Source organism: Anopheles gambiae, chromosome 2, assembly GCF_943734735.2.
Source record: "Anopheles gambiae chromosome 2, idAnoGambNW_F1_1, whole genome shotgun sequence".
NCBI classification, from domain to species: Eukaryota; Metazoa; Arthropoda; class Insecta; order Diptera; family Culicidae; genus Anopheles; species Anopheles gambiae.
Window position 1 is genome coordinate 37,260,452 of NC_064601.1, and position 277,985 is coordinate 37,538,436.

The window sequence follows — 277,985 nt, forward strand, 5'->3', positions numbered from 1 at the left end:
GGCTTAGGTTTGCCCTTTATTCGATGACCGTTTTGTGTATAACTGACTCATTATCCGTTGCCTCATAAGTTCCTTGAGGGTGCCACGCTTACGACGGGTCTGAATTTGTTCGTGGTTGTGCTCCGAATGCACCAGCTCCAGTAAGCCCGTTGCACGATTTTGTCTATGTCGCGCCGGGCAGCTGTACATAAAAAAGCAACACAATATTTGTAAATCTTGTTTAAAAATAACGGTGTGTACAAGAAATTTGGCGACTTACCGAAAAGCGCGAAACTGGATGCACCGCCAGTAGATGGTATCTTTTTTCATCATGTGACGCGTGAACGGAAATCCATCGATGCAAAGCTGGTTCGTTATCCTGCTTTTGCTGATTAGCCTCGTATCCGGGTGCGGTACGTCTTTGACGTATGGAAGAAAGTGGTAATGGAAAACAACTTCGTTGATTATCTGTGCATTCAGCAAACCTGTCGATTCAGAGTGTACCGTCTAGCACAACAAAATATATGAAACTTATGAAAAAGCTCCCAGAAAGTACACTGACAAAAGTGTAACTATATTTATTGAAACCGTATTGTTAAAAATCGTTGCACAAACATATATTGCTATATTGCCACCCCGCACATTGATCCTATCCTATATCTCTATCCTATTGCGTGTCCCAAACCGTAATGCACACTAATAAACAATGAAAGGCCACAGTGTTGTTGTTTATCAATTATTAGTTTTGAGGGTAGTTTTGCCCAATATGTCCGGATGTAGCTTGGAAGACTCGCTGTGCGTATGTTTGTCGTGGATGATGTAGAACAGCTTATTGTGTAGAAGCACCTGGGCCTGGCAGCTATGCGTGCTGTGCCAAGCGCACCGGTACACCTTATGGTGTTGTCGCGTGTAGCGAAACTCGAAATGATGCCCCTGGCAAAGGACCCCGGCTGCCCCTTTCCGTGTCGGTAGGATCGACATTTCTACCGGTTTGGTCTTTGTAATTTCGGCAAAGTTCACTACAGGTTTGGAGGATTGTTTGGGGCTGATGGTCCTGCAATTTGTGCTTATTGGCGTAGAGTGTTTTTTCACGCCCGAAGGGGCGTTGGCTATCGCTGGCATTGTGCTAGAACGCGGACTATCCTGCGATTGTTTCGATGGTGATTCCTTCGGCGGTGAGAATGTGTTTGCCAACATCCGATTTATTGCTGTTGAGAAAGCAAATCGAAAGAACGAATAGGACATAAGTGTAAGAAGCATAACATAATTTTCTATGGTGGTAAAGGTTTACCCTGAAAACAAACAAAACAAAAACGAATCAAGCAAATATGGTCTTTAAACAAAGCTTTGGGACGATGTAGTTAAGAGAACATTTTGATTCATTCGCCTTTGAACCTTTACACCAACCTACTATCGGAGTAAACCTTTACCTTTTAAAATAAGCATAATTATGTGTGACACAACACACAGTGGGAAGTGTTCTATCTATTTGCCTTAAGGCTCGCATCTCTATGGTGCGGTGTATCGGGAGCATACTGGCTCTTGCAATTGTCTGTCGACGGGATGCGTATGCTCAACGTTCACCGCATGCGTCATGCCACTGACCACCAACACTTGGGCAGGACATTGATTGCGCTTGAACTGATCGCATCGATAGTAGCTGACACCTTTCGCCGCAAAGTGATACACATACTGGTGCTCGTCCAGCACTACCTTAGCCGAGCCGAATCGATTGGTTAGATACACTACCGGTGTTCCCGGTGTGGCCAGAATCTCGTTTATCGAAAGTTTGCGCAACCGCCCGGGCGGCGATCCGCCGGTTTTGGCGGTGGAGGCTCTTGCAACTACGCCCATTGCTGTGGCGGTGCGCTTGGTCCTTTGCTTACCGTCCGTGTTGTTGAGCTTTTGCACGGGCCGATAGGATCGGATGGCTGACACGCCCGGTTTCACAGGTGCCGGTAGCTCGAACGCGTCCGGATGGTTGCGATAGTCGTCCTTGCGTTTCTGGTCGCTTGATTGTTTCGTTTCTATAAGGGATAAGACGCGTAAAGAGTGTATTAGCGAAGGTTTATCTTTATCCTTTCGATCGACACATCCAACGATATTTCGACATTCTATTGATCTAACGCGCTACGCACTCACTACCACTTTTTTTTTATTTGAGCGAAAAGTATAAACATTTGTTTATTTATTCAAAAACTCATAAACTAAAGCATGCAATTGTGAAAAAAAAAAAACACACACACACACACGGGAAAATAATACATCAAGCGAACATTTTACACTCTACTCTAATAAAACGTACGATCAACGATCGATCATGCATCTTCATCATGTGGATGGTTGTGCATAGGGACAAATTCGTACACGCGTGATGCTTTAACGATGATCCGTGCTTTGCAGTCATGCTGGGCGTGATGCACACAGCGATAGTGCTTGATGCCGCTCTTGGACGTATGATACTCGAAGTAGTAGCCTTGATAGAACACTTTCATACCGCCCAGGCGACACGGTACCAGTACGACGGGCTCGGACGGTTTTTGCAGTATTGGAGACAGATCAATCTTTAGCCATTTTGTCTGATCGTGCTTTTTGTTGCCTCGCTGCCGGCGAGCTGAAAAGAGGGTTTAGAGGGGAAAGAGTATTAGTAAATATGAAATAATGCTTATTCAAGTGATAGGCTAATAAAATAAATACAACAACACAAACATATTAATTTTATTTATATCAATACCAATTGATAGTCTTTAGCTTGACTTGTTCGTTTGGATGTGATCGTTGTAGTTTCTTTCGAAAATAATATGAAATTAAAATATTTTCCATTGGACCAATTTTAAGAGAAAAAAAGGTATATGATGCTATTCACACACAGTTCTTTTCATTCTTCATTATTCGTTGCTTGTCCGTTATGATTATTATTCTTTTCGTTATGATTTTTTTATAAATGTGCTTTAGCCTGAAACCTCATTCATTTGCCAGCACACGTTATCATGCAGTACTAATCGATACTTTTCGTCAATGTTTTGTTCACTACGCTCGCGACAAAGGCAATGCTTTAAATCCAATAATTGAAAGAAAAAAAAAACATGATAAGATATGTTACTTGCTTTTAAAAATTGTCTGTCCAAAATAAGATAGCTGACAAGAATTAATTGGCCATTTTCGAATTTGAGGCACCATCGTCGATGATAAATGTTGGTCTGGGTTCTTGATAAGAATGGCGCGTTTTGTTGATATTTATCAGATACTCCTTGGACAAATTGACACGTCGCGGATGGTTGTGTTTCGGATTGGTGATCGTTATGCGGTACATTCCGTCGTCCAGTAGAGTAGTAACGACGCGTGAAGAGCACCGCACTTGTTTGTATGACGTTCGGCAAGCCCAGTAGATGGTGTCGTCTCCGGCAAAATTGTTCCGCGCATACGTGTATCCACCAATTACTAGCAGTTTGTGTTCACGTTGACCCTGTATAAAAGTCAACCTGGGACGGTACAGCGTAATTGGGTCGGGTGGCTGAATTTTGCGGTCTACAAGAAATGAAAAATAAAACACAAAAGGATGGTTAGTGAATGAGAGCAGAAAAATAATTGAACAGAATAAAAGCTGCTCAAGACGGATACGATCGATCGATCTATCAACGAAACACAACTAGCGAGTAATAGAGCTATAATTTTATTTATTTTCTCATACATCTGACACTTAGTAAAGGCAATAGAGGCGTAGTATCCATCGAAGGAGAAAAATACTATCTCTGACCGGTGCCGTCTTAATGATTCTGCACTGGCTGTATTGCGTGCCACAATATTTGAGCCTGAAAATGGAATAAATTATAAAGAAATAACTTAGCGAGCGATACACGCTACAAACAATATTTGTAATTCGCTAATTTCTGGCTGTACTCACCTGAAACATCTTAATTAAATCTCTGGATATAACGAGGAAAAATTAATTAGTTTAAATGTAAAGTGTGCTTATTCAAGTTCAAACAATCAAATCTCCTCTCGTTGGGATTAAGGATTTTTCCCTTTGTTAATAATGATAACTATATTAAAAAACGTTCCCTGATTTACGATAACTGGCTAAAGAGAAAGTCCCGTTGACGAATACAATGAAAACATAACGAATACAAGTCAAGAATACAATGACAATAAATAGCTATTTCACTTAAACGGTGAAGGTGTTTGCCGACTCCTATTCACGAGTGGTACACATCCTTCACAAAGGTGGCCGGATGATTGTGTATGGTATTACGTGCGCATATCTTTTGAACATCCAGATCCGTAATGAGACGGGCCAAACATTTTTTGCTCCGTTGCTTCGAGCAAGTCCAATATTTGCTTCCCTTTTGCTGCTTCACGCAGATGTACGTGTGATCTTGGTATATTAGTTTCAATGCTCCTCGTTGCCCTTTTATGAAACTTATCGTAGCATCGGTTCCTGAAAGAATAATGAGGGGGGAAATGAAGAAATGTTATTTTCACTTGTATCTGAGATGTTAACAATTTAAGGGTAACATTGTTATTGGTCACAAAAAAGGTCACTATTGGACTATAAAGATACATTAACGCTAAACTTTCATCAATGCTATTGTTCATTTCACACTGTTGTGACTGGGGGCAAGCAAACCGTTACATTTATTGATTTTCCGTTGCGCTTCTCTGACAGGCCAAGCCAAGTATACCTCCTTTCAATGCTAATTCCATTGGGCGACACCGTAATATTAATCGTTTCTATACATGATTTAGATGATCCATCTGTTTAATTATTCGCTTCATATATTGATACGCGCATGATACATTTCGCAATTGTTTAGCTAATCTCAGTGGAGCCTATGCTGAGTTGAAAAATTTTTAGGACTGTATTTTATGCAAAATCACTAATTAGTAGGGTAGTTACCAAACTTATAGAATGCAACTTCAGTATTTAAATCAACAAAATAATCCAGAAGCTTACGAAATGTCACTGTAAATAGATAAATTCCTAACCATATCTTCCTGTGCAATGGGTTTTTTTTTTTTTAACTTTAGGCCTACCGAGAAGCTAGTTCATTATAGGCGAGATAAATCTGGTTCTGACAGTGATAAAAATCTATTTCTAAATATATGATTATCAAAGGGTCATCTTCTTCCACCATCACTTCTCCCGACGCACCCGTCATCCTTACTGCTCGGTAGGGGGATGGTTGTGAACCTGGTTTTTCAGTATCATCCCAGAGCACCCATCCAAGGTGATGATGCGTGCCCGACATTTCATCATACGGTTTTTCGAGCAAAGCCAGTAAGTCTTGTTATTGCTGCTGTTGTTCCGGAAAAACGCATATCCGCCCATTATCAGCTTTGGGCGACCTTTGCTGCCCGTCTCCAGGCGCAGATCGAGCGCAAACTTGTGCTCTATGCCTATCTTTTCATCCTCTTCGTCGTCGTCTGTAGGAGTATTTTTATTCTTTCTGTTCGAAGCGGAGCTCAGTTCCGGTTTCATGCTGTGCATTTCTGGCTTATGTGTGCTACTGCTATACTGCTTTTTACGATTATGGGCATCTAAAATAAAACCAATAACAAAATCAATTAGTATGTGGAAAAAGGGTTACATTGTAGTAGCGCGAACATGGGAGCATAATAATTAACATAGCACCGTATTGTGTGTTTGAGCTTCACTTTTTATTAGTTTTTAAATATTTTCGGATCATTAAGCCATCATTGTGATACAGTCGGTTTGTGTAGAGGCTTCCCGGCCCCAGAGAGAAAGAGAGTTCTGCATTCATTTTGCTTACTTTTATGAATAACATTCCGGCAGTATAATATCTCATCTGATACGACTTAGGCCCACAGCTCAAGCCACCTGAAAGTAAAACTGCTTATTAGTTGTATTAAAATGTTTTACGATCGTACAATCTAATTACTAGTCACACATTAGAACAGCAACAGTCCTAGAAATAAAGAAAATAAAACCCATTCATTTTCTAGAGTCCGCTACTACTAGGGCAGGTCAATTTTATTTGGGAAAACTTCTTCTTGTCCACACACAGACGCACACTAATTGATACCATACAAAATAGAAAAGAAAAAAGGAAATCATAGACATTCAAATAACGCTCCGAAATGGAAACAACGATCGTCAGCCTGCTTCAGGCAAGACATTCCTTTCCATCCCGTATGTAAAACTCATCAATATCCGCGTCGAGCGGTGTCACGCTGGACGTGTCCGAATACTCGTCCGGATGGGTGTGCGGTCTGTGCGTGTACTTCACCGTATGGCTACCGCGGTGGGTTACCAGCTTGCTGCGGCACTTCTTCGATTTGTAGAACGAGCACGACCAGTACGCCCGTAGGCTATCACCCTTCGTCCGGAAGTAGGAGTTGTTTTCAATCACCAGCTTGGGTTTGCCGCGTTGTCCCGCCGTGAACAGCCATGCCTGTACGTACAGCAGTGTCATCGGCCGCCCTCCTTTCCCTGTGGATTGAAGTTGGTTTTCGTTGTTTTTTTTTTTTCGAGATTATACAAGAAAACAAAAACATATTAATGGTGTGCGTAACAATTTAGCATATTCAAGCAAGCATTACTTCTTACATACACATGAAAGGTTGGGTGAAGATGATGGTACGAGGATGGGAACAAATTAATTTTGTAACACACGAGGATTTTCAAATTGTTTCTTTATTATGTACATGTACTGCAAGCACTGCCAGCAGCTAGCACGCTCTTTGCATCGTTTGTCTGCACTGCCGTATTGTTGCTCAGGATCGGCACTGCTCACAACGATCGTTTCAGTACGGTGTAACTGCTTTCTTTTCCGTGCCGTTTATCGATCATCCTAAAAGCAAAGCATAATGAAATTGCAATGTTAATACACGATCCCTTTCATGATTGGTTTTAACCTTTTCTACACATACGTGTGATACAGAGAAGCTGTTTTGCAGGCAATGGTTGTGATTGTGCACGGGATTGGTAACCTTATAGGTACGCTTATCATCGAACGTCGTGATACGGCTCCGGCAATTGTCCTGCTTCGCCCGATCGCACACCCAGTAGGTCGTACCGTAGATGCACTTGCTGCGACAGTAGTAGAACCCGTTGTGGTATATTTTCCGTACGATCTTGTTTTTCAAGGGCAAGCTTACGAAAATCATCGAATCGATCGAACCACTTCCAAGATTATCTGCAACGAGCGGCATAAACGAGTGAGATAGTTAGTATAAATATATATTTTAGGTATATTATTTTGTTGGTGATCCCTTCCCGATCCCTAGGGAAGACAAAGGAGATAAAAAGAGACAGAGTGTGTTTAATGTGACCAACACTGGACAAAAATGAGTTCAGTACTTTCATTTACTTCACTTCAGCTGTGCTTTTGCGAAACATAAATAATTCATTAACATCTCCTTATACCACTAATGCATCAATGAAATGTACAGAAATGATACATAATTAAGCATCTGTTTCAAAGCATCTCAATGAAATTCGATCGTTCCCTCCCCGGAGATATCCTCTATCGTGGAGAAAAAGTCCAGCATCGGGACGTCTTCGGACAGGCTGATCATATCGTCGATCGGATCGTTCAAACCGATCGGTGCTTCGAATGGTGCCTGCTCAATGACGTATGGCAGGGGACGAGCGTGCCGTTGTTTCGCCTTGGGTGGATGATTGTGCGTAGGATGCGAAAGCTTCATATACTCCCGGCCACCCTGCTTCATGGTAATTGCCTTCGCCCTGCACTTGGATTTCCGGTGCATCGAGCAGCGCCAGTTAACTGTGTCCGCAAACGCTCCATTACCTATGTAGCTATAGCCTTCGTGCACCAGCAGCGGACGGCCACGCTGCGTTATGCTAAAGTTAGCCAATGTTGCACTGCTCATAAATTGTTCTGAAAGGAGAGGGAGCAACAAAAAAAAAAAAGACGGGCTAATTAATATGTGTCGTGTATATGTGTGTGTTTGCATACAATTGCTAGGAGCAACACTGGCGTTGCGATTTCATGTTTGCATAATGCTGCCAAATGTATTTTAAAACAATTCACACCCGTGTACAATTATACTGACTTTTTATTGTTATCTGGAAATAACCGAAAGAGAGAAAAATCACGGCACACACACACACACAGATACTATATAACACTCGTACCTCCTCTTCCATTGCCAACAAACCTGTGTTATGCATTGCAATTCCCATACACGCTCTACGCGCCTAAGGTAGCTGCAGCCCGGCAAGATGGGCCGCCGTTTGGTCTTGATCCATCATGGGTTCAAGCTTAATTTTTCGCTTCCGCCGGCGCACCGACTTGGCCTCCTGCGGATGAGTATGCTCGTTCTTGAACACCTTCACGTACTCGACGCCATCGATGAGCCGCGTTTGGGCCCGAGCCTTGCAGTGCAGCCGATGATAGAACCGACACTTCCAGTTGACACGCGTCCCATTTTCGAACGTCTTGTTCTTGCTGTACAGATATCCGTCGTACACCAGGCACTGTGTCCCACGGGTCGTAAACTCGAAGCAGGCCCGCTGAATGTTACCATCGTCCCGGGTCTTCGGAGCACCTGCAACGTGACAAAGGGAAAGCAAACGTATACACATACAGTAGAGGTTGGTATTATAGGACTGCGGTGGCAGTTATCTGTCTGCGCTCTCTGCTCTGTTAGCAGACGCAAACTGATACACCGATCTAAATCGGTCTGTTGTCATCGAAGGGAGATGGTCTCCCGTGTGCGCATGTGAGAATGTCACATTTAGCCAAGGAAATGAAACACAACCACACACACAAGCTTTTGAGTGTTCCAGTGATGGAAAGGGAGTGTCGAACTGTGCTTTATACATCACTAATACACATCAATTGGTTCCCTTTTTGTAAACTTGCACTAGTTGTAATTGTAAAGCAAACATACATCGAATCTACATTCAGCAGGTAAGGAAGTGTATCGATGCAGCTCTATTCATTGCGATCTAGTCCCTATTGCTCCACCTCCTCCTCATCCTTCGTCACTCTACGGATCCTACAGCGGTTCCTTCTTGAGCTTCATCTTGTACTCCTCTTTGGGATGGTAGTGCGACGTGTTCGTCACTTTCATGTGCACGAAGCCACCGATATCCTTCGTAACGGCGCGCGCCCGACAGCGGTACCGGGTGAAGAGCGAACATTTCCAGTTGCACGTTTTGGCCGACTGCCGATCCCGTGTGTACGCGTGTCCATCGTACAGCAGCTTGAGCTGTCCGCGGCGCGTTTTCCCGAAGGTGGCCGGTATGAACGTACCTACAAGCAAACGCAAAAAAACAAGAATTGCAAATTAGTGAAAGAATCGGGAGGGTTTCACTGGACATATTTTACATGTGGTGCGTGTGCAGGATGAATTCTTAACACGGTCCCTAGAGTGATGAGATGGTAAAGTTAATTTAAATTAAAAAGCTGTTTAAAAAACACGAAAGCACTAACAATTATTACACACCCCAACGAATTACGCCGAACCTGTTTTATTACACCCGCATCTTTTATTACACACGAACGCTTGGTGTTGATTTATTATTTCAATATTTCATTTTTCCCACATTCTCCGGGAAAACCTCGTGCGTGTGCTCCTCGTGCGTAAGGCGCATCATTTCCCGTCCATTGCGCTTGCGCGAGACGGCACGCGCCTTGCAGTGATACTTGGAATGCATCGAGCACTTCCAGTTCGAAATGTCGCCCTTCTGTTTCTCGCGCACGTAACGATGCCCACGGTACAGCAGCATCTGGTGCCCTCGTCTCGTAATACCGAAAATGGCCGCATGGTAGCCACCTGGAAAAGAGATTGAAAAGGGTGAGAGAGTGAGTGTTAAAATAAATGGTATGCAAACGCAACAAACGCTCCCGTTGGTAAACATAAATACCGTGTATGATCGCCAGTTGATGATCATACTACCATTTAGTATTGAGGTTTGTAAACAAAACACATACGATGTTCTACACACACAAACAAAAAAAGCTACAAAAACTAGTGCCTATGATGACACACTTGCAGAAGAAAACACATTTCCAGTGTGCACGCGGTGCGGCAACTTTATTCGTAAACCGATTTCTGTGTCTTGCGATACGCCTTGTCCGAGTGATTATGGCCATGGTTTGTTAGCCGGACGAACGTTTTACCATTTTTCACCTTGGTTATGGCCCGGGCACGGCAATTGAAACGCTTAAACAGGGCACACCGCCAATTGGTGGAGAGCGGAAATTCGCGATCCTTTATGTACTCGTACCGATCGTAGATGAGCTTCTTGGCGCCACGTTGCGAAACGCCAAACGAAAACATGCTGCCTGCGTGAAACTGGCCACCTATCATCTCCAGCTCTTGCCCCTGTTCTTCCCCCTCGCCACCGGCTCCGGCGCTGCTTTCCGGATAAAGCGAATAGGATTCGCCCATTGCTACAATGAAAGAGAAAAGGGAAAACTTGTTAGAACAAATGTCACAACTACACTAAAAAATGATTTGTAAGCGACACACTGTCAATGAATATAAGAGGTTGTAAAGTATACGTACACCACATGCTGTCATGCTTTTTTTTATTTATTTCCAAAAGATCGTGTGTGTTTTGGTTAGGCAACAACACAAGTCGCACCATTGTACTTGTTCTTTCTCTCTGTTATTTTAAAAATCAACCCAATAACGGTTGCAGTTGGTTTGCTCATTGATTTCGGTTTAAATTTTGAATGTGTGTGTGTGTGTGTGTGTGTGTGTGTGTGTGTGTGTGTGTGTGTGTGTGTGTGTGTGTGTGTGAATGCGTGTGTGAGTGTGATCATGAGTGACACCAATTATCAGTCGCATAAAGGCCCGTCGTAGTATGCTGACACTCTGCTGTCCCCTCATCCTCTGGATGAAGTAACCCCTACTCTTTTACATAGCATTCGTCGGTGCAACGACTGGAGGATAATGAGTGGTTAACCTTGCCGTTGCTGTATCTTCCGGTGGATGGCTATGGGTCATACCGGTCAGCCGGATCGACTGATCGTTGCCGGCACAGTTTTTCGACGTTACACAAGCCGCCCGACACCCGTGCTTCACGTAACGGGCGCAGCGCCAGAATATGTTCCTTTTGCTCTGCCGATTTTCCACAAACTTGTAGCCACTGAAGATGAGCATCGTCCGACCGCGTTGCGTTGTCGTGTACTGGAGTACCGATTTTTCCACCACGAGCCAGGTGTTGAACTCCATCGGGATAGGCATCACTTTAACTGTGCAGAAATAAAATCCCCATCGAATAGAAGATGGCGATACAAAAAAAAAACATTAGTAAAATCATGTCTCTTTGTTTGCATCGATCATGAGGAACAGAAAAAAAACTACTATGCCCACTTATATTTATGTAAAACTCGTGCAAATCACAGCAAAGCTGTTTCACATTAGGCAATGCACAGATCGTTTATTGCTATTTTTATTTAAATTTATCTGCGAGCTATTGTTGGTGTTAGCCCGTTAAAGGGGTTCGCTTTTGGTCGCATGATCCGGAAGGATCTTGTCCGACATGATGATCTCCGACAGCCGTTTGTAATCGGCACGCTTAAACAGCTGGGGCGCATGGTTGTGCGCGCCCATATGATGCACCTTGTTGTCGAACCGGTGTAACCGGCCGTGGCATTTGATCTTGGTCGTGTAATAAATACAGCGCCAGTACTCCTTGTGGTGTATCTTTTTCTCCATGCAGTAGTAAAATCCACCGTACGATAATTGCAGCTTGCCCTTTTGACTGGTCCGGAAGCGCAGTGCCATATCGTGTGTGCCGTCGCCTTTGGACAATACGGAACAAAACATGTGGAAGGAAAGGTAAAAGAAAAACATTGATTATTTGAATGAAGTTTTTGTTTTAAATACTTTGCAGACGTCTTGTTTTTAACTGCTAGCTACTACTGCTTTGAGAAATACAAGAAGAAGAATAAATACATAATCCAACGTTGTCAATGTTTCTTTTTTTATTAAGAGCTTTCCTTTTCATTTCAAAATAAATCATTTATTGGTTTATTCCTCCAGTTCTGTAAACCATCTTTTTGTTGATCATTATTTACAATCTTTTGGCTCGATTGTATAACATTACTCGGGTGGATATGTGATGGCGTGTTGCAACATATACCCGCAACACATCAATAAAAAGGTACCATCATCGGGGGTACCCAGAAACACCACTAACACGGTACACGAAATATTAAATTATTTACATACACGGCTCAACCGATTTAAATGATGGTGTCACCCTTCCTAAATGACCTTTTCTTTGCGGTACAGCAAGGAGCTTGGCCATATTCGAGCTGCTATATAGTACACCATTCCAACTATTATCGATCATCATCATCGGCTGCTTAGCAAAACTAACAAATACAGGTGGGGCGTTTTTGTTTAGTAATTAATGCGAAACTATACTTCTGGACGGGAGCCGATGGTAAACGAGATTTGATTCCCGGCTGCGTCCGTCCCGATTGAATTGTCAGTTTCGTGGTAATTGAAATTATTCTAACAAGCCCGTGTGTATACGAAATGAAAACGGTTAGTTAGCGCTAATCTTTGTGTTAATTGATCGTTTTCTCTAAATGGCTTGAAGTGTCGTCAGGAATTTAAAATCTAGCATCTGTACGATCGGTGCATTGAAACCTTCCCTACTTAAAGGAATGGCAATGCACCTGGCACAACGTTCATTATAGCGCACGTGTTCATTGTTTTCCTCGATTGGTTCGATTGAAGGTGTGAAAATGGTGGTTGGTCACGTCCTGGCATCGATATTCGTTTTCTTTACTAAGAACGTAGATTCTTCGTGAGCTTCGCGTGTGTGAGTACAGATGCTGAAATACGAAAAAGAATCAAATAATTATCATGCCTAAAAACATGAGCAAACATACAAAACAAACTAAAAGAACATTCAAATGAAAGTGATCGTTCTTTTCTTTAGCGTAAGAGTAATACCACTTACGGTGTTGTGTGTGTTTGTTTGTCTGCGCTTTGTATTATGTTAATGGTGGTGCATCATTATATCGATCGACGATTGACAGTTAATGTTCTTGTAGCGCTTTAGCGGCGCATGCTGGTGGACACTTTTGTCCGGGAACGTATACTGATCCGTGTCTTTGTACTGCATAATACGCGCCGGACACTTGAGCTTCTCGGTTGCCATAGAGGAGCAGCGCCATACGATCCGCTTGCTGTTTTCCGACATCAGCAGGTACTTTTGCTTGTCGACGATGATGGCTGGCCGTCCTCGGAACGATTTGGTCGTGTAGATCTCAATGTGTGGGTTCACTGTTGTGGATGGAAAAGAGGCCAGAAAGAGTAACAAAAAAAAATTAATAAAAGATATAGAAAGTGACCGAAGCGGTGGTGCGATCATCGTTAATAACCATGTACACACACACTATAAGTACATACATATGTGACAGAGAAACATCTTCGACAATAGCGTCTGCGTTGGTAATTTATTTGAGAATTGTAATTGTCCACCATGATACGAAGCGCTAGCGAAAGTCGTCATCATTTTTGTTTTGTTTAGCAATGCCCATCGGCAGCGTTTCCCTCGTGCGACGACGAAGAAGCGCTTCCTAGGGCTTCAACTGACAAAGACTCGTACCGATCGACTCGTCGTCCATCGCTCGGTATCGTCGTCGCTCGTCGATTCGTCGTTTTGTTTCCACCGCCTCCATTGAGCAACCGGCCAGGGAATGACCTTACACTGGAAGACCCAGTTTGGTGGCCGGTTCGACTCCGGCCCTGCATTACAGATTCTTCCTCCGCAGTACCGGTGGTGGTTTCGTGATTGTGGATGTGCTTTATGCTTAGTTGAGATGTAGCTGTATTGATCAGGACGATACACGGGCACTTGCATTTGTAGTACTGATTGCATTTCCAGTACTGTTTACCGTTCCGCTCACGGTTGCGGAAGAAGTGGATCCCATTGACGACTAGCAGTTGGCGACCGCTGCGTTGCGACTGCTTGTACGTGAACTTCGGTGCCCGGAATGATCCATGAGTGGAGTCGCCGCCCATTCGCAAGGGATACCAGTTCGCGTCTACAACGGACATTACACAACCTGCAAGTAAAAGCGCATGTGTTTGGTTAATAGAGAGAAATAGAATTCAAGAAAATCTAAAGCTAATAGATACTCTCTCCTCCCTCCTGCTCTCTATTTCTCTCCTCTCTTTCTTACACGAATGCATATAGGGAATGGGAAATTGTGGTTGCACGGTTCGTTGCAGTCACGCACAGTAAGTTAATGCAATTCACCATTGCTCGTTTATTATACAAAGAACATGGTTGGTTAACTTTCTTGAATGATTACAAGTAAATTTCTTAAAAGAGCTAACGTGTTCGAGTAACAGTAGTTCGAAATACACACACACACACACGCACACATCTACTCCCAGTCTTTGCGTATATTGCTCGCCATATCTTCCCTCGGTACGTCGTGGTTGTGCGCATTTTTCAACACACACTGTTCAGGATTTGAAACCGAGGTGATGGCACGAGCTTTGCAGTTGGTGTGCCACTTGCTACATTTCCAGTACATTTTACCGCCATAGCAGTTGTTCTTGATGTAGCGATGTCCATCGTACATCAGCACATTGTTCCCACGGCCATTGGTGTACTGTATCTTGTTCGCATCCACCGCAACGGGTTTGTTAAACTTGCGAACCGTAAGTGTCGGTGAACGGTGAGCGTTATCCGTCTTTGCTGAACTCTTATTGAGTTTCAGCTTGGGTTGTTTTGGTTGTCCGTGTAGCTGTAACTTGAAGTACGGATTGCGCTCGTTATCCATCTTCAACTGAAAGTGAGTCACGTTTGGCGACTGTTTCCCTTCACGCGCCTTTCTGATATCTGTAGCAAGTGAGAAAAAAAAATTAAAAATAATTAGTATGCTGTTCCAATGGTACGGAGCTAAAGCACTACTATTAAAACCATTTAAATTATGAGTCTAGTAACTTTAATACAACATAGATTCACTCTGTCTCTCTTCCTGTCTCAATATGGACCGTATGGTACGTTTTTATTTGATTTCATTGATCCGAAGTGATTCGGGATTGATGGAAAAAGTAAAGCGATTCTTTAGAGGTTTAGCAGCAAAGAAGTAGGAGAAGTGTGCATCGTTCAGCAGCTACTATTGTTCGATTCCGACTTTGGAACGACGAAAACCTTTTCCAACGTATTTTGGACCACTTTTGAAGGTGTTTTTTTCTTTCCAGCATGTTGTAGGGTAGGGCTTGTGATGATGGCATCGCGCTTAGGCGTCTCTGCTGTCTGGCGTGACGTATACACCGGTCTCGACGATGCTGCTCCACCGACGGATGAGTTTGGTTTCGATTTTCCGATCGAAAGTGCTAGCTCGATGTACGGAAGCTTCTTATTTAACAACGTCATCTTTGGCGATGTACTGCCACTGGTGACACTTCTTCGTGGAGTGTGTAATTTATCCGCACCCGAAAGCACTCGGTACTTGTGCGAGATTGTGTTTTTAACATCCTGGCCCTGTTTCGCTACCAGTCCGTGGTTGTGCGTGCCAGTGTTCAGTATTACTTTCGGAGTACTGTCGTTGCTTGACGATAATGCGGTAGTAATGCGTGCCCGGCATCCTAAGCTTCCCTACAAAAGACGATACAGCATGAGCATGAGAAGGAAGGTATATTGAAATGGATCGCTTCTGTTCTTATTTATTGAAAGATAGCATACCTTTTTCGCACAAATCCAGTACGTTTTCGATTGGGACTTGCGATTCTTTACGTAGCGATAACCGTTGACCGAGAGCAGTATGCTGCCCCGTTGTCCGACGATGTAAACTACTTTGTTATCTGGCGGAGTAATGGCATGCAAAGAAAAGAGAAAACAGTTAATAATGTAAGCAAACAATCATGTTAAAGGTACTACACAGAGAGAGTTCACTCTCAAACAGGATCAACAACATTCCACACAGCAGGGGCTAAAGGGTGTGGTAAAATTAGTTTTATTATTTTACAAAATCAGTTTTCCTTCGCAATTTCCTTCATAAACTGTTATTACAATGAAACGTATTTTTCACTTCGTTTGTATCTCAGCATTTACATGACCTTGGTTGTGGATAGTCCATTTTTAGTAGTTGTTACGCTAAGCGCACCCGCCCCCATTAAGTAATGCGCATCCACCAAAGCGCGCTACTCCACGATAGTGCAACAGTAGCGGTACACACTTGACTACACTTCCTCTTCTAAAATGGATCATGATTGTGTGTTGCGTTGCGCAGTATGTACGTTAGCTCGCCGCTCTTGTGCATGAAGGTAACGACGCGCGCCTTGCACCGATGCATTCCTGCTCGCGCACAGGACCAGTACGTTTTGTCGGTGCACTCCTTGTTCTTGGTGAAGGAATAGTCGCCCACCTTTAGCTTGCGACTGCCACGAACTCCCACGATGAAGCGTGCCGCATCTATAAACAGCAAAAGTGGTGAGAGAGAAAAAAGAAAGATTAATAAAAATATGAAAAGCGCATTAGGCAGCAGCCGTTGCATGCGACACTACCAGCACTCTGTTCTCAAAGATCTTCTACTTCTACGCTTCAGCATTGTTTGTTTGAACGCATTAAAAACACCGACAGCAAGTAAGGTTTATTCGTACAAATGTTTGCATTTTGTTTGTTTGTTCGGCCTTCCTCAAGTTCAGTAATCTTCATTAATGTCCACAATCGTATGAGCCGCCACAGTACTGCCGTCGAACATTTCCCCGTTCGCTAGGCTTAGCTCTAAACGCGTCACTTCACTTTCGTTCAGATACATCTGATTGGCAGGACGGTTTTTAAAGTAGTCCGACGTGCAGTCGTCGTTGTGTGCGCTGGTAATTCGTATCTCCCCACCCTTCAGCTCCTTCAGTAGGATCTCGCCCGGGCAACCGTACTCGATGCACGTCCACACGCTCCGATACGCACGACCGATCGTTTTCTGGTACAGTTTTCCTCTCAGCCGAATCAGTTGCTTTTCCGGACCGATCGCTATGAAGATGGCTGGAAAAGAAGTGAGGATCGTATAGAGACAAATCAATATCAATCATGATTTATTCACTACACAAAACACATTAGAGCGAGCATGCTATTATGGTAGAAGAAACAATTTACAGCGATCAATGAACGTCAAAGGCAGGGGTGATCTTCACGCGATCTTCTCGCATGTAACACACCAGACATGCGTTTGTTGTAAGTTTATTTTCTGAATTGGCACAACATTTCGCTTTTCTTCAAATTGCGCTTCACATTCACACCCAACCCGTAAGTGAGCCGTTCCATTGGGATGTGATTGTGAGCCTGACCGTTGAAGCGCATCATGTTTCCCTTCGTGACGATCGTTGCCTTGCACTTTAACCGCATCGCTTTGGAGCAGCGCCAGTACTCGGTATCGCCCGACTTGATGTTGCGATGGAACACATGGTTTTGGTACAGCAACTGTCTGGTACCGCTGGAGCTTTCGGAAAACATCGCCTCGGAGTGGTCAATCGGGATGAAGATCCGGGAACTTTTTTGACGCACTGCATAATTGTTGTCTGAAAGTAAAGAAAAATAACATAACAGGTGGTAAGCATATAAGATTCGTTTTAAGCATTAGCAATCAATGCAAAAGAAATATGTACATCGCAATATTTGAACACTGTACTATCCACTGATGTTAGGAACTATGTTAGGGTGATAATTAGAATCAATTTTTATTGCTCATTACTGGCGCGAAATTGTTGTGGAAGTGTTTAAAGCGTTAAGAGAGCAAGTAGAACGTAGCTTACAGCATTATTCTCTACTGTCGGATGTTTCTCTTCTTCTTCGACTCCTTTCTGGCAGACGACTGAGTGCTACTGTCGATGTCAAGATTAGTTCGCAACAGGTCTAACCGATTGCGTATGAAATTGCGCACCATGCCTGGCGTTATATGTTGCTTTTGCTGCTGGAACACGTCAACAATATGGGCTGAAGAAGGTAAAGGAAGAAAGAGAGGCATCATTAAAATGAATGCTAAAATTTCACTGCACAACAACTTACTTATCACAGCTTCCAGTGTTGTCGGATCCAGCGGGACCAAGTCAGTGTTCACCCTCTCTTTGCTATCGAGGCAACTGATCTTTAGCGTGTCCAATCCGAACATCAGCTGAATGAGCCGACCAGTGTAGACGGCCGGTTTGGAGGTGTAGATCGACAGCAGATCCTTGGTTGCGATGTACACGGAGCTTCCCGCGTGCAGTGGGACCTTCTTTTCCATCATTTTCTGTTTGCTGTCGATCTCACCTTTCTTTGCATCATTTTGCATCGATACGGTCGCCGGTTGGTTGAGGCTTGATTCGTGCGATGGCGGATGTGGAGGTGGTGGTGGTGGTGGTGTAGGAGGTGGTGGTAGTTGTGGAGTTGGTTGAGCTGTTCGTGATTGCCGCCGCAGCTGTCGTGCATCTGAAATGGTGGCCGCTTTTTTGGGAATGCTGTCCGTTGTTTTGGCACCTGTGGTAAAGAAAGATGGAACAAATCAGGTGTACTATTAGTAACGTGTTATCCACTGGTTACTTAATGGAGTAGCTCTACAGTTTAAAATTGTAACAAATTATCTTCCAAAAGCATCAATCTACATGGGCGGTTATGACTAAGTATTTTAGCAGATTCTCACTGTTGAGTTTATTAAAATAAAACTAATATCCTTAAAATTTAGTCACAAGTATCCTCGTTTCCATTCCACGGTCTCTTATCACAACATGCACACATAGGAAACTACAAAATACAAATGAGAGATGCTGCCTAAAGCCACGCGTTAAAGGTTGAAGGAAGGAACCCAACAAGGCTGCAGGGCTCTATGCGCTTAAACACAGCATGCGCTCTGTCTATCTCTCCCTTTCTTTAGCATCATTTGTCGACTGGACCACCGGTATCGCACGTTTTGTCCCGTTTGACTACGCGCTGTTTCCGTTTCACAATGTCGCTGTGTGTGTGGTACCGGTTTAGGGGTGTGATGTGATCGTCGATGGTGTACACCCGCGCCCGACACTTCTGGTTCCACCATTGATTGCAGCGCCATATCTTCTTCGACTGACCGCCCGTCGTGAGGACGAGCTTTTCGAACACGAACGGTTGGCCCTTGTAGACTAGCTGCTCTTTACCGCGCATCGTCCTGGAAAACACGGCCACATTGTCCTCCGATTCGTCATCATCGCTACCGCCACCGTCGCTGTTCGTTGCAATGATCGTCCACTTTCCTAGTCCCACTGTAAAGGTAGAAACAAAGCAAAGAAGAAACATAAGTTAGGCAAGCAGTGCTGCATGAGTCTGATAGATTTTTTTAAAAGTAGATATTAAAAACAGAGCACTCATGTGTTACATTGATTTTAAACCTACATCGAGCATAACAGCGGGGACACAACAACATGACGTACGTGGTTCCCCATCGCTAAACCTTCTCTCTCTCTCTCTTCTCATTTATTGCGATCAATCAACAGAATCAGTTCGTTTGTGTATATTGTTTTCGGACCTCCTATGCGTTCACTTTCTTCTCCTCTGGTGCATGGTTGTGCAGGTGTCGGTTCAGTTTCAAAGCACCGTCTTCCATGCGCTGTACCAGCCGTGCCAAACAGCGTCCGTTGGTGGCGTGCTGTAGCTCATTGCAGACACACACCCAATCGGTTGTGGTCCGAAAGCTGGCCGCTTTCCGGTAGGTGTAGCCAAGCAGATACATCCGATTACCACACGCGTCTGCAACCACACTGTATGGTAGCTTCTTCAACCAAACACCTGGCCGCTGCAACAACGCTTGATCGTCCTGTGTTGGAGGTGATGGTGGTGGTGGTGTTTCTGCTGCTGCTAGGTAAAGAAGACAGAAAGCGTTAATATATAGTTTAGATCTTTAAGAGGCTGAAAAGGAAATTTTAAGTATCTAAAGGAAATTTTATTTAGTATCACAGAAAGAAACGACAACATAAAGGTTAAAGCTGGAAGGTATTTTATTCCACGCCTATTGATAGGCGAAAGTCAACACCAAACTTATCATTAGTCTTCTTCAACCTCTGTAATAACCGCGATCGGGCCATGGTTGTGCCATTTTTTACTGAACCGTATGCCACCGGCACCGTCCGTGATGCATCGAGCGGCGCAAGCGCCCGGGTAACCGATCGCATTGCCATTCAGGCTCGTTAGCGGGTTCGCACAGACCCAGTTCGTCGTCTGGGAGAAGTTGGTTTTCCGCCGATACACGTATCCCCGGAAGTGAAGGTTCAAACCGCCCTTGCGATTGTTGATCATTTCGTAGGGCAGATCGTACATGAACGAGTTACGCCGCGCGCCCTTTTTCCGTGGAGCAGCAGCTACGGAAAAACAAACAAACCAAAAGAAGAGTTACTAAATTAACGTAAAACTAGCTCTAGAACTAGAACTCAAACTATTGCATTATAATGAAGGTTGTATCTATAACACTCCCCCACCAGCTGGCTGGACCAATTACAGTGGTAGAGTTTTTGTTTTGAAGATATTTGACAATCACTACACAGCAGCGCGCTTTTTTATTATTGCTAACAACTAACATATTTTATTATCAATCAATTTCGCTCCTTAATTCAGTATTCAGTATGGATTAATTCATTATTCAGTAGCAAACCCCCAAAGCGTGTGTCCTTACTTAAGTGGTTTGTGATTGTGCCGTTGAGCACCGAAACGTATCTTTGAATCTCCTTCTGTAGAGACACGTGCCTTGCAATTGCCAAGCTTGGTGGCGCCTTTGCAGCACACCCAGTTCATCGTTCGGTGGTGGGTTGTCTTTCGCACGTAAACGTAGCCCCGGAAGTGCAGATTCTGCGTGCCACGTCGATTCACGACGAAGGTCAATGGTGCGGTGTACCAAACCTTGGGCATCGGTTTCATTTCGTCCAGCAGGGAGTAAACTGGCCGAATCCGGCTTTTGGAAGTTGGGCAAATTGCGTCTGGAATAAATGATGGGATGTGAAATAGAAATTAAATTAAAAGAAAACTTAATTGGAAATTATACTAAACAACTACACACACGCGCGCGCATACAAACATACACACCTACAAAAAGAGAATGTAATTCCGGTTACGGAAGAGGATCACGATTGGCTTGTGGCATCGCACCAGTAGGCTTTTTGCGACCTTTATTGAATCTTGGCTGAAACTTTGCAGTGGGATTGTCGCGGCAAGAAGGGTTTATGTTTAGCAGCTTTCAGTTTCCCGAAGCAGTCGTCAGACGCCAATGGATCATCCTCGGCACTGTCGCGGATGTTGCGTCCCATTTGAATTTTGGCCGTTTCCGGACCGTGCGTATGCTTGCCGATGTTTACCACTACACCCTTGTCCTTAATTATACAACGACTCCGGCACTTGTGCTTTGTACAGCTGTAATTTAATGAAACATAAATTGGTATAAGCGTTAGTCACCTCGTACGGGGGGTATTTATGTTTTTAGGAGGTAATAAGGGGTACAAACAACACCACCACACAGCATCAAAGACTCACCGTATGCATCGCCAGTATTTGTCACGATTTTTGCGGAACAGGAAATTGCCCACCACGAGGAGAGGATAACCACGCTGGCTGAGAATAAACTCTAAGTAGAAAGTTAAAAATGCGTCAGTGTGAGAAGTTGATAAAATTTTGAATTTTAAGATTATAAAACCATTAGCAGATAAAAAAAGATACTCAAAAGATAATTGCTTTGGATTAAAAACGTTTTTTTATGTTTTATTCAACACTTTCTCGATGCAGCAAAATGCTTCTGTGCGCCGCCAAAAACCTCTTCCGTTGCGCTTAAAACTTGCCCGTTAGCAAACAACCCAACTCCTGATCGGGCTTCTCCGCTTTGATCCGGGACGATGAGATCGAGGAAGTCGATTTGCGAGCGCTAGAGGAAAACCGTGGCGGGACGGATTTTACCCAGCATTCGATGTCTATCTGGGACATATCGACCAGCTTCAGCTCGGAATGGTGCAACCGTCGGCTGTCGTCCATGTGGCAGTGTTCGGTTTCCTTCAGCACCGTATTGTTCTGGCAAATGATGCGTCCCGTACACTTGTGCGTCTTGTACCGGGTGCACAACCAATAGGAACGATGGTTGCGCGTCCGTTCGCACCGGTAGATGAACTTGTTCTTCACCAGCAAGGGTAGGCCGCGCTGGCTGCGTATGAAGAGGTGTGCTTTCGGGCTGGTATGTGTGGCTTCTAGCGCGAAGTGTCGTGAAGAACGCATCATTTTGGCGTAGTTGTAGTCGTAGTTGTGCGTATAGATCGGGAAAGAAAAAATGGGAAGATAAAATTGCTCATTAACACAAACTTATCCTACGGCTTGGAGATGCTTGGCAATAACACTATAACAAAACTGCTAAAGAAAAATATGTTATTTTCTGGGATGTGTGCTTGAATCGAATAATATGAAGTACACATAGCATTTTTCCTTGGATGAGGCACACCACCTTGCGCGAATAAATAGAGATGGAGCGGTTATGCTTTTATTCTATATAAGAAAACTTGGCTCAGAGGTAAAAATACTGTTTCGTTTTGGCCCGTTTAGGGATGCACATTTACGTTTGTTTCAAATGCTGGGTATAAATACTAATATTGCACACGTTGACGGTGACATGACTTAAGTTTTCTCAGTGAACAGTGTATTTGTAAGTCACACCGTATAAAGATTGCTTGTTGCACAAATTCCAATCATTATTGCTCCTACACTTGTTGCTGCTTTCTTTTGTTAGTAGCTATTGCTCTACGGCATTGACGACGCCCTTTCGTCGCCCCAACCCGACGATACCAGAAACTACAACTCCACCGTCGGCAGATCATAATCTTCCATCTTTATGAGATCGGTGATCGCCGGCGAAAGTACGGCAGTTGTAACGGATGGTATCATCGGTGCACTCGCTACCTCGAGCGTGGCCGAGTGCGTTTGTTGTCTAATGGTGCGCATAATGGGTTGCATCTGCACCTGCTGCTGTCCACCGGCAGAGGTAGCACCATTATTATCATTTTGAGGATTGGTTGCCATCAGGAGCAAAATATCATCACTACTAGTTTGAATGGGATGTTGTTGTTCCTGTTGCTGTTGCTGCTGTATGCGCATCATTTCCAGCTCTTGCTGCTCGTCGGCATAGTTGCGGCGCGCTATTCGTTCGATTTTCTCCGTGTGCGGTGGATGGTTGTGCTGCGCGCCGGTAAGGGCACTAAGCCGTCCGCCCTTGACTACGCAGCGTGCGCGGCACCGTTCCTCTTTCACCTTGCGCGAATAGTTATGACACCGCCAGTAGCCGATATCGCCACGTGTGCTGTGACAGTTGTAAAGAAAGTTGTTCAGCACCAGACACGGTGTGGACCAGGGGCTTTTGATGAACTTTAGCTCAACCGTTGAGTCCACCATCGAGCTGGGTGCCATCGGGCAATTCGACGATGGTGGACAGTTGGTGGTGATGTTTGTGGTGGTGGTGATGGTGTTGATGCCATCCAACACAGGTGATGTAGCTTTTTTCCACAATTATTGGAAGAAAATAAAAATACATATTCTTGGTTAGTAGGGGTATCGCCTACCAGGGAGGAGGTTTGAATGTGCTGGGTGGTGATGGTAAGGCATTGTAACTTATGATCCACTCACAAGTAAAGGGGTGAGGTTAGTTATGCATGTGTGTTGCGATTTGTCGGATGTAGTGGCATTTTTATTAGCAGTCTTTAAAAGCAGTCATTACTCTGACACCAAGCTGCTGCCATTTATTGGTTTATTCTAGGTTGGTGCTCATAATTCTTTTTTTTCACTCAACATCCATCGTATAAACAATAACTAGATCCAACAATGCATGGCTGCCACTTGCTGAGCACATACAACTATACATGTAGAGGACATTGGAAGTGTAAAAACACAGTATTGAGTATTGAGTATTGAAACCCCGCTTTTCCTACAGCTTATCTCTTTTACATTTATTTTGTAAATCGAATTGAACTCCATCGTTCTGCTTAATAAAATTAAATACATCTCGAAATACTTCTTTTACAACATCCACTAGAGAGCAAACTTTACAGCACACTTTTGCAAGAGACAACTTTACAAAGTGCAGATATCTTTCACAATTACGCTTCCGCAAAGCGTCGCATTGACAATGCGCTTATGGTCATTGGGGTGGTTGTGCTCCACTGAAAGAGAAAAGAATGAAATGGTAAGGTAAAGAAGAGGGGTGGTTAGGCTTTGAAAAATTAAGGGAAATTGGCGCAGATACCATGTTTCGAAATACATACAGGATACACACACAAAAACAAACCTACCTCGTCCATTCGTGATCATAATTTGGTTTCCAATTGTTTTCAGCCGACCGCGGCACTTCTGACCCCGGTTGTAGATACATTCCCAGTACAGGACATCTCCGTTGCGACCCTGGCGCCGCAGGTTCGACCGATACAGATAATTGTCGTGCACGAGCTGCAGGCCGCCTTTCCGGCTGCCGAGGAACAAATGTTTGCCGCCATTCACCACTACTGGCCGCTTTATGTCAAGCCCGAACAGATAGTTGTCGTCTTCTTCCGGAAGTGTGTATGGGGGGTGTTGGGTGGAGGCAATGACGAGCAACCATTACGGAGGAGTGTAGAGAGAAATTGCAACACACAGATGTATCTAATTAATGATTTACGATATTCACAAGTTTCTTGTCTTTGGTATGAAGTATTTTATGTATTATTGAGTTAGTACTACGCAACGATCCACGTTATATAGATTTACTTTATTCTAACGAATACGAATTCACACTTTTCTCCTCTTTCATTTCGATAGGTATTATCCAGCAAAGTAGTAATGCAAATGTATCTTTATCTCACCCAGATTCAGTTTTCCAGATGTCCTAAACATTTCGTTTTCTTTAACGTTTCTACAGGGATACTAATGTTACTAAGACTATAATGTTGTATTATCTAGTACTGACTTTTTGTCCTACATAAACTAGCAATTAAATACAGGTGAACATTATTTCATTTACATTTTTCGTCTGTTCGTTTCATAAAATACGTTCCTCGTCCACGAGTTTAACTTACTCTCTCCCCCTTCCGCTTTTTGCATATAACGTTATGAGAAGGATGTACATCAAAAAACCTAAATTATATAAATAGCCCAATTTGTTAACGAAGTGATAGTTTTGCTTTCCAACCCTCGTGCTGAGCAAAAAAGTTAACTGGAATAGTTTAAGCTTGAAGTGACCACGCCGATTTGTGGCCCAACTGCCCTATCAAATGAACGCGTTCATTACTAACCGATTTTACTTTTTTCGCTATCAATTTGCTCTCTCGTCAACCCGTGCTCGAGCAGATCTAATCTTTGGCAGTTTGGTGCATTGCACTACTACGATCACGAACCACTATCTTAAACTCTGCACCCGTATCGATCACGTCCACCTTGTGATTTTTTACGTCGATCTGATCTCGTGTACGGATGTTCACGTACTCTTCCAGATCTTCTGGGAAGTCGTACAGTGCTTTGTCCTCTATTTTGCTCGAGTGATCATTGTGATTGTGTTCGCTTCTTATGCCAATCAGCTTGTTCTGTTTCGTCACGCACGTTGCCTTGCAGTGGTATTTCAGCAAATCACAACACCGCCACGTGGTACGACCGTTCTGTTGAATCATTTTTCGATTGTAGATATATCCGTCGTACACCAGCTGGGCGCACTTTTTCTGCGATCGTATGAACTTTACAGTGTCTGATACAGGCGTGTAGATTGGTCGGGTGGGTGGTGTGGTGTGCTGTTGTTGTTTGGCGTCATGAGTGTTGAGAACTCTTGATACTGATATTGTTGAGGGCAGCACCAATTTCTGAGCTGGTTTGAATTTGACGACCGGCGAAGGCAACGGGTGCCGCCTCTGCACCAGATTTAATTTAGCATGAACAAGACGACCTTGGTGTTGATGTTGCACAGTAGAGGAGGACGAATGCCCTAAAAAGAAGCGTGTCCACACCCAAGCAGAAGAGAAAAAATCGGACTGGAGTACAACTTTTTTAAACAACAACACTCGTCTAAGTGTATGCATTCAGAATAGTAAATAAAGAGAGACGATTGAAAGAAAACCAATATTCCAAAATTGAAAACGAATACACAGAACAATAATTATAAACGTTCGAGTCGAATGATGCACCTGGCGGAGATTAAGTTAACAGTAATTTCGGATCATTTATCCTACCAACAACGAAAAAGTAGACCGTGCACATATATATTAAGACGGAAAATGCATGAGCTTTATTCAATAATTTTCATTTCACAAATTCGTATATAGTGGTGTATATTCACTCAAATACCCTCTATAAGGCACTTGCCACGAGAAGCAGCATTTACGAGGACCATATACAAACGTCGCCTCACAGCAACCCAATCCCTCAGTACCCATCGTTTTAGATTTTGATTAGTTTAATTGGAATTCTTCCCACAAACGATAATTCCACAACGAAATGTTTCATTGTTATTTTGTGAATGCTAGGATCATTTTAGAGTGTCAATCCGTTTCAAGAATGCGTTAACACTAATGTAGGAATCAATTCGATCGTTATCTGAGCATTAATTGCTATATTAAAAAAAAAAACAGTATCTTTAGTTCAATTATCACGCGATAAAAAAATATTTGGTGCTGTATACATTACAACAAAAAACCAATTAAATTGGAAACTGTGTTACACGTTTCAAACTAAACCACGAACAAACGTGTCAACTTAATCAAGCAAAATTTTGAACTTCAATCCGTTAAGAGAGAATCTCAACGTATTATAATACAGCTTAAATATCGATTTGTGTTCAAATAGAATAGTATTATGTATATCTCAAAACATAGCTTCAGTTGCTTGGCATTTTTGGCTAGGCCAATAACGCTTATTAGTGCATAGAAAATAATACGTAACAAAAATTGTGAGTGGAAACGGAATGCATTCATAGCGAATGAAATACGCTCAAATGGAAACAAACGGAAGTGTGATTCTTCCTTCAAAAACAAAACAAAATGTGCGAGCATCAGCATCAGCAAGTACTATAACAACTCTCTGATTCCTATTCGACTGTTGCAATGTATTCTACTGAAGCAGAGAATACACAAAAACGGCTTTCCTGGACAATCTCCACAAAACGTGGTAACCCATTTGGTTTTCGGTTTTGGCAGCCTCTCCGATTCCAGAATGTTTCTATTGTAACACGACACGCATCTGCTACGTTGTGCCGGAGATCCGTTGCTCTTCTTCAGCTCATGAAACTTGCTCACAGTTACGCCGCCGCCGCCTTCGTCCAGTTTCGGTTTTTCTCGTAAAACAACCGATGATGCTTCCTCCATTCCCATCATCCTCATGCTTTTTCTACGTGTACAAGTGATAATGGCCGAATTGCCACTACTATTACTACTTTTGGCCGCATTTAGCTGATCCCACGCCGTTCCGGAAGAACTGGCCTCGTTGGCATTAAAATTTCGTAAAGGTAACTGAGAGACGTGAGCGGCGCAGGGCTGTTCGTCTTTGACTATCACATCATCGTCTTCCTTCTTGATACTTTCTAATAATTCCATGAGAGGAGCAGAACTGTGCGCATCTACATCGGCGAGCCGGATGGATCTTTGATCTGTAAATGTATAATTTACAGGAAAAGAGGCAATTTAAGCACTGATTTCACTCATTGTCGAAGTATGATCAGAAAAAGAGTGGTATCAATCAAAAGAAAACATTTACTGCATAAAATGTATTTATACAGTATGGTAAGCGTCACACTTTCGTGTAAGATCAATTTTATTTTCCAGGGAAGAAAAAAAACTTTCCATCAATTTTATATGCTGCATTACTGCAACTGAACAGTATATTTCGCCTACAAAACTAATCACGAACAGTTTTATGGGCTAACGCACTAAAAATACATCATGAACGTCATCCATCAAGGGAAAGGAATCATGTATTCGACACGCGGACAGTGTTAGTGTTGAGTAGTAGCTCTCTTCACCTTCAAGGCATGTCCGTTTATATCTGATTTGATTCCTAAAATGAAGAAATATTTGTAGCCAATCACAAATATTTTCTGGAGTTTTAAAATTATCGCAGACCTGCTGCGAACGTGCCAATGTGCCTTTTCACATGATACTTAATTCGCATCTTTTATCACATCGAGAAATAAATTTTTAAAATGATGCGAACTGTTCTGCTCTCTATAAACCCGACCAAACTGTTTTCCTATGCACATGTTTTCACATTCTACATAAAAACAGAGAATGATTATACTTACGTGATGACCTCATTCTTACCGGTGCATACCGAATATGAGATGTATGATCCCAATTGCGACTGTCCAAAGATAAATGTTTGCTTCTCCTAATTTACTTTACAGACTGATAAACATATAAACATTGAAGCATACTTAAAAAGTTGATGATTTGCAGCATAGTCATGTTTATAAGCAATGATTTAGCACAGATGTGATGCATACATGCGTAAAGCAATATTCATATCAGGCATCATATACTTGAATTCAAAACAGTTTATTCATTTTGCAAATTATGAGAAACAAACATTTTTCTTACTTAACAGGGGCAATCTGTGTCTGGACAAACGATGAAAACTAGGTGAAACTTTCACCTTCTGGCAAGGAATGTACGAGCGAATTTCTCATGTGTCTTCTTACCTATGCTTATTTCTAAGTAAATAAAATAAAATGTATACCCACCTGTTACCTTTTTACCAGTTGGAAGATCCTGGACCAGATCCTCTATTTTCCATCATCATCAGTATGCATCATGCACAGTAGTATTTCTCTCTTCCGTTGATGTTCCGCTGATGTTACGACGCGCGTAGATGCGTGTTTCATTGTTTTCACATTAACTTACCGATATGCAAGAGATATCAATTAAGACATCCCATTAACTATCACTTATACAGATATACACTATTGACAGAGAGATAGAGCGACAAATTTGCGTACGATCGGTGGCAAGTTCCACGACGAAAATTATTCTACGACACGAGAAAAATATCCTAGCCGGAAATTTAATATTGCTATTTGCGTTTGTTCAACGACGAATCAATAAGAAGGACACTTTAATTAATTTAATGCTGATGTTAAGAACAAATATGTGTTCGCGGTTTGAATACACACAACAAAATGCCTTAATAATCGTTAAGCGCGAGACCATACTTTACTACCATTAAAACGAAATAGAAAAATACGACGCGACGCGACCCGGTTGCAGTAAAGTGACCACAAATATTGAAAGGGAAATTGACAGATGAAATGAAAATTATATAATAAATCTTAACATTTAGTGTTGTTTATATGAAATAAATACATGGTTTATGAACCATAACAACCTATCGTAAGGACTGCAGTCTGGAGTGGTACCGCGAATTTATCATAGCAAATGGTTACCAACCCTCCGAGACTACTTTCCTGATAAGCTGTTGCAGAAAAAAGTATTGCTCACAAAATGCTTCCCATGGCTATTGCGTTTCAAAACGATGACAAAAAATGTGCTCTCTATTAGAATGATTTTTGGGCAATCTATATTGGGGTCAGAGTGATCATGATCTTTGCTAAGTTATATATATCCCTGTACTTACATACTGTTGGCGCAGCTGTTCCAAGCACATCTCGGTGCTAAATACGATGAACTCAAAATCACTTTTTATAATAATTCGCAACTGTAACGTAACACTCACGTATGTATAACAAACTAGTATTGACATTAAACGTAATCTATATCATTGTAATTTTGCGCATCGTTATACTGTAACAGCGCATAATTAACACGTAGAACCAGGGTTGTACCCATCAATTCTTGTCACTAACGTTTGTCATCTTCTTTCTTCCATCTTCATTGCCGAGTGGCCCAAAACATTGTAATATTTGGCCGCCACGTTAAGAACACTTCGTAGATGATTGCAGAACACACATACACACTTCAAATTCGGTTGTATCGTTTTCAACCCCATCCGCACACATCCCACCCCCAACCAAAGAAGCAAAGATCATATTCATCTAAAAACCCTCGGGGCCAATATGAGAAACATTTGCAAACGCCACTGATTTCATGCTCGTCGATTGAGAAACGTGGTTAGTACACCTACCTTGTGTCGAAATTTCCGTCGCATTTCCGCCGTCCGATGTGTACGAGTCCACGAATCCAGATACGCCAGGTTTCGCTCCTTCCTCGCCCTCCGTCAAGTAGGATTCTTCGTACTTGCCCATGGCCATGTCACCGTATGTGTCGTCTTCCACGTAGTTTCCATCATCGTCGGCATCACCTTGGTCGTGTTCCGAGAGCTTCTGTTCCTGTTCCGTTTCAGCGTCCACCGTTTCGATCTCGGCCGTCTCATCAGTGTAGTCCGGTTCAGCCTTGGGATTTATCGATTCGATCGGGAGCTCAATGTATTCCGGTTCGATCACTTGCGCGGGAATTTGCTTCACTATTTGCACCGTCTGCACAGTTTGCACCTGTGCCGGCGTCGAGTCCGATGTATCCAATCCGTCGCTGCTGGCACTGATGGACATTTTCGTTCGCTTGCTAGCGTGGCTTTGGAGACCGCGCTGTGGCATGGTACGTTTCTGCGAGCTGAGATTTGACTGTGCCGATACATGGTGAGAGGTGGTGGCTTGGATGTGTACTACTTTGTCGTCTCCACTCTCTTCCGATTCTAATTTGTACGATTGAATGCGGTTACGCTGAACCTTTGCTCGCTGTGACGCAGGGGACGCAGGGATGGTGGCGGTGGAAATTGTTGCCGTAGTCACAGGGACTGCTGCTGCTGCTGCTGGTTCTTCTTTGGCAGGCGATTGATGTGTCGGTGCACTGTCGCCCTGTGAATTTACGAAACAATTCAACAGAAAACATCATTAGCTTTGTCCAATACACGTCGCTCCCTCACATCCGATGCCATGCATTGATCAGTAACTTACCGTTTCTGTTAGCCCTTTAATTTGCAATGCTTCGGCAGTACTGATAAAGGCGGGTAGGGCATCTTGCTTCACGTTCACCTCGCCACAGTACATGAACTGTATGAGATCTTGAAGCGCCGAATGGCTTACGTCTTTCAGGAAAACTGCAATCATATCACATACAATATAGGGTTGATTAGTAAATTGACAAAAAAAGATGTTCTACATGTATGACGATTCTGCGCAATAGCAACACTTTAACCGATCAATATTGAAAAATGGACAAATTTACAAATGCCTTTGTTGATAAAAACTGATTCATCGAGACAGTAACTATGTTACTTGGCATCTTCCTTTTTCAGAAAGCAAACAAAAAATGCGGATCATTTTCCAGAACGTTCCCAATACTTACTGAACGCATGTTGGTTCACGGGGACCTGCGTGAACATTTTCCGGAAATACGGGGAACATACTGATAGAATAAGACGATGCGCCTTAACTAGATGACCTTCTGCGGCCAACGTCACGTCGACCAAGTCACCACGCTGAAGGGATTCGTGAAATCCCGCAGAAAGGTTGGAATTGAAATTGTTCCAACATAGAGAGAACTGCTCATCGTCCGCCATCTTGGACGACGCTACCGCTTCCCGCTTCAATCAATGACGCTGTGGAATGGAAAAAGAAGAAACCAAATTAATAGAAAATCATCGTTTAACGTTTAACGCAATTTAAAGATACCACCACCCAAATGCTTTAGTACAAATTTTCTTAATTTCATTTTTTTTTTCCTTTAACATTACTGCCATACCCCTACTGTTAACTCTATATCATGGCGCTAATGCTTCTAGCTAGGTTGGCAAGATACGGCGTCATTACAATTTCATACAACGGTCAAAAACTTTTCCTCACGAAAATCCAAAATCAGAAAATTTTCTGATTTATTCCGTTCCACTCCATCATCAAAATCAAAACAATCGACCAAACTCGCCAACAAACCACTCGAATTCACCGAAAGCCCTCGAAAAAATATCCCACGCGTCGCTTTCGAACATCCACGAATCGAGCACACACTCCACACACCTAATAATGCGCCGCCATTTTCCCGACATCGATTTTTCGACCAAGTGGTGAAAAAGAAACATGGCGGCTAGTTTGGTATGCGGTAGCGCTAGCGCTCCATCGTGGGGAGTAACACAAATCGATCTCGTTTCACGACAATTACTGGCTCTCTTCACGAAATTCAGCACCCATTTCACTGCACGACCTTCAACTTACCTTAACTTTACGTTTTACACTGATTTTAGTGTAATTTAACACCAAGTCTGAAGATTAAAATCACTTTCACATACACGGGCCGCGGAGCGACAGCGTCCGTTCACGGGCACGGTCTCTTCACAAATGGCGCTGATGGCGTCGGCTTGCTACACCGTCATCCGCACACCACGGCAAAAGGCGGGCAGCTGCAGCACATTTGACAGCTGTCCGTTCATGCTATAAAATTTGCAAGACGTCACACAAAATTCAAATCGAATAATTATGGCATGTACATGCAGCGTTGTTATTTTCAATTGTATTCGATTTAATTACTTTCATTTCATCCCATTTACGACTTTGTTTACTTTATTTTAATGCTTATCCATGCAACTCAACGTATTATCTGGTACGAAAGTGTTTTTTAACGACGAACGTTTTGTATGTTGGAACGGTCAACGGTCAAATGTTTAGTTCTATCGTGTGTCAAGCAGATCCTTGTAGGGGAATGCGCATCTGTGCCTGGGAGGTGTAGGAAGAAAAGAGATGAAAGCATATAGCTGCGCTGCGCTCATTTTTAACGGCCAAAACGGGGCTTGGCTTGGGTTGCATTTCGTAGAGCGTCGCTTGGAAATATGTTGTTTGTTCTAGAAAAGAAAATAAAGCGAAAATGTCCTCTTTCTGTATGCAATATTGGATTATTTTAAATGCAATGTTGGATTCTTGTATGCAGATTTTGCAACTGTATTATGCTTGAAGCGTATTTTTATTGTAATAATTCGATAATATTTGCCTTTCATGCCAAACATCTTTGCTAAGCCGCTTTCGTGCCACTTTCGTCAAATCGTAACGATAAATACGAAAAACAGCTTCCATTGAAGGCGCCTGTCATGTTCATTGCATAAAAGAAAAAAAAACAACAAACAATCCGCTTATCAATTGCATCTGCTAATTCTTTTATTCCAATCCTTGTGCTCGTTTGTCCGCGTGTTTTTCGTTTGCTTGTGCCAGCATTATTTTTCCAACATCGACTTCGGTAAGGTATCTCTCCACCTCGCCACAACCCAATGCTACAGTAACCAAAACATTGCACAACGCTTAACAACAGGTTGCCGTCAAAATGATGCGCTTGCTAGCCTCCACGGTCGCTGCGCAGTGCGGTTTGGCTATTCGCATCACCAAAACAACGTCCGCGCTATCGTTCTGTGTTCAATCGCCCGTGGCAGCTGCCGTCCGTTCACGCTCCATGTGTAGTTCCGCTCCGGGAGCAAAAGAACGCCGGCTACAGGTCGGTGCCAGCACCGTGCACTTTGTCGAGGCAGGCGATGGCAACCGCGGCGTCATACTGTTGCCCGGTGCGCTCGGTACGGCCTGGACGGATTTCAAACCACAAATCGTGGGCTTGCCGGCGCTGCTTCCGCACCATCGTGTAATTGCCTGGGACCCACCCGGGTACGGCAAGTCCCGACCGCCCGACAAGCAGTTTACGGTGGATTTTTACGAGCGGGATGCTGCCGCGGCCTGTGAGCTAATGCAGAAGCTTGGCTTCCAGCGGTACAGTGTCGTTGGCTGGAGTGACGGTGGCATTACCGGTCTAGTGTTAGCCGCCAAGCAACCGGAAAGGGTGGAAAAGCTGGTCGTGTGGGGCTCGAACTCATACATATCGGACACGGAGGCTAACATTTACGAAGGTGCGTAACAAAACAACGGTGTTACGCCGGAAGACGGAATTTCATGGGTTACTTTTGCTTTGCTTTCTCGTAGGTATTCGGGATGTTAGCAAATGGTCGGCAAGAATGCGGGAACCAATGGAGCAGGTGTATGGTGTAGAACACTTCCCCAAGCTATGGTCGGCCTGGGTGGATGGATTGTTGCGCATTCATCACGAGCGCAAAGGGGATATCTGTTCTGGGTCACTAAAGCACATCAAAGCCCCGACGCTGGTCGTGCACGGAGCAAAGGATCCGATGATCATACCCGACCACGTACCTTATCTGCTGAACAACATCAAAAACACGGAGTAAGACGTTTGTTTGCAGGCTCGCTAAAAGCAGCATTTTAATGTCCTTATTTTCTTCCTTCTTATTCTTTATACAGTCTGCATGTGTTCCCCGATGGCAAGCACAATATTCACCTGCGCTATGCAAACGAGTTCAACGCGATAGTGGCCAAATTTCTGCTGGCTTAGGGCCTTCGTTATAGTACCCGAACTTGATTGTTTTTCTGTTATTCTGTTACATAATTTTACGGTCTCGAACGCAGCTTTATTTATTGATTGGTTATCTCGTTATATTGTAAACGCCAAGCGTGTAACTGTCGAAGGAACACATTTCGCCATAGGAAGTACAAACACAACTGTGGGTATAAATAACAATTTGGGTGCACTTCTACATAAAGATTAGATTGATAGCCGTTAGCAAAACATTGCCCAAGCTTAATGAATGCTAATGGAAGGTAAAACATATCACAAATCAAAGGTGTGGTTATGTTTCTCGTAACACTGAGTCGATTTGTCAACGAAGTTGTCTTCCTTTGATGTACAAACAACACTAATATTTTATCAAAAAACTCTCAAAAATATGAAGACATAAAACAAACAAAAACACCGGTCTTTACTTGGATTTCAACAAATAAAATATATAACACAACGCTGAATGTAACCTCAGTTAATGTAACGTAACCCTAGTGTTACACATTCAGCAGTTGGTTTGTGTCATGGGTTCTGTTACATTTGCGTTACAGCTGTGAACCGTTACATAAGTTACTTGAAGGACTTTTGATATATTTGCTAAAAAAGGTTTCACATTTTTTTGTGATTTCTTACAAAAAATACTTACCTTAAATTTAAATTTGTTGTTGTTTTTTTTTCGGATACTTCATACACAAAGTTTGTACACTTTACCCCAAGTAAATCGGAGTGATCACATCCTGCTAACGGGGCGCAATCACATACGTGTAATTATTTCAACCAGACATCTCTTAGAATACAAAACGTAGCTTAAAAATCTAACGATGGCAGCTCAATTGTTCTATGGTATTGAAGATGGCGTGGATGGAGGCAAACGTGGAATACAAAGGACAACCGATGGGGTGATAGAGCATCTATTGCAATCATCAAGTTTAGTAAAGGATAACACACACACCAGTACACACTCACACATACACACATACACATGCACACAAAAACACACCTGCGTTAACCATCCGCGTACAACTCCTTGCTCACCCACCCACCCTATTGAACGTTACACTCCGATGGTAGCAGCTCTTGATCACGAAACTTGTCACATTTGGGCGTTACGAACGTACGGACAATGTCGTACCCGGGGCTGGCGCGTCGATGTCCGCCTATCCGTACGCCCACCGTATAACGGGTATTAAAATCTAGCTTGCCGAACTCGTACGTATTGCGCCGCAGTACGGCATCCTGCCAATGGTTGCCGTTGCCAGTCGCACTGTTCCGTGGCAGCGTGAGACATTCTCGATTCCCACGACACATGTGCACCTTGTAACGGCCATAGCCCCGCTCGGACCAGCCAAGCCGAACGGCTAGGCCCGACTTGCGCAGCGCAAAGTGGTACCGTATCGTGCCCATCGTCGGAACTCCGTGACCGATTGCTCTACCGGTGGTTCCTGCTGCGCCGGACAGGCCGGATCCTGCATGTAGTAGGCCATCCTTGAGGCTGGGCTGGCTTTTTGTCGATCGTCGATAGCCGGCATCACCCATGAGCAGGTTGTCCAGGTTGAGCGGTGTACTACCACCGTCCTGTACGGGTGAGGCGGAGGAAGTGTTCACTAGCAGATGGATGGCGTTGGACTTGAGCCGTTTCTTGCCGTAAACACTGATTGCATGAAGCTGTAGATAGTAGTACCGGTTCGGCAGCAACCCCTGGATGTCATAGAACCGGGTAGGCTGTAACGTACCGTAACGTTAATGTAATAAGGCTTCAAATGGCGCAACTTAAGGGTGAACGCAAACCGCTTACCGCTGCGATGGTGGCCATCTCCTTGAACAGGGATGATTTGTCCGTTTTCGAACGATTGGTGGTATGGTTTAGGTAGAGGCTCCAGCCGAGCTTGTACTTTTCCACCGGCAGGTCCGACCGGGGCAAGGACCAATTCACCCGACAGCTGTACGTACGGTCTTCTCTCAGTATCAGCGGGCCAACAGTGAGGCTGCTCGGTGGTTGCGGTCGATTTGGCTCTGAAATAAGATAACGGCGGGATGTAATGGTCAAGCAGTCAGCTCCAACCTGCAAGTGTGTGAGTGTGTGTGGATACCTACTTGCACTTAGCTTAAACGGTCGTGACGGTGTCGAATAGCCACGGGTACCCATTCGGTTTACAGCGGCCATCCGCACCTGATACCAGCGGCCCGGTTTTAGCTTAATCTCCCCCTCGTAACGCTTCACCGTGCCCATGTTGTACTGGGTGAACGTTTCCAGCACATGTGGCTGCCAGTCGTTTTCCATCCTGTGCTCGGTGTAAGCATAACCGATGTGAAACCGCGACTCGGTAATGTAGTACGTCGGGCTTTGCTCACTCTCCAGCTTCACGTCCCACTGGATCTGGGCGGTGCGGGATCCGCCCATCTCTACCAGCTGTATCTGGCCGGGTACGGGCGGTAAACCGGCAACCTTATCCAACCCGTACGGGCTTTGGCAGCTGTGGCCGCACGAATGCTCGCAGCACTTCTCCACACCCGGACACTTGTAGTCCAGCCCGTCGCACGTGTTGAGGCACAGGCTGTCCAGCTTGGACGGTGGTTTCGGTGGACAGTCTCCGTACTTTTTGTAGGCCGAGTTTTCCAGATAGTTGCGTATGCACATGCTGTAGCACTGTGAAATGGAGATGTGCACGAAGAACGGATTAGTTGCGGTCAGTCGAGCTGAGCACACCTTTCTCCAGCTCGAGAGAACATGCACCACTAACGGAAAGGAGTATCGTACTTTCTTTTTATCCGTACTAACCTGTTGGTTGTACGTACAGTTTGAGCGACATCTTGCTGTGAGTAGATTGTGGGGTTCGTTCATACTGACTACGCTAGAAGCGAGAACGGCTAACGGTATGTAGAGGAAAATGTGTTGAACTATCACTAGCTTCAGGAGGTTCCGTTTGTCTTGGAGCATCTGAAAATAAGGAATAGAAGGAGAGAAATAGAGAGACACATACAAAAGGTGCAGGATACATGAATGTATATTGTGTGGAAAGTTAAACATTCGCCTTTTTATTAAGATGTAAAGATGGGTAACACAGAATCAGAATCATGAATCTGCGTGAATCTTCATAGTGGGCCACACTGGCAGCGAATCCATACGTCCATAGACCTCACCTACATATGCATATATCAAGAGATTAAAGAATCCTTGACTATTCATTGTTCTTCAGAGGTTCATTAATCTTCAAATAATTAAAACCTCTAACGATTGAAGAATCTTTAAAGATTTCAAGATCTATAAATGTATGGAAAATTGATTTGATTGATTCTAATCACTCATCACAGCAACGATTCATATGAATTTTAAGGAAAGATACATGAAGCGCGGCACTACTTAGAAGGTTGTTTGATTCCGTTGTAAGCACTAATCACAATGAACTTGCTGGTGAATTTGACATAAAATTATAGTTCCATATTTATATATGCAAGTTCAATGCAATGTGATCTACGGGAACCAATATATTTTCTATTCGCTAACGTTTAAAAATGTGGGATAAAGCAGGAAGAAAAAATAGAGATTATATCCATATCTATGACAAGACAAATTTTCTCTAGCGTTTTGGCGTCAGCTCGAACAGTAGTCAGGCCTGAGTAGCAGAAAAAAAACGTTGAATAAAAAAACCCTACCAAATAGGAACAAAACATTGCCCGCAAAATGTGGTTTCTTCTATGGACAAATGAGGCCAATAGGCCTTAAAATCTTTATAGAAGTAATAATCCTTTCATCTATTGTTTTCCAGATGACTAAAAATAACAGTATTCCGCATTCATATGCAAATGATCTATATGCAAATTGCATTGCCTGAGCAATCTTTTTTTTTTAATTAATGGATCGTCATAATCTAAACCGTTAACATTTAGTTACGTCTATACAGAATTGGAACCACTGATCGGTTCTTCACCATGCGGTACCATCTCTTCATTGACTTCAAAGCCACATATGATGGCATGATAGCCAGGGTAAAACTGTACGATGTTATGGGCTTTTTTGGAAATCCGGCCAAACTGGTAAGGCTAGTTAAGAATGACTATGACCAACGTCACTTGCTAGGTGAAGGTGGATTGAAAACTCTCAGGGCTTTTGCTACCACCACAGTTCTAGATGGCGCTAGAGAGGGCCATCCGTGACTCGAGGGTGGAGACTACGGGAACCATATTCTATCAGTCAACCCAGATCCTGGCATACGCTGATGATATAGACATCATTGGTCTGTGGCTCTCCTATGTAGCAGAAGCCTTCCAAGGGATCGAGCAGGTGGCAGAGAACTTGGGATTGTAGATAAAAGAGGAAAGGATCAATCTGATGGTGGCAACATCAGATAGATGAACGGACCTTTTAAGCCGTCCCAGAATTCACATATCAGCAACGGCAATAGCCAGGTATCTGAGTTGCGCGCAAGGATGCTGGCTGCTAACCAGTCTTTCTACTGCCTAAGAAATCAGTTCACCTCAAAGACCCTGTCGCGACGGACGAAGCTGGGACTATATAGTACCTATACGGTATCGGTACCCGTATTTGTGGAAGGACAATGGAGGAGCCGTTATAACGACGAGCTATACGAGATGTACGACCACTTCACTGTCGTGCAGCGTATCAAGCTCGCCAGGTTCCGGTGGGCTGGCCATGTTCTACGCATGGAAACGGACGACCCAGCCCGTAAAGTCTTTTTAGGCCGTCCACAAGGACAGAGGAGGCGTGGTAGGCCCAAATTGAGGTGGCAAGATGGCGTGGAGGCGTCCGCCATTAAGGCCGGGATAACGGACTGGCAGACGAAGGCGCGAGATCGTGAGCGGTTTCGGACACTCCTGAGGCAGGCCAAGACCGCAAAGCCGTTGTAGCGCCGGATAAGTAAAATAAGTATAAGTAAGTATACAAAATTAGGTTAGTTTAAGATAAACTCAATGAAATGAAGCAAAAAAAAAACAAACTTGACATCACAAAGAAATATATAGAAATATAATATGTTTGCATTCAACTACAACATTCATTGTAGTTATTATATTCGTGTAAAAGCTAACGATACTTTTTTAACTTTCTTATCCTTATCCTTATCTTCTTATCTTTATTATTTTAACCACCCAACCGGAATGTAGGATCCTTGCTGCAGATCAGTCATGTCAAACTCATCTTAAATTGCGCATTTCGGTTTGCATGTAGAACTTATTGTACGGGCCGCAGGCTTTCGTCGCAATTATAATTATCACATCTGGCATGCCGTAGTAATTTGTTTCTGACACAAAAAAAAACAACTAATAACTGCCAAAGCTTTCCCCGGGCCAGATTGAAAGGCTTTGCGGAGGGCCGTACGTTTAATATATCTGCTATAGTTGATCAATCATAAATGACATACGGCAACATCTTCAGCAATCTAATCCTACACTAAACATCATCATAATAACACCGGTGGAGGTATTTGATCCCTGCATTGAGTTGTAGCTTAGTTATATAAACTGTATGCGATGTACGTTTCTGCGCCAGCATGAAAATGTCATTGGCATCCTTCCACGTCGCTCCTATTCATAGCAAAGTGCTCCATTAAAGTGTTTTTTTTTGTACAAACTTCTGCGAAGAAAATTGAGAGAAAAGAGAAAATTGCAGCTATACAAAAGATGCCCGTACCGAAGAATAAGGATGAAGTTCGATCATTTATTGGCTTAATCAATTACTACGGTCGATTCTTTCAAAACCTGAGTACAGTTTTGTATCCTTTAAACAATTTACTAAAAACCGACGTACCGTTTAAGTGGACAAAACAATGCGGAAATTCTTTCAATCAGGTGAAAGAACAGATGCAGTCCGACAATTGTTTGGTACATTATTCGCCTGAATTACCACTACTTCTTGCTAAAGATGCTTCACCCTACGGGGTAGGGGCTGTACTTAGCCACGTGTATCCAGATGGTTCAGAAAGGCCAATACAATTTGCATCGCAAACGTTAACACGTGTGCAACAAAAGTACATGCAGGTGGACAAAGAGGCTTACGCCATTGTATTTGGAGTTCGTAAATTCTTCCAATATATATACGGTCGAAGATTTACTTTGCTAACCGATAACCAGGCGATCACAAAAATCTTCGGGGAACATAAAGGTTTACCTGTTATGTCTGCGCTTCGCATGCAACACTATGCTACCTACCTGCAAAGCTTCGACTATGCAATAAAGTTCCGGAAATCCTCTGATCATGCTAACGCCGATGCGTTGTCGAGAATTCCTTTGGCCGTTACTGATCCGGATAACATGATCGAGGAGGCGGATTCAATAGAACTAAACCAGATAGAGACCCTACCCTTGACCGCTGCTGAGCTTGGACAAGCTACTGCTGGAGATAAATCCGTTCAGATACTAATGCAAGGTATTATACATGGCCAACAGGTAGAAGGAAAAGATCGTTTCGGAATAGAACAAAATGAATTTTCCTTGCAGAAAGGATGTCTCCTTCGAGGAATCCGAGTTTACGTGCCTGCTACTCTTCGGGAACGTGTCCTACAAGAATTACATACTGCTCATTTCGGAGTAACTCGTACTAAATCCTTAGCAAGAGGATTCTGCTGGTGGCCGGGCATCGACAAGGAGCTAGAGGCTATGATAGCCAATTGTGCAGACTGTCAGTCTGTACGCGCCGAACCACCAAAAATGAACCTACACTGCTGGGAAACACCCAGTGCACCATTCCAGAGGGTTCATGTAGACTATGCGGGTCCGTTCATAGATTCATATTTCTTTATTTACGTAGACGCATACAGCAAGTGGCCTGAAGTGCAAGTCTGCAAGAATACGACTGCAGAGAACACAGTGAACATGTGTCGCGAAATATTTAGCAGATTTGGTATACCATCAGTCCTTGTAAGCGATCATGGAGTCCAGTTCACATCGACTGTATTTGAGCAGTTTCTGAGAATGAATGGCGTTGTACACAAAATGGGAGCACCATATCACCCCGCCACCAACGGTCAAGCGGAACGTTACGTACAAACCATAAAGCAGAAACTGAAGGCGTTAAAGTGCTATAAATCCCAGCTGAATCAAGAACTGTGCAATATCCTACTTACATACAGGAAAATGATTCACCCATCTACTGGTAAATCGCCGTCAATGCTGGTGTTTGGACGTCAAATTCGCTCGAGACTGGATCTTTTACTACCCAAAAACAATATACCAAACAAACCTGAGATTGCAGTGCGTCAGTTTCGGGATGGTGATAGAGTGCGTGTGAGAGATTTTTTGTCACAGACTAAATGGAAGTTTGGAATCATTTCAGAAAAGGTCGGTAAACTTCGATATACTATACGATTGGACGATGGACGGATCTGGGAACGTCATATCGATCATATAGCTGGGGTCGGCAGTAACCTACGAGGAAGACAATTGGAAACTTCAAATGAGGAGGAACTTGCGGAAAGCAACGAGCAACCACACTCCCACACCACAACGGTTACCCCAGCTACGACCAGAATTTCATCTGAAGATACGGACGGTACTACGACTACAACTATAATGGTACCAGTAGCTGATCCCTTGTACACTCCGAGTACAGTGCCCAGCAAATCAGCCAATACCAATATAGTACCCAATGTTCGGCGCTCAACTCGTGTTAGTAGACCTCCCAACAGGTTAACGTTTTAGATTGCAACTCTCAAAACTTAGCATGAGGAGAATTTTTTTTACGAAGGGGAGAAGTGTTATATACACCTCCGATATTAAATACACACACATCAAATGTACAGCAACCGTGCTACACACACGACAAGAGTTTAATACACCTCAGATGTTTAGATGCACACACATCAGATATACAGCAACCGGGCTTTACACACCCAAGAGGTACAGCAACCTTGAGTGAAAGATCTAGAGCGGTTGGGGTCTTGCTATGTGAGAGGAGGAAGAAAAAGGAAAAGGGGAGAAGAAAGGCAACGACGAGAAAAGACACACGTGTAAAAACCGAGGAGAAATATATATTAATTAAAAGCTAACTAACAAAGTCACAACAAATCTATTTCAAATACTAAACTGCATTGCTGCAAAGATTAGCAATCGCGACCGAGTATGCCGTACCGGTGGCCGGTGCGTACTCGCCAGGAAACAAACGTTGCATCACGAACCAGTAGTTGCAACGGCACGCTTCTGCAATAATGCACCAGCAAGAATGGCAACATCATCGACATACGACACACGGGGCCAAAAGTCAAAACAAAAAGCAAAAAAAAACATGAAAAAAGGAATTCGAAATATATAAATAATCTGTAGGTTTGAAAAAAAGGCTGCAGCACTACACAACCTGTGCCCAGATTCACGTCCACGTCCATAAACATCACTGCGATACCTGATGTGATGTGAGAGGGCGAGACAGAGAAAGAGAAGGAAAGAGCGAGAGACCGTCTTGAAAACGAAACGGTAAATAAAGGTTAAATTTAATAGCCTCATTTACAGCGTTTTGTTATGAACATCCGTGGTATTCGCGCAGGATTCGAAGAGCGGCACGATACGGGAAACTCGCGCGACCAACACGCAGGGCTCTCGACCTCGGTCCAGCCATGGCTAAGTGTGCGCGCGTGTGTGTGTGTGTGCTACTGCTCCTTCGGTAGGTGCATACTACCTCCTTGAAGCTTGGCCGCCCTTGAGCGTAGTCAACGCGATCATTTTACGCGCGGACTATGCAGACTTTGACAAGCAAAAAGTGTAAGACAAATAAGTGGTCAGATTCCGGCGTCCTCGCAGCACCTCGCGAACAGTTTCGTGCGTTGTTGTGGTGGAATGCCTTACAAACTTATGCTCCCTGCTGCACGTGTATGTGGCTTGCACAATTTAGTGCAAGCGATGCTAAATGTTGACCTGCCCACAAGGCACAAACACACTCACACACACACACAAACACACATTCGGGGACGGGCACAGGTGATGGAAAGAGGATTTTATGTTTAAATTAATTTGAAAGTTGATCGATCCGAGCCGCAATGCAATATGAGTGTGCTCCGTTTTTGCAGTTTTTTGTTGCCCCGGCTACCGTTACATTATCATTTGTACGCGTGGCCATCCATACTGTGTTGGCCATGCCATGCCGACGCTTGTTGCAGGCGTGAGAGATGCGTGTTCTTCGTGTTAGATAATGGGGAAGGGGAGGGTTTATTGCCGGTGGTTTGAGGAATTACGTTTTGAAAGGAATGTTAATATGTTTCAATTACGGAGAGAAAAGCTGTGTCAACATAAAATCGACGCTGCGCTGCCCAACGGTAGCATGGGAAAGGGACGCCACGCCAGTGGAATGGCAATGTCTCTCTCTCTCTCTCTAAATACATACAATATTCATCAACGGATAGAGCTATTAACTATGAAAGGGGTATGGGAACGTGGATAGAAAAGAGTGTACGACGCCAACAAAAAAGAACAGTGCACAAGTAACGTGTACTATCGCAATTGATATTTTATTCATTTTGATACTTTTTGCCACCATTTTTTTCCAATTGTCAACACATTGCTTGTTGTGTGTACGCGTGTCCTGCGTTTTCTAACGAGCAGCAAAAAGATATGTACGGAAATTCCTGTTTCCCTTTACCGATTGATGCAGCGACAACTTTACAAAACAAAATTGTTTTTTTAAATGTAACTGGGAGTGTAGAAATAGTAGAAATAGAAAATGAGTGTTTATCACAGTGCTTAAAGAATAGCTGGAAAAATTAGCGTATTTTGTATAAAAAGCTAAATATAATGTAACCATCACGTACTATAATCGAATAATGCTATGCTAAAATCTCTATTGCAATGAAGAGACAAACCTATAATTAACATTAGGTAGGTGCAAATTTAGGGGCCGATCTGGTAGTACAGTCATCAACTTGTACGACCTAACAACATGCCCGAAATGGGTTCAAGCCTGGAATGGACCATGCCCCCATAGGTAATCCGTAAGTCACTCAAAGCTAAGCCCCCACTAGTGGTAGGCGCAGGCATTGACCGACAACGTTTGTTGTGTTGTGCCAAAGAAATAGAAGAAGGTGCAAATTTGGAACAAAAGCAATAATTACAGCTTGTTTTTGTTTCTATTAATAATCCTTTATTGACTAATAAAGTGTAGCAAACACACGATTTTGGACTGACATAGCGTGGCCATAGTTAAGATCATCTTTTACTAAAACTTAATGAAAAAATAAAAATCAAGATTAATTTTTATAGCCAATCAATGATAAGAGAGACCTTTTTGATTCGTGACGGACTAGCAACAGTGGTAACTTTGAGCTTTTTTGAGCTTTTTTTTCTTTGGAAAAACCAAGGTAGAAAATACTGAAACCCTTTGTACTGCATATACTTACTGCAATACTGCAATATAAATACTGCAATGTACTTGCATTATACCAGCATTAACGAATACATTTATTGTTTTATTTTTCACTTTTTTGTTAAAGCCGAGAATTAATAGAATTGTAATCAATGGCTATCCATGTTCCATAGTGTAGTTCTTATGTAGTTCCATAAGCAATGTGTTTAATCCTTACCAAAACATTAAAAATCCTGTAAGTGCATTATTTGCTTTTTTTCTTATATGCCTTATTTCAATCAACTCCATAAAGCCTCGGCTAGTTATGTCGTGAAAATATCCGTAAACCTCTGTCCATAAACTCATCAAAGTGCGGCAATATTGAATCTTTTCGTAAAGAAACGCTTAACTTCCTCATTTGGCACTTGTCTTAGTCTTCAGCATATACACCGCGTAGCGATCACGTTTACGATCGGGTATAATTTTCATTTTTGCCTGAAGCTGCAATTACCACTCATCGCACTGGTCTCCCCCGCTCCAGCGCGGACCACACAGAGATCACGAAATCAGCAATCAAGCAACAGAAAGCGCCAAAGGATGCCAGCACACACAACAAAAAAAACCCCACCCAAGTACACAGCAATGAAGCAGCAGACAGAGTACCAACAACCATCACCATTACCTTCTCAAGAAAGCAACCGAAGAACACAACGAACAGTGGGAGCAAAACACGCATCCGTCGTTGTGCTCGTGGGAGGCCAAAAGTGAAAAGAAAGTCATCCCTTACCTTGACCTACTGCGGGTGGGGTGGCGTTTCGTTCGGTCCTTTGGCACACTGCACTCGGAATTGTGCGGAGAGGGTGAGCTGCTGCTGCTGGTGGTGTGTTTCCTATTGCATCGGCCCAACCGTCGTCGTGAGCCTGTGTGGTCTTGACGTTTCAGTCTGATGCGTTTTCAGTGCGCTTTTAGGGACACTTTCACGTTCACCAAGCACGCTGTTTACGGAGCACACCGTAGCACGGGTTTGTTGTTTGTTCTTCTTTTGAATATATTTGTTCGGCACAATACATCGCCAACATTCGTCTGCATCACATTGCTACACTTTTGATTTTAATGGAATTGAAACACTTTTATACACAATTTCCTTTCCTTCGCTTGCCTCACCAAGCATTCACATCACGCAAAACTGCACACGCATCATCGGGACGGCCACCCTCGTTGGTCGCCGGGGGGTACGAGGCAGGTTTGCACCTTTGCACCGACTGCATCCACCACTGTCGACCACTTTCACACGGCAGTGCAACCGTTGATGGGTTGCATAAACGCGCGGCAGAAACGGCTCGTGTGAAAGTGTAACCCGTCGGCCGGTTGGAGCAACGGCCATCCCCCGGGGGCGCTGTGCGGTGGTGGTAGGACGTCCGGTTCGAAGCTTCACGCGGCAACGAACGCACTTAAACTAAGTACACACTTGCAATTAACCTCCCGGGTTTTTTTTTCTGGCACCGCATCCGCGGTGGAGGACACTTTGACACGGTTTTTGACACAAGGACTGTCGTAGGTTCGGTGCGTTTTCTTCTGCTATTTGCTGCACCCGTGCCTTGCTCAGCAGGCTATGATTTTTGCACACTCAACGGTGTGAAGTCGAACGCCGGGACGCTCATCTCCACGGCAGCAGCACAACAACACTTCCACACCGCACACGCCCGGCGTTCGATCCTTATCGGCAATCTTCTGCAACCGACACCTAATTATCCATCCCTCCTCCTTGCCCTGTGCTTTTGCACGTTTATGCAGCACCGGGTGTGCTGTTTGCACTCAGTATAATTTCTGCTGCAGCTCTGTGGTTGTCGCTTCTTGTCCCCTCGTTCCCGATTTCCAACGCGAATTACAACACGGCCGGAAAGGCTTTCGGCGATACCGCACACAACCAACCCAAAATCACAATCCCCCCCTCTTTTGGGCACTGTGGTGTTGGGGAGATTCCTAACGACCGCAGTAAGAAGGGTGGCTTAGCTCCACAAAACACACGCACAGACAGACTCACACACGCACAAACGAACAGCAAGAAAAAAGAAAACTGCACACTCAAACTGCACCGGCGATGTCTGCAACTTGTGCGGGCAAACGGCTGTGCAGACGACAAACACACAACCGCGAGGTCGCGCTGTCGATGGCAGAATGAAGCCTTTTTCTGCGCACAGCCCCAATGTTGCCGAATGCGGCAACAGCCCCAGCGTGTTGTGGCCCAGCGCCGGGTGCATTTGCGAGCGCACCACACACACACACACACACGCGCGCTGAGAGAAGTGGTGTGCTCGTGTAAATATGAAACCGGTATAACATCTATTTACATTTACATTTGCCGTGTTATCTAGTTTAGTTTTCTTGTTTTGTCTAACATTTTTTGTGATCTCTATATTGAATTATGACATAAAAAATAGTTTTTAGTACCTGGGATTTTTTAAACTCTTCAAGCTAGTTATTTAAAATATGTTTAACAAACTGTCTCATGCTATCACACATCTTTTAAATCAATATCAAGCTTCTATAATTTGTGCAGAGCAATTCGCAAACACTGCCGCTACCGGTTTCATATTTACACACCACACACAGGATGGGCGAGATGCAACTCTCTCAACTCTCAGCTGCATCGGGTTACTCTCTCATTTTGTTGGCGCGGCTCGCGAATTCTCCATTCTATGCTCTCCTTATTTTTTTTTGCGCTGATCATCATCACCATCATACTCGCCAGCATCATCATCATCATCATCATCAACAACAACACATGATCGCTTTCGTGTTCGTCTTCTGTTCCTTGAGTAGTGAAGAGAAACTGTCTAACAGGTTTGATAACATTTTATTGCTTTATTGGGGTGTGAATTTTCTTAAATATAGCTACACAGTACCAAAACATATTCATTAACTAAAACTCAAACAATTCGCCAATGGGCTGCCTCTACCATGGGCTGAAAATGTGATATGTATGTTTTTCCAGTTTTGTTTGGTCTACGGTTTTAGCTCTCAAGCTGAAATTGTATCACATGGCGCGTCGTCACCTTCCGGAAGTGTCCAAGTGGTGCTAAGTCGGTGCTTAGTATTGGATGAAACCTTACAGACGAACAAGAGACAAAGTTTGAAGTATCTCTTTCTTGGTTTGCTCGACTAAGCTTGACTAGACAATTTGCTACAAGCACCGAGCCCACTTTGCTGCGTACCGCAAAACTAAGGCCCAAATTGTCCTGGGATATCGTTGACTACCGCATCTGCTAGTTGGTGGTAGCTCTAACCCCCTGTAGTTTGAGATTTAGTTACAAGGTTTTTGTGCGACAAATTCTGTAATAACAGGAACCTCCTACCAGTTATTACAAATATGTCACCCTTTTTGAAAGCCCGTCGGCTCATTAATTGCTGGATGCATTGCTGATTGACAAATAATTCTGACAACCGCTGATGATCATCCGAGTACGCAAAACTGAACCCCACGCCACGATTGATTGATGAGGAATCGATTGCCCTCCTCTCAGCTCTCCCTTGCATGGACTCAGCTCTCCTGCGACCTGCTTGGGCTGCACGAGTGCAGGTGTAGCATAAAAGTGCAACGGCAACCAGTGCACTGGCAGCATTGAGCTCGATTGCGTTGCAAGATCTTGGGTGCTGACGGGTACACAATTTTCCGATCCGGTTGTTGATGTTTGACAAATGACACCCATAACATGCTCGCGTACTCATGTACATTTACCTTCACCAGCAACCGGCCGCAGCATTTCGTTGATTTGGTTTGGTGAGCAGGAGTTCTGCGGGGTGTATTTCCGCTGCATGTTTTAAATCGCGTGTGTATCATTTTTAGAGTCCAATTTTTTTTTTAATTTTGTTTAAAGCAGATTCGTCGAGTGGACGGTTTTACACGCTGCTTTATGATTTGCTTCGCTTGAAGACACTAGTCTATGTGTGGGGTTTAGCATTTATGAAACATATTCCAGGCTTGCCAGTCTAATTTGTCTTGCTGAGGTATGGACAGTGCGGTATGGATCGGATCGAATTTGGCTGCATTGGAAAGAACATAAGGAACATGGGTGAGGCACTACTCAATCTATGCACTGTCCCGTTGATTGACGGTTTGCGGTTAGCGGTTTATGAACTCACCTTTGAACCAGATATCATTGCGGGTGTGTATTGTGTGGGGTGATAGTGGACGACATATTTTACATTCGCTGAATGTCGTTGAACGTTTAAATGTTGGATTTAAAGTCGTGGAAAGAGGAAGCATGAAAATGGAAAAGAAAAATTAAACGAAATAAAAACTCTCTCAGTATGTATTATCATAGTTCCTTAAATTTGTTTATAGATCGTCTGTGTGGAATTGTAGAGGAACGATGATTAAGGTTGTATTAATAGAGTTTTTTTTATAAGAAATAATATTAAGATACTTAACATTTTTGAGCACACCCGATGACAAAAGATGATGGAGATATATAGATTATTAATTCCATTATTTTCCTGAGTTTTCGCTACGCATGTCATAAGCATCTGATGATAAAAAAAAACTCAGCTCTAAACACCAAGATTTAATGATCCCTTTCATGCTACCTTTATTTACACTTTAATTCAGTCATACAAATTGAGTGTACTTACTTGCTTATCCTTATTAATTGAGTTTATTGTTCTATTTGGCGTAACGTCCTACGCGGACATGCCGGCCTATACAGGCTTTCGAGACTTAATTCATTACCACGTGGCTGGATAGTCAATCCTTGCTACGGGGGGACGGTTCATTCTGGGCTTCAACCCATGACGGGCATGTTATTGAGTCGTTCGAGTTGTACCACGGGACCGCCCTGCGGTCGTCAATTGAGTTTATTGTTCTTAAATAGGGATTGTACAAAATAAAAAGACCATTCTTTTGCACAAGTTTAACACAAAGATTCGTTTTATTCTTGTTAAGGGTCAATGATGTGAGTCAAACGGTCAAAGTGTCAAACAAAGCCACTCTACACTAACGGAAACAAAATCGGTATTATACAAACTTGTTAATGATTTCTCAAAATAGAAAATAAGTCTTTTTGACACTTTTTTTAGCACTCGAGTCGCATAATTGGCCCTAAAATTTGGGATTGTTTGGAATGGGTTTGTTTGACACTTTTCCGTTTGACTCACATAATCTGCTCTTTAGTGTTGCGAATATTGCTTAAACAAAAAATGCTGCAAGCAAGGACATTATTTTTACACCAACACTTTCTGCTAAAAGTTCTTCATTCCCTAGGTGACGCATTGATCCGTTGGATTGTACCGATCGTCGTCGCTCTACATCAACAGGGCACACTGCTCCATCACACATTCCGCAAGGGAAAGAGAGGGGGAGAGAGGGAGAGAGTAAACAGAAACACAAAAATCAATGCAACGAAAGTTACCCTCTGCACGATCCCACTCCCTAGCAGGATGCCGGAAAAGCAAAATGCAAACAGTACGCTTGTACCCACCGTTACACCCGTCGTGGTCAAACGTTACGCCAAGAGGAATAAATCAACCCACCGGTCGCTGTGGCTACCGATGCGAACCTTCAGCCAACTGTCCCAACAAATGGCCCAGGGTGACAGGGAGCGGGGACAGTGACTTCATCCTCACACGCGCTAGAAAATGTGGATCCTGGCGTTGACGGCGTTGCACCAGGGCCAGCCACTATTTAACCTTTGCTTTTGTCTTTGCCTACATAATTACCGCCAGCGGACAAAGGAGCTGGAAGCGTTTAGGAGGTTGCATACGCAACGACACAAAAATGTCGTTCTGCGCAACCAAATGTAGCTCACCCAGGGGGGACGGTTGCGGTTCAGCTGCTTGCATTGGCGTTATAGAACAGCTTCACCAGTACAGCAAAATGTAGCATGTTCACAAAGTGATCGATTTAGTGTTTTGTGTTAGGAAGTGTTTGTTAACTTTGGGAAAAAACCAAATTTGCAAAAGAAAGCGACAAACAATCCTCACAAGCCAATCCACTTGCACGGTACAAAGTGGCTTTAAAAAACTAAGGAAAATATCTTATGACTCATGGAACAAAAACAACAACATTGCCACCAATATGGTACGGTAATGGTGGCGCAGGGTTATTAAAACTAAGCGACCATAAACATGTACAAACCGGCAACTTCCTGAACAGTAAATCCCAAACCCTTCTGACCACGAGGCGCGAGGCCTTACCTTATTTGATGGTAATGAACTTGAGCCAAAGATGCAAATGCAGTTTGTTTGCTTAGGCACGTTGAATCACTGGACAGAAATGGAATGGTTCTTGGGTGTCGCCCTGGGGATTGGCGGGGGCACTCTGACATTGGTGAAAGATTATATTTATTGCATTTTAGTTGGTCATTAGAACGGATGATCGATAGACGTTTGTTAGCAGTTATTACTAACTTGCACAGTGTACTAAAATGCAAGCAAAAGCGGTATCAGTCGGAAATATGCGAATATTTTACACAAAAATCGTGCTAAAACATCAAACAAGCGCGTCGATGATGAGCAATATTATGAGATGTTTCTTTACATAGTGTGGTCTTGTTACCTGGAATCCTCCAATTCGTAACTCTATCTACTCGTGCCGTGTATGTGGTACATCGAAAGTCCTCCCGAACCCGTGCGACATATCCGTGTTGTCGTTTGATGTCGAAAATGGCCACCGGCAAAACCAATCGCTCGTCCAATCCAGTTCAATCATAATCGCGAAAAAAAAAGCAGCAGCAACAGCAAACAATCCTCCACCCTCACCGGGAGCCTTGCCGAATGCAGTGCGCAATGCGACTCAATATTATTGTGTGCATAAGGAAATTAAACGATTCCTACGCTACGAATGAATGTGCATAAATTGCACTGCATCGGGTGGATCCAGCTGGAGCGCCGGGAGAGCGAAAGAAAGTGATGTAGCACAGAAGGGGTCTGTGGGGTATTTGGAACAGTTTGGCCTGCGTTGCATATAGTGTCTCCTGCTGCTGCTGATGCTGATGATGATGATGATGCTGCAATTTGTGCAATATAAAATCGGATCCGATTTACGATTCGAGCGAAACGATTCCAATGATAAATGAATTCTGCCCGTGGTCGTGTCGGTTTTCAAGGGCTTACCAAACCTTCCCCAATATTGCCGTATGTTGATCTTGCCCACGTGTGTTGACACAGTGCAGCAATTGCACTGCTGCTGCTGCTGCTGCTGCTGGGTTTGTTTTGATTGCTGCAACGACCGCATCTGCAGCGCTTGGGCCCCGTGCAGTGTGCGCTGCAAAAACATGGAATCAGTTTTGCTGTTTCAAGATTGATGCCGGTGCCCTTTCAAGGCCCAAATAGAAGCGGCAGCTTCTTCCGTCTGCACATTATAGAGATGCGTGCCAGCAAACAAATGGGCAGAGATTTGCGGGCAAAGGAGCAGCTCGACTGGAAGCATTTGCACGATGGGAGGGCAAAGCAAAAGACAAACGAACCGCAATTGCTGCGGCATTGTTTTTTTGTTTTGTTCCTCCAAAGTGTGTCCAAGAGGGCGAACAGTGGTACGCTCCCTCATGTGACCCACATTTAAATTGTGCGGGCGGTCCGCCTCCCCCCCCCCCCCCCCACCGATGCTTGGCTCTTGGCTTCGAGGATCGATGAGCTGACCGAGCAGCGAATTCACCCCATTAGTCATCATCGCACTGCTACTGCAATGTTTATTTTTGCTGCTCGATGCAATTAGGCACAAAAAGGGTCGATGCAACGGTGCTTACCGATGTGCTTTGCCAACGGGCGGTGCAGTGCAGCTTGGGCTGAACAATTTGTCATACCCAAGCGTACGGCGGAGGCGTGCTTTAGATGAGGCGAAGGAGAATTGTGTTTATCGTGCCTAAGTTTAATGAATAATTTAGCATATGTTTAGCTACGAGAGAGGTTTTGCACAAAATGTCCCATCTTTCAATTTACTTACAGTTCCCTGGTTTTAAAAAGAAGATAATGTCCCGTCGTATATGTGAAAATTACTAATTTGAATCGTTTTTTAACGTGCCTGTCTTTGATAGACATTGATTGTTTTAAATTATTGTATATAATTATACTTAGATTACTTATTAATACGCACAGATTGTGAGTTAAGATTATTCAAATATAAAATATAAACAGAGAATTAAAGAATTAAAGCAATACGTTAGAAAATATCTAAAATAACTAGAGTCGCTTAACGAAATGAAACTATGAAAAGATGCCAACTGAAGCGGGGTAGAAAATTGTACCAAATCTGGTGTCCAAATTACCTTCGTTTTAACGCTCGAGGCGAAAACACCCAATGGCCCCAAATGGAAGGTGTATAAAACAAAACCGAGAGTGATGAAGGTTAGAGAGTTAGAATATCGTTAGCCTTGAACTCGAAGCCACCGTTGCACTCTCGCTGCCAGGCACCGCGGTTGCTGCTGCAGTGGGCGGGCAAGTGGAAGAGAATAAAAAAAAAAACACACACACACACAAGATGCAGCAGAGAGGATCACCCGAAGCTTCCCTTTTTGGTGCCCTCGTCACAACACACATTCCACACGTCCCTTGCAAACTGCAACGCGAACAAAACGCATCCGCAGAGTGGCAGCGGCGGTGGCGGCGGCAGCAGTCTCCTTTAGCCGTTTGCTTCTCGCGGCTCCATCAGTACGATCGCGATTGAGATCGGGTTGATGGGGAACAGGCAAAGAAAAGACACATATGCGAAAAAGCATACGAGTGAGAGAGAGAGAGAAAGAAAGAGAGCGAGAGAGAGAGAGAGAGAGGTCAGTGCAGAGCAGGTTAGCGCTTACGAAGAGCAGTGTCCTGTGATGGCAAGACGATGCACTTGACGTAGCCGTTGCTACCGTTGTTTTAGGTCCACTTAATCAAACAGCCACACACATGCCCGGGGTGTCCCGGCGGCACCTCTCGGGATGTAGCAGGCACTCGAGAATGTGCGTAGATCCCCTGATCGGTCGCTGACGGGGATTGCATTTCCGAGGGCGATGATGGGCCCTCTCCGGCGCGACTCACGAGCAACGGAAAAAGGAAAGGGAGCAGAAGAACGGGAGCACGGTCGCATAGCAACTGCACAAGTTAGTGGTTATGTTCTAATGCAAGGTGATAGAGAGTGAGAAAGCGCAGTGAGCGAAAGGGTGAAGGAGAAAGCGATAACATAGCACACCTTGCACCTCCTGGGCTCCATCTAATGCCGTCAAGCGCGAGGAGGTATCCTGCTCATCTTTCACCCTTTAAATCAGGAACGTCAAACTTGCGAAAGTGTTGCATGCCGTACACACTAATGAACAGACTTGCCAAGATTAAACAAAAGTAAACAAATATTCGATTATTCGCTTCTTCTATAATTTAAACCAGAAAGCTTAAATTTCAACCTGTTAGTGCAATAATATTCATCGTCCAAGATGTATCCATAAGACAGTTGGATTTCAGCGCTATAATCGATTTCAACATTTGTGTACAAACAAAGATGCATTTTAAAACTTTTTTTCTGTTTGCTATGTGTTATAATACTTTTAATATATTTTAAAGTATCGAGGCAAACCATTTTTAACCTTTTTAATATTTTTAGTTATGCAAAAAAAAAAAAACAATTATTCATGAGCTAACCTGATTGAGCCTGCGACAAATCGACGTTTGTTTACTTTTGTTTACAAGCTGAAGTAATTTTGGTTGAAATTAGCCGTAAATATTTGGCTTGTGGTTTTATGTGTAATGTTCACATAATGTTTGCCACCATGTGTCAAACTCTATACAAAACAGATGGTTTGTATCAGGAAACTCCCCATTGTTAGATCCGCTACTTGTCTTATTCAATTATCATCAACACATTTATTCCTTACAGTTTCCTTATGGAGTTTTTCAGCGGTTCTGATAATTTTGGGACCTATTCACTTCCTGCAACAATGAATGACCCATGAAAACCCTTATATCTTTTTCTCTAGTTTTAAAACCATTTTATGTGAAGTCTTTTAGAGCTTTTTTCAACGTTTGATAGAATGTACTGTTTGTTACTTTTAATTTAATTGTTGGCATGCATAATTCCAGGTATTTTGATGATTTAGTGCATTAAATTACAAACGTAAACTAGTGCACGGTATGCTATTTAATACAAATTATTAAAAAAAGCTAAATAATCAGTAGTAGATATATATTAACAAATACCAAAAAAGCAGAACATTTATGTTTAAAATGGATAAATCTAGTATGGAAAAAGGGTAAAAAAAACATTCTTCGAAAAACCACTACATACTACTTCCGATCACAATACTTTTCCCTGGTACGGTCGCACCCCAGCACGAACGTAGTGTATCTTGGAGCGGGAGAATTTTAGGACGTGCTGAAATGGAAGTATGGACTACATTTTAGAATTTATAATGACTTATTCGCTGCCTGCCTGACGGCCCCCTGACGGCGATTCGGTGGTCGCTCTTTTGGGAATGCTTGCGGGCAACACCCACGGTGCGGTTCTGGTGAGCTTGCCAGTATATGTGTGTATGTGTGTGTGTGAGAGAGAGAACGATTACGTGTGTGATTGTTGTGTTTTATTTTTCACTATATTTGGTGCAACGTCTCCCTGCCGCCCGATCGTGGTACAAGATGCAATCGAATGCATTTCGGTGGGATGCTGTTGGGGAGTTTTGTGTGATGTGTGTGTGTGTGTGTGTTTTCAGAGTTTGCGTGCCGTGTCTTCAGGATAGCGGACAGCACCAGCGTCAGGAGGGGGTGGTGGGTGAGCAACACGATCAGTTTAGTGGTTTCCTGCATCGCCCATACACACAGATACGGGGGCCATTTAGATCGTTCCCATGGCAGTGAAAATCGCACCAGAAAATCGAACACCGCCGTAAACAAGTCTTCGGAAGATCGTCAAAAAAAAAAGAGCTATCCACACACTCGGCAAATAAACGAAATAAAAGACTGAGCGGCTATTCACCTTTTTTGCTTGTTCAACATGTGGCAACATCATCGTCGTCCTCGTCGTCGTCGTCGTCGTCGTCTTCGTCGTCGGGAAGCCGATTAAGCAGAAGCATTCCCGTGGGGCGATCTTTTCGGTGCATCTTCCACCCCAGGTGAACCTAGTCTCATCGCATAAACGGCTGGATTGCCTGCCGGTGGCTGTTCTGCTTTAATTTGTTACCTTTTCTTCCACCCATCCGTGCACTTGTTGTTTTTTTTGTTGGCAAGGGTTTGGTTTTTTTCTTTCCCTCTCTCTTATCAGCCTAATTCACAGCCGCCCACCCAGCGCGTACGGAAAGCAGGTTGAGAAGATCGGTTGATCGGCTGTTTTTGTTGGCTCTTCATGTTCGATCGGCTGCGATAGCAAACGGTCCACTGCCCACCATTCCCAGCGGTTGGCGTATCGTACCGGTGTGGCGTTTCGTGTTTAGATGTCCGAAATTGTACGTTATCGTGACTGGTTTCTGGCGTGTTAGGTATTGGGAGCGTTGCTGAGAATTGCTTCAGTTTTGCTAAAAACAAAACCCTACTTTTAGCTCGTCTCAATATGCATATTTACAGGTGAAAACCGATGCAGTTTATGTCGTTTAACGATGAAGCAGCTTTTACACATCGTTTTCTCACCAAAACCATATAAAAGATGCATTTAATTGTTTGAACTCGGCTTCGATCTCGATTGTGTCAGTCTCCTCGTATGAAAGATTGGCTAAAATTGTCCATTTTACGGAGGAGAATAATGATTTGATGTGGATAATGTTCGGAGATTGTAAGAATCTTTTATAAAATTCTGCATAGAGGTACAATAAAAGTCAGAGGTCAAATAAATAGATGTAGATAGTACACTTTGCAATGGAACCTAAAACGGGCTGAGTTTTGACCTGACATTCGAAATAACAAAAATAGATGAATAGCTGATTAATAACAAGTATTAATAATTGATATATTGAATCATGGAGCTAAATAATCTCGAGCATTCAAATTTCCCCTTTGATTAAAACATTAAATAAATCCAAGAAAAGTTTAAGAGAAAGGCCTAAAATAAGCCTAAATTTACTGCTTCTTATACTTGGCGTAACGTCCTACGTGGACATGCCGGCCTATACAGGCTTTCCAGACTTATTCAGTACCACACAACCGGAGAGAGTCAGTCCTTGGTATGGAGGGACGGTCCATACGAGGGTTTAACCCATGATGGGCATGTTGTTAAGGCGTACGAGTTGATGACTGTATTAAGAGACCGCCACGACTAAAATATACAAATGTTTTTATTAATGTAAAAGTTTTGTGATACAAAAGTATTTGGAATCATCCAAATGGTAAACAGATCGCCCAATAGTTTAAATGAAGTAAATATATAATCTCATTAGCTACAGTAACTTTCAAGTTCAAAATGGGTAAAACAAAAATGTATTTAAATTATCGTTTGATTACTAATTTAAAGATATACTTATCCCCCCGCCACTCTCCCAAAATTAGCCATGACCTAGCGCCACTCATCATCCCCCAGGGGACGGGAAAGAAACAACCCACAACACGGGAATGTCCTCCTTTTTTTTGCTCGAGGCGGCTTTTCAGTTCTTTGCCGGACATTGGCTCCACGCCTTTTCCCTCCCCGGCGTCGGGTCCATCTTCACACACCATATCACCAGAATGTCGGACATATCGGATAGCTGTCAAAATCGATCCGTAAACGTGTTTTGTCACACTCCGTGCCTCACTGCAGCAGCCACAGCTACAGCAGCAGAACCAACCACACAGCCGTCCGTATGCAGCAAACGGCCACCAAAAAAAGCAACGCAAAAGCAGCAAGCCGACCGGCCGAAGCGTCATTTTTTGTGCGAAAAAATGCGCCTCGATACCATTTCGTCCGGGTACACCGATGGGGGATGGGGGTTCGGTTTGGTTCTCCTCCTCGGCGACGACGAAACAGTGGAAAAACGCCGGTCGCCGGTAACCATCGTGTGGTTTTTCGTTCTTTCTTCTTCTTCTTTTTTGGCTGTTCAATTTTTGGTGTGGGGAGAGAGTGCAGTTTCGAGCACGAGTGTTCGGTAGAAGTTGTTTAATCCTTGCGGACCGAGGTCTTATCGGTGTACCCTGTCCACATGGGTTTGCTGGTCCTCCTGCTGGTACTCCGCACGCTCCTCCAGCTGTCCTGCTAGTTATCGTATTGCAAATGTAATCTTTGGCAGGGAAATTTAACGGAACATTGACATCACCTCGACCGTAGCCGGCGGCGCCGAAAGGGCGATATCTTAAGCACTTGTTCATTTGCGGTGTGTTCCGCCCAGCCCGCCCCACTAAGCCCCTCGTTCCCCGCAGCTTGTAACACACCGACGGCAATGGGTGCCGTTGTCCCCGAAGGTCCTGTGTTGTCAGTAGGAGTGTGTGTATGTGCGGTTGTTGTTTTTTTTTTCGTTGTGGTTGCCGGTTTTTTGTTCATTTTGCCCTAAAATATGGTGCCATGGGCGCACGAGCGCACAATGGCGTTACGATGTGCCGGCCAGCGCTCGGTCGAGTGTGGTTTGCTTTTGACGGTGTCCAGAAGAAGCCAGATGAAATCAAACCCCTGTTTTGGTGGATCGCCGGACCAAGGGGCCAAGGAGGAAGTGAGAAAGGACCGCTGGTATCGGTGGTTAAGGCTGTGGTTGATCACCTATGAAGGTATTTAACAAAAAAGGGGTTTCTTCAGTTAATTTTCAATGTTTAACATGTTTATAATGACAGTGGTAGGATATTTACAGTCATTTCTATGCTTTACAACAACTACCGTCAAATCACAGGACTTTGTAGCCTCATAAAATATTCCTTTTTATTGCCTCTCAATCTATATCACTATATTTCATGTTCGTATTATTAGAATTGACAATTGTTTCGTACTCTATTTTTAGACTTATTAAATTTAGGAAAATGCCAAACATTTCATACAAATTTCGAATTTCGATACTCTTTCTGCGCCATCTCCGGCAGCCCCCGCCTAACGACAGCAAGGAGTCGTTTGCTGGCATTGCTTGCTCCTTTCGCCGCGATCGATCGACCCGGCCCTTGGTCGCCAATACATCAGCAATACAAACGTGCGCGCAATAGGGGCAGGGAAGCGACGGCAAACGACGAAAGCGGCCTGAGAGGGAAGAAAATGGACGCAACCAAAACATAAAACCACAATCGCGCTCACCCGGGACCGCGAGACCTGTGAAGCAGGAGGCGCCGCACATTTAAATCAGACCGACATTCCTGGACGAGCTCGAACATGGCGTAAAGTGTTCCCGTACGACGTGTTACATACCATTCCCAAATGGGTGCAGTTTTTTTTTCTTTATTGTTTGCGGCACGTTAGATCCATCCTCTGGGTCGGTGAGGTAGGGGTCTCGTTTCGACGATTGTGACACAACCGAGTGGGCCAGCATCATCCAAGGCATTGCTGGAGTGGTGGAAGTGGCCAAAAAATCGAACCTTGCACTATATACACACTCACACACACACACACACACACAAACACACACACACACACACACACACACACACACATACATAGGGAGAGGAAAAACGTACCAAAAAATTGACTCACGGCAACAGTATAACTCAAAACCCATCGTAACACAGAGCTGAGTGTTGGCTGAAGAAACCTTCCTTAATGCAAAACAGGCAGAAAAAGTGTATGTGTGTGTGTGTGTTTTTTTTTGACATGAAGATAAACTGGGATAAGTTTACGATCAAACAGAAAGGTAGCTGAAGATCGGGAGGATCGCGCGGAGTACACGCAACTGGTATGTATTAGAGCGCCCGCACGTTGATGCACCGTCCGACAAACAATAATGCATCCACCATCAATCCACAGCAAAACAAAACAAAATATAGAAAGAGAGAGAGAGACAGCGAGAGAGAGAGAGATGGGGGTGTGAAAGAGCGTTTGCAGAAAGCTCCATATCCCATCCATTTATGCACCACCGATCGGCAAATTTGCATGCCATCACAGCAGCCTTTGATTTCCAGGAAACGAAACATGCGAATGATGCTGATGGTGATGATGGTGATGATGATGCATCTTGAGGTGGAGCCGACGACACGCAGCATCCTTCTCAGGACCGGCGTGTTGCTATTGTGTTGCTGGGGCAACCACGGGGCTGGCGTGTGTGAGCCGGGGGTATAGGAATGCGAATTGATGCGTTTATGTGCATATTTCTCTGAAGTGCGTGCATTCATCGTAGGGCAAGCGGAATATGCATTTCGGTGCAAGCGCGCATCTTTGTGTGCCATGTTATTAGGTGATCTTTTGGGGTGGCTTTCCTATAGGAATCAGGATCACAAATTATAATCATTGTTTTGAGTGAGGAAAACATAAGAAAATTGCAGAAATTTCTTTAATGGCTTTTACGTTAAGCAGTTCGTCTTGTTTTCGTTAAAGTGCATGTGACGATTGATGGAAAAGTTTTAACAAATACATGCACTAACTGTTAAACAACCTAAACAACCTTTTGCTGGCCACTGTTAAGCTTCAACATTAGATCCAACAGCGACACGTTCCCATCGGTCGTACTATTTCCATCATCCTGGCCGATGGAGCTGCTGTTGAACTGTGCGCCAAACTCCTTGTGAACCATCACATCCAGCATCAGCCGCCAATTGAACTGTAAGAGTTAGGTACTGGTTAGCAAATTCCACTCTCTTTATTGAGAATAATCACGATTGTCTTAATCTACCTTCCAGCCTAGTGCAAAGTTAAACCAGCTAGCGGCAACGGTGGTGAAAATTTGAACCAAAGCCAGCCAGTAGCGAACCATAGCAGGTTTGGGAATGTGGTTGGGAACGTCCCGACGCACAAACACAAAAGGTTTGCTTTTTATGCAAAATCCCCCTCAGCTAAGCGGTGACAGTAAACTATAACTTTTATTTCGGTACATAACTTGGGTTGACAGTTAAGTTTTGTGCTTGCAACGCATCAGATGCAATGCGCTACTACGCCCGCATAAGGCTCAAAAGGAGGTGAAGGTTAATTGGTTTTGCAACTGTGCCGCTCGTAAAAGTAACGCATTTACGCTCGCTGTGTGCATATGCACCGTACAAAAAATGCATAATTCTATCCTATCCGGGCGCTCTAGCGAGTGCATTCCCGTAGTAAGCTCAAGCTATTTTCGATAGTAAAAAAAGTGCCTGTGAACAGTGCCACGGGCGACGATGGTGAACATACTCTATGGTTTCGGACAATGCAACAATGTTATATGCACCCCCCAAAAGCTGAAGCACCCCATGCAGATGCTGCCCATAAATAGAGGATGCTTTCCACCGCAAACCGACCCGTTCGGTGCAAAGTGAGCTCGAACCGGTTAGCATTTAATTAAGTTATCATTTCATGAAACCCAATCTCCATTACCTCAATTAATGGGATCACGTTGTAATTTGCCACGGGGACATTTACATAACTACATCGAACGCCCCGCCCCGGAGGGCAAATTGGTACGATGCTGTGCGGTCTTCAGGGCCAGCGGCACACGGTGGTAGCACCGTAGCAGTGGGTACCACAGCCATGCGCAAAACGTGTTGGCGCAACAGAAGGAAGCAAAGAAAATGCACCACGATTAATGGCAAGCGCTGGGCCGGATTGTAGCTGCTATTAAACCCCGCAGCAAACGTCTTTTTCCGATGCGTTTCAGCAGACGCATTTCAGTTCCGTACCGAGCATGACGCGAAAGATGACGTACGATCGCGAAGCCGTCCGGCCACAGACCGAAGCCGACAAACTATTGATGTACTAAGGTTGCTGCGCGTTGATCGTTTGCGGATGAGCGCAGGAGCTTGTGCTTGGCCGCATTCGACCGCACACACTGGCTTTGCCATATCACATTACGAACCAGCGGCAGCGGAATGGTGGTAACAAAACGTATGTCATTTGCCACAACACACAGCCACACTGCAGACCAACCGAGACACATCTTCCACCCCTAACGAGGCTTTAATTGATAAACTCTGTTAATTTGTAATGAATGATAAAGACATACATTTCTGGCCGTACTGGGGACCACCGGTGCCACCGGCTATAGAGGAAAGGATGCTGACACCGCCATCAACTGGATCTGGTCGGCTTGTACGGCTGATCGCATCGGAGGTAACCGCAGCAAAAAATAAAGCGGCGAATGGTGGGGCGATCGATGCCAATGTAGGATTTCTTGCATCGATTGACATGCAAGCAGCACATTTATCACCGGTGGCTCTTCTTGCAGTTGCACGAACTGGTCGAACTGGGGAAGAAATGATACTCGTGGCCATAGAGTGGGTTCTTGCGTCCTGTGGTGTCAGTGGAATTGGTTTTCATTGGACTGGAGTTTTTTTTTGCCATTTAAACCTTATATTAGAGTGCTAAGTGTACTACAAAAACAGGATCTACTTCTTCGATGGGTGTACTAGTCTAATTTCCAGGGGGATTTCAGGGCCGATTTTGAGCTGAATTGCTGAATGCTGTATGAACGTAAAGAATGTAATATTGTTATTAAATGAGATTCTATTATTCGACTATTCTTCTTCTTTGGCACAACAACCGCTGTCGGTCAAGGCCTGCTGCCTGTACCCACTAGTGAAGTGAGCTTGGCTTTCAGTGACTTTGTTACCATAGCAGGATAGTCAGTCCTACGTATGGGAGCACGGTCTATTCGGGACTTGAACCCATGACGGGCATGTTGTTACGTCGTACGAGTTAACAACTGTACCACCAGACCGGCCCATTTTTAGACTATTATTATATTCAAATTATCTGTTGATCATCGTTTCCATGCTGCATGCTGTTTATGATCGTTACACTTTCAACAACCGCAAGCATCTGGAAAATGATCATTTTATAAAAAAAAACACATTTTCATAAACCTTTGAACTTAATTTCATCCTAGTGTTGAATTAAAACAAATGTAATTTTGTGCCAAACGTCAAATGAATGGAAAAATCTGCTTGCAATCACTATTTTTTGACGTTTTATTGTTTTAAATGATATTTCACTACTGCTAATCTGCTTGAAAGTAATTATCTTGTTTTAGACAATATTGAGGCCAAGATTCGTACCGATTTAGTATAATCCGTGTAAAACTATCCAGTTATGCTATCAGACGGGTATCTCTACTACTCCAGGTGCTGATAATCATTTTGTTTCTTTAATTCAATGTAAACTTTGACCGTCAGCGGTCGGCAAAGTCGCAAACTTAAATCCAAAGATAGGAAGAACCTTTTCGTATGCAAATTACTGAACATCTTTTAGTATGACATTTCTTCGAACACCTACAAACTTGAATATCATAAAATGAAATGACGGACGAATCAATATGTACTAGCTCGTTGCAGCACTCTAGGTGAAATTTCTCGTATGTAACACTAACATCGCTTCTACATGCGAATGAGATGAGAATTTGAGAGCAAGAACGAATATTTTTAAAGCCTGATTGATGTTTTTACGAGTACGACAGTTACATACTGCTGCTTTTAATAGTATTAAAAGTGGTCAAAGATCTTTTTCTTGGAGAATCAGTTATTCATTTACCTGACATAGTATTACAGTCTGTTCCCCCGTTACGCGGTTTGTGCGTTCCCGAGGAATCCGCGTAACTCGAATATCCGCGTAAGAATTTCGCGATTTTCGGCCAAAAAATAATTGATTGCTCTTTATTTTTTTATTAAATTAAGTACTTTTATACTCTTAGTCATTTATTTGATATGATTCGTGCAGAACATTCTGATATTTTTGGCTTTTGAGTGGGTTAATTTATCAGCAAAAATGCAATTTATACTGCATTGGACAATTATTGAAGAAAATTGCACTTATTTGACATTTGATCTGTCAAATTAAGGAAACCGCGTATCTCCGAATCCGCGTAAGTCGAGAACCGCGTAGCTGGGGAACAGACTGTGCGTGTTCGTTAAGCATTTTAAGAGTTAGCAAATGTACGTTTTTATTCGATAATTTTTCAACCAAGAAGGCTTTTATAACTCACAAATAATAACATTTTATAATATAATAATCTATGTGCAAAAATTAAACAATAATTGCATCCTCCCGACTTGCGCCTCCTGATCATTTAGTAAATGATTAGTGGCAGTATACCTCAAAACGTTGCCGACCGCTAGTCTATACTACAGCACACGCTCAGAGTGTTTACTTATCTTAACAAAACCACGTTCTTAAAGTTAGAACAACGCCTAATAAAGTCACTGGATGAAGTACGGCTTCAGGACAACATTCTTTGCACCATTTCATTTACATCGTTACACGGCGTACACGCGTTAAGCGCTCCGATCCGTCCAGCGCAAGCCGAGCCCCATCCCTCCCTCATGTGGGGTCACCGTCGCTCAAGCATCCTGCTGGGCACACGTTAACCACGGGCACACGGGTTGCGTTTAACGTCGCATTTTATGTGCCGCGTGCGTTTTTGATATGATGAGAAGGCTGACGAGTTTTTGTTGTGGTTTTGTTTCGTTTCGTTTTATTTGCTAGTTTATTTCATTTTTCTCGTTTTTTTGTTGTTGTTGCTTCCTTCAATCTGCCACTACGCGATCGTGGCGGCGATCGGTTTCGATGCGCGAGCCAATCCCCCCAACCAGGGGGTGCCGTTAGGTGCAATTGCAGATTTATTTATTCGTTTGTTGTGTGTGTGTCTTTTTTTTTACTACACTGTTCGTGCTGCTCAGCTTGGTAAGAACCTTCTTCACGCGGCTCCACACTTGCCATTGGCTCCCTTTTTCGTACAGGTGTGTAATCGTCGCATTCCATGTCGGCACTTTGCCACCGTCATGATCGACTTGGTATGCGGGAAAACAGGGGCAGCGCGAGACAGATAGAGGGAGAGGACGGCCGAGGACACCCGTTTGTAATGTGCGCTGGATACGGACAGGCAACGGAAAGGATGCTGAACAGCTTTATCGCTCCAGCGCTGGGTGATTAATGTGAGCAAAGTGCCCACGGGGCGCATGGGGAGCCGGTTGTACGGTGGTCATTGCTAGATAAATCGTGTTAGTTGGCGTTAATGTACACAATAACGAGGAGAAGCCCGTGTGAGCGTGAGCTGCTCTTGTGGCTTAAGATTAGATATCGAATGGGCTTTGCTGCAGCAGCCAGTGCAGCAGAACCATTATCCGAATTGCTGCGCGGCGCGATGAGATTCCTCTTACGTCTTAATCAACCCGGCCATGCGCAATGTGCTGGACGGTTATGGCCACTTACCAGCACACATCAAACAAAAAACATCGTGTTCGGAGTGAACGTTGAGCAGCGTGTTTTTGGTTGTTCGGCGCTGAGATATAATTACTGTTTTCCTGCCCCTCGGTAGGCTCCCCCCGGTGTTTGGTCGGAAAGAAGCTGTCAATGTACAAACATTGCAGCTGGACATATGCTGGCTTGACACAGTGTGGTACACTGTTGCGCGGTAAGCTTCAGTGTCAGTGTTGCCAACGGAAATTCACTATTGGTAGTGTTGGTAGCGCCTCGAGCCATTGGAAATGTCGTCGTGCAGTTTCTCATCCACTTGGTAGCGATGGTAACAAAATTGAATCAATGCTATGCGACCCTATTAATCGACTAAGCAAGGGGCAGTGTTTTGCTCTGCATACAGGTTTACTACTGCGCTTAGTAAGCTAATACATCCGCTTTAAAGTAACTCTAATGCTAATAAAACGGTCCGCGCGGTACCACTGGTAAATCAGTTAATCCTGTTTAATTTTCAGCGTCTTTTTTTTCAAACTCTCAGCTCCTTACCTGCACAGTGCAGCATAATCCAAAGCGTCAAGAGCACGACTATCATCAAAAACTAGTGTACAGCACAGCTTAATGATCAGCTTAATAATACTCTGCCAGTTTGCGATGGCTTAGAAATTAAAGTCAATAAACCTGCCTGCATCGTTTTGCGAGATAAACTCACTCACGGCAGAACACTGATCGGCACACACGCCTAATTAAGGGAGCAGTGAGTGGGTAATTAACCGGGCTTACTGGTTGACCATGCGCACGGTGTGATCGGTACTCAATCATTCGGTGTTTCAGTTCATTTTCTGCTACTCGTATGAATTATGATAAATGGTTAAAAAGATGGATAATTTCAAAGACACAAAATTGCATCTATGTCTTCATCATCATGATCGTTATGATCAACATAACCACAAATATCTAGCACAGTAGATCATTCCTTCCCAAAACGATGCGGTTACTAACTTATTGTGGAGTGAAGAAAAGAGTTAAATCTTCCGTAAATTCGTTTATTTATTAAATAAATCCCCGAAGAAAGAGAATTTGAAGTACAAAATACCAAAGCACATTAAAACTAGAGGACCACATTTCGTTTTCACAACGACCCAGCCCATTCCATGATGGTGCAAAGCGCACGGAACCGCTTAGAAAGCAGCAGCAGGAGTGGTAGTTGCGGCATCGGCCGTCGACATGGACGCCATACCGTCGTTTCCATCGGCCATTGTCGTGTTGGCCGGAACGGTTGTACCTGCAGGAGCAGCAGCAGTAGTAACAGTGGTAGTCGCTTCCGTTGCTGCCGTTGTTACTGCGGCCGCAGTAGTGGATGGTGCAGCCGGTGCCGGTGCAGCAGTTGGCGAGCTAGCATCGTTCGGTTGCGCAGAACCGGAAGGCATCGGTGCCATCGCCATGCTGCTACAGTTAGGACAGTTGATTGTCAGTGTGCAGTTGTCGCACATTACGTTGATTGTGGCATGCTTCCCATTCACCTGGATCGGTTCTTCCGATTCACTTTCGCTGTCCGAGTCGAAGAAAATGGAGAAGATGTCGTCCTGACGAGGGAAAGGCGGGATACAGCGGGTCAGTTGTATGGGGATGGGAGCGACCGGATGGATAGTAAAACTTACCAGAAAATCATCGAAAGCAGCAACCGGTGCCGATTGGTGGGCCACAAGCGAAAGCAGCAGTGTAAGCAACAGCAATCTCTCCGGGTGCGCCATTCCAACACGAAAGACTTCAACAGAAGCGACGAACCTTTCCGGCCAGCCAAGTCACCGAACGCTCTCTGCAGCAGCACGATAAGGTACCGTTTGCTTATATCTGCTCGCACGATTGTGCCTTACTGGAACCGTATGTTACGCAAGGCTTTTCTTATCATTATGTCGACGCATGTGTCGCCCATCCATTCGGGCAAAACGTCCTTGGCCACCTTGTCTAAAAACGACGGGTTCCTGTCTGCTTTGCATGGTGCAATGCTGGATCGGGGACGCTCATTCTAACCGACGACTAATGTAACCGATCGTTTAGACACGTTTGCGAAAGCAATTGTGAAAGACTGAAGAATAACACCGGAACCTATAACCTGCACCCGATGGTGACACTGATAAGATGGTACTCGGCCACTGCACATGGTTGTTTAGAATGGCAGGTCGTAAAAAGGGAGGATGATGGCAACCGTACCGAGTGTGCAGCGTGCACCCATCTTGGATGCAGTGGGGCGTGCAGCTGCATAAACAGCCCGGAACACTGCAGCGAATGAAGCAAGGTAGCGCATTATGCAAAGTGCGCGCCCTGCGTCCGGGGAGTAGCCGGACCTGTTCAAGGTCTATCGGGTGGCAAGCGCCATCGAAAGGTTGGCCGAAGTGAACCCCCTTTGACGTAACCGGATTTACTGACTGATAGTGTGATAGGATGGTAGCATGGCCTGCTTGGCCCCTTAGCATACCTTCCGTGCGTTTGTGCTATCAAAGTAAACACTTGCATTGCACAGTACTTCGGCAAGGTGTTTAGTGCAGATGATGGTACAAACAGTACAGTGCGTACCAACATTGTACCAACACTTCAATAGGTGAGTGTAGGTAAAATAGCATTTTATAAACGATAAGTTAAATTGGTTTTATTTTATCGTTACAAAACCATTGCATTAAATTGATTTATTTATTCCTTCTCGCATAGAAACTAAATACAGTTCGATCAAGCACTGTTTGATCGCTCAAAAAGGAGCCTTACAAGATGTCTTGCACATTGATCTCTCTTCTTATCAGATCGGTCGGACAAGCGGGTCGGTGCGATCGTATCGCATCGGCCGATCGGCAAACAGTGGGTGTGTCTATGTATGTGTACGAGCAGTGGATCGTGTTGAGAAGGTTGTTTTAATTTAATTACCGTACAAATTATGGTACTTAAGATGCTCGACTCGATTTATCAAATCATGCAAACCATTATCATTTGGCACCGCGTGCTAATGGCGCTGTTAGATAATGGCCGAGAGTGTAACCGAGCCGAGAGGGTTGACGACGCGGCAAGCAGTATTATTATCCGCATGTACCTTAATGCCCAACCGACACACATAATGTCGATTATGTGGAGCTGTTGTTAGGGGACGGGGCCCCCTTTCGGAGCGAGTGCAACGGCTTCCACTCGATGACGAGGCCGGTAAATAGCTATCGTTTGATTGATATGAACCATAAGTTCTTAACAAGCGCTCGTTTCCGAGCTGATGCGTTGCTGCTGCTTGCACGGCTAACTGTTTGCCTTCCGGCGAGGAATGTACTGAAATTAGGTTTTAGGAGTGTTGCAAACCTGTGTAGAGAATGGTCCGTAGGCTCAAGCGAAGAAACAAGGCCTGGTGCATGAGGCAACAGTTTGGGTTACTCAATTGGGTAAATGAAGCAATCATATCAACGTATAATATTTCAACTAAAACATAATAGCGCTATAAATATTGCGAAAGTAAAGGGCAATACCTCGCAAAACACTACACCCAATATTATTTATGTCCTTTTAAATTAAAAAAAGGACTATCAGGCTTCATTACTCTCGTTTTCTTCGCAAACCATTCATCGACCTCTTTTATGTTTCCACACTTGCTTCGTCGAGCAGTTTGGAAGTAGTGAGCGATCGTTTGCGAATGGCTGTCGAGTGACTACTCTTTTATGGCCGCTCCCGGTAGTCTGTTGAGGATTTATTGAACGGACAAGAATGTGCGGAATTTCCGGCAAAAACAAAGTCGTTCAAAACAAATCGCAGCAGTATCGCGGTGGGAGAGATGGGGCAATGGTATTACAGAAATACGAAGAGCAAAACAAGCCAGTGTTTCTTAGACCAATGAGCGTTGCTGAAGGGTATTTGTTGATAATAAAGGCTTTTTTTTGTGTTTGACTGCGAAAGAATTGTCCATCCGACAGCGAAAATACGTACGGTGAGTGTGCGAAAATACAATTGATCTTAAATTTGTGCATTTTGCAGAATGTTGATGAAGAACCGCTGCCTTCATAAATTGATCCATTGTGTGAGTCAATTTTCTTTTTTGGTCCTCAGGGGGCCCTTGCCCTTACACGCAGTTAACTTTGTTTTAACACTTTCAAATCCATTACAGGTGCTGATCGAGATCTGGCAGCACGAAACGATCGCTGCACACTGCTTCCGTACTGGCAGTGGTCCGTACTTGTGTTTTGGTTGGTTCTCGTTCGCCGCTTTCCACTTCCATATTCGATGTGGACAACACAGACACACACACACACACGTCCCGCAGGCCGGCCGCAGGATACAAAATTGGGCGTACCGTGTCAGATGATTTCGGACAGCAAGTTGGTGGGAAAGTTGGCACACGGTTCATCGAACTGTCTCCATCCCGCGGGGCCGCATTCTTTGGCGGGCTGATACACATTCCGCCGCAATGCAAGTGATGCACCCAACATCGAGATTTTCCCTTGTTTGCTGCTGCTGCTGCTGCTGATTGCGGTTTTACGTTCTGTTGTCTCGGGAATGTGGTTTTGAGGTCGATGTTTTTTTTTCTTGCTTTGCTGGAACATACTTCCAGCAAGTTGCAACATATTGCGCGAGATCGTTCGTCATCAAAACCCAGTTTAATCGATCACAAATATTGGTGGTTTTGGGCTTATGATACCCGTTATAAGAACAAACAAAAATACACTCAATCAAGTACGGCCTGCTAGAATTAGGTAATTTGTTTCCTTTATTATCTTCGCGTTATCGGGCATCTCATCTACACACACACACACACACACATATACACACATAACCGCAACACAGTAAGGGCTAATCTGCTTCAGTACAACATCCTTAGCATTTGTATGCGTTTGGTGGTGATGGTGTGCCGAGAACGATTTCGTGGTTCGCTTTCTTCTCCTTTAATGTATCTAACAACTGTGTTTTCGGTGTTCGAGAATTCAAATTACAGTCCAGTCTCACAATTGGGGCGGGGGAGGGCGCTTTCTGGCTCTCATCATGCAAAGCCCTGCACAGTCTCACATCAGTGTGTGTGTGTGTGGGTCTGGATCGGTGTGGATCGCACCGGTTATTGGCTGCGTAAATGCCATACAGTCGCCATAAATGGGTGTCGTTCTGTGTAGTTTCGCTTATTTCATAATATACATATCTAGCGCAATGATTACTCAAACTCCCTTCCTCACAAACCGCCCCCGAGCCTTCGAAGCGCCTCCCCTCCCGTTCGCCCATCGCTTCTTTGTATTTTACACGTTTTCGTGTTCGATTTTACTTTGGCGTATGAAAATATAGATATTTATTACGACGTACCGAGCGGTTATCCGACGAGGCGTCAGTTTTAGTAGCTGCAGTTTCCGTGGTTTCGTGTGCAAACAGTAATAGTAGTGGGGGGTGTGGGGTGTATGTTTTTATCTCTTCCTATCCTATCTAACGACTGCTCAAGACACTTCACACGTCGCACGCTCCCACCAGATTGTGTGGTGTGGTTCATAAGGAAGTTTTTTTTGTAGCGCATTTTCAATCATGCAACTAAAACCACCATCATTGGAACACTACTGAAAGGAGAATTGGAAAAAGGCAAAAAAAAGGACGTATGGCCGTATACGACGGTTTGTCAGGGAAGGGCAATAACCGTCTGCAATCACATTTCAACCGAAAAGCCGAACAGAAAAAAGCAAAGTTCGATTTGTGACGGGGGGAAACAATAACAAACAAAACACAAACCAAACTGGAAGCCAACAGTAGTAACAAGTGATAACATTGCTGCGGGCACATACGGCGAGCATAACACATACACACACACACACGCAAACACCCAAAGGCTCGACTCTCGTAAGCGGCATCGAAATACATCCTTCACTTCGCTTTGCACCATCAGTCAACGCGGTGGTGACGATAGACCATTGCTCACAGCAATGCTGTTATGGATCGGGCAACGTTCCACCGCCTTGGCCCTGCTGATACAGACCGGCCGTGGTCGGCGTCGGAAGATTGGAATCGAGCTCGATGGTACCGCTGGTGCTGCTGTTTCCCATACCGGGCAACGTACTGCTGTGTCCACCACCGCCCAGCTGTGTCCCCAGACCGGCCGAATTCTGTGCAACAAGGGCGGAGAGGTTGCGAATTTCCGGAATACCCTCGCTGGACGCCAGCGAGATCGACAGCGGTGATGTGTGATCGAGCGATCCGACCGCATCTGGAAAGGAAGGAGCGGTTGGTATGATTATATTCAAGGGATTTTAAGGGATTGTTTGTTTATAGCAGTGTGATAAAGCGAGCCACTCTTACCAGTCCGATCAGAATCGGGAGATTTCGCAACGCAACTCTGGACGCGCAGCTCTTCGATTTGGTCCTCCATGCGGATTATGATTGCCTTTTGTGCTTCGTATTTGTTTTCCAGGGCCTAGATAAAGAGCGATAAGAACACACAATCCTCTCTACACTCTGCCAGCTCCTTGCCCGTTGAACACTAATAGCTCTTACCTTAAACTTTTCCTGATTTTCTTCCTTCACCGTTTTCAGCGTCCGTTTCTGGTGCGTAATAGTTTCCTCCCGTTTGATCAGCTGCTGTTCCAGTTCGGCCTGCCGTTCCTTGGCCGTATCGAGCTGGGCCGATTTTTGCTGCAGTGCAAATTTAAGCTCTGTTTGAAAGGGGGCGAGAGAAGAGTTAATTCACTGAACGGATGCACACCCCGGTTCCGGTTTGGTCGCACCTTTCCATTCCTCGTGATAGTTCGCTTTCATGAGTGCAATTTCTGCTTCCCGCGCGCGCAACCGCTCCAGCTCCGCCAGCTTTTCCTTAAAGCGCAACTGCACCTCGCCCATCATCAGCAGCTCCGACTGCAAACGGGTCAGCTCTTCGCGGTACTGCTGCCCCAAGTCCGCCTTGCCGACCGCCTTCCGCAGCTCGTTCCGCAAATCGAACAGCTCGCCCTGTGCGTTCTCCAGCTGCAGATTCACCTCCCGGCGCTGGGCCGTCTCGTCCTTGATCACCACCTGCAGCGCCTCGATCTTCAGCTGCCGCTCTTTGCAGAGTTCCTGCTCCTGGTGGAGCGTTTCCTTCCAGCGTACACACTCTCGCGACACCTCCGTAAGCTCGGCGTTCGTTTTACGGCGCACCGTACTGAGCTCCGCATTCAGGGAGGCGATCTCCCGCGTCAACCGGGCCACTTGATCCTTCAGCGCTTCGTTGTTCTGTTCCAGCGCGCGAATTTTGCGGCTCTTGCCCAGCAGCCGCCGGTTGCGCTCGGCGTGTATCTCCCGCCGATGGCGTTCGTACTGCAGCTGCAGATGCAACAGCCGGATGTGGTCCTGATAGTACGATTCGGGCAGGTTCACCCGGTTGCCATTCTCCGCCTGCGTAGCGCGCGTTTTCGCACACGTTTCTATGTACTGGTCGAGCAGCGCGTACGGATCGAGTCGGCCACTTTTCTGCACCTGCTGTTCGTACTGCATCTGGGAAATGCTGTTCTTGAAGCGCAGCTCTTCCTGCAGGATGCCGTAAAATATCTGCTCGTAAGGCTGCGGCCAGCTAATGATTGTTTGCGTCGCGGTCGAGATGGTCGCATGTGACGGAACCGGCACGATCGCCGTTCCTGCACTGCTGGCCTGGTGATCGAGTCGCGATCGGGTAACACTGAACGATTCCCCCTGGAGCCGCAGCTGCTGCTGCTGCTGCTGGTGAGGGTGGTGATGTCCACGGTGGTGCTGCAGATGACTGATTGGTGTGACGACGGTCGTTAGATTGTTGCGCAGCTGGCGGAAAAGTTCCTGGTTGCGTGCGAGCTGCTCACTGGAGCGTTGTTCCTGCTTGCTGTGAAAGTGCGTCGCCGCCGAGATGGCTTCCTCCTCCGATGGGCTACTGTCTGCGTTGCTGCCGACACCTTCCGAGGACGATGCACTGTTGTTGCCAGCGCCGTTGGCCGTCTCACCCGCCCGATTCGGCTGCTGGCCCAGCTGGCGCTGTTTCACGATCGAAACCGAGTCAAGCAGCAGCTTCGGATTCACCTTCAGCGCAAAGTGTTTCAGATCTGGCAACGAATGGCGGCGCTGCTGCTGGTGCCCTGCAAACAACGACCCCGCGCCCGCACCTCCAACAACGTGATGATGATGGTGTTGATGATGCTGTTGGTGCAGATGGATGTGATGGTGACACTGATGGTGGTAGTGGTGGTGTTGCTCCTGCTCGGCCACCTGTTGACGGCCGTAAATGGCCAACGGTTCTGGGATTTGCAGCTGCTGGCCAGGACCAATAACACCGCCGCCGCCTCCACCACCACCACCACCACGCGACCCAAGCGAGACGAGCTGCGTCGCCATGGTAGCCCCATTGCGGAGGTAGTTCCCGCTCGTGTCCGCCGGTGACGTGCCGGTGCTGTAGTACGGATCAGACGAATCCACCAAACAGTGGCTGTGCAGCCGTTTGCGCGTATAGTTGATGACGGACTGTGAGTTTTTAAAGTGCAGCCCACCGGCGGAACAGGGCGACCCCTCACCCTGGTCCTGATCCTCGTCCGCACACAGATCACGAATCGGAACGGCCGTACCAACCGGCAGTGATTGCGAATGGTGCATATGGGGACTGTTGATGTCGTTCACCTCCTGGTCCTCCTGACTCAAATCGCCGGGGCGTGATTGGGCCGGCTGGATCTGCACCATGGGCGACTCGTTGCGCGTACCGGGAGCGGTCGGACCCATCATCGTCTGCTGATCGATCGGCAGTGGACTGGACGGTACGCTGTTGCTCGTGGTCGACGTGGCAGAAGCGACCGTTGTCATCGTGGTCGTGGTCGTGGTTGTGCCCGTGTCGGAAAGATGCAACAGCGACTGGTTGCGATCGCTCACGACCTGCAGCAGCTTTTTGGAGGTGACCACCGCGAGCGGATACTCGTAGTTGAAGTGGGACTGACCCACGTCCTTCTTGATCGGCGATGCCGGTTGCGACGGCGTCCAGATGGCACGGGCCGTCTGGGGTTTCACGGACGTGGGGTAGGGCCTACTGCTGGCCGCCGGTTTCGTATCCTTCATCGGTGTTGTCTCGGGCGTTGCTTCGACCGCTGCTTCCGGTGGCGAAGCTCCATCCGCTGCCGGTGGCTGTGGAACCGGCACGGTAGGGATCGTATAGCTGGGCGTAGGAATCGGGGTGTGCGGAACGGTGCCAGTGGTGGGCGGAGGCGTTGGCTGCATAAGCGTGCTGTTGGGCGACCAGATCGAGTTCTGTGCCGCGATCGTGCACAGCTGCTGGTCGAGCGAGAGCGTGTTGAAAAAGTTCACGTTAGCTTTCCACGGGAATTCGAACGCATCCGTACCACCGCCGGCCGTGTATTCGTACGGTTTTATCGGTGTCATGTAGCAGGGACACTCGTTGCCCCCGGGCCCGTTCACTGCCAGCAGCTGCGCCTGGGTGCTTTCCAGCGGCTGCGGCTCCGGATACTCGAGCGACATTCGGGCACACTCGTTCACCACGTCGTGCGGTTCCATGTTTTTCCAGCGCTGCTGGCTCGTCTCGCTGTCCCGGTCGCACAGCACCAGCCGCGGGTGTATCTTCACCGTGTCCAGAAGCGGTTTGATCGTGTGCTGAAACACGGCCTGCCGCCCGGTCGACGAGTACTCCTGCTTGAGGAAGGCCACAAAATTGCACGGATACATGCCGTACAGCCGGGTGAACAGCTCGTACAGCCCGAACTGCAGATGGATCAGCTGGTACTCGGGCAGGTGCGACTCGTTCTGGTTCCACGTGGCAAGGTAGTTGAATACGTCGAACAGATCCTGCACGAAGCTCCCCATCGCCAGCGGGATCACGGGCAGCAGATCGATGATGCACAGGACCGCATTGATCAGCGAGGTAATGTCTTTCTCCACCTTGGATAGCTTCAGCACCTCCTTTACCAGCTGGTGGTTGCCCACCTTATACAGCCAGAGTGGCCGTTTCTGGATGATATGCCCGAACAGGGTGAGTGCTAGCGTTTTGGACGTACCGCTCCGAATCCACTCGGACAGTCGGTCGAATATGTGCTTGTCGTGGGGCTGTTGTACCTTGACCAGTATTTCCACGATCCTTATCGAGGAGGTGTGGGCGAAGTACTCCATCATGTTGCACGCAAGCCAGGATTCTTTTGCTAAAATGAAACAATACAAATGTAAGATATATGTACAACGGAAGAAGAACGTATTTGATTAGACCAGGGGCAACCTGGAGATTGAAGCTTTGTTTTAATTGTACATTGTGAAAATTACCCTAAAAACCCCTACTACCAATTGGCATACTTACTGGATGAAAATATTTCCTGAAACTTGCGCTTCACTTCGTCTACCCGGTCCAGATTGTTGGACTCGAGATCGTCAAACAGCTTGGCCACATCCATCGCTGCTCGCTGCGTTACGATGCCACTGTCAAAATAAGTCGGGTTCACTATTTTTTCACAGCCCACAGATTTACCGCGCAGGACAAAGAACGGTTTGCCAGCAGGAAGAAGGTTCGGTTCCGGAAAGGGAGAACGTTCCACTGTAGCTCTCGGTCCGCGGTTTGACCGTGACGACGAATGTATGTTTCGATGTTTACAGCGCAGTAAGAGCCAATCGTTGCCCTGCTATCACATCCCAGTTCGGCCAACGTCACCGCTACGATAGGGTCGAGGAGGGGGGAAAACGCTAACCTGTCTACGCACAGCTCAAACGACACTTCGACATACACACGGCGAACAGTCGAATAATCATCCGAAGCTGTACGCCAGTTCCGACATCCGACCGGAAGAAGCAAGTGGCGAACGGTGCCGCCACGGGCCTTCTAGTCCTCTTCTAATCAAACAACAACACCATCCAACTGAGGAGATAGAACAACACGCAGGAGCACCGGAACCGGTGTAAAGGTATGCAGTTAGGTATCGGGCAAGAAGGGATTGCACAAACTACGGTGAAATTTGTTACCATTCGCAACGTTCTACAACTTTTCCATGCTACAAATGTTTTTACGTTCCCCGACTACACACTATCGCGGTCCTCCTTCTGTTCTTGACATGAAGCCGTGGCCACACGAAGCTAACCTTTTGACAGCGGTAAATAAATGCTGGGTGGAAGCGAAAAGACGATTCAACTTGATGGCCTATTGTACGGCTTTTTTCGTTTTACTTATGCATAGCTTAACTGTTGAAACAGATTCGCCATTTAAGCATACGATTAACACTTTAGAATAATAATTCTGATGAGTTTTTTTAATGCGCCGTGGTTTCCTAAAGTGTGTCCGCAGCTGCATACCGATTGAGTTGACAGCTGATAGCTTAAGGTATAATTACACGTAGCAGAAAAAACGTTAACAATTGCACGAGCTGTTGTCCCAATTCCAAATTGTGCGTTATTTTTGTGATAAATTTCACTTTAAATTCACCGAACTCTTCAGTGGTGGTAAGCTTACCTCCTAAGTATTAGAACCCCCAAAAACTGTTTGTTAAGTGAACAATCCTACTCAAACTACCCGCTAAATGTTGATTCCATCCGATGTTTACTGTTAAATTCGATGCACATCCCCAATTCCATTGCAGGCGCCAACAAAAAAGAAGTTCATCGTCTCTTTGTGTTACTTTTATTGCTTTATATGCTAATAATATCCAACGCAAACACACGTAAGTCGACATAGTTTTAGCTTAATTGATTCGAACCTAACCAAGCAGAGGTATGTAATGTTACTCGATAATGATTACTGCAAGTCTTTATTTAAATGCCGCGTTGTAATGTGTACGTAGCAAAAATCGTCCCTTTTACCTTCTCGAAATCATACAATTGCATTGCGCAAAGTCAAACTGTTTGATAAAAAAAAGAAAGATGAACACTACATTCAAATGTAAATCTACATAGTTGTGATGCATTGTGGGGCCTTTCGTCACACAGCACTTTACGAAAACATTTGCGACAGCTAGGGTATAAATTAACTCAATCAATCATCATATTACTGCTTGGTGACGGGGGATCGGGATCCGGTTCCGATTTGATCGGCAGGTCAGCTGCATTAAACACCGGATCCTCTTGCACGTCGGGCTCGGGAAACATCTCCGGCCCAAACCCGAATGTCATCAAACCATCACCCTCATTTTCCTGCTGTTCGTCCGGTTCTTCATCCTCCTCCGGTTCGTTAGTAGCTTCCGCGTCGCCAGCCGGTATCACTTGATCCGCATGCACCTGCTCCTGGTGATACTTGACATCCCGCTGCCGGGTGAACACACGCGGACAAAAGTTGCACTTTGGCAGCGGCTCACGCGCAACCGAATCGTCCTGATTCTCCGGATGGTAGCGGCTCTGGTGCGTCAGCAGATCGCGATACCGGTCGTACATTACGCCGCACTCGCTGCACGGGAACCGCAGCTGCTGCTTGTGTATGCGCAGATGCGACGCCAGGTTCGGCTTGTGCTCGAACGCTTTCGGGCAGTAGGAGCAGCGGTGCACCTGCTTCCGGCTGGACGCTTTCCTGCGCCTCCGGATGCACTGCTCGCAGTGGTGCGGCCGCACACTCGGATGGTCGTTCAGATGCTCGTGCCAGTCGTCGCGCTTCTTGTAGATGCCGCTGCAGATGCTGCAGTGGCACAGCTTGATCGGTCGACACTCCGGTTCACCATCCGAGCCCGCGTGGATGAGCGTGATGTGCCGGACGCACCGCCGATACTTCTCGAACTCCGCATCGCACACGCGGCACACGTAATCTTTGCGTTTCGTTTTCTTCGCGATTGTGAGCGCCGGCGATTTATCGATCGCATTCGCCTGATCGCGCGCGTGCACCATCAGCTGGTGCGTGGTGCGGTCCTGCTTGCGCAGGAAAATGCGCGGACAGTAGTCGCAGCTGTACCGGGCTGCCATCGTAGCGCTGTTCGCCCCATGGTACCGGTTCGTGTGATACACGAGCTGGTTGTAGCGCATAAACTGTACGCCACACTCGTCACACCGGTGCGGCAGATCGCCACTGTGGTAAAGCGCGTGCAGCCGGAGCGCTGTGCGGGTTTTGAACAGTTTTGAGCAGTGCGGACAGGGATGAAGCGTGATGCCAAACTTGGTACGCTTTCGCTTCAGTAGCTGCTTTCCCGAATCGTTCGTTTCGTCTGGCTGAAACGAATCCTCCGCGTCATTGCTAGCAGCATCTTCCTCCTCCACCTCATGCTCATCGTCGTAATTATTACCATCATAAACAGCGTTGTCATTGAAGCCCTCGCCCTCGATATCGCCGTACTGGGGATCCAACAGTTCCCGCTTGATTTCGATGACGGGTGGCAAACTTGCGTAGTGCTCCAGCTGCCAACGGTACTGTTCCAGCTCCTGTGCAGGCAACCGTTCCAGCACAACGACGAGCCGCGAGGATGCTTCCAGATCGGCGTAGTTATGCACGGAAGCGACACTGGGCGCGTCGTTGGACGCTTGATCGAAACTGTCCGACGCACGGGAAAGTAGCTCCGGTGCCAGGCTGTTGCTACTTTCGTCCAGCTGCTTCTCAACCTGCAAACTGTTGATTGCCGCCACCTCACTGCTCTCCGTGTCGTCCCCTTCCGGCAGGATGTCTCCCTTCTTGATGTGTGCGATCCGTTCGTGCACCTTTTTGTATCGCACCATGTTGAACATGCGCGGACAGTAGCTGCATTTGTGCGCGCCCGTCTCTGGCAGATTCGGATGTTTGCGCTTCCGGTGCGTGCGCAAGTACTCGTTGCGCGTAAAGATCGCAGGACAGTATTCGCACTGGTATCCTTTCTTCGCGATGTGCGTCGGCAAGTGCTGCGTCAAACTCCATTTGCGCGTGAACGTTTTCGGACAGTACGGACATTTGAACACGTTCGCATCCTGGTCCTGCTGCTCCTGCTGCTGTTGCTCCCCGAACGGGGAAGCCGACTGCAGCTGATCCATCAGCTGTTCACCCCCGAACGGATGCTGATCGTCCAGATGCTCCGAGAACATGTCCTCCGTGTCGAACGGCATGGCACAGGAGTAGCAGTAGAACTGCAGCGTGTCCGGATTGTTCGCTACCGAATTGGAAGCCGCCGCTTCGTGCCCGTCCGGTTCCTCCTCCTTGATCACCATCATCGGCTCGTGCACGTTTGGCGGCAACATTTCCGGATCGGTCAGTCCCTCACTGTCTGCCGGGGGACAGTCTTCGAGCAGTTGGTTAAACCCGGCCGCTGACTCTTTGCTCGCGTGCATGTCCGCGTGCATCTGCTTGATGTGGCTCGACCGGTCGCACTCGCGCAAAAACCAGCGCGAACAGTAATGGCACGGAATGGAGGTACCGTTCGTCATGGACCGGGCCGCGTTCGGGCCATGGTAGCGCTTCTTGTGCAGGGCCAGATAGCTGACGCTGTAAAAGCGACAGTTGCAGATGTCGCACCCGTACGGCAGCTGTCCGTCGTGGTTCAGCATATGCATCCGCAGCGACGACCGATGCTTAAACACGCGCGAACACTTCGGACAGGAGAAGGTGTCCTTTTGCTCCGACTTTGGGTTGCTCAGCTGGCCGTGTATCTTTCGCTCGTGCCCGGTACGTCGCAGCTGTGACGTGAAGCTGCGCGGGCAATGCCGGCAGCGGAACAGCCGCTCGTCCGGTTTGTGCCGGCGAAGATGCTGCATGTAGTACATCCGGCGGGTAAACTTGCGGGGACAGTATTCACAGCTAATTGGCCGATCGGTAGCACCGCCACCAGCGGGAGGAGCTGCAGCAGGAGGAGCTTTCTGCTCAGCGGATTTCTGTTGCGCAGCTTGTTCCGATTTAATCTTTACCGCTGAGCTGCCGTTTCCATTTACGTGAGGAATTTTTTTAGTGCCCGCGCCGACGGCGGAGGCTGCATCCGCCGCGATCCGGTCCCGATGCTTCCAGAGATGCTGATCCAAATACATTCGGTGCTTGAAGCTGCGCGGACAAAACTGGCATTTGAACTTCAACGCAGTCGACGGCCCACCATTGTTTTTCTCCGAATCGGCCACATTTGCCGCCGGCTGCTGCTTGCTGGTAATTTTTTTCTCCTTCTGCCCCGCAGTCGTCGGTGTGGCAGTGCGATGGCTCGGTTCCGATTTCACCGTCGGCAGCAAGCGCCGCACCAGTGTGTCGAATTTCAAGCAACGTTTGCGAAAGCATTGGAACTCCTCCAGCGTGAGCGTACACGACCAGCAAATGGCGCTGGGGCAGTATTCCTTCCGTGTCAGCTTGATGCCGATGCACTCTTGGATGCGTTGCAGCAGTTCGGCACTGGCCTGCGTGCCATTCGCGGCAAACAGTGGTTCTACTTCGTTCTCCGAGAAGCAAAACCGGCAGTATGTCTCGGGATTCGAGTTCGGGCTGAAACGAGGTGAAATGTATTAAAATAAGATACAGAAAGTGTTGTCTTGTGTCACTTACACATCCACTGGATCATCTTCTCCGATCGGTTCGGGCTCCTGCTCTGGCTCCATGTTCGTTTGTTTTTTTACCGTCGGCGATGTGACGTTGAAGCAAAACAAACGACAGGACAGATACTATTGTTTACGGCTAAAGGAACCAAACGGGAATGATTATGTGTACGCTGAAATCAATCGAACATCATCGGTGCAAGACGCCACTGGCGGCGATTGATGCGGACTATGCGCCTCCTTTCGCTACCTGAACAAGGCCAGGCCGGCAATCAATAACTGTCCGCAGGGCTCGGGTCGAGAAAGCACGTTGATGCAAAGCAGGGATTACCTGATCCGCCGAACCGTAGCAACACGAAACAGGAGGACGAATAACAAGCACAGAGAGCACACACACGCACAGACGACAGGCTTACTCTCAAATTACGAAAGCTAACACAAATAATGATCCTTCGTCCATCGTCCTTGAACGGTTCAATCTTGAGCTACACTTTTGGTCTGCATTTTTCGCGACGCTGCCGCTGTGTTGGTTCACGCAGCATCTTTTCTTTCACCTGTGACAGAAGACGTCGTCTCAATCCGTCCGTCTAAGCCTGTGTGTACGTGTGCGTGACGATTTGCTGCAAAAAGCGCACGCACACCTTCGCCTGTTGCCAAAATGTCAAAACGGAAGTGAGCTGGAAAATGACAGAAAACGCGCAACAAATCACAGTAAACTTGTTTTTTAAACGCCTTTTTTTTCTTTTTGGTTTGCAAATATTGTTGTTTATTTTTGGTAGCATTGACTGTGTGCCTTTAGCGCACATTGCGTCCGAGTGTTTTGCGCTGAAACTCTGCACCATCACCTGCCGTTGCCTGCCGGTTGATCTCCTTGTGCCGGTCGCGACTCACACACTCCTCGATGATTTCCCCGTCGCCCTTGATCAGTCGCGTTCGGCCTGTTTCCGGATCGACCACACGTCGCAGAATCGATTGCCGTGCCTCATACTCTTCTCGCGTTTCCGGTGCCATCGCTTTCCGATTCATTAGATCGAGGGGAATGCCACAGTCTAGCGACGGATCCGAGGCCAACACTGATGGGCCGCTTCCCTGGTCTTTCCCTGCCGATGGTGGTACCGTCCTACTACTACTGCTATTCGGGATGTCCCCATCTTTCGAGTGTTTTTCCTGCTTTCTGCGGCTTTTCCGCTCTTCTTTTAGTTTTCGTTTCGCGAGCTTGCTCTCCAACTTTTCCTGCTTCCTTCTGGCTTTCTTTTCCTTGCGCAGTGCCTTCTTTTTGGCTTTCGCTTCCTTCTTCTGTTGCTTGGCTAGCTTTTTCTTCAGCTCCTTTTTCCGGCGCTTTCGCTCGACGCTACTGCTCCGGCTGGAGCTGCTGGTGCTGGAGGAGTCACTATCGCTGGTGCCGCTGGTGGAACTGGCGCTACTATCTCGGCTTGAGGATGAGGATGAAGACGTACTATCGCGTCTTGATTTCCGACGCTTCCGGCTGTCCTTCATTGCGCTGGAGGTACCAAGAAAGTAATGTGGATGTTTGTTTACGTTCTGCAACTGTGAGCCGGAGAGAGCGGAAGTTTGACAGCCGTTTGTTTGCAGTCGCTCTGTGGCATAGTATGGGTGTAGTGGTGAAATCGCCGCCACACCACGAAGCAAGCGGTGTAAGAGTAGGGGTAGCAGAAAATAAATCTTGTACCATAAAATAGATAGGTAGGTATAAAGCATACATGCTAATGTAATAGGTAGTCGAGGAACAATATTACAAAATGGTAAAGACCGAAAAAATTATTTCTCACTCATCCGTGACAGTGTGCGATGTGCGACACTGCCGTGACCAGGATTCGAACCTGGGTTACTACGGCCACAACGTAGGGTCCTAACCACTAGACGATCACGGCTATTGAGTGTTGTTGGGAGAGGCGAGATTAGATACCCATTAGAACTCAACACCTTTTCTCAAAGCACATCTGGAACGGGTATTTGCTATTCTGTGATTTAACATTGAAACGGTTACCATTGATTAAAAGAAGTACTTTATTTCATGTTGATGTTCATATGCACGCCAATCGGCCGGTCAAAAATGATTAGCTAATGGGGGTTATTTTTGTCCTAAACGGAGCCAAAACTTACACGCTAGAGGAACAATTCTGTTGATTGTTAAAATTGTGATTTAAAGCGATGATGCTGATGTGTGTTCTTTTTGAATTACTCTCCTCGCAAATGCTCACTAACAGCTGAATATTATATGATAATGAGATCTTCATAACGATATCCGTTACAACACTTAGTTCATTGCAGTTTGTGGCTGTACTTATTCTAAATATGTATTTTTTTGCGTACAATTTGATGATTCTTCTTCTCCCGTGCAGTGTTGGGTACTGTAATCAATGCGAACTGTTAAAAGCTTTGGTTTGCATTTAAATGATTGCTCGAAATTGATTATTATTTTTATGTTAATGGGTCCATCTTGCCTAACGTTTCAAGTTTGGATAACTAGTTCTCGGAGATCAAACGTTTCTACTTAAAGCGACATGGTATTAAAGGTGATACGCAGCTTCTAATCTAAGTTAGATGATGGACGGATAGGTTAGACGTTAAAATGGCGTTTCGATTGGGCCACTTTCGTTTGGTTTGGTCGAAAACGACGTTCTTGCAAACGACTTTGTGTAGTCGTCGTTTGGCCATTTGCCACTAAAACGTGTGGGGGGCAGTGTATATATGTGTAATATGGGAAGTATTCCTGGTCAAGTGCTACTAACGAAACGTAGGACTAAGACTGCGATCGTACTCTCCTCTTCCTCTACCAGTAGCGGACGTAGTTGGCGGCAAGCTCATCGATACAGCGCTGTCCAGTCTGAAGGATAATACAAAAAAAAGATAATATGCAACTTTATTGCACCATACGCACTAAACGACGGTGAAGAGAAAGCAAAGACTTCTTACCGGCGTGCCTCACTTTCCAGCAAGCTCGTGTCGAGTGGATCCTGCGCCACATTGCGCAGCGAATCTCCGATGGTCTGTCGCAGCTGCTGCATCTCTCTACCAGCGCGCGAACTACGTAATATGTACTGCTGGCGTCGTTTCGCTTCCTGTGCCAGCTGTTCCCTCAACATAGCGATCTGGTTCTCTAGCCGGGTGACCTGCTGCCGGTGCGATTGTTCCCGCGCGTCTAACAATCGTTCGGCCTGTACCTGAGCGCTTCGGTACCGCTCGACGTCCGCACCGACACTACCACCACCCAGACTGCTTGCCTTGCTGGGTGATTCGAGCAGTTTTGCCCGCGATCTTGCCAACTCTGCCTCCTTTTCGGCAAGCAGTGTTTCTAAGCGGCGTACCTTCATGCGTAACTCGCGACCCTCCTGCTCGAGCTGCGCATGATCCAAACCGCAGCTGTACGTCGTCGACTCGATCCGGTTTGAGTCGTACTCACCCGACTTTTTCTCCGACCGATCGTACTTGCCGGCGGGACGCTGCTGATCGCGCTCCAGTGTGCGGATCTTCTCGTTCAGTGCTTCCACCTTATTGCGCAGTTCGTTACGTTCGCGCTGTGAACTTATTAGCTGGCGAGTGAGCTCCTGATCACCGGATGTGTTGCCACCAGCACCACCAGTGCCACCGCCGAGGTTGCCTCCAGTGGCTGCTAATTGTTCGCTTGTTTCCTGATTCCATTTCGCAAGTCGCAGCTGACTCTCGAGCGTCGACTTCTGCACCTCACACTCGGCGAGCTGCTCCTGCAGCCGTGTTGTACTGTCCTGGGAGGCCTGCTGGTTACGGCGCAGCTCGTTAATTGTATGCTGGGCAGCGTCCAAACGTTCGGCCAGCACACGTCGCTCGTTCTCACTGCCGCTAAGCGTCTTCTGCAGCTGCTTCAGCTTGTCCTGGCCGAGCGCAAACGTGTGGCTCTGGTCGGCATTGTGCCGCTGCAGGCCGCTGATTTCACCGCGCAGTTCCGTTTCGGTGATGGCCGCTGCCTGTAGCCGCTCCTTCAGCTGATCGACCGTACTCTTGAGCGCTACGCAGCGATCCTCCAGCTGGGTCAGTGAGCGCTGCTGATTTTCCAACCGTTCCTGCTGATTGCGCACCGTACAATCCTTCTCCTGCATTGCCATCTGCAGCCGCTGTATGTCACCCTCCAGAGCGACTCGTTGCAGATCCAGCTTCGTGGCACGGGCTTCCGTGCGAGCCAGTTCGTCCTGCAGGTGGCGCTTGTCCGACTCGAGCCGCGCACCGGACTGACGACATTTGTCCAACCGTTCCTCCAGGTGCGTTCGCTCCTCGCTTGTGCTCGTCAGCGACTGCTCGAGCTGGGTAGCCTTTTCACGCAAAGCCGTCAGTTCGTCCGACTTTTGGCGAAGTGTCTCTTCGGTCGATTGTAAAGCGCTCGTTTTCTGCGCCAATCGAGCCTCCAGATTAGTTTTGTCCTCGTGCACTGCCCGCACGTGTTGCTGCAGTTTGTTGATCTTCGTCTCGAGACGCAGTTGTGCATCGCTACCTTCCTGTAGCTGCTTGCGGGCAGTACACAGCTGCACCTTAAAATCATCCCGCTCGCGCTCAATGTGCGCAATCTGCTGCATGAGCGAGCGGACGCCCTTGCGTACCATTTCCGGATCGACATCGATCAGCACATTCTCACCGGACAGACTGCGTGTCTCATGCTCGTGGTGATGATGATGGTGCCCGTGATGGTGACGGTCATGATGATGATGTTCACCACCTTCCGAACGACCACCGGTACCACCTCGCGCTGGACTGTAGCGACGTGACGGACTCATCAGACGGTACGGCAAACTGACGGAACCGTCCATCTGGATGCCCGCAATACGGCGCAACGTGTGCCCGATTGAGCTGAGCTTGTTTTCAACCTCCTTCTTTTGACACTCCAGCTGTACCAGCTGTTCGTCGAGTGCACGGACGCGTCCCTCGGCACCTCCGAGGCGTGCCTTCAGCTCCTGGATTTGCTGTGTCGCATCGGCCAGACACACCTCCAGGTTGTGTTTCTGGTCCTCGAGGCGTTTCTCACGCCCACGGCCCTCCTCGTTGCGAGCGCACAGTTCCTGCTCGCGCTGATGGAACCGATGCTCGTCCTGGTTCGCTTTGCAACGCGCTCGGCCAAGTTCCTGGCGTGTGGCGCACAGCGTACCCTCAAGGTCGGCCATCTGCTTCTTGATCTGGTGTAGCTCCGCCAGCACACGTTCTTTCTCCTCGCCTTCGTTTGCCAGACGGGCCTGCAGCTCTTTCTCCGAGGCATCCTTTTGGCTCGTGTCCGTCTGGAACTTTTGTATGTCCGTTTGAGCATTGGACAGCTCCTGGTTCAGTTTGGTGACATTCGTTTCGGTTTCTTTGAGTATTGTCTGCAGGCGCACCTTGTCCTGCTCCAGTCCGTTGCGCGTTTCTTCAAGAGCTACGGAAAAGGATAACAGAAAGGGTATATTTTACCATCTCCACCTGTACTACTATTACCGGGGGTACTACTTACAAGAAATTTTGGCCAGAGCATCCTCAATGGTGCGTGCCTGTTGACGACGCTGTTCCTCAACACGTTTCACGTGATCGCGCAGTTCTTTGTTGCTGTTGGCGTACTTGTCCCTTTCAATGTTGCTGTCTGCCAGTGTCCGTCTCGTGTCCGTTAGATCCTTCCTAGTAGCATCTGTGCTATTTTCAGCTGAAAACGAAAACACAGGTCCGCTTTATTGATATGGAAACCAAAAATACATCCTTAAACGTAACCCAACTAACCTTCCTTTAGTTTGCGATGTGTATCTTGCAGCTGATGGTTTAATGCATCACAACGGTCCTCGGACAGGCGCAGTTGAACCTTCAATTCCTCTGCATCCTTGAGCAGCGTTTCCTTTTCTTCACGCAGTGATCCTGCCACCACCTCGAGTCGATTCATTTCCTCTTCCGCTCGAATGCGCGCCTCTTCGGCCTTGGTGCGCATCTTGGTGACTTCGTCCCGCAGGCACCCGATCGTTGTACGGTCCTTCTCCTGCCGCGCGGCCATCTCCCGTTTCAAGCGGTCACCGTTCTCCAACTCATTCTTGAGTTCACGCGCCGTGACTTCCAGCTTTTCGATTACTGCCTGCTTATCCCGGTGAGCAATCAGCAGTGCTTGCTGTTTTTCGTTCTCGGCCCGTAAAATCACTTCCTCGTGCTGCTGGTTTAGCGCATCCAAGTGTAGCTGCAATGTTTCAAACTGCTCTCGTAGCTGCCGAATCTCGGCATCCTTGGCGCTTTCTAGCGCTTGGAGCGACTGCTGCATACGTTTTTCCAGCGATTGACGAATCTGCTCCTTCTCATCGTTGAGCTTTTTAATGTTTTCCTCGCTAAAGGTGCGCAGATTCGAGAGCTTCTGCAGGAATTCGGCCTCCTGATTGGCGGCTGCGTTTGTCAGCTGTATCTTAATGTCCTGTGCGCGGCGTTCCGCGTTCTCGAGGTCTTTGTTGAGCCGAGCGATTAGCGCTTTGTGCGATTCCTGTTTGATGAGCAGATCTTGATTTTCGCGCTCCAGAGCATCCTTCTTGGCTTCAGCTTCTTCGAGCGATGTGTTCGTGTCGAAAAGCACGGCTTCCAAGGATTCCTTTTCGCTGCGCAGCGACGCAAGTTGTTCCTGGACGAGAGTTGCAAAGGGAGAAAAAGGAAGAAAAAGAAGGCATAGTTAACAAAAAGGGTATGGTGGCCCTCCCTTCTCAAGCGCGTCGGTGGTGTAATGGTCAGCATAGTTGCCTTCCAAGCAGTTGATCCGGGTTCGATTCCCGGCCGACGCACGAAAACTTTTTTTCTTTTGTACCGACATCTCAGACGGAGCAGCATATTTACCTGCAGTCGTTGCAGCTCCTTCTCGTGTCCTTCGATTGTGACCGTCTTTTCTTCGCTCTCCTTCACCAATTCCTCCAGGGAGCGGTTCAGCCGGCCGTTCATCTCGTTCGACTGTTCCAGCCGCTGCCGAAGACGCATCACTTCCTCGCCGATTGTTTCCTTTTTGCGTGAAATAGTTGCAAGCTGATTGCTGAGATCATTGCGCTCGCGAGCCACACAGCTTAGTTCCGCTTCAATTTTGTCCTTTTCCATCTCGAGGCACTTCAACCGTTCGCTGATGGCTAACTTTTCTGAGTCGAGATCAAGCCGTGCCTGTTCAGCACTGATGAGTTCCTTCTTGAGTGAGGCCAAATCCGCACTTTGGTCACTTGACTGGGCACGCAATTTGCCCCGCTCTTCGTCTAGTTGCGCCACGGTCGTTTTGAGCTGACGAATTTCTTGCTCCTGGTGTTCGTTAGAGTTGGTACGCTTTTCCAGGGTGCTGTGTAGCTCATTACGTTCGCCAGTTACGCGATCTAGTTCGAATTCTAACTCAAGTTTCTGCTTCTCGAGCATATTCAACAACCCGTCCGATTCAATGCGCTGCTGTTCGAGCAAATCGCGAGAAAGGTACAGTTTGTTCAACTCTTCGCGAAGGGTTATGGTTTCCTCGCGCAGCCGGCTGCATCGTTCCTCTTCCGCTCTAGAAAGGGTAAAAGAAATGAGTAGGGAAGACAGACCAAGAGTTCAAAAGGGTGTAGGGCGAGCCCTCAGCCATCTCGTTCTCGTAGCCGTGATCGTCTAGTGGTTAGGACCCTACGTTGTGGCCGTAGTAACCCAGGTTCGAATCCTGGTCACGGCAGTGTCGCACATCGCACACTGTCACGGAGGGAAACAGAGGCAACGATCTTTTTTGCACCAAAGAAAGCTAAGTCATTATTCTTGCAAGAAGCTACTTTTTTTAATATGCCGCTTCACATAAACGGAGATTGCAAACTATTTGCAACTAGATCGAGTCAACTTGGGAAATAAATAGCTAATTGACCAATAAAGAGGATTGTTAAGGTGATAAATATAACCTTAATATCTTAATTTCTAAATATATCAACCATAATTTAACGAAAATAAAACTATTTAGAAAGTCAGCTTTTGTGCATATGGACACGCAAATATTATTTTACATTAAATTGTAGTTGGAAGATCTTCTGCACCTTCAATACGTTGTTGAGCAAACGTAAATGTGTTGAAGCTTGTTGTAAATGAATGAACAAAATAGGAATTAATAAATCGTCCAAAAAGTACAGTGAGAACTGTTGATTCCGTTTCATGTAGGGTATGTTCGCAAAGAAAATTACATGACACTCTAAAGAGAAAGAGGTCGCTAGAGTTTGTGTATGCGTTTAAGACGCCCTCTCCCAAGCGACCGTGTGGCCTAATGGAGAAGGCGTCGGACTTCGGATCCGAAGATTGCAGGTTCGAGTCCTGTCACGGTCGAACACCCAGAAACTTTTGTTTTAGTTCTTTTGTTTTTGATTAACACACCATCTCATTGACTTTTTTGTACTATTTTTTGTGCAAAACACTTACCTCAAATTCAGTTCCTGAATATCTTTATCTTTATGCACACGTTGCAGCTCCAGCTCAATCATCTTTTTCTCCTCCTCTAACGCATCGTACATCTTCTGCAGTTTACTATTGACGTTCTGTAGCTTCTCATAATCGGTGTTTAAACTATCGACCTGTTTTGTAAAAAAATAGTGTCGTATTTTTTAAGCCTTGTATTGACCATTTACATACACAACTTACGATGGAGTTCAGTTCCGCCTTGCCCCGTTCAACCGTGTGCTTATCCGAGCGCAAACCATCCAGCGTCTTCTGCAGACTGTCCCGCTCCTTGTACAGTTCCGAGAGCTGATGGTTGGCCGAGTCGAGCTTTTCCGTTAGCTCCGAAACCTTCCCAGACAGCGTGTCCCGTGCATGCTCGCAACTGTCGTACTGCTTCCGGGTGGCCTTCAGTGCGTCGTTGTTCGTCTGCAGCTTAACCTGCAGATCGTGTATGGCTAGCTGGTACTTGTGTAGCGCTGCCTGGACGGCCGAAATCGTCCCTTCGGCAAATGCCTGCGACGCTCGCAGACTGCCGCCAGTACCGGCCATCCCGCCAGACGCACGTTTGGGCGATCGAGGAGCCACTCCGGGCGAAACGATTGGTTGCGATAGATGAAGATGGTGTTGCCCTCCTTCGCCGGCACTGCCACCACCACAACCTCCCATGTCGGCGGAAGCACTCGTTTCCGCATCCTGCACCACGGCATGGGCTATGTCGCGCAGTGCAGCCTGCAGCCGTTCCAGCTCATCGTTCATGCGATGGGCCTGGGCTGCCTGGCTGTCGGCTTGGGTGTAGCGATCGTCCAGCAGCTTCAGCTCCTGTGCCATCTGCTGGAGCCGCTGATCCCGTTGGCCAATCTCTTGCTTAGCCGCCTCGAACTGCAGCCGCAGCTCGGACAGTTGCGACTTGAGTTCAATGTTTTCACGCTCAATGTGCATTTGTTGGGCCTCCTGAGCAGTGGTGTAGTGGAGGAGAGCATTAGATAAGGATGAAGGCAATAACAAAAAAACGCCGAGCATACCTCAAATTTGGACGATTGCTTGAGATTGACGGAAACGCCACTGCAAGCGCCAGACACTTCTCGCACCGTACCGGAAAGCTCGAGATGCATCCGTCCCAGCTCCATCTTGGTGGTGGACGTCATCTCGTTGAACATCCGTCGTACCTGAACCACCTCGCGCCACATCTTGAGCAGTCGCGTGTGCTCGTTGTTGTAGTAATCGTTGAAAGCCTTGTAGTGATTGAAATTATGGAGGTTAGATACAATTCCAGCTTCATAGACGATGTGAGACACATATTACATATATAGTTTGTAACCTGGTATGACAACATATTTCTACAGAGAGTGAAGGATCAGATTGTACCCATGCCGACACATTGTCGTAACATAGTTTGGTTGGTCTGCCGGTGTCAAGCATCGTTCGCTTGCGCAACACGACCATCATCATTTCCTTGCCCATACACACTCTTTCACAACCATCTCTACTATCTACCACATGCCGCGCTAGCGATACATTGCCCTAACGCACGTTTCTCACTGCTCATGAAAGCATGGCACACTATTGTGTTCTATAAATAAAAAACGGGGTAGTTTCGCGGAATCTTGCCCTGCTCGTTCTCACCCTCTCTGCTATCTCTTTCTGGTGGTCTTGTGAGAGAGTGAGCACACTGACATGAGGGTAAAACTGTTGTACGGTTTCGCGCCTATTGAATTTCTAACGGATGAGGCCAGTAATAGAAAAAACAGCAACAAAACAACCTACCTGTTCTTCCTCCTTCCATTCGTCCTCCTTGCTCAACAGTTCATCACGTAAGCTTTCCCAGTCGTTGGTAAGCTTTTGGAGATCGTTCGTTAATGCTTCGTTGGTACGATGAGACTCCTCCAACTGCTGTCGCAGGCAGGAGTTCTCAACCAGTAGTTTTTCGCAACTGTACACAAAATAGACGAGTTAGCTTTTAATTGATGGGCTAGTTGGCTACAACACATCAACACCTGACTTACCGTCGTCGTTCCTCGTCAAGCTGATGGCGGATTTCGTCGTGTGATCCCTCGGAATACTTGCGGCACGGTGACTGCGACCGGGATCGTGATCGAGCGCGTTCACGCGCTACCGGACATGCCGAGGGCAAGCTGAGCGGCCCCCCAGTCACATCGGTACAGATGAGACCGCCACCACCACCACCCACTGCCGATGGAGGCGGTGACGGAGCATGGTGTGCATGATGCAGATGTCTTGATCCGGGCGAAGGTTCGCGACTTCCAGACCCTCCAGCATAGCGTCCACCTCCACCACCACCACCCGAACAGCTACCAGCACTCGGTGGCAATTGTTCCAGATCCGAGCAGCGCTGTTTGTACTGCAATACCTTCGCCTGTAGCCGGCTCACCAGAGCCGCCTGGTTGTTTTGCGCCTGCTTGTACGTTTCTAGCCGGCGCCGATAGTTGTTGGCCTCCTCCTGGAGCCGGTGGCGCAGCTCGTTGTTTTGACGAATGAGTGCGCTCGTGTCAGCCGCACTCGGTGGCCCACTACTGCTTCCCGTGCTGGACGGCATCCTAGCGGTTGTTGCTGGCGGGCCGCCTGTTCCACTTACACCTCCACCAGTGGTTGTTGACGACGGTTCGTGCTGCAGCCGGCTCTTGTTAAACGGTCTCGAGAACGGTTTCTTGGAGGCTAGAGCACTACCTCCACCACCACCACCGCCTCCTTCCGAGTGCCGCAATCCTAGGCTCGGAGCACAATCTTTACCATTTAACTATAACGAAACATGACGAGAGAAGAGGAGAACATTGGATGATTTCGTTCAAACCCATGCAACACTATTTTAAATATATATAAAAAATAACAACCTGAAATGAAACTGCTTTTTTCATTGCAAAAAACACAATGAACAAGATTAAAAGTAAGGCACACGCAGCACTTGCCCAGGAGACTTCATCCGCACTGACCACCATCCACGACAAGACTGCCGGTGTAAAGCTGCCCCACACGTTGCCTGGACATTGTCCGTAATGGATTGGTGCGCGTGTTTGGCAACTGCGGCTAACCAAAAATGTGGTTGTCTCTGTGAAAAGGGTGGTCATGTTTTGGTCAACGGGGGAAAAAAATCGATATCAACACTCGGAATCGGAAGGACCTCTGCAAAAGGTAGGAAACAAGAGCAGCCACAACACTACGTAGCATAGTAGCGGGGCGGTCTGTGGCATGTGGTCAGGTGAATAATTACGACGTCACGAAATACGCTTCACAAGAGGGTGGGAAATGACCACACGTTGTAAATCAGGTGTATAGGGGGCTAGAAAGACCCCTCTGCTGCATCGTGGGAGAGCAGCGCACTCGTAGTGTTAATGCTGGTCATGGTTGGCTGCACACTTTCACTCGAGGACACGTGTCGACCCGGGGAGAGAGACACATTTGTGTTTTTGATTTCGATCTGAACCGGCATTGTGAAGCGCAATCTATTAGAGAGTGTATGTGTAGGATAGAGAATATACTTAAACATCACTGTAATCAGGAGATCTATGTAAAAACCCGCAGAGGATATAGTTCCATACCATATATGTGTGGGTAATATTACAAAAATATAGTGAAGAAAGCTTAAATAATGTATTTCTAAAAACAGCAAAACTAAACGTTGGTTTGTTGTAAAATAAAAGGAATATTCAAGCATTTAGAATCATATCACATGATGTCGTCAAAGGAAGCAGGAGGAATGGAAAAGTGTCAAAAAATGTGGAACGCTTCACGATTTTGCGTGTCATCCTTGCGCAGGGGCCATGCTAATCTTCTCTGTATCGTTCCAATTTTAGTATATGTCCAGCCGAAGCTAGGACAAGCTGAGAGCAACTCCATTTTATATATATACCTACGCACGCTCGTTTCACTTCTAGCGATGGATAACGTTAGAAGCCACACGCAGCCGTATAGCTACAACTGTTGTAAGGTTCCGATCAACCCTTCAAGCGCACGCATACAAAAGGGCTGAAAGGTAGCACAGTCGTGTGTATCTGCACGATGAAAAACACAAAAGGTCGGTGGCATCGGTGGCAGGACTAACGTCCATATATCCTTCGCTATATGTGGGGTGGCATTTGCGGTGAGTAAACATTCTCAATCAGCAAATTACCACGGTTGTCATTTTAATTCCATACGATTATTATTGCTTCAATAGCGCAAAGCAAAACGAAATGGATGGAAAACTGACTAATGGATTTCTATCTCCCATTACTACACATTAATAAGCCAATTGGTTTGTTTGTTTTTTTGTTAATAGTTTTGCCGAACTTTGGAACCGTCGTCGTTCGCTGTTGATGACGAGTTGGGATTTTTGGCCTTGTCCATCATTGCCGGAAAGTTCTGCGGTTGTGGAGCAAGATAATGCGTGTACAAAATAGAATTGAAGGACATACATAAAGTTCTATTTGCTATTTCACACACTCTATCAGGATACGCAAAACAAAACCCCCCAAAAACACAGAAATGGTATAAAGCAAAAACAAAAACAGAAAAAAATAAAAAGGCGTCCGGGGGTGATTGTTTGCCACGTTGTTTTGAAAACGAATCAGTCACGGATCGTTGCGTGGTTCTGTCCGTGCGCCGCGCGCACGCCAGCCAGGTACTGGTGGAGTAGTGTTCCGTTGCGCGCCGATCACATGCACAATTACGCAACCGATTGCTAATCATTATACTCTATGCTGATGAGAGAGTAACTTATTTACTGTACAAGCGCGAGCATGGGGTACAGCAGCGAAGGGGATGTTTAATTGTGTTTGCAGTGATGGATTCTAAATGTAGAAGAGCAAATGGGGGGAAATCAAGAGCCCACCCATTCTCTGCGGAATTTCTTTTTACATCCATAAGATTTAAAATACAATTAATACAATTGTATTTAGTTAGAATCTTATTGTTCCCCTTGCACCCCCGAATGGTATAGTTTACAAGAAAACGTCCACAATTCATCACCACAAATGCATACTAAAGGTACACAAACAATTTTTTACCCCTTTTACCATAGGGTGGTAGTGTGTACACAGTCAATAAAATACCTTCCCTTCTACCCGTCCCCCTCACATTGCGGCTTGCTGTAAGTCCAATCAAACAAACCTTTTCGTTTTTCAATATCAATATACCGTTGATACCACCCAGCCATACTAATGTGTGGAAGGTGATGGAAAAACAAAGACTCTTTAGAACGCAAGGCCTACTAGGCGCGTCGTCAAGGGGTGCGCGTGTGCACATTGGGGGTAATAAATGGGCAACAGTATTGGGTGGTCGGTCTCATCACGGTGTACTAAATAACATATTCCGGGCACTGTACGCGGAACAGTACGAGTCGACGAATTTTGTCATCCAGATGTTGGCGGCTGCTTTTAAAAATTCAGAATATTTTGTACACAAAAAGGAACGCAAGTTTGCACTCCACAGAGAGACAGACAGTCAGCAGCGCCAGCGAGTCGTCCACGTAAGCGTGGTGGAATCAGCAGCTCCTTCCTCTCTTTTCGCACAATTTTCCACTTATTTATTTACTTGTTTACGGGCTTTATTAAAACGGGGGCTTGCCGGAGGGGGTATGCCAGATTGTTTATGATTATTTATGATAGGTCTACCCCATCTGAACAGCGGAGGCTAAATGGATCGGTTCTTCGTTGTTTTGCACGCAAAGGAACGGATCTTCATCGCTTCAGCCGGGCAAGGCAAGGCATGTATTGCAGGAAGTAATACGATTTTATTTACGTACTACGGCTGCGAACTCTAGTGCCACCACATTCGGATTGGTTTCGATCATGACTGCTGAGCAGGGGGGGTGGTGTTGTGCTTGTGGCTCAAAATCATTTTTTTCTCTATTTCAATATATTTTTTTTTCACCTACGAGTAAATTCGGGAAATTGTCAAAACGATATCACACACACACACACACACACACACACACACACACACACACACACACAAATCATGCGTCGCGTGTTCCATTTGGTGGGTATCTCTCGATGGTAATATCTATCGATGAGCAAGTTGGTTCGTGATTTTTTTGTTCACCACTATCCGGCACTACGGTGTTCAAACACGGAACCGAATCCGTTTCCCACCATGGCATAGAGACACATCTCCCTCCGCCATCCTCCCTGTGCCGTGGTTTTGATTTATGGCCAAACTACTAACCTCTCCTCATCCATCTTTAACGCGCAACTCTCTACTATTTGTTCACCCCAAACACACTTACACGCCCAATGAATGTGGTACCGGGTTTAATCCCCCCCCTCTCCCATCGTATCCCCTCTTAGCGAAGTAGTAAAAGTTTTGTGAGATCGAAATTTTTGGAGTAACCAAAACGGTCCCAGTATGTAGGACAGAAGGCTAGTGTGCGCGGTGAGAACGCAAACGAAGACGCCGGGGGGGCGGATGATGGGGGCTGAGAGGATGCGGCCCTTTGGGGAATTAGATCGGGACAGCGGGTGCGCAAAATTTGATCGATAACGCGCCTAGGAAATGCGAAGGATCGGAAACGCAAACGTGAGCTGTATGTTTGGCAATGATTCTCGGCTGTAGGTTGGTGGTGAAGCCACCGGTGTGCTTGATAAAAGTTAAGTAAATTTCGTTGAAAACCTCACTTCCGTTAGGCAAGGTGAGCAGAGTAAATCGGTTTTGTGAAGCAATTATGTTTGTCTTTAGTTTGAATAGTACTCGCTCGGAAACTCGGTTTAATTGGTTTGAGAGGGTTTATCTTTGTGATACACCGTGAATCATCCAAATTGATCATAAAAAAGCCAATCACTTTAACGTTTCTTGCTGGTGCGGTAAAAGGCTCAATATGAAATTGAATTTGGAGGGACATTTTTATTGAAATATTTTAGGATCATTAGGTTTTGTAAAAAAAAACCCATTTTCCTCGCTAATTTCAATACAGTTCAGATTTATCATTTTTATTCATTTATTACTTAAATCCGACATTCGGTGGAATGCACTAGAAATTAAACATTTTCAATTCAATCCAATTCAAAACAGTTAATGATACTAATGAAATTTCTATTTAAATGAGTTTACTCTATTCCTCTGGGTTCTCTTATATCCTTGAATGAATGAAGGTGCTTAAGAAGCCGCCTTATGTCCGAATGTAAATACAGTTACCTATACGCCAACAATATTTATATTTGCACCTTTAGAACGGTTGTGTCGTGTTGGTAAAATATTAACAGTTCCAACATATGAGTATCTTACAACGATTCAATTCTAACCTTTTTACCTTCAGCCCGCCTAACAAAATGCTCAAAATACTCTTCCAGTTTGTTTTCCATTGCGGAAGAGAGATTGCAAATTACTCCCGCGTTTGGCAGTGCAATAACCTGCCGCTTTACATTGCACTGCCGCTGTTACTGTTACATCATCATGTCGAACTTTGCCTTGCATCGATTAGAGCCTTGGGGCGTCTGCAAAGTTTTGTACCATTGCCTTTGCCTCTGCACTTTACCGTACACTATCGTAGTGCGGAAATGGGCTAATTTGGTAAATAGATTTACCCTGAAAACCACCGACACACACACACATAGGCGAAGTTGCAGTGGAAGCCGTTTGTTTCAAATTTAAACCGTATCAACACTCTATCGCCTACAAGGAACAGTAGTGTGTTCTGCTAGCATTAATGTCCTGAATCGGTTTTGCGCGCTTTGGGACAGGAGGAGGACGTGTGGATTCACAAACAAACACACACACACGAATGATGAGCATGATGAAATAATGATTGGTTTTGCACCACTGTCCGCTAATTAGTGCACGATACACACAACATCGCGTGCCACCGTACGCGGAACGGAAAAAGCAATCATCGCGATTCCCCCCGAAGCCCAAACACCACCCACTAGGGGGGCTGAGGGGCTGACAGGAACACAACGTGTAGAAGTAGTACAAATTGCAATGGAATTTGCGACCCCAGGTACAGGAACATTGGGTGTCCCCCACCGCACACCAAGAATGGGCCAATTCCGATTGAACGTCAGTAGCACCAAGGGAGTAGCAGGCCCGCCGGAGAGCTCCCAGTTTTCCGGACGCCCGGGGAAGGCAAGCGGATTACATTTCTGACAGTTTGCTGACAGGGGCCCTCACTTTGCATTAAGCGTGTTGAAAAATTGACGCTTTAACCCGTCCATCCGCAACAGGTGGAGTCAGCCCCGCTTTTGGTGGATCAATTTTAAACTTTGTCTTGCGCCACAATAGAGAAGAGCGGCTTTCCCGCCGGGTAGAGGATCAGGGGGGATGATTTTGTTTGTCTAATCACGCGCCTACCGACGGTAAGTGTCTACTGCTTAGGAGTATTATTGGACGTGTGTGTGTTTGTTGGTACGCGTTATCAGCCAATTGCTGGAACCACTTCGAACCGGTTCGGAAGATGCCTGAGGCTGTGGCTGATGAAACCGCCAGTCACGCACAAAATAACATCAACAAACTAAAACTCTTGGCAAAGCGTACACATCATCTCAAGCTCAAGCTAAGGGACGAGCTGGACTTTGAACGTTGATGCTTGACTTTGCGAGAAACGCCACTGTTACCAATCGTAGACGGTTCGGTTCTAACAAAAGTTGTACTCCCACACGCTCTAGAGCACGTGATACACCCTCGTTGTGCTCGGCTCATCTGTCCCATCTGCACGTGCATTTGTGAAACGTGTGCTGCAGTTTCGTTGCAGAGGCTTCCTTGGGACGGGTATGGAGAGTGCTACGCAATCAGCATCAGCAGCTCAAAAGCGCCCCAGATGAATGTTCTATTTCTGGTCCTCCTACAGCATCATCATGCCTCTAATCACCCGTGCATGCCGCCGAAAAGACGAAAATATTTGTTATAAAATATTATTCTTTTACCGGTGTCCGGAAGATGAAAGCGCGGCTTTACGTTACCATCACCTTTGGGTGACTCTGTCGGCTCGTTGTCCTGTTGCTGGCGGATGATAATAATTTCTTGCTTCTTGGTGCTTTCTTTTAGCGTACAGCGTGGGCAGCAAAATGTAATAAACAAATGAGCTGCTTGTTTCAAAACCGCGATAGATGGATGAATATTGAAAGTATAGTTCCTGTTTGGTGTTTGGACACGTCGATGTGATAATAAGTTGGCCGTACTCGTAGTCGCAAATATATGGGGTAATGTAAGGGTAGTAATTCGTTATGAAATGTGATGAAATTCGGCAGCTATTCTATTGCCCAGTACTTTAATCAATCATTACGTACTAAGAAACGCGCTCAAAACAACTCTTATGAACATTTTGTAAAATACACTGTTACTGAGAGTGATTGATAAGCAACAGATTACATGGATTTGAACAACAGATCCAGGTTGAGAACGCAAAAGAAAAAAAAAGCTGTAGAATCTATCACAAACTTTGCTTCCCAATTCTTAACTGAAACATCTTTATAATTATCATGGTTACCAGCTTCAATCGTTCAAATCAAGTGACTTTTCAAGCCCTGTTTTGTTAAGTATCTTCAAATGTACTAACTGTGCTAAGTACATGCTGATCAGGCGACGCTATACAGGGGGTTTCAGGGGTTCTCATAATTTTGGAACACTTTCTTGACCGCTTCTTAAGGGAAGTGAACTTTTTTGCGACGGAAATTGGACTCTACAGCAGCTTTTTTGGACTGGCACATATGAAATTCCTATTGGATTCCAAATGGGTCTGGCCAAAAAGGATGCCGTAGCGTCCGATTCACATAAAGTTCATTTCTCGCAAGAAAGAGTTATAAGAAAGTGACCCTAATTTATTTTAAACCCTTTATAAACCTTTTACAATCTTCTTCCTGTTGGCTCAACAACCGTTATCGGTCAAGGCCTGCCTGTACCACTACTTGTGGGCTTGGCTTTCAGTGACTTATTGATCCTCCCCATAGCAGGATAGGCAAGTCCTACGTATGGCGGCACGGTCCATTTGGGGCTTGAACTCATGACGCGCATGTTGTTAAGTCCAACGAGTTGACGACTGTACTAAGAGACCGAGTTAACTTTTTAAAATAATTTGTCATAATCAGGACAAATTGAGCCAGAAAAAGACAAAATATATCAAACAATTAGGTCCATATCTCAGATGGATATCTTCCTGTTCGCCGGATACGCTCAATTTAGCATGTATAACATCATTAAATCTCTCTATAAACACCATGGAGTATTCCATGGAGTTGCGTATTGGAATTGATGTGCGTAATATGAATCGTTGATAGTCTGCCATATTGAGTTTGATCTCAGAACAGAATTACAGGGTTTACTTAGCCAATCCGGCATCGTCAAAGCGTTATCGGTCGCCGTAAATACTTTCTCGGGCGACGTAAACCCTCAATTGGGCACTGTCATTTCTATTCGGGCCTTGTGAAGTATGAATCGGGCATAGTACAGAATGAAAGCGTCCTACTCTTGAAGGTGTCAAATCGGTAGCTTCGGTGTGTTTGATCTATCAAGTTGTTTAAAAATACGTATTTTGCATGTTTTTTAACTTATTATGTATTACAGGGTTTACTTAGCCAATCCGGCATCGTCAAAGCGTTATCGGTCGACGTAAATACTTTTTCGGGCGTCGTAAACCCTCAATTGGGTACTGTCATTTCTATTCGGGCCTTGTGAAGTATGAATCGGGCAAAGTACAGAATGAATTGGGCCTACTTTATATTTTGTTGCTTTCTAGCTGTAAAACAATACTTTTTTGCTAGTAGTTGAACTGATATGTATGAAAAATCACTATTTTTAAGTTTAATCACATAACAAACTATTCAAATTCCTTTTTTAAAATTTTTAATTCAAACCCGAACAATGCAATTTGGTTTTATATTTTTTTAAAAATATCATATGTTTGGTGATTTAATTAGGTAAACATTTTAAAATAATATATAATAAGTTAAACAACATGCAAAATACGTATTTTTAATCAACTTGATAGATCAAACACACCGAAGCTACCGATTTAACACCTTCAAGAGTAGGACGCTTTCATTCTGTACTATGCCCGATTCATACTTCACAAGGCCCGAATAGAAATGACAGTGCCCAATTGAGGGTTTACGTCGCCCGAGAAAGTATTTACGGCGACCGATAACGCTTTGACGATGCCGGATTGGCTAAGTAAACCCTGTATCTCTCATGCGGATCGAACTGTATTCGAAATGCCATTCCAATAGTAAATGCCATTAGAACATATGGAACTTATGGGGCAGCCACTACAAATCGATAAGTCAATGAACAACGTAATTGCACCATTTCACACGACTGCAATCTACAGTCCGACGACAGTTGACTACTGAACTGTACTTTGTTCAGCAGCGGGCAGCAGCACCGCCACCACCTCCTACTCCACCAATTGCGAACCACAGAGAGAGCGCCCATTGCCCCATCGAAACGCACCAACCGATGATGCAACCGGCCGCCCATCTAAACTCATCGACAAATTATGCTGCCGCCATGTGTGCTTATCATCTGCCTTGGCCGGGCGGGCCGCAATATCAATTGGATCCACCCGGGGGCACTTCGGAGTCCGGAGATCAAAGTGTACGGAAAGGCGTACACACTGAGGACGTGCCACCCAATCGCTAACCGGACCGGACGAGCCACAAGCGAGTCCGCAAGAATCGATCGCGAAGGACGGCGACCGACTTTACAACATCGCCAAAGTACAATAAACACACATATACACACACACATACACACACGCGCGCGCGCACCGGTTAGGAAGATGTGCAAACTGGCGCGCATAGCAACCGGTTGGCGCTGGCGTTGGCTGGTTCGGCTACGCGCGAGATGGGCGCGGCCTCGGCTAACCGGAAGCAACACAGAATCATCACAGCGCCGCAGATTCTGCTGCTTATCGTAGCCGCACTTCGCACCGGTGACCGGACGGCCGCCGCTGTCGCCACCACCACCGCACCTAACGTTAACCGGCGTGGCGTGGCGATCACGTGTGCACTGACCGGTGTCGATTAGTCGGTGCCGGTTCGTCGCATGCAGATCGATTTTGATCGCAACGCGTCCAGGGTTGTTTTGGAAGGGTAGGGTGGAAGCGGGGAACAATCGTAGAATGCTGCGTTAAGCCACTGTGTGTCGATCGATCGATCGGATGTGGGTGGTAGGTGGCGCCCGGGCTTATCTCCTGTAATCCCGGGCAAAGTGCATGATGTGTGCATATTTTTCAACAGTCTTGAATACGTTCAGCTCGATGCTTTTCAATCATTGTTTGCAAGGGAACAGGAACAACAAGGCCACGAACATAAATCATGAAATGTCTTTCACCAGTCGCGTAGGAACTGTGTGTCGTGAGGAATTATTTCCCCGCAAGAGGTTTGATATTAAAAATCGTGCGGTTTGCAACCATAGGACCCATTCCTCACTGAACGTTAAACAGAAGACCCGATAAAGTATGTTACAGCACGAGATATGATACAGCACGAGATATGATGCCTCTTTCACCAACAGGAACAGTTGATAAATGTACTACTCTCCCTTCCAAACTCACTGTGAGGGGTCCCCAAAAATAAAACTATGCACCACCACCACCACTACCACCGCCACTAACAATCAAATCAGATCGTATTCCTGCAAGACCCTTCTCACCGTTCACACACCAAACTGAGCCGTGCTGCGTCGGGTTAGCGGGAATGGTAGATACACGGGCAGGATTTATGTCTGTGACCTGTTTACCGAGGAGCTGCACACCATCGGTTATCTGCTGTGTGAACCCCTTTGCGGTCGGAGTTTCCGACAGGAAGTCTTCGAGTTGTTGGAGGTTGATAATCGATACCACAATACATGCACACACATAACACACACACATACACACATACGCAGTCACGGACGGTGCAGGGGCATGTTCGCAGTTTGTCCGTAAGGCTTTCAATAAACGGCGCAAAATCTGGCCTACCGTTGGCCGATGTGGCTGGGCTGAGTATCATGTCTGCGGGTCGTTTAGTGGCACATTCGTGCTAGGATACATCGCAAGTGTAGAACAGGTTCGGGTTGTAAGAGCGAACTACTGACGAATTCCGTACATAATTGCACATCAGAAAGATCGATCAATTCTAGCCAAATCCATCATCACAAAACATGGCCCAATAGTGTGTGCGTTCTGCACCTTTTTACTTACTACACCAAAAAAACTCATCACCCACAATGTGCTAAAGAACTTGCTTTTTTTGGCGTTGTAAAACTTACGCGTGACATCACGCCGACGTTGCTGCGAAACTTTGCGAAATGCTCGAACAGATACACACGGCACTTGACACAAAACTGTTCCAACTGCTGCTGAGCTCCACCACCAGCTTTCGTCGTCCGTCGGTTGATGGTACCACCGTCGTCGAAGATGAGTCTAACCGCCGGACCCGGATCGTCGTTCCGGTCGAGATTGCCGGCCCTGCTGCTCCACTGGGCGGCCACCGTTGCCGCACTATCGTCGACACTACCCGCTTCGTCGGACACCCGTAGCCAATGTATGCCGTCCGCTAGGAACCAACTATCCACTAGCTCACCGGACCGGTTAACACTAACAGCTACCACCACCGCACTGCTACTACTACCACCGCTACTACCACTACCACTGCTGCACGACGCTACGACTTCTGCTCGAGGCTGCCGATCCGCTCCGGCTGACAACTGACGAGGAACTGAACCGCCCGTAACCGAGCCAGGCCCTTTTCTAACATCCTGGTGGCCACTGTTCACCCCCGTTTCGGTGCACGGCCGCCGTTGCCTGGTGCAGAAGATAATTTGTTTATCGTTCACCTTGGTAGCGAAGCATAGATCGCCGATTTCAACCAACGATATGTTCACTGGGCCGTCTCCGGTCGTGCTGCCGCTGGTGCCGTGTGACATGCGCCGTGTCTCGAGTGCCACGAGCTGGCCGACGAGTTCCAGGCAACGGGCACCGACGGCCGACACTGGGGTAGCGGAGTGTGTTGACAACCTGTGCACTGCTGCTGTTGCTTGGGAGGCGGATTCCACCGCGACGGTTGGGTGCGTGCTGGCAACACTGCCACTTCCGTGGTCGTGATTTTTCGCTTCCCGTGAGTGGAATTCCATTTTTCACATGTGAAAAATGGGAAGGCCAGATTATCACGTGACCCCCAAACAAATTGTTTCTTCTTCCGTGTGGATGGGTTGCTATACGGAAGCACACACAAGTGGAAGTAGAAGTTAGCACACAGGCAACGTGTTTGCAAAGTAATTTAGAAACTTTTAACCGTCACTACTGCAGCCTGAAGTGGAGGACGCAAGGACCACGTGGTTGAGGGATGTCAACTTTCGCCCGACAACTGCTACAGCTACAAATGCATTTTAAAAAGGTTTTGATATTGGAAATAAACAGAAACTGATGAGATGGCTTGAATTTGCTGGAAATTCGCTGGCTATCACTCCCTAAGGTCCGAAGATGACTGAGAAAAGACTGGTGTATCGGAATTGAACCCCCCAGCTGAACTGGGTCAAACGAGTAACACCTAGTCCTCAGCAACCGGGACTCTTTTGTCGAGCAAAGCTCCAAGGTGATGATGATGAATCAGCAGATAACAACACGGCTGGCATTCCCTACTAGATCGATGACGCTGTCGTCTGGTGGTGCCTGGTTGGTTTCACATCCGTCACGGGTGCGGGAATGTGGTCTTGTCTCTATCGCACTCTCACCACACACAATTCCAGCGAAATGGTGTTTCTGCTCCAAACGCGCTGTTGTGTGTTATCAACGAGCCAAACCTGCCTCCAGAATGACAAACCCCCCAAACTGTACGCAGCAGCATGATCTGTGTCAACGACTTGAGCCTACTTTCTACCGAGCCTGCGATCGACGAGGAAAAGATGGGAAAACATCCGGTGCACGGTCTCGAGATGATCGTAGGACCTCCCCTGGTCGCCGGTACCTGTAATCGTTCGGGCGTGTGTGTGTGGTTGTTCGGTACTTAACATTGTAGCGGTTGTAGCGTGATGCTGATAAGCCAAAGATCCGAGACGACGGTGTGTTTCATGCGCAAAACACAAACAGCCTAGACTCGCAAAAGCAGCAAAACAAAACGAAAAAACATAGTCCAACTCCATTGGCAAGCATAATAAAAACAAGCTGCTATGGCGGAACGTTAAAGTTTTCGGCGAGTTCGACGACTTGTCCGGTGACTTGACGGTGTAGATGTCGGTTGGTTGAACTCAATTCGGCCACAAGTCAGACGCCCCGGCAGCATTGCCCTCTTGGTGCCCGTGTCAAGAGAGAGTTCCAGGCGATTAAGTACAGCTGTACATTTGAAGTGTTGTTTGCGTTACTTTGGGAAGATTGATTGTAATGTTCCATTTTTTTTTGTAATAAAAAGCACCGGCAAAAGCTTATCGTATTGAACAAGATTGAGCAAGATATTGAACACTTGGTTGGAAATTTAATCGATAGGTTCGAATTTATACGATAACTTCAATCAAAGCAACACATGAGCTTGATTTAAAATGGCAGTTTGATTTGCCTCTTCCTCACATAGCTTTACAGTCCACCAACGATCGGTTCCGCCCATTTTTGGTCCATTAGGGAAACGATCGTCGTAAAATGTTTATTATTTTACTAGCACATCGTTTGCAATCGGTTGCCCACTGGCAGCAGCAATTGGCTTTCGCTTACGGTAACAAAGGGAGTTCGTCCTTTCGTACACGGATGGGAAGCCAACCGACTGTTTTGCGTTTACTCGATGCACGCAATAAAAACATAAAAAATCGCATAAACGTGTCAGCAGAGGAGAACACATACTCGCGCGGTACACACTTGCTACTACGCTTCCTTATGGTTGGCTTCGATGGGGACGCCTGGTGGGGCTGACGGTGGACGATACGCGCGTACCCGCGATACGGTGTATATGCCAGAGCTTTGTTTTGTATAAGTACGACCCAAAAACATTGATATGCTGAATCGGATTTCCTTTTTTCGATTCGCTTTTTTTGTTTTTGTGTTGGAGCAAGAATGTTCTCCAACGATCGTGCTGAGGAGAGAAAGACGTCATTCTTCAATCTTCCTGCTGGTGGATGGAAGAAAATGGGACGAGACGCACGGCCATAAACGGGCTTGCGGGAGGTGGTGCAGCTTTGCAGCTATAAGAGGCACACATGATAAGCTGGCAAGGCCGAACCCTCAGCAAAAAGTTCGAACAAGCGTATCCTGCGTGCAGGGGGATGTTTGGAATAAAGGCATGATAATAATATCGCTACTTGATGAACCCGAATGCATGATCGATCAGCCACCATAAGGTTGCGTAGTGTATGGTGATATTTCGTGCATACATTAGGTTAAAGAGTGTGGAGCAGCGAAATGTGTGATGGAAAAGCGTAAATTTGGGTTGAATAATGGTTCTGAGGAGCTGAAAGAACTGTAGCTTTTCACTTTTCGTATTACTTTAATCCTACCACAAAGTACCACAAAGTAAACGTTCATCTGCCAGTATGTACAGTAGTGATGGGTAAATAAATTTTTTTTCCGGAGTCGGATTGATCCGACTCCGGCACCCCTCGGAGTCGGACTCGGAGTTGCTCCGGACTGTTTAGCGGGGGGGGGGGGGGGGGGATTGCGTACGGGAAAAACCGTCGGACTCATCGACTCCGAGTCGATCCGGAGTCGAATCCAATTATGATCCGGAGCCGGAGTCATATTTTGCGCACCGGAGTCGGAGTTGATCCATGACTCCGCTCCGGATTACCCATCACTAATATACGGCGCTACGGCGCTGCATTGGATTTGTTCATTAAGATAGTTTGTTCTATCCGTGAAATTACATTTATTCTTTATTCTTTATGTAAGTAAAAGTATCACAGACTAAGAGAAAAAACTGTAAAACTGTAATAGAAAAGATGGATGGGTGACAGACAACGCAGCAAGACGAGCACGAAAGGGAGAAAGAGAGACATTAACACCGATGTGAGGAAAGTTTCTCGAATTAAAGTGATGCATACATTTCTCGGAACGCAGAGAAAGCAAATTTCCCACACAACATTGGGATAACGAATGCTATAGTTACTGAAAAAGAAAACAATCGATAGAGGATAGAGGTAATAAAAGAGTAATAAAAGAGTTTAAGATCGTCTGTGTAAAGAAGATGATTGTCTGCAGGTAGAATCAAACTAACATCATTAAGATATAATAGGAAAAGAAGAGGACTAAGCACTCTACCATGACTCCAGAAGATTATTAGAATTCATCCGACGCACAGTCATTATTTTTTTCCCTATAATCCTTGACAATCACAGATGAGAACTCCAAATTTGAAAATTTAGCCAAAAACAAGGGATGTGGGAACAATCAAATGCTGCCTTAAAGCCCTGATACACGACACCACCCTTAGATCAGCTTCCAGCTTGGAGGACTCTAGACAGAACAGGTTAATCGTGGTAGAACGGTCAGGCATAAATCCATGTTGTTGAGGGCTTAAATAGGAACGCGGAGATTGTAGCACAATTGATTCAAAAGCTTTACTGCATGCACACCAGAACTGAAACCCCTACGGTAATTCGAAAACAACATTCTCGGTGCCTTTTTTATAGATTATTATTAACCAAGCAGTCTTCCGAACAGTTGGAAACTGAGAAGAAGATAAAGATAATTGAAACAGTTTGCTCAACGGCATCGACAACGCCTTCCGACACTCCGAACTAACACTGAGGCCGGTAGTACATCCGGGCCAGGTGAGAAGGAAGGTTTAAGATCGCCAAGCGTACGTTCATCAAGATCAACATCAAAATTTATCGAATCGACGCTACATGGTTTTCTAGGAGTTCTCATAGCTTTGGGACACTTTATTGACTCTTTCTTACGTGAAATGAACTTAATGTAATGCGAATTGGACTCTATAGCACCCTTGTTGAACAATTCTACCAGGAATTTCCAAGGATCCTGTCAGAAAAGGGTGCCATAGAGTCCAATTTCCATCATACGATATGCACTTCCCACATGTAAGGGTCAAGGAAGTGTCCCACAATTATGAGACCCCCTGGAAAACCCTGTAAAGACATTACTAGGAACATTAGAATTGTCAGTCTATATCGCCTCCGAATTGATTAAAGGACTAAGAAACACATCGGAAAAGTGCTTTGCAAAGAGGTTGCAAATCGCTTCCCGGGAGTCAACAACCATGTCCTATTTGGCATGTTGTGATTGCTTATGGCTATAAAGAATCTATCAATATATAGATCAGGGGTCTCCAAACTTTTCAGTTCGCGGACCGCATTCACAATCAACTTCACAATCAACCTTGTTGAGGGCCATTTTGACGCTACCTTTAGAATGAGTGGAAGTTCAAATCTCGTTTTAATAAAAAAAATTGTTTTAACTGCGTGATTCAGTCCATACCACTGCATGCAAGTGCCCTGTTGCTGCGAAATCAACAAAATGTTTTTGGTATTTTCCAATTCCGTTCACTGCATCTACTCCGTATCACTTGTGCCGTGTGCAATAAGTAGCAAAAAAAAAAAATCACGCTCAACCTGCCGGTCCCCGGGAGATTCACCAATAGAGGTTCCTGTGATTAATTCTTCCCGTCTCACCTCGATCGTTCGGCGTACATTGTGTGTTCCAGATGTTGCCGGTAAGCGGCGCCCTAGTACGTGAGCGATTGCTTTCTTGTCCGGTGGCTTTACGGTCACTGCCAAGGACACCTGGGAACGGGGGTGCAGCGGATGTGTGTTCCGGGGGAGACGGTGACGCCCAGTATCAACATAGAACGGGGTGGAGCCGCCGACCGTTTTGGCAGCAAAGAGCCCAAGTTTACCCAACTGTCCGATTAATGGTTGCAAAGGTCCCAGGGAGCAGGCTGGCATAAAAATTCAACACGCCGGATCGACATGGACATGCTCGGAAAGCGTGATCCTGCCCCGTTCGCAGTGGCGGCCTATTATGTCACGCGCATTCGCAAATCGCGATCCCGAAACTGCTGCATTCGTCGTTGAAGGAAAAAAGGGAAAAGATCTTCGCTCGAGTGGAGGCGTAATGGCGGTGTGTGGTGATAGAAGCATCGTGAAGATAAGTACTGACGGGGTAGCGAAAGATGTAGGAGTGTTAGTCGCGATCGTGTACGAACAAGAACGTATGCAGAGAGAGAGAGAGAGGGAATGTGTGTGTGTTGAGCCATCCCTACCGGTACCTGTTGCTGCTGCTGCTGCTGCTACTCGATGCCACACACTGCACCACACAGACCACCGCTGTCAAACCTGACTAATGGACATCGATCCTTATTGGGTTGGGCGCAGAACAACTGATAACAGCGCCAGGCCCGGGGCGGCCTTCGATCGGGGTTTTGCTTTGGAATGTTTTTACTTCGCCCTACACGTCCGTACGTGCGATTGCCGCTGGGGTACCAGGGGGAATCGTGCACACACACACACACACACACACATATATACATCCACCCAGCATGTACTATCGGGTGTCCGGGTGGCTTGTCAGGGGCACTGTTCCGCGGGGATCAGTTTTTAAATAGGCATCGCTCGCCCGGCTGCTCAGTCAGTATACGGTGGAACGTTGCGCGGTCAAAAGCTTGCTGAACACGCGCGTGTGTGGGCGTGTGCGTAACAACGATCGCGATAGGCAGATCTTGGAGTGTCCGCTCCGGACACTGGAGCTACCACGTCCGTCACCGAAAATTGCGCCATGTGCGAATTACTCTCCCGCGTTGCGCTCTAGTTTTCTTCCCCGATTCTCTCGTTGCTTTGGTGTGTGACTCCAAAGTGACTTCTGCAGAACATTAACTGTGTGAGTGTGTGTGTGTGAGTGATCCGCGTTAAAAAGAAAAGAGTGATAGAATGCCCTCCGCAAGCAAGGACAAAATCTTCGGCCCGTGGAACCGCAGCGAAAGTACGGGCAACGTCGTGTACCTCTCGAACAACAACACGGCCGACAATTTGGCGAAAATGTTTTCCCGCACGGCTCCATCGAGTCCGCGATGGACACCGTACGGCTCGCGGCACAATTCGCCCCCGATGCCGAGCTCGCCGCTGTCCTCCTCGCCGCCGTCGACGCTGCGTCGCAACTACTCCAGCACCTTCACGCTCATCCCCGAGGATCGCGAGCTGGAGACTGTGGCGCCGTCCGCACCGCCATCAACGGCTGCATCCACGGCAAAAGCCCCGGCATCCCAGCAGCGCGTGTCGAGCGGGCGCATTCTGCTGCGGCTGGTGCTGTGGTGGCCGCTGCTCCTAATTGCCGTCGCCCAGCGGCTGCTCGGCTGCTGCATGGCGCTGGCCTGGAAGCCGTTCCTGCTGGCGGCACCGGCCTTCTGGCTGTCCGCCTGCCTGTGGATGTTCTGGAAGCTGATAGCGCTGCCGCTGGCCGGCCTGAAGTGGGCCCTGGTAGCGCTGCACACGCCCGCCCACGAGCGCAACCGCCGCAAGCGAACGATCCTGATCAGCTGCGGCAGCACGATCCAGACGCTGCATCTCGCGCGCAACTTCTACAAGTCCGGTGCGCGCGTCGTCGTGTTCGAGTTCGAGGGACTGTTCGCGCTCGCCCGCTTCTCGACCGCCGTCAGCAAGTTCTACGCGATCCAGCGCCCCACGCCCGAGACGGTCGGCGAGTACATAGCGGCCCTGTGCGAGATCGTGGAGAAGGAGCAGCCGACCCACTACATACCGGTGTGCGCCACGAGCCCGGCGCACTACGATGCCCTCGCCAAGCCGCACCTGGAGCTGCGCGGTTGCTCCAGCTTCATCCCGGGCGCGCAGGAAACGTCCGTGCTGGACGACATCCTGCAGGTGATGCGCAAATGCGAAGCGAACGAGATACAGCTCCCACCGCACCAGATCGTGTCGTCCAAGGAGGAATTGGCCCGCCTGTACGACGGCGGCTGGCTGGCCGGGTTCCGCAACGTTATGGTCGCTTCCGGGGCGCTCGGGCTGCTCGAGCGCAGCAAGTACGTCCTGCCGGCCAATCGGCGCGATCTGCGCCTCAACTACGAGGTGAGCGAGGCGCAAAAGTGGGTCGTCATACGGGACGTGATCGGGTCGCACTACGTCACCTGCACCACGGTGAAGGATTCGGCCGTGATCGCGAACGTGACGTGCGCAATCCAGGCGGACACGCGCAGCCTGGTGCCGGAGGAGAACGCCGCGATCGACCGGTGGCTGCAGGAGTTTTTCCGCCGCATACGGCTCCAGCGCCCGATCAACGGACACATCAGCTTCCGGCTGGTCAAGTGCCAGTGCAGCGGGCAGATACTGCCCCTCGGCATACGGGTCGGCGTGTCGCTGCCGTACATCTGCTACACCGGCGTGCACTCGCGCGTGCTCTGCAAGCCCTGCCCGCACTTTAGCCGGCAAAACTCGGGCCCGCTGGTGCAGGAGGGCGGCCGCTACTGGATCCACGAGACGGTGCTGAACGCGCTGCGAAGGCCGAGCGTGGACGCGGTCCAGCATCTGATCGGCACGGTGATCGACCAGCGGGAGGCCCTGTTCGTCTACTGGGATCCGCTGCCGTACTGTGCGTACTATCACTTCCAGCTGCCGTTCAACTCCGTCAAGCGCTTTCTGCACAAACGGCAAGCCTCACGCACCTCCGTACCTGCGATGGCCGCACCGGTCCAGTGAGCCGCCGGGTGGCGGGAGCAGCAGCAGTGTTGCTGGTGATGGTGGCTCCTCCCGGGGACTCCTTGAGATGACATCGACGAGTGATAGAGTTTAAAGCAAAAACCGCAGCGCTCTGATTGTGTTCGAAGATGTAGGCGCGCGCGGGCGCACACACGCACCAGCACGCTGATCACGATGATTAACACGTGTAAGCTGTGCTGCTGCCTGCTACCGCTGTTGCTCCTTTGCCGCAAGAGGGAGCCGGGCGAGGGAGCAACAGGTCGAACGAAATCAAAAACATCCTTGCGGCCAATCTTGCCCAATGTGCCGATGTGGCGGGCGAGGGCAAAACCAATCGAACCGGAACCACCACCTACCACTACCACGACGACGATGGCAGGGCGCAGACCAGAGCAAAAGTGATTACAAACATACATAAGCATGGAGAGAGAATCAATAGACTTTGATCGCGGTTACGGGCGGGCACGCGGTGACACGCGGGCCCGCGTGATGGGCCGGCTTTGCGGGATATATGTAACATTTGGCTCGGCGAGTCATGTGTGTGTGTGTGTGAGGGGGAAGTTGATAGGCTAGCGAGACAAAAGGCAACCGCCATGATCAGAATAAGTTTTTAACAGGCAAACGTTGGGCGCTAAAGTAGATTCAACACTCTCTCACACACACATGCTAGTTTCATAGCAAAAACTAATACCCCGTCTTAGCTTTGTGCATAATACTTACTGCTCAGTTGGGCCGAGCGGCAAATTAGATGCATCGTTCTAAAACCGATGAATAAGCCGCACATTCAAGCTTAAGAGGGAAAGAAGAGGGTGGCGATTGTGCAGTCCCGTCCCGTTCCTGTTGCTGGGCAACAGGCAGTGCGACGTGTGGGACGTGCCGGATGCCGCGTACTCCAAAGTACGAGAGACAACAGACAGGGTACTGGGCTGCAGTTAAAAATAACCAACCGTGCGCTGGTGCGCTTATCGCTTGGGCGCAGGTCATAGGTTAGAGCAACATGTACTGTTTCGTTTGAAACTCACCGTTTTTTGGGAGCTTTTTGTTGATTGTTGTTTGTTGTTGATCAATCTATGCGAACGCTCTTCCAGAGGTTTCAATTATCCTATCTTAATTTCGCTTCCCGCTTAGCAAACGCGAGCGTGGGCAGCAATGTGTAGGCCGTTATCGGTCCCATGGTAGGTTAGACACATCGCGGCGCACAGCATGCAACAGAGTGCGCAAACGTTAGGGAAACGTGCATATAGAATTGAAGTGTACATATAGAAATAAAATGTAAAAATAAAATAAAAAAAAACATGTGGAATCCTACAAAACTGGTGATAAGAGCAGTGTGAATGTGCATTCTTATGAATGCTTGAGAGAGTGCGATATTGGGCCTTAAAGGTTACACGTTGTACAGCTGTCATGGCGAATCAACTCGGCTGTCCATCATTTCATCAAACAATTATCAATCGATCCACATACGGCGAACCCACCGCACGGGAGGGTCAATGATCGTTGTGTGCGAAGCATAAGCTGCGCAGAAATGAGCAACGATGGAGAATCGCGATCCTGACTGGTGGTGATATATCACATTCCTCACACGTACAGTGCCGACCAACTCACTCTTTAACGCTCTTTTGTACATCAAAAAGGAACTTCCGTTTGACATGTTTCACATCGTTTCATATTTGGCTATTTACAACAGCTAGGCGCGATCGCACGCATAAGGTGGCCAATGTGTTGTTGGTATTGTTTTTGTTTTTCGATTTTTAGCTAAAAAAATGGTACAAATACAGATTAATACATTTACACTCAACATAAAAGTTTGCACAAAGTAAGCACATATATACTTTCACTCTCTCCTCCTGCAGTTAGAAGTTTCACCCCGTGCGCTCAATAGGATCAATCCGGTAATCCCCAAAAGGGTACGCCTCCTGCCTTCTATAATCGGTCGGCCATCTCTTGGCCGACAATCTTCTCGCAGTAGCTCGTCTGGTGGCGTTTCAGATCGAGAATCCGATCAAACACCTTCCCACAGTAGTTGCACCGCCGATCCTTTTTGCGCATCTCCCGGTGCACCCGGTACATGTGGTTGCGGTGCACGCTGCCGGAGGAGAACGTTATCTTACAAATGCAGCACACGAACGGCCGCTCGCCCGTGTGATAGCGCATGTGATCCTCGAGCGTGCGCTTGCTCTTGAACATGCGGCTCGGCTCGGTACAGATCGGGCACCGGTAGCTGCGCACGTTTTCGTGCACCGTCCGGATGTGGTTCTGCTGTACGTATTTGGTTTTGAACTGCGCCAAACAGATGTGGCACTGAAACGGCCGCTCGACCGTGTGCACCGCCAGATGGGCGACCCAGACGTCGCGCGACTGAAACTTTTCCCCGCACACCATGCACCGATTGTCCTCGAGGGCCGGGGCCATCGAGCCGGACTGCCGCTTCGATTGGCTGCGCGTTTGGGCGCGTATCGGTGTGACGGCGGCGGCGGCGGCAGCGACCGCTGCCAGCGCGTTCGCTTGTGCGCTGAAGATGGCACTCATGCTAAACTTTGGTTCCTGCTGCTCCTCGGTTGGTTCGTGCTGCAACGGTTGCTGATGAAGCTGTTGCAACTGGTGCTGCTGCAGAAATAGCTGCTGCTGTTGCTGTTGCTGCTGCTGATGCAACTGGTGCTGCTGGTGTAGCTGCTGCAGCTGTTCAAGCACATCGATGGAGGCGTCCCGAGATTCGTCAGCTGTCAGTGTACTGCTGCTGCTGCTTTCCTTGTCTGCCTGTTCGTGATCGTCGTACGCATTTTCCAGTTCGGACGCTTCCTGCTTCACTATGATGACTTCCGGCTCTATGCGCGGCAAAATCTTTGAGCGTATGATTTTGTCGTACTCCCGGGCACGCCTTCGAAAGTGGTGAAACTCCTGCATCAGCTGCAGGCAGCCCTGACAGGCGGCGGAGGGGAAATCCATTTCGGGCTTCAGCAACACACCGATACAGTCCACGATTACCGTTATCAACTCCATGTTCAACGGTTCGCTGGTGGTAGGATGAAAGATCGGCACCAGGCTGGTTTCGCGAAAGCAGAATCGGCAATATGTGCCAGGCGTATCACTCGGACTGTGCGTGGGAACGAGAACAGCGATTAGGAAATATTTTTTTAAAAAAATATTTTCACCCTCCAGATAAAACGGCCTTTTCCGTGCGTCCAAAACACTTACACATCGTTGTAGATTGTTAAATCCATTCACTGGAAGGGTTTGCGCTCGCCTTTTTACCCTAAAACTGTTTCCCACAAGCACAACGAACTGAAAACTACACAATTTTTCTGGAGTAACTGGATATCTTGCAGCAGGAACCAACAGCGGGGCAACGGTTTGTTTACATTATACACTGACAACCATTTTTTCCTCCTTTGCTGTTCTTTTCTTTCTCTACAAAAGCACGCACGCAGCCGAAAGCATGCAGCCATGCGCGGTGCTCCCCACGGAACAATTCCAGCTGATACGCAGAGAAGGCGGTCTCGTTGGGAAGGAAATCATTACTAGCTGTAGATAGCATTGTTTTAGCGTAATTTACTGATTATTTCTTTTCTTTCATTGTAAAGAAATAATAAGATGCACTGTATGTACTTTTTTGCCCGAGAGAGACAGAAAATTGTCAGAGGTACCCAAAGAATACGCGAAGCAAAGGGTGTTTTACTCAATCGGTATCATATTGTGTCACAGTTGCCTGTGTTTAATTTTGATGTTGTTGTTGTAAATAATTAATTAATTTGCCGGCAATTGTTTAATATTTAAAAAAAATTATTTTATTTCACTTTCATGATCAATATTCATATTATTATCATCCCATCATGTTCTTTTAGTGTAACCGTTAGCAACCGAAACCAAAACAAAACATTTACGAGCGCCGGCTGTTTGTGAAATATGGTGCTGGTAATGTGTTTCAATAAACTATTATGTTTTTCATTTTAATTAACTTCGATTAATTTAGTTTAAACCCCTGTTACACTCTTTAATTTTTTTTTAAATTAACAGCCTTTAATGACCACACATATTATTTGATTCACTTGTTTGCTATCAACACCGTTAACAACAAACTCTTGTTGTGTTTATACCCATTTTGTTAATAAGTAATACATACATATGGATATGACAATCAGAACAATATTTTGGGAAATATTAATAATACAGAAATAAAGATATGAATCGTAAATAATGAAAAAATGACTCACACATCAGTCGAAATCCATCGGCGAAATTTAATGCTCCAACTGCCACTGCACGTCGCTAACACTGCGCACTATTCGTACATCTTTTTCACAAGTTATCAATGCATTTCATTCCAATAGCCACTGTTGCACTTTTATACACATTTAACAGCTTATTATATTTACTAATTGTACGAGCTCTACTACACACGTGCCATGTGCCGACCAATTCAACGAAAAGCAAAACGAACAAAACCTCTTGGCCAGAGAACAACAAATCTGCTGTCAAACCGGCACTAAAGAATGTAAACAAACAGCTGACGTTTGCTTGAGAAACCATGGCGTTATCCAACCGGCTGCTGTTCCGATATTTCTCTGCCGCAAAACATCCAAAAAACAATGCAAGGTACGATTGATATTTAGCACAAAGCTACATTAAAATAACAGTAATTCGTTTGTTACTAACATGCACAACACATCCCCTTTTACTGATAGGACAAAATGGAAAAGCGTCGTCGGACTCGAGGTACACGCACAGCTGGAGACCAAATCGAAACTATTTTCCGGGGCTCGGGCTACCTTTGGAGCTGCCCCGAATTCGTGTGTTGCTTTGTTCGACGCGTCAATTCCCGGAACATTGCCCGTGCTGAACAAAGGTGCCGTAGAGCTGGGTGTGAAAACAGCACTCGCACTAGGATGCAACGTGAGCGCAGTATCGATGTTTGACCGCAAACACTACTTTTATGCTGATTTGCCAAACGGATATCAGATCACGCAGCAGCGAGCTCCATTGGCACGGGGCGGAAACCTATCGTTTCCGGTGTTTGTTCCCGGAGTGACCAAGACGCCTTACTACAAAACGGCAAGGCTTCATCAGCTGCAGCTCGAGCAAGACAGTGGAAAATCGCTGCACGATCCGTACGAGCGCAAAAGCTTGGTGGATTTGAATCGTGCTGGTGTGCCATTGATGGAGTTGGTGTTTGAACCGGACCTGGAAACTGGCGAGGAAGCGGCGGCGCTGGTGAAGGAATTGATCCTGATTTTGACGAGGTTGCAGAGCTGCTCTTGCAAGATGGAAGGTACGTGTGAAGGGGTGGCGATGGATGAGTGTGAGTGAAGAAACAGTATGGCATTAAGCGGCGGGAGAAGAGAGTGCGTCGGTGGTGTAATGGTCAGCATAGTTGCCTTCCAAGCAGTTGATCCGGGTTCGATTCCCGGCCGACGCACAGAAACTTTTTGTTATGAAATTTCTCGCTAGTTGATTTGTTTTATTAATCTCATCTAATCATGTTTGTGTTTTAGTAAAAGTTAGATTTAATCAGTTTTCAATGAGAATGAATCGTTGCGGCATATTATTTTGTAAATTTTGGAAATTACTATACTGCTTCGAGCAAAGCTGAAATAGTGCATAAAATGTAAAGATTTTTCTACATAATTGATATTTTTGTTGATTATCAATTGATTGAAGCGTTTATGTTTGTACAGAAAAACAGCGATAATACTCATAGTTTAGTAGGAAGTTTTAAAGTAACTAGAGTAAAAAAGTATAAACTATATTCGTTTGATATTGATTCATTATGAAACATGGCTTAAAATTCAAAATTCGATAACAAATATTTGTGAGTTGTTGTTAGTATGGTTTAGAGAGGCTATGGCTCCTGCGGAGTTCTTTCGCCTCTTATTTGTCTATATTTGTGAGCACATCATGACATACTTCGATATAGTGTAACTGTGATATTTGTAGTGCGTGAGCGAGGCAGGAGAGTATGTCTCGATAGCCGTGATCGTCTAGTGGTTAGGACCCTACGTTGTGGCCGTAGTAACCCAGGTTCGAATCCTGGTCACGGCAGTGTCGCTCGTCGAACACTGTCACGGATGAGATGAAACTTTTTTTTTCTGTCAAGCAATAGTGACAAAATGTTGTTCTGCTACCTTATTTTATTGCTTGTCTGATTTTATTGTCGTTCCATTTGCAGAGGGTGCATTACGAGTGGACGCTAACATATCGGTACATTTGGAGGGTACACCGCTTGGCACGCGAACGGAGGTGAAAAACATTGGCTCGGTGCGAGCCGTCGCTCAGGCCGTCGATTACGAAATACAGCGTCAAATCGCCGTTCTGGACGAGGGTGGAACGATACACAACGAAACTCGTGCCTGGGACTCGACGGCTAGGAAAACGGTCGCCATGCGAGACAAGGAAGTGGTGCAGGATTATCGTTTTATGCCGGAACCGAACCTTCCGCCGTTGCATTTAAAACTAAGTGAAGATTCGGCGGAATCGCCTGACGCAGACGCCGTTGGTTTGATAGACGTGCCGAAGCTACACCAGACACTGCCGGAGCTGCCGGAGCAAACACGCCAAACGATTATACAGCGCCACCAGCTGACCAGTACGATCGCAATAACGCTGGTGGTAAGTGGGTTGAAAGTAGATGCAAGGTTTGGGATTTACTAAAAAATGTCGCTTCCCTTCATTTTAGAACGACGTCACACTATACGAACACTTCCGTTCCATCATCGACGAGTCGGCGACTCGATCCCCAAAGCTGGTGGCAAACTTTCTCATCAATGAGCTGCTTACGATGCTAAACCGTAACAAGCTAGAGCCGGCCGATGCGCGCCTAACTACTAGCCAGCTCGCCACCATTGTGGATATGTTGCAGGAAAACCAGCTCAACATTCACTATGCTCGGCGTGTGCTGCAGGAGCTGCTGGATCAACGGGATAGGGCTGAAGGAAGTGCACCATCATCATCGTGCCCACGGGAAATCGTTACCGCTAACAATTGGTTCCTTATTACGGATGAATCGGACATCAGACGGTACTGTGAAGGCGTTATTGAGCGCAGTCCCAAGCTGGTGGATAAGTATCGCAAAGGCAAGGAGAAAATGCTGTACGCGTTGGCGGGTGAGGTGGCAAAGGCTAGTGAGGAGAAGGTTGACATGGCGAGAGCGGTGGAGATGTTGAAGGAGATGTTAAAGTAAGAGACACACCGAATAAGACGCTTTGTCAATTTTACTTAAGGTGAATAAAGTCAAAAGCCAAACAAGAGTAATTGAAATGAAGCATAAAAGCAACTCTCCTAAATGTTTTTTTTGTCTTTTTCGAAATTAGATGGTCGCCACAAACGGTACCTTAAATGCGTCGACTCAGCAGTCAAAAGCGAACAACAGTGGATGTCATCAGCATTTTAGGAGAAGAAACATATTACAGAATTGTGTATTAGGTCAAATAAGATAAGATAATAGGTCCTTTATATTGCGTTTGTGTGTGTTCTGCATGTTCATTATAAGGAATTTGCTAAACTTGTCACTTTTCCAGCATACAGCCCCGCACCGTCCAGACGCGGGATGAAGATGGAATAAGAATATATACATCTTTCGTTTGACGCATTTGACTGCTTAAAAGAGTAACGGATCACCGTAGCTGTATCAGGAATCGCTCAGTATGTCCTTCAGTATCGAGCTGGAACTGCGTGGCGGCGCAAACCCGGGCTGCTGCATCATCATCATCGCCGCTTCCGGCACCAGGATCGGCTGTACGGAAGATGATGCGGGTGGTGCAGTGATCAGATTGCTACCGACCGATGTGACCGTGGTGGTTGATGTTGCCATCGACTGCTGCTGTTGCTGCTGCTGTTGCTGTTCGCCAACGCTGGATGTCGTTCCGGTTGCGGCTGCAGGTGACGTGACTATGTTCAGTAGACTAGAGCTTGCGGTGGCACGTGGGGCCGACTCTTTCTCGAGGAACTTCACGAATGCCTCGGTGAGGGATTCTTTGTTGTAGTTAGCTGGTTGGGAGACGAAGAAGAGGAGGCAGTGTTAAATTTGCAATTACAACGATTACAGCTTTGTAGCTCAGTTTGTTGCTCGCTTTTAGTACATCGCTTGAGACATAGATGGCGCTTTTTTGAGCTATTGCATCTTAACAGCAACACGTGGAGCTCTTATGAAGCAATAAAAATAGTTCGAAACTCTATGTTTTAGGTACGAAAAACAGCATCTTACCTCCTGCTTCTCCACTTCCGCCTCCACCGAGTATACTGTTCAGCCATCCGCCCGTACCGCCCACCGTACCCCTGTGATGCAGGCCCACCTTCGTACATTCGTTCTGGTCCATCGTCAGCACGGACGAGATCAGCTTCATGATTTGCTGCCGATCGGATGCATTCGGTGCCACCGCGTACCCAATGACCAGGTTTTTCACCAGCGTCTTTTCCACCTTGTCCGCCTGGCTTGCTTCCGTTTCCTGGAGTCGCTGCTCGAGTGCCGCATACCGCTCGTCGCGCTTGGTCACTGTAAGGGAAGAAAGCCGGCCGGCAGAAACAAAGGGAATAGATGTTCGCAAGAAGCGAGAGTCAGAATGGTGCAGAATAGAAGGGCAATTAAAGTATTGTTTTTATTTTAAGGAATTAAACATAAGCATTTGAAATGAGTGAGTTATGCTAACACCGCTCGTTTTGATGTGGGGATGGAATCTTACATCTTGTATGCTTCAACTCGATTGATGGTAAATAGTAATACAAGAACTGCGCGCTCAATCACTTAAATCGCTTGCTAACACATTACTTCAATTCACACCGTGCAGTCGAGGCGAGTCCGTTTTGTAGAATGCACATGCACAGCTGGACGGGGCACACGCTGGATTAGATCGTTGCGAGACGTATGCCGACGAGGAGAGTATAACACAAGTACTGATAGCTTGACCGGGGACAGAAGAGGAGTTGGGCAGCCCCCATGTCCGATGGTTGTTTAAATTACACACCAGTACCTGATGTAATACTCACCCCGGCGGGACGGGTGTAAGTTCTCCTCTGCACGCTATCGTTGCACGCATTCATACGATGAGATTACGTAGATCACACACTGGTATCTCTTTATGCTTTTAGTTTGAACATATTGAAATGCGATTTTTTTTTAATTTTGCATAATGATGATTAAGTGTAAATATGAGTGTATGATTTCGCCGGGGTACATTATAAGCGAACATGACAAACGCATAAGATAACTATAGAACGATAACAATAATTATTACATGAACTGCATTCAAACACAATCAAAGGACATTCACAATTGCATTTTTAACAAAAAGTAAAAAAAAAAATCACAGAAAGAACATCAAACACTTTTGCAAATTTTAACAAAAAGTAAAAACATAAAAATCACAAAAAGAAAATCAGAAACATTTGCAAATTTTACAAAAAATAAAAAAAGACACAGAAATAACATCAAACACATTTGCAAATTGAAAAGAAAACGGCAAGTTAAACATATCATCAAACAAGCTAAATAAAACAAACTGAAAAAAAAATAGCACAACAAATAAATCACATTGAACTTCACAACATCGAACACGAGTACACACACAAAAACACAAATGGCAGCAGGTATACACAGCGGGAGCGCGATGGGGTTGTATGTGGTGAGCGGAGCATGGACGGGGTAATCCCAATCTGTAATGTGTGTTTTTCTCGGTGGATCACGATGGCAGCACAATGGTCCAGCCGTTAACGGTGACACACTATTACAATTTGAGATTGCCGCCCATCCACGCCACAATGTGTGTGTGTGTGTATGTCGCAGTGGTGTTGGCAGAAGCGAGCTGTTTGGACGAGAGCCCCTGCAAGGGCAGTTTTGCTTCTCTTTGCCTACCTTTAGGCGTGTACGACCGTTGCCTAGAAAAGAAAACAGCGCACCCAAAAACCCACTTTAACCTAGGTCGTCATGGTGTATATTCCATCACTTGTACACCGTTCGTGTAACCGCAGTGCTTCCTAGATCATAGGCTTGTATGTACTGCATGCACTTTAAGCAAAATCGTCTATCTTCGATCAAAGCAAGCGTCCTCCAACGTGAGACAGACGTGTAATTGACAAAGGCATCAAGGGGATGAGGCCGATTTTTTCAGCGCGAGGCACAAAACAGTCAAAGTTACACACACACACATTTCATAATAAAAACAATGGCACAACAGATAAGAGGCTTTACTACTAATCCACTAATCAACTAACAGTGTGCAACAAAAGGTGGGATGGATTACGCTAAACGACACTGAATCATCAACCGTCGAGAACCGGAAGGATGGGTTTTTGGCCATTTCGTCACTAGCATTGTTGCGGTTGGAGGGGTTGATGGGACACATTTGGAAACAATGGTACCAGCTGCCCGCCGTTGTTGCCACAATCCAGTCCAGGTGAGTGTGTACTTACGTCGGTGTGTTTGAACACATATACTAACACAAAGTGCCGCGTGCCAACGCGTTTGGCAAATCTCGGGAAGCTCTGGAACTCGCGCTGGCCGAGCTTTTAGTGCATGGTGCGATTCAAACACAACGACAACAGCAATGGGTGCATATAAAGCAAGCGCGTGCAGTTTAGTAGTGCAATCATCTTAGTCTCTAACCAACAACCACCAGCACAATCCACGAAAAGCTGAGCGGCACGTTTGCATACCACCACTAACCACCGCGTACGGTAATTGGTTCACTTAACAACAATGGATTAGTTTCCGTCACTTAAATAAACAATGTGTAATGAGATGTGTTTAACGAAACGACGAGGGGGGAGATTGAAAAACGGATTTCCGCAATTGAATTTCGACGCATTATTGTTTTGATCCATTTCTCGTACACACACACCGTTATGTTCCGTGATGCTGCTTCTGGCCAAAAAAGGGTTTCCTCGACGGAAAAGTGGATATCAGCTGAAATCCCGGGATGCACGATGGATTGATAGCCTAGAATTACCAGCTGATATTTACCTTTCGGTCGAACTAAATGTGGTCGAATGTGACGTGTGTCTGTGTGTATGGAGGTGCGAGCGTCCTTTCCGCGTTGTGCCTTCTTGTGCCGCAGGAGGAGAGCAAGGGGCACCATGTACTAGCTCTAGTTGGAGGTTTGTGTCTGATATGGCTTGCAGGAGCGTGTGCATGTGTGTGAGGGGAGGTATGTTTCCTTTTGGTATTTTTTGATCCCCAATTGGGTTTCATTTCCATTCCAATGCAGATCACACAAACACACGCGAACGCGCAAATTTTTGCAGATGCAGATGCACAGTTAGTTTTGATGGCCCCTTTATCTCCCCCTGCCTTTCCCGGAGGTAGCGATGTGAATAATCCGCAACTGTTTGGTGGTGCACGCATCGGTGGGGAGGGGGTGAAGGAAATTTTGATTGACACTAACATATCAGTTCGCCAGGACATACTTAAAGGGAGTCTAACAGTTGCGCGTTCCGACGAAGGACACCGACCAGAAACCGTTGGGAATGAAGGTTTTAGGCTTTTAAATTATTTGTTTTTCTAAGGTAGTATATTAGAGGAGCAGTGCAGTTAGAAATGAGCGTTAGTATTATTCCATTCTACCGAAAAGGATTTAAATGGTTGCAAATTTGTAAATCATTCAATGACCTTTTACTACGCAGCAAGCAAGGGCAACAGTCCTTCTCTACTTTACGGTTTAGCAAGCAAGCCTCCAACAGTACAAAACCACCTCTTTGTAGCTTCCGCTTCTTATCGTGTTAGTGTGCAACGTTTTATCGCACGATTCCATTACCCGATTATTGGATTAGCCGTTAATTAATTGATGTAGCTGATAGTGGGACAAGCGCCGCGACGCGCCTTCCGCTGTGCGATACTTACATTCCGCTTTCAGTGACGCGACCGTCACTTGCGAGATCTCCAGCTGGTCGGAAATGCGTGCCGCTGCCAGCAGGCCCGTCTTAGCATCGGCCAGCTGCTGCTGCACCTGCTTGAGCGTGTCTTTAAGTGCCTCCTCGCGGGTTCGCGCTTGCTCCAGCTCGCTGCGAATACTGCCCGTCGCCAGCTCGATGTCACGTTCGCGATCTAAAATAAGAACAAAGGCAAAGGCAGAGGTTAGCAGACTGCGGACCAACAAAAGAGATATAAAACGCGCGCCCCCCACTCACTCATCTGGAACTGTTCCAGTGCGCACTGCAGGTTGGTGAGGGCGGCCTGATTCTTCTGGTCGCGATCGTCCGCCGCGCTCAGCCGGGCGCCCAGCTCGTCCCGCTGCTGCAGCAGCAGCTGGTACTGGGCCTGCAGCGTTTCCGCCTGCTGGTTCGCCCGGATGCTGGCGGACGTGAGCGCGTTGGTCGACTGCTTCACCTCCCGCTCGAGCGACGCCAGCTGCTGGCGGGTGTCGTCGTACCGGCGCTGCAGCTCGACCGTTTCCTGCGTGTGCGCTTCCTCTATCTCGAGCAGATGCTGCCGCAACCGCTCGAGGTCGCGCTGCAGCCCGTCCCGCTGCTCGACCAGCAACTGCTTCTCCTGCAGCGCCTGCCGCTGGTTGCTCTGCTCGGTCATCAGGTTGGCGGTAAGGATGTCGGACTTTTCGCGCAAAAACTGTATCTGATCGGTGAGCCGCTCGTGCTCGTGCAGCTTTTCGCGCAGCGCCGGACAGTCGGGGCAGGCGGGCGCTGCCCGCTCGGTTTCCGCCTGCAGCAGCTGGTTGAGCCGCTGAATTTCCGCATGATACTGCACGCTTTCGTTGTGCTTGGTGGTGACGAGCTGGACGAGGTTTTCCTTCTGCTGCGTAAGGCTTTCCAGCGCTTCCCGCTGCTGCTCCAGCTCGGCCCGATAGCGCTCGCTTTCTGCCGCTAGCTGTTGCTGCTGCTCGGCGGCTGCCGTCGATTCGCGTGCCTGCTCCAGCTCGGACTCCCTCGCCTCGAGCAGCTGGCGCATCTCGTTCAGCTTGCCCTCCCAGGTGCGAACGTTCTCGGACGAGGTGTGCTGCAGTTGCTGCAGTTTGCGCACCAGGCTGGCGTGATCCTCGTTGATCGTCGTTAGCTGGCCTTGCATGCTGGTTAGTTCGGTGCGCAGCTGTTCCGCTTCCTGTCCCCCGGCGTCCCGCAGCTGCTGCAGCCGCTCTGTCAGCTCGTCGCGTTCCTTGCGCACCTCAGCCAGGGAGCGTTCCAGGGCGAGCGTTCGCGCCTTGCCTTCGCTTTCGCTGGTCTCCAGCGTCGACACGCTCGTCAGCAGCTCCTCCTTCTCCTCCAGCACTTCCTCCAGCTTGCGGTGCGCCTCGCGGTACTCCTCCTCGAGCGTGCGGTTCAGCCGGTGCGCATCGTCCAGCTGCTTCTCCAGCACCACGATGCTGTCCTCCGCGTTCTCGTTGATCGTTTCCAGCTTGTTGCACTTGACGTTTTCCAGCTCCTCCAGCAACCGGTCGTTGTTCTTCATCAGGCTGGCGCACTCCTTCTCGTACTGCATCAGGTCCGCCGTGAGCGTGTCCTTGTCGTGCTGGATGCGCGAATTTTCCGCCTTCAGGAAGTTGATCTCCTTGCCCGCATCGATCAGTTTCCTTTCCAGCGCGGCCAGCTTTGCGTCTAGATCGCGCGTCGCCTGCAGCCGTTCGGCCAGCCGGTCCGGTTCGTTCAGGTCCAGGTCGAAGAACTGGCGTATGATTTCGCCCACCCGCCCATCCGGCCCGGGCTCACTCTGTTTGGCCGTTTGCTCGTTCGCTAACGACTCGCGCAGCGTTTGATTTTCCTGCCGCAAGGTGGCCAGCTTTTCGTCGTACTCCTTCGCCTTCCCTTCCAGCTGCACCGAGTTGTCGATGATCACACTGCGCAGCTCGTTCTGCAGCTCGCCGATTTCGCGCTCCAGCTGGCCGATGTGCTCCGACCGATCGAGCTCGGCGGTCAGCTTCTGCAAATTGTCCCGCTCGGTGCGCACGTCCTCCAGCGCTTGGCGCAGCTGCTCCAGCTCGGCCACCAGCTCGGCGCTCGGTGCCGGTTGCTCCGGCGTCGGTACGGCCACAACGAACTCGGCCGCCTCGTCGGCGGTCCGCTGGCGCAGCTCTTCAATTTCCTCCCGCAGCGTCTGGCACAGCTCGTCCGCTGTCGCCCGTTCGTCTCGCTGCTCCTGCAGCTGCCTTTCGAGCGCTGCCACGGCTTCCACATTTTCGCACACGATTCGCTCGAGCTCCGCCGTCAGCTTGGCCGTTTCGGTGCGCAGCTTCTCGTTGTCCTGGCAGGTTTGGGCGTGCGTTTGTTCCAGCCGTTCGAAGCGTGCCTGCAACTGCTGCAGTGCGGTCTCCGATTCGGTCGCCTTTGCTTTCAGCTCCGCCTCGAGCCGGCCGCACTGGGCCTGCAGGTCCCGCTTGCTGGCGACCAGATTTTCCAGCACCACCTCGTGCTGGCGGTCGAGCTCTTCGATGTTTTCGTTCAGCTCGCGGTTTTCGCCGCTCACCTGGCCCAGCTTCTCGTTCAGCAGGGCGTTCTCGAGCTGCTGCTTCTTGAGCTGCTGTAGCTTCTCGTTCAGCTGGCGCTGCAGCCGCTCGATGATGTCGCTTTCGCTGGCGGGCGCTTCGAGCGGAATCGTCGTCAGGTCGGTCGGCCCGGAGGAGGGCGATTCGTTGTCGTCCTTCTTCGAGGAGGACGATGTGGACGAGATGTTGTTGTCCGGGTCCCAGAACCAGCTGTCCTCCAGCGTGCTGGTGACGGTCGTGGTGGTGATGCTGGTTCCCACATGCTGTTCCGGTCCGAGACTCTGCAAGAGACGGTCGAGAGAAATATTGTCCATTAGTGCCACTATATTATTTTGGGCTAACGAGGGGAACAGTTTTGAACCCGCGCGCACAAGGGGACGTTAAGAATGTCAACCGGGGCTGCATGCTGTCTTGTTTTGTTAGTCAGCATAGATACCATTAAAAAGTAATGGAATATGTATTGTTACTATTTGCGTACACTACAGAAGAAGATATTTTGTAAACAGAAGTTGAACATTTCGATGGCACCATTTGATCGAATTAAGAATTAATTAATCAATTAACAAATTAGTAAATGACAAAGTATTAAATATTTTCGTAAAATACTTCCGTCTCGTTCAAACCTGTTTTTGGGGTATGTGGTGGGACTCATCATCATCATTAGAGATGTTGAAATGAGTCGGAACGCGAATGTTAGATAGAGAGTCTTATCTAGAATATCTTGAGGGCAGTCCTTCCCTTCCCGAAAGCCACATTTAAATTTAGAAATGATGCAAGCGAAACCCGTTTTGTCGTAGGTTCGCGTTTCAGCAGACGAACGATTCCGATGACACAGCGACACAGTGCACTACGTGGCAGAAGCATTCCTCAGATAAGCAAGATACCCCTCCGCAACGCCATCATTCACCAGTGCACACTATGCGTGGTTCCCGAAGGTGGCCAGCTCATCGCAAAACTGGGCGACACGCCTGCCAACACCCAACAGAGCACGCTGCTTATCAGCTCGAATTGCCTAATGAAGGTTCCGGTTCGTGTCTCGTTGCCGGCCTCCGTCGACTGCGCCTCCTCGACCCGCAACATGGGCTTTCGTAATAGCGCAACTATTTCCTGATAGATGTCACCATCATCATCGATCGAGAACAGCGCGTAGAGCAGAGGCTTTGCCTAGCACAACCACGTACCCTCGTATACCCCGTAGTTAGTGGGCACCGTCTCGCGGAACACGCGCCACAAAACACAACGACGACGACGAGAAAGAAGACATGCGTGCAGAAAATTGCATGTTGCGCAGTGCCCAATGGATGACAATGATGCGCAGCACACAAACAATTGTGCAGTGCAGGACGGAGAACGTGTGGGAGGGGTGGAGGATCGGATGTCAGGCATGCGAATTAATGATAGGCATTCTTTTAATATGCGAAATTAAATAAACGTCGACGAGCCTCACACACACACACATATAGGGCGATAGGGCTCTAGTGGTTCGGCCTTCGGGTTGGTTTGGTTGGCGTGTCTAATAAAGGGTCTCTCTCTCTCTAACACACTCCCTCGTGTCTGAAGGCTGTATCGCAACTGTTTTTCCGATTAAAATCATATGCTCCTCCGCCGCGTCCCAACGTTGTGCGGGAAAACAACGCGACCGCATACATAAATCACTAACTGCAGCTGGGGGTAGGGGCGCGGAGAGCGTGCGGGACGACACAATGTGCAATGTGCAGCTGGGAGGTTTGCGATCATCATCAGCGATATAGCAATAATTGACGGATGGGGGATGGAGCCGATGGAGCCATTCCTTTCACAACCACACACGAAAGGGGACATCTCCATCCCCATCAATAGTGTTTTGATCATCCGTCCTGTGCTCGATCGTCTTCAGATTCGGGAAATCGACAGTAACGAAAATGACAAAATGCAATGCACTTGTGTAATAATGCAATGCCGATCGGGCACAAGTATGTGGCACTTTGTCAGCGTGAGCTTTGAAACCCTTTTGTGATAGCATCATACAATGAGCAAACCCTGGAGAGAGGACTCAAGCGCGGATGACTTCGCATGCGCAGCGGGGAGGGCTGCAGCGACTATCAAAGCCGATGACAAAATTGATGAAAAATTATTATGCAACACGTGTGTGTGTGTGTGTGACGCAGGCTGCCGGCGGCTTCTGGATGGAGGTCGTGTGGACGAACAACACCGTGTACGTGAGTGTATGTGTGGGTGTACCGAGCTGATTATGCTATTCAAACGCTACCACCAGTCATTACTACCAAACAGTAAAAAAAACACACACATCCTATGCACATACAACAGCACGGCGCAACAATTCGTTCCATGCCGCGAAGACCTTGACGAGAAACGTGACACATAAGCGCGAACAGGCACTGTGTAGGGGGAGGGTGGCTGACGGTGTACTTAACGCCTCGGCGTCTTTCGACTTCGGCTTCTGGAGTTGATGAGCAGCACACACCTGGTGCGGCACAGGTTGCTACCGCAGCAGCAGCAGCAGCAACAGCAGGCCCCATATTAAGCTACAATGAGATAGCTTTGCTTTGCTGGCAAGGAAGCAATTGAAGGCGGTGTGGAGGTCAACGTGTAATTTCGTTTAGAAGCCTTTTACTCAATTGTTTGACTGTTGGGGGCTGTTTTGTGCGTGTGTGTATTTCACCATTCGCCATAAGCGCTCGCCAGTGTACTTATGCGTTTTGTCCTTCGTTTGCATCAACGAGGGGAACCCCCCTGGTTGGTGGGTTAAGCGTGAAAGCGTCGACTACATAAACAAACCTGTGCGTGTGCGTAGCAAGGTGTTTTTTGGTATTTTAGTACCGGTAGCAGGATGATGATGGAATGGTAATGATGTCGGCAAAAAGTGGAAAATTAATCGTTCCGAGCAAAACCATTCCGGCTTCTCCTGAACCTTGGAAGTTATGCGCAAATGCAACCGTGCACCGTCGGGCAACACAGGTTTCGTGGAAAATAGGATAAACCGTACTCACAAAAAAATCACTCACAAATACTTGGAACCCGTGGGAAGTGTTTATTGATTCATTGCATATTGATGCACTTGAGGCAGGCAATTAGTATTTGCAAAGATGAGTGTGGGGAAAAGCCCACCTAAACTAGAAGCGAACCGGGCGATGACTGATGCATTACAGACATTGCCGTTGCTGTACACACAGTTCGTGTGTGTGTGTGTGCATCAAAGCTTAAGCCCGGATTACAGTTCCAGTGAAATAGATTATAAAACATATTGAAATAACATATTAAATGCATTTCCTTGTGATTCCTCGCTTTTTTTCACAGTTTAAAATTAATGGTCAGCGAGGAATCCTAAGGAAATGGATTTAATTCATTATTTCAATAAATTTTACAGTTTAAATAGATGGGGAATTGAATATACTTTCTTTTTGGTGTACGATGAGCCATATTCTGATTAAGGGCCCTTTTCCTTTTTAAGGTCGTAGGCAAGGTGCCTAGATAGACTACAGGTGGGTCCTTAGCTCTGATTTTTGGTAGCCATGATGGATTGAGATTTCTATGGAGATTGGCGGATAGGGAGTTAGGGTTGCTAAGGACTTTTAGTTAGTTGATAAGTAATTTTGGACTCCCTATCTGTCAAATGAAAATTTGTCAAAGTACACTGGACGGATGTCAAAGTACACTGGACAGATGTAATGTAATGCCGGTCTCTTGGTACAGTCGTCAACTCGCACGACTTATAACAACATGCTCGTCATAGGTTCAAGCCCCGAATGAACCGTGCTGCTCACTCACAAATTAATAAGTCACTGAAAGCCAAGCAGACAGCTATCAGCTGTTTTTATAGTATAGCAGCTTTCGAGCAGCTATCAAAGTGTGTATAATACGCAGGTGGGCTTTTCCCAGATGTATGTAGAAGGCTGATTTTTATCGCTTCTGCTTCTGAATGAGGATTTTAAGAGTGTTTTGTATATTCGTCAAGTTATCAGCAAGACAGTTTGAGCAACAGTTTACACCTATTCTGTCTAAAAGTGACGTTTAAATTTGGTTATAAAAAACAGGCTATGAGACCGCCTGGTCTACATACACTTTGGTTCTAGATTTCACCACCTGATGTCTTTAGTACTCTTTGAGATAAATCAAAACACGACCTTGTTTGGACACTCGAAATTGAGGCTAAAATAATCTAGGCAGAAAATCACAAGCTAGGTTTATGTGTGGTTTTGTATGGGGAACATGATTTCATCCGCCAACTGTCAAACTCCATATAAAAAAGCTGGCTAGTATCGTGAAAGTCTCCAAATATTTAATGAAATACAGCAAAAAAGCAACCTTTAGGAGTTATAGCTAAAGTAGTAGTTTCGAGCCAGCAATATCGCACACAAAACGTTCGCCAGCTGATTATGATGTGGCATGCAAACCGATCCATTGCTTCACACCCATCAATTGTAGAGTTTAAACAAATAACTTCCTTTCTCTCTCTCTCTCTCTATACGAATGGCAAACGCGAGATCGTACCCTCTTCATGCCAGGGATTTTGCAGTTGAATAATCGTTGTTAGTTGTGGCGGGAAGTGAGGAACCGTCTCTTCCGATTCGCGGGCACGTGCACGTCATTGCCAGGCCATGAATCAACGATCGTGTACAGTCGTGCCGTCCGCTAGAACGGTACGGGGGCACTTGCCTTTTTCCTCTTTATTTTTAGCGCACCTGGACAGACTGCAGCAGTAGAACAGTTCTCCTCGCGCAGTACCGCTGAAATAAACCTTGAGCCGGTCATCAGAACCGCGACCGCATTCGTGCAAAAACAGACACACACATACACGCACACAGAGCATTTAGTGGTTGTGATGGTCTATCGGCCGTTTGCGCCACCAGCAACGATTAGTGACACCTTTTGAAGGGCAAACCGTTCGAAATCTGCTGGTTCGAGCAGCTTAGCGAAAAACGGTACATGACAAATCCATTGTGGAGCGGGGCACGAGCGGGAAGCAGGAATAAGGGACAGCCAGCTGTTGATTGCGTGTTGTAGTTCGATTTTAATCAGAAAGTTCCATTCACACGACCAGCAAGTGGGAATGAGGGAAGGGGTCTTATATGGAAGATGCAGTTGCATCGTGAGACTGATCGTGAGTAAACGTTGGATGCAACTAGATTCTAAATATTCCAATAAATGTGTAGTCTTTTTTTTCCATTAAACCAATTATTTTCACTCTTTCTTTTACATCATTGAGCTTTAAAGCGATTGGTTTTTGTGTGCTTTTAAGGATATGGTAAAATTAAATACGTCCCGCCAATCGCAAACGGGTTGACCAGTCAAACGCTATTTACGTCAGCGCTGTTAGATTCTTGACCTTGCCAATGCACACACACCGACACACAAACACCGACACAAACAGATCCACATAAGCCCATCAATGTCGTCCCGGTTATATAAGGTACGCTCACGCGTCCACCTCGACCGAAGGTACGGGGAGATGATTTGACCGGGTTGCAAGCGTTCGTCTCGGCGCGAGCGTTGAAATCTTTCGTTTTCACTGCACACACACAACCGGTGCAGAAAACAAATGCATGAATAGCGCAAAAAAAAAGACCAAACCAACAAGATGATGCCAAGTGTGTTTGTTCTCATCAATGTTGCAGTTTTTCTGCTATCTCTCTTTGTACTTCCCTCTCTCTCTCTCTATCTCTTTTTTAGCCCATTAAACAGCGTTGTGAAGAACAAAGTATGTGTTTTGTAGTTAAGTGTGGAATGAAATATTAATAGCAAAAAAAGTAAAATAAAACCCTGCACTGTGGTGATGGTGGTGGTGTTCAGTCACCTATCAATGTCAACGAAGCTTACGCCAGCGCGTAGTGTGGGCAGGATGGGGAAGCATACTACTCTATGTCTCGACGTTCTTCACCGGGGTATACAGGAGGACGTTAGAAGCTCAAGGTTTAGAGGGTGCTGAAGCTTTGATATTTTTTTTACTAGCCAATCAATCATAATAAAAATCATTACGTTGTGTATACGGTGTTGTTCGCGGTCGGTACATGCTGGCTGCTCGCACCCATCAGCTACTAAAACTTGCCCAGCGAAAGAGAAGCGATCGACGAAGCGCACAGACAAAATGTCAATCATTATGCAATCGCAAATGGTTGAGAAATTTTACGTGCATCGGAAGGCCCTTTTATTCGAGCACGTGCACAGATGCAAATGTGCCATCCTCCCCTACCATTCCCACCCGTCCGTGGCGTATCCCCAGTGAGGAGGAGCATGGAATGAAACATGCAATAAAAGTATAAAATTGTTTAATCGTCGTTGTTTCTGAGAAAAAGCAAGTAAAAAAAAACCGAGGCCTTCTAAACACTGTTGAGCAGAGTGTGTGGTTTTGTGACTCGTGCTCACAGATCAAAGTTCTTTTCGGTCAGTCTGAGCTTCAGCATTTGTCCCCCCCTCCCTCCCCCACCCCGTGCCGAGGTCATCTGTTTACGATAAGCGGTGTGTCATGCGATGGTGCGGATCATTGCGTCGCTGTGTGGCCGCACGAACGCATAAATGGGGCCCATCGTGGCGACAACGATGTCATGTGTGCAAGTAAGTGCACATTTGTCACCACCACCACTGCCACGCTGCAGCGCGGGCCCAATAATCTGCGGCTAAAGTGCAGCTCGCTGCAAGGAACACAAACCAACGAGCAGAAACGCAAAGACATGTGGGCAACAGGGCATCGGTGGGCCATTATTTAATCACTGCACTTTTTATTCCGTCCTGCTGTACGGTCGCGTTTTGGTTTGGAGTTGGAAAGGACCGGGTGGCAGGTGGCAGATGATGTTTACGTTTTTAGGCACGACAGACCGGCCCCGTACCGTCCGTTTCCGTCCGTCTAATCCATCAGCGGCGCAAAGGTCGGCGCATCGTGACGGCATACCTTTGACGGAGCGCGGCGTGCATGGCGCCTTCTTCAAACCAAGCGTGTGCAAGCGTGCTGTGGAAAAGCACCCGCAATCCCGCACAACACACCACACCACAAACTTGAGCCATCTTACAACGTGTACACAGTGCACACGAAGCGGACAAGAAGATGATGGTATCGATTGCGCGTGCGTGCGTGCGTGCGTGCGTGCCGGTCGGACAACGACGATGACGACGTGGCAAAACGGATGACCGCGGTGCGGACATTGGACGGACGCACGTTTTTCGTCATCTGGTCCGGTGTTTGTCTCCACCGGCACCACTGCGACTGTTTGCTAAAGAGATGTTAGCTAATTTTATGCAATCGACGGTTTATGCAGCTTTGAATGATGCGCGCATTCACTGCACGTTGGCGGCAATGGTTGGGGTTTTTACCGGCGCCCATGTTGGAAACACAGCCATCAGGGTGGAAATTATGCTGCTCCAGGGACAGTGGCGGAATGTTGAAGGCTGAAATCCATCACCCCCCATTGGCTGGGAGCCCGTTTAGACAACATAATTCAACACGTGCGCTTCATTAGCCGAGTGACAAGATTTACCAATATGTTGCCAAAAGGATGCATGGTTTTTGCAGCATTTGCTTTTGCAAGGTGTATGCAGAAAAGGTAATAGAAATTAAAGTTGTATTTCGCAATATCTCGCCTTTACAGAGGGGTTTCGAGGAAACTGAAATTATTCTTTACAAAATAATAACAGTCACTCTAACACTTTTAACGGTATTATTGGCTAACTGCATTTTAAATGTATCATAAAAATAAGGAAATAAATATTTAACTAACTTTCGCAGTTTTATTTAACTAACGCAGTTAGATAGCAGTTCTTTCGGAAATGCTTGAAAAGATAAAAATATCCTATTTTATATTGAAGTACAGAAGACATTTACAGAACCTCAATTGTTTTCCATTAATACAATTTAGGCGTACGTTTTTCATCACAAACAACAATGATTATGTCTTAAGGGGTTTCGCATTTTTTATTGTTTCTAAGAATTGTTCAATCGTTAAGCTTTTGTTTTTTTTGTCCCACGATTTTTGTTTCTTTATTTTTATAGAGGCTTTGAGCCAAATGGCCTCATTCGCCTCTTTCAATCGATACTTTAATTCTTTACTTAAAATCTAACATTCTTCTTTGGTCCTACGATTTATTGAGCGTATCCCAAGATTTTAACTACAAACCGTTAAACTGTTGAGTTCTGATCGTTTCTCAAGATTTAACGTTTAATTTAGTTTATAATTTAGGAAATTAGGATTTCAACAACTATTTTTTTAAATAAGAATAGAAAGATAGTATCCGGTCTCGTGGTACAGTCGTCAACTCGTACGACTTAACAACACATTGTTGTTGTTGAGCCAAAGAAAAAGAAGAAGAATGGAACGTTATAGAAAAGCTAAAAAATTTATAAACATTCAAAAAATGCAAACAAACAAGAGCAGAGCCTCTGCAAGATGAATAATACCTTAAGCCCGGGTTGCAGCTCGAGTGAAATTTTAGGAGTTTCTGATTTATTTCATTAAATAATAATCAAAATATCGCTTATCGTAAACCAACAAAAAGGAAAATCACTTCCCCAACTATTTAGACTATAAAACATGTTACAATAATTAGTTACATTCAATTAGTTTTAATTTGTTCTGATTGATATATAATGAAATATAGTTTAAAAAAACCCAAAATTTCACGTCAATTTTTACTAGAGCAGTAACCCAGGGTTTAGTTGAAAAATCTACTTCTATGTACCAAATTTTTCCTTCAAGCAAGAAGGAATCTGCACAGAATTTGGCAATGGTGAACTAAAAGTATTTTGAACGATTTTTATTTTTATTTCAATCAATGAAATAAATGTTTTACTAAGTTATTGAAGAATAAAGATTTATATCAACAGGTGTTTAAAAATGATCATAGTATTTAAAAACAACACACACACACATGATCGTACATTTGACAGTACAATACAAATTTACAAATAATCTCCAATGCTGACGTATAGGTCCCTGGGGCTAGCAAGTCTGGAATGGTGAGTAGTGCCGTGAGCGTCAGTAGAACAACGGTCCCCGGCGACACTTTACCCGGCCATACAACACACAAACACACACACGTCGAAGGTGTTAGAGTCGTAAATTAGAATTCCAAATTTACCCCTTCCCCGATTCGAACGGGGTGTGATCGACCCCCATCGTCACTGCAGCTACCCCGCATGGAAAGGTGTCGGCAGTGAGAGATCTGTATGCGTGTGAGTGGAGTTCTCCGTTTTCGAACAGCAGCAGCAGCAGCAGTAGCAGCAGTAGCAGCTGTCCCTAACTTTGAACGCTACTGAATATGCTCGCGCTACTTAACCCACATTTCGTGCAGGCGCGCTTCTCTTATTCGCGCCTTTTTGCGTCCCCCCGCCACAGAAGTGTGCGGCGAGTGTAGATGCACCCTGGCTGAATGAATTGGAGGAGCTTGACGTGACGGTTGGTTTCCGCCTTCCATCTCCCAACCCCTATTCTACTCACCCCCCCCCCCCCCCCCCCCCAAACCCCCATGTTTCGATCGAGTGGGGAAGGAAAAACGACGGCACCACTGCTGGCTGGCTGGCAAAAGTGCAAATGTATGCTAAACCCGAAACCGAACCGTGCGGCGTCGCGTCGGCCCCGTGCGATACGGGCCTGTGGGAGCTTTATATGCTGCCGTTTGCTTATTCCCTGTTGCGGGATCGAGTGCTGGATCGAACAACACACCGGCGGTTCGAGGGGGACGATGCTCACCGGGCAGAGGAACTATGCACACCGGCCATCAGGTAGGGAGGACGACCTGGAGTGTGTGTGGCTCCGTTCTGTTCGATGCTGACTAAACCGGGGCTAGCCGAGCACCACCCCGATGCTGCACCACCCCCTCCACCTGTGGTGCAGACCAACGCTCCCTCCCACCGATCCTCTCTGCGCGCTGGTTGAGATGCCCCACACTGTGTGGTTTTGTTTAGTACGTACATGTTAATTAGAATGCATCACGAGTTCGTCTAAGGGTTATATAAATTTTCATAAACATACATACATTTGCCAGCGCTGATCTAGCGCCGACTCGACACATTTGGTCGTATTTTAAATAATTCATAACACTCACCACCCGGGCGAAAGGGATGCGAACGCGCCACACTTCCTGTGCCCGTTCGGCTTCTCGGACGATCGGCTTTCGGGCGAAGAGAAGATCGCTGTTTACTTCAAAGCAATAGGCTAAGCGCACGGTTCTTTGGCCAGAAGTTGATGTTTCTAGCAAAACAGCATCCCCCCGCATCTTAACACTAAAAAGGTTAACCCCCCCCCCCCCCCCCCCCAAAACAAACAAGCGCTGAGAGCGTAGCGTAGTAGATCGTGCTACCATACTAATGTGTAAATTAACCATCTCAGAGATGCAACCGGCCGCGAGATGATTCCAAACGCACGCATTTGAAAAGGAGAACAGAACAACAGCCTAGAGAACATGCCTCTCCGAAAGGTTTGGAGCAGCTTGTGAAGAGAGAAGACAAAAAAAAAAACCAAACGTACGCTAATGTACACGTCAGCTTCGTGCTACAACAATCACCCTTGCTTAGAAACAAACAGCACAAACTGCGCCGAAACGTTTTGCAAGTACCTGTACGATTATTTAGCGTAAACTACGTTTTGTCGTGCATCCCCGAGCACTGGGCATAGTTTATTGCCGTTTCCGTGGACGGAAAACTGTTTGAAAGTGACACCCATTGACGAACCCAGTGTAGCTGTATCGCATTGTTGTAGATAAGATAACGATTTGCTCTGATAGTGATAGCATCGGAAGATCAATAAGAACGAAAAAAAAGCAAAAATAATACATCATTTTTTACAAATTGTTCCTGCGTTTCAAATGAAACGCTTGTAGGAATTTACAAATTTTGTTTGGTAGGCAATGCGGCATTTGTTGTTACATGATGATCATAGGAATGGTCCTCTAACTTGAGCTACCACTTGATCCCAATGCAGAGATTCCATAATGTAAGCATCGCTATAGTGTTGAAATTGGGTGGTTGAGAACCCCCTAAAAAACAGCCAAATTGGTCCCGATGATCCTCACACTGTTGAAAATGTTTTGTTGTATTTTGTTTTTGGAATGCGCAAAGGGAGGTTTTGCCATCAGCACACGCAAAACGAACGACTAAGCAAATGGAAACGGTTATTGTGTGTGCATTGCAAAGATAAAAAAAAACGTTTCTTCTTTAAAGTATGCTCAAACTCACACACACACACGCATGACTGTGTAACCACATGGCCACAGGGTAGAGTAACAATCAGCAAAGAACGCTCGGAAGTGCGATAGTGAGCGAAGTGGGGCGGACGAAGACGGCAGACGGAGCTCCGAGCCGAACCGAGGTACCAATGAATTGCGCAAACAGGGGAAAGACACCGAACAGTGCTCCTTCTGGAATTGGCCGCGGTGGGCGATGGAGAGGAGTATGGAGGGGAGATGGGGTGAGGTTCGTTTGGTACGCGCGAGATGGCACGTTTCGTTACATCACGCTGACGACAGCGAAAGATACGGGGCCGGTCTGTACGCATTTGTGTTCACCAACATCGCTGCCAAACGGGGCTATTCGGAACTGTCCCCGATTCGATTCAACTCCGCAACCAGGCAAAACACACAAAAATCAGTCGAAAGATTTCAGCCCCTCAGCCACAAAGGCAGCCGAAAGATAGGAAGGATCTACTTTCGGTGAGGCGACCATCTGGGATCCCAACGTGGACTGTACTGTGTAACTGTAGCTCTGCCACGTGGAAAGCTGTGCGGCATATGTCTCACGATCCCCAGAACCTCGTGGCGCGGTATGGAAGAAACATGTGCTTGCGCAATGGTACACCACACATAGATACGTGCGCGTCATCGGTCGTTTGATTGATATGGATGTTTACTTACGCGCGGTGGATCCCGTTCCGCTGGCTACGGACAGTACTTTCCGGCCTCCCGGATTGTCGCGAACATCGGGCACTCTCGAATCGTTGTCTGCCGTCTGGCTCTCGCAGGACACGCACACCCAGGCGCCATTTTGAAGATCGGCAGGCTGTAACTTCCCGCTCCAGAGCGCTTTTCATCCTGTCTTTATTACACTGGAGTTGATTCATGCACTACTGCCCGTGTTCTTGGAAAACGGAGTCCGCCATTAATTCCGCCCTTTGAGTTAGAGCCGCCTTGCGTACATCTCGCCATCAGTTGTTTGAATTGCGTAGATGGTTTATTTTTTCGTGTTCCACAAGTTCCAGGTACGCGCTAGCTGTAGCCGCTGCTGCTGCTAATGTCGCCGCAAGGCGCCTTATCTTTACGGTGTTTGTTCCGTTTTGGTGACCGTGCGGGTCTGCCACATTCGTCTGGCCGCTTCCGACGCCCGCCATGCCTGCCGTCCATTTTCTGGGGCGTTTCTCGAAGCGGCGGGCAAAGCATATCGAACGCGCCTGAGCTAGCTGTTTTAGGCGTTTTTAATGCGTCACATTTGTCCATTCACAGTGAACCACACACTACCATAAACATTCGCCACTTGAAGGACACTCAACGCATCTGTTTGAAGTGCACTCGTCGAAAATGTTAGTATCTGTCCGGTGGAATGTTCTGCACACGATAACATACAGCAGTAAAGAACGTTCTACTAATAGCCACTACTAGATGCTGCTGGGCCACGATCAGAGCCCCCGGAGAGGCGCACTGTTCGCAAGCGCGTTCACGAACCGACTAGCGAGCTTGTTGCGCTGCCGCCTGGCTCGAAGCTCGCTCGGTGCTTACTAATCGGATTTTTTTGTGTGTGCACCGCGCGACAACCAACGAACGATGCCGGGGCGATATCGCGCGGCAAAGTACTGCCGAAGTACTGCTGCTCACGTACACGCACTCGATCTCCACTCTCCCCCTCTCCTTCAGAACCGATCGTAATGTTTGAGAACACACTCTAATGACACACCGAAGCCTCCCAGCCCTTCCACCTTCTGTCTAACACACTGTGCTGCCCACCCTCTCCCGCAGCGCCGGCCAAACAATCCCCAGCGTACGCTTTACACTTTACACTGAAATTGGACGATTGTGTTGTGATAAAAACAGTACCGACTCTCACTCCCCCGTTACACCCGCCACACCATTTATGAACGGGGAGGAGAACAGGAAGGCGGTGGGCAATGGTACACAAGTGCAACCGTCACACGTCATTACTATCGGCCCCAGCAGGCCTGCCACTGCCTGTCCACCCACCACAATGGGGCGCCCGTTTGGAGGCACACCAACACAGTCGCACGATCGTACCACGCCAACCCGAACTGTGGCACTTGCTCCCTAACGCTAACGTCTATTGCAAAAGGGGGATGTACCGAAAATCCGGCCGGAACACGGAACAACACGTTGGATGACTTAATGGCAGGATCTTCGAAATGGGGAACCTGCTCTGGCTAGGCAGGCTAACAGTGCAGTGCCTTGCGCTATGCACCGGCGCACCACATGACGGCTCAATGCAACTGGTCTCGCGTTTGGACAAGAACTCGGGTGAGCATCGTGGTCCGACCGGCGTTATATATGTCGGGAGTGAGTCCCGCGCGCGAACGCTTCACGCGGTGCCGCGAAAGCTCATTTACTTTTTAGCGTATGTATGTATTGGTCACAAAAAGGGAGAGACTTTGTGAGCGCGAACGTGTGAGAGAGAGAATGAGTGATAGGGATGGAGCAACCGCGGAGGGACCACCCCAGTCAACGAGGGATGATTTGCTGCGAAGGTTTCCGGCGGTTGGTGGCGGTTGTGTGCGTTCGGGCGCATATCGGCGCAACCGCGCCGTAAGCCACACGAAGAACGATGATGGACAAACATAACGCGCGCCGCAGGATCAAAAGGCGCGATCGCGAGGCAAGATGAAGCTTTGCCAACACACACACTGTCACACAGCAAGTTCGTCGATGGTGTGTGGGCCTTTTTTTCAGTGCAATGACTACAGGAATAATATTAAAAATTAAAAATTTTGCCCAAAATAAAATACTTTGCCCTACACTAGCAGTTGAGTAGTAGGTAGCACGATTTACTTAAAAGTTTTTATGAAGTTTTCGGAATAGTCTTATTTTTTTAAAAATAATAAAGATAACTGCCTGCTCGTATCCCATATGACGGACCAACATTTTCTTTTGTTTATTTATTTGCCGTACTTTTATTCCCTTTCATTTGGGCGGCCAAGAATAGGCCACAGTGTTCACCGCTGTGTTTGTTGATGTTGGTGAAAGTTTAGATTACGCGGATGGAGTAAAATACTGAGGCTCGCATCAGACACATACATCAACAGATGGGAAGAACCGATGGGCTGAAGGTGCCCCCTCTGCTTCGGTAACACCGTCTCAAGGCATGCCGAGAGCTAATATGCTCTGGCCCGAAGAAACAGCTTGTGCAAATAGAACATTTTTCATGCATCATTGTTCCCGCATCGTATCGGCAAAATGAGACTTTCAGGTTGTAAGTGATGCGACCGTGTGGGTCAGGTCGAGGATGATTGAAAAATTGTACGCACTGCGTGTTGAAATGTAAATTGTATTTGTATTTTGTTGGTACTATTATTAAAACGAATTCAGGGTGGTAGGATTCAATGTATAGAAGAAATGAACGACAAGGCAATATTTTATCCTTTTCAATACCTTATTCTCCATAAACAAGTTCGCTTAAGCCCCATGTCCTGTGATGTACTCGTCAAGTAAGGCACAACGTACCAACATGCCCGCCATGGGTTCAAAGCTCGCATTTACCGAGCGTCTCATACTTACTTAAATTCCCGTCAAAGCTATATTGTCAGCCATGGGTCCTATAAATTTGTTCTATTTTTATGATTTATACCACCCGAGGAAACGGGAGAAACGATTCTAGACCACACCACGCCGCACATTTGCTTACCATCTACATAGCACACGAAGAGACAAATGAAAACAGCGAATTGTTTGAACAAATGGCTCATGGAAGTGTGACGTACGTCGTTTACCATCCGCTAACGTCATTTTAATGTATTGGCATTCCTTACTTGTTTGTTGTAAAACTTCCATGCCTTGTGTGATGTAACATTATAGAAAGGTTTCAAATAGTTTTCGATTGTCTCGGATAATAAATAACTAACATAACCAGTTAGGTACTAATGAGTACAACATTATTTGTTTGAATAATATTTTTTAAGTTCAGCACATCAATTATACAATATTAATCAGTACTTTTGAGCAACCGTGTAAGGTAATACAGTGTTTTGACATATTTGTTTGGTTGTTCCCTATTTTTTCCAAATAGTCTAAACGATTAATTGATCGTTTTTCACCTGTTTTGGAATTGTTCTAACGATTTAATGGTATTATCCCAGAATTTATGAAATTAACGATTAAACAAAATTTAGCAAATGCTCAATAAATCGTGGGATGAATAAAAAAAACATCGTTAAGTATCCAGAAATCCTTGGAAAAAAAATCAGGGAAAATCTTGTAATCAAACAAATTTAAAGAAAAACAGTAAAACTGTATTATTTGTACGATTACTCCATTTCAATAAAGAATTAAAATATTATTCAACTGTTGTGGATTTAAGCAAAACCATAGCTTATAGGAAATTAGCTTATCATAATCATGATGGATACAAAAAAAAAGCATAAAATGCACAAACGTCATGTAAATAGATTAATGAACAAGCGCACCAGCCACAGGTGCAACTACAGCAATGCAGCGACACAATCAAAGCGAAACTCTCCTCCCGATCGTAACGAAATCCCTGGCATCTTTGGACAGTTAACATGAAAACAAAACCTTACCCTGGCACCGTGACAACCATGGCTAAGGACGACGGCAGCACCCCAGCCAAGATAAATGGTGCATTAGCTAAATGGGAAACTAATCACTGCCCGAGATTGACCCGCGCGCGATGGCGCGCTCAAATCGCACCGGACCGTCGCTTCTGTATGGGCAGGGGGTTGCGCAATTGCACAGAACCGTGGCCCGATCGTTGCAGCAGCTAATCGTTGTCATCGTGTTTGCAAGGGTCGAACGAATTAATCAATCCGTTATACCGAAGGATACCGAGACGGTGGGCACTTCTCAACTCATTGGATTGATGGTACACGAATCATACATTAGGGCGACGGGGGTGCTTGTATAATGTTTTAATTGCAAAACAGCATTTTGAGGTCACTCATACTGACTTAAACTAAGCATAACGATAGCGTAAAGTTAGAACATATTCCAGATGAAATAGAAAACATGCAAGAACATGCAAGTGTCCTACGACTAATGATCAATTTCTATAACAAAGTATCATCTTTCTGACGTGGCAGTAAACCTGCGTCAAAAGCTCTCTATATTCGAACCAATCAGCCACAGAAGCTTCCGTAATAATTTGTCACGATGGGAATATTGGGGTAAGAAATGCGTAAAAAGAACACCAAACTAGACATGGGCAAAATGAATCAGAACTGAATGATTCATTCCAATCTTTACACTGAGTGAACGAGTACCGCACCGCCAGATAAATGGAAATGATTCTTCCGCACGCTAGCGATGCGGTATTGATTCTCCGTGCGGACGCTCTCCCTGTCGACTATGAAAGTGTGCGATACATCTCCGCACGCTAGCGGTGCGGTATTGATTCTCCGTGCGGTCGCTCTCCCTGTCGACTATGAAAGTGTGCGATACATCTCCGCACGCTAGCGGTGCGGTATTGGTTCTCCGTGCGGACGCTCTCCCTATCGACTATGAAAGTGTGCGATACATCTCCGCACGCTAGCGGTGCGGTATTGGTTCTCCGTGCGGAAACTCTCCATACCGATCATGAAAGTGTGCAACAAACCACCGCACGCGGTGCGGAGTTCATTCTCCTACTCAGAAAATCAGCATGCTTTTTCGATCTGATAGTGTGTTAACTAGAACGAGAAAGCTTCTGTTATCCATGTCTTCTTTCCCATTCCGCAAAATAGCAATACACTCTCGCTCTAGTAGTTTTTTTTTCACCAGACCGAAACTGCAGGTAATTTTCCATATGTTTGAAGCACCCCATGTCGGCTTTGAATTTATGAAGAAGATTCTCCTCATGGACTATAGTTAACCACAGTTTTTTAAACTGTACGATTAATTGAATGAGTGTTATGAATCCGTTGTTTTGAACGGCGATAAAGTTACATTTTTATAAAAAAATACTTTAAACGAGTAGAACACAAAATGAATAATGATATAAGAAAATAAAACAAATCGTGATGAATTTAAAGTTTAGTTGAGCATTAAAACAACTGATTTCCTTTTTCTATGTTTGTAAATGTAACTTTATAAAAATAAAAAAATAAAATCGGGTGGATATTTTTGCAGCATATAATCGATATTTAAAAACGTACCGCACCTCAGGCGTGCGAAAGAATCACCGCACGCGTTCAGTTCATTTCACTGAGCGAACTGGACCGCACCTGATCTTTAAAAAGAATCATTTTTCCCATGACTACACCAAACGCGCCTCAGCTATAAAGCGCTACCGATCGTGCAATCGCTCAGCGTAGGGAATCGAAGTTGCAGTAAAACCGAGAACAACTATTAACACCGAGCTACCCTCCCGAACGGTGGTGAGTGGGCACACAGTCGTGCAGTTGCAGTTTACCGTGAGACCGTCGCTGCCCCTGTGTGATTGTGCACACAAACGGTCAGATAACAAATAGATTTGCACCTGTTGCAACTGTGCAACGGCTGACACCGCGCGGTACAATGTCATCTTCCAACCCCCTTTACTAGACACAGCACTGCGTGGGGGAAATTTGAAGGTTGACCAAAAAGGGTAACAAATGAAACGGTTCTCGCCTCGTCCCCTCTCCGTCTCACTATGTCCCTTCGGCGGAGTTGTTGCCGGTTGTGATAAATGGTTCGCCATCAGTATCAATTCTAATTGCATTCCGGGGCGGGTGTGAGTGCGGGGCTCCTTAGAACTTTAATATACTTCTTTTAATGAAGCAAAGCGTGGTGGGTGCTTTTTTACCGCTACATGCACTATGCGAGCTGCTTTTCTTGGCTGCAGTACTGTGGATCGTCTACACACCATGACCGGTCGCGTTAAGAACCGCGTCTTCCACGCCACTGCTTGAGTATGTGTTTGAAAATTAATATCACCATGCTAATTTCTCATGCTCCTCCCGGCTACACGTAAGTATTCCGACCGTCCATCGAAACACACAGCTGGCGACCGAAACGCCGGGATGATTCATACACAGAGAGCAATCCCTGGGCCGGATGGGCCTAGGAATTGCGGACACAGACATCGCTTTACTTTTGGACAACACACACACACAGACACAAACTTTCCGGAAAGGGCGTGCACCCCCACACACACACTCGGCAGACAGTGATCCCCATCGGTGCCGGCGACAACACCCTAAAACTTTCATAATGTAGTGCGAGAGTGCGGCGTGACCCACCGCCGCACGAATGTCCGAAAGCGATGCCCCGGGCCGGGGTGATATACTCGCGCTGGTTGGAAAAACAAACAGAACGTACGATAAAAGTCAGCGAAATGGGAACGGAAACCCGGTTCCGCCCCGGGACGTATCGGCGGGAGGGACATGTGAGATGGGTGGAATGGCAGTCCTGTACCTACTACGCACGAGATATGGATACAGAAACGACAGTCCTTTGCTCTTCCAGCTTTGCTGGCACAGGCCGAGCAAGCTAGAAAGCGTTGTACAAATTTCCCAATATTTTTCAACAACCGAATTCCACACGTCGGTTCGAGCAGGGTGTGCTTTTCCCTACACACGCCCCGGATAATGTGCTACCGTTGACCGTGAATGTGTTGGTGTCTGTTAGCTTTTAATGTGCTTTTTTTTGTACCACTGCAGTTGATTGCGCTAGAATGTGTGGGGATACGTTGGGTATTTTGTTGATCCTAAAACTACTAGCTGAGTGGGAAGTGCTGCGAGATTGTATATCAATCCCCTTGATCGTACAGCACGAAAATAATAATTTAATTTAATTTAAGTTGAAGAGGAAAAAAACCAGATGAATTGTATAAAATATGGTTCGTTCTCATTCAAAAGCTGCATATTTTTACTTTTTACTGCTGCTATGCGCCTATCCTACTACGCCTTTTTTCATTTTTTTAATATATTATAAGTACATTCATTGAAAAATAATTCATTCGGATAAATGTAAACAATGCTCCAGAAACAACTATTGACTGTAGAGAAGCAAACAACTCGCAACGGAACTGGTGCATCACAATTTCCTCTGGGGCACGGGCTATCATTCTCCTTTTCTTTGCTCCTCAACATTCCCTCACAGCTCTGTTTGCTTCTCTAATCCTCCTTCTAATAGTGTCATAATTTAAAGCATCCTGCATTCTGCTTCCAAACCGTCCAAAAAGGAAAGTAAAGAGCGATCAAAAAGCGACAGCATGCTATAGGTCAGCAAAGGTTCTATTTGCAAAAGAGCGTGTTGACAACCGGGTGGCCGCTGGTCGGAACAGGCTGGATCGAATCGCGGGACTGACGCAATGTTACCTTATTTACCACCCGTGCCCCGTGGTTCCGTGGGGTTTGCTCTTATCGCGTCGGTTGCGGCAGGTAATGCACCATGAAGATGGTTTTCTGTGTGGCGGGCAGTTGGTAAGCCACAAGCGTCCACCGACCGGAAATGTTGCACCATACCGTACCGAAGCGCAATGGGAAAACACAGCAATACCAAGGCAAGCTGGTGCCCTATTATTAATGCACAGAGGAGTGCAGAAGAGCGGAAAGGGGGAGATGGACATTTTGTATAGCAAGTTGGTATGATTAAACGGTGATTAGAAAAGGTTGCGAAATGCGGGAATAAAAGGTTCTTGTTTCAGGCCAACAACAACAACACCTATCGGTTGTTAATGTATCAATCGAGCGTGAACGATAAACTGCAGTGGCGCTGCGACTACAGGTGTGTTGGCTGTTGTAGTTGTTTAAATTGAGTTGCCCACGTTGCGCATTGCTCAAAACTGTTTAACTATTCAAAAGATAAGAAATAAACGCTGTTTCGATAGTGAAGCTGATTAACCCGGGTGTAAAACATGAAATTAGTTCATGTATAACGCAATGAAGTTTACTATCGATCGTTCTATTTTTGATATTAGTTTTGAACTTACATTAAATTGATAAAGAAATGAGAACTACATTTTTATACAAATTAAAAACATTCAGGGTACATTTTACACAGTGCAGTTGTAAAGAAGGCAGACTATTTTTTCACTGCATGTTGAGGCAATTTTCGAAGAGACAGATTTTTGGAAAAAAACAACAATAAAAAAAAATACGCGTTTCCACAACAGATGCTACAATTTTGGTGTGCAGGTGTTCACACCATTTTTTTTTTGGTGAAAGTCTGTATTTTTCATAGTTTTACACCAGCGTAGTGCACCAGCGCTCGGCTTCGCTAAGCAAAGAAGATCGTTTCTGTTCCCGTGAGATTCATGTTTTCACCGAAACCGAGTTTTGAGTCTGCACCGAAATGCATAAAAATGGTTTCTTTTCTTTCGCATTTCCGTTTCCATCGTAAAAGCAAAATGCTGCCTTGGAACAATCATAAAAAAGTGAGGAACAGCGTTTTACGTTCTTGTGCCGCCTAGGACCACCAACAAATCACACAGGATGCCGCGCGCTTGAAACAAAAGGGACATGCTGTACGATCGTGTGCGGTATGTCGTTAAACTATGGTTTGCACCCTATTGACAACGGCACCAAACGTTTCTGGAAAGATAACACGCCACTTCAACAGAACCCGGCCACCGGCGGTCGAAAATATGACGCAAATTTTGGGTGGTCTACTCGAAATTTGCTACCGACTTATTCTTGCCCTTCAACTCGGGGAATAGAAGACCTCCAACATATCTTTTGCAAGAAGTTTTGGATGTTTTTTTTTAAAGAGAGCATCCGGTAACTTTTCTCGTGTGAATGTTTAAGAATAACATTAAATGTTCCAATATGCTGTAGGAGCTAACTTGACTAAACCGGATGGCAGAAGAGGGATGTTTTAAAAGTGAACGGGTGATCTGTCGCCCTGTCAGTCAGAGTGATTTATGGCTTTTCTAAGAATTTTTGAAGAACCTCAACAGCAGCCAAAAATGCGTGTGAAATGACCACCCATCAACACCTGATAACGTATGTAGCTTTCCAAGAAATAGGATGTAAGGCGGATGAGATCTTTGAAGTCAAAAGGTAGAAATTCAAGACCATAGTCGTAAGTGTGATGCGTGAACTGCAAATGGAAAACCATGAGTATATGCAGCATGCAATGAAAAGGGTAACGACCTATAAGTATCCTGTAACTACCAATGCAGAAGGTGTTATGTCTGCGGGAAATCTGAAGACAGAGAACCTTACAACTCTCTCTCTCTCTCTCTCTCTCTCTCTCTCTCTCTCTCTCTCTCTCTCTCTCTCTCTCTCTCTCTCTCTCTCTCTCTCTCTCTCTCTCTCTCTCTCTCTCTCTCTCTCTCTCTCTCTCTCTCTCTCTCTCTCTCTCTCTCTCTCTCTTACCAACATTCAAGATCACACTCTATCTCTATCTGAAAATTTTGCCCAACGAAAATGCGTTCACCATTTCTTACTCGGGGATTCTTGTTAAATCAACTGAGAATACTCAGCTAGAGATGTTTAAAATGTAATAACAAACACAAAAAATTAAATAGGAGGACCTTATCGATATTTGTTAATAAATAAAACGTATTTTGCCAGTTATCCATATCTAGCGTTCCTCGTAGTAATGTTTTATGGGCTCTGCTATAACCTTCTGTTCCTCAATAATATCCGGCTTATTCCTGACCAGTTCATCTGGAACGGCATTAACTTTTTGCAAAAACCTCAACATTTTTTCCCCATAATCTCTTTCTTGATGGCTCCTTTTTACAATACACAACCGGTAGCTCAACGCACTTTCCTTTATTCTTTTCTGCTGTTCATGATCTGGAGTCTTATATCTGGGTCTAGCCCTTCGTGATAAACATATGTTTTTCTATGAGTATATACTGGATATGGTAAACTAGGCCCTCAGACGATGGTCAGACATGGTTAGGCATGGTCAAACGACTCACTTCTGAGTTGTGGTCTTGTGCGCGTGATTTAAGAGCTTTTTCTGACTGACTTTGTTGAGTTTCGTATAGGGTAATATAGCTTAGAGTAGATTTTAAATAAGTTGTGAGTAAAGATTATGAAGCCGTCTCCAATTATGACAGAGGAGAAAAGCATTATAAAGATAAATCCTGAACTTAAATTAAAGATAAATCCTTAATGTTCTAAGATTCAACAAACATTATTGATGGATCTTAGATTTTCTGCATCAGTGACAGGATATAATACGCTAAACTATTTCAAACAACGAAACATTGTAAAGCCCCGAAAAATACTGTATTAGAGAAGAGTAGACAATGGTTATAAAAAAGGTAGTGGAAATCATTTCTATCGAGTATTTCGTTCTATACAGGTAGTTTATATTGTTTTGTTTAGCAAACACTCGATTTATTGTTAATTATGATATGCCATCTCTTTGTTTAATAGACATTCCATAACATTGGCAATTTGAGAGAAACATATATTCGTTGGTACATAAACACATATAAACACATACATTCTTACATATAACAAAAAAGTTGAACTGACGAACATATATCAAATGTGCTGCTTCAATGCAATGAATAACTTTATCAGAATTCGCATACACAAATCAGTAAACCCGCCATATCATGTGGTTTACGGTACATGACCGTCAAGCTAACGCAGTTTTAATAATCCCTCCGGTCAATCACAATTTTTCACGCCAGGTTTGCGGCCGCGGAATACAACTTGGTGCTCCTGTTGGGTAACCCCATTTTCACACCACTAATCACGATAATCGACAATCAAAACCCAACTGTCCGACCCTTGTGTCACATATGCCCGCCGGTTCCGGTGTGAGCAATGCGCGCTATTGTCTAGGAAAATTTTCTTTTTTTTCGCTCTCTTTCTCGCTTGCATTGTATGCTCTCTCACTTTTCAATTGCGCTTCCAGCAAACGCGTTTTGGTTCTAGCTCAAATGTGAACCTGTACATTCTGGCTAGTGCCACCATCCTGAAATTAGAGAGCCAGGCAAGCGTGTAACGTGCTTTAACGTAACCCAATGGGTACAATGGATTGTACTGCTGCCAATGGTTGAATTCTTCTTGGCTTGGAAGCAAAACTATACGATTTTTCAAGCAAAAGAAGAATGATGACTTCAGGTGGAGCTGCGAAAGGCATGAAAACGCCAACAATTTCTTCATTTTTGATTAATAATTTCCAATAATTTCTTCATTATACATATGTATATAGCATAGCATAATAGTACACATTTAAGATAACGCAGCAATTTATTAGAAATAAAGAAGTATAATCTCATGAGAGACAATGAGAAGATAATTAAACCATTCCAAAGTATAAGACTGTAATTGGCTAACATAAGAAAAACACTGACTAACATATTACTTCAAACCCTGACCTAGAAACCACGGTTCGTTCAAAATGCCTCAAAATGAATGATCGACAGCATTAGATGGTATGCAAAAAAAGCCACACGTCATTAGCTTCAAATCGATTAAAATGGCACTACCCTACACCCGCGGCCAGTATGCGTATGCCGTACCTCTATGGCGTCATCCTTGCTCGTACGCATACATTAAAGTGAGCTAGGAAGTAATAGGTAGCGAAAGCATAAAAACTATCACACAGAATCATACCGGCTATGCAAACCATACCGTCAAGCCCTTACACTGCGGTTTGCGGGTGGATTGGAATGGTTGACCTCAAACGGAAATGATGAGGTACGTTGTGTGCGGTGCATGGTACTTTGTGGTGGCGAGAGATTTTGGTGAGTAGGTGACAAGACCGACAAAAAACACACACTTACACACACACATACACATAAACGACGACACACCTTAGCAGGTTCCTATGTTCCATACGGGTTCCCGCTTAGCATTGGTAGCTTCAACGGGGGAGCAACGGCACCGTGGCCGGGTGACTCTGCGCGTCAAGCTCTTACGCACCCCGGCCACAGGGTATGCTTGTGGAAAAAAACAACAACAAATCAACAACGCATTTCATTCAGTGTAACAAATTGCTGACAACCCAATAACAGAAACGCGCAACAAAAAGGCAAACAAACTTACTATTCCACACGATTTGAAGGTATACTTTGACGCCTGCCCGACCGGTACAAGCGCAACGGACACCTCGTCTCGTACGCGGAGTTATGGGAGCAACAAAGTACAAGCGGGGAGGAAACAAAACGACACAACAGTACGTTTGAGTAACCCACCGGGTGCCTAGATGCGTGTACGGGATGCCACGAAGATACTGCTGAACCGACGCTACTCTACGGTAACGGTGCGCCGGTGCGATGTAGCTGAACCCGAAACGACCCAACCAGGCGGGACATAAATATTCGTCTAAACACGCGCTGTGCACACACTGCGAACGCTCCACTAACGCACTACTAGGCCACCGGAAGGGGCAGCGGGCCATTTTTATAACGGAAGCGAAATCCTTCGACAGCGCAGCGGGATTTGGCCCTTTATCGAGGACTATCGATTGGTTGGAGAACAGTTAACCTGTATGTTTGGGGGCGGTGGTTTTGATAACAATCCAGTACCGATACGCATGTGCAGTATAGTACACCGTGGCTGTACTGGTGCGCAGCGCAGAAATAAAATCGATCGATCCATGACATGCAAATGGAAGCTTATCTAGAGTGTTGGGCTAACGATTATATCCGACAGTATCATAAAAGGAATAGATAGGGTAGTTTTTTTTTTTGTAATGAGTAATACGGATCGAAAACATCGGTTTCGAACAAAACCAACAAATAGGCCTGTTTTCAGTTACCTTACCTTGATTTCATTTAACGTCTACATTTAATTGCATTATTATTTCCCCAACTTACACAACATTCGAGATTCACGAATTTTTAATTTTGAAAGTTCATACGTCAAATTGATTCCATTTGCAAAATAAGTTGCGAATTTGATAAAAGTTTGAAATCATGGTAACAGAAATAACCATTTTTTTACACAAATTGTATGACATAAGTAATAATAATACTGCACAAACTGTCAACGTGCAACGTTCACGTGGTACTTCATATGAATTGTTGATAATTTATACATTTTTAAAGGGGCAGTTTCATAAATTGTTCATACTATTTACTAACTAACTGACGATGAACGGATAATTGAAAACTTGTATGCTCGCTCAGCGATCTCCAAAGAACGATCCACGGTATACGAATCAGCCCCAAAAAATTGTACAGATTTAAATTGTTTTTATTTTCTTTTTTTTAAATGATTCAAAAAGGACTTGTTTTAGCTTCTTTCCGGCCCAGTCATGCCACGGGTAACGGGTCAGATGGGAATTTAGACTTGTCCCGCCTACAAATATCGCCATTGCGTTTAGTTTTAATCTTTGATTTAAATAGTAATTTAGCAACACTTTATTGGATTATATCATTTTTTTCGTAATTCATATAATTTATCAAGTGCAGCTGTTACCAGTTTTCCACGCATTGTCAAGCTAAGCGATACTTTGTGGTGAAATATTAAGAATTGAAGGATAAAATATCAGAAATAAAAGGGGTGAATGCAAAGGCAGATGAGTTAATATCAATGAAATATTCTAATACGAATATATGTAAAAAAAGAATAAAGAAAAAAAGCCTTCAAGGCGCACTCTTAGTGCTTGCCAAAAGAGTTTACTAGCTCGTTTTTTCAGTTTGAACTCTAGTTTTCACAATAATAATAAATAAGGGTGATAATAGATTTTTTATACCCATAAGATCACTCGATGATAAAAATGATTTCTAAATATAAGGTTTTTCAACCAATTTTCCAATATCCGGATATGTGTTCTGTTAAAATTAAGACTATAGATTTAAATATTTTGATAATGAAATATAGACAAGTAATGCAATGCACAGTATTAAATATATTTCATACGAATATGCGCCATGACATCATGGGCTATCAATCAACGATGCATTCTTGTTGCAGTTTTGGTGAAACTTCTCTTGCTACTGCAAAAGTGTTATCAATACCATGTAACTGCGCACACAGTGATAAGCCCAGCACGAATGTAAAGCGAAAAAAATAGCAATTTGTGAAAGATATTATGGAAAAGGTTATATAGTTTAAAACCATTCACCTACCATTGCAGAGCCCTTTCTTCGTCAGACACGGTTCACAACACATAATTATATTTCGTATTTCTGTTAATTGTAAGTAACTGTTAAAATGAGAGCAACATGTAGCATACGTATTACGCTGTTGTTGTGTTTAATGCTCGCCGATCGTGAGCAATACACGCAGGACAACCGCGCATATGGCGGTACGCCAAGCAAAGGTGCCAACGATACACTTACGGTTGCGCTATCAGCACCTTCTCTGCTATCACCTTCTGCGGATGCTCGTTTAGTTCCGCTGAACTTGTACTCCACATGCAGGGTGGAAAGAGAGGAACGACACGGAACTATGATATTATAGTGCCACCATTAAGCTCACCGTTTGATCAGTGAAAGATCCGACCCCAGCCAGGACGTGACGGATGAAAAGCAATACACCAACACCGGTGTTACGGTCCCGAACGTTAGAGGAAAACGAATATCCAACATTTTTTGTTGTAAATAAATCCCGCCACACCAAACAACGTTCGTGGCATGTCGGGCGCAAAGGGTTTTATACATACCCAGTATCAACGATCACGCACCATGTAAAGGGTTTGGCCCAAGGGGTTTTGCTGTGCGTGAACCTACTAGTGCGCTGCCTCGAGCATACAAATATTTGCTCTGATAACGGGCGATAAGGGAAGAAGGTGCACGGCTACACACGATATGGGTTCGTACGTACGTGCAGGAAACATGCTCGAATATTGTGAAGAGTGCACACAACAGCCACCAAAACGGGAACGATAAAAAGCACACGCTCATATGCAACTTCGCGGTTGCCCGTGTAATTGCGATCGATTGGGAACGCACCAGAATCGATATCGATCGGAGCGCGTGAAAAGTAGGCTGGGCGGCCCTTGGTTGGGCTGGGAGCGGTAGTTTGGAACGAACGTTAAGCGTCCCATGCTCGGTCAGAACACAAATGGTGGTTAGCGTCTCGTTGATCCTCCAGCGATGGTGCGTTACCTCAGAACCCGGGCTCCCGAGAAGGGTTCAACTCTATTTGTTCTCAGATAAGGCGTTTGGTTTTGCCAAGTTTCCCGCGCTGATAGAGGAAACTTTAACAGGCTCTGCGTACAAAACGAATATTACGCATCGTAGTCGTCGAAATGTGTTTACGGGTCATGTCGTTGATCAACTTAAAACTATTTCATTGCGAGCCTTTTGAATTCGATCCTCATCAGCAAAATCGCGATCGCTACTTACCCCGGAAGGTTTCGACTCGCCCGAAGATGGTTTGGCTGACGGTCCCGGCTGTTGCGTTCCGGATGACGATGGCAGCTGTAACTGTTGAAACTCCACAATCTGCTTGCGAAGTGTCGCAATCTGGAACGATGCAAATGAAACATTGAATAGTAGATTCGAAAAAAACGACACTGTAGTTGTCTGTTCTGTGTAGCGAAGGTTCTGAGACTTTCCATTTGTTACCATTCCCTTTCCCCATCCACACGAGCTGGCACACAATTTGTCTTAATTACGTACCGGTGCCGGTGGTTGTCTTGTGCTGTTGTTTCGGCCAACAATGCGACACACACACACAGCGGTGTATGTGTGATATTAAAACAAAATGATTACGATGTGCCCTTCCTGCGTCGCGCCATTCGCCATTTTTTTAAACCGCCGGAAAATTGGTTAAAAAAAGCGAAAAAATGGCCAACGGAAAGTTCTACCCGACCACAATTGGACGGGAAGGAGGCACCAACGAACGGGGAAGTCCTCGGGTTTGACCCCACAAGGTACACCCGCCGACTATCTGCTCCACCCTTGCCTCACCTTTGGCCCCTCCGCTGCTCAGCCGTAGCGGGTTGAGGTTTAGCGTTCTATTGTCACAAAATGGCGCGCCACCGACAGCGCGTCAGGGACGTGGGAACGGTGCACATGCTAATCGGTTTCGGTTTCGGTACCAACCCCATTCCACACCGCTGCTCGCATGCATTTCCCGCATGGTACGTGTTGGTGCTGGTGGCAGCATAACACACCGACCGGGGAGCGCGATTCGGGCTGCCGCCAGGTGCCTATCGGTGTTACACGGGTGCTGCTGGTGTTGCTGCCGTTGTGCCGTATGTCGTCGAAGGGGCCGTAGAAATTGTTTTATGATAAAGCCAAAGCCCGACGTAAGCCATACACGCTTGCTCGGTCGAACGGTGGTGAATTTAATATCCATTTCCCAAGCCATTATTTCACCCCGCCCCGCTTCACAGCTTGGGGGGCTGCGTCAACGGCACCTCGTCTGCGATGCATTTGCTTTGGCTGTGGTTGGGCTCACTGGAGAGTGCCATTTTTTCGTGTCGATCAAACGCACCACGCGAACAATGGCTGTGGTTGGCGGTGGCTGGTCCGCATCGGCCGCATGTGTTGCCTGCTGCTACGCATGCCCCTCGGTCGCGCATGTTCTTAGCACTGCCAGCGTCAAGTGGCCAACTGGTAGCGATAATGCGCTATCACAACGGTGGGACAGGTATGTTCCCACTGCCAGCACTGACGTGAAATGTACACCTTAAAGGTGAATGTGATTAACAATGCGTTTTAAGATAAAAATAAAGAAAATACAGTCAACGAACTTTACACGTACATCTTAGCTCACTAGAACATTAATTGCTGCTAGACTGAACAGGGCTACAGATACAGATTTGGAGGACAAAATACATCTGAAATGACGCATAGTTTTACAAACTCACAAGACACAAATCTTAATTAATATGCTAGTGTGTACATGGTAAAGTTACGATGTTTTTCAAATATGTACTCCAATTTTAACTTTGATATGTTGAAAAACTTGCATTTAGATAGTTCGAGTTGTAAATTTAGGAATCTTACAATTAGTGTTTCGTAGTAATAGGATAATATTTTTCTTATTCTCAGCTAAACGATCTATGTGATTACAACGACATTATTTGGACTTTATGGACTCCTCATGCTTCATCTTGTTAGAGATTTTCTAAAAAAACATAAGAGATTTTCTAAAAAACAACACACATGTGTTGTGCAAAAGAAAAAGAGAGTTTCCTCTTAGACTGATTTAGCAAGCCGCTGTACCACCAGTTGATCGTGGCTGAAGCATGTGCGGTCTTCCTTCACACGCAAAAATGCAGCCGTACAGGAAACAGGAAAAGCGACCCACGTTGCCAAATCAGTTCAAACTTATCTGAAAGGGACTTATCAGTTCAAACTTATCTGTGGAGGGGGGGGGGGAGGTCGTAACACTTCGTTCCATATCCCCCATAACTTTCCTGATCAGATTTCACCTGGTTTTGTACGAAAAATGGTCTGTGTTCCAAAAACCAAACCGTACATCGTCGAAAATAGCTATATTTTGGCATTTAATTTATATCACATGAATATGTGAGTGGGGATGCTACATGCACCCTCCATGGGAGGAAAAAGCTGCAAAAAAGTTGATAACCACTGGGTTAGACCATATATCAGTGCAAAGGGCCCAAGTTACTGAGTTGAACTCAAGAATAGAATAGAATAGAGTGACAAATGATGAGTAGACATCTATTAAGCATAATGGGTCACTTAAGTCTTTTGGCTTCCTGATGATAAATCCTAACATAGAATACAATCATAATGCTAGTTTCGACAGGCTCCAAAGTATTTTGTAACACAATAGCAGCCATATTCTTTAGTATGTTTCATATTGTGTAACCATCCAAGAAAAATACATTTTACAATCCTTTCGTTTCAGTGAATATCTGAATTGTTTTCAGGGTACTAAGAGAATGGGCAACATATGGAAGATGTAACAACATAAAAATCCTTTACCTTAATGTTTTATGTCACGTTTCCCAGTGCAATAACAATTTTAAAGATAGCAGGTACTTTACGGGTAATCTTTGCACATGGAAAATTCTTCAATCTGTACCCGTTGGAAAAATATTTTACATGTTCAAGGTACGATCAGGATTACGCACTGCTATGGGTAACATATATATTACGCTATGGGTAACATACATATTCTGTTACTAATTATCATATAAAAAGGAAAAGCATCACACAGAAACCATCTCAGTCGCAACTAGCTGTTTCTCGCAGTAACATTGTGTTTCGAGTTGTATCGTTTAACATTTTGATAGAAGAGCACAGTCAGCCTAAAGCCATCGTATTAAGTAGCACTATGGCCTTTAACGCCTGTAACAAATATCAGTCCCTGGAAAGAGTTCCGAACATCGACGATACGGTATCGAAGCTGTACACGGGATTGTCCGCACTACAGCAACAGTCCAAGAACTTCCAGAAGAGAGACATTGAACAACTTCTGAAGGAAGCTCTAGGCTGCGCCGATAGCACCCTAAAGTATACACCCTCGTCGGATACTTCCAGTTTCCTGCACAGCGATGACAGCAACGACAGCAGCCGGCTTCTAATAGTCTCGGAGAGCGACCACAGTGACACCCAATCGAACCACAGCGAACAGTCGGAATCGACTCTCAACAACAGCCGAGGAGATACCATCATGAAGAAGCTTCACCCTTCCCGTCCACTCAGCCGATGGCATTCACTGGTTGCGGCGAACAACGAGGAAATTCCGATCGTGTACCACAAGAGCATGGCTCGACAATTCCCGATTATGGATCGCACCCCAGAGCAGATGGAAAAGCGTCGCCGAAATACGGAAGCAGCTCGTGTCAGCAGGGCAAAGACGAAGATGGCTGAAATTATGATGGAGAAGGAAGCATCAGAGCTGAATACAGCCAATACATCCATCAAGCAGATGATCGCTTCACAACTGGCCTACGCAAATGAGCTTTGCAAGCTGCTGGACATGCCAGCGGTAGAATTGAATACTTTCAAAAGAGTTGGACAAGATATCGCCAAGTAGATATCACGCGAGTATTTAGTTTTTTCTTACTTTCAATAAAAATGTTAATCTAAAATCGTTAATAGAAGTTCGTTCAATGCTTCCACATAAGAAATCTTCCTTCGTTGATACCTGTTTATTGTCATCAAGTTTACTGTTTACGCCACCAGAAGTAGAAATTCGTCACTTATTCAAATACATCCCCTAAGCATTAGTGAAAGAAGAGTTTTAGAATCCCTTTTTGTCACCAATATCTGATTCGGCTACTAGTGTCAGACTGTCCTGTAGCAGTAACAACTTTCCTGTAGTAGCGTTAATAGTGTAGGTCAGATGAGTCAAACTCATTTGTTCAGCCATTTGGTAACCCCACTAGCCATTCGCGGGCCGCAATATTTAACAGAAATATCAATGTTGAAGGTATCTTCAAATATGAATTGGATTAATCATTACTTCACAGTGTCGCGGGTCGCATACATAATCTTCGGGGGCAGCATACGACCCGCGGGCTGCCAATTTGACATACCTGATTAAACCAATGTGGCTCGGGTATTGATAAGTTAGAAGACTCCTGGCTTATAGGGACATTTAAAAAAATTACATTTATTTTATTAAATTATGGTTTTTGTATTTGCCATTAGAACATTCGGCCATTCGGGTCCGAGTCCTTAATACGAATGGATAAAATTGTTGCTTCCATTCGGGTTAAAGCAATGCCAGCTAATGCTTCCCAAGCCTTAAAAGTAATAGGATAGTATAAAATTAGGTTTACAAAAAAAAAAACATTGTTTATGTTTACTTACTTTGTGAATATAAAATAAATTAATTTCAGAAAACCACCCAGAAGATAAACTAATATAGTAAAAGGCAACAATATGTAGAACATAAAGCGTTTATACCTAACACACGCTCACGAACACCAGGCTTGGTCCGTATTCCCCCTATGCAAAGGAGTACGTTGTGTACGGGGTAGTGTTGCGGTAAAGGGCCGTGCGATGGCGCGTTTTGTTTCTTCCCTCCACTGTGGTACACTTTTTACGACCATTTTTCCATTACGATCCTATCCAAACGATATATCGTGTTGCACATGCTGCTGATAAGAGGTTTGTACTGAAACCGCCACCCACCCACCGTGCAGGTAAAGTGTACGGGTATACGGCGCACGAGGAAAGCGCAACGATGGAACCGGCACCGGCAACAACGGACGCTAGTATCCGCGACGGAACACACTTGTGTCCACACACAAACAACACCGCTTCCAGTGCCCCCGCTGCCCCAATCTGCCTCATGCCACACATACACAAACACCCAGTTTTCATGAGACACTTTCCAACCATTTCGACCTAGCAGTTCGACCCGGCTGCTAAACGGAAACAACACCACGTACACGACCGACCGTCCAATAACAGTAATGTCATCGGGGGTGACGGTTGGTTGTACCGTTTCACTCAACCGCGACTCGTGAAGAACGTGAAGCACAGCCTGCCTACCGGTGCAGGCCACGTCGGCAACAATCGTCGGTAACTTGTATGCTGGTACAACAGGGTAATGGATTCGTTGGGAAGCATGCAAAGACATTTCTAATGTATTCCGCACCCAGCAGATAAAACCGCCAAAACAAACACTTCCTTATGGTGGGAGTGATGAGCAAAGCGAACAAAAGAATGCTTGTAACACGTGGTTGGGAAAATTATAAAATTACAATAATATAACATTATTCTGAAAAATAGGAAATTTGTTGTTTCAAGAAGATTTTATCTATTAATTTTATATTTTTAAACATAAAACGACCCAAACGTCCGACTAGATGGTAAAATAAATTTAGTAAATAGATTTTCCAAGTGATGAACATAAAAATCAACATTTTTAGTAAAAAAAGCAATACATTTAATCTTGAACCAATTTGGAATAAAAATAAAAACTTTTCCATAATGGCAGCATTCAAAAAGTGATAAAAAAGATAAAATAAAACATGCAAATAAGACTTCTCCTCAACCTGACCCAGGAACCGAACCGTACAGTTTGGCTGGTGCGGGTGGTATACTTTCTAGGTGCTCTTCACGCACCTACCCCCTACCTAATGCCTTCCATAATAGTCCGTGGCCACACCAAACCCACATTGCACCAGCACTGAAACGTCAACCACCATCATCATCATCATCGTCCACATCCGCCGTTGGCCGCGTGAGCAGAACAATATGGCGGGCTGCAGTAGCGGGAAGCCCATTCCGGTGACGATTATCGATGCTTCCGACGTGCCGGTAACGGGCCACCAACGGCCCCCGACCGTCATATTCGGTGTAGCTAGTCTGCTCGTTGCGCAACGTTGCGGGCTTCAGCGCGTGAGCTCCATCATGCCTTATTAATCATATTTACAACCGATTTGCAGCCGCGTATCACATGTGGCCCGGCGGTACACAAATGCGAGCTTCATGGGCCGTGTAATTGCCGCTGCGAAAAGTCAGGAAGGAAATGGGCACTTCGTACCCGGCGGAAAACCGCGCCCGGGTAGGGGCAGCCTAGAACGGATAGGTCAGAAACGGAGTGCGTTCGTGGTACGTTCCGTTCGAAACACTTCAACATCTAACGGCGGAGATGAACCTGATGGAGTACACCCGCGTGTACAAATACCATCGGAAGCTAGTAGGAATAGTAGAGCCGCATGATGGTCGGTGCAGCACGCGGAGGGCCTTGAGCACTTGGCAAAACGGCCGGCAAGCAGTGTGTGCAAGCAATTATGAAATATTGTTTGTGTTGTATTGCTGATGATGATGATGATGATCATGATGTTGATGCTGCACAACAGCTCTGTACAGCTGCAATCTGTGGTGCCAGCTTGGTGCGCTACCACCTAGCCGGTCAGTCCGTTCGATGCGCCCAGCGGACATGTGGGTGACACTTTTCACTATCCCTCGATCGTTTGCGAGGGTAATTAACTGCAAATGAACACCATTCGCTGGGGAAGTGTGTAATTATTGCCTATTTCATCGTTCTGGATGGAGTTATGGAGCCGTTTGTATGTTTGAAGGCTACGTTTGTATGAACATTTTAGTTTACCATACAAACAAAAAGGCTATTTGAATTTGGTTTTAACCGTGTGAAATGAAACTTCTTTTAAAATACCAGACTAAACTAACTAACTTGACTTAGGCTTTGTTGTTTTTGTTGTTTAATATGTTTATTGATATCGACGGTATTGGGGCGGTTGCATCGTACAGTCGTCAACTCGAACGACTCAATTAAATGCCTGTCATGGGTTCAAGCTTAGAATGGACCGTCCCCTCCGTATGGAGGTTTTGACTTTCCGGCTGAGAAGTAATGGATTAATTTTCGAAAGCCTGTGTAGGCCGGCATGTTCGCGTAGGGACGTTACGCCAAATAGAAGAAGAAGAATGATATCGCTATTTGTGTATGTAATTTTAATATCCCATTTATTGTCTAAAGACTGATCAATCCGGTAAGAAAATCTCTGATATTCTATTCTATCAATATAGCATAAACGAAATATCTAGTTTCTGAAAGCTCCAACTTTATTCCATATGAGCTGCAATGTGAATGATAAAGGCTGGCAGGATACGTTGGTTAGGGCATGGGTGGAAGATGCAGTAGTCATACTCACTGCAGGCAGGCTTTTATGAGCGAAACACAACCCGGCGTTAGGCGAAGGGTCGCACCGCGGTAGATAGATCAGGTTAAGAAGGACATGTTGGGTATTGGGTGCAGACAAAGATGGAAGGAGGCAGCGATGGAATGAGACCATAGCCAACAAAAGAACGAGTAACGAAGAACATAGCCGACAGGGACATGAGAATGCTTGATTTAACGACAAAAGATCGGTGGCAGACAAAGGTGGCGAGCAGCAATCATGGATGGATCGAGCTAACTGAGTAGTATGTTATTCATTCAAGTGCTTTTTGAGTCCTTTTAGACTCTATAAGAGAGGATACCTTCCAGACCAAGAGCACTAAGTGGCCGCTTAGTTTGCGTAATGATTGATCCGCTCCATTCTGTAGGTCCTCCAGTATAGGCAGGACCAACGATTAACATAGAATTTCAATCAAATGTGATCGGTTCTAGTCTAGTCCAGATAAATGAATTAATTTACCCATTTGAATAGTGACCAGGGCATTTTAGACTTATTTGATTCTAAATCGTGTAGCTACCAGAGAAAGGACGCATTTTTGGTCGAGCGTTTGATGAATTAAATGTATGAATTTGTCCCTGTTAGAATAGTGTTGCCACAGTTCTATATCATCAAGGGATTGCAGTGTCTGATTAGGAATCGACTCAATGACCTTGGGAAAACTTTAATTTTCAAAATAATGATATCAAATTGCATATGTCTAGACTATTGCTGATGCAATACTAAACATGTGTAGCTATAGAATTATTTGCTTGTGCATTGTACAACAGCAAACAATGCACACAGAGGACGCAGTAACTTAAGGAATGAGAAACGAGAAGATTGATTTTAAATTGCGTCTTCCAGGCTACTGCTTCCTGCTTGTGTGTTGTGTGATCTACAATTAAGCTAGATTGTTCTATGATTCTTAAATCTACTGCTTCACATCGAAATGCTCGCAACCAAAACCCGAAAGCCTTAGGCACGGACATTGTTTACATACCTCTTGGTCTTGTGTTGCGCACAGGTCGGTAAGCTGGTCGATTTTTTCACGAGCGACACTTAGCTCTCGGGCAGGATTCTCGTCTGCCTCATCCTCGCCGATGATTCCTTCCGCAAAGACTTCCTGCGTAAAGGAGGTGATGGATCCCTTAACCTTGTTCAGGCTGTCGTTCAGCTTTAACCACGACATTCCGGTGGCTAGTAATGTTTTGTTCTTTCTCTGCGGTCACTACGAAACAAACACGTAAGCACAGTACGGGACAAATGCCGGCAGGCAGGATGGATTTGCATTACCGTTGTAACCGTATCGCGCACACTTATTGGCCAAACGCGTTCATCACACACACGGTACACAGTTTCGTTTGCACTTTGCACGATCCGTCTTTCTTTATTTTGAAGATTTGCACGAAAATTGCATGAAATTCAAACCTCCACGAAATCCAAAACAAAAACATTACACGCGATGACAGTTATGCGTTTCGCTCGGTTTTGACATATTTGACAGTTGGCGCTGGTTGAGCGGCACTGAGCTACACTGTTAATAATATCAAATAAAAAAATTGTCTAGAAACATTGCAAAATTCAAAGTTAGGTTTTTGTAAAAGTAAATTAAAATAATGTTTTTGGCTCAATTTATGCTGCACTTTTCAAATTCTTCCTTCGTTATTAAATGCTCGTTCGCCAATATGATGTATTTGTGTCGTGAACTGTAATTAACCGTTTCGTTCGTTTACTAAAATGTTCCTTTTTGAAAGCAAAGTGAGAACATATCTTTTATTTAATTTTTAACTAACCACATTATTGATGGTCATAAAAAGACACTCAGTACTAGGCATTTGATAAATGTTGAATCCACAGTAATCCACCTGTTGCAAATTTCCGGTAACTATGGTGCCAGAAGCATAAACAACGGTAAACATGACGACGACCGTTGTTTTGTGCAAACGCTTTTTTCTCCACCATCTATGACGCCCGGACAAAGATGAATTTTGAAGAAAACATCATTAAAAGACAAAATTCAAGCGAATACTTCGACACTGTGATCGGTCACATCGAGGACATAGTAATCGGCGAAGAGTTTCAGGTGAGGAGAGGTGAATCTACGTGAAATAGGATGCCTTATTTACCCTACGCTTTTAACACCAGCGGATGGTCAATCAGTTCATGGAGTGCTACTACTACGAGTTTGAACCGGGGGAAGAGAACAAAATCGTCTACACGGAGATCTACCAGAAGTATACGAACATGATCGAGGCGCACATCGTCGAGCATCTGAACCGGAAGATGAGCTGCTTCGATATGGATCTGTTTGCGATGGAGCTGGAGAACAAAAAGACGCAGCTCGACGGGGAGATCTTTGAGCTGCTGTACACGCTGACCGACTTTCTCGCCTTCAAGGATATGGTGCTGGATTACAAGGCGTTCAAGGAAGGCGCTTACGACGATCTGAGCAAGGGCATCAGCGTGACGGGTCTGCAGAAATAGTACCTCCGGCACGGGTTAAGCGTCTTAGTAGGTTTGCCGATTTCTCACGCATCAGAAGGTTGTTACGAGTCACTTTATCCAACAGGTTTACGCATTTATTTTCGATTTGCATTGTAAGTGTACGAAGAACACGTTTAGCTTAAAAGATAGAAGGGTTTTAGGCAGTGGGGGCGCCCTCAGTGCATGAGGATTTCCGTTTGAATGAGCCTACTGTTGGTATCGCCGGGCATACGGTACGGCACCATCGCGGCCATGTTGGTCAGGGCCTTTGCTTGCTCGCGCAGATAGCTTAGTTGCTGTGTGTGTATGTATTTGTGTTAAAGAAACAGAAAATAATCATTATTAACACGTGTTGCGGTAATAGGCTTTTAAAAGACACCTGGTTACTTACGTTCTTTTTGCCAAGATCGTCGAACTTGGCCACATCCTTGCCCTTCATCGTCTTGTACTTCGTGTAGGCAATGTCCATCGTAGCGAGCAGCAGGTCGGGAATGACTTTACAAACCTCACCGGACAAACGCTTAAAGTTGTTCACCGCCACGTCCAGATCGGACATGCGCAGCGGAACCAGCTTGATGCGTTCGAGAATGTCCATCGCGGATTGATGGTTTTTGCCGTGGTAGTAATCGAAGAACGCAGCCAGCTCCTTCAGCAGATTGAACGTGGACCACGTCTGCGAGTCGCAGTTCTTCTCTGCCCCGGTGTACCGTTCGGTAAACTCGTGTGCCATCCGTTGAACGCGCTCCCGCAGCGAACCTTCCTTGTTGGCGTGATGCACCACCTGGGACAGCAGTATGGAGGTATAGCGCAGGGCCTGCTCCTGCTGAGAGGCCAGATCGAACATCTTGATCGCATCCTCAAACATGCCCTTCTTGACGAATTTCTCCGCAACCATTTCGCACACGGTGCGCGTATCTATGTGCACCGTCTCGAACTGGTCGATCAAGCCACGCGAGCGCATGCCATCGCGCTGCATGCGGCCAAACAGCAGATCAAAGTCCCGGCACTCGATGGCAAGATCGGCCACACTGACCAGGAACAGATTGCGCCCCTCGCTGTCCTTCAGATTGCGTAAAAAGTAGAAATAGTGCAACGCTTCCGGTGGGTCGGTGATTTCAAACTTTTTCACGTACAGCATTATCAGACGGGCAATGTTTAACCGGCGCATCGGGTGTGGATCCTCAAAGTCAACCGACAGCAGCGGTTCCTGCAGATTGCGCGGTCCACCGATCATGTGCAGCTCGTTCAGCGCCAGCCCGATGTGGACGGCGTGCACCCGGTACTTCTCGAAGCGGGACAAAAACTCGATGCCGGCCTCGTACTGCCCAGTGAGCGCCAGCAGCTGGAAGTACAGATGGGGCTGCTCGTTCGCGTTGTAGTGCTTCTCGCCGTACTGCTCCAGGATCATGCTCTGCAGCCCGGAGCAGGTCAGATGCTCGGCACTGTCATCGCCGTCGGTACGGATCAGGGACAGCTGGATCCACAGAAAGTCGTCCGTCGTTTTGGCAATGTCCGCGTGCGGTTCCTGGATGTCGCAGCAGCCCACGATGCAGTACACCGCCCTTTTGTACGGATCGGTCGCATTGCGTATTTGCCGCTTGTACTGCATGCGTATCTGCAGCTCCAGGCGGGGATTGGTTTTCTGCTCCGGATTGTGACATTTTTCCTCCAGCACGGCAATCAAATCCTCGTGCCCTTGTCCCGCCATCTGCATGCACTTCAGCGCGGAAGCGATGTCTCCGCAGCGCAGACAGTAGTATACCATCGGCCACAGCGGCTTGCCATCCACCTGCCCGTCCTGCAGACCGATAAAGGACGAGTTGAGGCCGTGGGTGGCCAGCTTCAGCCCGACGAACGAGCCGACCAAATTGAGCACACTCGGTATGCCGCCACGGCGTGCTTCACGCAGATGCTCCGAGATGACGGTTTGCATGAAAATCTTGTAGCGGTTCTCGAGGTAGCGTTTCGCTTGGTTGATGAACAGATGCTGCGAGCAGCGCACTTTCATCGGATCCTGGCTGCGGGGGATGGGTGTTACGTTCGTCATGTACTTCATCACCTCCCATACATCGTTCACACGCTACAAGTTGAAGAAGAAATTCAATTATCTGCTCCTGGCGGGGCGTATAGAAGCAGGAAGATGGAGATGCACTCACCGAATCGTTGAAACTTTCCGCCACCTGGGCAAAGCGTTGTATTAGCGACGGACGCATGGCCCCCTCACACACCAGCTTGTTGTACTCGTGCACTTCTCGGGCGTACGCCATCTCCTGGCTGTTCAGTGAAGATCGGCCGCCGAACGTGGTTTCGTTCAGGATGGTCTGCTCCGGTCCCTTACGGATGTCAATCCAGCTCTGCGATGGACCGATTAACGCATTCATTAGCTTGACCTTTTCCTGCTTCCAGTCGTTCATCATGTGGTCCCATTTCTGCGTTTCAGCGGACAGGTAGGACTGAAATGCGAACAGCATGTTAGCGTTTCTATACAACCCGAACTCACGTTCCACGGGTACCTACATTCTTGTGCACCTCCTCAATCACAGCGAGGATAGCATTTTCCTTCTCGTTGCGTAGAAAATTCTGTACGTCCGTCGTAGCGATGGGATCCAGCGGCTCGAAGGTTTTGCGCGAACTGAGCGTTTCCAGCTTTTGCGATATTTTCGGCAAATCAATCCCATTCGATCCTAGCAGGATGTGGCTGTTGGAAGATTGGTATAGGTCGTTAGCAGCAAATACCAACGGCAACATTCCCACTACTTACGCCTGCATGTCCTGAGCACCCGTTTGCGTTACGCGCGAGTGCAGTTCCTGCGTTGCTTGCAGCACCTGCGGCAAGGTGCGCTCGACTCGCGGCAAATCATCGGAAACTTGCGTTTCATGGGTCAGCTTTTGGGCTTGCTGCAACAGTGCGTTAAAATCCATCTTCGATCGTTCGGCTGCGCTGCTGGGTTGGGTATGAAAAACAAACTTTCCTTGCTTCCGCTTACCAATTCACCATAACCTCCAAATCCGGCACAACCATTCGACCACAAGCTGTATGGGCGTGTAAACAAATCATCTGTGAGTAACCACATCGTTTTCGAAGAGAGCACCTTTAAATGCGATAGTACAACACTTACCGTGCAGTTTTGGTACGTTAAAATCTATATTTTTAACAGTTTCAGCTCATTTGGCTTCAACGTTTAGGCGGTTTTATTTTCTATGCGGTCCGCTTCGGCTCGCAACAAAAGTGACGTTTGATGTGCGTCAAACTGCCCAAACGTCAAAGTCCTGATGTCAAACGTAAACACAAGATAAAAAAAAACAACAAACTCGCCAACTAAAGGAACGGAGAAACGCAGGAGTCGTGCACAGTTTATTTTCTATTAGTATTTTTTATTATTTAATCGTAGTTTTGCAAGTATACCAATCATGTCGGACTCGGAAGAAAGCAGTACCGCCCCGACGCACACCACAGATACGGAGGAACAAACGCAGCAGGAGGGGGGCGAAAATGGAGAAAAGAAACATAGTGCGATCGTGGCCTCACATTACAACAAGCTGGAGGATCGTGGACTGGTTGCTCGGAAAAAGTCGAACATCTACTTTATGCGCAACTTCAACAACTGGATCAAAAGCGTGGTCATAGACAAGTACACCACGCTGGTGAAGGGCAGGACACCGCTCGGCTCACCGTTCCGGGTGTTGGATATGTGCTGCGGGAAGGGCGGCGATCTGATCAAATGGGCCAACGCGAACGTGACGCACCTGATCTGCACGGACATTGCGCAGGTCAGCCTGGAGCAGTGCGAGAATCGCTTCAACACAATGGACCAATGGTCGCGGGACAGTCAGCGCCGGCCGAAGGTGGAGTTTTTCGCGGCCGATGCGACGCTGCAGCAGCTCCGCACCAAGTACCGCGATCCCTCGATCAAGCTGCACCTGGTGAGCTGCCAGTTTGCGTTTCACTACTCGTTCGAGTCGTTCAAGCAGGCGGACTGCATGTTTAAGAACGCGGCCGAATGTCTGGAGGAGGGCTTCTACTTCATCGGCACGATGCCGGACGCGAACGAAATCATGAAGCGGCAGCGAAGGGCCATGTCGGACACGTTCGGCAACGATATCTACCGCATCCAGTTCCTGTGCGATACGGACAATCCGCCGCTGTTCGGGGCCAAGTACAACTTTCAGCTCGATGAGGTGGTGGACTGTCCCGAGTTTCTGGTCCACTTTCCCACGTTCGAAAAGCTGGCGCTGAAGCACGGTTTGCGGCTGGTGGAGAGGAAACGGTTCGAAGAAGTGTTTGACGAAAACAGCAGCCGGAAGCAGGGACTGCTGGAGAAGATGCAGGCGCTAGAAATGTACCCACCACCGTACGGTCGGTTCAACGGGGACGACCAGCGGAAAGAGCCGGAACAGTATCAGCATGCGGAGGAGTACGGCCGGCAGATGTCCAACCGACATCAGTTTCGCGTGGGGACGCTGTCGCAGAAAGAGTGGGAAGCAGCAAGTAAGTGTTGGAACGTTGGTGCCCATCCCGAAGGAAGAGCATTTGCTAATCGCGCATTCTTCTGTTGTCTTTTTGCAGCACTTTATCTGTTTTTTGCATTTCAAAAAATGAAGACCAGCTACGACGCGAACGGTATGCCGGTCTATTCCTGAGTACGCCAAAATGGGTGGTGCTAGATTCTAAAACAAATATACATTTGGTAAATAAAACGATATTTAAGTATCGGAGCATGTTGCAATTGGAAAACGGTACTGGTTCGGTTCAATTTGGCGAATTTCTTTCTGGGAGAATCGAGGAGCGCACGTGCATTAATCCGTTAAACCTGTTATATTGTGCTCATTGGTACCCTTTGTGAACATTTTAGTAATGATTAAGTTAAGCCGAGCGTGCGCCTGTTGCTTCGTACCTGGGCTCGGTGTGGAGAGGCTTTACAATCGCCCAAAGCAGCGCACGTCTTGCCGCGTGGTAGCCGTCCGCTCGAGCAGCTCCGGCCACTGCACCACAAACATGTCCACGATGTACAGCAGGATGCGACCGCTCAGCGAAAGGCTGCGCACGCGACAGAAGCTTTCGACGAACACTATTCGACATTTGGTGTTGAGGAAGAGGAGGCGGGCCAGAAACGCGACCAGACACACGGGCACGCAGGTGCCGGGACCGTTGGTGAGGATTAGCTCCGGACGGGCCTTCAGCACGATCGGCACGCAGCTCAGCAGGGACAGCACGGTCGTCGCCACGGAACTGAGGTAGCTCTGGTGTACAGCCCGGCTGCGCGGAATCGTGACAATTTCGTACGTTTGCTTCTGCGTGTCGGGCTGCCGCCGTACCTCGCTCTCGATCACTTTCACGACGCTGGTTTTGTCCGTACTGGCGATCACGTACTGCCGCGGAGAGTAGCGCTCCCCGTCCAGGCGCTCGACAATGCGCAACATTTCGGCCGTATGTCCACCCGATCCCATCACAATCATCGTGCGGGCGGGTGTGGTACGGGGCGGCACGCCGGTACCACTCTGGCCACGGCGCACCGAAACGAGCAGCTGCACCAGCCGTACCAACAGCAGTCCACCCAGGAACAGCAGTAACGATGCTAGAAACGCCATGCTACGCTGCTAACGATGATGGGGAATGATGGGAAGTAATCAACTTTCTTCCTTCCGCTGGTGGGGCTACGCGTGTTCGCTCACTTTCTTTTGCCTCGCCAAATGATAACCGCTCTAATTTGCTGTCCACCTCATCACTTGTGTTTACACATCGTTTGCACACGACGATCGATCGATTTGTTCGCTTCCAACAGGGCACACCAGTTGCGATCGCGCCCTTTCGGGGTATACGCGAGCACTCGAGGAAAGGTACGCGTTGAAGTCTGGTGTGCTCGCTACACAGATACGATGTATCGCAGAGCCCAAAGGGATGACCCGCCAACCTGCTTGATCGATGAATGGAATTCCTGTATCGGGACCGATGCTTTCTTTTTTCCTACATAGCGCACCAGTGGCGGGGGAACACACAGGTGTGCGAGTGTGCGTGGTGTGTATGCTTACGGAGAAGGACGTAGAAAGCGCACATCGCGATAGGCAAACAGTATGGGGGGGCATATTCCATCCGATTGGGAAAGATTGCTATTGGAATCTGTCAAAACAGATGAGGTGGTGTGCATCTTTGGAAGGGGAAGGGCGCGTGTCTTTGTGCATGTGTGTGTGTGTGTGTGTGTTCGCGGGGCTAAACGAGGGAAGGTATGCAAATAACGGTCTTCAACCCAACGAACGCACTGAATTTATGTTTTTGTATTTTATGATGCAAATTGTGCTGTTCAACATGTGGACAAGTTGGGTTGGGTTAGGTTGAAGAATTTAGAGATTATGTTGTATGCGCTCCCAAACAACATTTTAGAACAGAAATATTCGGCAAAGAGGAACGGGCTCACGCAAAGCGTTGTGATTTGTAGCTAAGTTATTAAATTATCTCTTCAAATTGATTGCTCGTGTTTATTTATTAATTTATTTACAAACAATACAAAATGAAATATTGGTTGTAGTAGCTGTTTTCATTAGTTTTGCAATGTTGAATTATCCTTTTTGATTCTTTTACAAGATTATTTTTCAAACCATGCGCATCGAAATTACCTCCGAAATACAACAGATGGCGCTCGAGCCGTCACATAAGCACATGCTTCTGACGGTTAACTGACTGCGCTGTCTGGGTTTTGCTGTTTGGGTAGAGACCGCTAAAACTCAAAGCATGCATGAAGCTTGTTCTCTGAATCGGTGTTCCTCGTGAGATGCTTTCCGCTGCCCAAACAAAAAGAGCTAGCAATTAGTACTGTAAGCATTTCGTGAACACGGCAAGCGTGCAAAGGCGTGCCACGAATTTGTATCAAATTCGCGTGGAAAGTGTTTTACAGCAAGCTGCGGAGAGCGTTTTGCAAAGATAGAGTTGTAAATAGCAGCCAAGGGGAACAATCGATTCCGGTCCTCATCGCCGAGACAGTGCCACCATTTTCCGTGTGTGCATGTGTGAATAAAAAGTCTTTGTGCGAGATAGAGCCTTGGTCGAGCCCTGCCCAGGGTAAAGTGTGTCCAGTTGGAGTGCAAAACTCACGCTTGCATAATTAAATTGTATTTCACACACCGTTTTCAAGTTGCAAAGTATGGTAAGTGCCGGGTGAAGGGAAGGGGTGGGGGCAAGGGTTGAGCATATTCGTTGCCCGCGTGTTGAGGTTATGTGGGTTCACGGGGAAGAAGATTGTTGTGTCTTGTTCTGCGCTCGCTACATTTTGCGCTCTCTCTCTCTCTCTCCCTCTCTCTTTTTCGTTCCCTCCCTCGTGCGCGTTTTTGCGTGTGATCCACATTGCAGGCTAGTACGAGTACCGACGTGCCGATGGAGTCCGTGGAGTCGACCGGACCGGCAACAACGGGCGCAGCAAGCCCGAACACAGTGAACGGCAACGGGAACGACCTGGCCACCAACGCAGAGGACATGACGTCGCGTGACTACTACTTCGACTCGTACGCACACTTTGGCATCCACGAGGAGATGCTGAAGGACGAGGTGCGCACGCTGTCGTACCGGAACTCGATGTACCACAACAAGCATCTGTTCAAGGGGAAGGTCGTGCTGGACATCGGGTGCGGTACCGGCATCCTGTCGATGTTTGCGGCGAAGGCGGGCGCCGCGAAGGTGATCGCGATCGAGTGCTCGAACATCATCGACTACGCACAGAAGATCATCGAGGCGAACAACCTGCAGGAGACGATCACGCTGGTGAAGGGCAAGGTGGAGGAGGTGACACTGCCGGCCGGGTACGAGCAGGTCGACATCATCATTTCTGAGTGGATGGGCTACTGTCTGTTCTACGAGTCGATGCTGGACACGGTCATATACGCGCGCGACAAGTGGCTGAAGAAGGACACGGGCATGATGTTCCCGGACCGGTGTACGCTGTTCGTGACCGCGATCGAGGACCGGCAGTACAAGGACGAGAAGATCAACTGGTGGGACGATGTGTACGGGTTCAACATGAGCTCGATCCGCAAGGTGGCGATCAGCGAACCGCTGGTGGACGTGGTGGACCCGAAGCAGGTCGTTACGAGCTCGTACATGGTGAAGGAGATCGACCTGTACACGGTGAAGAAGGAGGACCTGGAGTTCGAGTCGCCCTTCTATCTGACGGTGCGGCGCAACGACTTCGTCCAGGCGCTGGTGACGTACTTCAACGTGGAGTTCACCAAGTGCCACAAGCGGCTCGCCTTCAGCACCGCCCCGGATGCCCCGTACACGCACTGGAAGCAGACGGTGTTTTACTTCGACGACTATCTGACGGTGAAGAAGGGCGAGGAGATTCAGGGCACGTTCAAGATGAAGCCGAACGTGCGCAACAACAGGGATCTGGACTTTACCATCGATCTGCACTTTAAGGGCGAGCTGTCCCAGGTGGACGAAAAGAATCATTATCGGATGCGCTAGAGCGGTTGGTGCGATATCCGTCAGCAGAAGTAAAAACAAAAAAGCCCACCACCATATAACCCGCAGAACTTCCCCTCACCCCAATCTTCACAGTATCCACTCTGCCGCCCGGCAAGGCACGAACGGAGACGAGCAAAAGGGTTCGGAACGGAGGACGACTCGTATAATATCAAAGCATTTTTCGCGATTTCGCCTGCGCTATCCAACAAACCTGTGGTGCCCCCATTCCAATGGCCAAGTGTTTTACCGTGTGTGATACGATAGTTTTAATACTCGTTAGCATACACCACAGTATCAGTCCGCGTGGCCCCGCGTCCCCACACGCCACTGCGTGCCGGAAGCGCTGGACTTTCGCGAGGAACGTGTTTTATGTTGTCTGAACTCCATACAGAAGACGACGGCGGCGGCGGCTCCATCACCTGCACTCCATTACCTGCAGCGGCGCGTAGTAAAATTAAGTGAAACAACCACAACACAACATTGACCATTGTATCCGAATGTGAAGTAACGCAGAATCTAGGCATGGAAAAGGAGAAGGAGGGTGCAGCAGACACACAGTTAAAATATACCGAACGAATTGATGATAACTGGACATGTGGTTGGCGTGTTGTTGGTTCTTTCTGTGCCATTTTGGGGGAAACAACGCTTTGGGAGCATAACTTTAACAACATTATATTAGCACTTGTTTTTGTTTTCAATCACCCTAAAGCACGCTGCAGACCGTTCCGCCGTTAAGCGCTACCCAAGCGATAAGCGATCTTCCAGCAACAACCCACGCTTTAGAAGCAGCAGTGTTGGTAAAACGGCCCGAAACAGGGATAGCCCCACACCCGCATGAACCTCATCGCCTCTCCGCTATCGCTATACGCTATTTGTCATGCGTCACGCTGCTGGCCGCGGTCGTTGTCGAGGAGGATTTGCCGTCCTTGTCCTTCATCTTTAAATCGCTCATCAGATTGTTTTTCTTCTCGGTTAGCTGCTGTTTGCGGTCCTGAAAGTCTTGCTTCTTTTCCGCTATCTTCTCCTGGATGTTTTCCTTCTTGTCTTTGTACATCTGCACCAGCCGTGCCTTCGAGGGTATCGGCTTGATGTAGCCCCACTGTTCGAGGTATTTGATCGAAACGGTTGTGCCGCCTGTTGGGTGGGTGAAAAGAAATAATTCGGTAAAAGAGGCTTAATTTAGCTGTGCAGCACGTGTAGTAACCCCTTACCCAGCGTAACGGTGTACCGCGCCGGGGTAGCTATTTTGTACAGCAGGTAGGCGATGGCAATGTGCCCCAGGCTGGAGTCACGCACCGGGTTGATCAGCTTCTCGGACACGCCGAGCGATTCCAGGATTGCGATCACGTCGACGCCACTGGTCGAGGCGTAATAGAAACCACCGAACCACATTACCGACGTGAGACAGTGCACCGGTACGAGCACGTACCAGTACTCCTTGTACATCTTCTTGAACCGCGCAAAAAGACCAAGCTTCTCCGGCGTGGCTGGGTCGGCCAGTGGGTCGACGCTTTCCTGCTGCTGTTCGTTCGGCGGATCTTTCTGCCGCCGCAGTGAGTCGCCATTGGTGAAGGAGCGTACCAGCAACCCGTTTGGGGGGACACACGTACTCCATATGTGAGACGGTTGCTGCTGTTTCGTTCGATATCGATCGTTGTTGTGATACAATGCACCAGAGGCTGCGTATCTGCCCAATGCACCGTACGACGACGACAGGTGGCGTGGTGCAATGTTGAACAGCTTCACGGAAGTTGATTTCGGTACCTTGAGCGCACCAAGCGACGACCAGCGGGCCATACGTAGTGCTATCGCGGCCATGACGGATGTATTTGCACTGCTTTCTTTTTCGTTGGTCTTGGGCGATTCAGTCGGGAACAGCACGGTCACGTTTCAGAATTGGTCGGGATGATGCTTGACCATACTTTGCTAGCGTACGGTGCCCACAATTTACGCAGTACTGCAAAGCACGCCCGATGCAGAAAGCACGGTGGGGATAAGGAATGTTGAAAATAGGCTGGTTTTGTAATCGGACGGATTATATTTACGCTTATGGGTGGGATGCGCTCGTCGTTGTTATCCCTTCTCCCCGAAAGCCGTGGAATCGCATGCACTTTCTTTTTGTTTGCGGGTTTGTTATGACAGCAGCAGGCCATTTTCGCCCGTTTGCATAACTGGGCGAGCGAAAACCAACGGCTGTCACGCAGCTGTCAGTGGAATCGCATAACAAAATCAGCTGTGTGCATTTTGTGCTGCACGTACTTTTCCCCGTACCCGTGGACGCTGGCTTTTTTTTTAAACGTGTTGTAATGTAAAACCATAATTTTTACATCTCCCCCAACTGCTCCCCGGTGCACTGCAGGATGAACGGAAACGGTGGGCATCGGAGCAAGTTCGGCTCGCTGATAGGCGTGCTGTACGTCGGCCACACGAGCTGCAAGTGTTTGGTAAGCTGATGTCCTTACCCCACACCCAAGCATCCTTTCTGGCGCCACCGTTCAAGGATAAGTGTGGCGTCGCGTATTGATTTTCATCTAAAACTACTTTTCCTTACGCGCAGATTTACGCAACCAGAAATGCGGAGGTGCTCACGTGCCACGAATCGTCGCTCGAGCCGTTGTCGCCCCAGGCCGGCTGGGTCGAGTTTGAACCGTTGGCTCTGTGGGCGACGGCACGAGTGTGCCTGGAGACGGCGGTACAGAATCTGATCATACTGGACATCAACCCGCACGACATTGTGGCGGTCGGGGTGTGCAATCAGCGCGAGACGACGGTGCTGTGGGACCGCACCACGGGCGAACCGCTGTGCAATGCGATCGGCTGGTGCGACACGCGCACCTCGAGCGTGGTCGGAAGCATCCTGCAGCGTGTGCGGGGCAAGAAGCACTACCTCAAGTCGGTGTGCGGGCTGACGGTGAGCAACTGCTTCAGCGCGGTCAAACTACGCTGGATGATGGAGCACGTCGACGGGGTGCAGCGGGCGATGGACGAAGGGCGGGCCGCGTTCGGCACGCTGGACAGCTGGATCATCTGGATGCTGACGGGGGGCGTCGAGGCCGGCATTCACGTGACGGACGTGACGAACGCTTCGCGGACGATGCTGATGAACCTGGAGCGCCGCGTGTGGGACGAAAGGCTGTGTCGATTCTTTCGCATTCCAAGCAACATTCTGCCGGAGATTCGAAGCTGCTCGGAGGTGTACGGATACATTAACGAGGGCCCGTTGAGCGGGACGCCGATCGCAAGTGTATGGTTTAGGAGTTTTTTGTTTGGACCATATCAGCACCGTTCCCATTTGCTCATTGCTTTTCCCTTCTTTTGCAGTGCCTGGGCGATCAGCAGGCTGCCCTGCTCGGGCAAATGTGTCTGGGCGCGGGGCAAGCCAACTGCACCATCGACGAAGGCATGTTCGTGCTGTTTAACACTGCCCGGGAGATCATCGATTCCGACCATGGGCTGCTTTCGACCGTGGCCTTTCAGCTTGGACCCCGTGCCGACCCGCACTACGCACTGGAAGGTGCGATCGCCCATGCCGGTTCTTCGATCGGTTGGTTAAAGCGTACGCTCGCCCTGGACCCGGTCGCATCCGATGCGATGAACAGCAGCGCACTGTTTCCCGACGGCCCTGCCAATACTCAGCTGATGGCTTCTTTCTGCTCGGCCGTCAGTTCCCCGGTTCCGCCGTACGGCGAGACGAAAACGCTCGCCGGTGGCGGCGTCGGCCAACGGGGTGGTGTCATTTTTGTACCTGCATTCAGTGGATATTACACGCCGTACTGGCGGTACAAAGCGCGGGGCATGATGTTCGGCATAACGCTGCAAACGACGCCGCAGCAGATCCTGGCCGCCGCCCACGAAGCGATCTGCCACCAGGTGCGCGAAGTGCTGGAATCGCTCGCTAAGGATTGTCCCACGTGGCCCCGGCTGGCGAAGCTTACCGTCGGGGGCGATCTCAGCGAACAGCGGGCGCTGGTGCAGCTGCTGTCGGATCTGAACGGGGTGCTGGTGGAGCGGCCGCAAACATCGACACCGGCCTGCCTCGGGGCAATGCTCGCCGCCGGGCTGGCCACCGAAATACTGTCCATCGATCAGTTTCGCCAGAACTGTGTGCCACCGATCGATTTGTTCAGTACAGCGTTTAATTCTAGTCGTAAGTTCTTGCACACACACACACTGCTTAGCGTCGAGATGCAATGCGAATGATTTGTTAACGTTTCTCTTTCCCCACAGAAAGAGATATGAAGTTCCGCCGTTGGAAAATGGCTGTCGATCGGTGTTTAAACTTCGATTCCGTGTCGGATAGCGACCCGGTGAAGCTGATCGGCGACGGGCGTGATCCGGATTCGTACGTGCGCTGCTCGATCCCCGGGTCGGTCTTTATCGTTTCGTCGTTCGTGCTTATTGTGGCCGCCCAGCTGATGAAGCAGCACGGTTTCGCGTAGTTCCGTTGCGCCTGGGTGTGTGTGTGTGGAATGCCGTCGTGTGGATGGTCCTGCCTCGGTCCTGCCAATCGCGCAAGTTACCAGATCGAGGTAGTATTAGGCGCTGTGTAGCTTTGTTCCTGACCGGTTCGTTGTTTGTTACCGAGCACAAATTTGATGACACACTCTTTCGTGTACGCTTGCAGCAAAATATGACAAGTGAAAGTAATCGAAAAAATCGATAAAATAAAACCCGTTTGTTGCTGAAATTTCTCCGTTTTTTTTTCGCCCACAACCTCGAAAATTATTTGAAAAATAATTTGAACACTGATTTGCACAAAAAAAACTGCTTTGCCAGCTACAGTTCAAACACGAAAAGATGTCGACCGTTAACCTGATTAGCACCATTGGCAACGTCTAATTTAATTTCTTCTAATTCGCGGCTACGGCGCTACGGAAGAATCTTCCCCGCTGTATGCGCGTAATGATGAGCCAGGCGGACGATGAGAACCCCTCAATTGAGCATGGTGAAGAATGCAGACGGCGCGCTAGACCCACTATTTGTTCTAGTGCAACAAACGGGGTTTGTTTTTTCGCGATCGACCGATCGAACTGTGATTGATTTTGTCCGATTGCTCCGGCAGCAAGACTAATGGGCTGTTGTTCCTGGCTCATTATTCGAATGTAACATCTTGTTTCCTGTTGCCTTGTCGCTTGTCGATCGGCCTAGGTACGCTTGTTATGCTGCACGATGAGCGGGATGATCTTTCCCACCTTTTGCGAGACGCGCTCACGCCCAAACCCCGCGAACGTTCCAGCGAGTGTCGATCTAATTTACCGTAACATTGTTAGATGCTGTATCCAATGGCTTGAAATCGGTAAACACTGGCCACATACACACACACACATAGCCATACGGTCGATCGGTTGATCGTGCCAAGCGCCCGCTCCACGTGTAGGATCAGCCCGCGCTTGGGAGAAAATGAAGAGTTTGATAGACGCATGAACAGAAAACGATGACGTTATTGTTTCTTGCTGCATTTTTTGTTTTGTTTAAAATGCTTTGTACACTAGGCCAACGTACATGGAGTTTGATTAAAAAAAAACAAAACAATTTTTTTGTGCGTGTGTCATGAATGGTTTTTACACACCTCGTGTAAAAGGGGATGCTTTCCTTTTGCCCAGTTGAACCCCGTGCTCGTGCGGGAGTCCAGGGAGTCCAGGGGCTTACAAAAAAATGGGTACCGTAAAATTTGGCCCGCTTTCAATAAGCTTGTGTGGGGAGCGCAGGCTGGAACGCTCTAATGTGTGGCTGTCGTTTTCACCGGTTATACATTGTTTTTATTGCTCCCTCCCACTGGGTACGCGCAGTTATATTGGCAATAGAAATTAAAAACGGGCCGAGCGAGTGAATTACCGAACCGGTAGCCGGCCAGCCAGCCCGGGAGCTGAAGACTGAAGCCTAGAACGGGTTCGATTTTTCGCATTCGCGATTCGAGCGAAAGCGTGTGGAGCATTTGAAGCACAAAATTTGGACGATAATTATGACGGCCGGCAGGAAGGCAAAAGTAGATCCCTGCCACCAATGGATGGGTGCGCCGGGGCCTCAGGAAAGTATGTTAATTCACTTCCATCTTTGGAGCACGCGTCCGTGTGTGTGTGCGTGGCCTTTATCCCGTGCAGTGTAATAGTTGGGATACTAAGCCATGTGTCCAGCTGAGAAGAGAAGGGAAACGAGAACATCGCAAACGGACCCGAAACGGGAGTGTTATCGGAAAATTGAAAAGTAGGACACGTGCCACGCATTTGTTGATAGCGGCGATCCATTTTCCGGATGCTCTAATAATGGTTGCTATCGATTGATCTCACCACGAGGGTGACGAAGTGTGATGGACTGATCGGAATATAGCAAAGATAGCTTAAAGACAAATCTTCAAAAAACTATATTATGCTGCGAAAAAACATTCTAGCAGACAATCACACAGCACCCACAGAATTCTGCCACAAAATCGCCTCGGTCTGTTCCTCAATTCAATCTTGCTCGCCCAGAAGCTGCGATTATTGAGCGAAGAAAATCGGCTGAAAACTATTAGCCAGTTGGAGAGAACTATTAGCTTCGTCCACTTATCGTTCGGTTCGAACGATCGCTCGTTCGATCGATAGATCGTATAGAAACCGTTGTAACCATACGATACGATTACAGCGGACCGCTAGACTGCGTCCATTATCGCTTGATAACTGTACAGCGGCTTGCGGATGGACACGCTTCAGCCATTAGTATCGATTTGGAGGAATTCGGGTCCGAACCCCGCTTCGGTCGTTGCAATCAAGGTGCGCCTTGGGGTGGAATTGTTTTTTTTTTTTTATTATTAAAATTGCATCCACATTCTCCTGCACCAGATTAAGCGCCAGTATCGTGATAATGGCTTCATATAAAAACGGGTTTGATGGTTGTGATAAATTCGTTAGCCCCCAAAACGAGGAAAGTAGGTTGATGAAAATGTAATAAAACTTAAGCACCCAGTCTAAGCCGGTTTGTAGGGATGCGTGAACTCATTCTAGGGGTGGTCAAGGTATAGCTAATTGAGTTTAAAGTGTGACTAATTTTCACTTTTCATCTCAACCATTCATCCCCCCGCGATGATTGTGGCAAACAAATAGCTGGTGGTGGTTGCTGATCCGATCTAGCACTTGATCTAGCGGTGGCGATAATCTCAATATCTAATAATGGGAATTTAATCAGACCACAGTGCCCGAGACTGGAGCAGCCGGTATGCATTTCCCCTTGGTGGTTCCTTCCTTTAAACCCAATGGTTGGCGGGAACTGGCGAGCATTATTGGAAGCAACTGGAAGGAACTTTCTCTCCCTGCCCCAGCTCCCTGCGCTTGAGGGCTAATCAGGTTGTTAATTTTACCATTGTGTGGTTTGTTTTTTCTCTCTATCTGATTTTACCTTTTCGCTTTTGTGCGTTTTTAATATCGTTTCAATTTCGTTGCTGCGGCAAATCAAAAGTGTATGAGTGATCGCTGTGCTTCCGATCTTGCAAGGAGGGCGAAAGCCTGCGCAAAAGCCTGTGGCAGTAAATTGGGTATCCATTTGCCCCTAGCGCACACACAATTTCGGTATGACAAAATCCGGCAAGGCAAGGAACGGTTCCGCCTGCCCGGCGCGAAACAAAAGTGAAACTCTTCCCGCCGCGGACTGCCGGGCTCGCTTGAGCAAACACAGCAAGAGCAGAAAACGATACCTTCCCGGTGCAATGGCGCTCCGATGCTCCGGATTAGCGGTCGTGCATGAAGAAAAGTCGTTAACATAATTTGTTGTGTATGTGTGAGTGTGTGTGTGCTTGTGTGTCTTTCAATGTAATCACAGAATGACGCGAAATGATGGCCACGGCCAAGCCCATCAAACAGCGCCGTCGCGGTACGGCGCTAACGGGAAGCTTAGCGATACCTGTGCCCGTCCGTCCGTCGCCCAAGTGCAACGGATCTGTCGCCAAGTGTCGCACAAGATTGGGATATAAATCGAACTGTTAGTGGTGGGAACGGTGGAGGGAAATAGTAAAAGGTTACTATCAATTCTCCAAACAAACTGCGTACGGTAGGAGCGCGTTGGGCGTTGAGGGGTTTTTTTTTATCGTATCGTAGAGTATGATGGTAGCGAATTAAATGCTCCATGATGGGGCTTAGTGAAAAGCGAGTTTCCACGGCACGGTTGGTTTGGTGGATGCCATCAGCTGTTTGTGGACGATTTTAGTTACAGGGTTTTCCAAATCATTTTCGAATGTACAGATAATTATTCAACGCCTTCAAGATGTTTTTCAACAGCTGTCAAATGGCTTATTTGATTCATAATGAAATTCCAGATTTTACATATGATTTTCAACACATAACAAAGAACTGTCAAACTCAATCCTGCTTGAGACGTGTTGAAAATCATGCTGAAGAAATTAAAAATTATGATGATGGAAATGAAATATCAGATTCATGTGGAGTAACATCTTGCACGCGGTGAATAACAACGTTTGCATTCGAAGCTGACTGGGAAAACCCTGCCTAAACTACAATTTAGTATACAATAATAACATGTAATATCAATATCATTACAAATTAGAATAAATTAATATGCTTTATTTTGTTTTATTTTAAACTTTATTTCAGCTTTATTTTCAAGTTTCATTGGTTTTTGATTGTTTTGTTTACTTTTTACTACTTTTTATTTACTTTTTAAAATTTATTTATTTAGTTCAGTTCCTTTTTATCGTTTTTCATATAATCTTTCATTAAAGTGTTTGTTAATAAATTTAATTTATTTATTCAAATCCTAGTTTTGTGTGATTATATATTTTTAAATTTCTTATAATTCTTATTATTATGGTATTTGTTTTATTCGCATTGGGCTTTTTTCTTCATGTTCTAGTTTACTCCTTCGTTCACTTATTTTAGTACTAGTTTACGTATTTATGGAGCTGAATTTTACAATTCAGCTTCAAGCATTGTTTCTCTTTAACAAAATATATAATCATATTTTTTGTATGAACATAAATGTGAAACATGTTTTCTTTTAATTATAGGAAAATGGATTTTCAAATGATGCTTGATGGGTTCAAGCAAAACAAAATGATTTAACTTTGTTGCAAACCAAATAAGAGAGATAGAGAACAAGCGCCACCATTAAGTTAGCCGCTATCAATAGATATGACATGGTGTTTTCCTCAGTTTTCGGGAGGACACAGAAGGTGTGAGATGAAAATCAATTTTGGCATATCTTTCTCTCATTTTTCCTCCGGGTTCCCTGCGGTTTTTCTTGCCTGTGTTTCCGCCACGGTTCAGTATCTTTTTTTATTATCAATGGCAACCAAACCAACTGCCTTACCAAACCTCTCACGGTTGAGGTTAGCTTCCACCGACCTTCCCCCTTACCTTGTGTCCCCTTGCGCACCTCCTTCCCGCGTTTCGAATGTGTTGGTGTGATCGTTCGCTCACATAGGCTTTTCAACCTTATTGGGAAAGCATGGAAGAAAGCACAATGGAGGAAAACAAGAGCATCCGGCGCGTCAGCCACGCGGGTTTAGCGGGTCCCGCGGGTTGCGGTATGCCCGGAACGTGCGCGCTCGAGCTCGCCGGAGCTTCACAGATCACTTCCCAAAAGGTTCGTCTCATTCGCGTTCTGGCAGTCGCGCCGACGGTTGGCAAAAACGGTACCGACAAATCAGTCGAAAAAAAAAACAACAGCTCGCTAGAGGCCGTGTGCGTGTGTTGTGTGGTGTAAAGAGTTGATGTGATTTCGAGCTTTACCCCAGAAGGGAAATCTAGATGTGTGGTGACTTTTAACCCGTAAAGGAATGTGTTTTTGGGCAATGCGCACGGTTGCCAGTCGTTTGCTGTTTTGAGGTTGAATGTTGCGATTAGTGTTTCTCTTGCAAAGTAATAGTTTCTCCCTGCTAGTGTGTTCAGCGAACAGCGTGAACGAAACCACGCCACTGTAAAAGACAACGCACTGTGCACTGTGAACCCCCGAGAGTCGTATCCCTTTAATCGAACACCACGCGAATGCTATGTACTCGAAGGATCGGCATTTGGTGTGGGTCCTGCTAGTGACAGCAGGCGCCCAGCTGCTGGTGCGATGCTGCAATGCTGCCGAGCACGTGCCCGGACCGAGCGGACGAAAGCTAAGCCACGGATTGGCCGCCATGCACCACAACCATCTCGGGCTGCCATCGGGGGCCGGTTCGAGCGAAAGCGTAAAATTTAGCGCCAACCGTGTACCGCAGCACGTGCCGTATGCTGTACCGGCGCCCTGGCGTAGGACGGCCACCGTCAGCACACCGCTTGCCGGTGGGCCCTGGGCGGTACGGAAACCGCTGGCGAAACCGTTGGTACGGGGTGCGGCCGGTGGTAGTCGGAGCCGCATCAACAATCGGTCAATGACTCGCTTTTCCGAGGTCGAAATTCCACCGGGGCTGGAGCAGCAGCTAGACGTGCCGGAACTGCAGCGACCGTCCGAGGTCCGTGGCAGTCGGCTCGATGAGGGTACGGGTGGGCTGGTGGAGCTGTATCGCAGTGCCGAACGATCGCGCGGGATCGAGAACCTCTTCTGGAAGTACTTTGTCGATAATGGTAAGTTTCGTAATTGAATGTTGAGACGTAACGGATACGTCTGTGCGTGTGTGTTGTTCGTTGGGGTTTTACTGGGGGCTATCCGTTTTCGGGTAAACCATTGAGGGGGTTGACCATTCGGCCAGACAGAGAGCACTTGAGGGTGAAGAAGGTGCGCCTTATGGTTGAAAGAGGAATTGTTTTGAATGAAAGGTTCAGCTGGTCAGTGAGAACGCTCAACCTGTGAGCTTTAATCGTTTGTACCGCTATTGTGCCTTGCTGTTTGCTCAGTCATGGTGATGGCATTTATCGCCCGCTTCACACCTGCTGGTTAGGAGCAGCTGGATATTGGTTACATAAGATGGAGGTCATTTAAAGGGGTGGTTATTGTTGTGTTTATTTTAGTAATAATGGAAACGGAAAGATTTGGCCCTAATGAGTATGGCTGAGTCCAAAAGTTAAACTATTTATCTTTGGTTCTTGGGAACTAATGCGTATTGTAGGATGCTATCAAGTAAACATTCCAGAGGATAACAACTTTTAATATTGTTCGACGGAGAGGTGACTTTCGGAGCCACAGCCTGATGCACCATATGAGTATTACATAGCTCACTCAAAATTACAAGCGTGCTAGCTATATCAAGAAGGCGTTCCATGTACGGCCCCATTTCATCGCGGTAAGAGTATGTTGAGTATGAGCCGGTTTCGTAGTACAGTCGTCAACTCGTACGATTTAACAAAATGCCCGTCATGGGTTCAGTCCCCAAATAGACCGTGCCGCCATACGTAGGACTGACTATCCTGCTATGGGGGGAATCAATTAGTCACTGAAAGCCAAGCCCTTAAGTGGGTAGAGGCAGGCCTTGACCGACATCGGTTGTTGAGCCAAAGAAGAAGAAGAAGAAGAGTATGTTGATATTTTTCAGATTGGTCGTATGGTCTTATCTTATTAATTCATCGATGCCTGTTATGGGTTCAAGCCTCGTATTGTCTAAACCAGCAATACTCAGAACCTGAAATAGGATCCTGAAAAAAGGTAGATCAATCAAGTCATTGATAGCCAAATATACCTAGTTCTACTGAGGTTGTTGCTTATAATAAGCAGAAGACGAATTAATTAATTGAAATTATTTGGTTTGCCCTCAGACTTTTAAGTTATAGCTAAATATTTCTAACCCCAGTATGTAGGATGTCAAGTTTTGCATTGAAGTCTGATTTAGCAGGGGCAAACTTAGGGTGTAGTATTAAAAATAATGTATCCCCCTTATTATTTAAATATTGGCGGTACTTGTAACCCTTGGGCCTAGAATGACGGGGTCCTCCTGCGGCCGTTTAGTCTGCTTACCATTAAAGCCGCTACTTCTATACGAGTTATTTTCAAGGTACTGTGAGGAAAGTTAATCAAAAGGAAAGTTTTCATCTCGTTGAATGAAAACATATGAATTATTTTGTAGTAGAAGTATTGATATGAAACGCACATCATCTTGTATTATGTTCAAATACGCATGCATTTACCTCATTGATACTTTAAATGAATTAATCCTATATGTAACACTAGGAACGTGCAGCTAGAAAACATTGCAAGGAAGCATTATTTCAAGGATCACATATAATTTTGATTGCACGACGCTACGTGTTTCTTCTTCTTTGGCTCAACAACCGTTTTCGGTCAAGGCCTGCCCTGTACCACTTGTGGGGCTTGGCTTGACTGCGTGTTTAGTTGCTGTTATTTTTCTTAGTGCTTAGGGTTGCTGTAAGGTTCTCTCGAATGATTGAATTTAAGTGTCTACATCCTAATTTGAAAGATTTAACTATGCGCAAGTCTGCTTTCGCTTTGTTGGTGAAGTATTCCGTTTCAAGCAGGATGCTGATCATTCATAGACAACCTGAAGTATCGAACTGCTTTCCAAAACGGTTGATGAAATGACAATCAATTTATTAATGAGCAGGTCCTTTGGTAGCGTTTTCCATTCATTTAAATTAAACTTAATCTTAGATTCACGCAACGAGTAGCTTTATAGACATTGGGTGATTGATGGTATGAGAGGGACACTTAGTAACAGTGTAAACTTGATTTGAATATTTAACGAAGTCGCCGATAGGCTAGCTGGTACTCGATCACTGTCATTGAATTGATCCACAATTAGTTTCAATATGTTTCCATAGCAAACAGACTGTACATTAAATAGCACTACAATAATTGTTATGTGCAGCTTTCCATATGCTAAACAGTATGAAAGTTGAATACTTTGCAGGGAAAGTAATTGGTTGTGAAATTAAACAAAACGCTCCCTCCTGCTCTGTTTTATAGCGAGAAAACAGATCGTTACTAAGGTGCACAGCCTACTAGCACTAACAAAGGGAAAGGACTATTGGCAAATCACTCGATGCCTAATTTATCCACCTAATCAACCTAATCAAGCTTTTCGCAAAATAAAATAACCTACTCGAATTTGATGCAATTATCGTTCAGGCACAGACGGCAAACAGCCTGAGCAAGAGCAGTGAAGTTGAAACCATCAACTTCAGCACATACCGACATATGCTTGTTTGACCAACGAACTTCGGCACCGGAAAACAGCACGCACCACGTGCAGAAGGTGCGCTCCGGGCGAATAAAAACCAGATAAGCTCCAAAAAAGGTGAGCATTCGTCCAATCTGCATGTAGCGCAGTGACTAGACAACCGCGCTCAAGTTGCTTAATTACCGCGTTGGCCCCTTTCCGGCCGGTAGCTCTTCCAAGTTTTTGGGAATGATGCTACTAGGAAGGTATTTCTTTACCTTCCTTTTCTACCCCCTCTTTCCCTTTTTTGTTGGTGGATGTACGGGGTGAGACCCTTTTCTCCCCATCGGCGACCGTGGTACCATACCGTTAGTATGCGGAAAGCGAAGGAGCGAAGGGAGGATGTATGCCGAAAAGGACGGGACTGTGGGAACTTAATGACCCGCGGTTTAATTGTGTGTGGAAGGAAACCGGCCATCGATTGAGGTCAGTCACACTCGCTTGGCTGGGAAGAACGGTGCTACCGGCGCTCGGGCCAGCCAGCGCCGTTGTCACACGCAAGTACGTACCCATCCGTACCGCCGATGATGATAGGGTTAAGAATAGAAGGCAATTTTTGGGGAGAAAATCACACCCTGCATAGACGATTCGTTAATCCCGTCACAAATCCACCATCCACCATCCAACGAGCTACCATGAGCGCGTACGGTATTTTGTATGTGTTTTGTAATTCCAGATGTTTCCGCCTCCACCGAAGACGAGGGCGATGACAACACCGGCGCTGAGGATGCTGAGCCGCCCGGTGGAATCGACAGGAACGCCATCGACACCCAGGACGGTAGCGTGTCGGCGAAGGAGGAGGAGGGCCGCAAGAAGAAGTTCCATCTGAAGAAGAAGTACAAAAAGTTTCTGATTCCGCTGCTGCTCGCGTACAAGATAAAGTTCCTTGCATTGGTTCCGGCCATCATCGGTGGGCTGATACTGTTGGTGAAGTCGGCCGGGCTGGCCGGGTTCTTCTTCGCCCTCTTTACGGCCGTGGTCAGCTTGAAGAAGTACTGATGGCGATAAAGCAGCACTGTCATCACGCAACCGGTGGGGCGTTTAGGCCACACTGGAAGGAGGAAAGGCGTGTCGGCGATCGTCACATCGCGATCGTAGGGTAAGTGTCGCCGCGCTCCTAATGTGGGCCAAACAAAAACTCCAATCCAAACGGTACTTTCAATCAATAAAAAAAGCCAACCTTCCGAGATGAACGCACACAAAATAAGCATGATTTTCACCCGCAACTCTTCTCCGTTCTGTTTTCTGGTACGCTTTCTTTCCACAGGGCAGCCGAGGGAAGACTAACGCCACTTCGGGCGCCACCTGGATAAGAGCGTCGCGAGCGAGAGCGGGGATGGCGAGTCGCATGCATCCCACTAATTTATTATCGATTTCTGTAGGCTTAATAGGCAGGACCGGCAAAGGGGTGACGACCCTGGACAGTCGTTGGTAACTCCCGCCCCTCCATCCAAGAAGTGATCCAGACGGCGTCAATTAGAAAATAGCAAACGCATTGCGTAGTGTGTAAGCAGAGGGTGCCGCGCGGTGGGCCAGTGTAGCTGATGAAAACGCGAGCCTCCCGAAATGGGGACGGTAAGGGCACTGGTAGCCACTGGTGCAAAGGTTTGCATGCTATTTCGGCGATTTCCTTTTGTTCGGAAAGAGATACATTCCGGCAAAGGGTTCGTTCGTGGAAGGAAACGTTTTAAGGGGAGGTAAAATTGTTAGGTTAGGTTAGGTACGGCTTAGAGGTCGAGGTTTTTTTTTAAATATTGATCCCTGTATACGAAGAAGCGGTAGCGTACACCCGCCCAAAGGGAAACTAGGTTGATGCGGAACGTTATGTGCGTTCCAGCACCCCGCTTTCCCCTCCCACCTCTATGTAATGTAAGCGTAAGCAAAACTGCGTGGAGCGCGAAAGAAAAGTGTAGATAATTAAAACTGAAACCAAATTGCGTCTGACATATTTATTCGTTCGGCTATTGTGTGTGAGAAAGGCAGTTTTGGCTGTCAAAAATATGATGATGGCACGCGTAGAAAAGGGTAAGTAGACGAGCGCTTGTGCAGGTCCATCGCATCACAATAGGGGGCTTCGGGAGCGTCCGAAGCGGTGAGGGGTTGGATACTGGAAAGGAGGAACCATAAAAGTAGTACCAGCATGTGTGTAGCGGGGTGTAGTACCCGCAGTGGTCTGAATACAGGGGCAGTTGTGGCGGTGGCACGAAGAGCACGTTGGTTTTAAAATCGGTTCAATCGTTCCGTTTCGTTGCATTCCGGACCGGGTGGCTAGCGGGTGGTTTAAGGTAGATCATTTCTGCGAATGATTGGCGGCCACTACACAAGCCGCTAGACAGCGCTGATAATGGGTGGGAAGGAGGTGAGCACAACATAAGACATGCTAGGGGCGCGTTAACACGTGGAACTATGTATTTTCTTTTAGGCACGTGTGTGCTTTCGTGTGGTCAGCGATGTGAGCACGGATAACGGTTGTAGCAACATGTCATACGGACGCATCAGGGTAAGTGGGATGTAAAAAATATTGATTTACTCATTTTAGATGGTTTTTGGATAAGAATTTAAATGTATTTGATAACGATTTTAAATAAATATTAACAATTGAACTTGAACTTCACACTGGGTACATAACTTTATTTCTTATCTTTCATCTAATTAGTACATAGTACACTTTATGAAATCGTGTAACCGTTCATAGAGCGTCTTTTGCTTTCAATGACTTATTGATTTCCCCCATAGTAGGATGGTCAGTCAGTCACGGTCCATTCGGGGCTTAAACCCATGACGGGCATGTTGTTAAGTCGTACGAGTTGACGACCGCTGACGACAACTGTAACATCGCGACATGAGAGTAAGTAATAAGTATAACTTGTTCTAAGAACAAGTCAAATTAAAAATTCCACATATTGCCGAATCCTCGGAGATCAGGTACCGCGTATCGCGGGAACTACCGGTACTTATTTAGCCGATGTCGACCACGAAGGCTATCCGCAAATGAAAAAGCGGGATGGTAAGCAGAACGTAATATTCTTCGGGATATCATGTCGGTTGATATATCGTCCTCCAAATCCTAGAAATGGTTCTATTAATTATGATTCAGTACATGTTTAATGTTTCGAAGTTTTCGAAAAATATACAACAGTGGCCTCTGAATGTTAATCAATATAAAAATAAGTTAAATTTTTTAAAGTTAGTTGAATCCTACATCCTATATCAATTAAAAGTATAATGTATAATGCTGATAAGTCCCACATCCTACCCTAAAACATGTTTGAGATGGACGGAAGTATATTTACGATAATATTACTCAAAGTTTTTGAAAAAATTAAAAATTTACGAGTAAGAGGTGGTATTGAAAGACTTTCAAAAGAATCTACCGAGTTATAAACACACACACACACACACTCAAAACGACCAACACAGTTCGATCATGAAAAACCCGTCTAACTCCGTCCAATACAATCAGGACACATTTGCTACATGTATTTGGCCAGTTCCTCTGGTACCAACGATGGTTACAGGGCTCTAATTTCCGAAGGAGAAGAACCTAATGTTTCTGGAAATGGCCCCTTACAATCATCAATGCCTGTATCTCGTTATGACCTGCCAGACTGCGTGCAACAGCGAAATCTCCAGCACTAAATCTGATTGTCCAATTTTACGCGGGCGTATATCAAACTCAAATGTTGTCTCTTATATATTTTTCTAATTTGTCTATTATATCAAGAATAATATTATCAACATCATCAAGAACATGATGACATGTGCAGTTATACATCATATAGTGACATAGGACTTCTACACAGATATAATATTACACAGTTTGTTTAACATATGTCGCACACCTACGTTTGAGGTCTGTCAAGTTACTCAAGAACAAAGAGTTTCATAAGCATAAAACAAAAATGTGAATTTCTAATTAATTTGGATTGGATTAGATTTGTAAGCCTCGAATTAAGTCTGGAAAGCCTGTATAGGCCGGCATGTCCGCGTAGGACGTTTACGCCAAATAGAACAAGAAGATTTGTAAGCCCTTTGTTATTTTGTTTTATTTTTATTTACGGAGAGCGCGATTCAACTCTGTCAAATAGGCTAACCACTTCTACACCTTATTCTCAGCGTCTCTTTCCGATTTGCTGTTGGTATCTATTTAGTTTAGAACAGTGCTCTCCAACCTTTTTAGGACCGCGGACTACTTGGCTTTGAAAATACATGAGCCGCGGCCCACACCTGTTGAGGGCAAACATTTTGAAGACTTTTTGATCATAAATATGTTCAAATCTTATTGTACACTCGTCAAATTTATTCTTGGTTGTGGGAAAAATGCTACATATGTATAGTAATAAGCTTTTCTTTAAAAAAAAAAAATCTTTCACGAACTACGGCACGGACCACAAGTGGCTTTAACTCTCGTCCATAATCAATCAGCGGCTTGTGATTGTATATCATAATAGTAGACTAGTAGCCAAGGGTCCAGAGATCTAGACCCCAATATCGAACTGTAAATAAACATCCAGAAAGAAGAAGAAGAAGAAGAAGAAGAAGAAGAATAAGAAGAAGAAGTAGCAAATATCTTAGTACAAGCATATTCTAAATGTGTTCTATGTATGCCAATAATACGGCCTCGAGCAAATATCGACAATACCAATGCAGCCTTAACGACCGTTGTTTTCTAAACAAAAACAAATAGTGTGTTTACTTGCGATGTTTGAAGACTCTTAACCTCTACTAAACATAACTGCAAATTTTATTCTCTGAATTAAATTATCCAATGCATAGAATTGATGAGTTTTAACTCTTTGTAGTTCTTACTAAATTAATTCATTAATTAATAGTGCGTGTTCCTTTATGTCATAAGTATCAACAAGAGCAAATCTCGTGAAATACATCTCGTGTAGTTTAAATATTTCGTCAATGAGGAGAAATAGAAAAAGAAAATAAAATAATGTCCATGATCCTTTCAATGTGAAACCATAGGCGACGACCATTTCGATGTTTTATGCGGTGCCCCTGAAACGTATGCAATCCTCGTGCAGCACATATTGCCTACCTGGTGCGTTTGAACGAGCAGAGTTTACTATTCCCACAGCTTCAGAACTATTTCTATTATCACATCTTCTTTTTGGCGTAACGACCTAAGCGGTTATGCTAGCATATAGAGGCTTTAGAGCCTTATAAAGTACCACGTAGCCGTATAGTTAGTTCTTGCTACGAGAGACGATCCAAACGAAGCATGAATCTAAAACTTCCACGATTCTACTTTAAAAAATATTATCTATATTTAAGAAGACATTGAAGCTATAAACTGTGTCTTACTGAAACGAATGTTTCTAAAATATTCTCTATTCATTTAGGCCGATGAGATGGTTTATCGCACGGGTTTGCGATTTTGGGTATTTATTTATTTTATTAGGCTTGTTGAAATTGGCCGATCCCGTGGTACAGTCGTCAATTTGCACGACTTGACAACAACATTCACTAGTGGGTATAGGCAGGCCTTGACCGACAGCGGTTGTTGTGCCAAAAAAGAAGAAGATAACAACATGCCCTTCGTGGGTTCAATGCCTTTATGATCCAAGACCCCATATGAGTAGGACTGACTATCCTGCTATGACTAGACCAACAAGATACAGAACGCCAAGTTCATTAGTGGCTTAGACAGGCTTAGACCGACTAAGGTTGTTGCGCAAAGAATAAGACTTAATGAAAGAAATTAAAAAGCAACGAAAAAGTTCATCAGAATCAAGAAAACGCATGGAGCATTTTATTATTGTTCTATAACTGTACATCTATACCGAGCAAAAACAAGATATAACAACTTTCAATTCAAACGGCAAAACTATATCAATACATTAATTCATAAGCTCAACTATTGCATTGCTGGAATGTACCCACGGCAGCATGAACTTTCTCTGGTAAAGCTCCGCGTGCACTACTCCGGATCCTGCATTGATTTTCTCCTGTTTGTTAAAACACAGCTTCAAAGTAACGGAAGTATGGTCAGAACACTGCTCGCCAATTACGTGAAACAATGTCTTCCGTTGTGATGAGTGATCATTCGTGGCATGTTCTTCATTTCTCTTCATTTGCACAGCGAGTGTGCAGACACGTGCCGGGTTGTGGCTGTGGATAATGGCACGCAACGATGGCGCTGTGTACGCCCGTTTCTCTATCTCTCTTTCTCGTCTTATCAGCGCAGAAAAATGGGCTACCAATTAACGATTGCACAATTGCGTAACAGAGAGCCCATCCTGTGCGTTTGCGTGTTGTATGGAATGGGCGTTCCGATGCATAACTGGGCGAGGGTCCGTAGGGTGGTTGGTCCGCGTCTGCTTTTGCTGAGAAAACTGCGTGGCAGATGCAATCTAGTGCGCGAAAAATGGGGGAGCGCAACGAGCTGCTTTTTGCAGAGCGATAGGTTTTATTGATTGTTGCAGTTTTGCGATTTTAGTTCACCTCCGATTGCTAACCAGTGCGGACCGGGATACCAGCCCGTTCCGATCGAAACCGAGGGCGTGTGGTATTTGCAGCAAAAGGGCCACAAAAAATACCGAAAAGGGATTCAATCAAATTGTTCTAGTGCCAACGGGAGAGCCTAAAACGATGGGTCGGTGTTCGTTGCTGGCGGTGATAGTGTTGCTATCGAGTGTGGTCGTGCTAGTGGCCGGTTCGGGGAACGCGACGAACGTCAAGAGTGATGTGGGCAGTGCGACATACTTGGATGTGTTGCGAAGGATAACGAGCCTGCAGGGTGCGGATATACGCAACAATCTACGATCACTACGTCAACTTGCCATACAGCATGGACTGATCAAAAGGAGTGATATGGCCGGAGATGCCGCTGCCGCTAGCGACGAGGAGCAGTCGGCGGAGGGAGAAGAATCATCGCTAGAAACAGAACCGGGTCAGGATATAACGGCCATTGCTGAAGGTGAATGCGATGGTTTGTTTGATTTAGTCCTTAAGATGTAGTAAAAAGATGCGAACGAATGTCTATTCAAAGTGAAGCTTCAAATTTAGATAATGAAATACGGGAACTTAAAGTGATATTTCCAATCACATGAGAGTTAATATCAGAGTGAAGCCAGTAAACAACGATCCCAGTAGTGTGCTTTTGCAAAAAGTGATCTTATGAAATACTTAGTTTGGATTAAGATTTTAAAAATGAAAAACTATCTTTGCGTAAACTTGATCTTATTTTTTAACATGTTGATCAAAGCTTTTTAAATGATTTTTATGCGTTTATATATCCAAACAAATTTAATTCATTTTTTGTACATCATGTTTTGGTACAAATACCGTACCAAGCACTGCATTATAAGTTGAGTGTATATTGAATTAAATTATAATGTGTTACAATTTGTTTCAAATGATTCTTGCTACTTTTTTAATTAAAAGCAACTAGTTTCGGTTTTATTATAACATTCACTTAAATGTAGTAAATAGGCTTTTAACCTAAAGCTACAAATAATGGCAGATTACATTGGTTGATTTAAATACTCATTTGAAAAAAAATCATTAATAGAAAAAATAGAAAAAAAACAAATATTATACATAGAGATAAGGGTTCATTCTGTTCCATTCATTTCCTAAAATCTACTCAAATTGATCTTATAAAGTATGAATTAGAAAGGAAAAATCTAGGAACCATATGTTGAAATAGCTAATTTTTCACACACTAACCGCACGATACGGTATCGCCCGTTATTTGCAGTGCATTTAAAAGCATGCAGAATTTCTCTGTGAACCGAAGAATCTACTAACTCGAAATAGTAAACATAATTGCTATTATCATCGCTCCCTCGCAACGGCTGCAACGCTTGACGCTTTCTGAACACACAAAAACATTCACATGCAAGCGCAGCACGCACCGGACTTTTGTCACGCGTGATTGCCTGGCAGGGGCATGGAAGAGAGAAATGGAGGCCGCAGCAGCAGCAAAAAAAAAATGCGATCCATGCACGATCAGTTCGCTAAACGTTCATGCCGACGGGCGGAGGGGAGTCCGCTACACTCCCAATGCTTTGAGTGAGATGCACCGAAGCATAAGCGAATCCTGCTCGCCGTTTGATATGTCCGTTGCGAGGCTAACAGGAGCGTAACTGCAGGCATAGTCAGTCCGATAGTCTCGAATAGGAAATTAGGTGGAAATCATGACGCCTGCATGGCCCGGTTAAGATTAATGTTTGCTCTCCGTGCACTTGTTAAGTGATTGAATTGCACACAAAAAAAAAGATATGCTTAACACATGGCTCATCGGTTCGGTTCGTTGCTGATCGAATCGTTGATGTCTTTCGTTTGCGGTGTGTAATGTAATGTAATGGAGCAATTTTTTCACTCTTAATTTACCCGTTTAAACTGGATTTAATTTCACGTTTACTCGGACAGGGGGCTTTTTTCTGATTGTACTGTTTGTTTTGACTACTCTCTTCCACAGGTCGTAAGAAGGGTGGTGGAGGAGGCAGCAACAACAACATTGTGGTGACGGGCGGAGGTGGCGGCCATGACGACGGATCGTACTCGATCAGCATCGAGGAAGGTGGTAACAAGAAGGGCAAAAAGGGCAAAAAGGGTAAAAAGGGCAAGAAGCATCGCAAGCAGAAGCGAAAGGGATGGAAAAAGCACATGAAAAAGGCGGTCCCAATTGGGATGGGCATTCTGGCACTGAAAGCATTACTCCTGCACTTCGTTCTGAAGAAGCTGGTAATGGCAACGGCCCTATCTTTGTTGCTGAGTAAGAAGTCGCTGCTTGTGTCGTCGCTGATTGCTTTGAAGCTGCTGCTACAACAGCCGCACAGTAGCGACAAGAGCGAAAGCAGCAAGCTGGAGGTGGTTCACATTCCGATCCGCAAGGATGCCGGTTTCCACAAGAAGCACCAGCAGCAACAGGTACCATCCGGCAAGATGAAGCTACCTCCGATCGGTACGTCGGCCACGAGCACGACCAAGGCACCAATCGCGCCCAGTCTGTCGCTGTTCGATTCGTACTCCGGCTCGTCACCGCACCAGATCCAGCATACGCACCAGCAGATGGCTGACTTCGGTGGCAAGTACATCCCGCTCGGGTACGAAAGCAACCATTTCCATTTTGATGCGACACCGTCGGTGGCTGCGTACGGCGATGGGCTCAACTCGGTGCAGAACGTGGAACAGTTCTTTGACGATGCGGACGAGCTGCAGTTCGATCGGCAGGACAACGGGTGGGACGGTTGGAGCGGTTGGAATCGGGGCGAGCGGTTCGAGCAGACGGGAGCATCGGCCCCGGCCAGCGGTGTTGTAGCCAGCGGCAGTGATGGCGGTGCGGCTGGCACTAACAACGACGCCACTGCTTACGCCGGCTGGGGTGGAACGGAATATGGGGTAGCACCAGAGCAGCAGCAGACGAGTTACGGCCCACCGAACCGCAGCCGGTACGGGGAAGTGTACGGTGGCTATCGGCGGCCGATGCAAGCCAACAACCCGCCCCGGCTACAGCAGCTGATGGGCAGGAGAAAGCGAAAGTTCTAGTGTACGGGAGCAAAAGCAACCCGGAAAAAGCGAAGAAGCACAAGCGACGAACCTTCGATAGAAGAATCAAACAGACAGGGTGGAGAAGTTGGTTGAAAGATAGGAGATTGCACCGCGTTGGGGATAAAAGATAAAAAAAACCACGAAGAAGCTGAAAATGATGCAGCATTTACGAGCGTTAAGCTTCAGAACTTTGAGAATGAAAGAACGAAAAGAGAAGCAGAGACAATAAAAATCCAGAAAAAGGCGAATGAATGATGAACGCGACAGGCAGGGGAAAAACTACATTTCATCATGCTTTCGAAAAAGTAGCAGTACAACAGATCGAAACCAGAAACATAACTATTTTTGTTTAGTTTATCTTTAGAGATCCTTAATCTGCGCTGAGTAACTTTGTATTGACATTAAAATATTTGATTGAAATGTTTCCTTTCTGTAGGAAAATTGATTTGCTTAAATTTAGCTTATTTGGATAGGAAACACATGACTCCTATCGCAGTTTGGCACCGAAGACTCTCACGATCGCAGTTTGGCACCGAAAACAAATGGGCTTATAGAAAATGGAAACTCTGAAGAATTGCGCCACCACAGTAACCCACCGTAATTTATGATTATTTATTTATTTATACCATTATAAGCTAGTAGCATGCTTTGCAAGGCAGGTGCAGGTCAAGTTCGCGGGACCGGACATAGGGGAAAGGGCTTGTGCAATTCAATACGAATCTCGTAAGCGCGACACCAACTGTGTGTGCTCGTGTGTGTATTAGGAAGGTTAGAGCATCGTTAATTATGCTGTAGAGTGTGTCGAATAAATACATTTGCTTACAGTTGCTCCAGCACGGAGGCAACTAACCGTTGGTAGTATGGTTTGATGTATGGTGTGAAATAAGATAAAGCAACCAAAGAAAGCAGAGAAAGAAACTGGTATGATACAATATTGGTGTGATAATGATGATCGATTGAGCATTGAAAGCAATTGTTTGGATGCTGATGTAATATGAACCAATGTTTTCGCTAATAGTTGACGGTTGTCGTGCAATATAATATTTGTCTTTGAACTATTTGCAGTTGAATCGACGGAATGACTCTGAGCCAATGCACTTAGAATATACAGTGGCGGTCACTTAAAGTCGGACACCTTATATTTCCTCATATCTGAATTTGGAGACTAGAGTGATTGATGGATTGATTAAACGATTTTAGAACCATATTGGCCAATGCTACGTGGTCATTTTGCTAAGAATTCGAGACTGTCATACCTCAATACTCATACCCATTTCATTTATTATATTTATGAATATGTTTCATAGATATTTCCAGATATCGGTCAGATTTTTTGCCTGAGCATATTTGAAGAGCGTTCTCAAAGAAGTATTAATATTTTTTTCCGAAAAGTGGTTTAAAGAACTGTTCAGGGTGCCTCAAAGTCAGATAATAAGGGAAAACATAAGGAGTCCGACATTAGGTAGTCGCCACTGCATACTTCTTCAATCACAATATGCACCTTTTAAACGTATCGTGAAGATGAAAAATGTTTCTTTTATTTTACAAAACTCCTGGTTTATGTACTGAAAGGGTGTGCATATGTATTTGATGTGTGTGAATTCCATCATTTCAATGTTTAAGTGCCAAAGCATGGCACCAACGCGGGTGCTTATTCTACGTCTATTAAATCTCTATGCGCCCGTCTGTTTTGGTCTCACCATACTTCCTTATGCTGGCCTATTTGTCTACTTCGATGCTCAAGCCCGCGCATTGAATTATTTTTCTTAAACGCACTAGAGATTTTTTTGACAATCGCGCTTGGAGTTGGCAACTGCGAGCTTTCAATTTCCCCCTTATGCACATACATGTCGCTTCAAACCCAGCGGTATGGTGTCCATTTGATATTCACACGTTGTATGCACCTACTCTATGCTGGTTTGAATGTGCTGCGCTCATCCAAGAATTCATTCAAACAAATGTCTGTTTATTTTGACCTGAGACCACGGTATGATACAATGAGGTGATGCTTCAAGTTCAGACGCGTTCACCATTCTATGTTTTATTGCACTATAAATTTAATAAAATTGATGCTTTCCAGATGGTTCAATGTCTTTGAGAGGCTTAGTGCAGCAGCCATGCTACACGGTAACAGGCTAATGATACGCTCGAGATGAATGTTTGGACAAAACTGTTAACGCGTTTGCTGCGCCTGAAACCCTTCCTTTTGGGGTTTAATTTTGTTTTAAAACATCAAAAACCGCACCGCTCGCACAGATAAAAAAGCAATCGAAAATAATTTTTCACCTGAACATACGCCCCGACAAGTGGTTTTGCTGCTGCAGAACAACGCCTGCTCTCACTTTCGATCGGTGTTGCGTTATGTAAGGCATATCATATCCTGCCCCCGGTATGTAACCTTTCCGAGTGTCCCGCCGTCTGCCCGATCGAGTGGTTTACATTATGCCTTGAAATTACCTTTACTTGGGGGTACACACCCTCCCTCGAAGAGACAATGCAATGTATCGCTGCACACGGCACACCCTTGCGGCACGCCGAGCGGAAGTGTACGAAAGTGCGCGACAGTCAGTGCCGGGGCTACGGGGCGGTCGGATTCTGGGAAAAATAACGACGAAGAAAACCCATCTCCATCAGGCGGACGCGCTGCATATTTATGACATGCCCCCGAGCCGTCGGATCCGGTGCTGGCGAGGAGAAAAGGCGGCAAAGGGCTCGGAAAAGAAGGAAAGTAAGTCGTAGTGTGTGTGTGTGTGTCTGCGATTACTCAACAATTGGTCAAACAAAACCAATTTCACTTTTTCACAATGGGCCGGAGCCGTTGGGACACGTGCGTGCGTGCGTTTGCCACGGGTGGACATGAAAATTGTCATATTTGCTCAGCAGACGCGGTGTGCTGGTGACACTTTCACGCCGAGGCGGATCCAGACACCGCCTACGGGGGCCTTTTTCTCCTCCGGCCGTTCATGCACCAATCGGTGAGAGATGTTAAAACGTGTCTAATTGCATTTGTACAAACAATGAGGAGCGGCTGAGGCTGCACAGTACAGCGTTTCTTTTTTATTGTGCAGATGGGTTGAAAGTGTGCAAGTCCGTTGCAGTCCGGCATGGCAGGGGATTGGGAAATAAAATATTAAAATGAGTGTGTGCAATTTTCATCTCATTTTATTGCGCTGTTTAGGGAAGTGAATGAACAGCACAGGTGACTATTGGTGACTGTTGTTGCTTTCTATCTTTATGGGGATGAACCATCAAATCGTGAGGCTATTGAATTATTTTTGTTTTCTATTTTACCGATGGAAAGGATAGAGAGCTTTTTCTCTTACAAGTTACACAGTATTAAGTCAATATAAACATGAAACATTTACTTATGTTTGTAGGGACTTGTTCTAGGTTCAAATTTAACCTCCTATAATGTAAAAAAAAAAGAAAAAAAAGTGGCATTTGCCATACTATAACGCGACGTTTGATTAATATTTACTAAATTTAAGATTTAATGTTCGAAATACAAGTTAGTTTATATTGACATTTGGGCCTATCACGCTATAAGCTATGAGCTGCATTCAACCCGCTAGACATGAGGTTGCCGAGTACTGGATTAGTAGCTGTGTAACTCGTGTTGACATTCTTTACGATGTGCTCCAGTCGCAACACCTCTTAGTTCTGATCTGATAGCGGCTCACGTGTTTTTAGCAAGAAAACGTTTTGCAGAAAAACTGATGTGGATCATCTTTGTGCTAAATTATTCCTATCCTACCTTCTTCATCCCATTCGCTTACTTACTCGCGGCAAAACATAATGGCCGTAGTTGTCATGGATTAAGATGAACAATAGTTCCATCGTCAACAATTAGCTTCTGTTGCTATAATCATTTTCATCAGCTGCTCATTAATCATGCTGTAACTAGTATTCTCTCTTCCCTATAAAATTAAGACAAAATTTGCTATGCAGAGAATACTAAATATGTATGAATGTCTGGGTAATGTTCCAGTGCCATCAGCAGCAACGGTAAAGAGTCGGTTTGAAATATGATCCACACTGGGACCAGAAACGGGACACACAATGGCTGTCAAAAAATGTAAATGGCGCGGGTGGTGAGAAATCTTTCGGATCAACCCACTCTATCCCGGCTGCTGCACGAGGTTTTGGTGCGTGTAGCTCTAGGAAATTATTCAGCAGCACAATCCGGTCCTTGTAGTGCGGCAGACGGGTTGTGTTTGTGTGGTAGAGAGCGGTTCGCCAGCGCTGTAGATAGCGGACGACTTACTCATCAGCTGGTGAAAGTGAAATTCTAATGAAGCATTCCGTCTCATCCCCCCAAATAAATGGTTGTGGTGGGGTTTTCCGTCGACAACGACGACCATCGACCAAATTTCACCCCACACTTACCCACCGCTTCGTCACGTCCCTTAGTCAGGGGGATGTAATTCATGTCAACGAAATATACATTTTGAAACTTGAATCAATGCGACCGAACCAAATCGAACGCCGAACCGTAGGGGAATCGAAGCAAAGTTATACTTCCACATACACACACACACACACACACACGCTTGCACGAGCAAACGTGAAATAGTAAGCACAATGCGGAACAGAGAAATGTAAAATAAAGCACACAGCCGAACGAACGGTGCGCCACCGAAGTGGGCCAAATTACACGTCATAGAAAGCGACGACGATCCTGTCCCCCGAACAGGGTGACTGGTTGGGTACGCTGAGCGGGAAGGACGGGACCCAGTAGCCCGGATACGACCACACAAAACTGACCCTGAACGCGAAGGCGGCTTCCGCGACTACTAGCAACCCTTTCTTGTGTGTGTTCGTTTCCTCCGCCGATCACGAAACAGGATCAAGGAGGAATCGCGGCTAACCGATGTGTCAGTGCACTTTCACTAAACGCTCCACGATTCGCCACGATGAATTCCTTCGACCGTTTTGCTGTCCCAGTGCCCACAGTGAGCCCACTTGCATCCCTTCTCATGTGCTCGCCATCCATCCCCACCCTGGAAACGGGTATTTTGTGCCTGTTTTTGCAGCGTCTTGCCCGCGGTAGGCGATCGTGCTGACGGCTGCGCGGCCGTACAGGAAGCGCTCGCGATCCCCGGGACTCAGCATGCAACGGAAGCAGCAATGGTGCCCGGCCGCCACCAGATTACCTAACTCGGTTGATCGATTTTGTAATCCCGCCAATGACGCCACAGCTTCGCGTCATGGTGCAGCAGGTAGGTGAATGTGTCCGGCGCGAAATGCGGGCAGCAGTCGCACGGGCATTCTTTCGATGCGTGCACAAGATGCCGTTCTCGAGTACGAATTCCTCTGCAGGCGTGTGTTTCAAGCGGTTTGGATCGTTTCGGCTGGCACTCGAGCTGATGAGCAGGCTGAGTAGGCAGGACAAAAAGACGACGCCACGACGAAACCGCGCTCAGGAATGTCGATTGTTTGCCGGAGGAGAAAGTTTATGGCCATAAGCATGGTCGGGGCGGATCCCGATCAGGAATGGGACCGTCAGCATCATCAGCATCGACAGCACGCTGTCGTGTTTCATCTGCAATCTTTACGCACTGTTCGCACTCGGCGGAACGCAGCCGATACGGTGGGAGGAACGCAGTAACTACACAACGGAAACAGAAAGACGAGAAGAAACAGCTTTTGGGAGGACACTGCCGGAGCCGCAAAACATGATGTCGGAGCCTTATTTCGGTACTTTTCGGTGGATGGTAAGGGCACCGTTTCGTTCCTCTGCACCGTGTCTAATCTGGTAAAGGTGTCCCGCAAGAAATAGGCCACCCAAATAGGGTTGCTGCGGTACCGCGAGATCATCTTCGGCCGGTGGTGCGCGCATACAATTATCATCTTGTCGCGTTCCGCGTGAACACCACTCGAGATTGGTGATCGGCGAAGATAGGACGAGCGGCGAAATGGCAATCGGCGGAATGGAGGTGTTTAAGGTGTGTTGAAAATAGATGCAAAATCCTATCTTTCACAGGGGGATGATGTATGGCGATTAGCATACGAGCGAAGTGGTGGTGTTTCGGGGCAAGTGTTTCAGTGCCGGAAGGAAAGTTTTCTTATTGCGATTTAATAGCAGGTGCGAGAAGATGGTCAGCACTGCCGGTGACGGATGGTTGTCTTTGCCATTTGAATTGAACTTTAATAGGTGCGGCTCGAGTTGTGCGATAAATGGAAATACTTCAATGACATTAGTTAAGTCGTAATTGTAGATTGCAGAATGACGTTAATTTAGCAAATGTGGGTTAAATGGGTGCTATGTTATACCTATTTAACCTATGTGCTATGATTTTGAATTTGAATGATAATAATGTAATACATGCTAGCCATAAAAATTATTTTAATTGCTAGAATTAATATCTAGAATTAATTCTAGACCAGCTATACCAGCAAGGATGTGTTTAAAGCGTAGTGTAAGATCAATTATTAAATTATAAATTATTTTTTCAGGTGTGTCAGAAATTACGGGAATAAATGGCGAATCTATAAAAATCAATCAATACTATTAACGAGCTATAAATATTATGTTCATAGGTAAAGATCATGTTCCATGAACTTATACGGTGAGCAAGTATACAGCAATATAAGCATATTAAAATATACAGCAAATATCAGCTAACGACGTACCAGTGTGTTCGCTAGTGTTACTGGTATCTCAAAAATATTAAAGATTTTTTGTTGTTGTGTTGTTGGAAGTTATTAATTCTTTGTTCCCTTTCATCAATGCTGTCACAGTCACTTTTTTAACTTTATTTTATTTTTTAATGAAATCATTTTGAATGGACATGCATCAAAAAGCTTTCTGTACATTATTCATTAGCATTCTGAGCAACAAAAAAAAAATTGTGTATCTCAAAATTGACTGTTGAAATAAAATAATTAATTATTTATTTAAAATATCATTTCTTTACCAGCTTTGGAAGAAGTAAAGCGAAATTAAAACAACATTGACCAGCATAGCACGGTTTCACCTAAGATTCGTAGCTGCTTCTTCGATTGCCACCAATCCAAAACATAATAACGATCGTGTGCCGCGTTGCTAAGCGCGTGTGAATAAGTAGACCATGCCGGTATCCTCCGAAATATTTGAATAATTGTCACCACGTCGCGTGCTGTCCGAGCGTTCGGGATCGCTTACACCGCTGTGGCGACGGTCGGGCTGCGAGAAATTGTTGAAATTCCTCCGCATGAGACGTTTTAATTTTTCCCACTCGATCCCGTTGTTCACCCGTACCACGCACCTCCCGTGGCAGAGTCGTCCACTGACCGCCACGCTACTTTCTCGATCGTTTTCAGGTTCGTTTTCATTAACTGCTCATCCGCGATGCCGGCGGGATTGGAACCCTGTCATCCCGCGCATCGAACAGGGGTCAATCAGGGAACGAGCGAAGCAGCAACCATTGCACCATGCGCGCCCTTTTCGCGCAGAGCGTCCAAACCGCGCGCTGACCCCAGGATGCATCGTACGCCCCTTTAATGTGGCCAGCATTCCGCGATGCATCTCGGGTCGGGTCAGGATGCAGGAGAAATTTGATTTATGTTCGTGAGCGAGCCCAACCGAACGGCACGGGCACGGGACGTGCGGCGAAATTAAACTCGATTGTTGCACCAGCAGCAGGGTTCGTCGCTGGGTTCCCGCCCCTTTGCGTTCAAGTCTTTTGTTTGCGGCGGTAGTGGTAAGAATTCGGGGTGACTTGTTTGATGCGCGGTTTTTTTCTTATCTTCGTTTGTGTGGGATAGCTGGGTGTAAGCGCGCGAAAGGTGACAGAAAAGTGCATGGCAGTCTTAAAAAACGACCCAGTGTGTGTGTGTGTGTGTGCATATGCATTTCCTGCCAATTCCCGGACGGCAGGCTTGTGACCGATGGATTGATGATGGAGGGGTTTTTGCTTTCGCCGCCGTTTATTGTCTGTCGCCCTGTTGCGTTCGGAGCCCTTTTTGGTCGTTACGTTTTTCTTCTTCTTCTTCGTTTTATGCTTCATTCTGTTAAAGGTTCCGATGAATGGCCCAATGGGTTGGGCCTGACAGGTTCGGAGGTGCCGGTAAATTGCAGTCGTTAATCAGTCGACCTTACCGCGGTGCGGTGGTAGATTCAATTGGCGATCGTCGGAGCCGGAAGAGGCCCGCCGCCGTGATGCGGTGCCGGATGCGGTGCACTTTTGTGTGTAGGGTATGCGATATTTCTCCTTTGCCAAGCGAATTTCGGTTTGCTTTCAACTTGTTTCATCAATTATGCAAAATATCGATACGTTTGCTTCTCTTTCAGGCTGGGCTGACCCGAGTGACGGATGAGTTGCGCGACGAGCGCTGGCTGGGAATACATTGGTTGGATAATGCATATGTTCACCCAACCACACAAGTGCGGACAAAGAAAGCGCTCATAAATATGAGCAACGTTATCATTAGATGTGAAAAGTGTCAAATAAATTAAATAACGCTCCTAGGTCACCGAGTTTGTGCAGAATATTGCATAGATTTCGTTCCGATTACTGTACTTTCCGCACAGGCAAGGAGAAACGCACGCCCGGCACTGATTTATGTGTGTTTAATTTGCTCATTGCGCATGAAAGGTTGGGAAATTTATTTCCGCACGAAAGTGCACCCGATCGATGGGACAGGCAGCTGGAAGAGAAAGACCGATAATGATATGTATCTTAAATGTCGATTTGATAAGGCAAACATTTACATTGCTCTTGTTGCGTTCTCTCTCTCTCTCTCTCTCTCTCTCTCTCTCGCACTCTTACGCGTGTTGGGCTGGATAAAGAACATTTTTATGAATTGTGAAGCAACAGTTTTGACATAAAAGAGACCCAATGCCCGTTCCCTTTAGACCAGATTGTGGTTAAGAGAGTGATTACGTGTATAATAATTTTTTCTGCAATTTATTTATTTTTTGCATGGTTTTAATTATTTTGCATACATTTTTGTTTTCAAATTAATTTCTTTATGTATCATAAGATTCTTTGACTTTGATTGAAATAAGAATTTCATTTCCTCCTACGATAAAATAACTTATAATTGTCTAAATATGCAATTTTCTGTCTATTTAGAAAAGTGCGTTGAAGACTAGCTAATACAAACCAATTTAATCAGAATGGAAATGTTCACGATTTATAAATGGTGTTATGATTTTCGAATGAAGGAATGAGTTATACAATACAACACAAAATAAATTTAATTCAACTACAAGATGTGACGATTCATATTAAAACCTTTTATTTTGAGCACGACGAGCTATTATTAAAATCATCGTTCGATTCTTCCTTTTGATTACCAAGTAAACATTGCACTTTATGCTTGGCCAAACTGCAACGATGGTATAAAAATAGATAAAAAAAACAACACACAAGCTCACTTTCGATCGAGGTAAACAAAACGGACCAAATGGTCCCATCATGGCATTAACCACGTCGCTTACCATTGACTTGAATAGCCGGCAAAGGCAGCGATTGCAGTTCGGTACGATCTATCGGCCGTTGTAGTTATTTACCTCTTCATTAACATCGAGTGAGAGTGTACTAATATTGAAAATGTTCCAGCTCACTTTCCATCTCATCCCGTGCCCGTCCCTCCGCCTCATCGTGCGAGCAATAGGAGGAACTTCGAAACGAAAGTGAGCGTACCGAGATTTCCCAAAGCCCCACCGAACCGATCCAACGGATCCACTGGACAATGTGACCCAGGGTCCCGTCTCGCACACAATCCCGGTATTGAAGATGAACCTTATTATACTTATACTGTACAGCGCTTGGGGCAGGCAAAAACGATGGCTCAAGTGTCGCCATTCGGCGTGGCTTAGCTTTCTTTTCCACGGGTGCGAGGAACGATCGTCTCACTTGATCGGAGTACTAGGATTGGGGGCCAATTTGTGTAGCCTGCATCGGCGACTTAGGTGGGGCCGGTAATTGAATCAATTTATGCTCTGGTTGGTGGGGAAGATGAGCCGTGCGTAATGTTTCCTGTTTGGCAAACCGTGCAAGATGTGAATATGGGCGGGTGGGGCAGCACGAAAAAAAAAACGAAGAACCGAACCATACAATCTATGCAACTCGAAATCGGGAACGTTTGAAGCACGAAATGGGAATGCCGACCAGAGAAAGAAAAAAGAAACATGCTACAATCGAACGAACGCTCCTGGCAGACTCCCCTACGAAGGCGCCGTGTGTCTGGCCGGAGCACAACATCGAAGTGATTTGATTGGAAATGAAAATAAACACTAAACACAACGATTGTGTCCCTCTCAGGCTGGGTTGGGTCACCGGCCAGCTTTCGTGCACCCGTCCGGCGCGGAGGGTCAATGACGACGGTCAAGCTCAGCCCATCTCTCCAGATGCCATTGACCTCGATATCGTGCTCATCAGGATTAGAAAGAGCAGCGCCCGCTTGTCGGCGCTCCCTAACAGTCGTCGTCGTCGTTCGGCGATGATGATCGGGAAGCGTTGTGATATTATTCGTGGCAAGTGAGAAAGGGGAATGTCGATAGAAATCGGGATTTTACGATAGGGTTAAGTAGGGGGCCGTGCATCCCATGGAATCGTTTTCGATTTTTTGATCCTCCGCCAGATCATTCTGACTGGGTTGTTGCGGGATGAGAAAGTTTAGATCTCTGGCTCCCGATGTCTAGCTCCCCTTCCTAAACGCAGACCTTGAGCACGTACAAGAAACACCAGTGAGGTAAAACATATTCTCTCTCTCTATCTCTCTCTCTCACACACACACACACAACTACACTAATACGCATTGGAGGTGAATAATTACCGGGTGTAGAAGTTCACGAGGCTTATCGGCTCAGTGTCGTGCGCAGCATCCGAGAACGGCGGCAATTTTCCACGCTTTCCTCCACCTTTAAATACCCTTCGGATGCTGCCGCTTCCACTCTTCCTCGTACCGGGCCCAGGCCAGGATGCTCCAGAATGTAGAAGAAAGTGATATTTTACGGAGCGTTTTCGTGCAATGACCTCGAACTGATCGGAGCATTCTGATAAAGTGACTTTGATGCGACCGCAGACGACGAACTTTCGAGGCGGGCAATCAGAAGCAAGCACCAACAACAAGCCGGTGCTTCGTTCCAACCGTTGTGAAAATCGAGAGTGAAAACTTCTCGCCCATTGCGGAAACACTTAGCACCGGGTTAAAGCATCGACAGGGGTAAAATGGTTTTCTTGCGCACCGTGATGGTGGTGGTGGTCTTTGAATGAAGCGCACTGATTGCAGGAGCTTTGTCGAGCTGAGTGGTGTAAGACGAATTAACAAGTGCTGCCCGAACGCAAGGTGGACGTCGAGCGATCCGAAAATCAAGATTAAGCAATAAACGTAAATAAATCGACGAGCTCCGTCCGGCTCATATCGCACCGGATCCGGCGCGATGGGAAGCCTTTACCGGTGGCACGCACGCCAAAACTTTCTAATTGCACTTGCAAGTGTTAATTCAACGATTTCCCCTCGCTACCAGCCTCGTCCGCGATCGACACAGTAAGCGTTGTGGTGGTCAGGCAGCGATTAGATGGTAGCCGCGGATAGCAACACTTGCCCGTACTCCACCCACCCTTACTTTCCGGGCCTTACCCATCGGTCTGTCTATCGTAGCCCAGGGCAGCTCCCCGGAACGGGAGCACGGACGTGCAGGCGCTTTCTGGTGCGATTGGGCAGTTTTCTCACGTCGTTCGCTCTAGTTCCGGCCTCAACAGCCTCTTCCCCCCTACCCTCTCTTCATTGCCACCTTTCTTCGACTAGAGCAACGGAAATGTGATCGTGTGTGTGCGTGTCTGTGTGTATTGTAGCTTTTCCACCCTCTCCCTGGTCCTTCGTTTTCACCGACCTGGGCAGCTGTGTGATGTGATAGTTGCGAAAGGCTTTTTTGTATTCCGCTTCGTTTCGAGTCCATTAGCAACTGTTAGGTAATGGAGCGTACGCATTACACGGCCACCGCCCGAAGACGATCGGGTTCGGTTCCGCTCGATACTATGGCGGTCACCGGTAGGCAAATCGATCCGCCTTTTGCGCGTTTATCTGGTGATAAAGCAGCCGATGGTAATGTAGCCTTTGTTACGAATGGTTCCGGGTTATCCGCAGCGAGTGGTGTAACATTCACCGAAGAAAGGGTGGACGACATTTAGAACAAATCAGTGAAATCGGGGACTAACGCAGGGCCTAAGCGTTACGGTTTTATATGGGGTAGCCAGTTGCTCATCCAACAGCATGTGTGATTAGTAGTGTTTGATGAAAAAAAAAAACCCAATTGCTTTTCAATAAGCGTAACAATTTTCAGTGAAACTGCTCAGTCAACATCAGCCCTGGCAAGCCAACGGCCAGCGGGCACAATTCGCTACCAAATCGTGCGGCACCGGCCGCAACTCATGAATGAAAGCGTCCGAAACCGTGCTGCTGCTGCTGCTGCTGCTGGACGAAGTCAAATAAATAAACGATGACGCCGAACAACAGCACTTGATCTGCAGCACTTTCTCTCATCTCCGGCTTGACTCATCTGCCCGGGCGGACAGGGCAAGGCAGTTGTAAAGATTTGAAATGGTTGAAGATTAAACTGCGATTATTGGGAATTGCTATGGGAAGTGGCGAGAGAGTGCTGCTAAATTGGATAAACGATATTGGGATGAAGTGGGACTGGACGGGCTCGTTGAGGCCGGACCGCAATGAGATGACGATGGGAACTACGTAGTTATAGCTTAATTTGTATTTTTGTGCAATTTAGCAACGGTAGCTACTTTCGGTTTGACTTTTATTATCCAATGTTATTATCGGTATGATATTATGTTATTTTATCATTTAAAGATTAAGGATCGTTTTACGGCGCAACGGGAAGAACAGCTCGAAATGTAAAGTAAAAAAAAATATATGAACAAAGTTTCAAATAAAAGTAGTTGATGAAAGAGAAAAATAAAACATAGTGCCATACCGCGTCGTTGCCTGGCAAGATTGTAGTGTTAATGCCTCGCCCTTTTATCCGAGACATTGTTGTGATTCTGCTGCCAGAGAAATTTCAACAATCATTAACGTTTTAAAAACACGACATAATGGTATTCATTTATCTTCACGCACTTACTCTTCGTGTCGCTTTGTGGCATTCTTTGATGACAAAATCATCCGACGATCAGGAGGAGAAAACGATCGATACCGCAAGAGGCAAATATCTCACGAACGAGACGCACATGCAAACAGACCGGTGATACCGGTATGAAGCGCGTAACCCTTTTGGCGTCCCGCACGACCCAGATACGTTCGCCAAATTCCTCCGACGGTCGTACACATTCCATCAAAACGCATCATCATCAGCTCCAATCAGTCGAAGCAATCGGCTCGGTTCTATTGGCTCTTCGCTCTTGGCAGGAGGTTTTTTCTTTATTTTTTTTATTTTGCACACATTATGAATAGCCACAGTATTCCATCCGCACACAACGGTGCGTTTGAATTTGTCAAACAATAAGTCTGGCCTGGCCAGGGGCGTTGGCTGAAAGGGCAAAGCTTTCTCCTTGGATGAGTTGTCAACACAAGCGACGAACCCTTGTTGGCGGTGCGGCATATTCCGGGTTCGTCGCCTATTTTTCTCACCCATCTTTGGCCCGCGCCGAAATGTGAAGCGTGCGAGACACTGCGGCAGGCGTGAGTGTGGCTAGAGCGTGGGATATATTTTCGTTTCTGTATCGAGCAGCGACCATTGGCATGACAAAGGGGAGTGTACACATACACCAAAATTTGAAAACCAAATGTTACATTCGGATTGGAGAATGGCAATATGGCAGCCCGGTGCCGCTGGAAGACGTTGCCTGGTGGCTTTTCCCAAGGCCTCGTGAGAGGTGCTTTTGTTTTCCCATTTCCGCTGTAGTGGTCCATCGGTGGTAACAACATGCTTGTCATCCCTGGATGGCCGTTGGCAAGTGCTCTTCCCTTTCTTGTTTCTGGACACTTGCACTGTCAAAATGGCTTCGGGTTAATTGAAATTTTCAGTTTGGTCTATACCTTTTGGCAAAGATGCTTCGTGTAAATATTTTTCTTTGTCACACTTAATTTTAACGAATGAAAACACACACTTACACGCAGTGGGATAAAATAGGTACAATCGTACTGCGGTGAATTAACAAGAAAAGTGAAAACTGTGCGTGTCCTCAAAATTGCTCGGGGCGGTTCGTGGAGCTCTTCCCGGCCCTTCGGCGTTGTCCTGTGGGATCAATAATTTTGTTCAGCCGAAAAAATGTGATCCTCCATCTCGTTTCTTCGCCGTTCCGGCTCGATCGGTAAAGCGGCACATTGCGTCATTTATTTCCACCGTGCGCGGAGTGATTCAGAGAAATGTGTGACCACACATCTTCTTGGGAGGGATTTTACCGGCCCCGGCAAGGATGTCCACGAAAGGGTAGGCGTAGGGGGGTGTGCTGAGATGGGTTTGTGGCGCGGTGGCCGGATCTCACACTTGTCCTGTGTTCGCTCAAGGGAAAGTGGTAGATTAGGTCACCGGAAAGGCTGGGAAAGGCTGGGCCCAAATTGCAACACTTGCGCGCCGCAAACCACCCGGAGGCGATTATGATGACTCGAGATGTTTGCTTGTGTGCTTGTGTCGAGACGTTTGTGTCAAGGAGAAAGAAAGTGTCAGATTGTCACGTTTCTTGTTTTCCTTTCGTCCAGGCGGTGCTCTTCTTCCAGTCTACCTATACGCCCTCCTGCCGAATCTGGCTGTATCGATGTGTTGTCGATGTTCTCTTTCTCTCTCTCTCGACATTTAGAGCTTTATTGCCTTTTTCCTTGCGTTTCGTTCCAGCCGGGAGGCTGTGTCGAAATTCCATGGTAGCTAAAATTCGTGTTAAGCATTTTATATTGCGATAAAGGATTTGAAATTTTAGTGAATACCATTTAATTTCATCCGTTCAAGAATGTCAAAGCGAAAATGCAAGTTAAAAAAAATGAAGCATATAAAAAAGTAATTGATTTGATGTCTTTGTACCTTGATTGTACTTTTTTAATCAAATCATCTAATGCTTAATGATGTAGTTATTGCTGACACACTTTATGTGTCTTTCTTTTTCATATACCTATTTTATTTGCTAGTGAAATCTGTTTTTTTTTAATTTCATTTCATATTATTATGAATTGTTTCATTTTTTCTCTCCATTTATATATTTGTTTGTTAAGGCATTATTTGTATCGAAATTCATTATCAAGGATGTATTACTGTAATAAACATATTGTTGCTTTTTATTTAAAGTTTACCTATTGTAAGCTTAGCAGATAACAATGACAACGCCCCGATGGCAAAACCCTCGAGCTGGATTGTTGTAATCATAGCTCCACGCCAAAGCTCTCTTCTCTTTCCACCCCGATCGTACGCTCGCGATCGACTACAATAGTGTGTCCCGCACCTGATCTCCAAGTAAGGGTATCATCCCCGTTCGGAGGCTTCACTCTCTCTCACTTGTACTTTCTCCGCACAGTGCCACCGCAGATAGCGCTCTTTCTTTGGCCTCCCTCAGGCGCACGATCGCGCCTTTGTTGAGCATCATCTCCAAACCGCGAGCCGGTTCGCCTGCTCGTTCAGATCCATTCGTGCACGCTCTGTCTCTCTCTCTGCATCTCTATCGCGGGCATGGCACGATCGGGCATGGTTGGTCGATTCGCGGCCAGGCCCTGGTTCGTGAGCATCCCCCCATCCCCAAATCGGGCGCGCTCTCTTTCCAGCGCATGCTCGCTCGTGGCAGGCATCCCCCATTTCGGATGGAAAAATTATTTAACATAATATCTCGGTATTACAATTTATCATCATCTCGTTGTTTGAAGAAGCAATCGGGAGAGCGAACGGGCTGGCTGTGTGTGTGTATGCGTTGGCACAGTCTCTCATCTCTGAGCTTCGCTCTGTCGTGCGTGTGTGTGTTTGTGTGTGCATGTGTGTGAGGGAGTGATGCTCGGAGATTTTACGTTTTGTCGGTCGCTATAAAAAGGGGTTACAGCATTCGAATACCGGCACAATTCATTAACGATCGTTGAAGAAAGACGAGTTCTGGTTTTCTACCAAGCGAAGTGATCGAAGTGACCGTTTCGAACGAGACAGAACCCCCCCGAACGAATCCACGTGCTAGTGTGCTGGTGTGTGTGTGTGAAAGTGTAGACAAGAGTGAGCAATCGCAAGAACATTTGTGCATCCAAGCAACTGCCGTGCAAAACGCAAAGTGCAAAGCATTAGAATGAAAGTGTTTATCGCAATCGCTGCCCTTCTGGCCGTGGGCATGGCCGCCCCGGCACCAGCCACCGAGCAGACCGGAGGATTCGGCATGATGGCCAAGTACTTCGGATCGTGCCTGGAGAGCGACGAGATGGCTACCTGCTTCGCCGTCAAGGGTATTACCGCCCTGAACCGTGCTGCCCGTGCCGCCAACATTGAGCTGGCTCCTGGTGTCACTTTCACAAGGTGATTTGCATGTTCCTACCTCAACACTGATAGCGCAGCAAGGTTCTTTTAGCGAGTGGAGTTTTTTTTGGTGGAACGGTGTAAAGTGTATCAAGATGATCGAAGAATAAGCTGTGAAAACAGAACGAGTGAAAATGGGTTAGCAGTTAGAATGCAAGCATTTCACAATCGGCGAGAAGATCTATTAATATCTTGGAAGAGTTCGTACGAAGTGTGGCATAAGCCAGACTAGAAATGATGTTAGTAGGTCGACAGTTAACTTGCGCAGGTTCTTTCTGTTCTTGATCCCAAGAAAGCTTGATTTGATGCTCTGCTTATGTAGGTTTATAGATATTTGGAATGTTGCACAAAATATTGTTGTACTATTACATGCTAGTCTTGAAAAGGATTTAAGCCACCTGACTTTCGTCCCTACTTAGCTATTCCATCGTATAAGTTAATTGAAAACTCCCCATGAAATGATCCAGAACTCCCTCAAACAAAAGAGATCTACAATCCAAGAAATGCTAAAAGATAATGTCGATCTCAAAGCACCTAGACGATTTCCACAACATTATACAATGTGTAAAATAACTCACAATAACATCTATTGTCATATCCCTCTTCCACGCACATCACAGAGACCCAGCCGTGCCAGTTGAGCGCACCGGAAAGGCCATCTCGGAGAACGAAATCGTGAGCACGCTGCCAGCCGATGCCGACCAGAAGACGGATGCCCTGTTCGATCTGGCCATCGACTCCGCCAAGCGCCTGTTCAGCGCCCGCTCGATCCAGTTCAAGCTGCCCGAGGAGACGACCGAAACGATCGCCCGCTCGCTGGAGGAAGGTAGACTGCTGAAGAAAGGTGCGTACCGTGTCCAGCCGTGCCCCGTACTAACCGATCGCCTTCCTCTTGTTTGCTTCCGTACACCCACTACTACTATACCCTTCAACTCCTCGCCAACCACCATAAACTCTCCTCCCCCCAATCCACGCTAACCCGATCTCGTGATGGTTCGTGGTAACATCTCCACGCCATAAAAAAAAAACACAAAAATTGCAACATTCGGGGGGTTTCAACAAAATTTCCATCAATGCACCCGTTCTACTCCGCAGGCAAGAAGCTGAAGAAGGTGCTCGGCCCGCTGGTGCTCGCCCTCGGCGGCAAGCTGTTCGCCCTGCTGCCCCTGTTCCTCGGTGCCGTCGCCCTGCTCGCCGTTAAGGCTCTGCTCGTCTCGAAGGTCGCGTTCGTGATGGCTGCCGTGCTCGCCGCCCAGAAGTTCCTCGGCGGTGGCGGTGGATCGCCCCTGAACCTGCTGTCCAAGGTTGCCGGTGGATCGTCCGGTGCCGTCGTCGGTGGCGGTGCCTCGGCCGGAGCTGGCGGCTGGTCGTCCGGTGCTAGCGCCGGCGGCTGGTCCAACACTGGCGCTGCCTCGGCCCAGTACCCGTACGCTCGCAGCTACGACACCGCCCAGGAGCTCGCCTACAGCGCGCAGGCACCGTCGCAGTAAGGCTGTTAACCCTACTCCCCACACTCCCCGCGGGACAAGATCGCTTCCGGATCCCGAGCCTGTGATCCGTTTGGTCGAGCCTTGTAAAATAGCCGTCGGACTGTGCCGCCGAGCCACGGTTCCGTAATCGATTTCCGTCACTTCGCTTCCAGTCAGTCTGTTTCACACTTTGAACTCTCGATGAACTCGCCTTCGTACGTACTATCTAGTCTACTTCCTTCTTAGTCGTCTTATCCTCCCGTCTTATTATCCTGTCATGGACGACAAACGGCGTAATCAGCATCAGCATCGGCAGCGGCTTGTAACCGACGAAAGCGGAGCAAGCGGGCCGGATGCAAGCATCTTCATTATTTCCACCAGAGCAGCGCCTTGCTCAACACTCTCCACCTACCTGCCTGTAACACCCGCTAGTCTCCTCGGCCCAAATGTATACACGCACGCACACACCACACTCGCCTGCAATCGCGCACGAAATTGAGAGCGGACCCACGCAAACCTCCGCCCGGCCCGGAACCTCGATATCCGGATGTCCGTTTATGTAAATACACCGACCAAAAGTGCCGATCAGGTAGATGGGGTAGCGCAGCGTACGTTTCGGGGGAGGATATCGGCAGTGCGATTGGGTGGGAGTCGATATTAGCTTTCTCTTCTTTGCCGGATCCTTCACACCTCACGCTCACGCTTCACCGTACCCTTTCCTCGGCTCGGAGGTGCAGCTCGGGGTTGGTACTCCGGCTCGACCGCGACGCATCTGCGTAGCCTCATTCTTCGACGCTTCTATGCCACCATACACCACAACGAAAGCGACGCTCACACATACGCTCATCACAAAACAAACAAACAAACAATACACACACACATACACAACTGCGCCATTTCGGACCGTGCGCGATCGTTTCTGCGATCGCACGCGGCTCCATTTGTCTTCTAACGTAATAATATTTTTTTTTGTAGTGTTTAGTAATTTATTATTACCGATACCGCCGTGGGTGTGTGAGAGCGGTGAAACGAGATCAGGTCAGTTGATCAAGGTAGCAATTGAACCAAGCAGGAATGCGTCCAGGGAGGTGTATGTGTGTTTACAGCTGACCGCAAAGTCCCGCGACCGCTCCGAAGACCGAATTGGGTAGTTAATTTATTTTTATTTATGTAATTAAATTATTAAAAAAGCAAAACGCAACCACGCAAAATTCGAACACTGCCAAACTTAAGGGCTCCGAACAAAATCACACACCTAACCCACAATAGAGCAGAACGGGCAAACGAGTTAACCATTAACCTGCTAGTACACAGGGCAACAATAAACGCAGATTAGGTAGGACCACCGCAACAGGGGTTCGTACTACAATGTAATGCACGAAACGGCAGGGAACAGGCACTTTTGTTGTTCCTGCTTCGGTAACCAGCAGGTTTCATACCTACCAACACACAAACATACTCTCATAAGCAGACCGCAATAGACGTTTGTCAGGAATAAACGCAACAATAAAAATAAAAACGACTTATTAAAAAAAACACTTCTACGTCATCTGTTTTTCTTTGTCTGCAAGGCTTCCGTGCGCGTAACCATTGAGAAAAAAAGGTCATCAAATGCATGGGGTGGTGGTTCTTCGCTCGCTGCTAACATTCTTAAAAGAGGTATAATCATTTGAACCCAAACATAATTCGAGCAGCTAATAGTGTACAATCATCTTCCGTCGTCGACGCGCTTTGCATTTATTTATGTGATTTTAAGTGCTTTTGAGTGTGTGCGCAGCAAAAAAGGGGGTTCGTCGCTTGGAAGACACGTCATGAACGTCGTGCGAGTGATGGAAATGATTGACAGCTTTGTTGACTTAACTGTTATTGCACCCGGCTGCCGCTACTTTCGGGGCGGTCTTTTCCGTTAAACGAAGAAGTGGATGGCGCACGGGAAGGACCGAACAGCAGGCAAACGGGTCGCCCAGATGGGAGACGGCAGTTCCGAATTTCTTTTTTAGCACATCGGGTGAAATTGTCACAAATTCGAGCGATAGCACTATCGCGATTGGGGATACGGAGCGATGAGCAGGAATGTAACTAATCGCTTCGTCGGTAGAGAAACGACCTGGCGGTCGGAAAAAACACGGGTTGATCTGATCTAGTTCGATTGATTGTAGCATTTAAAGGAACGTGTTTTCCAAAATCCTCAAAACCGTTCAACAGTAAAGTAGGTTACTTCAAGCGAGCAGAGCACGGGATGGGTTCATTTACTCGTGATAAAGTGGAAGGGAAGAGTTCCTTTTTTTTGTTTTCGGGGGAAAGCAATGACACTCCGTGGTAATCTGGGAAACTGTTTACTATTCCTCTGTTTTTCAAAGTGGGAGCTTCCTCTTTAACAAGAGAGCACACGAGGTCGTAGAAATGTGAGAAACAAATCATCCCTTGCAACGGCTTTGTTGTTTCGGCACGAGCTGGCCGGATCCGCACCGAAAGGGAAAGTCTGCGAAGAAGCGTCCTATTGTTCGATGAGACAGCCGGAACTCGGAATGAAGCGTTTCGCCCGGTAAGGGACCGTGCGTGCCCGTTTCGTCTTTCTTTCTGCGAGCCTTGTCCAAAAATGTGCTGACCGTTGGGAGAGCTTTAAGGTTGCAGGAAAATGGCAATGTGACATTGTTTCCGCAAGCTCCAATTCGTTACTCATGCATGCCTGGGCAGAGGTAGATGTAGTTGAGCAGTGTACTAAAAAATGCGATGGAGCTGACGGCTGGCACGAGCGATCGTAGACAGGTGATAATGGAATGTTGAATGAATTTGGAGGGATACACAGTATCTGTTTGAAGTGGAATTTGATTTATTTTGCAGATTATTTTTTAGTAACACTTAAATTGATCACAAACAAATTCGTCATTAAAGTACTTACTACCACAAGCAACTAATAGTCAACTCTTTAAATATGGCATATTATTACGAGATATTTTAAATAATTATAATGCTAAACTAAAATGAAAAATAAAAACTTTTCAGAAAATAATAATAATAATAATAATAATAATAATAATAATAATAATAATAATAATAGTAATGGTAATACTAATAATTATTATTATAATAATTATAACATTAATAAAATAAAAATAATAAAAATAAGTATAATAATAATAATAATAATAATGATCAAACTAATAATAATAATAAAAATAATAATAATAATAAAAATAATAATAATAATAACAATCAGAATAATAATAATAAGAACAATAATAAAAATAACAATAATAATAATAATAATAATAATTATAATAATAATAATAATAAGAATAATAATAATAATAATAATAATAATAATAATACTTATAACAATAATAATAATAAAAAATTATAATATTATCAATAATATTAATAATAATAATAATAATATTAATAATTATAATAATAATGATAACAAACTTGCGCTGAAGACGACTTTCAGTCGCTAAACAAGAAACCAACAAATTTTGTTTCATTAATATTGTAATATTAGCTCAGTCAGTAAAAAGTAAGCGACTAAACAAACCTATTTTTTTACTTTGAAATCAATCACTTGTTTTTGGATGGTTTCACAATTAAATCCCATATATTTTAAAATTATATTTACGGAATAACGGAATATTCTATGTAATATGTGGTTTAGGCTAAGGAGCATGAGCAAATCATAAAATTATACTTCAATCAATCAAAAGGTAAGGAGGGAGCGATGCCAATCTCGATAATGATTTCCAAACAATAATGCACCAAACTAGAGTACATATTCATTTCCGTCGAGCTATTTGCTGTAAAGAGAGCATGTACCTTTTCCCATCTATTTGCCTACTAAGTGCATTCGATCGAGACTGGCCCTCGGGCGGCACATTAGAAACAAGAGCCCCGTCGAATGAAAAAAAAAACAAATAGGATTTTAAAAATATGTACTTCTCCGATGGTGTGCTGGGCAATTATCTCAATCAGCTCGTTCGACGCACCCGATGCATAACTTTAAATAAACCGAAACACCGAATTTCTCTGCTGCGGCTCTTATTAAAGCCCATCAAAATGTTGTTTAGCATCGAAATGGACCCAGCGCCAATTATTAACCAAAAAGGTTAGGCACTGTAGCCGAGCCGTGGTTAGTGCTGGAGAAATGGGCACCGGTAGAGCGGCATGGAATGGCACCTGGAAGGGGGCACAATTAGTTCAAATGCGATCCCTCAATGAAGACGCCTCGTCTGGTTAGCGGTTGGAGTAATGTCTTCGGGCATGGATCAATGGAAACGAAAACGAAATCGCCGAGCTTAGAAATTGTGCGGTAAAAAAAAAAACACTAAACCACTACCACAGTCGGAAGCGAAACGATGCCACATTCCAGCCGCTCCAAAGCCATTCCAGTTGGATTCTTGTCACGTTCTGGCACACATTCGCATCGTCGATCGGCCGGTTGGTCGGTTATGATTTGCTACCGTTAGTCCACGGGGGTACAGGGTACACAGCTGGCCGTGCTACCTACCTACATGCCCAAAATCGCGCCAACGGTCACAGCGTTGGTCGATGAGGATGAACGTTGCTGGTGGGAGGGGACGAACTTCCAGCGATCACGGTAAGGATCACGCGCGCTGCATACACAATTGGCAAGGGCTCGCTCGGGCTGTAGGATAGTTTTCGCCCCATAAACACATCGGTTAGACACTGGTACGAATCGGCGTACGATTTTGGTCGGCGGGGGTGACTGTTTTGGAACGAACCGGGAAACCCCTTCCGCTGGAAAAACTGTTCGAGCGTATGTCCAGGTCTGTGGCGATCGGTACTTCGATTGAATTCGCATAAATAGCATCGTAATAGCAAATTAACGCATCAGTTGTCCGTGTTAGCTTATCCGACCAGCAGCCAAAGTGCAAGTGTTGTTCTCCGTACCGTCCACTAAGTGCAGTGCTCGAATCCTTCCATTCACGATGGTCGCTAAGCGTTGTTTCCTGGTTGCCGCGTTGGCGGTGGTTGCCTTCGGTGCGGTGGCATACGCCGATTCGGCCAAGGAGGAATCGGCCATGATCAACCTGATCAATGAGATCGACAACGAGCCCCGGTTCCCGCTGTTCGGTGGGCTCGCCGTGGAGCGATCGAACGACTACGAGGTCCGTGCCTACGGTGCCCGCTCGAACGAGGACCTTGCCGAACGGGCGGTCCGCTACCTTGCCTCGCACACGCTCAAGTTCAGCGTTCCGTCCGAGGAGAACACCGTTGAAGGTGAGAGCCTTGCTGTGTTTATGGTGAATGATAGTCCGGGTTGGGATGGTTTCGAGAAACCAGAAAGTGATGAGAAGTACCAAAGTGGTCAAACGATTGAATTTTAAAAGTGTGAAGTGATAATGTAATGAAGCAACAAGAAAAAAGAGACAGAAAAAGTTACAGATTTCACAACATGATTGTGAAGAACAGGGAACGATTTGGAATAATCAAGAACTGATGTGGTTTGAGACCGTCTTAAAGCTTAGTTCTCTATTAAGACACTACTTGAGACTTGGTTCAACATATTGCCGCATGCCACGACGCAAAGCAAACGTTGACAGTGATCGCGTGCCTTACAGCATGTAATTTAAAATCGCACAAACATAAACCATCATCCGTAGGCCTGTATACAAACCTGCACAAGATCCCGGTGAGAGATTTCATAACCTTGGAATAGTTCCTTCACCATGCGTGATTAGGCCATCGGAGGCCGTCTATTTCATCATTCGAGCGGCAGGGAACGACCCATCTTTCCCAGATATGGCTTCTGACAAAGGTTTCATTAAAAAAAAGAAGGTATTTTGCAATCCCCCCGCCAACTGGCTCGGGAGAAAGGCGAACTTGTGAAGAGGAAACGCAAAGATTAGCGTCATCTCTTACCGCTTGGTGGAGGTCGTGTTGTAGTTCAGGTATCTTTCACTGCGCATGTTTTTGTGCACCCTTGTGCAGGAATTTCTTCCAAGGCCGCATGCATCACCGGTCTCAACCGCGAATTGTGTATATTGGGGTAGGATTCTTTTCCTTTGGGCGGTACGTAACCGTGCTATCCGTGTCTGCGGGACGAACGGCCGCTCCAGTTAGAAGGCGAGATGCAATCTGCGTGCCTCACCGATTTAGTTTTTTTACGACGAAAAACTTTCACAAAAAGGTTCACTTTCGTTGGAATTTTAGGGGTGCCGGACGTACAGGTAGCTCATGTTTGGTGTAGTTTTGAGAGGTTTTTTATAGTTCGTTTGTGTGTGTATGCCCAAAAATAGATGTTACGGAAGCGAATGGTCATTACCTTCCTTAGTATAATCCAGCAAAGGGTGTATGGGTTCAAGGTTGGCTACGGTTACGATCGTTTAGATCATATCTTAGCACGGACGATGAGGTCGAATTGCCCTGTTTGCTCTGGGCTGCAGAATAAACTTTCACCTCATCCAAAAGATCCCGAAGATGAAGCCCCAAGGTGAGAACGATTAGAATAGGTCATCGACATCAGGAACAGGTTCTTAAAGAACGCGAGAGAGATCGGGTACACTGAACCAGTTCCCTAGAGGGCATATCGCGGTCGAAAGAGAAAGTTACGTCGAGCTGCTGTCTTAGCTGGCCGAACGAAGATGTTCTGGACGCGGTGGGCACAGACAGTAATTCGGCTAATCTTACGCTGGTATGATATGCCTCGGTTAATGTTAAGAAATGCACCGCAACCATCATAACTCAGCTTGAAGCTCTGTACATAGTTTCTTAATTATATTTTCGTTGTTTTTTTTTTTTTTAAATATCGCGAGAAGCCACCAATGGGTCAGCTTAAGGCCGTGAACAAAATTGATGGGCCAATGGGACAGAATAAAAAGGAACGCTCGAAAGCCGCGCAAAAGCCCGACCCCGGTTTCAGAAGGCAGACCGCATTTAAAACGCACCGGCATCGGCACCGTGCGCAACTCCTCGTGCAGATTAATGAACATCTCGTTCGAGTAATTGCACCGAGGGGGCTTTTATTATTCGCTTTACTTGCACGCTTCCAACTGTGTCGGTGTCCTGCGCCGGTGCGCATATTTCCAGGACACTTGCGCCTCGACAAAATACCTGTCCCCGGCACGCTGCTCGCCAAAGCATAAGAAAAACTTTCACTTTGGGATCCGGTGGATCCGGCTTTCGAAAATTCTCCAAAATATTTAGCCCACACTGGAGCCGCCCCATACAGCGTCGGATAACAATAGCAGCAACAGCAACCAGGAGCTACAAATTAAATATGAAACACCCCAGAGGAAGGCGAAAGAATGCAAGAGCGAGAGAGGATATGAGACAAGCCATACACAAAAAAGACAAAAAGACTCCTCGAGAAAAAAAGGGAAAGTCGCTCCAAAGACATACTTCTTTGCGTGTTATGTTTAACTATGGCACACCCTTTAGCGTAGCACCCTGCGTTCTCCCTCCGTTTGTTTTGGGTACAGTCGTACGGGCGAGCTGGGAATGGGAGAGAGAAATGATCAAGAACGCGTTGCGTGTGAGCATCACGATCGTCATCTTTTGAGTTCGGGTGGAACAGCTCCAACGAGAAACGATCGTGCGAGCAAAAGGGACACAAAAAATCATGCACACACACACACACACACACACACACACACAGCTTCTTTGGAGCTTCGGGATTTGAGCATGTTTTCGGTTCGATGAACTCCTAACGCACACACACGCATGGAACGTCGAGAACGGGGTAGTGTTCGCGTTCGGTTCTGCTTCGCTGTTGTCGGGCGTTTCTGGGTCATTGGCACAGGCCACCTTGCCGGGTGGTTGGCGTGCTGAGCCTCGGACGCGACCAACAAGTGCGTCCAGCACGATTCAGGCAGGCGCTTAAGAACTTCGCTGCGGGACAGCGACAGACGTGCGATTGTGGGCCGACAGCAACTTTCCCCCAAAATCAATACACAGCGACACGCTTTGGGGAAGACGCGTATGTGAGTGGGCGAGCACAAGGCCTTGGGGCGACATTGATACACCCTCCTGTGTTGGGGTGGGGCTGCGCGATGTTCGCTGGGATCATAATTGCCCAGACAATGGGAGAAAGTATGGCCGAAGGTGGATTTGATGCGTGTTTGCTCACGGCTTGTTGCGGCTTGGTGCTCTCACGGGATAAAATTATTTACTTTTCTTCCATAAAATTAGCTTGCCACAGCCGCTGAGAGGTTTTGCGTGTTGCCTTTTTTTGCGAGTTGCTCAAGTTATTTAGTCATCGCGGGTACTTGTATGGAGGCTTGAAGAGGTATTTAAAATTGATTTGACTCCATGAAAGGTTAAGAGAATGCTGAATGAATACTGTCAGTTTAGTTGGGGAAAGGTGCACGATCTACTATGTTTTTGGATCGTTTTGTTAGTACATAATGTTGTCGTATTGTACAATTGTATGAACTGTAAGAAAATAATCTTTGAAGAGGTGAATGAAGTCAATATGCCAAGGTCTCTATTAAAATCAATAAACTAAAAAATATATACAATCTAAATCTATGGAATCTAGACACAGATTAAAAGAAATAAATTATTCAATCATATTGCAATTAAAACTATTGTAATAGGATAACCATTGAATAGGATAAGGAACATAAAAAATCCCCATCTTCCATGCAACATTGAAGTGCTTTTATATTGTATGACATGTTGCATAGCATTTCATCCCCTTGAAGTGAGAGCTTTACTAGATCGCGGAGCAACTTTGAAGCTTTGTCGATCGATCGTAAAGCTTTGGTATAACGCTTTCTAAAACTTTCTTTTCTCTTGATCGTTACAGAAGCTCGCAGCAGCCGCCTGAAGAAGATGCTGTTGCCTCTGCTGCTGGCAATGAAGCTGAAGATGGCCGTCGTGCTGCCCATCCTGTTGGCCATCGTTAAGTTCATCTCGCTGAAGGGCCTGATCGCCGGTCTGATGGCTCTCAAGTTCTCCAGTAAGTACACGCAGCAGTGTGTGTATGCGGGCGGTATTGTTTAAAGCTGATCGAATTTTGTATTTTCATTTCCCAGTCTTCACCGTGCTGAAGGATCTGTTCCAGAAGAAGCAGGAGCGCGTGACCACCGCTTACATCACCAGCGCCCAGCCCGTGAACGCCGAGATCGTCCACCAGGACTGGAACCGCAACGGACAGGCTGCCGCCCACGAGCTGGCCTACGGTGCCTACCCGTACGCTTCCATTGCCTAAGGACCAAGAACAGGAAATCGGTTCAGACTGTTCCTAGTTCACTCAGCTACCAACCAGCAACCAAAACGCTCCACCAATGAGACGACGGCAAGGAGCCTTTATTTATTTGCTTAATTTTAATAATTTATTGATCGAACACGGCCCTTCCGCATGCCCCTGCTTGATGTGCTACCGGCACACCGTTGGTGACTGTCAATGTATGGATGTGTAAATAAAAGGCGTACAGGCAAATGAATACCCTCATTGTGTGTGCTTATGTGTATGGGCGTGTTCCGCAGTGTGTGTACGGCGTTGTTTGAATTCCGGGTGGAGCACGAAAGGACGGCTCTTTTGGGGGGGAAGAAAATTAGGCAGCTCGCTACTGGGGATCAGCAATGAGTAGATAGATAATTCATACTCAAAAAAACTGCTGGAACGGTATTTTGTCGTCGGCTGTTAGTTGTAACGGAAAACGGATTATGCTCAAGCGGAGAAGGGAGCAACCAAAAACATATTGTTTAGCCTTCCAGATGCATTAAATGACCCATTTAGAAACGTACCAGAAGTACGATCGATCACTGACCGATCATTTGCAGGCGCGAATGGGGTTAGTGTGCTCGAGGTTACTGGTGATGTGGGGAACACGTACGCACGGTGTATTAAGCCAACGATTTGGATTTGTTTGGAACGCGCCACCAAAGAGAGATGATGTGGGCACGACAGAAAATTGATACATCTTACCTCATGTGGATCGAAATTACCTTCATCTTGATTTTGATGTTCAATAAACATCAGTTGATTGATTATCGATGCTATGCGATGAGCACTGATCTGAACAGTGCAGTTAGTAATACAAAGTATTTTCCTCTGCGTTTTATACCTTCACTAAAATATTAGAATTTTGTGGGCTGCTTTGCTTTTAATGTTCTATGTAGAGTACCATCAAAAAGTGCTTTTTAAATGTTTTGCTGTTTTTATGCTGTCAGAAGAATATTTTTAGTATAAGTACAAACACCCCTTGCTATTCTAGAGATAAGGCTTCGGTACAGTCTTTGAGTGGTTTATGCTATGGTTTAATATTCCTTCTAAATTACTAATTACTTACTAACAGGCATTAATGATACAGCATTCTTGGTATAGATAAGGTATACTTTGAAATTGTAATTATTTTTACTCAAAATATCAAACCAAGCGTAGCAAACCATAAGAAAAAGTTGCATACTTAGTGGCGCATAGGACAACATTACATGAGGAATTATTTTAATAGGTCGCTAGAATGATGCAACAGGCTTGAGAATGACAAAAGATCTTGGAAATAATGTTTATACTAAAATTACTAACAAATGTTGTCATAAAATAAACTTCTAAATTATAAAAACTTCCTTGCAATAAATTTATATTGCGGGAGGACATGCCTCAGTTTCTTAAAAGCGATGGTATTCGGTAAGGTCTTTTGCATGATGAGCAAGGAACTAAAGGGAACTACTACTTTACCGGTTCCTTGGCTACCCGAGGACTACGGAAGGCGCCCTCAAACTTGTCAGTGCGCGCTCCGTATTGTTTCAATATAACGTTACTGAGAGGCATTTTAATACTAAGCTAGTGATGTGAGTACATGTGGCTTTACCGTCTTATGCACATTCACTTACTAGAAAACTAACATTGAGTAGGTTTATAAAAAAAAACTACAACATGTCTCTAAAGAACATAAATCATTGTAATGTCACAATTAGTTCACAATTGTGTATAACATGAAAGAAATGAAACTTTCGATCATCCGAAAAACTGCATGCAAATGGTTTCCATTGGTTTGGCGTGAAAGTTTGTCGAACAAATCGGTAGAATATTTGGTTAATAATCGTGTAATGACAAAAACGCGTGCATCCAGCAAACGTACGGTGATCGGTTGCTCCACATTCAACAGGGGAATGCCCGCCATTGAAAGGGAAAAGCTTTACGGTACAGTATCGGACAGAAAGATAGGGCATTGGGTTTTTAACGCACCGTGCACCCGTTGGGCCAAGTTTATGTGTGGTTTGTATGTGTTTGTGTTTGTGTGTGTGTGTGTGTATGTGTGTGTATGTGTGTGTGTGTATGTGTGTGTGCATGTGTGTGTGTGTGTGGATGTATGTTTGAATGTGTATTGATGTGTGTGTTTGTTTCACAAGTAGGTCGTTTCGGATAGATTTGTAAGTAGCTTTTTTGTGTTTTGGGTTAGGTTTTTGGTGTGATAAGCAGGACCACCGCCCTCACGATCAGTGTGTTTTCGATATATTAACAATGTTACGGTCTTCTTTCGCCGTGGTCTTCTGAGGACGACCGGTTGACTTACGCGTTTCGGTTGTCCAAGCGCGTTTCAGTTGTCTAAGCACGTTTCGGTTGTCCGAAGCGCGTTTGCCACAAAAGTGCGCGATCGTTCCATTACGAACTCGATCCTTTTGCGCTTAATGCCAGCAGCAGCCATTCGCTTTTACATATGGCGCTGATAATCGGTACAACGTTTACCTCGACCCATTGTTACTAACATTGCTTGCTTGGACCGTCAAGAACGCGCTGGTTAAAAACTTGGACACGGCTGATCCCGTGCTCTGCCTGCGTTCTACTTCTATACGCGATGAATTACATCGTTGTCGAGCAGCGAAAACATCGCATGGATAAAAACTATCAACGAGTACGCGAGTAAGCGTCTTCCCTTCAAAATCGAGAACAGAATACTGCCGCGCTCATGAAACAAAACGCCCATTGAAAAGAACAACTGCGCGCCAGCTCAATGCACGCACAAAGTTTACCATTCGCACACAACGTGCAACGCAGAGATGCACGAAGGCCTTTCAATGGCGTGCACTGGAGAAACACCTGTGAGAGAATGCCGAGTTCATTGCTATTGTGCGTGTGTCCATTTCGCACCGGTGTCGCATTCACATTCATGAAACAGCACACCTGCGTTTTCGTCCGAGGAACAAGGGCTGCTGTCGATGCAAACTTTAGTTTTTATCCAAGTGTAAACGCACAATGTTTCACATGATAACACACATAATAAGAATAATTTCAACGCAATATGACATCATGGCAAGCTATGTTTTTCAGACACAAACCCGCGCACTTGCAAATACACATTAAAAAGCACACTCACTTTCTACTACTACACACACACACATGCACACACACACACACAAACACACACACACACAAACACACACACACACACACACTCACACACTCACACACATACACACACACATACACACACACAAACACGAGTAACGTGGCAAAACAAGTGCACGGTGCATTGAAAAAAAGGGTCCTATCTTAATGTCCGATACTGTACGCTTCACTAACCCAATGAGGCCGATCCGTTTCATAGCCCGTACTCTAAAGTGGATTTGCTCGAATTTGTGTCGCAATGGTGTCCCGAAGCTACTTGCAGCTGGAGCGCGTCAAACAGTACCTTTCTTTGGAGAGTTGTTGTATTTTTGCTTTGTTTTTTTTTCTTCTGAGCTCCCCCTAACCCACAGAACCCAGAGAGAAACGTATGCACGTGGAGAGTGTGAGCAGCTTTTCACTTCATACCGACAAATCTAATTGAACCGCGAAAATCTTGATCATTACCTCTTTATTACCATCCACAGAAAGTTTTCCTTCTCCTCCTTCTGAATCTCTTCGCATCGTAATGCCCACCGTTGGTTCTTCACCGATGGCAAGGCCAAGATCAAGTAGCAAACGGAAGGAGACGAAAGATGGCTGCCACGAAACAGGTGTCTCCGAGGGCTTTGCGATCGCACCAGCAAACCTAATCATGCGTTAAACAAACCTCAGCGAAAATGCGTCCACGGGTCTAGTGAGGCAAACGATCTAGGGCCAAGCGGTACGGTTTTGTTCGCCTTTCTTCTTTCCCCTCAGCCCTGGTTCTGGCATCATTTTTCATCTCTGCGGTTCTCCCCTGCCCTGGCGAGGGAAATTCGGGAGAGACAAACATCGGGATGATCGATGGCAAGTGCGCAAGATCGTATAAAAGTACGCTATGTCGGTGGTTATTTCGTCAGTGATCAAGTGTTCGACTTCCGAAACAGTTGTCAATTGTGTGCTACCGAGCAGTGCCTTCAGCAGCAGTACTTCAACATAGCGACAATGCGTTCTTCGAAAGTTATTCTCAGTGCAGTGTTGGTTCTGGCGAGTTGGATGTACGCCACGGAAGCAGCCATTGCGGGCAATGGCGGTGGGTCTGTGTTTTCCTCGTCCAAGAAAATGTGTGATCAGCGGTACAGCGTGAATTGTTTGAAGCTAGAGCTAGTGTCCTTCCTGGAGCGTGTCACCAACCAGAAAGAGTACAACCTGATGGCGGGCATTAGTGTGGTGCGCGATCCGGGTGCAAACATTACCCGTACTGCGGACCTCATTGCTGAGGTGACGCGCATCTTCCCGACGAATCCGGAGCGACGGTTGGACGAGTTCTTGCTGACCAAGCTGAACGACTATCTGCAGACGCACTCGTTACGGCTGAAGTTTGTCGACGGGGATGCGTTCCAGAAGGCACGGGAAGTGTTTGCCGGACGCAAGGGCAAGCTGGGCAAGAAAGGTGGACTGGAAACTCTTATCGCTGGTGCCATGATGATGAAGGGTGCGTATAGGGTTGCGGTTTCGATGTTCTAAATGTGCTAAATGCTAATGAATTTCGCGTATACGTTTACAGGAACACTGGCGGCGATCGGACTGGGAGCATTGGCACTGATCGCTGGCAAAGCGCTCATGACGGGACTGTTGGCGTTGATGCTGGCGGCCATTGTTGGTCTGAAGTCATTGGCTAGTGGAGGCGGCGGTGGTCATAAGTCAACGACGTACGAGATTGTCGCCAAACCGATGTATTCTCACTCGCACTCGGAACACGATGAGGTGGGACACGGTCACACGGGATACGGCGGATATGGCCGATCGTACGATCTTCCCTACTCGGGACAAAAGCCCAACTGAGCTTTGATTGGAGAATAGAGTTATTTAAGAACACTAGTAAGGGTATGCAATTTCCGACAAAAACTGTGCCTATGCAAACTTGCCCTCTCGATGGTATATTTAGGGGTCTTTCTATGAAGTTATTTATTTAAACACTGTTAGTGAGCTGTCGTTTCTCTCTTGCCAAAATGTATTCTTAATTTATTTATTTATTAAAGCTTAGATAACTAAACTGTCAGATTGTTATGGAGTAAATGCTTCAACCAGAAAATTTGAATAAAAAAGAACGATAAATACATTCGTAATTCAATGTGCTGTTAAGTATGTTAAATGTTATTAATAATATACACGTTTGTTCTGTTGCTGTCTCTTGTCCAGAGTCGAATTTCCCTATAAGTGGACTGAGCGGCTGCGTGAGGCCCCGGCCAAAAGGGATCCCCAAAATCTCTCTAGCAAATGTATCACTTTTATATTCGATTGATTTGTTTTTTTTTTTTTAATTCACGTATGAACGAAAAAATAATCTATCTCAAATTAAATACTTACAAGTATTTGGAGGTTATTCATCACTTTTATATCAAAAGCAATCAAAAGTTATTAAGAAGACTGTTTGAAAGCCTGAACATACTTCCTCACTTTTCCTAAATAGCAATAAAACACTCATAACGGTGAAGCATGAAGTTTTTTTTTCTTCTGGCTCGTTTAACTATATAAACATTTTAAAGGACCTTATCGGACCTTGTCTCGATGGAAAGGATGACAAGTCTACAAATACACAAGTACAGAATGATCAACGTGGAACACTAGGATAAAGTGATTTTTGGTGTCCGTGAAACAGTAAAAGTGATGCATCAGAATTATAAAACTGTGTGCAGTTTCTTTTACCTCTCATATACGTAATTGAACAAACTAATGAACTGCAAAATCTTCTTCACAATTACAAAAGTATAAATGAATACATTCACTACAGTTTTTTTGATAGACTTTCCAAATGTGTCTTTTAGGTTAAGTAGAAAGTTCAGGTTTTTTACAGTGGTCAAGTTGATCAGGCAATTGAATCACGGTAGACCAACCTTTATCAGTACTGATATTTTGCAGGTCTGCAGTTTTTGTAACGTTTTCTTTGCTTGATTCATTTCACAAAGTTCTTGGTCGCAAACATATTGATCGCGAAATTCTTGTTCGCAAAAATCTTGGTCGCAAAAATCTTTCATAATCATATGAAATTTTCTTACAGATCAGTTAAACTAAACCCTTAAAAGCTTTGTTTTATAGTTATAGAAAAATCCAAGAAAATCCAAAGTTGGCCGCTCATTGTTTACTAAGCCCGATTCATACTTCACATATCCGATTTTAGATAGGTGGATAGGGATTAGATAGGTAAACCCTATATTGTGTGATGCACAAATGTGTTTCTTGTGCGCTTTTCTGAATCTCCCTGGATGAAGGGGCATGTTGAAGGAGTTCAGTATGGCTACATATGTGGTGTGCAGGTGTAATGCAGATTTTAAGCCAAGGAATTCATCGTCATATTTCTGCTATTATTTTTTATTCGTGCAAATTTTTACCATAACAATTATTGAAATCTTTAACAGCCGAATAACTAACTTTCCCTAGAAAACTAACTAAATAAATAACACACCAACTATTGATTAAAAAATGAAAAAAACGACAAAACATTCTAGAAAAATCGTCAATGATAATGACAAAAAAAAACAGTTTACCACTCATATTCTCTATAATTATTAGTACTAAGAAGATCTTTCCCATTTTTAAGATATGTATACGGGCTTATACCAGTACACTTGTGGTCCTGGAAAAAAAATATTTTACTTTTGAAACAAGTTATATAGAAAAGAGCTTCCTACATACCTAGTTTTACATTTAACGAGTAGGTCACTGGAACGGAATAAACTCGTCATGAGGGGTTCTACTGTACTAAGTATAGATATATGGTATTTGTAGAATGATATTGATAAAAAATGGAAAGAATAATACTTATTGAAATTGGTGTATTTTAGAGATTTTAAAGGAAAACATTGAATGAAAGCTGCAGCGCTTTGATTTTTACACACCTGATTCTCTAGACATTTTGGTAGACAATTAGGGGCCACATTTTGAACTCCCGCTTAGGGCACCCAGATGGATAAATCCGCCTATGCCTATGGCATAATTACGTGTGATGAACACAATAGTCTTCGTGTTGAAAAGAAAAAGACGGTTGAAAAGAGCTTTCTATGGAAAGACGGAGCTTTAGCTGAGCTTTTGACTGTTTATTATGTGATTGTGATTATGCGAATAAAGCTGACACATGTTACGCGTTGTTTGAATGACACTCTTTAAGTGTTATAAATTATAGACACTGGTGAAGTATAAAATATCATTAAAATAATTTTAGTTCAATTTGGTCTACAACACAAGGCATAGAAATTAACTTAGATTTATCAAGAGGCGCTTAACACTAGTGCATATAATGGGAACAATGAATACACTCTTAATAATGATGTACTTCAGTGAGTACGAAGTCTTGCTTTTGCACAATAATTCACGACAGCTAGTTGATTTACATTAAAAAGTGGCGTTGTTTACAAAACGAACAGAACAAACATACAGTAAAAACAGAACAATTGTATTGTACTGCATGGGTGCTTTTGTGTGGTGGCCCTAATGCATTACAGGATTAGTGAACAAGGTTTTCCTGTTGATCGATCGTTTAGATGCATGAGAGTGCAGAAAAATATGTAACAACAGCATTAAACTGCATGATGCACTTTCACTGCAACGATGATGCTTGATTGATACGTGTACCTGTTTATCGTATGTGGAGTAAGCGATGTGTCAAATCGAGTTCACCTAGAAACCACTTCCTTATCCGATCGGAGCGTAATTACTTTTTTGTTCTTAAGCTCATCATACTCCGGTCGTCATTAAGCGTATACTAACGTATGCTAAGCGTTGAGCCTACGAGGCAGCCACCTTGTCAAAGCTTCTGCTTATCCGAATGTATGTGAATTATATGATGCACATGCTGCAGTTGCCTAAATACAACGGTTGCTTGAATTTATTTCATGCGTGTGTCCGTGTGTATTTCATGCGTACAATATGGCAACATGTTATACATCCAAGGAACCCACAATTTTATGTCATATTTGACAACCGCTTCGATCGAGTTTAGGATAGTGGCTGATTTAATTGGGCAGTGTAGTTTCCTGCAGATGATGAGTGATCAAATGGTAGACAGCTGAAAAACGTGAAAATCGACGTACCGTGCATGCTGAAAACCATTTGTATGCAACACTTCGGAAAAGTGATAGTTTTTACATGGGAATGCGGAATTTCTCGACCGCAAAATTTTGGTTCGTGTATTTTCGGCTTGAAGTGTCCAAATTTAGGGCTCCACCACAAAAGATGCATGCATTATTTGCGATAACCTAACCAAAAAAAACCTGGAGCATACTTGCAAGTAACCTTACGCGTAACTTTTTCTTTCCTTACCGTATCAATAAACGATGCGCAATCTCAGATTTATCTGTCCAACAGATTGGTTTGATACATTTATCTGACAAAAAAATATATATCTCGGAAATATAATCTTGAAAATTTATACGCAATCTTGGCGCAATCTGAAATTTTATGGAAATGACGATTATAGCTCAGGGTTGGCTACGCGAAATTATATATTTTTTGACAAAACGAATTTATGCGCAATCTGAGATTGCACATCGTTTATTAATACGGTTATTTTCTTGAATCTATTTCTGCTTCATTCAAATAAAGTTCTTCGTGAGCCGGATCAAAAGCCTTTGCGGGGCGCATGTGGCCGTATGTTTGACACGTTTGCAGCAGAGGCTAGCCTAAATACTGATAACTTTTTTTATCTGAGTATAGGTATTGATATATGGCACATTACAGTGTAGAAAACTTCTGATGGTGTTACTTCGATATAAATATTATGTTTTTAAAACAGTATTTGATACACGTTGGCCAGATTTTACTTTAAACAACTAATCTTTTATGTAGAAAGTGCTATTTAAACATACTATTAAAGGATGTTTTGTCCAGCAATCTTTTATTAATTAATCAGTATATTGTCGAATAATTTGCCGAATGCCTATGAATTCTAAATATACTTTAATGTGTAATGTATCTCAAGAACTAATTACTGAAGGAATGTTAGTAGTTCCATACTTGACATTCTTGGGTTAGTCTTACTAAGAAAAGACAAAATTTTAAACGTGTGCTGACTGTATATTGCGTTATTATGCAAAGGAGAAGAAGAAGAAGGCGCAGTTTTTACTCGCTGGATATATTTTTTAATCACGTAATTTATGGATAGAGTCTCATGACATTCGTACAGCTATAATGAGCTTAAAATAGTTTATGAAATCTAAATTGAAGTGTAATGTTAGGTCATTCTGTAGATCGGTCAATATTCCTGATCATAGCATAATAGAAAACCTCGTGAAGGACAACGGATATAATTTGTATATACGTAATGTAAAGTTATTGTGACTCTATTCGTCTTGCTGACCAAATATCTGGTTGTCTATCGATATCGTTTAACTGTGAGTAAGTTTGAACACTACATTTGATAATAATTTATCATATACATCAAAAAGGTAAATGTCGATCAAAGTAGAAACTGTGTAAAATACGAAATTACAGGGCATATTAACACAAATCAATAACAAAACAAAATATACCAATAAAAGCAACTCTAAGAAAATGAAGAGGATCACCTAGATCCAGCCTCCCTTATTTTAACTCAATCTCATCTCACCATGCTCATCTTCCTCTCATCATCTCACCACGAAATGGGATGAGTAATGCCGGCAAAGCGATCGCTCGCACAGATCAGCACGACGAGAACGCGTAGCGAGATGGGCAGCTACCGCAAACTGAACCCCCCCTGGTGCCCACAAAGGCGTGAGCGTTCGCGAGTGAGAAAGAAAGTTGATAAAACACTCGCCGTACACCGGAAACTGACTCAGTCCGATCGAGACAGCGCGCAACGGAGGACGCGTACCGACTGGTTGTTTGGCGCACCAAGAGGCTTCGCCCGTGAGAATCAACTGCCTATCCAAGACCTGCTGCACGCTCCAAACCCTTGCACATGTGTACGTGAGTAGCGGCGGCAACTTTCACTGCTTTCCCATTCCGGTACTGGTGAAGGGGTTCGTCGTCGTCGCCTTCGTCGTTGTCGGCGAGACCAGCGAGTGTATCCAGTGAGCAAGAGAGCAAACAGACAGCAGTAGTGGTGTCTCGAGTGGAGTGTTTGTAGTATCACCGAAGTGTGTGGTTGGTTGTGTGGATAGAAAAGAGAGTGTGTGTGTGTTTACACGGTGATTAATTAGTGAGCTTTAAGTGGATAAAGGTACACTTAGTGGGAGCAAGGGATATCTTTAAGGGATGGGAAGGGTAGTGTATTGGTGTGCACCCGCTACTAAATGCCTTTCGATCGATTGGTGATCGTTTAAGGTGGACTATGGTAATCGATCGTACTGTCGGATAAGCAGTGATAAGCCTCTCCCCGGTGCGATCACGTGTTCGTTTGAGTGCGCAGGTGGGTCAGGGTGAGAGCGAGAAATGACTCCAAACGTAATGCGCAGATGGTAGCTGAAAGCAGTTCGACGACTTTCCAGAAAAAAAAACACGGAACTCTGTAGCACAGGAGAAAGGTGAAGAGAAGGCTTGGAATTGGTTGCTAATAATTCGTCGTTCTGCTTTCGATGTTGTCTGACATTTGAGAACACGCCGGGGTTGTGCACACCGGTATGTCCAGGAAGGAAAGTGGGTGGGTGAGGCTGGCCGAAAAATGTTGAGAGAGAGCAGAATACGTTCGGTGTCTTCACACCGCTATCTACAGTTTACAGCCAACAGGAGAACCGTCACCGACCTCGGAGAGTGGGAATATGTTGTATAGTGTACGTGGATGACAACCGGAACGTACCCGGTTGAATCCACATGGGTTGAATATTTTTCTGCTGACCGATTTCCGACACTGGCTGGCTGACCGTATGTTTGAGTGTGTTTGTGTGCGCACACCAGAGTGTGGTTCATTTGTTGCGGTGGGGTCCGCGCTGGTGGTTTAATTAATTCACCCCAAAAAGGTTCGGGGTTGATAAGCGAATGCTAACGGGATGCGTCGGACAGCCAGAGACAAACGGTACCGGATTTTTGGTGCGTTCACGTACGCAGAACCGTCGGAGCATTGGTGCAACCTTTCGGAAAACCTGGTCGTTAGGAGAGTGGGCACCCTGTTGTTGTTGTTGGTGCCGATGGGAAGGAGGTTTTTCGGCCAACGGGAGGAAGCATTTGCATGGGGTCGCGAAGCATTGTGAGGCAGATGGTTCAAATTATACGAATGGTTTAAGATAACAATGAGGAATTTTAAAACAATAACAACACTTTCTCCTTTCTCGGTTTGTTTGTTTGCTGAGCTAAACGGCATCTTTCAATGGGGATTGCTAACCTTTTGTCAAACCGGTATGCAGCGCAGATTATTCTTCGAAAAGACTTACTAATGTCCAAGATTGATTACAGGCTCAATGCTATCGGAGGCGTTATTAGAAGGTTTGCAATTAACGATGATAAAAAATTTTGATCCAGAATCGGCTGGCCCGGACGTCCCACCTGAATGGAACTGTTTTTTTAATGGTCTTGAAATTGTACTTTAATCGAGATCATTGCTTTCATTATCTTCTATGCTTTCAACCGCATTCGAAAGACTTTCAGTGAAGAACGTTTCACCCAAAACAACATGCGTAAGCGAAGCATTTAGATCGATTTCGACCATCGATTTTCTTGTATTGAAAGCCGTCGACGCTAACCCACTTACCCGAATTGACACCGGGAGGGGCAATTGGAATTGGTTCGAGGCAGGCGAAAAAAATAAAATCGAAAAGACATACTCCACTGACCCTGATCAGAACAGATGGGTTAACAAAAACGCTGAAGCTGGGACGATAAGCAAAAAAGGAGCAATCGCTCCAAAACGCTTAAATTATGAGTAACCCAAAACGTTGTTCTGCTCTTTTTCTTGCTCCCTCTGTACGATTGTACCTCAGGTAGCGATTGTACCAATTTACAGCTTCAGTAGCATCCGTTCTGCGGTGTGAAGTGTTGTTCCTATTTTTTTTCGATACATTTAATTGGGGTGTGTGTGTGTGGATATTTAACGCCATCAGCAGGTTATTGTACTTCCGCTCATAGACAGGAAGAGTTCGAGTTTCCTCCAATAAGCGCCACTCCCAACGAAAAGAATGTTCCAATCATCTTGACCTACCTAAAAGCCGCTAATAGATTATCATCGTGTTGAACGTTTAGTAGTTTTTGTTCCCTCGCCCTAACACGTGATATTTCTCTTCCCTTCCTATTGAGAGTTGCTCTGATTTTTTAGCGGTAAATCACCGCTGATCCATTCTCTATGGGTTTTTTTTGGCATCGGTGCGGCAAGCAAGAATTCTCAAAACGATATCGTTAATATGCATTAGCTTCAGCATCGATTTTTTTGCCGTCTGCTTCTAGAAGGGCGGCTGTATCGATGGGCGAGAATGTGGTACGATTTTTTTAGGGTGATGTTGTTATTGTTGTTGGGTTTTTCCTACCAAAGCTTATCCATTTAGCACCCGAACGGGATCGGTCTGCTTTCGGCGTTTCGTGCAAAGTCATGATATGTGGGAAGTAATTGCATTTTAATTCTACCAGAATTCCTTTCTAGCATCCGACAGCAAAGGGGTGCATGGACACTGATTCGGTTGCGGATGAACATCGGAACGAAAAAGTGGTTTAAATGATTTTTTTTTTCATAATAGAATTTAACCAACCACGTCTAATGAGTGGATGTACGGGGTATTATGATGGTTCGTTTATTTTGGAAAATTATAGAGGATGGTGATACAAGTTATTCTTCAAAACGTGGAAAATGCCATTTGAGCTAAACAGATAGAACAAGGAACAACACATTAAAACGAGCGAGTTTGATCATTCACACCTCCAACCAAATGTGAATGAAGCAACGAATAGAAGCGGTAGAATAAACCGAAAAACTCAAACCAAGAGGTTAATGAGCTTAAAAGCTTTCTTTTACAAAGTTCTTTAATTATCAACTTGCGCACCGTAACGGTGAAAAATGATATATTACAACGTGCAAATTATTCGTTGCCAAATTCCGCAGCTAAAAGGCCAAAGGCCCGCTAGTAATCCTTAGCATCCCATCAATAGCGCAGCGCAGAATACCGTAAAGCTCTCGCCATCATAAAAAAAGATCAAAGGAGAAAGCCTCAAACATGTTTGGCTCGTGGCTGTATTGGAATTATTTCTTTATCGTAGTTTCGATAAGGCGCTGGCGTTGTCCGGCGATTAATCAATTCTGTTTCAATACCGATACACTGATGGATGGAACAACTGGAGGCATAAACCGTACAACCAATCACAGTTTGTAGCGATGTTTGCGATGTACTGTATGCTCTTTGGGGGGAGCAGTACAACATGGAATGAAAAGTAATGCTAACAGTGGTGAAAAACGTCAATATAGCCCTGCAGCGAGCGATAAAAGCATCGTGTCCGGCGCGCGATTGCAACCAAAGGTGCGCTAAACAGTGCGTGATGTGGGAAAATGTTTACAGGCTAGATAGTAATGGTGATGGAAGCGTTACTTCACTCCCATCGGTTTGTGATTTTTGAATATTTGTAAGCACCGGGGCACATCCGAATGCATTGGGGCAACACGCTGCTAACAGGCGAGCAATAATGCACGCACGGTGCGCAATGCAGCAACGCCCGAAGCCACCCATATTAATTGCCACCCCTATTGCCTGCCCAGCGCATTTGGTGAGCGAGCAGGGAAAAGCTTTCCCATTCACGGCCAACTGGACGGTCATTATCACGGCTGTGGCCGCGATCGCGCGCCCATCGTGATGTAAGGCGCCACAGCCGGCAACATTGGCACATTGGGAAAAGCTGTTAGCCAAGCTGCCTGTCGAGCTGTTGTTTATTAGGGAAGTAGGTGAATATTAATGATACGCATACGATCGTCGCTCGATTTCCCCGTCTGTGATGCTGGGCCGGGCAAGACGGTTCTGATTAATTGATTAATCAATTAATGCAAACTGGATGCTGGCGAGATGGGTTTGCGTGTGATGAAAATGCGCGGCTGTGCCATTTCTTACGCTGGTTATAGCTTTTGATCAGCTACCGAGCCGTAATTGTTCGCGATCGATCGCGTGCGTTTATTGGCAAGGCATGATTTTCGGAAAATTGCCCCCTCGAAATGAGGTTGCTTTGAAATTATTTCCCAATTCGATTAGCAAGCGATTAGGCATGTTTCTCCGCGGGATGGCGGGATCGTCCGCGTGATAAACATGAGTGTACAAAATTATCTCTTTCCTGTAAGCGGACCGAAAACACCTCATCGCTCCAAAGTGTGTGAGTTTGTAGCCATTATCGATCATCGATCGTCAAAAAGAGCCATCAAGTTTGCTAGATAGGAATCGATTTCGTGGCGAAGTGCCGGTACTTTACTGCGCAGCTTCAAGTTTCTCTCCGCATTTTTTGAAAGAAAGAACCTGGAGTGCGGTAAAGTGCCATTGAAGATGTGCCCTAACCCGGCACCGTACTGGTTTCACTTTTCCGAGTGGAAATAAATAGAAAAGGAAGTGCACACACACACAGTGTTCGACCGCTTTCGCAAACGACGAGCAAATTAGCGATGCAACCAACGGGGGGCAGTGTTGACGATTGCCGATGTTATGCTAGAAAAATAGGGGAAGAAACATGTGTTTTCTGTTTCGGGATGGAAGAAATAGAAATTCGGTTAGGGTGAAACACTTTGAAAGAGGCCTGCTCCCCGGGCCGGCAGGGTAGCAATTAGTGTCGTGTGCGGTGAATATGTTGCTCTTGAAAACGCGATCCATCAGTTTGTGAAGATTAAAATGGTGAGCTCGCGATCGGATAGTGCAATTATATATCAATGAAAACGGTTCCGGCGTGGGCAAGATCCGGTTTAGGTTCAAGTAAAAGTATCAACAACAACAAAAAACTATCTTTTTTTATAACGCATTTTGTTGGATTCCCCCTAAAGCGCTACGGTTCACCCAACATACACGCGAGATATTATGCTCTGCTTACGCTGCCGAATGTCGGTCACCTTGCCGGAGCATGTCAATTTGGGGGAGTTTTGTTCGCATGTTGTTCCGCGGCTACAAGCAGCAAGCGGTCAAAACCCTTTGCAGCATGCAAACGAAAAGAAAAACGAATCTGGCTCATGAACTTGCGGTGAACATTGACGATTGAAAGAGAAGAGACCGAAAATCGGTGAATGACAGTTTAATACCTTTTTTTTTACGTGCATTACACGCCCATTTGCAACGTGAGTTCGATTGTAGCGACGGGCTACAAGCTGGGCGGGAAGCAATTGACTCGGAACGGAACCTTGACCACAGCAGAGGGCATTTCAAATTGGTAGACAAATCGCCGAAATATACTCACGCATCAATGGTGGAACGCCCTACAAAGGCATGTAACTTCAGAAGCGTCTAAAAGTGCATGGTGAAAACTTTCCAATTTTGGGGACATCCTTTTGCGTGGTAAGCGGTGGGCGTAGGATGTATCTTATCGTCACGTACGTCGCGGACCAACCAGCCTGAACGAAGATGCATCTTCACACGAACGTAGCGAATCTTCCCAGAGGAAGGTGAAATTGGACGTGTCCCACGGTTGCACGTCTTCTCGGGGGTGGGCCAGTCAGCTTCGAAGGGAATTCGAGGGAAGATGCCTTTACTAGCGAGCCGGGCAGTCGATAACCGGTTTAGTTGCAGTCGCGACATCAGCTGGTAACGTTCACTTTCTGCTGTCGGTACTGATATAGCTTGTGTGTTTTGGTGTTCTCTTTTCTCTGCAGCAATCCTACAATCCTGCCGCGGGATTGCCATGTGGTCTGACAAAAAGTGATTAGCACGACGGTGTGTACGGTGTGCAGTGTCTGTTTGTGAGTGTATCTAGAACTTAGTGAGCAAAGAAACTGTGTGTGTGTGTGTGAAAGAGGGAAAACGGTACCAGATCCTGGAAGTGACACTATCATGAAACAAAGTGTGCAGAGTGAGTTATCGGTAGCGCCCGGTAATATCGGTAGCTACGGGATGTTTGGCGGCAATGGAGGAAACACCAACACAACCAACCGGAAGCGACCATTGCCGGTATCCAGCACATCGTTGTGCCTGCTAGCCCTAACGACAGTGGCGCTGGTGTGCACATGCGTTACCGCCACTACGGAAGCCACGATAGTAAATGCGACCAGTGTCACGGAGTCGGCAGGAAGCAACGTCACTAGCAGTGGGCGAGCAAGCGGACGTCCCCTGTTCTCCACCGGCAACCAGTTGTGGGACGCACTGATTGCCGACTGTATGCGTAAGCCAACGTTTGCCTGCATACAGAAGAACGTGTACAGCTTCCTGGGCGAGCAGCTGGACGTAGAAAACGTCAACTTTACCAACCGCGTACAGTTCCTACGGAATCGGGTCGATTTCACCAAGTACACACGGGAAGCAAACGAAGCCGGCGATGAGGAGGAGGACAATGAAAACGAAATCCCGGACGCTCGCAGTGGTAAGTAAAGAGACGATGTTAGAGATATGATCCGAGGTTTCGAGGTTCTTCGCTAGGTGTGGACGGTGTGTGTGAATTTATCGGTTGTACCGGAGCTGTTAACTTCCGTTTAACGACTGGTGGAACGCGTGCCTATCGTGCGCGTGTCGTATGCATGTTTTGACATTAAACAAGGTGAACCTTCCTCGTAGGGCCCGTAGGTTTATGCTCTAAAGCGATAAAAGGTTAAGTACGGTGACAGTGAGGTTGAACCCGGCGCATGGAGGTTGAGCTGTCAGAAGTGACACGCGTGACAAACCTGATAATATATGGCCAAAATGAGATAACCATTTAGTGTCCAAGTGGGTTTATTACAGGTAGTTGACCATTTGAGGATGGATATGGTTGAAATGACTGAGGTAGAGAATTTACCCAAAGAAATAGGCTTGATCTGTACTCTATTTGCATGGTTTGACTCTTTTCCAAATTTGTAGGAGAATGGTTTGGTTGGATGGAGTAAACAACTTCACAGTTATGAATTCACTTTACTAATTTATATACAGCTCAAGCAATGCAATGAAAGGAGCTGACAGCTTGCCCTTATTACGAAAGCTCATTCAACAATAAAACCATTGCTATACAATTGGCTCTTCTTCGTGGACCACACTTTAAATGGATCGTTCCCTTTCGATTTGTGTCTCTTTGCAATAGTGCACCTGTCCCCCTGGAGTGGATCATTTTGTTGCGAACCATCATCTCCAGTGCCATCATCTCGCACTCACACACGCAGCTAATGGTAGGTTGGTAGGTTCCGGTCCGTCCGGAACAGGCTTTCGACAGATTAGCCGCGCGTCAATTAAGGACTTTGGCTCTGTAAGCTCTGTATGGCTCTGTCATTTCATCGCTAGCCCGATCAAGATCACTCCCATCCACTGTGTCCCATCCTAATTAGGAAGCTAATCATTTTTCGCATCTCGGCCGAACGAAAGCGATTCTGCGGCGGTGCGCGCGTGGCGGGTACTTTCGATTCCGGGGCGGGAAAAAAAGGCCGGACGGACCTGATTTATGTGTGTCGATGGGTTGATAATGCCATCCCGGACGGTGTTACACTTGCACTTTGCAGGGAATGGACGGGCGCGTGTGGTGGTACAGAGGGGCGCGGGGTGTGCACATGGAAAGCGAAACTGCCACTGAGTGGTCCAGCCGGCTGATCTTTGCACCCCGCTCAGTACCCAGTTTGCCCTGCCTGGAGGTCGTCGGTTAAGGAAGAACCGGTTTGCAGGCACGCACCATTGCGTAGGAATTCGTCTGTGTGTATGTGTACATTCTACCCTTGCCCCCGCTTTCAGTGATTGGATCGGTGGTTTCCGATGCGAAATGGCAAAGCGAGCGTCGTACATCACACAGTAACACAGTTTTCGATGAGGCTTTGAAGCTTTAACTGGTTTTCTTTTGCGCGTTACCCCACTGCAGCGACCGGCTGCCATGCAACGAGAAGAAAAGCAGGCTAGCGACTGTGGAATGAGATGCACTTTCCATTCATAGCACTGCGATGAGCTGGGCGGCGTCGGTGGAAGACGCTTCTCATAATCGATCCCTTCCTTGATCGATCGTAATGGTGCTGGAAGGGATGAAAGTGGTCCCGTAGTCTAACCATCCCGGAAGACGCCCTTGGGTGTCGGCTCGGTGTGACCTGCATTGCAAGAAGATGCGCTTTCTGATGTGTATGTGTGTGTCTGTGAGCTCATTTGCAAGTGGCGGGGTGGGATGCAGCACCTATTATTAGCCTTGATACGATCCGCGGTGATACACTTCAACGGCCCAACGATGTCTTCCGGTTGACGTTGGGCGGTTGGGTTGTGGAGAGAAATCGGTGGACAGAAGATTGACCACATCCGAGCTGAATTCACGAGATTTGAATCATCGCCAAGCACGCTGTTGAGCAATGAAAAGTGAAATCTCGTTGAACCACAACGACCAAGCGGCAGCCTAGGGACGGTTTTTTTCGGTGACGGGACGTAGCCGCTGATGGGATTACCGGGACGGAAGAAAGTTAAATAAAATCAAAACAAACCGCAGAAGTTCGGCGGCGTGGATCACGCAGAGAGAACCGACGAAAGGCATTTTGGGTACAATTTGTGGGAACAAATTTCATCATTTGCTTTCGATGGTTTGGTCCCGATGACGCACACCTGTACGGTTGGAAACATTCCGTAAGCGATAGGGAAAACAAACCCACTTGGCATACACGTGCTGGTGAGCACGCGACTTTTCCCGCCCGTAATGGGGATGGCGAAAGGAAAATTGACCAACAATGAGCGTTTGATTCCGAAAGGTAGAAGCGGGAAGGGCAGCACCATTTTTACGACGATCTTGATCGGACAGAGGGCAGGGCTTCTGGGCGAGGTAAGCGGATCTTAGCGGATGGAGAAATTGGACACTCGTTGTACGAGATTTGTACGGTGTAAAATCGAAATTGACACATTTAGCCTCGAAATCCCTTTTACTTCGCAGATTGCGTGTTGAGGGACAACGATTTCAGCAGTCAAACACTGGCGGTGAAAATGGCCGCCAAAAACCGGCCACGAACACTTCCCCTGAGCTGATGGTGCACTTTGGGATGAAATTGAAGTATTGCTGGTGCTATTTGTTATCCGGAGAGAAAACATTTGACTGAATGCAAGCGTAATTTTCATGAATGTTTAAAGTGTAAACCACTTAAGCATTCGGAACTGTGTTGTTTTTAGGGTGTGCGTGTGTGTTTTGGGAAATCAACAACAAATTAGATTGTCCCACTTGGAGTGACACGTTTTGTTTGGCAAATAAATGGCAAATCATCCAGCAAGGCTGCTTTCTGTTTGACGAGAAGCGCATAGAAAATGAGCAGCAACGTGGTACAAATAATTGTAAATTTAATGCCGGAAGGGCCTTGCCTACGTTTTCACAAACAACGACTACATGACCTAGAAGAAAAAAAAGATAAACATCGGTATGCAGTATTGATTTGTGCATATTGCTACCGTGATTCAAAAGAAAAGAGAATAAAACATTATAATATACCTTTATCGCACTTAGTTGGCAGTTTACAATTACTAGGAAAAGATCATCTTGATGTTTGTAAATCACCAGGTTGATAGCTTGATATTTTTCTTCTTCTTCAGGATAGTCATTCATACCTGTCATTATTCTGTTCAAAACATAACTGAATTCATAAAAAAATGTTAAAATTAGGAAAATTTTCAAACAAATACTATGTTGCTCGTATTAAGACGGAATTATGGTCTTAATATTTTGTATTTGCTCTACACCATGCCCTAAGCATAACAGTGAAATCAATGAAAATTTTATGTAAAATTCATAAACAAAATGCGCCTTAAATTTTAAAACGCCCCGGACAACAAGGGCTGATAAAACACTCACATGCTTACTCGCTTTGAATTTCCCCTCGATGGACGGTAAGTGAAACTGCATACACGAAATTGTTCATGCAAGACCGGTTTGTATTGATTCAACCGGCCTGGGCCGTCCACTGCAATATTCCATCCGAGGTGTAGATAAACGCCGCCACACCACCCTACCTTACGAACGAATCGAATTTCGGTGACGTACACACCGAAGCAAACGCTCAACATCTTCAAACTTTCACTTCGGCCGGATACTGGAACCGACCGGGCAGAAGATCGCATCATCGTCGTCTGGATGGTGGCAGATTCCCGGCCTAGCGTTTGTTTTCATCCATTTCTTACTCTTTTCATTTCTCGACAGCATTCGAACCGGCGTCACCGATCGAGGAAGTCACCACGGCCCTGCGGGAGAAGAGCCTCAAGTTCATGCTAACGCACGACGTCAGCATCCAGATGCCGGAGGTTATGTTCGATGGTGCAATCTTCCGCATCGAGCCACGGGCCATCGAGGGCAACGGGATGATTGCGAAGCTGGAGTTCGTGCCGCGTACTGAGCTGGCGGAAGCACGCGGCCACGGCACACCGAGGATCCTGTTCAAGAAGATTAGTATGTTGGCCTCTTGCCGTCTTTGTGTTACTAGTAGACGATTACTGACGATTTCGGGCGTTCGTGTACTTCACAGAGAAATTCTTCCAGAATAAGCTCCTCCTGGCCTTCCTGGCGATCGTGCTGATTATCAAGATCATCAAAATCAAGGTGATGTGGTTGCTGCCGCTGATGGTCGGCGTCGGCACGGCCAAGAAGCTGGTGCTGAAGTTCCTGCTGTTCCTGTTCCCGGCTCTGTCGCACATATTCAAGCTCTGCTCGTACTATCACGCGTCCTACCACAAGCCAAACTTCCACCACCATCAGCACCATATCAACCATCTGCACACGGTAAGGTGACCCACAAACAAAAATGGCAGCCGGCGGTCGAGATCGCTGCACCCCGGGCCGGCGCTTCCACTCGGCACAGCGCTATGTCGGTCAGCAGTGCCATCGAGCGGTGCGGTCCGTGGCTCAATTATTGTATAATCTTCTGCCTGTTAAAACTCATTCCCGGGGCCAGTGGAGTGACCTCGAGGGGGCGCCAGGGAAAGCAAGAGAAAGATTAAAAAAATGCACGCACACACATACACACACCGGGCGGAAACGTACGAGAGACAGCGAACCATGGAACGGTGGCCGTTGCACGAACCGGCCACCTAAATCATACCCCAAACTCGGTCAAGAGTTTGTTGAACCACGGCTCGGTAGTACGGTCGTGTTGTTTTGGGATGGGTGCCCGTGTGTGTTTTTGTGCAGCACCCATGGCAGACAGTTTACAATCCATTTCGCGCCTTGCACATTGCCGTTGAGCTTTATGCTACGCTTCCTATGCCACACGCACACGCTTTAGTAGTGCCACCGTTTCAATGGGTGATGTGTGTTGGTTCCGGCTTTGTGGAGTAACGTTCGCATTGCGGGATGCCAACTTCGCATGAATTCGGGTGTGTTTTTTGTTGCTCTCTGTTGGTGGTAAAGGTTTCACTCCAACTCTGCACATTGAAGGAGCAACTCTCGCCGGGTTTTAGTGGGTTACGATGGGCCAAGCAGGTAGGGCACTTCCCATCGGGAAGCGCCTAGTGATTGCACACCGATAAGCCCAAAACCGGACCTGACCGGGAGTACCATGAGAGGAAGCACCAAAAGCCGAGGGCTGTTTTTTTTCTTTCTTTCTTTACAAGGAACCTCAATTCATCAGCATCTTCGTTTCCCTTTTTTTCGTGCTTTTGCAGTTCTACCCACACAACCATGATCATGCCGTTCCGGAGCTGATTTACACCAAGCCTCCGCGAGGCCACCCGTCGGAGTTTTTACATGGCGCACCGGTCCCTCCCCATACGCACTATCAGCCGGAGGTGAACTATGAGTTTACCGCTCCTGGTTTGGGTTCAGAGTGAGTACATTTCAGCGGATGAGGGTTGCTTAATTAGAGGAGTATGTTACGGGAAGCGGTATGGAAGGGTAGTTTGTAGCAGTGCCATTTTCGGAGTGTTACTATTCCAGTGTTGTATGTGTATTGTGTCGTAGTAGTAGTAGTAGTAGTGGTAGTAGTAATCTTTCTCTCTCTCTCACACACACACACACACACAATTTGATGCACATTGACAATAAAATGGGTTGCACTTTGGTTGTCTGTTCGTATTGCATTCTTCCACTTTTCAAGCGTCTCAATCTAAAGCCTATCGTATTTTTCGCCCTGTAATGCTTTGTCCTTTCTGTAAGATGTAACACTGCAAAGCAAATAATGTATCGTATAATCGCTTCTTCATTAGTAGAACAGATTTCCTGCTCGTTTTGAAAACGTTGCTACATTTCATTCGTTTGCTTCTATCTCAGGCTATTGTTTGAAGGGGTTAGCAATTCCCAGAAGTACTTTCGTGGTTGGCGTCTCACCGCTTCTTCGCGGCACAAGTATTAGTTCAGTTTTGTTTTTCCTACTGTTTCGTTGTTATGCTATTCAAAAATGAATTCAACCTCGTATTTCTTTTTCTCTCTCACATTTTATAGCTCGCTCTGGAAAAATGTCTTTCCGGAGCTGAGATAACAGTTTCAGCCAAAAACGCCGGTCGCCAAGCCAAGCATGCCGATGGCACCCTTTTTCCCCAGCTTTCCTTTTGTCAATTTGTATCAAAGATTACCTCGCGCGGCCGTAGTCCTCATTTGCGTTTCATCTTTCATATTTCATCTCGGTACTTGTGCTTGAATTGAATGCTAGTGGGTGGTGGTTGGGTCAAGCGGAAGCGAATGAATAAATCGGTAATTGGGTGGGAATGTTTTGAGCTTCCGAAATTGTTCCGCCTATACTAACACACTTTTCGGGGGGCACAGGTGGCAGACAGACATCACTGTTATCATTATCGGTAGCAACACATCGCTAACAAGCACCAAACACCCATAGCACACGTAACACCACCATTCGCATCTAATCATTTGGAGAGTCGAGCATACCAAACCAACCAACAACAAAAAACCTTCTTTGAACGCAGGTTCATTAGCGATAGAAACTCGTACGTAGACACATCGTTCAAGCCAAAGTACGATGACTTGAACGATATCAAAGCATGGGGTTTGGGCGAAAGCACAAATACATCAGCACCACAATCATCGCCATACTTCACCTCGCCGCCCGCCTCCTCCAATGGTGCCGTCGGCGGCAGCGGCAGCTACAATGTAAATCCACTCACGCAGCACGCCTCCAGCAGGTAGGTTTTGCGCATTGGGTTTCACAGGGCCGGGTGGCAGGCATAACGATTTATGCCGCGTCCACCTTACCTGATAAATAGGAAACGAAAATCCAGATCCACACTCCCCAAACTCTCAAACCCCAGCTCCCGACCATCCCGCCCATTTCGGCAATCTGGGTGGGGTCAATATTTTGACCAAACGATTCTTCCTGCCTTTTCGTTGTTCTTTCTCTCTCTCTCTCCTTTTCCCGTCAAATGCACGTGATTAACCTCATCATCATCATCATCATCATTCAATCCATTTGTGACTAAAACCAAGCGCACAAGGCGGCAAGAAAATAAAAATTTAGACCAAAAAAATAAAACTCCTAAACCGATCATCCGAGACACTAATTACTTGTTCCATGACTAACATCAACCACTTGGTGAGCATAACGTGTGAACCAGAAACCTTACAAAAACAGCAAAAAGCAAAAAACATACATCCCCGAGCATGCATCCACATCTGCTGCGTTTCTAAAGTAGTGTTGAGATCGAGAATCGAACCAATCGCCGGCAGCATGTAGCGCACTTTGATAAACACGGCCAACTTTCGCAGTAGTAGTTGTAGTAGTAGCAGATATGCGATGCACGTCTTATCACATATGTTCGATACCGATCCGACAGACAAAATCCGCATTTCCCTCGTTTGTCTCAAACGTATCAATTTCTCTCCAGACCCCTGGCCTCCCGGCCACCTCGCTAGACCCTTGTGAGCGTGGCAGCGATTTTAAGCGCAGACAATCTTTAACGTGACCCTTGCAATTTTCTCTATCATACAAATGTTGTTGTTTTTTTTGCTCCATTTCACCCCATATCCCACCCCTCCCTACCATTGTCGACTTTCGACTTTCGTGCGTAGAGTCAACAGTCCGAAGCCAGTGTACGGACCGCCAGGATATACCTCGTCCGCCCAAAAGCGCATCCCAACCGGAGCGGCCACCTCGATCGCAGCCCAGTACGTGTCAGCACCCTCCGGGCCAACGCTCTCGGCGGAAGAACAAATTGTAAGTATTTCGGAAAAGGGGAAAGGGAACGGCCTCATGTCAGACGTCACCATCGCTCCGAAAGGTGTTCCGTTTTCTCCGCACGACGGATGTGCGCGGAGAGCTTTTCTCCGTGCGCAGATGATGGTGGCGGCAAATGCAAAACCGGGACCGCGCATTCAATTATGAGTTGCATGTAATGACGAAAGTGAAACAAAAAGGGCTTCAGCATAATAACATCCATTCGGCATACAAATCCGGGCACGGGCCCGGCAAACCCGCTAAGCGTTGTCATTCACTTGTGGTGGAGGAAAAACAACAACCTCGGTTTGCTGGCGAGTGAAAGTGACGCAAGTGATGCCGGTGTGCAAAGTGCATTCGGCGCTGATGATGATTAAAGTGCAAATGGCATCGGCGCAATCTGCATAAGTCACATTTTGTTGTTGTTGTGCGAAGGTAGAAAATGAAGTAAACGCAATCAGGTACCATTACTGGTGGAAAGTGAGACCCGGTCGGGGTTTGCATAGTTTGGTTGTTTTCTGTCGCGATTTGTGACATTCAATTGTTTGTTTATCTTGCGTTTACATCTTTTATCTCGATGATAATCATTCCTTTGGCGTAGACTGATTTGTATTGTGACATGGAAAATGTTTTCTTGATTTTAATAGCAATGTAACTATATCTCAGAAGATTAACATGACGATTGTAATTAGTTGAGGAGGCTTTGTTTCATGTGATTTATTTCATTCTGTTTTCATTTGATAGTCTAATTCGTGCATTTTAAATGATTTACAGTCGTTTGGATAAAAGACTAAATTTTGGCTCTTAGGCATCAATTTTTGCCTTTAAGGCACCAATTTTTGACTCTAACGCACCTTTTTTTGTCTGTAGGTCAAAAATGTTTGAATCTTGTAGGAACCCTGGTAATTTAGCAAAGCATTTGAGCAGGTTTATGACAATTGTAATTTTACAAAAACACTACAAAAAACGAGTAATTTGATTGTTTTATATGAAAAAACTAAGGAAGTAATGGAACACAGTTCCAGACATTAAGCTATATTAAAAAAGCGATTGACTTACAATCTAAAACTGATGCCTTAGAGGGCAAACATGTATGCCTTAGTGCAAAAAATGTCACACGCTGTCAAACATTGTTGACTTAGAAACAAAAACAAAAAAGGCGAGTTAGAGTCAACATTAAGCGACAACGACTGTATATTGTAGCTGCTTGAACAAATTTTAACATTATTTTCACAATGCAAATTGCAAATAGACGTTAGGTTATGTGATGTACTTTACACAGTATTTTCTTTCCCAAATCGTATGCCAATGTAAAACATTGCCTAAGCACAGTGAAATATTGCTCAATCAACATTTAAATTAGCACTACAGCATGGGAAAAAGTGCCCTCAACCTCCAGTGTCATTTAATATTGCCCGTAAAACGGAAGAATGATTAGTAATTATGCACACACACATTGCAAAGCACTAACACCCATCGGTGACCCATTCCGGCCGATACGATCAGCCCGCTCGTGCACGTACGGCCTCGATACCTTCTTCGTCGCTTCCGGTGGTGCGTGGCCCGGGCCGCGCCACAGAAATCCATACGCAAACGCATTCCGAAAGCATCGAAAGCACGCGGCACGCGCCTTGTAGACAAGTGTAGTGGACATACTTTCGATCTAATGCCGCAAGCCAATATGACATACTTTCTAGCGCGCTGGAAACAATATCGACGCGGCGGGATGTACACGCCAGGCTAATGATGTTCGGCGCATGTATGCTGTGAGGCATTGGGAGAGCGTTCGATCAGCTTAAGCGTATGCCAATCACACGCACATCCAGGGCGCACTGCTCGCCTACTGCGGGGTGGGGCGATAATTGCATTTAGCACCTTGATTGGCAATTTGTGATCTTCGACCCCGTAGCATTCTCGCTCTCGCTCTCTCTCTCTCTATGATACTTTTCGCTCGCCATTATGCAGGACTTTCACTGAAGCCGGTTTTTGTTTTGTTTTCGTTCACGGCGTGCTAGATTCGTGAGGCTCAGCGGCAGGAAGCTTACAGGATAGCGCAGGAGCAGAAGCTAATCGCCAAGCAGCAAGCGATCGTGAACCAGCAGGCGTACGTGCAGGAAGGCGTCACACCGCGACCGGTCGATCCATTCTACAGTCCCATCCTGCAGCGGCTGGACAAGGTGTTCAATTCGCTCGGCATCGTGGACGAGAGCTGCCGGGAGCGGCTCGTCTGCAGCATGTACAAGAACCCGGTGAAGTACAGTCCCCACAGCAACTATGTATCGGCGGAGCTCAGCAGGTAAGCACGATCGGAATCTTCTAACTTCAAATCCAAATTTAGAACCTTTAAATAGCAAAGAAAAGTGTAGAATTAATTAAGGTAATATTCCCCCCCCCCCCCCGGGTGCTATTCGGTGTCAAATTTGTTGTTTTTCCTCTACCTAATTCCTTTACTGTCAGTATTTTACGAGCAAATCTAGGCTCAAACCGGAATAAGGGTGCAAAAGAAAATGAAAACAGCCATAAAGCATGATTAATAACCCACCACTCAGCCACGTAGTGGGAGAGATCTCCATAAGGTTACGAAGCTAAAGATCAGCCTCATGGCACACGTCAGATTTACGCTCGCATAACGATCACGTATCAGCGTATTATCATCGCCATCATTATCATCATGCATGGCATGCTGGCTGCTGATGCCGGTGGAATCGTAGCTTCACGGTCACGGACAGCCCTGCTGCTGCTGGTGGCGTGGGACCATAAGCCTCCACCGCACCAATAATGCATGAGAATATGCCCGGGCAGATTGTTGAACCTGGAGCATGTTTGATCAGCACCGTTGTCTGCACGGGTACGGGCAAAGCTTTCACACGCGTTACGTGTGCGTTATCGGGCGCGCTATGCCAGTGATGCTAGCGATGGTTTCGTTTTCGTTTTCGAGAATAGATTAATTAACAGGTCAGTGGCCGCGCATCCAACCTCGGGTGCGATTGAGCCCTGCCTGCCTGGCAACCTATGTACGAACAGGAGCAGTTGTTCCACGTTTGTTTTTATGGTACACAGCAGCTGGAAATCGAAAGCGAATTGACGAGGGTCGCCTCCAAAGGGGCGCAATTAGTGGCTGTCCTAACGGAACAGTGGCCGAACGGACGTGCTGACGCTGATGAGCTTCATCCCAGCCAAAGTACCTTTATTAGGATGGAGCGCTCGGTGGGTTGAGTTTGCGTTTTTATTCGCATGGTTGCATGGAGCAGAAGAAGCGTTACACTGCGAAATGGTAACTGACGGGAGCCTGTTCTTGCGAATGAGTTGTTTGCGAACGTCAGCAGCGGATAATGGATGCAGTTTGCAATTTTAGAATGAAGGAAGCGAACGATAATGTACTTTCTCCTCGCGTGTTGTCGATAATGTTCGCACACGGTAGCTACTGAAAGGGAGGGAGTGGAGCAATGGCGTCATGAAAAAGATTGTTTGTTGTTGAGGTTTAACCGGCAGATGATTGTTATTGAGTGTTGATTAGCAAGCGGGTAACGAAGAGGTGTGAATTAATGTTTGCTCATGATTGCGGTTCGCCTTATCAACCGTTGTGGGTCAGCATTGGATATGTTGCTGTTGAAGCACATTGTTGCGAGTGGATAGTAATTGTTAAAAATATGAATGTAATACCGTTAATAATGAATTGCAAATTATTGGGTCAAATATGAATGGTATTAGATATCTTTGGGCGAAATCACAAAAATAAATTGAAAACATAAACATTTACGCTTCAAATGAAATTCCTCATGAATAATGAAAATCCTACTGATTATGATAGACGAAATTTCTTTCTTAAAAAACTGTTGACCCGATTATGGTCGGTATGAAATGGTCATTTCATTCCATTTTGATCTTTCCTTTATGATGGCCTTTTTTACAAACGCTTCCTATCCGTAATCACATCCATACCAACATGACGCACACTTTTATCATCATATCTTGTGGGCGATTTATCTGAGCGATTTAAAGCTTTATTGCTACCGGATACTTTATTTGATTTTATTTGTCTGTGGGTATGTGTACCAAAATTAGAGGCACTGGAAGAAAAGCGCACAAACAGCGAGCCACCTGCGGTGAACGTCTCGCTGTTTTTTTGGAGGTTTGAACGCGTAATGAATGTCGCCCTCCCTAAATTCCCGATCGTAAAATTTGCACAGAAGACAAATAGGGCCAGCCAAATACAGCAGACAGCAGCAGAGTGGGCCGTGTGGGATAGAAATCGAAAACGAGGTCAGTGTAAATACGTTGGCTAATTGGCGGTCCCGAAAGTGCGCCATTAATTGCGCTCGCCCGGATGACCTTTTCCGCAACGGGATAGGTAAAAACCGCAGAGACATGTTTTAGTTTTACTTTGGCTGCTCTTTTTATGGACAGGAAAGCAGGTGAAATTATAATGTGAGTAATATGCTAACAATCATCATCCAGGATTGGCCACTTTCTATTGGCCCACCCAGCCCACGGGTGCGATTTCGTTGGTATTCAACGAAATTCTTGCACCGGCGACCTTGCTATCAGGTTCGGATCTCGCATTATGCTTTCCGATTGCATGTGAATCGAACGTTTTGTTCATCTCTGCGCTGCACAATAAACGGCCCCGTCCGAAACACGCATACACCCACTGGCACCAATCAACGACATGATTGCAGTGGAAAGAAATATCTATTTCCATGTTTTTGAAGCGCGATTTGTAGGCGCCCTTCCTTTCACCGGCGCCCGCCCTAATGCCTGCCTGGTGGTGCCGGCGAAAGTGGCAAGGGAGCTGAAGCGACCGCGACCGTGACACGTGAAGCAGGCCGTTTCGTACGGCGCAAAGGAAAATTACACACATACTTGGTCATGCTTGGCTGACCGGTGAAATCAATGCTTTGCGCCGCAGAGAAGGCGCTAGACCCCGGGCGCTCCGGTGACTAACCGCAATGCCTGCAACGCAGCGCAGGGAGCATCCACGGCTAACGGCGCAGTGTTTGACGCGCCGCTCTCTATTGTTGGGGAGGGCCTCACTGAGGGCCGTGTTTATCATAGCTGTCAATGAAAGGGGAGTGGATTTGAATAGTTTTAGCGAGCTTGGGCATAACACCAGGATAGTTAGCTCGTAGAAGACTACAGTGATTGTTATTAGTGCGGTTAAAACATAGTCGATTCAATGAAATCAAAACATTTCGTTACGTAAAACAGTGCATAAATTTGACAGCTATTTGTAAAATGTAGTTAATTTTGTATTCTAAGTTAGTTAGCAGCAAAACTGGATATGTGTGTTGATTTCATTATGATTTTGATTGGAATACATGACGTTCTTCAAAATCATGAAAACCATAATTTCTATCATCATTGACCACCATTGGGTGTCAAGTATCTGAAGAAAGGTACAACAAAGCAAAGAGCAAACACCAAAAACAACGATCGCGAAAACTATTTCGAATTAATGTCGCCATTTGAATCGAATGTCGACTTTCAATCGCCTGAAAGTATGCAATGTGTATCACGGTTGCAATATTCATATTTTTATCCGTTAGACACAGTGTTTTCATTTAAAAGTTATATTTATGCTACTTATCTTAAATTACGGGTTTTAAACTGTTGTTCTATATATTACAGAGACGCTTCGGAGCTGCAGAAACCAACGTCGACGAACGCAGCCGTTGTCCGGTTCTACCGATACGTACAAGCGGCGCGTGACGGGCAAGACCAGCGAGACTGTCAACGGATCTACTCCCAGTGCACGATCAACATGGAGAAGAAGAAAAAGAAGTAAAGCACAGTAATGGACGGTGCACACGACCAGCCACTGCGTTGAAACAAGCACAAAGCAAACAGCAAACACTCAGCGATCTATCGATACATACCTCATAGGACATGTTTTCTTACTCTGTAAATAGCTCAGTACATACTTAGGGAAGAATCTTAAGCCACCTGTGTCCGTGTTGTTTTCTTCGAACTACTACGAGCGCTCTTTTGCGGGAAGTGACACCGAGTAAAGGAACGCGTCTATTTCATTCACAATCAGGCTAGGACTTAAGACAGTAGACTTTCGCCGGACACAAATGCATTGTGCCGTTGGTGAGAAGTAGCAAAAGCAACAACAAAAAAACTCCTGGGTGTAGGGATATAATGATAAGATTGTGTTGGTGTAAAAAAAGAAAATCACACACATACAAATAGGCCCGATAGTTTAGTAGTATATAGTAGAGTGCACAATGAGCGATTGCGCTTGAACAGAAGATCGCATTGTTATCGCGAGAAAGCGAACTCGCAACAAAACTTCGCTTCCGGAAGTTATAGTTGAGGGTAATCAATTTCGGGCAATATTTTGCACTGTAGGCCATGTAGACGTCCCCATCCGGTTTGACCCTGGGGCACCGTGAAATGCAGATGGACGTTTATTTATTTATTTATTTATTTGTTTATTTATTTATTTATTTATTTATTTTCTTATTTATTGACCTCACACTCACGGCTCGGGTGATCGCGATCGGAACGAGAAAAAAAAACAAACAAATCATCCAAAAGTATGCGCCACATTCAGCGATCTATAAAAAGAAGGGAATCAGATGAGTTAAAATTAGTGTGAAAAGAGAAATGAATAAAGTTTCGTAGAATAAATCAGAGAACGGGTTATTTCTTTCAAGAAGTCTAACGCACTGAATAAGAAAGCTTGAGAACGGTTTGAGGAAAATAAATAATTTATTCGATCGTCATCGTCAGCGAAATAAATATCTTAACGGGTGTGCTAGTTACAGCTGGCCGGTGTACGCCTGTTCGTGGGCGTCCATTGATCGTTTCTTCCACGCGGGCGGAGCGTCCCAGTGCACGTGCGGTGCGTGATGATCGATGTGATGGTCGACGTGGTGCACATGGTGCGGTGGCGGATAGTGCACCACCTCGTAGTTGACGATCTTTGGCTTGGCGAACTTGAAGATCATCATCGCACCGGACAGCACCAGCGACAGCAGACCAAGAGTCATGGCCTTCCAGGTCTTGAGGGCGATGAGAGCGAGCGCCATCGGGACCAGGACGGTCGACTTGAACTTGATACCCAGCAGGAAGGGAATCATGACTTTCTTCACAAAACCACGTCCTAAACATGATCAAGAAAAGAAGAAGGGATAAGTTAAAAAAGGAAGAAGGGATAAGGATAAGGAATAAGATGGCAACAAAGTGTAGTGCTGCTGAACAAACCTTCCGCAACGTTTCCTTCCGTCAATGGCACAATCAGATTGTCGGCGAGTCCTCCCTGCAGCAACGTGTCGGGAATGTAGGCACGAGCTTCCTCGGACTGAAGCACAGCAGGCGGGGTCATTTTGAGGGCGTGTGTCGAGAGGAAGCTGTCGATACTGTTCAGAAGTCGCACTCCGCCAGCGCTACGTTGCTGCTCGGTGTCCGCGGGCTGTTCCGGCTCCTCCGTACCGGTGCGCACGATCGTGATTGACTCGGTGATCGGAATCTCGTCCTGCTCGGCCACATTCGCCATCCAGGCGAGGGCCTTCGCTTTGGCACACTTCAGCCCATGCTCACTGGCAAGGCAGGTGCGGTAGATGTCCGTGGCAATTTCGGCGGCCGATCGGGGCAGCGATTGGGTGCCGCCTGCCATCAGCACTAGCGACACCACCGCAAATACGGCGAACGAACGCATTTCTTCGTAGTAGGACTCGACACTCGAACACTTGACAGGGAAACCGACGGCTTGACGAACAGGGCAACTACGATCCACGGTCCACGCTGACTGCTTGACACGGTGAGTATGAATAGGTTGGATTTGATTACAATGGATTTTATATCGCGACCGTATGAGCCGCAAGGGGCGGGTGGCCTATCCACCGTCCCGTGTCCAACATGGTCCGGTGATTAATTGTCCCTACTCCGCGGAACATAACCTACCATTTCCATCGCTGCTGCAAACCTGATAAGCCCGACCCCGAACCGAGGGAGGGGGAAATCGTTTCCAAAACTACTGCGCCGCCCACGGTTTCCCTTTCTCTTTCGGCCGGCATCTCCGCGCATCCCCCAACTGTTCGACGTCGACGTGGGCGGAATGGCAGAACAGTCGAAATTTCCTGTACGCACGCACAGCCGGCTACGCCCTGGAACGCATACCATCCGTACCAGCAGATCTGCTCCCTGGCCGTCATTGGCATTCTAGCAGTGTGCAAGCGAGCGCGGGCAAGGTGGGTCGGTGTTGCCGATACGGAACAGCTTTTTGGCGCTTCCGTAGAAAGCGAGAGTGTGCGATCGAGGAAAAGCGCATTAACGCGGTGGACAATGCGTAGCACGGTGCGCGTATGGTAATACATACGGCGCTATCGAATAACAACCACGACTATGTTCAGCCCCTTGGCCGGAAGAGGCTGGTTGGTGGTGAGAAAAACTGTCAATTATATTTTAGCTGTTACATAAACATTATAATAAAGTGCACGACGGCGATCGAATTGCCATCCAGAAAGTGTTTATGTAATAGATTTTCGTGAGCTAGCTCGAATTAGTGCCAGAATGTCAGGAATAAATTTAGCATAAGCCATCGTATGAAGCAATATTGCTGATGATATGGATTTTATTTGGCGTTATTTGGCCAAAGGGTTAAGCGTTCATTGTTTTGTACATGAATCAATTTGCTGGCATTTTTTTGTTGAAATGTTCTGTTAACATGGAAAATACACCAACTCTTTCTAACAGGAATATCATCAAAATCAATCGTGTTATATGACATACGGCAAACTTTGATGTGATGAGAGTCAAAATTGACCTGGAAATATGTTTGTTTTTCTTATCAATGCTCCTATTAGCATCCCGGAAAAAATATGGAAAAATGTTCACATGCATTTATACTAATTAAAATCAATTGTATATACTGACTACTGTTTGTTTCAATTTCACCACGCTTTTCTGTTGATCCACACACAAAATGAATACATCAGCGACACAATGAGCAAATGTAAAACAAAAACGCATGCCCAATTGGTCATAAACATTTCACTTGGATGTACCAATAGCCCAAATTTGAAGGAAACACTTTTGTAAACGCGTTCACAGGCGAATCTCTAGGAACCGTCCATTTCTTCGACATTGTGTTACCGTTCAAAAACACAAGACACGGAGACAATTAACACTATGTCACGTGAACTGAACAATGGTTACGATCGTTTAAATGAGCTAAAGGCAATACAATAATTTTTCAAATGTTAAGCCTGCTCAAACCAGATAAAAGAGGTAAAAGAACAATATTTATTTCAGAAAATTATATGTTATTTTACCAGAATGATTGAAAATAAGGTGATATTATGATCACATATTTAAATTAAATACCCAAGGCATCTGAGCTATAGCAGAGATTTTTAACAGTGTTAATTTTCTATAATAAAGTATATCCGCATGAAGTACACAGAATTGTTGAATATAAATAGTTAAAAAATTAAACAACTTCTTATTTAAAGTGGAGCTTTTATATTTTGCATTTAATACGACGTGACAGGCACTCTCCTTAGTATTTCAAAATATATTGGTCTATATAAATATGTCAAAATGATTCAGTTTTAAAAAAACAAATTCAAATGTGACTAATATGGTTCTTCTCGCAATGCAAAGTATGTTTACAATTTTATGATCGATTGTTTTTTATTACAAAAAAATATGTTTTTTCTTTGCAGAAATTGTTTGTGTTATCTGTTATGATGGAAAAAGAGACGATTAGAGAAATTGACTTTAAACGTCATGGATGATTTGTTTTCGTTTGTTTGTTCATATTTTGAAAATGGGAAAAAATAAAACCTAAAAAACCAAAAAGAAATTGCTCAAAAGTGGCATGTTTTTCCGCATCTTTGAGTGCATCATAAAAGTGATTTCATTGGGTAGCTATCATCTTCAATATAGTCTTGAGCTTTATATGATAAAATCTCTCCTTAAGGTATAATCTCCTAAAACATTTTAACAGACTAGAAACCTCGAATCCTCAATCCTTCAATCGCCAAAGGAAAGTTTACGTAACGTGTGAATTGCTATGCACATCTGACAGGAGACCGGATGCAGACAGCGTCGTTTTTCCAGGGTCATGCATGGAAACTATTCGTCTCATCCTTCTCCTTGGAACCTTCGATTGACACATTCCCAACTGGCATGCATAATAAATTATGTATCAATACAATACCAACAAACTACTGCGATCATGTTTCCAATCCCCAATCACTCGTGGCTGAGTTGCATTCACTGCAACCTACACTGCAACGTGGTGAAAGCATGCAGATTTCATCCAAACAGCTGGCGTGGCGTGTTCAGCACCAGTTACAGCCAAGAATGGCAATAATAACGTTCATAAAGTTCGCTGCTCAAGCTACCATCCGATCGGCTGTCGGTACTGAGGGCAAGTATTGTTGGCGTATGCATCGATCTACATACTTAGTACGGCTGGGGACGCGGGAAAACGGTACGAATGACGCCCGTGTGCGCACTTGCCGGCCATTAAAAGCCGCTAAAGCGCGTGTACGTGATCGCCATCGTCGATGCTGGCTGGCCGGAGTGTTTCGTCGTTTGCAAACACCGCAAGTGCTGTGATAACGGATCCGTTCGGGGCCGGTCACGATCGGGCCGGCTCGGTTTGGAAGGTCGTATAAAAGCGCTTGACAGTGAAATTTCCCCAATCACACCTGACAGCTCGCTCGACGTAGTCACATCGGTGCAGTGCACTCCCTAACTTGGACGCTTGGACACATCAGACATAGTTGAACGAAAAAACAGCAGAAACAATGGCATTCCGGTATCTAGCGATCGTAGCGAGCGTTCTGCTGGCCTCCAGTCTGGCGGCAGCCAGTCCAGCTAACAAGCCAGCCTTCTGGAAGGGAACGCCGATGGACGGCATGGTGGAGGAGATGCGTTCGCTGTGCAGCTCCGAGAACGATTCCGTTGCCTGCACCAAGTTCAAGATCATGAACTTCCTCGATACGGTTTTCAAGAAGGATAACTTCCAGGTAGGTTCTGGATTAGATGCTTAGAAAGAGTAAACATTACTTACCAATTTGCTTTCACTTTTCAATAGATCTCCGATGATGTTGAGGTACGCAGCAATGGCGCGCTCGTGAGCGAAGGCCGTGCTCCGGCGGGACTGGTGGAGCAGATCGAGAACTACGTGCGCAGCCACGACGTTACCTTCAAGATGCCGATCGCCGGTGCCCGCGTCACCGTGTCTCCGCGCAATCTCGAGCAGGATGAGCTGAATGTGACGTTCAACTTCCCCGCCGGCAGCGGCCGTGGCATTGAGGCACGCAAATCGAAGCTGAAGAAGATCGTCATCCCGATCATGGTGTTCATCCTGCTGAAGGCTATGACGCTCATCCCGATGGCTCTCGGTGTCCTTGGTCTGAAGGCGTGGAACTCGCTCCAGCTGTCGTTCTTCTCGTTCGTCGTGTCGGTCGGTCTCGCTATCTTCCAGCTTTGCAAAAAGGTACGTTTGGGCAAAATACGTTTGTTGCGCAGTCTGTTCGTTTGTTAATACTGTTAGTTTCATCTTGTCTCCCCACAGCTGGCCGCCGATAGCCACCATCCGCACATTGCCGCCCACGGACCGTGGGATGCGGGCCGATCGTTCGTGCAACCTACCTTCGATGGTCAGGATATTGCGTACAGTGCTCATGCTTAGAAAAAATGGACCGGATCGAAACACGCACTCCTTTCCCCCGAAAAAAAGGGGACAAATAATTTATTTAACTTATTTGTAACGAATGTACACGAGAAGACTTTGCAAAGGCACTATGCTTTATGCGCTCAATAAACGAAACCCAAATCGAAACGAAACAACGCACTGAATTATTGATTGATGTAGTAGCGGTTAAGCATTTTATTTCCTTGCTCGATGGCAATGTTAAGTTGAACACATAATTTACGTCAACAAATGGCTTTCTCTCTTTACGCACAAACTACACGAATCCACATGCGCTTCAAAATCGTGTCCACAGGTGTGAAGGTCCGGTATCGATCAGCAATTTCACTTCCGATTTGAGTGCGCGCAGTTGCCGTGTCGTGTGCCATTCCGGGTCGCTTAAGCATGGCAAACACGTAGCCCACCAGGCGTCTCCATGTTATTGTTCGTTGTTTTCGTTTCTGCATGATGTGGAGAAAATGGGTACGCATTGGGCCGCGCGATTTGATTGTATCGTTTCCGTTTCGATGAATAGCGGTGTGGCTTCTAATTTCTATTTTGCCAAAACCGGGTAGACATGCGTTAGGAGTGCCAGAGAATGTCTGCAGTTATTTCTTTTCCACGTTGGTAGAAAACCATTTTCGAGGTTAATGAGACGCACTGCTGCTACGTGTTCATCGGTTTATCGTTTATGCCTGATGACCCATTTTGTACTTTGAATGTTTGTTACAAATGAGACATTGCTCAGCATACGCATGTTGCTACTGTTACAATGGTAGGCAGGGTAGTATTATGGTTGATGTTAGACCAGTTGTAACGATGAAAGTGTAGCCTTATATTGATGTAGATTTGTTCGTAATTGGTATAATTCCAAATATGTAGAGTTTTTTTTTGTCATAACAGATAATGTGATAGCTTTTAGTAAGCCCCCCAAGAGCGTTAGATCTTTTGGAGTCAAACGATTCGGCTTTCTTCTTCTATCAAAAAGGAACATTTCTAAGTGCAAGCGCGGTTACTATGAGGCTCGATTGCGGGCATGTTGTTACTAATGGATTTAATAATACTTACACCAGTGTGGCTGCAACAGCATTACATACTAAGCTCGCACTGAGCTGGGGATTTTTTTAGACATTTAACATTCTTCTGCACAATTTTGGTGTTACAGCTAAGTCAAGCCGGATAAGCTTTGTTCTTAAAATTCTACACATTTCTAACGAACAATAAATTCTTAGCATGTTCTACTACTTCTTTGGCACTATAAATTTTGTAGCAAAGATGACTAGATACAGTTTTCTTTATCTTGTTCTTCTTCGTTTTTTAGGGTAATAAGCGTAGAAGGTTAAGCCTTTTCTTAGTATTTTATGGTTTTGATTATTTGTTTTTTTTTATTCATATTATCAGATAAATCTTTCTTAGTCACTTATGGTTTTTATTATTTGTTTTTTTTTTTCACCACATTATCAGACAAATAGGCTACGCCATGAAGAGGAACTGCTCTTCTCAAGAAGAGAACCTACTCAAGGCCTCCCTGTACCAATAAGAAGCTTGGCTTTCAGTGACTTATTGATAACCCTTAGACGGATAGTCAGTCCTACGTATGGGGACACGATCCATTCGGGGCTTGAACCCCTGACGAGCATGTTGTTAAGTCGTACGACTATACCACGAGACCAAAGGGATCTAGAGACGGAAATTGTTTTAAATAAAAAATCATTTCATAAACCCGGGAGTAGCTTTAAATGTTTCCAAAATGCAGTGCAATACAGTAGTACACGCAATGTCATATTTTTTTCACAAATCAAATTGAATATCTCTTATTTAAGACATGATTTTTAATATAAAAGCTACAACAGTTACCAGCAAATGATAAACCATTTGATATACTTGCTTTTATTGCAAACACATCTTCTGGATAGCAAAAGTGGATAAATGACCTTTAACAATAGAAGAAGCACAACTCCCTGTCCATAAGTTTCCGAAGGAAACAAATGCAAACACTTTCATTTTCACCCTTTTTTACGATTATGGTAATAGTCCAAACTGTGCCCGCCTAATTTACAGCCGAACCAAAACGCAGCATTTTACTGGTTCGTGTCCGCTGTGCTACTTCCGCCTCGTCGCGTAACCGTAATAATAAACACGGCCGAAATCGACGACTTCACGACGACATCCTGCTTGCACTTGCCGAGCATTCCCATGCGGTGGGATGTAATAAAAGAGGACAAGACATACAGCACCGAAATATTGCAGCCCAAAACTACTTGGCAGGCATTAAAACATGGCCATCGAAAAGCGATTGCACAAACAACGGCGGGTTAGGTGAGTGGGTGGGTGGTTAGGTTGGGAAAGTGGTAGCATGCATTCCAAATGAAAACAAAAAGATAATAAATCGGAGCGCGTGACCCAAGCGGAAGTGACCGGGTTGATTTGCAGACGACCGACCAGCGGGTATGGAATTTGATGGCGCTTACGCTATCATAGCGGGCAAGTACAAAATTCCCGCACTCCGGAAGTGCCTGTGTGTGTGTGTATATACGCGTGCTTGTGCTATGCTCAGCGAACGAGGTAAGGCTACGCAAGCTTGGGTCAGCTGGCAAAGTGTTAGCTGCTTTAGCACGGGCGTGCGAAGAAGCGTTCGGAGAGAAAGTGATCATTCTTGAGCGTAGCTGCGTGGCCATCGCGAACAAGTAGGCCTCCGAACCGTGGCCGGGAATTGCGGTCGAAATTCTTCCCTTCCCCAATCGTGTGTGAGCGCGCTTGAGCGGGACGGGAACGACTGCGCGCCTGTCATGCATACATAATCGTGTCATCGTCTTCAGCTTTTCGCCGTTCGGCCCCACAGTACCAAATCGACGAAATGGAGCATTGGCTGAAAATCGAAATCCCACTACCCACATCCTAGGGTGGGTGTAATGCTGGCCCGCTTTTTTGTTGCTGTATTTTGTTGCCTTTGATTGCATCTCACTCGCACCGTACTCCACCCAACGGTGTACGTATGTGGTGACGATCGTACGCAGCCGTATCGAACGCTTGGTCGATTGGGTGTTGCGCGACCAAAAACGGCCAAAGCTCGCCAGTTTGCTTATTTGGTGACGCGCTGTACCGTAGTGCGGCCGCATTCGACGTGCCAACCCGGTCGATCCACACGCCAGCAAGCCGAACTGCCAGCGGAGCAGCGCGACCGAACCAGGGGGTCGTTGGAAAGTCTCGTCTGCGCGTCGGCGGGTGTATAAAACAGTGGTGTCGTTCCAAATACCCTATCATTAGCCTTCCGTCATTTGCTTAATCAACATACCACCGCACCGCACCCAGGACACTGAGTGTCGAGCGACTAAGAGAGAGAGAGTGTGTGTGTGTGAGAGCACGATACAGTGTCTGTGTGAGTGAGTGCGAGAGCGTGTGCGTGCGTGCAGTGCGTTAGTTATCCTAATCGCGGGTTGAATCCTTGCGCTTCTTTCGTTTAGACAAAATGATGCCGACTCGAACCCGTTCGCTGGTGTTGGTGGTTGTGGTGGCGCTGGTTGCGGGTGTCGCCTCCGGTGCCTCGATCGCGTCCAATCTGGTCGAGGAGGAGCGACCAAGGATCGCGTCCAGCGAGGAGCTGCTGTCGTCGATTGTGAACGAGTGCTTCGACGGTGCCTCGGTCATGGGCTGCCTGAAGGGCAAGGTGCTGCTCTACCTGGACGGTATGCTGGGACTGCGCGAGGAGGAGGCACGCGCCTTCGAGGAGCGTAATGTGGATGAGGTGATCTTCGACCGCGTCGGACGTGTGCTGGCCACCCACGAGTTCCGCGTTCAGCTGCCGGAAGATACCGTCGTCAGCTACCGCGCCGATAAGGGTTTGGACATTGACGTGGTGCCGGCGGGTCTCGCTACCGGTGAGTATTGCGCTAATGCAGACACACACACACATACACATTTTACACCTCGCCTACACTCGGATATGGTACTAACCCAATGCCCCCCCTCCCCCATACACTCCGATTCCGTCCGTTTGTTCGGTGTGTCTCTCGCTCCAACAGAAGCGGCCCGTGGTCACTTACTGAAGAAGAAACTACTGCTTCCAGTGTTGCTGCTGCTGAAGCTGAAGATGAAGGCGCTGATGCCGATCTTCCTCGGGCTGATCGGACTGAAGGCGATGAAGGCGCTCATCCTGTCCAAGCTGGCGATCACGCTGGTGCTCGGCTTCCTGGTTGCCCAGCTGGTGAAGAAGTCCGGCCTGGGCATGCCCATGTCGATGATGCCCATGATGATGCCCCAGGCTCCGGCTGCTGAGTATGGTGCACCGGTGCCTGCTACCTCTACGCCGGCCTCCAGCTACGAACCATCGTCCTGGGACTCCTCCTCCGGCCCGTACTCGCGCCACTGGGAGCCGTCGACGTCCGGTTCGTCGCACAACCTCGCCTACAGCTCGTACTATCCCAGCTCGAGCGGTTCCAGCTCGTACACGGCGTACAACGCTGGAACCAGCAGCTCCTCGGCCGTTGGTTCCGGTAGCTCTTCCTCTTCCTCCTCTCCCTCGTCCGGAGCTTCATCGTCGTCCTCGTCGTCGTCGAATGCAGCGCACGCTTACTAGAAAGCGTACCGTCCCGCACCAGTCACGTAGACCCGTACACCAAAGCGAAAACGCAAACGTAGGATAGCCTCCCCACCGGGAGTCGTACTTCGAGCCATTTTTTTCTTTCTTCTAAGTCAACAGCGACTCAAAAAGTGAAACAACCTTACCTGGAAGGTTTCGAACGAACAGTGGTACCGTCCAATGGTCCATCGCCACTATCCCGTGATTGGACGACCGTATTCCAATCAGTTACTATCGGAGGAACTGTGGCGATGGTTGTTGACGAAGGGTCCACCAAATTTGAGTAAATTCTGTGAACGCTGGTTGGCCTGTGGGAGGGTTCATAGCTTAAGCCCTTTTCGTTTTCTTTCCCATCCCTGCGACCTATTTATTGTCTCCTAATGCGAAACGTTATTTATTGAATGAGGAAATAATAATAAACAAATCGACGAAAATCTATCAAATCGAAACTCTGATAAGATATTGCATAAATAATGGTTTTTGATTATCGTATTCTACTTTATTTTGTTCTTTTGAATTGCATAGAGCGAAAAGTTGAGGTAAGTACAATGTGGAAAAGGATTTGTAAATAGTACTGAAGGAGAGCAATATTTGAAAGAAAATAATCAAAAACAATAAACAAAATAAAATGAACAAAATAAACAATAAAATAAACAAAATTATCAAAATGTACAATTACGCTGAAAACATGTATTGATTTATTTATTTAATAATTTATTACATTACATTTTCAATATGGGTGCCAGGTTATTTCACCGCTAACAGATACACAATTTATGTTGTTAATACAATTTTATGTTTTTTTTAATATGACATTACCTAAAAAATACCATAACACAATATTTGGTAAAGAAAAACTGATAATGTAAATATATATTTGTATTTACGTTTGAAATTTATGCAATGTATGTGCTACGAAACAGTACGAACTAATACAAAAATTTGGTTTGATTGTTAAGATTAAAAATGTGGTCAATTTCTAAAGATATGAAGATAATACTTGTTTAAAGCAATATTCATTTTTGCAATAATAAAGTTTTATCCTGTATACTCTACCTTTTACAATTATATTTTTTCCAAAATAATAGACTTTTTTCTTACTTCAATTTCAAAACAATTAAAAGTGGTTCTCTTAAAGATGTTAATCTTATTTCTTTTTTATACGTATAATAATTTAATGATTACACAATAAGAATGTGATTATGGTTTTCATGAAGCGTACCCATTGTGCGTTCGTAACGCTAGGTAACGCTTTATAGCGAAGACACACACCCATCGTTTTTAGACTGCTCTAAAAAGTCAAGCGCTTCACCACGACGAATAAATCTCGATGAACGTTTAAATTTTTCAACCAAGTCGTTCCCATTTAACATTCCCATTTCATTTGTGTTAAATATTTTTTACAATTAATGTTTTGTTTCAATTTTGTACCATAAAGTTCATTGAATATGCTTTAATGCTTTAATACGAACAACAGATCTCATACGATCATTATACTATTTGGTCTGACTATTAAATCTCCGTCCAGATATACATGAAAGAAATATGATTTCACTCATAAAAACTAGTTTCATGTAATAAATACTATACAACGATTTATTAGTCACTAATGGTGGCTGCGATGTGCCCACACGTACGGCCACGATCAACTACGCCTCGACAAACTACCTTCCACTTTATATGGCGCAACGTCTGTCGGACGGCTAAGCTGAACGATGACGTACAGAGCGGACGACTCCGACACCATTCCATCAGGTGGCCGGTGCAAACGAAATCGAAAGTGATTTAATAGTTCATTATTCATCCGTTGCTTTTTCACTGACATACACACACAGATCTAGCCACCCACCTCACCGTAAGGGAGTGTGAAAGGTGGGCAACCGTGCGCGCACCGGACACGTCCACACTTCCTTCCTTCCTTGGTAAGGTGTCCGTCTACCAGGCCGCCGTGGCATCAGTTCATTTGCAACTCGTACTTTTTTTCTGTTTGTTTGCTGTTGTTCTTATTACTTTTACTCCTTCTTCTCTACCGCTTCCTTGTTCGCCCTCACAGACAATTCGCGCGAGCTCTAACGCGGCCGATGATTTATTGTTTGCCTACCGGGCTTAATGATGATGTTTATTCCATCACTTATCCTCTCGTTGACTTCTCGTCGGTCGCCCTCGCCCTTGCGTCGGGTGGGGTGGGTCGCGTTCGGTAGACCTTCAAGATTGCAGGTGATGCTTTTATCAGTGGTGGTAAGTGACAAAACAGGATTTAAATTACTTTACAAGTGAAGCAAGCAATCGAAAATAACATATAATTTTGTCGTGCTTTTGTTGATAAGTTTTGAAATGTTATACATGGTTTAATAAAGCGCAATATTAGCTATCTTGTAAGGAATGTTACGCATATTGCATCAATTTCAATGCTAACTCTTCTGGTTAAAGTGTAAATGTATTGAAGTTTTATTTTCTATATTAGTGCGCATATAGTTTATATATAAAGAAAAACTAATTAATTTAAGTATAGAAGGTACAAAAGGTACGAATTCGCTCAACATCAGTTCAAGGAAAAACAACAACAAATAAATGATACCAAGGAATGCGGAATTCGTTTTGTTTGGCATGCCGAGAGGAAATTATGCATCGTAACGCGTAACGCCTAACGCTTCGTTGCTCCGCTGATTCGTAATTAACCGATGGTCTCTTACGCGACCGGCACTCGCAGTCTTCGGATCAACGAACGGTTACGTAAAACATTCCGTGCTTTTCACCCATCACCATGGTGAGTCCACACAACAGCGACGTTAGTGTGGTGTTGGCTGAGGCAGCAAACGATCTTAGATACGCCTTGCTGTACGCAGTAACATTAGTTGATGACCTGTCCGTTGGCTGAATTTGCGAAGAAAGCATCACTGACAAATGTCAGGGGAAATCCATAAACAGAGGTAACAAACACTGTCCAAAACGAAACATTTTCTATGGGATGCGAATAAAAGATGAATGTTTCTTCGAAAAAAATCGAATCTCTACGAAGCTGGCATACATACACTCACACCTTGTGGAAGCGATAACAAGACCTTTGTATAGCGTGGATTTGAAATTATATTTATTTTAATTGGTTCAAAATTATTCACACTTTTTTACAATTTGGGTCTTCACACTTTGATTAATAAATCGCTTCTGTCGCGCATGCCCTTATTTGGTCAATATTTCTCGCGCGCTCTGCCGATTCCCGATCCTCGACCGTTGACCTAGCACACGAACCCTGACCGCTTAGAACGATTGTTCTCTCTCTCTCTCGCCCGATCATCTATCCTGCTCGCGTTTTATAGCAGTGGTGATCGATTGCGCTCAGATCGATTAACGCACCTCTGTTTATCCCAACCTTTGTACTGTTTATATTTTGGCGTGTCAACATTCCCCCCCACGTGAATCCATGCGGTTTGGATTCACCAGTTGATAAAGACGCGACAATCAACCTACTGTGTTTTGCCGTTCCCACTATCAGCCTTTGCATCATCAATTTCTTCCTCTCTATCAACTTCTGCATCGATCCTCGCTAGTTTTACGACCGGGCGTTTTAACATTTTCCCGTGCGCTGTTCTCACCATCGCCTGCCTGACTCTACCGTCACATCCAGGAAACACTTTTTCTACAACAGCTCGTGGCCATTCCTTTCGAGCTCCTTCCGTCACGAAGACCAACGCGCCCACTTTCAACTGTTCGCCTTCTTTTTGCCACTTGGCTCGCCCATGAAGAGTCGGGACGTATTCTTTGAGCCATCTGTCCCAAAAGTGGCTGGTGAGTTCTGTAGCTCGGCAATAGCTGTTCCTTAGAGCTTCCGCCGGGTGTGGTACCATGGTTGCCATCTCCTTTCTCCCTACCGACGATCCTAAAAGGAAGTGGTTTGGTGTTAATGCTTCCGAGTCGGAGAGCGTTTGTGGCATGTATGTGAGGGGGCGCGAATTAATCAGGCTCTCTGAGTCTGCAAGAACTGTGAGTAGAATTTCGTCATTTAATTTTCCCCTATCGTCAAACGCATTCAATGCTTCTTTGACACTCCTCACCATTCGCTCCCATACTCCGCCCATGTGTGGTGCTGAAGGTGGATTGAATCGCCACGTAGTGTGTGCGTCGGTAAAGGTGTCAGCTAGGGAGTACTTGTTGTCTGCTATTTGTTTTTGTAGCTCGTTGTTAGCGCCGACGAAATTCGTGCCGTTATCGGAAAATATTTCGGTAGGAGGACCCCTTCGACTCACAAACCGACGAATTGCCATGATGCACGCTACTGTAGACAAGCTATGTGCGACTTCTAAATGCAATGCTCGTGTAACGAGGCAAGTAAACACAGCTACGTATCGTTTTTCTCGCCGTCTTGCATTGACCACCTCTATTGGCCCCAGGTAGTCGATGCCTACTGCACTAAACGGACGAATGTGGGAGGTAAGTCTCGCTTCTGGGAGTGGTGCCATTCTAGGTATGCTCGGCTGACATTTTCTTATTTTGCAGCGTTGACAGTTTTTCATTGTCCTGGAGACACACGAACGCAGATGTTGTATGTAGTACCGCTGCCTAATCTCATTCACAACCGTTTCGCTATTGGCATGCCCGAACCTGCGGTGATAATCGTTAATGATCAGTTCCGTCACGGCGTGATTTTTCGGGAGTATGATCGGATAACGTGCGTTGAGATCTATCTGCTTTGCTTTGCATATTCGGCTATTCACGCGTAGAACTCCGTGTGCGTCTTTAAAAGGCGTGAGCGAGAACAGGGGGTTGTTTTTCTCCAGTTCGGTTGCGGCATCCTGTTTTAGGTCTGGCTGGCTGATCTCTAGCTTTTGCATTTCCGCATGATATGCGTCTTCTTGAGTAAGCTTCCATATCACTATCTCAGCCTTCTCAAACTCTTCGGAGCTTAGGGGTAAGTTTTCGTACGAAACAGATTTTAGAATATGAGCTTGCTGTTTTTTAGTGGCCTTTAACGTTAACACCGGAAGACCTACACGTTTTCGTCTACAATTTGATATAAACCGGTACAGAATCGCTACTGTCCGCACAAACACGCTCCATTTAGAAAATCGTTCAGGTTTTAAGCTAAAACTCTCTATTTCTGTGTGCATCATTACATGTCCGCGACGCTCTTCCGTTGTGTTATCGATAGGTTTCTGTGGTGGCCAAGCCTTTTCTGGTTTGTGCAAGAACGATGGTCCAAGTAACCACATTCCGTTTGGCTGAATGTCTGTTTCTTTGCACCATTTAGTTAAGCAGTCTGCCGGATTTTCTTTCGTGGGAACATGCCTCCAGTTGTGCAGTTCGGTTAGCGTCAGTATTTCGCCAACTCGGCAAGCTACAAATTGTTTAAACTCCCGTGTGGGAGAACGGATCCAGGACAAGACAACTTCAGAGTCTGTATGTATGAATTTGTGACGAATGTGTAACTCCAAATTTTCGCTCACTGCTTGCATTAGTCTTGCCCCTAGCAATGCTGCTTCGAGCTCCATGCGCGGTATAGACAAATGTTTTAATGGTGCTACACGACTTCTCGCCATCACCAAACAGCAATTAATCTCGCTAGCCGTTGCCATGCGGAGGTAGGCTGCACATCCATACCCAAGTTCACTCGCATCGGTGAACACATGAAGTTGAATGCTATTGTAGTCAACCACCGATGTTTTCGAGAAGTACCATCGAGGAATTTCCAGCCTTTCTATACCCGGTAGTAGGTTAACCCATCGCTGCCATTTAAGATGTTCTGAGTCGCTCAACTCAGCATCCCAGTCCAGTCCGGACCGCCATAAGTCTTGCATTAGGATTCGGCCATGGATCAGTGCTGGGGCTAGAAGGCCTAGAGGATCGAATAAGCTCATCACAATGCGCAGTACAATTCGCTTTGTCGGCCTCTTTTCTCCTACCGCATAAGGTTTCAGAGCATCTTGCCAATTTGCAGCAAATCTTATTACGTCGGTTGACGTGTCCCAGGTGAGACCTAGAACTCTCGGAAATTGTTCTTTTTGTTCCAGTTCTATCGCCTTGTGTTGGATTCTGTTAGCTTTTTCCAAACCTACAAGGGCTGTTGACTCGTTACTCATCCAATTGCGCATATTAAAACCGGCTTTGCTATGTATAAAGTGGACTTGTCGTGCTCTCGCATTTGCTTCTTCTACGGTGTCGCAGCTATCAAAGTAATCATCCATGTAGGTTTTCTGCTTGATTGCAGCAGCAGCTTCTGGGTACGTCTCTTTGTATTGGTCAGCATTCACGTGCATAACGTACTGAGCAGAACACGGTGAGCAAGTTGCGCCAAACGTAGCGACATCCATGATGTATGTTTTGGGACTTTCGCTCGGATCGAATCGAAAAAGAAATCGTTGAGAGTGTGTGTCGGGCTTTCTTATCCGTATTTGATGGAACATCTTTTCAATATCACCTCCAAAGGCGACACGTCTCTGTCTGAATTTGCACAGCACTCCAGGAAGCTGAACTAGTAAGTCTGGGCCTTTCAGCAGCTTTGAATTCAGCGAAACCCCGTTTACTTTAGCAGCTGCATCCCACACTAGTCTTTTCTTCTCCGGTTTGCGAGGGTGGCCAACGACGTTTATTGGTAAGTACCATGCACGACCAGGAGGGGCTTCAAGCACCTCCTCGTTAGATGCTTCATGCGCAAATCCCTTCTCCACGTACATTCTTATCTGATTATGGACTTCTTCTTTTAGGGGTAAATCTTTTTCCAGCTTGCGTTCTAATGCCAATAGACGTTTCTTAGCCATAGGAAGGCTATCTGGGAAACATACCTCATCTTCTGCCCACAATAAGCCGGTAGTGAAACGCTCAGCATGCCGTTCGGTTGTAGTCTGTAGAAGATTATTGGCACGGTTTACTTCTACTGATTCTGGAACATTGACACTGAAGGAAGAAATGCCCGTACCTTCGAGAGTGAAATACTGGCGTAGCATTTCATGAGTCGTCTGATCACCGTTTACATTGCTGCTTTCGGCTGAACTATCTTCCGCAACTGCTGCGATGTTCTGCGCGATGTTCACTTCAAGTAGCCCTTGTCGATCCATGCTGTTCGGATGTTGCACAGTTTCATCTACACTCGATATTCTTTCGTGACGGTGGACCGGGAATGGCGTTGCTGCTGTCGATCCGTCGATGCTTTTTGGACCATAAATCGACCAGCCTAGTAGACTTCGCACAGCAATTGGTTGACCTTCCTCGCCCGATCGCACTTCCAGTGGCTTCATCAGCGACACGTCTTGCAGCCCAATCAGCAGTTGAGGTACTGCGTTACGATACTGTATCGCCGGAAGTTCCTGGAAGTAATTCAAATTCAATATCAGTGAAGTGTCAATTGACTGAGTCGGTAAACTTAGCTGATTTATGGTGTGAGCGGCCGCTATAGAGTAGCGCCGCTCACCGCCCCTGGCCGATATCTCCAGCTGCACACGTTGCGATGATTCCTCTCTCCTGCAGTAATTGCCAGTCCAGCACAGCTCTAGAGGATCACGAGCACCTTCAAGTCCTAACTGTTGGGCTAGCGACGTTTCCACCAGTGTCAGAGAAGATCCTTCATCCAAGAAAGCATACGTGTCGATACTGCGTTGGCCATGATAAACAGTCACCGGAACTATTCGAAATAGCGTCGTCGTCGATTTCTCTACGTGAGCATAACACTGCGCACTTGACGTGGAAGCGGATGGTTCTTGATGGAGCAGTGTATGATGCCGAATACCGCATCCCACCACTCTACAGACGAACGTAGATTTGCATGGTCTCGTTCCATGACTGCCCAGGCAATTCGCGCAAAGTTGCAACCTACTGACTGTAGCATGACGATCTGTAACCGTCATGGCTCTGAAGACTCCACATTGACGGACGCGATGCATTGGATCTTCACATACATAGCACTTCACACTCGTTCGCGATGGTGTAGCTTGCGCATGATGAGAATTTTGGCCGTTCGTGTTTACTCTACTTGCGGATTCAACCGCATTGGACACGTGCAGGAAGGAATGACCTCGAATGTTTCTTGGTGGCGCACGAAGAGCTTCTACATTAGCAGGCACTGTTAATTCACAACAGTCTTCAGTCAGCTCTTCCATGAAAGCGCAGAATTCCCTTAGCGTTGGTTTAACGAAGTTCCGTTTGAATCGCACCCACTCCAAGGCTCTGTTGGCCGGCAGTTTTCTTACCAGTTCTTCCAGCAGTTCCGGATTAGAGAAATGATCTTCCATTTCGTTGGCCGTCAAATGATCGCATAACTTTTGGACTGCTATACCAAAAGATATCAATTGGTCCAAGCGCTCTGGTTTCGGGTTCTCGATTTGCCGTGCCTGCTCGATCAATTCTTTTACTAAAAGTCCTGGTCGTCCATACAACTGCTTCAGCAACTTCATGACCTGGGGAGCTGCATTTGGAGAGGTGAACTTGGATTCCACCACTTCTCTTGCTGGTCCGGTAAGCGCTTCTTCAAGCCGGATGATGTTTTCGACCGAAGTAAAACCACACGCCTCGGTTGACCGATTGTAGTAGCTATAGAACACAGGCCACTGTTTTATCGAACCGGAAAACGCTGGTAGCTTTCTACCCCACAATCGCCTCGCACTCTCACGTTCTTCCGCGGTACTTGTGCAGGGGTTGGGAAGTACTTTTCGCTCATGGTCACTGGTTAACCAATCAACGACTTGTGATGTTTCACTAACGCTGCGACCACTTCTCTTGCTAACACTGCCATCCTCTATCTGTTGTTTCATCGCTTCGTAATCCGAATTCAATTTCGCGATTCTTTTACTCATTTCAGTTTGAAGCGCTTCGACTTCCAACCTTCGCTCTTTAGCTAAACGTTCTAGCTTCAGTGTCGTTGCCACAGAGCTTTTACTTCTGCGAGAAACGTGCGATGCACTATCCTTTTGGTTGGGGTTTATTTTGCATCGAGAGCTAGAACCTTCGATCAGACTGGGCGCCTTTCTGTTCTTTTCCACATGCTCCGTATTTGTCGGCGCAGTACCCGTTTCGCTCCTAACGCTTCGCTGAGCCATAACTATGTCCGGAGTTGCGACTAAGGACACTTTTGATGAGGCTAACTCTTGGTCCGCTGGTTTCTGCTGCAAAGGTACTTCTACGGGTTTCTCTAAACGGGTTTTGGATGTATCGCCATCCTGAGATTGGGCCTTCCCACGAGTAGCCCTACTAGGTTTGCCACTCATCTCGTGGTCTTTCACCTTGGCTGCCTCGTCCTTTTCGCCGCTTTCACACCGTTCACACACCCACTTCACGTACTTCACCTCCTTGGAAACACCAGCGCAATCGAAGTGCCACCACTTAGAGCACGCGTCACATAGCACCATATCCGATACCGCGTTTTCGCGTTCACAACCGACACAGTCGAACTTTGGCTTCGGCATTTTTCTGCGTTGAACACTTTCACGAACTTTTAATTTGTTTGATATTAAAAGAAAAACTTTTAAATTGTAAAAAAGCTTGTGGAAGCGATAACAAGACCTTTGTATAGCGTGGATTTGAAATTATATTTATTTTAATTGGTTCAAAATTATTCACACTTTTTTACAATTTGGGTCTTCACACTTTGATTAATAAATCGCTTCTGTCGCGCATGCCCTTATTTGGTCAATATTTCTCGCGCGCTCTGCCGATTCCCGATCCTCGACCGTTGACCTAGCACACGAACCCTGACCGCTTAGAACGATTGTTCTCTCTCTCTCTCGCCCGATCATCTATCCTGCTCGCGTTTTATAGCAGTGGTGATCGATTGCGCTCAGATCGATTAACGCACCTCTGTTTATCCCAACCTTTGTACTGTTTATATTTTGGCGTGTCAACACACCTCTTTGGCGAATTGTCCACCTCTATAGCTGAGGCCACAGTGAGTGCTACGGGGTGACACGCCGTTGATCAGGAAGTGTTGCATGAAGCTAACTATAATTACACCCATTTCCAGTGCCGGGGCAAGGTGCATTCAACCTGCATTGCAACGGCGTTTGTTTACGCGTAATTTGTCTCTATTGATTGGTGGATTGGAGTTTCCTGCACTAGGCTAGGTGCGTGGTATCTCCGTACGCTCTCTGTCTGCGTGAGCGTTTGTATGTGCTTGGTTTTTAGTGCTATTTAAGAGGACTTAAATGGTAGCCATTATCGTTACATCAGCCCTTCCTCGGGAAGGGAGTTTGTCGCATCGCACCCCTTACGCCAAGCCAAGCTCAATCGATCGCAAAAGCACCAAAAGGGTTCTGGGGAAGCTTTCACTGTTGCTATGGCACCGATCCGGTAATGGGATGCATTCAATTGCCGAAATAAACATTCCGCCCCAATCGGAAGGAAGGATGTTATGGCTTCGCATTTACATCCGCCGCCAGTGACGGTGTGCCTGCCGATGCACGGCAGCACGGCCGGAACGCGACTGAATGATTGGAATTTCAAATCCAGCCACTGCATGACAATGCCCGAGGATGGTGCAACAAATCGAATCCACAGACAATTTTTCGTATTGGTTCAGTTTTGAGGGATTTTGATGGAACCAATGCAGGGAAAAATGGTTGTTACAATTTGCGTCAACACATAAACCTAGCTATTTTACTTTACTATATCCTTGGAAGTGGAGAGAGAAAAAAACCAAAAACTATAGCTTAACGCTGATCACCATTTTTCGTCTGATCTATACATATCAACTGACTAATGTACAATGCTCGAATCAATGGTACGTTCAATCAAAAAGCGATCTATAATTCATACGTCGCAAGCCGCCCACGGTACGTACGATCGGTCACTGATTGTGGGCCTTCTGCTGCTTTACTAACTAGCGGACCGTGCAAAGAGAAAGACCCAAAACTGACGTTAGCTGGGTACAAGATCCTTCTCCTGCTACCACTGCCGCCGCCCGATCCCTCTGCGAACGCTTCCGACATTGGCAAGGCGCTTGTTTCTTGATCCCTTTTGCGTCCCTTAGGTCAGTGATTTGCGAGTCAAAACTGGGGCCACCAAAGTAACCTCCCGCTTCTTTTGATCCTGCTGATCGGGCGCGATTCATGGTCATGGAGCAGCCGGATGTCATCTAGCGAAAAGGGAGAGATAAATAAGTAGTCCTTGTTGCATATTTCTGCACCAGATGCAGAACGTCGCCGGGCATGAAAAGGAGTCGCTCTATAGAAAGCAGCCCAACAAAAGTGGCCGACCGATGCACCGGTTTGAGGGTGTTCGCGAATGCTCTTTAAACCGCTTTAACGGTGTTTTGTATCGGTCGCTTGATTTACCGGCCAATTCGTGGCCGCAGTCGACCCCGGTCCGATGAACTTTGGTGCGTTCGAAATTGTTTGCTTTCGCTCAAAGTTTAACGACACCGTGGGCCAAATTTATGCTCCCGGTATTAGGTGTCGGCAGGGAACTGGGTGACCAATGGGGAGGTTACAATGGGACAAACAAGCAACAAAAAAAAATACGAAAACAGCCGACCCAAGAAATCCGTAAGCGGTGGTGCAGGGCATCGAATGCAAGTTTGCAAAAAAAAAGAAAAGAAAAATAACGCACCGCGCGTTTCCTGCACCCGCGAAGAAGGCGGCATGCCGATACCATTATGTTGTGATTAGAATAAAGCTTCTGCACCTGAAGGGAAGGGTGTTTGCGATGCATTTTGTACACTTTGCTGTGGCGGTCGCCGAGTGTGGCCGATCGCGGTTTGGACCGACCGCACGAATGGGAATGGAAATTCCAGGGAAGACCCGTAACCTGATCCGTCACTGCACCCAACGTTCCCAGGAGGTCCGATTGGATGGGACCGGTGCAACGCAACGGGTCACGCTCCCCCTAGTACGGGATGTTTTTTGTGAGGTTGTTTTTTGAAACTCTGGTGAATGACTGGTTCTGGAACGGGCCGAACTGCTGATGGTGGCAAACGCCAAAAATACTACGAAACCCCTTCCGCAAGGGGGCATTGTATCGACTCCCGGGGTGGTTAATTCATTCGCCATCGTGAAGGGTAAGGCGAAGCCGGACGAGGTTGTGCGATGGGCGATGGGGTGAGTGTCGAGCAAATTAAACACGCGTTCCTTGGAATAAACAGTATCGGATTGGTTTTCTGTTTACATTTGCATAAAAACGTTTATATGCTTTGCTGTGGGTTTTTTTTTTGGTTTTATTGGCCGCACGCCTGGGAGCATTGGTGAATGAAGGCGCTATTGCTGGTGTGTTTGTAATGGTGGTGGTTTTGTCGATCATGCGTTTGTAGCATACTTTGCAGAGATGAACGTTGGCTGCAGTATTTTTATTTCATTTCATACAATAACAAAGAAACCATTGTCATGATGCTGGGTACATTGATTAGAAGATGTGTTTTTGTGCACGTACCCGTAAACATGTAAATCAAAATGTTGATACTTTTCCAGATATTCATATGATTTATATCAAATTTACAATCAACCCGCACAATGTGTTGATCGATGATACAAACCTCTTCAGTACAGCACTTCATCCATAGTACCAACGAAACTGTGTGTATACTGGCCATAATCGCACCATAAGCACGGCAAGAAGCGAAGAGCTAACGAAAAGCCGCGATCCCGAAATACCCAAAGTCGGAGTCCTTCAATCACTGCTAAACTCTTCATTACCAAACAATGTTGTTTTGCTTGTGCGAGCTTGCTACCTGCGCACGGTCATGTAAAAGGCACTCAGGCATCGCGGCGGCACAGAGCCAGAAAGCAAATGAAATGTTTAAAAAATAACAATCCATCCAGCCAGCCTGCAGTCGGGTCGGCGTCTCGGGTGCCTTGTCTTGTGTTGAGCAGCGTTTGGAAGATTCCAGCCGTACAATACGGGATGTCGAATGTCCCATTTTCTGTGCTGGTACCCGATAAGGCTCGACCCGGGCGGTTTGGTGTGCGATTGTGTATCGCCATGGCCAATGGGTAATGGTAAGAAGAAATGGTTTCAGCGGTGGCAGCGGTAGTGACCGCTGGTGGATGTATGTTGAGCACGAGCTAAACACACGACTGCCAAAATATTGACAAAAATTGTAAGGGTTTTTTGTGTGTGTGTGTTGGTGTGTTACTGACCGGTCTTGCCCGCGTGCGCCTTCTTTAGGGAAGCTAGCCGCGCCCAATATGGATACGGGCGGGTCCATTTTCGGCCTCGGGATCCTTCTACGGTGGCATCGATGCATATCGCGTTGAGCATTTGGATCGACGCGAAAGGGAACGAGATGACTTAAAGGTCTGCCGCGCGAAAGGGAACTGCTTGGCAGCTGGTCTGTGGTTTGGCGAGCAGGCTGACAAGTGTTTTGTTTGTGTTAGAGATTATCCTTGAGTGGCAGCACTTGCTGGATGAATTTGCAGTGCAACAGGGTCCCAGAGACGCCTCGAGCTTTGAGCCTGCAAATCCGACACGGGCAGATTGTCTGTAGAAGCCAATAGGTTTACTTCTGTCTGTGCACTAATTTTACAAAGTGAATGATAGAAATCGAAAAGTATTGTGATGATGTTTGAATGCATTTGAAAATTACTCGCAAACTCATATAAAAAATAAATGATGTTCTACACAATCGAGTACACAATATTCGGTCGCACATCGCCAACGAACGCTCAAATTCACAGCAAAAAAAGATTGTCCATAAGAATAGATTGCTCATGGCCCTTTGCTATCTTCGGTGATCGCTGGTACTGGACAGTGTGTGTGTGTGTGCGGGTGCGGCTTCACCTTTTGAAGACCATATTTGAACGTGCTGTCGCCTGCAGAAAGGACTGCATTTGCCATACCATCATCGCCCGCTCATGCTTCACACAAATGCGTCGCGCAGCCGAATTCTTCCCGTGCGGGTTTCGGGGGCGATTGTTTTCTGCAAAACCGGGGGCTCGAAGTTTCTAACCGAAACGCGAAACCGCGACAAAGTGCACCCGCGACGGATCATTTTTGGGGCGGCATTTGACGAGATGATGATGTTATTGTGTTTGCCGCTAGCTGTGCGCTTGAGCCAAAAGGCACGGGACCCAACTAGGGGTGCACATAAATCTGCACATTTTTGGGATATACTCAGAATTTGCTCTCCGTCTCAGGTTGTGGTCCTCCCCGACTGCCATACCACTGGCTGGCCGCTCGTCGGATGATGTGGGCCTCGGCTCGGTAGTCAGGATGATCATTGGAATGGATGGTTTGGGGATCTCGATCTTTCCTAATCGGTTTTTATTTAAATTGATAACTCGTGCTCATAATTGCGCATGCCGCATACCGAATTGCATCGCGACCGGAGACTATGGGCAATGCAGGGGAGTTGTGTCTGGGATTTATTTTCCCTAGAATTTGTGTTGCTCCAAATCGATCGTACTCAAATCATCCCGTTTACGGTATCGCAACCGTTGCATGGGCCGTCTCGTGTAGCTCGGTGGTCACGGTATTTCATCGGAAGCCATCTTCAGCAGCCCTCCACCTTCCGTTTCGATGTGTAGAGGGTCCGCTCGTTTTGATGCAACTTAAAAAAAAAACGCACACACACATACACACATACATGATGAAATGTAAAATGCATATGAAAAAAGCGACCCTGCTCTCCGCTTTGTGCTGAACGGTTGCAATATTTCTTATTCAAATTCCGATCCACCGTGGATGGCGACTGATCCCCACGAAAAATATACATAATTAGCCATAAAGATGAGGAGAAGGAATGATAGCAACGCTTGACATCCACCATTTTCGGACCCGAAATCGGTTTCAGGAAAATCGGGAATTAGCCCTACGAATTATATCTCGAGAATTATACAAATCAATCAATTGTCTGATTCACATACGACGCAACCTACCGTCCAACAGCAGCAGCAACAGCAGCAGCAGCATCAGCAGCCGCATCAGCAGCAGCATAATTATGAGCACGGTTTCAGTGGGGCGGAAATAGTTTTGAGTCGATTAGTTCGATGCATTTCTTGTCAGTGAAACGGTGGAAAAAATCATAATAAAAAGACGGCATCGATTTCTTATGCTTCTCACGCCTTTCCCGATGCGATGTATTTTTTGTTGTTGTGATCTTGCGAGCTGAAAACGCTTCCAAAAACACTTCCACGAATTTTTTCGGCTAAATTATGTACGCTTGTCAATCGATCAATTACAGCCATTGCTGGATCATTTGCGACAGCATAATCTCCAAATGCCCCAAGATGCACGGGCGTTCATGAGCACACCAGCGCCCACAGCACCGGAAGTCTACAGTCTACAGTTCTACAGTCCGAGTGTGTAATTTGCAAATATACCGTTCAATTATAAGATTATCGAGCGCGCTTTGGTGGGCTAAGGCGGGTAGAATAACATTTTGGAGGCACAAATGAGGAATTTTGAGGGGGGTCGAAGAAGATGTTAGTAAAAGTGTACTAATGGTTGTTATTCATTTGGTGGAATCACATGGAAATTGTATATTTATCATTGACCAGTAGCATTTCATGTTGGCAAAAGGGTGGACTCGGTGATGGTTGGTATGAGTCATTGATTTTACCTGTTTTGTATTTGTTACATTTACCCTCTTATTCTTAAGAATTTAAAAATGGTTTAATGAGTGTCAACATATCAGTCAGTCAACATATTTTAGATACAGCCAGTGTAAGCTTTCTTTTTATATTATTCGATCTGGATTTTCGTTTGTTATTTGATGTAGCAGCCATAGTTGGTGCAAGTCTATTTAATGAACATAATTTAAAAAAGACCACTACTTGAAATAGCAAGCCCATACCGTGACTATACTGACTAAAACTAACTGCGCAGCAAAAACAAAAACGCGATCTAACGAACTATTCGATCGCTTACGATTCTCAGAACCATTCCCAGGAATGATTCTAGACGCTTTCGCGCGGGTAAAAACTGTCAACAAATGGGAAGCACAAATAAATATTTATCGACGGCTCGGCCAGCTCGACAGACCGGAGGGCCCACATTTCGACGTTGTCATAAGCACGGAACTGACATGGAGCGGCAGCGTGGTATCGTTGCCGGCCTGACAGCATCTGATTCGAGTCCGTTGATTTACGACCGGGCACTGCGATCACGAGCGATCGAGCGAACCTCACCCGCATTGCGAACGATACGTCGGCCAAAGTGCGTCTCCCTTCCCCAGAGGTTCACATGTCCCTTGTCTCAGCGAAGCCTTAATTAACCGTACAAACCGTACAAATGCATCCTGCAACACTCGTAGCTGCAAGTGTGTAAGCCTGGTAGCACGTTTGCCTAACGGCTAATGGAGAGATTGGGGGGCAGGAGAGGGAGGGAGAGAGAAAGAGAACACACAAAGAAGTATAAAATTGGATGCAAGTATCTCACACTTACGGCACAATAATCGACAATATTATTATTATTCATTAATCTGTTTATGCAGCGACACTCAAGGTGACCGGTGCCGTCTATTGCTCGGGGGCTCATTGTTTTCAAATTAAATTAAATAACGATAATAAGCCGAGTGCAGCCGCTCGCGAACTGATTGCAAGCAGGTGCCTGCCCATTCCCCCTCCATTCACCATTCCTTCTACGGTTCCTCCGTCAAAGCCGGCGGGCCCTTGCTGCTCCACCCTGACTCGCGCGGAATTCGTTCGTGGTGCACAGTGCTGATTGAGTAATTGGCGACCGTCACCCCGCAACGGAGCACATTTCCTGGAAGCTGCGTCAGCGTCGGTGGAGTGCAGCGGATGCAAAACCGGCGCAGCGGTGTCACCGTGCGGAACGGGACTCTCGCTTTCGTCGAGACGGATCTGTCTCGGTTTGGCCGGGTGCGGCGGTACAGGTGCATTTTGTGCTATGCAAAACAGGGCTGCCCCACGTTGTACCGATCGTGACTTATGACGTGTGTTCTGGTCGGTGGAACCGGGAAACAGGTGCACGAGTCCGGTCGCGGCTCGCACTCTCCGTCTATCTCTCTCTCTCTCTCTCTCTCTCTCGCTTGCATAGCTCGGTGGATGCAGCTTGTAGAACAACGGTTGAACATGGTTGTAAACTAAAGCACACGACAGTGCTGCCGTTATCGTTGAACAAGGATCTGGCCGTACAAGGGAGGATAGGGTGATTCAGCAAAACGTTGAATGCTACATCCTGATAACCGTGTTATTTAGTTGCATTGCTGTGATTGGTTGTCACAATATTAATACAAACCTAATATCTATTGCAGTGTTGAAAATCTTTGTATGTATCGGTTTATTTGAATTCACAAGTCTTCTTACTTATAGTATTGGCTGGTATCAGAGTTATTTTCAGTCATTTATATACTTCATGGCTTAAAGACGCACTTAAAGACTCTGTTTTTTTGTAGGCGTTTTACTTTATTCTTGCTATGACTCAGGTAAGTTTAAGATTTTTCAACTGAGATTGACATTTTTTTCTTCTTAAAAACGCAAGCGCACAATAGCAGATCGCTTGCGATATTTGGCAAGATGTGCGAGGAATAAACGAACGATTTCTTCTACCATCGATGCGTTTTGATACAACGATCTTTTTCACTTGAGCTGGAGTCAATGCTATTCCACGCGGTACCGAGAGGTACCGAAAACTACGAACCAATAACTCGTCCAGCGGACGGTCGCATTTTACGATCGCCATTTATTATTGTCGCCTCAATAGAGCGATCACTTTCTCCCACGAATTCTCTGACTGACCGTGGTACCTCCCCGAAATGTACACCGTAAGGTACGGGTTTGCTAGAAGGCGGTTACATCAGCTGCAGCTTCTCGGAATGCTGCCACATCTCATCGGCAAATGTCTAGTGCTGCTCAATCATCGGCAGAAAGTCGCAGTCGTAAAATTTAACTGCACCGGTAAAGGCGACGGCCAAACAGCCAGAAGACCCAGCGATGATTATCGTCCTTTTTTCACTTTCGTTCCCCACGGCAGGACCTTTCTTTTTATGGCTACTTTCCGGCCTGCCTCTGCTGGACTGGATCGATTGTTGCAGTGATGTTTTTACGATCACAAACAAACTGAAAACATTTAGAAGGACTAAATGTGTCGCCCGTCGCACTCTGGCGAAGGGTGATCATCTCGAATCGAGCGCTAGATGAATAAATCTTGACGTTTTATGAGCACTGTGCTA

At 46.0% G+C, this 277,985-nt stretch overlaps 34 protein-coding genes, 1 long non-coding RNA gene and 7 other non-coding genes across 67 annotated transcripts; 21 read left to right on the forward strand and 21 right to left on the reverse strand.

Moving 5' to 3' along the window:
* Positions 1-5,935: 5,935 nt before the first annotated feature.
* On the reverse strand, positions 5,936-6,773 carry LOC1272811 (uncharacterized). The gene is made up of 2 exons (XM_061652868.1): positions 6,552-6,773; positions 5,936-6,430 (listed from the first exon to the last, which is right to left on the reverse strand). Exons 1-2 carry the CDS (start codon positions 6,553-6,555, stop codon positions 6,105-6,107), a joined length of 330 nt encoding a protein of 109 aa, XP_061508852.1. The 5' UTR covers positions 6,556-6,773; the 3' UTR covers positions 5,936-6,104.
* A 7,375-nt stretch (positions 6,774-14,148) lies between these two features.
* On the reverse strand, positions 14,149-14,732 carry LOC133392287 (uncharacterized). Its single transcript, XM_061652866.1, has one exon. It carries the CDS (start codon positions 14,730-14,732, stop codon positions 14,331-14,333), a length of 402 nt encoding a protein of 133 aa, XP_061508850.1. The 3' UTR covers positions 14,149-14,330.
* LOC133390936 (modifier of mdg4-like) lies at positions 14,149-32,294 on the reverse strand. Of its 10 annotated transcripts, XM_061652847.1 has the most exons (7): positions 32,085-32,294; positions 31,222-31,474; positions 30,831-30,973; positions 30,002-30,731; positions 17,960-18,409; positions 17,707-17,887; positions 17,331-17,472 (listed from the first exon to the last, which is right to left on the reverse strand). In XM_061652847.1, the coding sequence occupies exons 2-6, from the start codon at positions 31,433-31,435 to the stop codon at positions 17,718-17,720; spliced, it is 1,707 nt and encodes a 568-aa protein (XP_061508831.1). In that variant the 5' UTR covers positions 31,436-31,474; positions 32,085-32,294; the 3' UTR covers positions 17,331-17,472; positions 17,707-17,717. The 10 variants fall into 10 exon arrangements, with proteins under 10 accessions (XP_061508832.1, XP_558892.3, XP_061508831.1 ...); XM_061652848.1 differs by lacking the exons at positions 17,331-17,472; positions 17,707-17,887; positions 17,960-18,409 and adding exons at positions 14,149-15,553; positions 15,641-15,759; XM_558892.3 differs by having other exon boundaries at positions 16,522-17,887.
* On the reverse strand, positions 18,543-19,756 carry LOC133390953 (uncharacterized). Its single transcript, XM_061652867.1, has 2 exons — positions 19,295-19,756; positions 18,543-19,164 (listed from the first exon to the last, which is right to left on the reverse strand). Exons 1-2 carry the CDS (start codon positions 19,323-19,325, stop codon positions 18,806-18,808), a joined length of 390 nt encoding a protein of 129 aa, XP_061508851.1. The 5' UTR covers positions 19,326-19,756; the 3' UTR covers positions 18,543-18,805.
* LOC133392288 (uncharacterized) lies at positions 19,879-20,707 on the reverse strand. Its single transcript, XM_061652869.1, has 2 exons — positions 20,568-20,707; positions 19,879-20,256 (listed from the first exon to the last, which is right to left on the reverse strand). Exon 2 carries the CDS (start codon positions 20,213-20,215, stop codon positions 19,943-19,945), a length of 273 nt encoding a protein of 90 aa, XP_061508853.1. The 5' UTR covers positions 20,216-20,256; positions 20,568-20,707; the 3' UTR covers positions 19,879-19,942.
* A 698-nt stretch (positions 32,295-32,992) lies between the features above and the next one.
* On the reverse strand, positions 32,993-46,728 carry LOC1272816 (anosmin-1). 3 transcript variants are annotated; one of them, XM_061652855.1, is made up of 6 exons: positions 46,575-46,728; positions 45,318-45,631; positions 37,010-37,189; positions 36,346-36,898; positions 36,047-36,264; positions 32,993-35,973 (listed from the first exon to the last, which is right to left on the reverse strand). In XM_061652855.1, exons 3-6 carry the CDS (start codon positions 37,187-37,189, stop codon positions 35,296-35,298), a joined length of 1,629 nt encoding a protein of 542 aa, XP_061508839.1. In that variant the 5' UTR covers positions 45,318-45,631; positions 46,575-46,728; the 3' UTR covers positions 32,993-35,295. The 3 variants fall into 3 exon arrangements, with proteins under 3 accessions (XP_061508839.1, XP_061508840.1, XP_061508838.1); XM_061652856.1 differs by having other exon boundaries at positions 37,031-37,189; positions 45,318-46,727; XM_061652854.1 differs by having other exon boundaries at positions 45,318-46,727.
* On the forward strand, positions 33,181-34,663 carry LOC1272815 (valacyclovir hydrolase). The gene is made up of 3 exons (XM_311731.6): positions 33,181-33,751; positions 33,825-34,080; positions 34,158-34,663. The coding sequence occupies exons 1-3, from the start codon at positions 33,181-33,183 to the stop codon at positions 34,246-34,248; spliced, it is 918 nt and encodes a 305-aa protein (XP_311731.5). The 3' UTR covers positions 34,249-34,663.
* An 18,965-nt stretch (positions 46,729-65,693) lies between the features above and the next one.
* On the reverse strand, positions 65,694-66,792 carry LOC3290838 (cytoskeleton protein RodZ). Its single transcript, XM_558898.3, has 2 exons — positions 66,323-66,792; positions 65,694-66,247 (listed from the first exon to the last, which is right to left on the reverse strand). The coding sequence occupies exons 1-2, from the start codon at positions 66,413-66,415 to the stop codon at positions 65,843-65,845; spliced, it is 498 nt and encodes a 165-aa protein (XP_558898.2). The 5' UTR covers positions 66,416-66,792; the 3' UTR covers positions 65,694-65,842.
* Positions 66,793-69,360: 2,568 nt separating this feature from the next.
* LOC1272819 (hamartin) lies at positions 69,361-75,719 on the reverse strand. Of its 4 annotated transcripts, XM_061643188.1 has the most exons (7): positions 75,591-75,719; positions 75,320-75,486; positions 74,935-75,053; positions 71,378-74,782; positions 71,148-71,305; positions 70,953-71,067; positions 69,361-70,860 (listed from the first exon to the last, which is right to left on the reverse strand). In XM_061643188.1, exons 3-7 carry the CDS (start codon positions 75,026-75,028, stop codon positions 70,586-70,588), a joined length of 4,047 nt encoding a protein of 1,348 aa, XP_061499172.1. In that variant the 5' UTR covers positions 75,029-75,053; positions 75,320-75,486; positions 75,591-75,719; the 3' UTR covers positions 69,361-70,585. The 4 variants fall into 4 exon arrangements, with proteins under 4 accessions (XP_061499172.1, XP_061499170.1, XP_061499171.1 ...); XM_061643186.1 differs by having other exon boundaries at positions 74,935-75,486; XM_061643187.1 differs by having other exon boundaries at positions 75,320-75,703.
* Positions 75,720-76,219: 500 nt separating this feature from the next.
* Positions 76,220-80,485, reverse strand: LOC1272820 (zinc finger protein 236). 2 transcript variants are annotated; one of them, XM_311737.6, is made up of 3 exons: positions 80,344-80,485; positions 80,023-80,151; positions 76,220-79,962 (listed from the first exon to the last, which is right to left on the reverse strand). In XM_311737.6, exons 2-3 carry the CDS (start codon positions 80,073-80,075, stop codon positions 76,590-76,592), a joined length of 3,426 nt encoding a protein of 1,141 aa, XP_311737.6. In that variant the 5' UTR covers positions 80,076-80,151; positions 80,344-80,485; the 3' UTR covers positions 76,220-76,589. The 2 variants fall into 2 exon arrangements, with proteins under 2 accessions (XP_311737.6, XP_061504214.1); XM_061648230.1 differs by having other exon boundaries at positions 80,263-80,403.
* LOC5667551 (ADP-ribosylation factor-like protein 6-interacting protein 4) lies at positions 80,081-81,659 on the reverse strand. Its single transcript, XM_061648233.1, has one exon. It carries the CDS (start codon positions 81,507-81,509, stop codon positions 80,808-80,810), a length of 702 nt encoding a protein of 233 aa, XP_061504217.1. The 5' UTR covers positions 81,510-81,659; the 3' UTR covers positions 80,081-80,807.
* A 173-nt stretch (positions 81,660-81,832) lies between these two features.
* On the reverse strand, positions 81,833-81,904 carry Trnah-gug (transfer RNA histidin (anticodon GUG)). Its single transcript has one exon. It is a non-coding gene; the product is annotated as a tRNA-His (tRNA).
* A 118-nt stretch (positions 81,905-82,022) lies between these two features.
* Positions 82,023-114,298, reverse strand: LOC1272821 (rootletin). 3 transcript variants are annotated; one of them, XM_061648227.1, is made up of 11 exons: positions 114,161-114,298; positions 90,410-91,161; positions 90,171-90,336; positions 89,429-89,638; positions 88,608-89,357; positions 88,389-88,540; positions 86,823-87,504; positions 85,743-86,613; positions 85,483-85,668; positions 82,950-85,407; positions 82,023-82,860 (listed from the first exon to the last, which is right to left on the reverse strand). In XM_061648227.1, exons 2-11 carry the CDS (start codon positions 90,958-90,960, stop codon positions 82,761-82,763), a joined length of 6,126 nt encoding a protein of 2,041 aa, XP_061504211.1. In that variant the 5' UTR covers positions 90,961-91,161; positions 114,161-114,298; the 3' UTR covers positions 82,023-82,760. The 3 variants fall into 3 exon arrangements, with proteins under 3 accessions (XP_061504211.1, XP_061504209.1, XP_061504210.1); XM_061648225.1 differs by lacking the exon at positions 114,161-114,298 and adding an exon at positions 101,577-103,728; XM_061648226.1 differs by lacking the exon at positions 114,161-114,298 and adding an exon at positions 91,256-91,368.
* Trnag-ucc (transfer RNA glycine (anticodon UCC)) lies at positions 86,699-86,770 on the forward strand. Its single transcript has one exon. It is a non-coding gene; the product is annotated as a tRNA-Gly (tRNA).
* Positions 87,592-87,663, forward strand: Trnah-gug (transfer RNA histidin (anticodon GUG)). The gene has a single exon. It is a non-coding gene; the product is annotated as a tRNA-His (tRNA).
* Positions 88,223-88,295, forward strand: Trnar-ucg (transfer RNA arginine (anticodon UCG)). The gene has a single exon. It is a non-coding gene; the product is annotated as a tRNA-Arg (tRNA).
* On the reverse strand, positions 92,133-92,239 carry LOC11175971 (U6 spliceosomal RNA). The gene has a single exon (XR_003025399.1). It is a non-coding gene; the product is annotated as a U6 spliceosomal RNA (small nuclear RNA).
* Positions 106,977-111,243, forward strand: LOC4577333 (uncharacterized). The gene has a single exon (XM_001230835.3). It carries the CDS (start codon positions 108,171-108,173, stop codon positions 109,947-109,949), a length of 1,779 nt encoding a protein of 592 aa, XP_001230836.3. The 5' UTR covers positions 106,977-108,170; the 3' UTR covers positions 109,950-111,243.
* On the reverse strand, positions 111,567-113,356 carry LOC11175671 (zinc finger protein 235). 2 transcript variants are annotated; one of them, XR_009765330.1, is made up of 3 exons: positions 113,145-113,352; positions 111,782-113,043; positions 111,567-111,704 (listed from the first exon to the last, which is right to left on the reverse strand). XR_009765330.1 is itself a non-coding variant. In XM_003436434.2 (2 exons), the coding sequence occupies exons 1-2, from the start codon at positions 113,168-113,170 to the stop codon at positions 111,873-111,875; spliced, it is 1,197 nt and encodes a 398-aa protein (XP_003436482.2). In that variant the 5' UTR covers positions 113,171-113,356; the 3' UTR covers positions 111,567-111,872. The 2 variants fall into 2 exon arrangements, 1 of the variants encoding a protein (XP_003436482.2); XM_003436434.2 differs by having other exon boundaries at positions 111,567-113,043; positions 113,145-113,356.
* Positions 114,299-114,392: 94 nt separating the features above from the next.
* Positions 114,393-120,664, forward strand: LOC1272824 (glutamyl-tRNA(Gln) amidotransferase subunit B, mitochondrial). 2 transcript variants are annotated; one of them, XM_061648232.1, is made up of 5 exons: positions 114,393-114,542; positions 114,632-115,215; positions 116,113-116,552; positions 116,620-117,163; positions 117,254-120,664. In XM_061648232.1, exons 1-4 carry the CDS (start codon positions 114,475-114,477, stop codon positions 117,121-117,123), a joined length of 1,596 nt encoding a protein of 531 aa, XP_061504216.1. In that variant the 5' UTR covers positions 114,393-114,474; the 3' UTR covers positions 117,124-117,163; positions 117,254-120,664. The 2 variants fall into 2 exon arrangements, with proteins under 2 accessions (XP_061504216.1, XP_061504215.1); XM_061648231.1 differs by lacking the exon at positions 117,254-120,664 and having other exon boundaries at positions 116,620-117,212.
* Positions 115,291-115,362, forward strand: Trnag-ucc (transfer RNA glycine (anticodon UCC)). The gene has a single exon. It is a non-coding gene; the product is annotated as a tRNA-Gly (tRNA).
* Trnah-gug (transfer RNA histidin (anticodon GUG)) lies at positions 115,914-115,985 on the forward strand. Its single transcript has one exon. It is a non-coding gene; the product is annotated as a tRNA-His (tRNA).
* LOC1272826 (thyroid receptor-interacting protein 11) lies at positions 117,360-160,387 on the reverse strand. Its single transcript, XM_061648229.1, has 6 exons — positions 159,903-160,387; positions 151,686-151,805; positions 122,061-124,644; positions 121,774-121,977; positions 118,147-118,434; positions 117,360-117,929 (listed from the first exon to the last, which is right to left on the reverse strand). Exons 1-6 carry the CDS (start codon positions 160,089-160,091, stop codon positions 117,571-117,573), a joined length of 3,744 nt encoding a protein of 1,247 aa, XP_061504213.1. The 5' UTR covers positions 160,092-160,387; the 3' UTR covers positions 117,360-117,570.
* Positions 147,231-148,575, reverse strand: LOC133391821 (uncharacterized). The gene is made up of 2 exons (XR_009765285.1): positions 148,435-148,575; positions 147,231-148,328 (listed from the first exon to the last, which is right to left on the reverse strand). It is a non-coding gene; the product is annotated as an uncharacterized LOC133391821 (long non-coding RNA).
* On the forward strand, positions 154,493-155,792 carry LOC11175505 (uncharacterized). The gene has a single exon (XM_061646763.1). The coding sequence runs from the start codon at positions 154,597-154,599 to the stop codon at positions 155,299-155,301; it is 705 nt and encodes a 234-aa protein (XP_061502747.1). The 5' UTR covers positions 154,493-154,596; the 3' UTR covers positions 155,302-155,792.
* Positions 160,388-160,409: 22 nt separating the features above from the next.
* On the forward strand, positions 160,410-161,744 carry LOC1267767 (ADP-ribosylation factor-like protein 2-binding protein). Of its 2 annotated transcripts, XM_061648234.1 has the most exons (3): positions 160,453-160,660; positions 160,760-160,985; positions 161,048-161,744. In XM_061648234.1, exons 2-3 carry the CDS (start codon positions 160,884-160,886, stop codon positions 161,384-161,386), a joined length of 441 nt encoding a protein of 146 aa, XP_061504218.1. In that variant the 5' UTR covers positions 160,453-160,660; positions 160,760-160,883; the 3' UTR covers positions 161,387-161,744. The 2 variants fall into 2 exon arrangements, with proteins under 2 accessions (XP_306324.4, XP_061504218.1); XM_306324.5 differs by having other exon boundaries at positions 160,410-160,985.
* Positions 161,460-164,640, reverse strand: LOC1272828 (nuclear pore complex protein Nup93-1). The gene is made up of 6 exons (XM_311745.6): positions 164,506-164,640; positions 164,148-164,419; positions 163,904-164,084; positions 163,543-163,839; positions 161,778-163,466; positions 161,460-161,682 (listed from the first exon to the last, which is right to left on the reverse strand). The coding sequence occupies exons 2-6, from the start codon at positions 164,306-164,308 to the stop codon at positions 161,563-161,565; spliced, it is 2,448 nt and encodes an 815-aa protein (XP_311745.6). The 5' UTR covers positions 164,309-164,419; positions 164,506-164,640; the 3' UTR covers positions 161,460-161,562.
* An 8-nt stretch (positions 164,641-164,648) lies between these two features.
* On the forward strand, positions 164,649-166,121 carry LOC1272829 (mRNA cap guanine-N7 methyltransferase). Its single transcript, XM_311746.5, has 2 exons — positions 164,649-165,875; positions 165,954-166,121. Exons 1-2 carry the CDS (start codon positions 164,798-164,800, stop codon positions 166,025-166,027), a joined length of 1,152 nt encoding a protein of 383 aa, XP_311746.4. The 5' UTR covers positions 164,649-164,797; the 3' UTR covers positions 166,028-166,121.
* Positions 166,122-166,183: 62 nt separating this feature from the next.
* On the reverse strand, positions 166,184-167,504 carry LOC1272830 (UDP-N-acetylglucosamine transferase subunit ALG14 homolog). The gene has a single exon (XM_311747.6). The coding sequence runs from the start codon at positions 166,973-166,975 to the stop codon at positions 166,304-166,306; it is 672 nt and encodes a 223-aa protein (XP_311747.5). The 5' UTR covers positions 166,976-167,504; the 3' UTR covers positions 166,184-166,303.
* Positions 167,505-168,085: 581 nt separating this feature from the next.
* On the forward strand, positions 168,086-170,430 carry LOC1272833 (protein arginine N-methyltransferase 1). The gene is made up of 2 exons (XM_311750.5): positions 168,086-168,525; positions 168,729-170,430. The coding sequence occupies exons 1-2, from the start codon at positions 168,523-168,525 to the stop codon at positions 169,836-169,838; spliced, it is 1,113 nt and encodes a 370-aa protein (XP_311750.4). The 5' UTR covers positions 168,086-168,522; the 3' UTR covers positions 169,839-170,430.
* Positions 170,431-170,484: 54 nt separating this feature from the next.
* On the reverse strand, positions 170,485-172,021 carry LOC1272834 (uncharacterized protein C18orf19 homolog A). The gene is made up of 3 exons (XM_311751.6): positions 171,884-172,021; positions 171,050-171,795; positions 170,485-170,972 (listed from the first exon to the last, which is right to left on the reverse strand). The coding sequence occupies exons 2-3, from the start codon at positions 171,654-171,656 to the stop codon at positions 170,707-170,709; spliced, it is 873 nt and encodes a 290-aa protein (XP_311751.4). The 5' UTR covers positions 171,657-171,795; positions 171,884-172,021; the 3' UTR covers positions 170,485-170,706.
* Positions 172,022-172,037: 16 nt separating this feature from the next.
* Positions 172,038-174,525, forward strand: LOC1272835 (glycerol kinase 3). Its single transcript, XM_311752.6, has 4 exons — positions 172,038-172,282; positions 172,396-173,082; positions 173,160-173,985; positions 174,066-174,525. The coding sequence occupies exons 1-4, from the start codon at positions 172,199-172,201 to the stop codon at positions 174,275-174,277; spliced, it is 1,809 nt and encodes a 602-aa protein (XP_311752.4). The 5' UTR covers positions 172,038-172,198; the 3' UTR covers positions 174,278-174,525.
* Positions 174,526-179,400: 4,875 nt separating this feature from the next.
* LOC133391742 (uncharacterized) lies at positions 179,401-185,528 on the forward strand. Its single transcript, XM_061647784.1, has 3 exons — positions 179,401-180,376; positions 183,596-184,018; positions 184,187-185,528. The coding sequence occupies exons 1-2, from the start codon at positions 179,815-179,817 to the stop codon at positions 183,916-183,918; spliced, it is 885 nt and encodes a 294-aa protein (XP_061503768.1). The 5' UTR covers positions 179,401-179,814; the 3' UTR covers positions 183,919-184,018; positions 184,187-185,528.
* Positions 185,529-189,347: 3,819 nt separating this feature from the next.
* On the forward strand, positions 189,348-193,280 carry LOC11175663 (uncharacterized). Of its 2 annotated transcripts, none has more exons than XM_003436438.2 (2): positions 189,348-189,847; positions 191,354-193,280. In XM_003436438.2, exons 1-2 carry the CDS (start codon positions 189,520-189,522, stop codon positions 192,421-192,423), a joined length of 1,398 nt encoding a protein of 465 aa, XP_003436486.2. In that variant the 5' UTR covers positions 189,348-189,519; the 3' UTR covers positions 192,424-193,280. The 2 variants fall into 2 exon arrangements, with proteins under 2 accessions (XP_003436486.2, XP_061504612.1); XM_061648628.1 differs by having other exon boundaries at positions 189,348-189,820.
* A 15,105-nt stretch (positions 193,281-208,385) lies between these two features.
* LOC1272836 (uncharacterized) lies at positions 208,386-210,577 on the forward strand. 2 transcript variants are annotated; one of them, XM_061646844.1, is made up of 3 exons: positions 208,386-208,843; positions 209,464-209,669; positions 209,939-210,577. In XM_061646844.1, exons 1-3 carry the CDS (start codon positions 208,620-208,622, stop codon positions 210,331-210,333), a joined length of 825 nt encoding a protein of 274 aa, XP_061502828.1. In that variant the 5' UTR covers positions 208,386-208,619; the 3' UTR covers positions 210,334-210,577. The 2 variants fall into 2 exon arrangements, with proteins under 2 accessions (XP_061502828.1, XP_311753.4); XM_311753.5 differs by having other exon boundaries at positions 208,388-208,843; positions 209,464-209,687.
* Positions 210,578-215,137: 4,560 nt separating this feature from the next.
* Positions 215,138-219,716, forward strand: LOC1272837 (uncharacterized). The gene is made up of 3 exons (XM_311754.5): positions 215,138-215,547; positions 219,077-219,229; positions 219,306-219,716. The coding sequence occupies exons 1-3, from the start codon at positions 215,256-215,258 to the stop codon at positions 219,479-219,481; spliced, it is 621 nt and encodes a 206-aa protein (XP_311754.3). The 5' UTR covers positions 215,138-215,255; the 3' UTR covers positions 219,482-219,716.
* Positions 219,717-223,484: 3,768 nt separating this feature from the next.
* LOC4577192 (uncharacterized) lies at positions 223,485-224,818 on the forward strand. Its single transcript, XM_001230839.4, has 2 exons — positions 223,485-224,078; positions 224,151-224,818. The coding sequence occupies exons 1-2, from the start codon at positions 223,589-223,591 to the stop codon at positions 224,426-224,428; spliced, it is 768 nt and encodes a 255-aa protein (XP_001230840.4). The 5' UTR covers positions 223,485-223,588; the 3' UTR covers positions 224,429-224,818.
* Positions 224,819-235,433: 10,615 nt separating this feature from the next.
* LOC1272839 (uncharacterized) lies at positions 235,434-250,351 on the forward strand. 2 transcript variants are annotated; one of them, XM_311756.6, is made up of 8 exons: positions 235,434-236,011; positions 239,756-240,001; positions 240,078-240,331; positions 241,213-241,373; positions 242,467-242,682; positions 243,566-243,710; positions 245,726-246,006; positions 249,339-250,351. In XM_311756.6, the coding sequence occupies exons 1-8, from the start codon at positions 235,486-235,488 to the stop codon at positions 249,493-249,495; spliced, it is 1,986 nt and encodes a 661-aa protein (XP_311756.6). In that variant the 5' UTR covers positions 235,434-235,485; the 3' UTR covers positions 249,496-250,351. The 2 variants fall into 2 exon arrangements, with proteins under 2 accessions (XP_311756.6, XP_061501755.1); XM_061645771.1 differs by lacking the exon at positions 242,467-242,682.
* A 54-nt stretch (positions 250,352-250,405) lies between these two features.
* LOC1272840 (uncharacterized) lies at positions 250,406-251,500 on the reverse strand. Its single transcript, XM_311757.6, has 2 exons — positions 250,920-251,500; positions 250,406-250,818 (listed from the first exon to the last, which is right to left on the reverse strand). The coding sequence occupies exons 1-2, from the start codon at positions 251,371-251,373 to the stop codon at positions 250,475-250,477; spliced, it is 798 nt and encodes a 265-aa protein (XP_311757.6). The 5' UTR covers positions 251,374-251,500; the 3' UTR covers positions 250,406-250,474.
* A 2,846-nt stretch (positions 251,501-254,346) lies between these two features.
* On the forward strand, positions 254,347-255,521 carry LOC1268979 (uncharacterized). Its single transcript, XM_307559.4, has 3 exons — positions 254,347-254,695; positions 254,764-255,168; positions 255,247-255,521. Exons 1-3 carry the CDS (start codon positions 254,474-254,476, stop codon positions 255,361-255,363), a joined length of 744 nt encoding a protein of 247 aa, XP_307559.3. The 5' UTR covers positions 254,347-254,473; the 3' UTR covers positions 255,364-255,521.
* A 3,124-nt stretch (positions 255,522-258,645) lies between these two features.
* On the forward strand, positions 258,646-260,391 carry LOC1272842 (uncharacterized). Of its 3 annotated transcripts, none has more exons than XM_311759.6 (3): positions 258,646-258,746; positions 258,828-259,241; positions 259,386-260,391. In XM_311759.6, exons 2-3 carry the CDS (start codon positions 258,833-258,835, stop codon positions 259,937-259,939), a joined length of 963 nt encoding a protein of 320 aa, XP_311759.5. In that variant the 5' UTR covers positions 258,646-258,746; positions 258,828-258,832; the 3' UTR covers positions 259,940-260,391. The 3 variants fall into 3 exon arrangements, with proteins under 3 accessions (XP_311759.5, XP_061504261.1, XP_061504262.1); XM_061648277.1 differs by having other exon boundaries at positions 258,646-258,742; XM_061648278.1 differs by having other exon boundaries at positions 258,646-259,241; positions 259,431-260,391.
* A 4,315-nt stretch (positions 260,392-264,706) lies between these two features.
* On the reverse strand, positions 264,707-269,497 carry LOC5667177 (uncharacterized). Its single transcript, XM_061647060.1, has 2 exons — positions 266,853-269,497; positions 264,707-266,778 (listed from the first exon to the last, which is right to left on the reverse strand). Exons 1-2 carry the CDS (start codon positions 269,329-269,331, stop codon positions 266,756-266,758), a joined length of 2,502 nt encoding a protein of 833 aa, XP_061503044.1. The 5' UTR covers positions 269,332-269,497; the 3' UTR covers positions 264,707-266,755.
* Between the last annotated feature and the right edge of the window lie 8,488 nt (positions 269,498-277,985).

Bases quoted from the DNA above. Each gene is read 5' to 3' on its own strand.
- LOC1272837 (XM_311754.5), top strand. From the start codon at position 215,256: ATGGTCGCTAAGCGTTGTTTCCTGGTTGCCGCGTTGGCGGTGGTTGCC. The intron at 215,548-219,076 runs GTGAGAGCCTTG...TGATCGTTACAG, and splicing joins CGAGGAGAACACCGTTGAAG to AAGCTCGCAGCAGCCGCCTG. The intron at 219,230-219,305 runs GTAAGTACACGC...TTCATTTCCCAG, and splicing joins GATGGCTCTCAAGTTCTCCA to TCTTCACCGTGCTGAAGGAT.
- LOC1272821 (XM_061648225.1), bottom strand. From the start codon at position 102,440: ATGGAATTCCACTCACGGGAAGCGAAAAATCACGACCACGGAAGTGGC. The intron at 87,505-88,388 runs GTAAGTGTTTTG...TACCCTTTCTAG, and splicing joins ATTCAGGAACTGAATTTGAG to AGCGGAAGAGGAACGATGCA. The intron at 85,669-85,742 runs GTTAGTTGGGTT...TTTCGTTTTCAG, and splicing joins ACATCGCAAACTAAAGGAAG to CTGAAAATAGCACAGATGCT.
- LOC133392288 (XM_061652869.1), bottom strand. From the start codon at position 20,215: ATGTACGATCTGCCCTACGAAATGATCAACAATCGCAAGGGCGGTTTG.
- LOC4577192 (XM_001230839.4), top strand. From the start codon at position 223,589: ATGCGTTCTTCGAAAGTTATTCTCAGTGCAGTGTTGGTTCTGGCGAGT. The intron at 224,079-224,150 runs GTGCGTATAGGG...ATACGTTTACAG, and splicing joins TGGTGCCATGATGATGAAGG to GAACACTGGCGGCGATCGGA.
- LOC1272829 (XM_311746.5), top strand. From the start codon at position 164,798: ATGTCGGACTCGGAAGAAAGCAGTACCGCCCCGACGCACACCACAGAT. The intron at 165,876-165,953 runs GTAAGTGTTGGA...GTCTTTTTGCAG, and splicing joins GAAAGAGTGGGAAGCAGCAA to CACTTTATCTGTTTTTTGCA.
- LOC1272820 (XM_311737.6), bottom strand. From the start codon at position 80,075: ATGGAGCCAGAGCAGGAGCCCGAACCGATCGGAGAAGATGATCCAGTG. The intron at 79,963-80,022 runs GTAAGTGACACA...ACCTCGTTTCAG, and splicing joins GAAGATGATCCAGTGGATGT to CCCGAACTCGAATCCCGAGA.
- LOC4577333 (XM_001230835.3), top strand. From the start codon at position 108,171: ATGCCCTCCGCAAGCAAGGACAAAATCTTCGGCCCGTGGAACCGCAGC.
- LOC1272839 (XM_311756.6), top strand. From the start codon at position 235,486: ATGAAACAAAGTGTGCAGAGTGAGTTATCGGTAGCGCCCGGTAATATC. The intron at 242,683-243,565 runs GTAGGTTTTGCG...TTTCGTGCGTAG, and splicing joins ACGCAGCACGCCTCCAGCAG to AGTCAACAGTCCGAAGCCAG. The intron at 243,711-245,725 runs GTAAGTATTTCG...ACGGCGTGCTAG, and splicing joins TCTCGGCGGAAGAACAAATT to ATTCGTGAGGCTCAGCGGCA.
- LOC133390936 (XM_558891.3), bottom strand. From the start codon at position 31,435: ATGGCGGACGATGAGCAGTTCTCTCTATGTTGGAACAATTTCAATTCC. The intron at 30,974-31,221 runs GTAAGTATTGGG...ATATGATTGCAG, and splicing joins CGTGAACCAACATGCGTTCA to TTTTCCTGAAAGACGTAAGC. The intron at 30,732-30,830 runs GTAAGTTACTGA...GTAAATTCACAG, and splicing joins TTAAAGGGCTAACAGAAACG to GGCGACAGTGCACCGACACA.
- LOC1272835 (XM_311752.6), top strand. From the start codon at position 172,199: ATGAACGGAAACGGTGGGCATCGGAGCAAGTTCGGCTCGCTGATAGGC. The intron at 172,283-172,395 runs GTAAGCTGATGT...CCTTACGCGCAG, and splicing joins ACACGAGCTGCAAGTGTTTG to ATTTACGCAACCAGAAATGC. The intron at 173,986-174,065 runs GTAAGTTCTTGC...CTTTCCCCACAG, and splicing joins TACAGCGTTTAATTCTAGTC to AAAGAGATATGAAGTTCCGC.
- LOC133391742 (XM_061647784.1), top strand. From the start codon at position 179,815: ATGTACTCGAAGGATCGGCATTTGGTGTGGGTCCTGCTAGTGACAGCA. The intron at 180,377-183,595 runs GTAAGTTTCGTA...TTGTAATTCCAG, and splicing joins GAAGTACTTTGTCGATAATG to ATGTTTCCGCCTCCACCGAA.
- LOC1272842 (XM_311759.6), top strand. From the start codon at position 258,833: ATGATGCCGACTCGAACCCGTTCGCTGGTGTTGGTGGTTGTGGTGGCG. The intron at 259,242-259,385 runs GTGAGTATTGCG...TCGCTCCAACAG, and splicing joins GCCGGCGGGTCTCGCTACCG to AAGCGGCCCGTGGTCACTTA.
- LOC1272819 (XM_061643188.1), bottom strand. From the start codon at position 75,028: ATGGATGTGGCCAAGCTGTTTGACGATCTCGAGTCCAACAATCTGGAC. The intron at 71,306-71,377 runs GTGCGACCAAAC...CCTTTCAAACAG, and splicing joins CTATCACGAGGAATGGAAAG to AGCTTAAATTTGCACTGCAG. The intron at 70,861-70,952 runs GTAAGAGTGGCT...CTTCCTTTCCAG, and splicing joins TCCCGATTCTGATCGGACTG to ATGCGGTCGGATCGCTCGAT.
- LOC3290838 (XM_558898.3), bottom strand. From the start codon at position 66,415: ATGGCGCACCCGGAGAGATTGCTGTTGCTTACACTGCTGCTTTCGCTT. The intron at 66,248-66,322 runs GTAAGTTTTACT...TTCCCTCGTCAG, and splicing joins CTGCTTTCGATGATTTTCTG to GACGACATCTTCTCCATTTT.
- LOC1272826 (XM_061648229.1), bottom strand. From the start codon at position 160,091: ATGTCGTGGTTAAAGCTGAACGACAGCCTGAACAAGGTTAAGGGATCC. The intron at 121,978-122,060 runs GTGAGTGGGGGG...TTCTTATTTTAG, and splicing joins ACTGGAACAGTTCCAGATGA to ATCGCGAACGTGACATCGAG. The intron at 118,435-121,773 runs GTAAGTATCGCA...CTTCCCTTACAG, and splicing joins CGCGTCACTGAAAGCGGAAT to TGACCAAGCGCGACGAGCGG.
- LOC11175671 (XM_003436434.2), bottom strand. From the start codon at position 113,170: ATGGATTTAACAATCTACAACGATGT. The intron at 113,044-113,144 runs GTAAGTGTTTTG...TCCCACGCACAG, and splicing joins TTAACAATCTACAACGATGT to TCCGAGTGATACGCCTGGCA.
- LOC1272824 (XM_061648232.1), top strand. From the start codon at position 114,475: ATGGCGTTATCCAACCGGCTGCTGTTCCGATATTTCTCTGCCGCAAAA. The intron at 114,543-114,631 runs GTACGATTGATA...TTTTACTGATAG, and splicing joins CATCCAAAAAACAATGCAAG to GACAAAATGGAAAAGCGTCG. The intron at 116,553-116,619 runs GTAAGTGGGTTG...CCTTCATTTTAG, and splicing joins CGATCGCAATAACGCTGGTG to AACGACGTCACACTATACGA.
- LOC5667177 (XM_061647060.1), bottom strand. From the start codon at position 269,331: ATGCCGAAGCCAAAGTTCGACTGTGTCGGTTGTGAACGCGAAAACGCG. The intron at 266,779-266,852 runs GTACGGGCATTT...AATCTTCTACAG, and splicing joins CCAGTATTTCACTCTCGAAG to ACTACAACCGAACGGCATGC.
- LOC1272836 (XM_311753.5), top strand. From the start codon at position 208,620: ATGAAAGTGTTTATCGCAATCGCTGCCCTTCTGGCCGTGGGCATGGCC. The intron at 208,844-209,463 runs GTGATTTGCATG...CGCACATCACAG, and splicing joins CCTGGTGTCACTTTCACAAG to AGACCCAGCCGTGCCAGTTG. The intron at 209,688-209,938 runs GTGCGTACCGTG...TCTACTCCGCAG, and splicing joins AGGTAGACTGCTGAAGAAAG to GCAAGAAGCTGAAGAAGGTG.
- LOC1267767 (XM_306324.5), top strand. From the start codon at position 160,884: ATGAATTTTGAAGAAAACATCATTAAAAGACAAAATTCAAGCGAATAC. The intron at 160,986-161,047 runs GTGAGGAGAGGT...TTTTAACACCAG, and splicing joins TAATCGGCGAAGAGTTTCAG to CGGATGGTCAATCAGTTCAT.
- LOC1272840 (XM_311757.6), bottom strand. From the start codon at position 251,373: ATGCGTTCGTTCGCCGTATTTGCGGTGGTGTCGCTAGTGCTGATGGCA. The intron at 250,819-250,919 runs GTTTGTTCAGCA...GATCATGTTTAG, and splicing joins GGAAGGAAACGTTGCGGAAG to GACGTGGTTTTGTGAAGAAA.
- LOC1272815 (XM_311731.6), top strand. From the start codon at position 33,181: ATGATGCGCTTGCTAGCCTCCACGGTCGCTGCGCAGTGCGGTTTGGCT. The intron at 33,752-33,824 runs GTGCGTAACAAA...GCTTTCTCGTAG, and splicing joins GGAGGCTAACATTTACGAAG to GTATTCGGGATGTTAGCAAA. The intron at 34,081-34,157 runs GTAAGACGTTTG...TTCTTTATACAG, and splicing joins AACAACATCAAAAACACGGA to TCTGCATGTGTTCCCCGATG.
- LOC1272830 (XM_311747.6), bottom strand. From the start codon at position 166,975: ATGGCGTTTCTAGCATCGTTACTGCTGTTCCTGGGTGGACTGCTGTTG.
- LOC133392287 (XM_061652866.1), bottom strand. From the start codon at position 14,732: ATGGATAACGAGCGCAATCCGTACTTCAAGTTACAGCTACACGGACAA.
- LOC133390953 (XM_061652867.1), bottom strand. From the start codon at position 19,325: ATGTTGTTGTGTCCCCGCTGTTATGCTCGAT. The intron at 19,165-19,294 runs GTAGGTTTAAAA...CTACCTTTACAG, and splicing joins TCCCCGCTGTTATGCTCGAT to TGGGACTAGGAAAGTGGACG.
- LOC1272828 (XM_311745.6), bottom strand. From the start codon at position 164,308: ATGGATTTTAACGCACTGTTGCAGCAAGCCCAAAAGCTGACCCATGAA. The intron at 164,085-164,147 runs GTAAGTAGTGGG...ATCTTCCAACAG, and splicing joins GGTGCTCAGGACATGCAGGC to CCACATCCTGCTAGGATCGA. The intron at 163,840-163,903 runs GTAGGTACCCGT...TTCGCATTTCAG, and splicing joins TTGAGGAGGTGCACAAGAAT to TCCTACCTGTCCGCTGAAAC.
- LOC1268979 (XM_307559.4), top strand. From the start codon at position 254,474: ATGGCATTCCGGTATCTAGCGATCGTAGCGAGCGTTCTGCTGGCCTCC. The intron at 254,696-254,763 runs GTAGGTTCTGGA...ACTTTTCAATAG, and splicing joins TCAAGAAGGATAACTTCCAG to ATCTCCGATGATGTTGAGGT. The intron at 255,169-255,246 runs GTACGTTTGGGC...GTCTCCCCACAG, and splicing joins TCTTCCAGCTTTGCAAAAAG to CTGGCCGCCGATAGCCACCA.
- LOC11175663 (XM_003436438.2), top strand. From the start codon at position 189,520: ATGGGTCGGTGTTCGTTGCTGGCGGTGATAGTGTTGCTATCGAGTGTG. The intron at 189,848-191,353 runs GTGAATGCGATG...TCTCTTCCACAG, and splicing joins TATAACGGCCATTGCTGAAG to GTCGTAAGAAGGGTGGTGGA.
- LOC11175505 (XM_061646763.1), top strand. From the start codon at position 154,597: ATGGCCTTTAACGCCTGTAACAAATATCAGTCCCTGGAAAGAGTTCCG.
- LOC5667551 (XM_061648233.1), bottom strand. From the start codon at position 81,509: ATGAAGGACAGCCGGAAGCGTCGGAAATCAAGACGCGATAGTACGTCT.
- LOC1272816 (XM_061652855.1), bottom strand. From the start codon at position 37,189: ATGCTCCAAGACAAACGGAACCTCCTGAAGCTAGTGATAGTTCAACAC. The intron at 36,899-37,009 runs GTACGATACTCC...TCCATTTCACAG, and splicing joins TTAGTACGGATAAAAAGAAA to TGCTACAGCATGTGCATACG. The intron at 36,265-36,345 runs GTAGGTATCCAC...ATCTTATTTCAG, and splicing joins ACCGTTTAAGCTAAGTGCAA to AGCCAAATCGACCGCAACCA.
- LOC1272834 (XM_311751.6), bottom strand. From the start codon at position 171,656: ATGGCCGCGATAGCACTACGTATGGCCCGCTGGTCGTCGCTTGGTGCG. The intron at 170,973-171,049 runs GTAAGGGGTTAC...CCCACCCAACAG, and splicing joins GCGGTACACCGTTACGCTGG to GCGGCACAACCGTTTCGATC.